The following is a 243,793-nucleotide window of genomic DNA, read 5'->3' as shown; positions in this document are numbered from 1 at the left end:
TAGGTTATGTGGCTGGGCAAAAGTAAAAATTGTCCCTAGTTGGTGTAGGATAGTGTTAGTGTGCGGGGATCGCTGGGCGGCGCGGACCCGGTGGGCCGAAGGGCCTGTTTCTGCGCTGTATCTCTAAATCTAAAAAAATAAATCTAAATCTAAAAAATTGGTTAAACACAAGCATTTTATGGTATTTTGAAATTACTTTACTTTTTAAAATGTAATGTGCTTCTAATTGCATCTAAGACAACCAAGCAAACCTGGGGACAGCATGCGACAGCGCCCGCAAAAAGCAACTATACCTGGCGACAAGCCAGCTGTCAGAGAAATTTCACTCCGGATGATTTCTCAGTGACGAGCTGAGATCCACTACGATTCTTGGAAGACTCCTCACGATCATGCCCGCGACACCCGGCGAACTGTCGGCGATAACCTAGTCGCCGGCAGTCGCCTTAAAATCGCCTAAAGTGGGACAGGCCCTTACATCCTTTGTTGATTCCCAAAAATAACAATACCCATTAGATTAGGTGATGGTATGTCATGCAGGTCTTCACAAGAGATGCTACCGATCTGATTCATATGCTAATCAGACATCTCTGCCTTGGTTAAACCCAAACAATAATGGAACTAATCAATTAAAAAAACACCATAATCTACAGGAGATAACCACCGAAAGCCCCAGTATCAAAATGGTATACTCACCATTCAAAGAATATTTTTTTAAAGATTGTGAATATAGCCTTTTTTAATTTTAATATATTTAGTTGCCAATGAAAGAATATTGTGCTGTTGCAATTGTGACTAATCCACATTTCTTCCAAGCTTAAAGGATTCAGTAAACACAAGAATAAACATTGTTTCCAGGAAGCTGCAGTATTTATCCCAATACAATTACTGAATAATGTTCTTTGAAAGTGTCAAAAATTGTCTTTTTCATAAATATATCAATGGCTTCAGGATATAGATTATTCATTAGTTCACTTCGCAAGTAGAATGAATAGATTCTGTGGTATTCCCAAGATCCTTAAATAAAAACACTTGAATAAGGTGAAAACATTGATTTTAAAGTCAATACTTCATCTGAACTCTGAAGTACAGCTTTCCTGGCTTTTATTCTATCAAATTTATATTTATATAATAGGATACAATTCCTCCAGTCCTTTAATGATACTTTATATATATATATTTTATGGAACTGCAAAAATACTTTGTTATGCAAATAAACGTTGATTATTTCTCAATGCATTGTCACATTTTTAGGGCTGGGAAACAGGAGATTGAATAGCAGAGATCATTTTTTGCAGTATTTGCACATATAAACTATATTTGCGTCTCTACAGCAGTTCATTTTGTGTAATTTATTCACAGCAACGTTATCTAGCTGGTTATCACTCGGCACAGCTGCTAATATTTTACCAAAGTTAAACCACACATTTGCAAGGGAGAGTTACAAAATTACTTTATTAAAAAGTCTGTGATACTTTCTGGAGAAACAAAGGGTATGGGAAGAGACTGGTGATGGATTTGCTGGTTTGTACAAATCTGACATTTTTCTTCCATGGTGAAAAAGATGTCAGTAATTCACACATCATACTCTGTAAATTTACTTTGCAATATATAGCAGATATTTACATTGGTGTGCATTATAACACCATATAATTTCCCCAATTCACCAATATGTTGGAAATTCATCTGACTGCATAGCACATTTCATATTATTGCCTGTTTTAGTAGGGAAAAGAATTGGGAAGTTGTTATACCAAATTTGCCTCATTTTATTGTTCTTGTTGTAGATGGAATCTTAGGATGGGGAGCGGGGGAAGTTGCTCTGTTTATAAAATGTATCTCAAACTATAATCTGACATCTGAAATTTTTAAGGAATTTTTCCTGTGTAGTTACTATAGCAATCACAACACTGAGTTTTAAAGTAAATAAACACATTTCTAATACAAGTTATCAATAAAAAAGTACTACAGGACTAAATATAATGGAATTGATTTCCCTTTCCCATTTTACATTCTAAACAGCAATTTCATCAATGATAATTCATTAAAAACTGTAGTACATGGATTTTATAATCATGATGATGTGAAGGCCTGAGTTGGTGGGGAAAGGAGTCAAAAAAAGCCTGAGAAGAAAAAAAGCTCAGATTCGATCCACTAAATTTACAATAATTTACAGTAGTATATTTTCAAAGGCATTACAATTGATCAACAAAATATTTTACAGTTGTAAGTACAGAATTTAAATATTCAAGCTTGCCAAGAACTGGGCAATGTGGTCGCAGTGTAAAATGTAAACAGACTCAATACAAATAACTTTGGGAGGTGAACTAGAGTCCTCTGCCTTTTGAACAGTCTAAATTTTTACTCGTCTCCTAAGTTCCTGCATAATCTTATGTTAAACATACTTGAATGGATTTAAATTTATTCTTCAACACATAATTCTTGTTGATGAGGCTGAAGCCCTCCATTTCTGCGAAGAATGAATTCTATGATCCAGTGTGTTTGGGGCAGTGTTCTAATATATGCAGTAGTAAACATGTCCATCTTTGAATTTAAAAAAAAAACAGAAACAAAACATGCCACAGAGTTGTAGCACAGTGCAGCATTAACCTCAATACAAAAATATTTTCTTCTTGAGATAACAACCTTGCAACCTGTGAGGAGGAGTAACAATATTACTGCTCGAGAAGCAGCTCTTGTCTGCATGTTTAAGTCACATAAGGCATTTATTGTGTTCACTTTTTTTATGGCTGCATTGGGTGAAGACATGGCATCACGTGCTGTTATGTTTTACGGCTGTTCCAGATGTGCTCTGGGGTACTTTTGTGATCAGAGGAGTATTCAAGGGGGGATCTATGTTCCAATGGTGATCTCGAGTCATATGGGGATCTCTGATCCAAGGGAGATCTTGGACCACTACCAGATGGCCTGTGGTCCACTGGCCAGTCTGAGTGGTATCTGTAATCCCTGGAGGATTTGTGATGGCCCGAGTATTCCGAACTGGATCGATGATCTGAATGAGATCGATGTTCCGAACTAGAACGGTGATCAGAGTGAGATCTGTGGTCAGTGTGTGAGCGACTCTCCTTTGCGCTAGACTCTGGACCAGATCGATGATCACGACTTCTGTGATCATCAAGTTTTCTATGCTTGTTTTCACTGTGATACCTGCAAATTAGGAAAGATCAAGGTTATTTTCTATATTCATGTAAATAAGGATAAATGTCTTAAGTCAATAAAGAATCAGAATATTTGACACCTATGCATAATTATTTCCAAGGAGCCTTTCACAGTTACAGGACATACATGGTTAACTTGAATTACTTAAAGTATGGAATAGTGATTAAAGTAATTCACAGTATTGAGTTAACATCGAATGCCTGGGGACTGTGAAAGGCTCCTGGAAGTATTATTCATTTATGGAACAACACATATCCTTCAGGTTAAAAGGATAGGAATTAAGAGAAAAACTAATATAAGTGACGGAATTCTTTGGCAATTATAAATGTTTTCATGGGATAGATGAGGAAATATGCCTGGGTAGCAATGAAGGGAGCTCATCAATTTAAAGTGGTTAGGAAGCAATTAGGATAAATGTTTGCATTGAATTGTTACAGAATGTCTTGCTTTGAGGTAGTTAAGGCCAAGCTTGCTGCCTCTTAAAAAAATCCTGCAAATATTTGATGCAGAGAATACAATACAATAAAAATTAGTTAACACTGACACAACGGCTTGAATGCCTTCCTTCTACATTTCTATATGGATGTAGAGTTCTTAATTCTGAAGCAATTAGAAATACAAAGTCAGCACGTTTATCATGTCACCACCAGAAGCAAAACATTGTATCAATAATCTTATCAACAATCAATAAAGATATTCCACAACTCAAGTTTTCTATAATCAAAATTGTATTTTTTAAAGTATGAAGCTGCCCCTGCTTACCTGCTATCTGACCGGTAATGATCTCTGTCCCGGTGGTCTTTGCCATTGCTAAATGAGGAATACAGCCTTTTTCTTGAGGAATTACTTTTTCGATAGGAATCACCATGGTGACGATCTCTGTGGTGATCGTGATAATGAGATGAATGATGTCGTTCTGATGAGTGACTATCCCTACTGCTGTCGTCATTGTGTGAATTTTCTTTAGGTTTTTCAGATTCTGTTGAAAAAAAAATGGAATCATGTTGTTATTTTCTCAGCTCACACATTAACAATGATTGATTTTTCACATCAAGGAAATATCTCAAGAACATTCACTGGAAGCTCAAATTAACTTAAAATGTAATATTTTTCACAAAAAGTATCAAAAAATAATCTCTGATCTTACCTGCTTGCTTGGCATGTTGGGTGCTCAGGGTGCTGCTGTGTTGATCATTATGCTGCAAATACAAAATACATGAAGTATAAAGATTGAGATCTGTATATAATGGAAAGGTTCTCTTAATACTTCAAATATCAGTCGAGGCCGGAGCCCCCGTGGGTCAGAGTCAGTGGAGCCAGCGGCTGAAGCCTAGGTCAGTGCCTGGAGAGGACCCGGCAGCGATAGTGGACAGGTCGGTGCGGCAGTCGATGATGGCGCCAACTGACGGACCACGTAGAGTGAGGACGCTGCTGTCGAGGGAAGGAACAAAGGAGGACCCAGCATGGGGAAGACTGCCGTGGGGGGGGGGGGGGGGGGGGGGGGGGGGGGGGGTGGAGAGAGTACTACCGTATGGAGGGAGTACTACCGTACCTGAAATCATATAAAAGTTGAAATAAAATGACTAAAATGGAAAGGACAATTTGTTGAACGTGATCCTGATAATACCAAAAATGTGCCCAGATTCCAATCTGGGTTAGGGATTGCAATGATATAATTTGAAATACAAATAGAAAAAAATAGAAACACATGTGTGAAAGGAACTGAATAATGTATCAAGTAACATTAATGTCAATTTCAAGAATTAATGGACGCACATGAATGCACTGAGCATAGAAATCTTAAATATAGATATTGCAAATTCTCTGAGGTGCAGTCTAATGTTTTGCAGTGTAAAATGGAATTAGTATAATTGGTTGGCATGATTGTTACCACAGGCACTGTAGGCAGAAGGGCCTGTTCCCAGGCAGTATGATCATGAATATGACATTTATACTTAAAAGTAAACTTTAAGAAATCTATCTCGGGCTATGAATTTTTCTCAATCCATCATAAGCATAGTATTTTGCAAAATGGCTTTTCTACTGGTATCGGTGTACTCATTCATACCTGTGAATTCTCCAGTCGCTTCTTGATTGCATGCTTGTAGAGTTTATGCAGCTTTCTTGCATCAAATTCTGTGAACTTTGAAACAAAGATCCAGAGATTTCTAGAAATAGACAGAATTGCACAAATTTAAGGTAACAACTGAATTCCATGCTTTCATCATTAAGCCAATAAGAGTACTTAAGTCCTTAAAGTGCAAATAATTACACTTCACTGGTCTGGGAACTGGTGAAAACAGTATTCCAAGGGATCTGGTTCAAATTCAGTCCATTTTAATGAATGAAGATATGTATTTTCTCTCACATAAGGATTCTTTATGGTTACCTGCACAGTATTCCCAGTTTCTAGAGAATGTAGAGCACAATTGATAACATTTCTCAAATAGGCTGAAGCTAGTAGATCAACTGTAAAAGTGGAGGTACTTGTGTGACAGCTGGGCTACAGTTGGAGAGAGAAAAGAGAGCTTTGCAGAGCTTGACTACCTGATCATGTGATAGCTCAGGTGTAGAAAGGTTTTGTTGCCGACAGATAGCAATGGTGCTATTCTATGACCTTAAATTCTTGGTTCAACCACCCAGTATTTCCATGTTTCTATTAATATATTATATGCATGGTTATGCAAGAACCATCTAAAAATAAAGTATGAGCATGCTTGATCATATGAACTCATTTAAAAGAGAACATAGAAACAATAGTTCATTGTAAAATAAACCAGATTTTCCCTTAAGTTGTGCACGAGTTGTGATAGCAATCAGTGCCCTTTTCCTAAAATGCCAATCTTCCAGAACTGCAGCCCAACCTGATAGCTAACTGTAGATTAGTGTAATGGTGTCACTCATGTTATGTGTCACGCTTTTGTAGTTACGCCCCTTTGGCTTTTGAGTGACTGCTGTTTGCGTGATTCGAGTTAGTGTAAGTGCAACGTGCAGGCATAAGGTCATACCTGCTATGTAGTTAATAAAGTCTAAGGTTTATTATCTAGGTGTACGGCTCCTGTTATTATACAGCCCACACCAACATGGTGTCAGAAGTGGACGAACTTACGCCAAATTCTATTGTTTTCCTCTTGTTATTATCTTAGTTTGTTATTTTTCTACTTTGTGCGATGGCTTCTGCTCTCAGGAAACCGGAGATCTTGGTGTTTGATGCAGATCTTGCGGAGCGGTATCGTGTTTTTGAAGAGGATTTTTCGATCTACATAGAAGCTGCATACCCTACGGCTGTCCCTGCTCTTCCTGCGTCAATCCTTCTTAATTTGGCGGGCACGGAAGCTGCTCTTCCATCTTCGCCTCCATATTCATCGCCTGTTCCACAGTTTGCTGCTTCGTCTCCAGGGACATTGATTCAGTCTCCCTCGCCTGTGGAATCACCTGCTCTCTCCCCAGATAAGAGGAATGGAGATGGTCTCTATCGTACACGTGCTGGTCGTGTTTGCAGGCCGGTTGTGAAGTATCCGGACTATGTTTAACTTTCCTCCAGTTTGTCACCGATTGTTATACATGACGTGCTCAGTTTATGTGTCTGTATCGTTGTTGATTCTTTAAGAGGGGGGATGTAGATTAGTGTAATGGTGTCACTCATGTTATGTGTCATGCTTTTGTAGTTACGCCCCTTTGGCTTTTGAGTGACTGCTGTTTGCGTGATTCGAGTTAGTGTAAGTGCAACGTGCAGGCATAAGGTCATACCTGCTATGTAGTTAATAAAGTCTAAGGTTTATTATCTAGGTGTACGGCTCCTGTTATTATACAGCCCACACCAACACTAACTTCATGAAATAAGTTTTGATATTATTTAGATTGGTTTCATCTAATTGTGATTATCAATCTAGATCCTTTTAGTAAACATGTTAGCATGGTTTATGATCTACTATGTTATAACTTTATGAGCTCTTGACTTGGCAAGGAGTATCCATGTTCACCACTCCCCATTTATGTTTTGAGATATGCAAAGATGAATGAAAAAGTGGTTAAAAATGTGCCTACTTTCGCCACTGTTTGATCTGTTCTGGGTTTGAATATTCTTTCAAACATTCAGTGATGTGGTCTCCAATCTTAATCAGGCACTGCCTGGTGTGCTCAAGTTGTTCCTTTTCTGAAAGGCCCTTCTCAGGCCTGTCCAATTGTTTCAATGCTGCCTTTACAGGTCTCATTCTCTCTTTACACTGAAAAACAGAAGTAATAGTATAACTCAAATTATACCAGTGCTGGAGAAGATAACGTTTAATTGTCATATATATTATATTACAAACATGATATGAGCTAAGTGCTAAGAAATGGGTTTAGTATAGATGGATTCATCATAGGCACAGCGGGCCGAAGAGGCCATTTCTGTGCCATAACATGCTATGCCAACAGGTACCTTCAAAGCATTCATTTGCCTCCACTCACTTTTGTGTGACAACTGTAAAAGAGATCTGACAACATTGATCTGGGACTTTGACATAAGCTGACAGCCCCAAGTAAAAACCATACCAGCTGAGAATTACTGCTTTTCCAGCTGGTGGAAAGCTTTCCAGAGTTAGTTTTGATGCAAGATCAAAATATCCATTTGCAGTGAAGTTAAAGGTGCCAAACTGGGAGGTACTTGACTCATAACTAAGTGTAAGAAAATAACTGCAGATCAACTGCAGTACAAATCAAAGGTATTTATTCACAAAATGCTGGAGTAACTCAGCAGGTCAGGCAGCATCTCAGGAGAGAAGGAATGGGTGATGTTTCGGGTCGAGACCCATCCTCAGACTGAGGAAGGGTCTCGACCCGAAACATCACCCATTCCTTCTTGCCTGAGATGCTGCCTGACCTGCTTAGTTAATCGAGCATTTTGTGACTCATAACTAAAGTTAACAACGCAGTCCAAGAAGAAAATATGTTCAAAAGTGGTGGATTTCCATACAGTTAGAACTTGATCCAAATTCTTTGGGAGATAAATATCACTGTTTCCTTCCTTCCTTCTAAACAGAATAGTTATAAATAATGTAAAATATAATGCAATCAGCCTGCTCAACATAATTATTTTTAGATCATTAATTATACTTAATTCTGCAGTTAACCAAGTCATGTCTTTTGAAACTTGAATGATGTTCTTTTGCATGTACAGCACCCTCCATAATGTTTGGGACAAAGACCCATCATTTATTTATTTGCCTCTGTACACGACAATTTGAGATTTGTAATAGAAAAATTCACATGTGGTTAAAGTGCACATTGTCAAAATTTAATTAAGGACATGTTAATACATTTTGGTTTCACTATATAGAAATTACAGCAGTGTTTACACATAGTACCCCCATTTCCGGGCACCATAATGTTTGGGACACAGCAATGTCATGTAAATGAAAGTAGTCATGTTTAGTATTTTGATGCATATCCTTTGCATGCAATGACTGCTTGAAGTCCGTGATTCATGGACATTACCAGTTGCTGGGCGTCTTCTCTGGTGATGTTCTGTCAGGCCTGTATTGCAGCCATCTTTAGCTTATGCGTGTTTTGGGGACTAGTTCCCTTCAGTATTCTCTTCAGCATATAAAAGAATGAATAAGTTTATTGGCCAAGTATGCATATACAAGGAATGTGCCTTGGTGCTCCGATCACAAATGACAACACAAGCATACAGTTAACAATTAAGAATAAAGCATAACCACATCAAAATAATAAGGATACAACATTACGGTCTAAATAGGGGGGTGAAAATAAACCAGAGCAAAAAAGAGACTACAGACTTTGGTTATTGAGTAGAACTATCACTCGTGGAAAAAAGCTGTTTTTATGTCTGGCTGTGGCTGTTTTGACAGTCCGGAGTCGCCTTCCAGAGGGAAGTACTTTGAAGAGTTTGTGGCCAGGGTGAAAGGGGTCAGAGATGATCTTGCCCGCTCGCTTCCTGGCCCTTGCAGTGTACAGTTCGTTAATGGGGGGAAGGTTGCAGCCAACAACCTTCTCAGCTGTGCGAACGATCCGTTGCAGCCTCCGGATATCGTGCTTGGTGGCTGAGCCAAACCAGACCATGATGGAGAAGGTGAGGACGGACTCAATGATAGCAGTATAGAATTGGACCATCATTGCCTGTGGCAGATTGTGTTTCTTCAGTTGCTGCAGGAAGGACATCCTCTGTTGGGCCTTTTTGAGTGTGGAGTCGATGGTGGCCCTCCATTTAAGGTCCCTGGAGATGATGGTTCCAAGGAACTTAAATGACTCCACAGATGTGACTATGTTGTTGTTGATGGTGAGTGGGGGGGAGGGGAGGGGGATCTCTTTGAAAGTCTACAATTAGTTGCACTGTCTTGAGAGCATTGAGCTCCAGGTTGTTGTAATGGCACCAGGACGCCAGCTGTGTCACTTCCCCTCTGTAGGCAGATTCCTCCCCATCCTGGATCAGTCCAATCAGGGTAGTGTCATTCGCAAACTTGAGGAGCTTGACAGAGGAGTCTGTGGAGGTGCAGTCGGTGGTGTAGAGGGAGTAAAGGAGAGGGGAGAGTACGCAGCCTTGCGGAGCTCCTATGCTGAGGGTCTGCGGGTCCGAGATGTGCTTTTCCAGTCTCTCATGCTGCTTCCCGTCCTTCAGAAAGTTTAAAGGCATGCTCAATTGGGTTCAGATCGGGTGATTGACTTGGCCACTCAAGAAATGACCATTTTTTAGCTTTGAAAAACTCCTTTGTTGCTTTAGCAGTATGTTTGGGATCATTATCTTGCTGTAGAATGAACCGCCGGTCAATGATTTTTGAGGCATTTGTTTGAACTTGAGCAGATAGGATGTGTCTATACACTTCAGAATTCATTATGCTACTACCATCAGCAGTTGTATCATCAATGAAGATAAGTGAGCCAGTACCTTCAGCAGCCATATATGCCCAGGCCATTACACCCCCACCACCGTGTTTCACAGATGAGGTGGTATGCTTTGGATCTTGGGCAGTTCCTTCTCTCCTCCATACTTTCCTCTTGCCATCACTCTGATATAAGTTAATCTTCATCTCGTCTGTCCACAAGACCTTTTTCCAGAACTGTGGCTGCTCTTTTAAGTACATCTTGGCAAACTGTAACCCGGACATCATATTTTTGCGGCTAACCAGTGGTTTACATCTTGCAGTGTAGTCTCTGTATTTCTGATCATGAAGTCTTCTGTGGCAATGGTTATTGACAAATCCACACCTGACCCCTGAAGCGTTTCTGATTTGTCAGACAGGTGCTTGAGGATTTTTCTTTATTCTGGAGAGAATTCTTTGGTTATCAGCTGAGGTCTTCCTTGGCCTGCCAGTCACCTTGTGATTAGTAAGCACATCAGTGCTCTCTTTCTTCTTAATGATGTTCCAAACAGTTGATTTTGTAAGCCTAAGGTTTGGCTGATGTCTCTAACAATTTTATTCTTGTTTCTCTGTCTCTTAATAGCTTCTTAGAGTTCCATTGGCACAACTTTGGTCCTCATGTTGATAAATGGCAATAAAAGTTTCCAAAGATGATGGAAAGACTGGAGGAAAGACTAGGTGCTGAGAGCTCTATTATACCTGCATTATGGGGACAATTAAACACACCTGAGCAAATACTGACGCCTGTGAAGCCATGTGTCCCAAACATTATGGTGCCCTGACATGGGGGGGGGACTACGTATAAACACAGCTGTTATTTCTACATGGTGAAACCCAAATGTATAAAAATACCCTTTAATAAAATCTGACAATGTGCACTTTAACCACATGTGATTTTTTTAAAATTACAAATCACAAATTGTGGAGTACAGAGGCAAATAAATAAATGATGGGTCTTTATCCCAAACATTATGGAGGGCACTGTAGGTACTAACACCAGCTATAACTCTATACGCAACTTGATTAAGAACTTTTGTGCTCTGGTTCAGTGTAGACTTAGAATGCAGCTGATGTAGTGAAGCCATAATTACTTTCCATCCTGAATGGCAATACTAGAATCTGACTAGAATGGGGCTGTCAACTTGTATCAAAGTCCCAGATCAAATGTCAGATCCCTTTTACATTTGTCACATGAAAGCAAGTGGAGGTGAGTACATGTTTTAAACGTAGCAATTATTGTAGCATAGAATCAGATTGCACTTAATAGCGTGATGTCAAGACGACAAACTCTCCCTCAATATCAGCATAACAAAATAACTGGTCATCAACCTCATAGTGCGGCGTGGATTACACGTCCCAGTCTACATCAATGGTGCTGAAAAGCTGAGGAGGTCAACAGCTTCAAGTTTCTAAGCGTAAATATCACCTACAATTTGTGCTAGTCCAACCACATTTGTGCCATGGCCAAGAAAGCACACGAGTGCCTCTATTCCCTCAGATGGCTGAGGAAATATGGCGCATCTTCAATTGAAACAAAAAGAATGCAAGTTAACTTTACGAAATGCGTATGATTTGCAGTGAACATCATCATTTGTACTTACAATACTAAATGTATTCTGATCAAGTTCTTCTGTCTCTTCTGTGATAGAAACTGGATCATTGCTTGCTGGAAAATGAACTAGGGCATCAGTCTTTTTAGATTTCTCCTTTGTGTCTGGCTTAGCTTCAATTATCTACATCAAACAGAGTTAGTCATTAGCAGCAGCATTAGACCAAAGGGAAAGCTTAAATTTCAAGGAAACCACAAGGCATTCATCATTCTCCATTTAATGCTAACAATTATTCTAACACTTCATTGCTCTTTCCACAAACCCTTTTTATACAGTGTCCTCCATAATGTCTGGGATAAAGACCCATCTTTTATTTGTTTGCCTCTGTACTCCACAATTTGAGATTTGTAATAGAAAAAAAATCACGTGATTAAAGTGCACATTGTCAGATTTTAATAAAGGCCATTTTCATACATTTTGGTTTCGCCATGTAGAAATTACAGCAGTGTTTATACATAGCCCCCCACCCATTTCAGGGCACCATAATGTTTGGGACACAGCAGTGTCATGTAAATGAAAGTAGTCATGTTTAGTATTTTGGTGCATATCCTTTGCATGCAATGACTGCTTAATGTCTGCGATTCATGGACATCACCAGTTACTGGGTGTCTTCTCTCGTGATGCTCTGCTAGGCTTGTATTGCAGCCATCTTTAGCTTCTGCTTGTTTTGGAAGCTAGTCCCCTTCAGTTTTCTCTTCAGCATACAAAAGACATGCTCAATTTGGTTCAGGTCAGGTGATTGACTTGGCCACTCAAGAATTGACCAGTTTTTAGCTTTGAAAAACTCCTTTGTTGCTTCAGCAGTATGTTTGGGATCATTGTCTTGCTGTAGAATGAACCACCGGCCAATGAATTTTGAGGCATTTGTTTGAACTTGAGCAGATAGGATGTGTCTATACACTTCAGAATTCATTATTACTACCATCAGAATTCATTATTACTACCAAAGAACTACTACCATCAGCAGTTGTATCATCAATGAGGATAAGTGAGCCAGTACCTTCAGCAGCCATACATGCCCAGGCCATAACACCCCCACCACCGTGTTTCATAGGTGAGGTGGTATGATTTGGATATTGGGCAGTTCCTTCTCTCCTCCATACTTTGCTCTTGCCATCACTCTGATATAAGTTAATCTTCATCTTATCTGTCCACAAGACTTTTTTTCCAGAAATGTGGTTGCTCTTTTAAGTACTTCTTGCCAAGCTGTAACCTGGCCATCCTATTTTTGCGGCTCACCGGTGGTTTGCATCTTGCAATGTAGCCTCTGTATTTCTGTTCATGAAGTCTTCTGTGAATAGTGGTCATTGACAAATCCACACCTGACTCCTGAAGAGTGTTTCTGATCTGTCAGACCACTGTTTGTGGATTTTTCTTTATTGTAGAGGGAATTCTTCTGTCATCAGCTGTGGAGGTCTTCCTTGGCTTGCCAGTACACTTGCAATTAGTAAGCTCACCAGTGCTCTCTTTTTTCTTAATGATTTGATTTTGGTAAGCCTAAGGTTTGGCTGATGTCTTTAACAGTTTTATTTGTTTCTCAGTCTCATAATGGGTTCTTTGACTTTCACTTTGGTCCTCATGTTGATAAACAGCAATAAAAGTTTCCAAAGATGTTGGAAAGACCGGAGGAAAGACGATGCTGAGAGCTGTCTTGTACCTGCATTCAGGCGGCATTTAAACACATCTGAGCAATTACAAAAACCTGTGAAGCCGTGTGGCCCAAACATTATGGTGCCCTGAAATGGGGGGACTATGTATAAACACTGCTATAATTTCTACATGGTGAAACCAAAATGTATAAAAATACCTTTTAATAAAATCTGACAATGTGCACTTTAACCACATGTGATTTTTTTCTATTACAAATCTCAAATTGTGGAGTACAGAGGCAAATAAATAAATGAGTCTTTGTCCCAAACATTATGGAGGGCACTGTATTTGAGAGATATGAGCGTATCAATTCAGAGAAATAGGTGGTTACTCGGAATTAAAAGCGTGCTTCGGCATTCAATCATATCAAGCACCAACTCCCACCCATGTAATACCAATCGCTCACTTGCTAATAAAATACTTCTACCTTAAAAATATTCATAGATATTCCTTTCTTGCTGATTGAGGAGAATTTCAAAGGATCACAACTCAAATGTTCACCTTGTTGTGTCTCAAACAGGCAATCACTTATTTTTAAAGAGCGATGCTTTGAGTTATAGAGTTACACAGCATGGAAACAGGCCCTTCGGCCCAACTTGTCCAAGAAGTCCCATTTGCCCACGTTTGGCCTAAATCCCTCTCAACCTTTCCCATACATGTACTTGTGCAAGTGTCTTTTAAATACTGTTCATAGTACCTGCTTCAACTACCATTCTAGCTTGTTCTATACACTCACTGCCCTCTGGGTGAAAAGATTGCCCCTCAGATTCCTATTAAATCTTGCCCCTCTCACTTTTACCCTGGGTAAAAGACTCTGCATTCACCCTATCTATTCCCTCATGATTTTATAAATCTCTAAAATCACCATCGACCTGTGCTCCAAGGAATGAAGTCCCAGCCTTCTCAACCTCTCCCTGTGGCTCAGGCCCTCGAGTCCTGGCAACATCCTTGTATACCTTTTTTGCACATTCCAGATTGACAACTTTCCAATAACAGGGTGACCAAAACTGAATGCAATACTCCAAATGTGGCTTCATCAACGTCTTATATAACTGCAATATGACCTCCCAACTTCTATACCCAATACTCTGACTGATGAAGGACAATGTGCAGAAAGCCTTTTTGACCACCCCATTTACCTAATGCCACTTTCAAGGAACTTGCACTTCTAGATTCCCCTGCTTTATAATAATCCCCAGAGCCCTGCCATTCAGTGTAGGGTGTGCCCTTGTTAGATTTCCCAATATGCAACACTTAGCATTTTTCTGTATTAAATTCCATCAACCATTCTTCAGCCCACCTGCCCAACTGATCAAAATCCTGCTATAATACTTGACAACCATCTTCACTATCCACAATACCGCCCACTTTAGTGTCATCTGCAAACTTGCTCATCAATGCCTTGTACGTTCTCATCCAAATAATCTATATGAAATACCAATGTGTTGTACAGCTGTTACATAATATCCCAACTTTTCTCAATACCCTCATTGATGAGGGCCAATCTACAAAATAAACACACTTTTACCGCCCCATCTATCTGTGATACTACTTTCAAGGAAATGTATACCTGTACTCCTAGATCCTACTGCTTTACAACATTCCCCAAGGCCCTACCATTCACTGTGAAAGTCCAGCCTGTTTTGACTTCTTAAAATACAACTCGCAATTAGCTTCATTAAACTACATTTGCCATTCTTGAGCCCACTTGCCCAACTGACCACAATCCTGCTGTAATTTTTGATAATTATCTTGATGGTCTACGATACCACCTACTTTAGTGTTATCTGCAAACCTACTGATTATGCCTTGTACATTCTCATCCATTAGTATAAACCACAAACAGCAATGGGCCAGGCACCAATCACTGAGGCACACCATTAATCGTAGGTCTGCAGTCTAAAAAACAACCTTCCAACACCACCCTCTCCTTTGTTCCACGAAGCCAATATTCAGAATCCCGAAGAAGGGTTCCGATCCGAAACATCAGCTATTCCTTTTCTCCACAGATGCTACCTGACCTGCTTGCCAGCATTTTGTGTCGCTTTCTCACAAGAAAAACATCTTCTCCACAATCACCCTGTCAAGAACATTCAGAATGGTATGATTCAATCAAGCCACCTCTTTCACTTCTCAGCTCCATCAGATGCAAACTTCGCCGATCATATCTTTCCTTGTGACACAAATCATCCATTCTTGGAACCAGTCAATTAAATCTTCTCTCAGCTGCTTCCAATACAATTTACATTACATCTTAAACAAGGAGACCAATAATGTACAGAGTACTCCAGATGTGATTCCAATACCATATATAACTGAAGCTACTTCTATCTTTTTTACTTCCTATTTTTTACAAATAAATATTTTTGTTAGCTTTGCAAATCACAGATTTTAATCTCCCAATATTCTATTACACTTTCCAGATCTTGGTCTCTCTTTGAAGCCTTTGTTGCTTCACTTTCCTACCTATCTTTACATCATTAGAAAATTCAGCAATCATACCTTCCATTCCTCATCCAAAACACATATAAACTGCGAAAAGCCAAGGCCCCTTTTTTATTCTTCATCACAAAGCCAAAGCTTGATTTCTGTTAAAGCCACAATGTCTTGTTAATTCTAATTAGAATTCTATTTCTAATTAGAATTACTGTCTTGTGCCTCAACTCTAATCAATAATTTCTTCAACTGAGTTTATTTACAGCATTTGTAAATTAACAATGGAACTCTCTTCCATCTATAGACAATTGGCTTTGCAAAAAGGTCCAGCAAATTCTTCATATTCCCCATTTCTACCAACCCACTTCATTCTCAAGTTGTTTTCCATTTGAGACTGCAACCCCTTCACTGCATGCACCATTAAACAGCCCAATGCCCATTCACTCCAAAAAATCTATCATATTTGTTCCCAGTCCTGACAAAATGGGTGATCTGTTAATCTGCTACATTTCAACATGGGAAAACTCTCTATAAAAGAGTGAACAACTTAAACTTTCCAATTCATGATTGTCATTTGATAAAACCTACATAATTGAACACAAAAGCCACATCACAATATGGTGATCTATAAACATCTGAGAATACAATATTATGGTACATAAATGAACAGTCTTTTTTATGGAGGTTACTTTGATTGAAATTCAGTTCAATGTGATATATATATATATATATATATATATATATATAAGAATAAAATTCTACATGGATCTATAACCCAGAACCTTTTTTTTAAAATCAAATACTGTTTTACCTTCTCTTCTTTTACTTCTTTATCTTTATAAATAGGTTCTTTATCCTTCTCTTTTTCTTTTATTTCTTTCTTGACATCTTTTTCTTTTGTTTCTTTCTTTTCTTCCTTTTCCTTTTTGTCTTTTCTAGTTTCTTTTGCTTCTTTTTTGATCTCTTTCTCTTCAGATTCTCTCTTAGCTACAATTTCCTTTTCTTTCTCTTCAGCATCTCTTTCTGCTTTCAATTTCTTTTTTGTGGGTTTTGCTCCTGTAACATCATCCTACAAATAAAAGACAGAATATTTAATGTGTCTTAAAATCTGCTGCTTCTATTCTGTATCACCCTAAAATCCAGGCATCTTTCATCCGAGCCAATCTTTTGGTCCCTGATGGTCTCCAATTCTAGATTTGCATCTTGTATTCATTTCCCATCCGTCCCAAGCTATACTCTGTTTATTTTCCCTTAAACTTTCTATTTGACATGAACCAATTTCTGAGCTCAGCGGTTATCAGCGTACCAGGGTGCACTCCTAAGGACCTTCTACAACACTGTGGCGGCACCAGCCATTTTCTATGCAGTGGTCTGCTGGAGCAGCAGCATCTCAGCAGCAGAGAGGAGGAGACTTGACAAGCTGATCAGGAAGGCCAGCTCTGTCCTGGGTTGCCCCCTTGACTCAGTACAGGAGGTGGGAGAGAGGAGGACGATGGCAAAGATAACATCACTACTGGACGACTCCCACCCCATGCAGGACACTGTCACTGCACTGAGTAAGTAGCTCCTTCAGTGACAGACTCATTCACCCCAAGTGTGTGAAGGAGAGATATCGGAGGTCCTTCCTTCCCGCTGCTGTGAGACTGCACAACCAGCGCTATTCCCAGCAGACCAGTCAACAGACCAGTTAACAGTAACAGTTTTAAAAAAACACAGTAAATGATGACAATTATCCTTATCTTTATTTTTTATTTATAATGAATGTCTCTTGCTATTCACTTTGCTGGTGTAACACTGCAAATTTCCCCGGTGTGGGACAAATAAAGGAATATATTATTATTATTAAAGCTACACAATAATGGATTTAATTAAAGTTACAAGTATAGACCTGGAATGAATGACAAGAGTTCAGTCTTCAGGTCTCTCCGCCACCTTTGCCATTCCAGAAAAAACGATTCATCTATCCAACCTCTCCCTGTTGCTAATATTCCCTGATCCAGGGCTCATTCTTGAAAATGTGTAAGAAGGAACTGCAAATGCTGGTTTAAACCAAAGATAGACAGAAAAAGCTGGAGTAACTCAGCAGGACAGGCGGCATCTCTGGAGAGAAGGAATGCGTGATGTTTTGGGTCGAGAACCTTCTTCAGACATTTCTTCTCTCCAGAGATGTTGCCTGACCCGTTGAGTTACTCAAGCTTTTTCTGTCCATCTTCATTCTGGAAAACCTCTGCTGTACCCTTTCCAAAGCCTCCACATCCTTTCTGTAATATGGCGACCAAAAATGCACGCAATATTCCAAAAGCGGCCTAACCAAAGTCCTATAAATCTGTGTCATGACTTCCTGACTCTTATACTCAATACTTCGAACAATGAAGGCAAGCATTTCACATGCCTTCTTTACCATTCCATTTACTTGTGTTGCCACTTTCAGGGAGTTATGGACTTGGCCCCAAGATCCCTCTGTACATCAATGCAGTCTTGCATTGCTGCAGATGCAAAATGTTTTGCCATTAATTGTATAACCACCCAAACTGCAACAGCTCACACTTGCTCACATTAAATTCCATCTCCTACTTCTATTTCCAACCGTACACTTTGACAGCCTTCCTCATGTTCCGTGACCAATGTAATCTTGACGACATCTGAAGACTTATTGATCAACCTAGATTTATGTCTAAGTCATTTATATATATGACAAACATCAGTGGTCCCAGCACAGATCCCTGTAGAACTCCGACTCCATTCTATCTTTGTCCCGCCCCCTCCCCTGATATCAGTCTGAAGGGTCTCGACCCAAAATGTCACCCATTCCTTCTCTCCAACCCATTCCTTCGCTCCAGAGACGCTGCCTGACCCGCGGAGTTACTCCAGCATTTTGTGTCTACCTGTATAACTCCACTGGACACAAATCTCCAGCCTGAATATCATCCTTCCACCACGGCCTTCTATCATTAAGCCAGCTCTGAATCTGTATAACCAAGTCACTGTTAATGCTGTTAATTATTACCATAATCAATTTTCAAGTTTAGACTCCATACCTTGATCTCTCCTTCCTCATCTGAGCTCTTGACTGAAGGTGGTGGCGGTGATGATGAATCACTTTTAACTACTTCTACTTTCACAATCTTTACCACTTTATTTCGTTTGTTCCTTGGCTTCCTTTTTTTCGAATTAGCCTTTTCAAAATAAATGACAAAATAAGTGTGAGAAAATAGGAGTTCAAAACAGCTAGGAGATGATGTGGCAACAAACAGGACTCAGTGGTATGTTGACTCCTTAGCACAGGATTCTGGATGTCTTGGAGTAGCTGCAAAACATTTGCAACAAATGACACAAGTAGAAAAAAGAATGTGGTCCCACAGAATGAATACAGGGAATCAGGCAATTTTTTTTACAGCAGGACCCAAGGATGGTAATCTCCAGATTACGCCCAGTGCCACATGTCAGTAGTGGTAGGAATAAGAAGACAGGTCAGGTAAATGCTTGGATGAAGAGTTAGTACAAGCGGCAGAGATTTAGATTTTTACACCATTGGATTCTCTTCTGCGGCAGAGGTAACCTGTACAAAAGGTACAGGGAGAGGTTGGGTAGGCTAGGACTTTATTCCTTGGATTGCAGGAGGCCAAGTGGTGATCTTATTCGAGGTACAAAAAATCACGAGAAATGATGAATAGTCTTTTTCCCTGGGCAAGATAATCAAAAACACGAGGACATAGGTTTAACGTGGAGGGGGTGACAGATTTAATAGGAACCCGTGGGGAAACTTTTCCACAGAGGGTGGTAGGTATATAAAAACTGCCAGAGGACGTAGTTGATAGATAAAAAAAGAATATTTAAAAGACATTTGAACAGATACATAAATAGGAAATATTTAGAGGGATACAGGCCAAATAGGGGTAAATGTTACTAGTTCGTTAGGACATCTCGGTCCACATGGACGAGTTGGACTGAAGAGTTGTACTAATTCCACAAAAATAGCATATTTAATCATCTGGAATGCCCAGCAATAATTACAAAGACTGAACGAGTTAAATGCAGGAGAGTGAGCATTAGAAATTAAAGTAAATTACATATTTTATTCTTTGAAATAGGTTTCCCAAGGGGTGGAAGAGAAACAACTACCACGTCTTGCAAAATAATCCTCTCTGCCCTTTCTTCCCCATCCACAAAACCTCATCAGAAATTGCCTCACAATCATGCATATAGCTCAAATGTCAAAATATATATGTTTTCTGGACATGGATGTGGAGAGGATGTTTCCACTAGCGGGACAGTCTAGGACTAGAGGTCGTAGCCTCAGAATTAAAGGACATTCTTCTAGGAAGGAGATGAGGAGAAATTTCTTTAGTCAGAGGGGTGGTGAATCTGTGGAATTCTTTGGAGGCCAGGTCAGTGGATATTTTTAAGGCAGAGATAGATTCTTGATTAGTACAGGTGTCAAAGGTTATGGGGAGAAGGCAGGAGAATGGGGTTCGGAGAGAGAGATAGATCAGCCATGATTGAATGGCGGAGTACACTTGATGGGCCGAAGGGCCTAATACTACTTCTATCACTTATGACATCAAACGTCTATTGCCACTGAAGCAGCATAATATTGCAGGAGTTTACCAAGAATAACTCAAGTGATGGGCAATAAATGTGGCTTTGATTTGTCACTCGCATCCCTCGAACAAGTCGACTTTTATTAGCATTCATACGACCTCAGCTGCCAACAGAAATAGATTTATGATGCAGAAAACTTGAAACTAAATACTGTAATGCACTGTGTACCTCAGCAAGCCTTTGTGCTTCCTTTCTGGCCAAATCTTTACTTAGAAGTTTGATGAGGTAGTCAGCTCTGGTCTGCAATTGTTTGGCCTGGGGTTTTTTATCCGGATCATCAGGCAAAATCTACACACCAAAAAAATGTTGGAACAATTATCAAGGACATTAAAAGCAGAGAAATCAACAAGTACAGGTACACAATTTCCTGAAAGTGGAGAGTCAGGTGGAAAGTATGGTGAACGAGTTTCACACAGCTTTTATTGGGACGGGTATGGAGTTCAAAAGTCGGTACATCATGTTGCTAATTTCAAGAGTTAAAGGATGCATATAATTTCCATGAGCATAGAATTCTTAAAGAATATTACAAATACAAGTGTATAAAATCATGACAGGAATAGATCGGGTGGATGCACAGAATCTCTTGCCCAGAGTAGGGGAATCGAGGACTAGAGGATATAGGTTCAAGGTGAAGGGGAAAAGACTTATTAGGAATCTGAGGTGTAACTTTTTCGACACAAAAGGTGGTGGATGTGTAGAACAAGCTGCCAGAGAAGGTAGTTGAGGTTGGGATGACCCCAACATTTAAGAAGCAGTTAGACAGGTACATGGATAGGACAAATTTGGAGGGATATGGACAAAGCGCATACAAGTGGGACTAGTGTAGCTGGGACACGTTGGCATATGTGGACAAGTCGGGCCAAAGGGCCTGTTTCCACACTGTATTACTCTAGGACTCTAAATCCCCTCAAGTGTATAATGTAATGTTTTACGTTGTACTTGTAGTTAGTCATAAAGCACAGAAACAGTCCCTTTGGCACAACTTGCCCATGGCGACCAAAATGCCCCATCTAAGTTAGTTCCATTTGCCTGTGTTTGACCAACATACCCCTCTAAACCCTTCCAATCCATATACAGTGCCCCCCATAATGTTTGGAACAAAGATCCATCATTTATTTATTTGCCTCTGTACTCCACAATTTGAGATTTGTAATGGAAAAAATCACGTGTTTAAAGTGCACATTGTCAGATTTTATTAAAGGGTATTTTTATACATTTGGGTTTCACCATGTAGAAATTAGCTGTGTTTATACATAGTCGTCGTCCCCCCCCCCCATTTCAGGGCACCATAATGTTTGGGACACATGGCTTCACAAGCGTTTGTAATTGCTCAGGTGTGCTTAATTGCCCCCTTAATGCAGGTATAAGAGAGTTCAGCACCTAGTCTTTGCTCCAGTCTTTACATCACCTTTGGAAACTTTTATTGCTGTTTATCAACACGAGGACCAAAGTTGTGCCAATGAAAGTCAACAAAGACATTATGAGACAGAGAAACACAAATAAAACTGTTAGAGACATCAGCCAAAGCCTAGGCTTACCAAAATCAACTGTTTGGAACATCATTAAGAAGAAAGAGCATTGGTGAGCTTACTATAAGAAAATAACTGCAGATCCTGGTACAAATCGAAGGTATTTATTCACAAAATGCTGGAGTAACTCAGCAGGTCAGGCAGCATCTCAGGAGAGAACGAATGGGTGACGTTTCGGGTCGAGATTACTAAAGGGACTGGCAGGCCAAAGAAGACCACCACAGCTGATGACAGAAGAATTCTCTCTAGAATAACGAAAAATCCCCAAACACCTGTCTGACAGATCAGGAGTCAGGTGTGGATTTGTCAATGACCACTATCCGCAGAAGACTTCATGAACAGAAATACAGAGGCTACACTGCAAGACGCAAACCACTGGTTAGCCGCAAAAATAGGATGGCCAGGTAACAGTTTGCAAAGAAGTACTTAAAAGAACAACCACAGTTCTGGAAAAAGGTCTTGTGGACAGATGAGACAAAGATTAACTTACATCAGAGTGATAGCAAGAGCAAAGTATGGAGGAGAAAAGGAACTGCCCCCAAGATCCAAAGCACACCATCTCATCTGTGAAACAGTGATAGGGGTGTTATGGCCTGGGCATGTATGGCTGCTGAAGGTACTGGCTCACTTATCTTCATTGATGATGCAACTGCTGATGGTAGTAGCATAATGAATTCTCAGTCACGTTCGCTCGTGTGTCAGACGACGTTCTGCCATCGCTTTGCCACAGCCAGTGCCACATCTGTGCCTCTGTGGAGATCGTCCGCAGTGCATGCCTCTCCGCCGTAAGGCAGTAGGTGGCCCATTGTCTGTACCTCTCCACAGTTGCACCTGTCAGAGTCCGATAAGTCCCTCTCCTTCAGGTTGAGTCCGCAACGTCCCAGTCCACGCCAGGTAGTATAAGGCGGGTGGTGTCCTAGTGCCATCTGTTCTTTGGTTTTGGTACCTGGCATTGTTGCTCCAGTTCCATGAAGCTGTTCCAACTCTTCATGTTGGTGATTGTGCAAGAGGTGACGAGGGCTTGTGTCCGCATTGAAGCATTCTACTGCAGCTGCCCGATCACGTCTGCGAAATGGTTCGTCAATGCCAGCCAGCTCGTACAGATGTTCAACCTTTGTTGGCTTCAGGCATCCAGTAATTTTCCTGCAGGCAGTGTTCAACGCAGAGTCCACCTTGCGCGCATGTTTAGAGCGGCTCCAAGCGGGGCTTGCATATTCTGCCACTGAGAAACAGTTTCTGAAGTGTATAGACACAGCCTATTTGCTCAAGTTCAAACAAATGCCTCGAAACTCATTGGCCGGCGGTTCATTCTACAGCAAGACAATGATCCCAAGCATACTGCTAAAGCAACAAAGGAGTTTTTCAAAGCTAAAAAATGGTAAATTCTTGAGTGGCCAAGTCAATTACCCGATCTGAACCCAATTGAGCATGCTTTTTATATGCTGAAGAGAAAATGGAAGGGGACTAGCCCCCAAAACAAGCATAAGCTAAAGATGGCTGCAATACAGGCCTGGCAGAGCATCACCAGAGAAGATACCCAGTAACTGGTGATGTCCATGAATCGCAGACTTCAAGCAGTCATTGCATGCAAAGGATATGCAACAAAATACTAAACATGACTAAACGTAGAAAATAAGTGCAGGAGGAGGCCATTAGGTCCTTCGAGCCAGCACCGCCATTCATTGTGATCATGACTGACCATCCGCAATCAGTAACCTGTGCCTGCCTTCTCCCCATATCCCTTGATTCCACTAGCCCCTGGAGCTCTATCCAACTCTCTTTTAAATTCATCCAGTGAATTGGCCTCCACTGCCTTCTGTGGCAGAGAATTCCACAAATTCATAACTCTCTGGGTGCAAAAATTTCTTCTCACCTCAGTTTTAAATGGGCTCCCCTTTATTCTTAGACTGTGACCCCCTGCTTCTGGACTCCATCATTGGGAACATTTTTTCCTGCATCTAGCTTGTTCAGTCCTTTTATAATTTTATTTGTCTCTATAAGATCCCCTCTCATCCTTCTAAACTCCAGTGAATACAAGCCCAGTCTTCCCAAACTTTCCTCATCCCAGGGATTAACCTCATGAACCTACGCTGCACTGCCTCAATAGTAAGGATGTCCTTCCTCAAATTAGGAGATCAAAAGTGCACACAATACTCCAGATGTGGTCTCACCAGGGCCCAATACAACTGCAGAAGGACTTCTTTGTTCCTATACTCAAATCCTCTTATGAAGGCCAACATGCCATTAGCTTTCTTCACTGCCTGCTGTACCTGCACACTTACTTTCAGTGACTGTGGTACAAGGACCCCAAGGTCTTATTGCTCTTTCCCTTTACCTAATCTGACACTATTGAGATAATAATCCGCCTCTTTGTTTTTGCCACCAAAGTGAATAACCTCACATTTATCTACATTATAGTGCATCTGCCATGCATCTGCCCACTCACTCAACCAGTCCAAGTCATCCTGCAACCTCCTAACATCCTCTTCGCAGTCCATACTGCCACCCAGCTTTATGTCATCTGCAAACTTGCTAGTGTTACTTCTAATTCCATCATCCAAATCATTAATATATATTGTAAATAGTTGCGGCCCCAGCAACGAGTTTGCGGCACTCCAGTCGTCACTGCCTGCCATTCTGAAAAGGACCCGTTTATTCCTACTCTTTGCTTCCTGTCTGCCAACCAATTCTCTATCCATGTCAATACCCTACCCCCAATACCATGTGCTCTAATTTTGCTCACCAATCTCCCGTATGGTACCTTATCAAAGGCTTTCTGAAAGTCTAGATACACTACATCCACTGGCTCTCCTTCATCCATTTTACTTGTCACATCCTCAAAAAATTCCAGAAAATGAGTCAAGCAGGATTTCCCCTTCTTAAATCCATGCTGACTTGCACCAATCCTTTTACTGCTATCCAAATGCGCCATTATTACCTCTTTAATAATTGACTCCAGCATCTTCCCCACCACCGATGTCAGGCTAACTGGTTTATAATTTCCCGTTTTCTCTCTCGCTCATTTCTTGAAAAGTGGGATAACATTAGCTACCTTCCAATCCACAGGAACGGATCCCAAATTTATTGAACATTAGAAAATGATCAGAAATGAACTACTTTCATTTACATGACATTGCTGTGTCCCAAACATTATGGTGCCCTGAAATGGGGGGACTATTATGGAGGACACTGTAACTGTCCAAATGTCTTTTAAATGCTATTATACTATCTGCCTTAACTACTTCCTCTGGCAGCTTGTTCCATCTCCCCACCACCCTCAAGAGTGAAAAATATTGCCCCTCGGCTCATATTAAACCTTGCCCCCCTCACCTTAAACATCCTGTTTTTGATTCCCCTATGTTGGATGAAAAACAATGCACATTCACCCTATTCATTCCCCTCATGATCTGTACTCAGTAACCTACTATACATAGTTCCCTGAAAGTGGCCATGCAAGTAGACAGAGTGGCAAAGGTGCAGGAAGGAATGGCAGATGCTGGTGTCTCAATCCAAAATGTCACCCATTCCTTCCATCGAGAGATGCTCCTGTCCCTCGGAGTTATTCCAGTTTTTTGTGTCGATCAAGATACTGGGTACAGGGGTTATGATGGCATGTTACAGCTGTATAAGTTATTGATGAGACCACACTTAGGGCAGCACAGTGGCACAATGGTAGAGTTGCTGCCTCACAGTGCCAGAGACCCAGGTTCAATCCTGACTCTGGGTGCTGCCTGCTCGGAGCTTGTACGCTCTCCGAGTGACTGCGAGGGTTTTCACCAGGTGCTCCGGTTTCCTCCCACACTCCAAATATGTACAGGTTTGTAGGTTAATTGGTTTCAGTAAAATTGTCCCTAGTGTGCAGGATAGTGTTAGTGTATGGGGTGTTCACAGGTCAGCGCAGACTCGGTGGGCCAAGGGGCCCGTTTCCACGTTGTATTTCTAAAGTCAAAAGACTGATGAAGGCTAAAGTACCAAAACCCTTCTTGATCACCCTATCTACCTGTAACACCACTTTCAATAAAAACCATGTACCTGTACTCCTGGATCCCCCTGATCTACAACAATTCCCAGGACCCTACCATTCACTTTGAAGGTCCTACCCAGATTTAACATTCATCAATGCATCACCTCACACTTATCTAAATTAAACAACATTAGCCATTTCTCAGCCCACTTATCCAGCTGATTAAAAGCCTGCTGTAATGTTTGATAACCATCCTCACCATCTACGATACCATCCACTTTAGCTTCACCTGCAAACTTACTGATGTCTTATACATTTGCGTCCAAATGTTTGATATAAACTACAAAACAGCAAAGAGTTCAGCACCGATATCCAAGGCACACTACTCGTAACTGGCCTCCAGTCTGAAAAGCACCCTTCCACCACCACCCCTTTGCCTCCTTCCCTGAAGCCAATTTGATATCGTTTACTAGCTCACCCTGGATCCCATGTGATCTAACTTTCCTGAGCAACCTACCATGCGGAACCTTAAAGGCCTTGAAGTCCAGGGAGATCATAAGTGATAGGAGTGGAATTAGGCCATTCGGTCCATCAAGTCTTCCATTCATGGCTGATCTATCTCTCCTAATCCCATTCTCCTGCCTTCTTCCCATAACCTCTGACACCTGTACTAATCAAGAATCTATCTATGTACCTCAGCGGGACAGGCAGCATCTCTGGAGAGAAGGAATGGGTGACGTTTCAGGTCAACCCAAAACGTCACCCATTCCTTCTCTCCAGAGATGCTGCCTGTCGCACTGTTGCTCCAGCATTTTGTGTCTATCTTCGATTTAAACCAGCATCTGCAGTTCTTTCATACACAAGAATCTATCTATCTCTGCCTCAAATATATCCGCTGGCATTGCCTCCACCGCCTTCTGTGGCATTGAATTCCACAGATTGTCCACCCTCTGACTTAATAAAAACCTCCTCATCTCCTTTCTGAAAGAACATCCTTTTTGAGGTTTTGACCTCTAGTCTAAGACCCTCCCACTTGTGGAAACTTCCTCTCCACATTCACTCTCTAAGCCTTTCACTATTCTGTATGTTTCAATGAGGTCCCCTCTCCTCCTTCTAAACAGCGAATATAGGCCTAATTCCATCAAACACTCATCATATGTTAACCTACTAATTCCTGGGATAATTCTTGTAAACGTCCTCTGGACCCTCTCCAGAGATAGCACATCCTTCCTCAGATATGGTGCCCAAAATTGCACACAATATTCCAAATGCAGCATGACTAGCACCTTATAAAGCCTCAGTATTACTCACTGTTTTTGTATACAAGCCCTCTCAAAATAAATGGTACCATTGCATTTGCTTTCTTTACTACTGATTCGACTCGCAGATTAACTTTTTGGGAATCTTGCACCAGCACTCCCAAATCCCATTGCACCTCAGATTTCTGGATTCTCTCCTCATTTAGAAAATAATCTACGCCTTTATTCCTACTACCAAAATGCATGACTCCACACTGTGCTACACCATATTCCATCTGCCACTTCTCTGCAGAAGGACTTGGATAGTTTGGGAGAGTGGGCAGAGTCCCTGCTTTCTCTACACTGCCTGCCCCTCCACCTATTTTTGTATCATCTGCAAACTTGGCCACAAAACCTTCAATCCCCTCATCCAAAAATACAATGTGAAGAGTAGCGGCCCCAGCACCGAGCCCTGCGGAACTCCGCGAGTCACTGACAGCCAACCAGAAAAAGTCACTCTTTTGCCACTCTGCCTTCCAGCTAACCTGATATCCATGCTAGTATCTGCACTTGATACCGTGGGCTCTCATCTTCCTTAGCAACCTCCCATGTGGCATCTTATCAAAGGCTTTCTGAAAATCTAACTATATAACATCCACTGACTCTCCTTTGTTTGTCCTGCTATTTACTTCTTCAAAGAATTCCAGCAAATTTGTCAGGCAAGACCTCCCCTTCACAAAGCCAGGCTGACTTCGGCCTATTTTATTGTGAACTTCTAATTACTCCATAACCTCATCCTTTATAATAATGGACTCTAAAATCTTACCAACCACTGAAGTTAAGAATAACCAGCCTATAGTTCCCACTATAGACAATGTCTACGGCCTTGGCCTCGTCAACCCTTTTCAAAAAACTCAAATTTGTAAGATACCATCTCCCATGTACAAAATCATGCCGACTACCTCTAATCTCTCCCCATGCATCTAATGTTGCAAGTCTAGTGATCACTTCACTTCAACACAAAGTTCCGGAGACAGGAGAAATAATAACCAATCCATCAAACTATTGGCTTAATTTTTCATTTGTTTTCTAATATATTTTTAACATCATTTAAAAAAGAGAAATTATCTTAATATGTACTTTTATTTAAGTTTACTAGAGACACACTTAGAGTGGCCGACTGAACTGACAGACTATTCTGGTTCAATCCAATTTGGCATGAGAAAAATTGGCCATACACTCCTTCCCAGGTTAACAATTGGTGTTGACCACATAATTTTCTTTAATTAGCTGAAGATAATAGCAGAGGCAATTGGCCGCTTGCTTTCATTGGGAAGTGTATTGAGAACAAAGGTTGAGTCACCATGATACAGCAGTACAAGTCAGTGGTGACATCACACTTGGAATACGGTGTGCAGTTCTGGTTGCCCAGCTATAAGAGAGATGCGATTAGGTTTGAAAGGTTGCAGAAGAGGTTCATCGAAATGTTCTCTGGGCTTGCAGGCTTGATTACTAGGGAGAGGTTGGTTAGAATGCGACATTTTTCCTTCAGCAAGTAGGAGGCTGAGAGATGACCTTATTGAGGTGTACAAGTTCATGAGGCGTGTGGATGGAGTGAATGCTTGTCTTTTTCCGAGTGTAGAAGATTCCAAAACTAGTGGGCATAGGCTTAAGGTGTGAGGGGAAAGATTTAAAGGGGGCCTCAGGGCAACATCTTCAGTCAACGGATCGTCCTTATCTGACATGAACTGTCAGAGAAAGCTACAGAAGCTGATACAATTCCGAATTTTAAAAGACATTTGTTCAGATAAATGGATAGGAAGGTTTAGAGGACTCTGAGCCAAAAGCCGGTCACCATGAACACGGTGGGTATATTTCCATGCTGTACAGCTCAACGATTTTATAACATTTTACAACGGAAAATAAACGCAGTAGAATTAAAATATCATCCCATTTATATAACTAGTTGAAACTAAGATTCTATTTTTAGGTGATAATTACTGTCCTTCAAAACAATTAAACTCATCTCAAAATGTCACTTGTTTCATCAGAGAAAAGATTTCTTAATTTTCTTTCTACTTCAGTCACTTCTTTTATACTCTTCCTCCAACATATTATTTTCTTATACTACTGGTTGCTCCACTGCGATTTCTAAGGGACTTGACCCGAAACATCACCCATTCCTTCTCTCCCGAGATGCTGCCTGACCTGCTGAGTTACTCCAGCATTTTGTGAATAAATACCTTCGATTTGTACCAGCATCTGCAGTTATTTTCTTATACTACTTGTTGCTCCACTGCGATTTCTAAGGGTCTCGACCCGAAACGTCACCCATTCCTTCTCTCCCGAGATGCTGCCTGACCTGCTGAGTTACTCGAGCATTTTGTGAATAAATTCCTTTATAGAATTGCTTTCCCCAACTGGCCTGGGTATAAATAATCTTATGCTATAAAAATGAATTTAACAACAAAATTTAGAAGTTGTGTCCCTTGTCCTACTGCCCCCACCAGTACCCAGGCAGAGAAAAATGTGATTTGAATAGATACCACACGGAATTCAAAATCAGTCTGTTTTCAACAACAATCTTGTACCTTGTGCGTTAAATTGAGGTCAGGATCCATTTTAATCATTTCCCAGCTGCCATATCCATATTCATAGATGCCTATTAAAAGATTGGAGTCATCTTCCTTGTTCCATTCCACATCAAAATGGGCGGCTTTCGTATGACATGGGATGGTATACCTAAGGTAGAACGTCACATGAAAAGCAAGACATTTAAACAGTGTACTGAGATTACACAATGGGTGATTGACAAATAGATCATCACTTTTTGATTAAATGATTGCAATAATTGTCTGCAGAAAATTGTGTTAGAAACATAGAAAATAGGTGCAGGAGGAGGCCATTTGACCCTTCAAGCCAGCACTGCCATTCATTGTGATCATGGCTGATAATCTACAATCAGTAACCTGTGCCTGCCTTCTCCCCATATCCCTTGATTCCACTCGCCTGAAAGCTCTATCTAACTCTCTTTTAAATTCATCCAGTGAATTGGCCTCCACTGCCTTCTGTGGCAGAGAATTCCACAAATTCACAACTTTCTGGGTGTAAAGGTTTCTTCTCACCTCAGTTTTAAATGGCCTCCCGTTTATTCTTAGACTGTGGCTCCTGGTTCTGGACTCCCCCCAACATTGGGAACATTTTTCCTGCATCTAGATTGTCTGGTCCTTTTATAATTTTATACGTCTCTATAAGATCCCCTCTCATCCTTCTAAACTCCAGTGAATATAAGCCTAGTCTTTCTAATCTTTCCTCATATGACAGTCCCTCCATCCCAGCGATTAACCTCGTGAACATATGCTGCAGTAGCAAGGACGTCCTTCCTCAAATTAGGCGACCGAATCTGCACACAATACTCCAGATGTGGTCTCACCGGGACCCTACACAACTGCAGAAGGACTCCTGTACTCAAATCTCTCGTTATGAAGGCCAACATGCCATTAGCTTTCTTCATTGCCTGCTGCACCTGCACGCTTACTTTCAGTGGCTGGTGTACAAGGACACCAAGGTCTCGTTGTACTTCCCCTTTACCTAATCTGACACCATTGAGATAATAATCTGCCTCCTTATTTTTGCCGCCAAAGTGGATAACCTCGCTTTTCTCTCATTTATACTGCATCTGCCATGCATCTGCCCACTCACTCAACCTGTCCAAGTCACCCTGCAACCTCCCAACATCCTCTTTGCAGTTCACACTGCCACCAGCTTTGTGTCATCCAAAAATTTGCTAGTGTTACTTCTAGTTCCATCATCCAAATCATTAATATGTTATAAATAGTTGCGGCCCCAGCACCGAGCCTTGCGGCACTCCATTCGCCACTGCCTGCGATTCTGAAAAGGACCCGTTTATTCCTACTCTTTGCTTCCTGTCTGCCAACCAATTCTCTAACCATGTCAATACCCTACCCCTAATACCATGTGCTCTAATTTTACTCACCAACCTCCCGTGTGGTACCTTATCAAAGGCTTTCTGAAAGTCTAGATACACTACATCCACTGGCTCTCCTTCATCCATTTTATTTTTATTATTTTTTTTTTACAATAGGTGCAGGAGGAGGCCATTCGGCCCTTCGAGCCATCACCGCCATTCAATGTGATCATGGCTGATCATTCTCAATCAGTACCCCGTTCCTGCCTTCTCCCCATACCCCCTGACTCCGCTATCCTTAAGAGCTCTATCTTGCTCTCTCGTGAATGCATTCAGAGAATTGGCCTCCACTGCCTTCTGAGGCAGAGAATTTACTTGTCACATTCTTCAAAAAATTCCAGAAGATTAGTCAAGGAGGATTTCCCCTTCATAAATCCATGCTGACTTGGACCAATCCTTTTGCCGTTATCCAAATGCGCCGTTATTACCTCTAATAATTGACTCCAGCATCTTCCCCACCATCGATGCCAGCCTAACTGGTCTATAATTCCCCGTTTTCTCTCTCTCACTCCTTTCTTGAAAAGTGGGATAACATTAGCTACCCTCCAATCCACAGGAACTGATCCTGAATCTATTGAACATTGGAAAATGTCACCAATGCGTCCACGATTTCCTGAGCCACTTCCTTGAGTACCCTGGGATGCAGAGCATCAGGCCCTGGGGATTTATCAGCCTTCAGTCCCATCAGTCTACCCAATACTATTTTTCACCTAATGCAAATTTCTTTCAGTTCCTATGTCTCCCTTGATCCTCTGTCCACTAGTACATCTGGGAGATTGTTTATGTCTTCCTTAGTGAAGACAGATCCGAAGTACCTGTTCAACTCTTCCGCCATTTCCTTGTTACACATAATAATTTCACCTGTTTCTGCCTTCAAGGGACCCACATTTGTCTACACTAATCTTTTTTCTTAACATACTTAAAGAAGCTTTTACTGTCCTTCTTTATATTCTTGGCCAGCTTCGCTTCGTACCTCATCTTTTCAGCCCGTATTGCCATTTTTTGCTATCTTCTGTTGTCCTTTGAAAGTTGCCCACTCATCTGGCTTCCCGCTACTCTTTGCTATCTTACACATCTTTTCTTTTAGTTTTATTCCATCTCTAACTTCCCTTGTCAGCCACGGTTGCCTCCTACTCCCCTTAGAATCTTTCTTCCTCTGGAATGAAATGGTCCTGCACCTTCTGGATTATGCCCAGAAATCCCTGCCATTGCTGTTCCACCGTCATTCCTACTAGAATCCTTTTCCATTCGACCTTAGCCAGCTCCTCTCTCATGCCTTCATAATCCCCTTTGTTCAACTGCAACACTGACATTCCTGGTTTTACCTTCTTCCTCTCAAATTGCAGATTAAAACTAATCATATTATGGTCACTACCTCCAAGCGGTTCCTTTACCTCGAGTTCCCTTATTAAATCTGGTTCATTGGACAATACTAAAGCCAGAATTGCCTTCTCTCTGGTAGGCTCAGTACAAGCTGCTCTAAGAATCCATCTCGGAGGCACTCCGTTTCTTGGGGTCCAGAACTAACCTGATTTTCCCAGTCTACCTGCATATTGAAATCACCCATATCTACAGTGCCATTACCTTTATTACATGCCAATTTTAACTCCTGCTGCAACTTATACCCTATATCCAGGCTACTGTTTGGGGGTTTGTAGATAACTTCCATTAGTGTCTTCTTATCTTTACAATTCCCCAACTCTATCCACAGTGACTCAACATCGTCAGTCCCAATGTCACTCCTCGCAAGGGACTGAATTCCATCCCTCACCAAGAGCTACCCCACCTGCTCTGCCCACATGCCTGTCCTTTCTATAGGACGTATAACCCTGAAGATTCAGTTCCCAGTCCTGATCCTTCTGCAGCCACGTCTCTGCAATCCACACAATGTCATACCTACCAATCTCTAACTGAGCCTCAAGCTCATCCACTTTACTTCTTATACTTTGTGCATTCATGTAGAGTGCTTTTAATCCTTCGCTCATCTCAGCTTCCACATCGATTCCTATTACACTTGGCCATTCTCTCCTATTGCTTCGTGAGTTTTGTGTCCCGTTAATTCTGGGGTGTTTCTTAATTATTCCTATACTCTTTCCCTTTAACTCCATCCTTGTATATCCTATTTGAACCCCCCCCCCCCAACTATTTCTCTCTGAAGTGCCAAATAACTTACAAGCCGAAATAAGCATCAAATCTACATTTTATTATTCTGTTTATGAAAGCCAGAAACAATTATTCATATGCATGGGTTGTGACCAGGGGACATTTCAGGCTTTACGATGCATTTTCCCAAAATATTAATGAAACAGATAATGGAGATTTAACTTACTACTCATTCATTTTTCTGTGTTCCTGGCTCTGTGCTTGACACTGACGGGGCTCCCATTCATTGATGCCCTGAAAGACTGTTGGACCTACTCTCAAAAACATGCATCTACACCATTGTTGCTATTATGTTCTAGCATTTTAGATTTTGCACAACAATGAAGAAATGTTGGATGCCAGAGAGACAAAGGAATTCTCACATTAAAAATCTTCATATCTTTCTCACCTGACAGAAAAGGCTACCCTGAAGAGGCTTCCCAACAAATATTGTGGTGTTTTTTCAAATTGTGCAATCCTAGTGGTCCCTCAATTTGAGATACATCTTACACTTTAAGCCCATGCTATTCAAAGGAAAATATAGTTTGGAGCAAAATATGGTACAATGGTAGTGGTCGGGAGGCATTGGTGAATAGAAAGCTATGTTACTCTGCTGAGCCCTGTTTTAGATCCCTTGCTGTTATGGTGTGTAACAATGATTTGGAAATAAACGCACAGACAATTATCAAATTTACAGAAGATTCCTGAATTATTGGTGTCATTAACAATGAGAAAAAAAGTTTACAGCTGCAGAGAAATAATCCAGGAGCAGAAGAATGGTACATGGTATTCAATACATAGAAAGAAATATGAGTCGGTGCATTTTAGGAAGGCAAACAGGGTGAAGGGTCTCGACTTCAAATGTCACCCATTCCTCTCCATAGATGCTGCCTGTCCTGCTGAGTTACTCCAGCATTTTGTGTCTATCTCCAATATGATGCATGTTAGGTGCTACCATACCAAATAGCTAGGAAACAGAGGGGTCTTGGATTGCATGTCCTAAGATCCACGAGGCTGAAGGGATAGGAAAATAAGCCAGAAACGGTGCAAGGAATATTTTCTTTTATTGACTCGAGGACCAAAATACAAGGGCAAAGGAGATCTGAAGGTGTTGTCAGGGCTGGTGAATATTAGGAGATTAAGTAGCTTACTTAGGAACCATGGAGATTGACGATAGATTTAATTAAGATGTACAAAAATTATGAGAGCCCCATTATCGCGGTGAATGAGGACCATAGAGTCATAGAGTGGTACAATGAGGAAACAGGCCCTTCGGCCCAACTTGCCCACACCGGCCAACAATGGCCCAGCAACACTAGTCCCACCTGCCCTTGTATGGTCCATATCCCACCAACCCAGTCCAGTCCATGTACCTGTCTAGCTGTTTCTTAAATATTGGGATAGTCCCTGCCACCATCCTTTGTGTGAAAAGGTTACTCCTCGGATTCCTATTAAATCTTTTCCCCTTCACCTTGAACTTATGTCCTCTGGTCCTCAATTCCCCCACACTGGGCAAGAGACTGTGCATCGACCCGATCTATTCCTCTCATGATTTTGGACACCTCTATAAGATTACCAAATGAGCATTAACATGTTAACATTTTTTCAAGGCAATTTTTTCAAGGATCCGAATCAGAGGCATTCGGAAGCTGCTTGGAAAAGTGAAACATCTATAAATGGAGAGAATAAAATTGATTTATTAAAAACTTACTTCTTCCTATCCTCTGGATCCAGTGGAATGGATTTGTGCAAAGGTGCCAGCTCCTCCTCATGCGCAATAACGAGTTTAGCATTCACTTGAACACCTGAGATGCGGAAGGTAGGTCCTTTCACTTTACCACGTCTGGCAGCTGTTGCAAAAGAAAAATTTCAGAGATGCTATCAAGGCAACGATAGCAGTACAAACATATTAAGTATGTTGTAGTATTTTTTTAAGTCAGATGGGGAGGAGAACAAGGAAAAGTAGAAAGGAGAAAGATATCCCTGATATTTCATGAAATACATTTGGTATGTGGGCATGCACAACATTTACTGCTCATCTCAAGTTGTCTTTCAGTAGGTGGTAGTGAAATGTTCTCATTTTAGGACATAAGTGGTGTTTCTAGCAAATATCTAAATGACTGATGTACATGCCTAAAAGGCTCAATCCCATAACTCTCCCGGCTTCTGGAAAATTGATTTTTCCATTTTAAATATTGGCAAAAAAATAAAATGTTAGAAATGCATTGGATTTTATTGGAAAAGGCACAATTGGAAAAGGTATAAATGTAAAAAGTGAAAATTAAAATTTAGACAAGAATTCAAAACCAGAATCAGCATTAAATCAAGTGAAATCAATGTTTTAAAAGCAAAAGTGCCAAGACAGAGTGCGTACTTATTATAATGAACATCTTGCAGAGAAAGAGCTAGGGGTGGGCAATAATTGGCATTTTATCTAATAATGGACTTTCCTCAACAGTGGTTCACAAAAAGGCATCTATTTTTAAATATCTTTCATAAAACCCACGATATTACAATAATTCCCAACTCACAATAATTCTCAACAATGATACTCCACAAGGTTGCGTCCGCGGCCCTTACTGTACTCTACACCCAAGACTGCATGCACATATTCAGCTCTAACTCAGTTTACAAGTTTGTTGATGACACCGCTGTGGTGGTGAGACGGAGTGCAGGAAGAGAGAGAGCTTAGTAACATGGTGTCAAGACAACAACCTCTCCCTCAAATCCAAACAAGACAAAGGAGCTGGTTTTTGACTTCAGGAAGCATGGTGGAATACATACCCCAATCAGCATTAATGGTGCCAAAGTGGAAAATGTCAAGAGTTTCAAGGACCGAGGCATAAATTTCACCAACAATTTGTCTTGGACCAATCATATTTAAACCACAGCCAAAAAAAGCACACCAGGAGACGAAACAGGTTCAACATGTTTCCAACGATTCGTACCAATTTCTACACATGTACCATAGAAAGCATACTATTGGATTGCATCGCAGGGTTGCATAATAGAGATACAAGAAACTGCAGGTGCTGGAATCTTGAGAAAAATACAATGTGCTATCTATGAAATGTAATCACTACCATTTTGCTCATTCTAAGATACCGCCAACAGCAGTGTGATAAAAACAGGTAAACTACTTCAACAACATTAGTCAAGAATTTGATGATAAAAATTTACCAGGGCAACAGACACACAACAGCGACAATTTCATCACCAGGTGGGCAAATTAAAGTTTGATTTAACAACCTCTATAAAGCAGACAGCGCTCCCCCACAATTGTAGCAAAGTGCTAACTGAACTTTTGAACTTGTGTCTCTGCTGTGAATCTTAAACTCACAATCTTTTCAATCAGAGCCATTGCAAATATTTATACCTTGTTCACATTTACCATAATGGTCCACCATCCTATCCACTTAAATCGGGATTTATGTATACCTGTCTTCTCCTGTCCAGTGATCTCCCGCAGAGCTTTAATGCAACCGTTATGCACCATCTCCCCCAATCGCCTGAGATCTACTTCTGATTTATCGACCAGTTCAGCATCACGAGCAATTGCTTCTAGCCTAAAGTACAAGATCCAACATGTTAAAATGCAGCAGTTTTAACTATACTTTGCAAATATTATATGAGCACAAGTACTATGCAATGAACTTGAAATGTAAAACCTGGTTTTACTGCTTATTTTCTACTTTAAATTGCACACTAACAGGTACCATACCTATCCAGAGGTCCGCCAAACTTCTTGTAGCTCTTGATAAACCTAGCAGAAATAAAATAGTTTTACTAAACTAACAATTGCATGGAATGTGAACCAATGGTTCACCATCGACCCTTTACAAGAGACCCAAATGAGTACAAATCTTGAATTGTGATTCATGTGGTACTTCAAGGTATTAAAATTACATTCAATGTGCTTACACAGCATTCCAATTACTGTTTGCAGGTGTTTTGTATCAGTAATTTTTCAACTATTACTCGAAGACTTCTTATTGTGTCACTCAATAAATCATGTGTGGGTTAATTAAATAATGTTATACAAAATATATTGCAATACAGTAAACCCTCATTTTAACAAACTTCTTTATAACGGATTTTGGTTACAGCAGACTAAATCTATCATAGGAAGAATCTGTTGTTTCACAGAATGACCACAAGGTGGAGGGAGCGAATGGTGTTTTTGAACCACTTTAGCTTAGTTTAGTTTAGAGATGCAGTGTGGAAACACCGAATTCATGCCGCCCAGCAATCACCCATACACTATCCTATACACTAGGGACAATTCAGTGTAGGATAGAACTACCACAGTGGTTCTATCTTTCCTCCCGCATAACTACCTTAATGGTTTTACCTTTCCTCCCACATTGGAAAGACAAATACATTGTGAGAGCGTGGGTTGCTCCCAGGCGCCATGGTGCGCCCCCCGTCCCCACAAAGACGTGCAGGCCTGCAGCAGAACTGACCTCCACGAACCGCCAGCAGAGCTGCACCTCACAGTGTCACAGATCCGGGCCTGACCGATGCCCCACCTCCACCAGTGCTTCGTCATATCAACTCCACATGACAGTGTGTCGGATAGAACCAGTTCACCCAGAGAAAACCCATGCTGCCACAGGGAGCACCCAAGGCCAGGATCAAACCTAGGCCCCTGGCACAGTGAGGCAGAAACTCCACCGGTAACTCACAGAAGCCAACCAAAGCCAAAAACCCACACGTCTCCACAAAACGAGAGGTAACTCATGCTCCTGCAGGGAGCACCCACGGTCAAGATCAACCAGTGTCTCTGGCGCTTTAAGCTAGCAACTCTGTTTTGGCGACACGGTGGCGCAGTGGTAGTGCTACCTCAACAGCGCTTGGTGCGCCGGAGAACCGGGTTCGATCCCGACTACAGGTGCTGTCTGTATGGAGTTTGTATGTTCTCCCCGTGATTTTTCTCAGAGATCTTAGCTATCCTCCCACACTCCAAAGACGTACAGGTTTGTAGGTTAATTGGCTTGTTTAAAGTGTACCTAGTGTGTGTTGGGTAGTGTTAATGTGCAGGGATCGTTGGTCGGCACGGACCCGATGGGCCGAAGGGCCTGTTTCCGTGCTGTATCTCTAAAATGAACAATAGTGCTGCACATATTAACCCCCTTATTCGGTTACAGTGGATAATCAGTAACAACAGATACCATGTCCCCCCACGCCATGTGGTCCATTATAGCGAGGGTTTACTGTGGTGTTATATCATGTATTTCACAATGTACTGTCAAAGGAAAATGTTGCCTTTTATTCTTAATTACTTTTAAAAACAGACATATTTAGGAATCAATTGTTGTTGGTCCAGGAAATTTCATAAACTGAAATGTTCTTTTGCCTTTCAGGTTAGCTGTGTGGAGTAATTTAGATCATATGCCCTTCAACAAAATGAGATTCAGGGCACACAAGGAAAATCATTTTTCATGCATTAAATATAGATATGTACTTGAGCAAGCCTCCAAACTATTAATATTTTATGAAAGGATCTTTGGAGTTTAGTAGATAAATGTAATTATTGTGACATTGGATGAAAAAGAAAAAGCAGTTTTATTGTGCTCATCAATCTGATCTATATTTAAAAGCGTACCTTCGAATCTCGGCATCACTAAATCCCTTAATATTTTCACGAGGAATTGTCCGAGGTCTCCCCCGCTTTTTGGGACGTTTCCCATCAGAAACGGAATCGCTGTCAGAATCTGAGGATCGCCGCCTTCTTCGCCTCCCTTCACTTCCATTGAAACTTATCTGAAGTAAAAAGAGAGCATGAATAAAATTAAATGTCACATGCAATTTTATCGAATATAAAGTTCCTTTCAGCGACGCTATAAATTACAGAACTGGAAATATGCATAAAAAAGGAAGCTGCTTTTCCAGTTCATAAATAAGCCACAGAAAAGCTTTGGAGTATCATTTGGCTCTTTGTTTAAGACTGTATGAATAAATGATGAAAAGAACTAAGTTTGTAATACATCAGCAGCTCCTGCAATACATTTCATCATGACTGGAGTGTGCATTAAATATGAAGTTTCATTTTGGAGAATTTACTGCAATCAGAAAAGACACTACTGCAAAAAATTGGTATGAATACTCATTTTAGTTAGATATACCAGTTCAGATTATTCCAATTTATTTCGCTCATCACCCTGATCAGTTTCTGCTTATGTGCTAAAATATTTAGGAGATGTTGCCATCTAGTGGGTTAAAATACAATCTGCAAATATGAACCTCATAGATTCCCTGACCCATAGGCAGTAATCAGCACTTAATTGAAAAGTGTACAAGGATGTCAGCCAGCAGTAATTGTTGAGACCACTCCCGTTTTTGCTACATACAACCTGGACTATAGTAAACAGGGCATAACTTTGAAGTCTGCAGATATGAACAACAGAATCATCAATAGTGAGAAAGAAACAGACTTCCTGAGGAAACAGACTGGTAAAACAGGCAAGCATGCTACAGATGCAATTTAATATGATATGTCACTTCCAGGAAGAATAATCAAAGATTGAAGGACACAGAATGTTTACTAGATTGAAGAATGCCTACGAGATGGTTTCTTTGAGCAGTTTGTCGTCGAGCCTACAAGGGAAAATGCAATTTTGGGTGTATTGAACCGGATTTGATTAGGGAGCTTTAAGAGCCTGTCCCAATTACACGATTTTTAAGGCGACTGTCAAAGTCGTAGCAGATCGCCAAAATTCCCAACGACAATGACCATGTCAGGTCGATACAAGTTACTTTTTTTTGAGAAACTAGCACCTAGCTAAGAGATTACACCGCCTTCAGAAACATCGCAAAATTCCCATGCTTACCTGAACGTCAAACTGTCGCTTCCAATCTACCTGTCAAATGTCCTGACGGTAAATAAATTGGTTAAACAAAACTATCTTCTGGTATCTTCACATGTCTTTTCTTAATTTAATATTACGTGTTTCTAAGTGCATCTACGACAAGGGTTTTTCAGTGAACCTCCAGCAGAACCAATGCGTTCCCGTGGGAGACTTGGGATCTGGTTTTAATGTGACTTCCGGGACTTTTCCGAAAGACAGCGAGAACCCGACTGCCAATACTGTTGTCCCCACTGTCTTTGTATCAGCCTCCCGGGTATCAACATCTTTTATTTATCCAGTCCCACTGAAAATCCCACGGCCACTCTTCCTCCCACTGTTGGGAGATCCGATTCCTTGTAACCTGCTGCAGTCAGGTCGAAGAAAATAGACACTAAAAAGCTGAAGTAACTCAGCGGGACAGGCAACATTTCTGGAGAGAAGGAATGGGTGACGTTTGGGGTCAAAACCCTTTCTTCAGACTGAGAGTCAGGGGAGAGGGGAAACGAGAGATCCCTGGATGTTGGTAAAGGTCTGGCCTTGCTGTCCTTATGGTCAGGTGTCCAAACCCCCTTTAACAGCATCATAGTAACTCCGTTTGTCTTTGTGTTAGTAGTGTATCTTTGTGTGAGCCTTTGCCTTTAAACGTAGTGAAATGCTTGTGTATGTGTTTGCTTCATTGATCAAAATAAATTAATGAAAAGAGTTCTCAGAGTGCAGTGCCTGTGTCAGCGTTTTATTTCATTGGTCAAAATGAATGAGACTAGAATCTTTGAATGAGATGTCATGATAAAGTACTTAGAAACACAATAAATTCAGACTCTAATTTTTTTTTTAAATCACCAAAATCAACTTTATTACGCCAAACTATATTCCTATGAAAGATGGATAACTGCATGCCAAAATCTTTTTTTTTTTAAAACGAACACTTCAAACGATTACAAAATATGCCTAAAATTTTCACTGGCCGGACCTTGCTGTCGGTTTGTTCAAGTGTCCACCCACCTTTGACAGCATCGCGGTCTCCGCCCCCATTCCACACCTGGCTGTTGCAGCTGCACTTCTGTCAGCAGTCAAAACGGGTTTTGACAGTTCCTGTCGGACCTTGTCTTCCCCTGATCCCGGTACCTGTCTCCGGTTGACGTTGGTACTCGACAATGAAATTCATCCGTCCTCAGTACCGGCGACAACCTAGCAAACCGGGGGACAGCATGCGACAGCACCCGCAATAAGCTACAATACCTGGCGACAAGCCTGCTGTCGCCAAGAACTTTCTAGCAGGTATATTTTTCCGCAACGCGCCGAGATCCGCTACGATTCATTGAAGACTCCTCACAATCATGCCTGCGACACCTCGGCGAACGCTCGGCGACAGCCTAGTCGCCGGTAGTCGCCTTAAAATCGCCTAAGTGGGACAGGCCCTTAAGGAAAATGGCAGAAGGCAAAGAATGGGAATAAAGGATTTGTTTTTGATTGGCTGCCACTAACTAATGGTGTTCCACAGGGGGTCAGTGTTGGGTCTGCTACTTTTCACATTGTGTATTAATGACTTGGATGATGGAATTAATGGCTTTGCGCCCATCTTTGCAGTTCGTTTTTTGCTCAACATTCCAATAACTGTAGTCTCTTATCACTTTTTCTGTTCTATATCATTATACAATTTTAAGTGAGATTGCTCTTGTTAGATATCAATAAGGCAATGGCAATTATTGGCACTTGTATCTAGAGGTCCTTTGGCTGTGAATATGTGAAAATTAGTTATTGGTTAAATCATATACCCAATTCACTCCAACAAGGTGCAAATCCTGTCGATATTTGCATTGTAATACCAAATGCAAATTTGTAATTTTAGACTATACTACACTTGTATATGATAACGTTCAGTCTTTCACACTGTGTGATAAACAGGGTAGCAGCAAATTGTTGAGCCGCACGTTTGCAAACCCAAAGGGTCAACTTTATGGGAATACCATAAAATTGCCATGAAACCTTTATTTCTTGTACTGAATAAAAATTTACATGATAAAAAAATACCTGTTTGGCACAATTGCGCATTCGAGGAAGTAAGTAAATCTCGTCAAGTTCTTTCTGCCTTTCTTCTTCCTCCATCCTTCTCCGTTGTACTTCGGGAATTATGTCATCCCAGTCCCTGATATTGCGCTGAGGCTCAAGATCATCATCCATAGTTGAAAAGTTTGCCACCTATGGTAAAAAGGAATTTTCATAAAACTATGTACAAGAGCACAAGTAAAATTAAAAATAAAACAGTGATTCTTATGTTCATTCTGTTCATTGTATAGCACAGGAGGATTATTAGCGGATGCATTTTCCTTTCTCTTCACAGAACCAACCCATTCTATTGACATCTAGGCAAACTTGTTTCTCCATAAATTTCTAGGTATCTTGTCCCTAGTGGGATGACATTAACTCTTACTCTCACCAGAGGTGCTAATTGATCTTCTATTGCCATGATTTTATTTTAGATATTCAATATTTGCAGCATTTGCTTTAAATAAATTACTCGTGACTCTCCGTTTTCTAGAACTATATATTTATGAAATTCTGCAATAGTTCTTGTCTTACTGTTTAGCTGGGTGATCTCTTTTGATAAATAACACTCAGTCCCACAAGCATTAAATGTATCTAAAAAATAGTCAGCAAATGCAACTATATATAATAAACAGAAGCTCCTCTACACCTTGAACTGGGATAGCAGCTCCTCTCCCACAGTAGTAGGTCCAGCTTCATTCTCATGAGTTTCAGCACGGCAAAGAATTTCATCAATATCCATTTCCTGCAAATAAAATGTACATACATTTACAATTAGATTTTGCAATGTGTTCCTTCTGCATATTAAATATCATTAATATATTGTTACATACTTATGAACACTTCAGCTAAGCTTTCATTCAACATCCTTACAGCAAATCATAGGAGACAAAAATGTTGTGGAAGATTAACAGGACTGAATTACTGGAGAAACAAGCCTAGATCCAGGGAAATTTCAAGTAAAATAAACTCCTCCTGCTTCTGTTTAACTTTACCTCAGCAATCTGAAACTTGAGCTAGATTTTCTTCTATTTTGTTTTTACTTTTAGCATTTACTGACTCCACTTTGGCAACCAAATTTATTGCACCCAGAAAACTGTCTTCTCAAAAGAGAACGCTTTTCTGACGCACCTGGCTGCAATGGCCATAATGAGCAGCGCCTGACCCATGAAGTAGAAACTTTTCTACAAAAGGCAAGTAGGATGGTCAAGGAAATATATTCATTGGCGACAATGGGGTTCTTGATTCCACAATACAATCCAGTAACTCTTGGGTAGCAGAGCAGGCTTGATAACAAATCCTCGTCTGCAGTCATCCTGCTTAAGAACAAGTCATCAACCAAGCTTACGATAACATTCAAAAACAAATTGAGCAAAAACTAGGAAATGTGCAAACTCTGAAAGAGAACAAATCAGGCATTTTTGCTAACCAGCATCATTGTTGATTACAGAGAACTTGTGTAATATCCTTGAGCTAGTATGTGAACCACAAAATATTTACTTCATTCTTTTCAGCACTGGTGATAGCATCCTTCTGCTGGCCAAAAGTCAAATTCTGAAAGGAAAGAATGACCACTGCGAGAACGATGATCTCCGAGACTACCTATTTATGACCTGGCGATGTATCAAAAGTCTCCTTGAATTTATAGCAACAAACTGGAACATTTCAAGGGTACACTAATGATTTATCTACCTGGGGTTCTTGTTCCTCTCCTTCTGGTTCTTTGAAGAGCTCCTCGGCTCCAAACTTCAAAATAGCTGCCAGTTCTTCTTTATTAAAAGGTGTTGAACTGGAATAAGAGAAATTTCACAGTCCATACATAAACATGCGAGATTGAAAATACAATTCTAGAACATAATCTACAACATTATTTTTGCTTCACAGCTACTGGTATGATTTTATATGTTTCTATAAGATCCCCTCTCATCCTTCTAAATTCCAGTGCATACAAGCCCAGTCGCTCCATTCTTTCTCCATATGACAGTCCTGCCACAATGACTACATCTGCAAAGATGGTGTCTGCTCACTAAAAATTCATGAGCACATATTTGCATTGATATTTCTTATTGTATTTATGAAAAAATGACCATTCTCAATCAATAGTTTAAAAGAAACATTTTTTTTGTGCCTTACAATTTTTTTTAAACAAACTTTTTCTGGGAACTATAGGCCAGTGAGCTTAACATCTGTAGTTGGAAAGTTACTAGAGTATTCTGAGGGGTAGGATATACAGGCATTTAGATGGACATGGGCTGATTAGGGATAGTGAGCATGGGTTTGTACGTGGGAGGTCAGTCTCACAAATCTGATTGAGATTTTTGAAGATATGACCAAAAAGACCAATGAGGGCAGAGCTGTAGATTTTGTATATATGGACTTCAGCAATGCATTCGACAAGGTTCCTCGTGGTTGGCTGCTTTGGACAGTTAGATTGGCTATTCCGAGCATGCTAATGGCTAATGTACGCTCACTGGACAATAAAATGGACACTATAAGACTTCTCCGGTCGACCCAGCGTGAGGTGAGGGAATGCTGTGTTTACGTTTTTACGGAAACATGGCTTAATGACAACATCCCGGACTCCGCTGTTCAGCTCGACCGGCTAACATGCTACCGATCGGACAGAGCTACGGTTAGCGGGGGGAAGACTCGCGGCGGCGGTGTGATTGTTTACATCAGTGATGCTTGGTGTCGGGACGCTGTGTTGGTCTACAAACACTGTTCACCGCTGGCGGAGTTTATGGTTGTGAAGTGCCGACCTTTCTACCTCCCGAGGGAGCTAACAGCTATCCTGTTAGTCGCTGTTTACATCCCTCCCAGTTCCAACAACAAGGACAGAGAGGAGGCACTCTGCGAACTGTACCGGGCCATCTCTGAGCAGCAGACAGCACACCCAGATGGCTTTCTCATCGTAGCTGGGGACTTCAACCATGCTAACCTAAAAACTGTCATGCCCAAAGTATACCAGCATGTTGATTTCCCAACACGAGAAAACAACACCTTGGACCTTGTCTACACGACCATCAAAGGCGCATACAAGGCTTCCCCCCTCCCCCACATCGGCTTCTCTGATCACCTCACCGTTCTGCTGAAACCGGCATACAGACCCCGGGTGAAAGTCACCAAACCGGTTTCAAAAGAGGTACGTGTGTGGTCAGAGGACAGCACAGCTGCACTCCAAAACTGCTTTGAGACTACAGACTGGGACATGTTCAAGCAGGCAGCAACATACAACAACACAACCAACATTCAGGAATACACAGAGACAGTTACAGGCTACATCACCAAATGCATTGACGATGTGACCCACACCAGAGCCATCACCATCCGGGCTAACCAGAAGCCATGGCTGACAGGGGAAGTCCATGGGCTGCTGAGGGTCCGCAACGCTGCCTTCAGAGAGGGCAATCCAGCCGGTCTCAGAGCAGCCAGGGCCAACCTTTCCAGTGGCATCAGGAAAGCCAAACAACACTACACCCGGCGCATCACAGCCCACTTCAGTGACAGCAGAGACACACGGAGCCTGTGGAAGGGTATTAGGACTATCACGGACTACAAACCCTTACCACAGACCTGTGACAGTGACACCTCTCTCTTGAACGACCTCAACGGCTTCTTCGCACGCTTTGAAGCACAGAGCAACACACCTGCGCAGAAAACAACTCCCCCCCCCCCCAACGACCAGGCTATTTGTCTGTCTCCAGGCAGTGTGAGGAGCACACTGTTAAGGATTAACACCCGGAAAGCTTCTGGACCTGACAACATTCCTGGTCGTGTGCTAAAAGACTGCGCAGCTGAGCTCACAGATGTCCTCACAGACATCTTCAACATCTCCCTGAGCCAGGCTGTTGTTCCCTTGTGCTTCAAAGAAACCACCATCATACCTGTGCCCAAGAAGTCTTCTCCATCCTGCTTCAACGACTACCGCCCTGTAGCGCTGACTTCAACCATCATGAAGTGCTTCGAGAGGCTGGTCATGAAGCAGATCAGATCCAACCTCCCCCCCTCCCTGGACCCGTTTCAGTTTGCATATCGAGCTAAGCGGTCCACTGAGGATGCCATCTCCTCTGCTCTACACCCAGCCCTCACCCACTTGGACACTAAAAACTCATATGTTAGGATGCTGTTCATAGACTTTAGCTCAGCATTCAACACCATCATCCCCCAGCAGCTGGTTTGTAAACTAACAAATCTGGGCCTCAGTCCCCTTCTCTGCAACTGGCTGCTGGACTTCCTCACTGCCAGACCCCAGTCCGTACGGGTCGGCAGCAACACATCGGACACCATCACGCTGAGTACGGGTGCCCCACAAGGATGTGTGCTAAGCCCCCTGCTCTTCACCTTGCTGACCCACGACTGCACACCCACCTACAGCTCCAACCACTTCGTCAAGTTTGCGGATGACACAACAGTGGTGGGTCTCATCAGCAACAAAGACGAGACCCACTACAGGAAGGAGGTGGACCAGCTGGCCGCGTGGTGCACAGACAACAATCTCTTCCTGAATGTGGAGAAAACAAAGGAGATTGTTGTCGACTTCAGGAGAACGCACACCCAACACCCCCACCCACTGACCATCAATGGTGCTGCTGTGGAGCAGGTGAGCAGCACCAAATTCCTGGGGGTGAACATCACCGAGGATCTCTCCTGGAGCAACAACATCACGTCCATCGCCAAGAAAGCCCAGCAGCGCCTCTACTTCCTCCGCAAACTGAAGAGAGCGGGAGCCCCCACACCCATCATGTACACTTTTTACCGAGGCGCCATCGAGAGCATCCTCAGCAGCTGCATCACTGTGTGGTTCGGCAGCTGCACAGCCTCCAGCCGCAAGACCCTGCAGCGCATAGTGAACACTGCTGAGAGGATCACTGGCGCCTCACTCCCAACACCCTTTACACCACCCGCCTCACCCGCAAAGCATTGAGCATTGTGGGTGACCCCTCCCACCCCTCCAACAGCCTCTTCACCCTCCTGCCTTCAGGGAGAAGGTTTCGCAGCCTGAGGTCAAGCACCACCCGACTAAAGAACAGTTTTTTCCACCAGGCTGTCAGGATGCTGAACTCTCTCCCCTCCCTTCCTCCTCTCTCCCCTGCCCCTATTGGACCTGGACTTTAACACCCCACACACACGCACATCCAGCACCAGACACTTTTTAAAAACAATTTTAACGCATTTGAAGTGACTATATTTTATATTTTATGTTGATTGTTGTTTGCTGTGCCTTTTTAATTTTAACTTAGTTTTATGCACTTTGTTCCTCGGGATTGTGGGAAACGGTATTTCGATTTTCTGTCTGTGTAAACTGGCTGAGGATTGACAATAAAATTGACTTTGACTTTGACTTTGACTAGATTGCATGGGCTCCATGGAGGGATAGCTGAATGGATAGAAAATTTGCTTCATGGAAGGAAACAGAGGGTGATGGTGGACGGTTGCTTCTCGGAATGGAGGCCTGTGACTAGTTGTGTGCCTCAGGGTTCAGTGCTGGGCCCGTTACTGTTTGTCATCTATATCAATAATATGGATGAAAACATACACGACAAGATTATCAACTTAAAACACAAGGACACTTTACAGACAACTGTAACTTTCAATCTTGAGTATTGCACAATACTTATTTTAATGAGATTTGGAAACCTGAAGTAATTTACTAGTCAGAGAAATATTAAATTCCCTAGACTCCTGACATATACTTTTAATTACTTTTGATATTTTCACATTGAATACTAGTGTTCCTGAATTAACATGATTGAATATCTTTTGTTGCACTTTCCTCTCCTAACCTGCGAGATGTGTGTTGTTTTTGACCAGCTAAATAAGCACAGCAGACTCAATACTCCACAGATGTTTCTGGGTTTGAAGGTTTGGATTTTCTTTTGGTTCTGGTTTCTAAACTTTTCAGAAGATTAATGATTTTGCTAAGTACTTCAAACATCAATATAGCATTCAATAATACAGTAAATATTGGAAATACTCAGCAAGTCAAGCAACATTTGGGAAGAGATATGGAGTAAATGCTTGTAGTCAATGATTTTGATAGAGATGGAAGTGAACAAGGAGGAGCAATTTACTTGCACATCTTCCATTTTATAGCACAAGTATTCTTCTATCTATAAATAATCGATTTACTAATTTTCACCATGGCGCCACTGACTATTTGGGGTACATGTCTTTGATTTCCAAAGCAATCTTTTACTATAATTCTGTCACAGGACAATTTTACAAAAATTTGCTGAACAAAACGTTTTCCAAAAATAAATCCCTTTTTATAAAAATCGATGAATGGCTCACTGCATTTACTGCTCACAATGTGATCACCCATTGAGGAGACCAACTGCAGATAGATGACTGCCTCGTCTAATACCTCAATGCAGTCTGCTTCCATGATCCTGATCATCCAGCTGCCTGTTAATTTAATTCTCAATCATTCGGACCTCTGCCTTTGGTCTATTGGCTGTCCCAACAAATTTAATGCAACCTTGAGGAACAAAAAACAAAATTACCCTCCCCAACCCCGAATGGGCACATTATACTTTTCCAAATTAAAAAAAACCAATGGTCAATAATTCAGGATATCTATGGTATTTTACTATTGGATACTATAGGTTCTGAACAAATATTTGTAGATAAAATTGGAAAACCTAATCTTGGAGTGGAACTCCATTCGACTAGTCTAAGAAGCTAAAAAGAATAGATGTGGATTAGGAAGCAGATGTAATGTGTTTGATAGCTTCTTGTATTCTCACTGTACCTTGTTACATGTGACAAAAATAAACTTAATCCACCCATTAGGAATCCTCATCCTTTCTCTATGTATTGTTAGAACACAAGAGACAGTAATAAACACTATAAGGGCAATGAATACAAGAGATGCACCTTCTAACAAACTTTATTTTTTTTAGCTTCTTGTATTATAAAATATGTACTTCTGGAAGATATTGTTACGTACTGCGTAGGATTGGAGCCAGTGTGCAGCACAGTTTTCCCCGTGGTATCCATTCGCTGTATAACAAGGTGATCCAGCACCATCTTCTTCTTTGCTCTTTCAATAATTTCTTCCTCTACTGTTCCCTTTGTAACTAACCGATAAATGTTCACCTAAAAGATGAATCTCAAATATTATTTCCTTGCAAATGAATTCTGAATCAATTTTAAAGACATGAAAGGATTAGAAAAGATCAAAAAAGAATTAGGAAGGCAAAGAAGAACTATAATATTAAATAATCAAGGAGGAAGCAATATAAATAAGTTTTACTAACACATCAATAAATGAAAGGAAGCAAGGGTGGGAACAGTGGCATTAAGGGATGAACGGAATACTAGACAACGATAAGTAGAGGCAGAAGTTTTAAACCATTACTTTGCTTCTGCATTTATCAGGGGAATAGTATGGTGGACCTGATATAAATGATGACATGAATAATATGATAATTACAATTAAAATATAAAGATTAAATAAATTAAACAAGCTCAAAAGAGGATATAGCAACTTAGTCCAAATGAATTGCATTCAGACATTTTAAAAGAATTTAGGAAATAAATAGTCAGGCAAAATAACACATTTAATAATTCATTAAAATAAGGTGGGGAGCTAAAGAGATAACATTTTTTACATTCAAGTGGTCAAAGCATGCCCAGAGAGTGCAGGCCAGGCAGCTTAACACTGGCATAACAAAATAAAGGCATCTCACTAGAGACCAGAATATCTGTAAATGAATAGTCAACATAGATTTCCAAAATAAAAATAGTAATGGAATGGATTGCTATCAGACATCAATTCAGGAAAGTGGAAGCAAAGGTTAGCTATTCACTAACCAGTACCAGGATCACTGCTTTCCACAATTTGCTTTCGATTCTGGAAAGAAAATTACAATTTCTGATTTTTTTTTTTGAGGGTTGAGGAACATGGAGGGGGGAAGATCACCAAAAATCAGAAGAACTGCAAAAATTAACCAGTGGATATTAATAAAATTACTGAATGCGATTACAATTGACAAATAAAGGTGTGTAAAGGGGAGGTCAATTATTACTCAGAACAGTTGGGTGAGGTAGTGGAACAAAGGCATTGTTTAGTACAAAACAAAATGTGGCACAGATAGAAAGCTAGATGAAAAGATAGATCAAGGGCCGGTGTTTATTTCTAGATGGATAGTTTAGAAAGTAAAGTTATGGAATGGCACTGCAGCGGGTGAAGATAAGATTTACAACAATAATATTAGTATAATAAGGTCATAAGTGATAGGAGCAGAATTAGGCCATTCGGCCCACCATTCAATCAAGCCGGATCCATCTCTCTCTCCTAACCCCATTCCCCTACCATAATCCTTGACACCTCTTGACAGGGTATTTCAGGAAAGAATGAACACTACCAGATCTCTTTAGAAATATATAATCTAACGGAGATCTTTAAATTTATAAAAGGGTTAAAATGAGCAGATACATAGCATATAACATGGGATTCCATTGGGAATATTGAAATAAGTCCTTTTCCAATGAATGGTTGGGATTTGGAACTTACTACCCCAGAGAGTGGTTGAAGCATTTAAGAGAAGGCTAACAAGGACGTACAATAGGACGGAATTGCAGAACACTCAGATAGCTCTGGAGGTGAATCAACTGCAGCCAAAACTTTTGAATGGTCATATGGCCCATGTCTTCGTTTTACGTGATGCAAGATTTTAAACCATCTCAGGGGTGACAGATGCAAACAAATCAAAATAGTAATAGTTTAAAAAGCTTCAAAACATATCGCTTTCATTTGAATTTGGAGAAATTATGTGAATGAAAAGTATGCATGTATAACTTTCAGCAGTTAAGAAATTGTATTCAAAATGACTACAGGCCCACAGCATTGCTGACCATGCATGTTAAAATAGTGTACTTTGACCATTAACTGGAAAATAGTTACCTGTTTTTTCTGACCAATTCTATGAGCTCTTGCTTGTGCCTGTAAATCATTCTGTGGATTCCAGTCAGAATCAAAAATAACCACAGTGTCAGCAGATGCCAAGTTTATACCTAATCCTCCCGCTCTGGTTGACAGCAGAAAACAAAAGTCCTGTGATCATAAAGAGCAAATCTTATTATAGATTCTTCACGATACTGCATAAGCCTCTCTCTTAGTAACCACAAGGGAACACTAACTAAATTGATATTTTACTTTCATATTGGTATACCAACTGCAGGATGAATATTCTAATGTTTAATCATTGGTGATGATGTAAAATGAACAATAAATCCTCGTATACAATAATTCAGAAATTTGAGTGCAGACTTGTACAATACTAAAAGTACAATTAACAAACTTGATATTTACTTTAATAGCTCTTGAGAAAGTCTAGTAATGTAAGAAAATAACTGCAGATGCTGGTACAAATCGAAGATATTTATTCACAAAAAGATGGAGTAACTCAGCAGATCAGGCAGCATAAGAAAATAACTGCAGATGCTGGTACAAATCGATTTATTCACAAAATGCTGGAGTCACTCAGCGGGTCATGCAACATCTCGGGAGAGAAGGAATGGGTGACGTTTCGGGTCGAGACCCTTCTTCAGACTGATGTCAGGGGGGCGGGACAAAGGGAGGATATAGGTGGAGACAGGAAGATAGAGGGAGAACTGGGAAGGGGAAGAGAGGGACAGAGGAACTATCTAATTTTGGAGAAGTCACAGAGGGGGAGCAGCGAGAGAGCATATTGCCAAACTCTCGTCGAAGAGAGGAGAACTTCTTCAAAGTGGACATACCTGCAGTCCAGCGGTATGAACATTGACTTCTCCAACTTTAGATAGTTCCTCTGTCCCTCTCTTCCCCTCCCCCTTCCCAGTTCTCCCTCTATCTTCCTGTCTCCACCTATATCCTTCCTTTGTCCCGCCCCCCTGACATCAGTCTGAAGAAGGGTCTCGACCCGAAACGTCACCCATTCCTTCTCTCCTGAGATGCTGCCTGACCTGCTGAGTTACTCCAGCTTTTTGTGAATAAATACCTTGAGAAAGTCTAAGTAATCTCTGAGCAATCTCAGAAATATAGTAGTTGAAGATGAAAAGCATGCAAATTGTATGTTCCTGTTTTTCACGTAAAATATTTGGCCAGGATGTAATTAAAAAGTACTGCTGGTTAACTGGATATTGAGGTAGATTTAATTTAATTAATTTTATTATATTGGAAAAAAAAATCAATAAATGTTGCCACATAATGAGTGGTCAATTAGTTCTTTTTCCTCCACAATTCAAATGTAACAATTATGTCAAACTGCAGAATATCCAAATAAAAATGTTCATCCCAAAATAATGTTCCATTACTTTCTTGCCCTATAATCAAAGATAATTCTAATCTGTAAATGCTGGCATGTATGTACAACTATGAGGGGACTTGATTATTTCTCCTCCCAAAGTTGTTATTTATGGGAAAGCCAATAACCAGCCATAACCAACCAGTTGATAATTATACGCTCTTCACACTATTAACACGACCTCAGTGTGAAGCAGTTTATAATACCACGCAAAGAAACCTAATATGGACTTCCAGAAACAGCTTTGGTAGGATCTGCTGTAGTTCAACAAATTCTGCACTAATTCTGCAGTATTGAGAGCAATTTAGGGCACCATATCGGAGGAAGGATATGCTGGCTCTGGAGGAGGTTGGCAAGAATGATCCCAGGAATGAGTGGGTTAACATACAATGAGCGTTTGTTGGCACTGGGCCTGTACTCGCTGGAGTTTAGAAGAATGAGGGGGGACCTTATTGAAACCTACCAAATAGTGAAAGGCTTGGATAGAGTAAATGTGGGGAGAATGCTTCCACTAATGGGAGAGTCTTAGACTAGAGGTCATAGCCTCAGAATTAAAGGATGTTCCTTTAGGAAGGACATAAGGAGGAATTTCTTTAGTCAAAGGGTGGTGAATCTGTGAAATTCTTCGCCACAGAAGGCTGTGGAGGCCGTCAATGGATTTTTTTTAAGGCAGAGATAGATTATTGATTAGTACGGTTGACAGAGGTTATGGAAGAAGGCAGGAGAATGGGATTAGGAGGAAGATATAGATCAGCCATGGTTGAATGACGGAGTAGACTTGATGGGCCGAATGGCCTAACTCTGCTCCTTATGACCTTAATTGTACCAAAGCATTTTCATTATTTAATCAAATTTTTGTTGCAGTGAAATTGTGCAATTTATCTGCAGATTATGGCAACACTTTTTATTTTGTAAAGAACTCTGGCCAGATATTGCACAAATAAGAAACTCAAAAAGATTTTACTTTACAGTGGACCCGAATAATCTGACAAATCACTAACAATAATTATGCTGGCACACTGAAATCAAGAGATAAAGATAATGAAGGGCTAGAACTTCACAAATATACCAGAACATACCTAATGTATCCATAAATATAAAGGACAGAAAGACAAGAAAACACTGCAATATAAATATAATTAGAATTAATAATACCAGACAAGATCATTTCAGAATTGTGACAAGTTGAGAACATTTTAATTTAAAGCAAATCAAGAATAAACTTATCCATTATCTTTTCTTTTAATCAAAGATGGTGCCAATTTGTAAATGGCTGGCAGAAAATGCAGTGCCTAGATGTACATCATTTGTCTCAAACAATCTGACCATGAATAATTTAGTTTAGTTTAGAGATACAGCGCGGCAATAGGCCCTTCGGCCCACTGGGCCCGTGCCGACCAGCAATCTCCACACATCAACACTATCCTACACCCACTCGGGACAATTTTTACATTTACCAAGCCAATTAACCTACAAACCTGTATGTCTTTGGGGTGTGGGAGGAAACTGAAGATCTTGGAGAAAACCCACGCAGGTAATGGGGAGAATGTAACCCGTAGTCGGATTCGAACCCGGGTCTCCAACACTGCATTTGCTGTAAGGCAGCAACTCTACTGCTGCGCCACCGTGACAGCCCTAACTAGATGATGCAACATTGGCAGAAACATTTGTTGGGGTTCAAGGACTAAATTTCTTTGGTCATTGCCCAATGCACTATCTAGTACACATAAATGTGAAAAACATTCTAGATTCTTACATCTGATGTTTCTGCATTGAAATGGTCCAGGGCTTGCTTCCTCAGTTCTCCCTTAATAGATCCATCTAGTCTCTGCAACAGAAAAAAACAAAACAGTCAAATATATAAATAAAGAAAAAACCTCAGTGTTCTCGGACAATTCAGACAAGAGAACCATAATCAAATGCTATCTCAAATAAAAAGAAATGAGTATTGACATTGGTTATTGTAACATCATACTAAAAGGAAGATGTTCACTTTTTAAATCCTACCCACGAGATAAAGTTAACTATGTAAACAAAGCAAATATTATGAATTTTAATGATGGTTATCTTTGTAAATATGCAAGTGAATCATTTCATCTTGATGAGACAAGAAAACAGACAGCATGGGGACTGGGTTATATTAAATGTGCTTATAAAAATATGTATTCAGAATTTCTTTTGTTTGACCATCACAGAAAGCATGCAAGTGTTAACATTTCCCAGCACTCAGCCTTTTCACAAAGTAATAGGTTTGAGCAGAAAATATTCAAGTCCATTTAACTACTTTTCTATTTAGATGTTAATCGGATGAAGATTTGCTTCACCATATGAACTGTCTACATTTATTATACTTAACAATCCTCAACAAAATAGTTAGTCAGTTGCCACCACTGAAATATTCGCCTCTTCTACAATGATGCATTGAGGCCACTAAATACACCATTTACAAGATACACGGCAACAATTGGCCAATACAGGACTTCTACAGTACCAGCCAAACCATGATAATACCCGTGAAATACAAGAGCAGCAGGTAGAAAGGAAGACCACCATCTGAAAATCTCCCTGTTACATCAAAGACTGGAACATACATTGCCTTTTCCACAGTCAGCAAGTCAAAACTAAGTTAAGTTTTAACCTAATGGCACAATGAGAGCATCTTCACCACATGAGGTTCTAAAAGGAGGCTCACAGCCACCATAATCAAGTGTAATTACCGGTATGAATGCTCAGCTAGACAGAGACGTCCACATCTTGTGAATGAATCAAGGAAACTTTTTTTTGGAACCAATCTATCACTGTAGGGACTGATAGCTTATGAAGGCAAAAAGATTGAAGGAAAAGGATTAATGAGGCATGTTGTCCAATGTTTCCAAATTATTATAACCAATATCTTTCCTAGAATAATTTACCACAAAGCAGATTTGATGTAATTTTTATAGATGTACAGCATGATTTAGTGAAAATATATTTTTAGATTGACCTCAGTGTGAGACAAGAAAGCTATGTAAAAAATATTAAGAGAAATCAGTGTGAAAATTGAGGAAAATTTTCAATAATAATTTTTCCCATACAGAACATAAAATAATTTCATCATACGTTCATTCTTTGGAGACTTCAAAAAAGTGGTTGAAGTTATTTAGTTGAAAAAGAAATAAGCTAAATAAACATGTAAAGGGTATGCAATAAATAATGTTTAAAAAGAGTTAAAGTAAGATCTTATGATCATAGGCAAGAAGCCTTCCAAGGCATGAGGCACGAGTTAGCACTTTGAAACAGGTTTTACATTTCTTACAATCCTATTTTCTTTATCCATATTCATGTAATCCTTTTACTTTTTTGGTGCGAAAATCCTTAAATGTGCTTCCATCGTCAGTGATCATCGAAAACTAATGAAAGCAATTGAAAGGTTTTCTCTCCCTCATGCCTTTCCCACCATTCAATAAAATCATGGCTAACCTTAAATCAGTGTCCTCTGGTGTCACTGACCCTTCTGCCAATTAATATTCTTCACTACACTACACAACTCACATCCCTATGTTTCTTCTCAACATCTATATACTAAAACTCTCGTTTGTTATTTTGTTTGTAAATCAATTCTACCACCTTCCATGATCTCCCAAGGTGTGTCAGCTTATCCATTCTATATAGTTTAATTTATTTACATTGCATATCTCAAAAAAACAATTTTGTAGTGGCCTGGCGGAGGCCAGAGAAAAGGTTGAACGCCAGGCAGGTTTAGCAAAAGGTCTTTATTTGGCTGTGAGCTCCTACTCACAGGGAAGTCCACCTAGGGATAAACCACACCTCCCAACGGGCTGACCTTTAACCCTTTAAGCCTGTCCGTCAAGTGACGAGGGGGCTGACCCAAGGAGTGGCCTGATCCCCAGGGACCGCCACAGGACCCCCCCTCCAAGAACCGGAGGTACAAAGCGGACAGGAGGGCGAACAAGGCGACCAGCCCGGGTGCGCACCACGCCCTGCGCAGGGGCCGGCGACCGACCAACAGGTGGAGGGGACGTAGCAGACATTGGCGGGGGTAACATGGACGGAGGGCGACCGCGCAGGCGGGGCTGCGCAACCGGCACCGGCCGATCAATGTCCACGTGTGCCGGCTTCAGCCGCGCAATCGAAACAGTCTCGCTGCGAGCCCCCATGTCCAGAACAAATGTGGCCGAGCCGTGTTGCAGGACCCAGAAGGGGCCCCTCGTACGGCCGCTGGAGAGGTGATCGATGAGCGTCCCTTCGAAGGAAAACAAACTGGCAGTCCTCCAGAGCGGCAGGGACGTGCGGTTGGAAGGACCCGTGACGTGGGCACAGGTGTCAGCCTGCCCACCGTCTGCCGAAGACGTTGCAGGGCTTCCGAAGGCTGCTCCACTCGACCCTGCGCCGGTGGGACGAACTCCCCGGGAACCGTCAAGGGGGCCCCGTACACCAACTCGGCGGAGGAGGAGACCAAGTCCTCTTTGGGTGCGGTGCAGATCCCAAGCAAAACCCACGGCAGGGCGTCCACCCAGTCTGGATCCGTGAGCCGAGTCTTCAGGCCAGCCTTCAGCTGGCGGTGAAAACGTTCCATCAACCCGTTCGCCTGTGGATGGTACGCCGTAGTGTGGTGTAGGCGGACTCCCAAGAGGCGTCCCATAGCCGACCACAGTTCCGAAGTAAATTGCGGCCCCCGGTCCGATGTAATGTCCAGTGGCACCCCGAACCGGGCGATCCAGTGCGTCGCCAAGGCCCGAGCGCAGGTGGCCGTCGAGGTGTCCGCCAACGGAATGGCCTCCGGCCACCTCGTGAAGCGATCGACCACGGTGAAGAGGTGGGTCATGCCCCGGGACGGGGGCAGCGGCCCCACGATGTCCACATGAATGTGGTCGAACCGCTGCCTAGGAACACCGAACACCTGCAGAGGCGCACGCACGTGTCACTGGATCTTTGCAGTTTGGTACGGGATGCAGGTGCGTGCCCAGTGTGCGACCTGCTTACGCAGCCCGTGCCACATGAAGCGGGAGGCTATGAGGGCCACCGTCGCCCGAATGGAAGGATGAGAAAGCCCGTGGAGCACCTCGAACACCCTGCGCCGCCAGACGACTGGGACAATGGGCCGCGGCAGGCCAGCTTTGGATGTCACATCGGGGTCACCAATGTAGTGGCCTGGCGGAGGCCAGAGAAAAGGCTGGACGCCAGGCAGGTTTAGCAAAAGGTCTATATTTGGCTGCGAGCTCCTACTCACAGGGAAGTCCACCTAGGGATAAGCCACACCTCCTAACGGGCTGACCTTTAACCCTTTAAGCCTGTCCGTCAAGTGACGAGGGGGCTGACCCAAGGAGTGGCCTGATCCCCAGGGACTGCCACAATTTCATAATTCTTGGTAGATGTCACAGCAGTGTCACCAGATTTTCTTCCCAAGCAGTGAACACCATTCTTAACTACGAAAGAAGAAATCAGCAATCTGCACCCAGACATTTTTCAATGTTATATTAACTACGTATTTGATACGATACAATAAAACTTTATTCATCCCCGGAGGGAAATTGGTCTGCCGACAGTCACAACACACAAGGTACACAAAATCTTGAAATTAAAAAGTGAAAACAAAAAGAAAAAGACAAGCAACTGTTGGCTGGCTGCTGAGTGCACATCGCCTTCACCGGAACAAATGAACAAACACATGCAGATTTTCCCCCATGGGCAGAGGTTCTAAACTAGTGCCCACCCCCCCCCCCCCCCCGTTTGGGTCCAAATCTCTCCTGCGGACGCGGCAACCCTCCATGCAAACCTCTCCTGCGGACGCGGCAACCCTTCATGCAAACCTCTCATGCAGGCACGGCAACCCCCATTGGGTGCAAACCTCTCCTGCGAGCACGGCAACCCCCGTTGGGTGCAAGCCTCTCCTGTGGGCCCGGCCACCCTCCCCCAACTGACGATCCATAGACCCTTTGCCGGCCGGGGAGTCTCCGTGGCCGGGAGAGGAAAGGGGAGAGGGAGCTACTCACCTCGGCCCTGGGCGGCTATCACGTCGGCCAGAGCGAGCCGTCGACCCGCTGGGTGGAAACCTCTCCTGCAGCGGCAGCTCGGCGGCAATGGCCATCTTGTTTGACCCTCTGCTGCTGCACTGCACCACGAGAGGAAGGTAAGGTGCGGGGCAGGCTGGGACGAGTGCTGCTCCTCCCGGCATTGAGGGGGGAGCGCATTTATTAAAGTTTATTAAGTTAATTGCTTTTAAAATGTAACAAAACTTGATCAATTGAGACCGCAGCGAATGGTGGACGTAAAATTGTTGCGCTATTACCTTTTTTGCTGTATTTCGGGCACGTACTAAAATGCAATATATATACGCATATACACAATAAGAGTTTCAGTAATATATAATATACTAGATCAAGTGGACCCGTTGGGCCCATTCCTCGTAGAGGGGGGACAGGGAAGGGGATATGCAATTGGTGGGTTGTGGAATCTCACATCAATAGGCCAGGGAAGAATTAAAATCCAGGCTGCTTTCCAAATGCATTCCTATGGATCACTGAATTCCACAATCCTGTTTAATTATTGTTAACACACCTTGCACGTCATGTCTGAAGAGGACAGGCTGTGCAAGGCTAATTTGCTGTAATGCTTCATAAATTCAGAATGAGAAAACTAACCTGGAAACAAAACTGTCGGCATTTCAGATATTCTGCTAGAATGTCCAGCATTCGAACCATTTGAGAGAAGATAAGAACTCTGTGGCCACGTTCCTTTAATCGACAAAGCAGCTTGTCCAATAGTATCAGTTTCCCACTACTACGAATCAAATGCTGGGTAAAGAAATCAGGAAAGATAGATAGACATAGATGTGTAATCCTTTCATAGGCAGAAACATAGCCAACTGAATTATCTTCAGAGATAGTTAGTTCAGAGAAAATAATTCCATGGTTTCAAATTCAAAGATTTAATAAAAACCCTTTCCGATAAAAGTCAAGAATAAAACAATGATGTTCAAAATATTGATATTTTAAGACAGAAATAATCATACAGTTTCTGTAAGGACACAAGATCCAGAAAGATTTTTATACTTGATTAAACGTAATATCCCATTGAAGAGGCTTTGAACATACTGTACATCAGTAAGACTTGGGGTAGTTTCTATATGTGTGACAGGTGTGTGGGTGGGATAGGAGAGTTGATGATCTTGCTCCTGCCTTATTTTGAATCACTGCTTATTTACATTGCAATATCAATGGAAACTAACAATGAAGGTGTTGATACTAAATCCACATTTATGAGTGTTAATTACTAGTATAATAACCCACACTCAATGGATTATGAATTTAGAGAATGCAGTTTAAAATCTATGATAGTAATCTGATTAATTTAAGTTAAATTGAAATTGGTGTTTAAAAATCCAGAAAAAGCTGACACGAAACTGCAGGAATGTGATACAGATCATTATGGAAAGAAACTTGCTGATAAATGATATAAATCAATTACATTGACTCTTGGCAGACAAAGGAAACTTAGCAAGCCATACAAATGATTCAAGGCATCATCAATCAAATGGCTAGCAAGTTGGTTTTTGCTAGATGCAAAAACCAACTTGCATCAAGCAAAAACCAACCTGCTAGCCATTTCCACATGGAGAAAACGTGATTGTAACATTTTTCCAATTTATCCATATTACTGTTTCAATGTCAGTTTGAAAAGGAGACAAGAAACTATCTGATAAACCAGAACATACTTTTTCTAGTTATTGAACAAGTATTACATTAGAACATATTTGGTTTCATTAACTATTTCAAAATGCTCTACCACAGTTCCACAATCCCCGTCCTAAGTAATGTGATTATCTCACTTATTCTAAACAAGTTACGTTTACTGCAATGTGAAACAAATATTTTGCTTAATTTACAAATAAGCGCAGATTTAGATTTTTGACAGTAATATAACCACATTTAGATAGTTTCACCCAACAGAAATAATGGATCCAAATAAGTGTTTAATGGGCAAATCTTAAAACAAGTAAATATATCTGTCAGTAATTAAATGTACCAACACACACAAACTATGATGCATTTTCTGATGCCTTTGATTCTCATGTGAAAACACTAAGCATACATTTTCTCAAATCATACCTGTAAGGCCTCCTGTCTATTATACAACTCATTTTCTTCTGGGAATTTAATGAGGTAGCAATGGTTGCAACACTTTTTAAGTTCCATCATGACATTCAGAAATCCAGAAGTGCTGCCTTTACGCCCTTTGCTCAAGGCTTTGTAATTCCTGGTTAAAATCCACCTATTGTATTTCAAGAAAGATAGACAATTGATACCAGCATTACCAGAAATCAATAATAATTACAGCCAATTAATTTACTTTAAAAGCAATAAAACAAGCTGCCAGAGGAACGTTTGCACCAGATTTCTGCATCTTTGGTCACTTGTGTCTCCAACTTTGTTTTTTTAAAGCTGATCTGCGCCTTGTGTGTCTGCACATTTCAAAAATGAATGCTTAATGCTCAAAAAGCTTAACATTATGATATCTATCTTTAACAAATACTATAGCTAAACCAGTCATTTATTTATACTCTTAAAAATTGACTGAATATATCTTTAGGTGTTATACTTAAATTTGATGCCTTTTGACATGGCCTTTTATTGTAGGGTTAAAAGGTTAAGAGACAGATTAATACTTTATATTCACAAGTTTGCAAAAAAACTATTTTGAGAGACTTAAAATATTTTATAATGAATTGTATTAATTCTGCTAATGCAGTAAATCATCACAGGGACCACATAGAAGAGTTATCAAAACCTAGCTGCATATACATATATATTAAAGTAGGTGAATAATAGCATGGACAATGGGTTTTAAGACATGGCTGAAAGAAGATAAAGGAGGTTGACTGGGCGTTCACAAATGATAAAAGCTCTGCTGGCAATGGTGGAATGATTAAAATAGTAGTGTTGGAAAGCCAGAATTGGGAAGAACAGGCAAGTGATGGTTGCAGGCCCAGTTGAACTAATCGATAACTGGGACACAGCCAAGGAGAGAACCATGAAAGATGAGATATTAAGACAGGGCAATTTTTTTAAACTTAGAACCAACATAGAACAGGGACCACAGACAACGAATGAACAGGACCTGATGCAGAGAGTTGTGAATCTGTGGAATTCTCTGCCTCAGAAGGCAGTGCAGGCAAATTCTCTGAATGCATTCAAGAGAGAGCTGGATAGAGCTCTTAAGGATAGCGGAGTCAGGGGGTATGGGGAGAAGGCAGGAACGGGGGACTGATTGAGAATGATCAGCCATGATCACATTGAATGGCAGTGCTGGCTCGAAGGGCCGAATGGCCTCCTCCTGCACCTATTGTCTATTGATGCAATTGAGGATATGGGCAGTGGAATTTTGAACATCATGATTCCAAAAGATAGTAAATGGCAGGTTGGCCAGGATTGTATCAAAATAATTGAATTTGGAGACAAAGTCATGAGTGGCTGTTTTAGCCGATAAACTTTAGCAGGTTAGAATTAAAGTTATAGTAGGGAGGTGGAAAAAGGCATTTTGTGTGACTGTGGACCCCTGTGCCAAAGTTCCCTTCAAGTTCACAAATAATATTAAATCTGCAATTTGCCAGAGAAACAGATGTAGCCAGCTGCAGAAAACAGTGTAAAATTACAGTCATACCAGCAGGGTGACAATTTGGAGAAGGTGGGAGGATTGAGAAGTGGTGGCAAGATCTGCTGTATTCTGTCAGTGTATATTACAGAACGCACATCATATTCAGACAATTTCATTGAGGGGACAACAGACAGGTGATAAACAGGAGCACAACAGGGTGGATCCTTGGGAATTTGTCTACTTTTTTCTATTTGGAAAAGTAGTTTAGCTTATTATTGTCACGTGTAACGAGGTACAGTGAAAAGCTTTTGTTTGCGTGCTATCCAGTTCAGAGAAAAGACGATACATGAATAGGGCGGCTGTGCATTTACAGTACAGAGTTAAGAAATGTTCTCATGGGAAAACACTTACTTATAATATTGCTTTTGCACTGCACTCATTTCCACTCGTAAAATCTGTTCAACTTTAGCAGGTAAAGATTTCTCAACATCCTTTTTCACTCTTCGCAGCAAGAATGGCTCCAGTTCTCGATGGAGGCTTGCAAATCCAACTTCTCTTCCTTTGCCATGTTCCTCTTCAAATATTTCCCAGGAAGAAAACCTTTTTGCCCCCCAAAAAAGGAATAATATTATTAAGCTACTTACATATAACATTACTTCAAAGTAATTATTGGCAGCCAGTGTATGAAATTGGTTTTAGACATTTTTAAAGATAATGCGGCAAAAGTAACACTATTACTACTGAAAGCAGATGCAGGTTTTATCTCAAAAATCCTGCTTTTGTTATTTTTGTACATGAAACTTAAGAGTAAAAAGCTTACTTGAAACTACTGAATATTTCCCCCATTTAAAACAAAACTTTCAAATCGCCAGAATGCTCCAAACTATTTCAAAACAAAAAGTGCTGGTGCAACTCAGCAGGTCAGGTAGAATCTGTGGAGGGAAGGGATAGGTGACTGGAGTCTGAAGAAGGGCCCTGACCGTTGCCTGTTCACCCCCTCCTCCAATAATGTCTGATTCCAGTTCCTCCAGCACTTTGTATTTTGCTAAAGATTCCAGCATCCCCAGTTCCTTGCGTCTACTTAAACAGATTTATAACCAATGAGCGTGAAAGGCAGCCGCTGTTTTAATACAGGAAATGTGTCAGCTTAATTATCTCCAGCAACATTCCAAAAGTAGCACTGAAATGTTCACTCAATTAATGTAAGAAATGTGGACCAGGAGATTAATGTTGATCATGATAATGGATTTTGTTGGGTTAACATATCATTCTGTGAAATTGACCCTTCCAAACCAAAACATCATACTTCCCTTACATTTTTCATCCTTTATGCTAGACTTCAATTCATAGTCTCACTTACTTTTCTGGCATGATGAAGTGAAGGAGAGACCAGAGTTCTTTGAGTGAGTTTTGGAGCGGAGTTCCTGTAATGAGTAGCCTGTGATTTGATTTAAAATCCATCATGGTTTTATAAAGGAGCGAATCATCATTCTTCAAACGATGAGCTTCGTCTACCCCGATGAAGGCCCAATTTACATTTCCAAGGAATGACTGAAACAAAGTGCCAAATTCTAACATTTAAAAATATTTTAATGTACATCGTTCAACATTTCTCATTTGAACCTGCGTCAGACAAAGTTTCTAAAATGTTGGAATGGACCTGACAGATTTTGTTTTACACAGTTGTTTCAACAAAATTCAACAATGCAAATGCAGGACAAATCCAATGATTCATGCTAGGATATAATTACAAAGATTTCTAATTTACTTGTATTTTTACCCAAACAAATTTTAATGCAAAATCTTAACACAATTGCTGCAAAGCAATCAGACAAAGATGCCAATTTTTTATGACATAGAAACATACAAAATAGGTTCAGGAGGAGGCCCTTTGAGGCAGCACCGCCATTCATTGTGATCATGGCTGATCATCCACAATCAGTAACCTGTGCCCAACTTCTCCCCATATCCCTTGATTCCACTAGCCCCCAGAGCTCGATCTAACTCTCTCTTAAATTCATCCAGTGATTTGGCCTTCACTGCTCTCTGTGGCAGAGAATTCCACAGATTCACAACTCGCTGGGTGAAAAAGTTCCTTCTCACCTCAGTTTTAAATGGGCTCCCCTTTATTCTAAGACTGTGGCCCCTGGTTCTGGACTCCCCCAACATTGGGAACATTTTTCCTGCATCTAATTTTGCCCAGTCATTTTATAATTTTATATGTCTCTACAAGATCCCCTCTCATCCTTCTAAACTCCAGTGAATACAAGCCTAGTCTTTTCAATCTTTACTCATATGATAGTCCCGCCATCCCAGGGATCAATCTCGTGAACCTACGCTGTACTGCCTCAATTACAAGGATGACCTTCCTCAAATTAGGAGACCAAAACTGTACACAATACTCCAGATGTGGTCTTACCAGGGCCCTATACAACTACAGAAGAACCTCTTTACTCCTATACTGAAATGCTCTCGTTATGAAGGCCAACATGCCATTAGCTTTCTTCACATGACATGTTAAAAAAAACACAATTTGTGCACTGCACTTGATATTATTAATGTTAATAATATGGGTCAAATCTTCTGACTTCCATTACAGTAAAAGTTGATAATAGGTCATACACAATCTCCCAGAGGATCGGGTGGGAGGGAGGAACTGAAGGGAATCCACATTAGTCAGGACATGGTGTTAGGAAAACTGTTAGGACTGAAGGCACATAAAACTCCAAGGCCTGATGATCAAAACCCTAGAGTACTCAACGAGGTGGCCCTAGATTTCATGGATGCATTGGTGATCATTTTTTAATGTTCTCTCGACTCTGGAACAGTTCCTGTGGACTGGAGGGTGGCCAATGTAACTCCACTTTTTAGGAAAGGAAGGAGAGAGAAAATGGGGAATTTTAGACCCGCTAGCCGTACATCGGTAGTGGGGAAGATGCTCGAGTCGATTATGAAAGATGTTAACGCAGCGCATTTGGAAAGCAGTGACAGGATCAGTCAATGTCAGCATGGATTTATGAAGGGGAAATCATGCTTGACTAATCTTGTGGAATTTTTTGAGGATGTAACAAATAGAATAGATAAGGGAGAGCCAGTGGATGTGGTGTATCTGGACTTTCAAAAAGCTGACAAGGTACCACACAAGAGATTAGTGTGCAAAATTGGGGGTAGGGTATTGACAGATAAAGAACAGGTTGGCAGACAGGAAGCAAAGAGTAGGAATTAATGGGTCCTTTTCAGAATGTCAGGCAGTACCCTATGGTTCGTTGCTGGGACCCCAGTTACCGTCGACCTGCTGCTCCAAAACCCCACCCACCGCCACGTCTGAGGCATCCACCGTCAGAGCCGTGGGGGCGGAGGAGCGCGGGTGCACCAGCATGGTGGCGTTGGCGAGGGCCTGTTTGACCGCAACAAAAGCCGTCTCTGCAGTTACGGACCATACCAACTCAGCGGGGTTACCCGCGAGACATTGAAAAAGGGGGCGCATGACCCGAGCTGCTGCAGGCACGAACCGATGATAGAAGTTCACCATGCCCACGAATTCCTGCAAGCCCTTGATGGTAGTCGGGCGAGGGAAAGAGCGGACCGCGTCCACTTTAGCTGGCAAAGGAGTGGCACCGGCCGGAGTAACCCGGTGACCCAAAAAATCCACCGCTGACAGGCCGAATTGGCATTTGTCCGGATGGAGAATCAGGCCATGGTCTTGCAACCTCTGGAACACCGTGCGGAGGTGGACCAAGTGCTCCTGGACCGAACGGCTGGCAATCAAAATATCATCAAGTTAAATAAACACAAACGGCAACCCTCAGACGCTGGAATGCCTGAGCTGCATTTTTAAGGCCGAAAGGCATACGCAACCACTCAAACAACCCGAACGGAGTAATGGTCGCCGTTTTTGGAATGTCCGGCGGGTGGACCGGGATCTGATGGTATCCCCGCACCAAATCAATTTTTGAAAATATTGTAGCCCCCTCCAGGCTAGCCGAGAAGTCCTGAATGTGTGGAATCGGGTAGCGGTCCGGCCGTGTTGCCGCGTTGAGTCGACGGAAGTCACCACATGGTCTCCACCCCCCAGACGCTTTGGAAACCATGTGCAAGGGGGAGGCCCACGGACTACTCGAAGGCCAAATAATTCCTAGCCTCTCCAAGTTTAGGAACTCCTCTCGCGCCCTGGCCAGCTTGTCGGGTGGGAGGCGCCGTGCCCGGGCAAAAACCGGCGGCTCCTCGGTCGGGATGAAATGAACGACCCCGTGCTTCTCAGAAGGTGCATCGAAACGCTGGACGAGGAGCTGCGGGAAGTCGGCTAGGACCGCATCGAACTGACCGGGAGCCGTGGTAATGGCCTGGATTACTGGGCAGGGTGGGGCGGCGCTTGTAGAAGCCTCTGGGCCAGTACCCCGGGGCCGTACATCAGCCGAGGGTTGCAGGCCCCTCCCGCGGACGTCTGCGACCAAAGAAAACGCCTATAGGAAATCTGCACCCAATATGGCCTGGCCCACATCCGCAACGATGAATTCCCAACGGTAAGTCCTGGACTCGAAGGACAGGGACATAGTCCTTTTACCGTAAGTACGGATGGTGCTACCATTCACTGCAATGAGGGGCGGGCCCTTCCCCCCCACTCGAACTTCGCAGTCATAGGGGGGCACAATACTCACGACCGCTCCCGTATCCACTAGAAAGACGATCCCGGTACTCTGATCTGTAGCGTAGAGGCGGTGGTTACGGCCAATCGAGACCGCCTCTACATTCGATCGGCCCAGGCATTTCCCGGAAACGAACACGGGGATCTACAGCTTCGTGCCTCACTGCCCCACCGCCGATGGAAAGAGCACCAGCCACGCCTATCCGGCTCTGTTGTTCGAGCCCGCTGCCAATGAACAGGCGCCGCCGCCCTCTCTTGGCGGGCCGACTGCGAAATAGCGGCCGATGTGTCGCTCTCCCGGCCGCACCCCCGACTGCCGCTGGGCCTCGAGACCCGGTTAACGGAGCCGTCTCGGGTGTTGCGCTCCCTAACGAGCGTGTCGGCCTTCTCGGCGAACGCAACCGGATCTTCAAAAGGGACGTCCGCCAACACTAACCTGACGTCCCCAGGTAGCTTCTCCCGAAAGGCCGCTTCGAATACCATGCATGGCTGATGGTCGCCCACCAAGTCCGACGGCAGCCGCTGCCCCAGGTCTGGCAAATGGAGGAGCCTCAGAACCCGCTGGTTCTGGGCCCAGCCGAAGGTCCGCAGCAGGAGCCTCTTGAGCCCCACGTACTGCTCCTTTTGGGGTGGACTGGTCAGGTATCGACTGACCCGCGCAGCCACCTCCGCCTGCAGACAGCTCACCAGGTGGTGGTACTTCTCCTGGTCTTCCTCCACCCTTTTAAGATGGAACTGCGATTCTGCCTGCACAAACCACAGGTGCGGCTGATGGGCCCAGAACGGCGGTAGATGAATCTCACCCGCGCTCGCTCCCGCCTGCGACATGCTGCTGCTTGCTTCTTACGTTCGAGGTCACCAATGTAGTGAGTCCAAACGAGCGGTATTATTCAAATACTTTATTGTCGGTAAAACCCGTGACAAACGCAACGCACTTACTTTTGGACTGACACTAACTTCGCTCACTAATCTAATCTCTAACTCCAGTTTGGCGCCAGGCATTTAAATACCTCGCGCTCCCTCACCCCGTGACCGTAAACCAATCCGAGGGTTCTAGACTACCTGGCCAATCCATATGTCCCTACAACATCTCCAAGTTTGTGGATGGCTCAAAGCTGGGTGGCAGTGTGAGCTGCGATGAGGATGTTATGAGGCCGCAGGGTGACTTGGATAAGATGGGCAAAGATACTAGAGGAGCAAGAGAAACCAATCGACTCTAAAAACCATAGTAGGTCATGGGTAAATTTCAGCGCCATTTTAGTAAGCAGATTCTGTGTGCAGTGTTCACAACTCTCTGCGATTTCTTCGTATATAAAATGTTTGCAAACAATTCTTTTTATTCAACTTCTTGGCTAAGTTTATAGCTGACATTTATAACTATTTCTTGAAGAGTTGCTGCTTCGTGATCTTTAAACTTTGGATGTTACTGATTGAATATTTGCACTAGAGATCCACTCTGTCTGTATCAGGTCAATTGATCATATTTAATGAACTGTTCTTTGCTTTCGCTGTTAATTTCAATTTCACCTCCATGAGCTGTATCTCTTTTTGTTTTATTTTAAAAAGTCATGGAAGCAGAGATTAGGCATTTGCAAACAATAGAACTACTGTATCCACAATATAATTGAAAAGACATTTAACTTTATACAGAGCCAAGAAAATTTGAATTGGTGAATTGGTTAGTTAAAAACCCTTGACAGCCACTAAAATGACCAATTCTGCCTGACGTGGTACAGAAGCATGAATCCAATTCAAATAGATAGTGGTAAAGTAAATCACCGAGTCAGGCAGCATCTCTGGAGAAAAAGGATGGGTGATGTTTCAGGTTGGGACCTTTCCTCAGACCGGGGGGGAAGGTGAAGAGCTGGTATAAATCAGGACCTGATCTTTTCATTGGTTAGCTGATATGCAAAACAGTGCAACCCTGTATATCTCGCACACAAAATGATGTAAATCTTACCATGAATGACAGAAATAAAAAGTGTTATCCTTGTTTATGAAGTTCATTTTTGAATGATGTAAAATTGAAGGGGGTTGGTGCAATATACAGCTAACCCACAAATGTGTCGTTATGAGATAGTCAAGTTTAAAAACTCCATCATCTGCCCAGCTCTTCCACTGCTGCCTCCGCACCCTTGGACTCCGCACCCTTGGACCTCTCACTCCTGTCTGTGCTCCTGTCTCTGCCGGCTTGGACTGCTCCCCTGTGGGTTACCTGACAGCTAGCGCTGACGTCATCAAATCGCTACCGCTAACGCTACCGCTAACGCTAACAGCTGCCTGGCTGCCTGCTTGCTTGCCTGCTTGCCTGGCTACCTCCTCTGCCTGCACATCCTCAGCTCAGTATTAACCCTCAGGCTGCTCAGCTTCCTCGATCCTCATAGGCCTTGCTCTGGATCAGCCTGTTGTGCCTGCTGTGACCTTTTGATCTCTCTGGGCTCTATGCTCCTTCGCTCCTGCCTGGCATGGCACTGAAGTACTTTGCTGCGAGGCTGCTCCAGCTCAACAACCACTCCACTCCGCCATGCATCTCTGCCATCATCAACCACGGACTTCTACGACGACCCAAATACATCCAGAGGCTCCGGTCACAAGTTTGTCTACTCCCAGACCGGTCACTCCATCCCTACACTCTGGTCAGCTGATCGGACTTCCACTCGTCCATTACATCATCACAACCACGCACACGAGCGTGCCCCCTGTCTACAAGCCCTGGCTAAATCACCCGTGTCCATCCACACCATACAAAGCAACATGAAGCTCACTCTGCTCAACATCCGGTCCCTCAACAATAAAAGCCTCATTCTAAATGACTTCATCCTGGAAAATAAACTGGACTTCCTCTGTCTGACAGAAACCTGGCAACAACCTCTGGATTACCTCTCACTCAACCTCACTACACCCAACGGATACTCCTACATCAATAAACCACGCTCGGAAGGCCGAGGTGGTGGGATTGCCGTAATTCACCGACAGGACTTCAAGATCAACCTCATCTCCATCTCATCTGCTCCGTCATTTGAACACCTGGCTTTCAAACTCTCTGGCCACACAAAATTAGTCATGGCAGTTGTCTACCGCCCTCCCAAACCACACCCATCATTCCTTTCTGACTTCTCTGACTTTCTGACCCAGTTCTGTTCTTTCTCCCCCTCAATCCTCCTCCTCGGTGATTTCAACATCCACATGGACTCCACTGACTCCACAATAACCGCTGACTTCACTGAAATACTCAACTGCTTTAACCTCACTCAACACGTAAATTTTCCCACCCATAACCGTGGGCACATTCTGGACCTTGTCTGCTCCACTGGACTAAATCTACATCACCTCTCTGGCTCCGACCCCACCCTCTCTGATCACTTAGCCATCACCATGTCCGTCAACATTCCCACCCCAGCTCAAAAGCAAAAACACAAAATAAACTTCCGCAAGCTGAACTCTGTTTCACCTACCTCGCTCTCATCCTCCCTCTCTGAAATAATGTCCACCTCTCCCTTCGTTGACCTCCACAGCCCCTCTGACCTCACTGACTACTACAACCGCACTCTCTCCTCCTGCCTCGACCAGCTTGCACCTATAAAAACCAAAACAGTTTCCTTCACCCACTCTGCTCCCTGGTTTACCCCTGAACTCCGCGTGATGAAAACTCATGCCCGTCAACTTGAAAGACTCCGCAACAAAACAGGTCTCACAATTCACTCCCAAGCCTACAAAGACCACATACAGCACTATAAAGATGCCCTCTCCCATGCCCACTCCACCTACTACTCTCAAATAATTCACTCTGGCTCCGGAAACCCCAAAACACTCTTCTCTACAATAAACAAACTCCTCAGCCCCCTGGACACCATCTCCCAATCATTCACAGTTGACAAATGCACCACTTTCCTTTCATTCTTCCAAAGCAAAATAGACAACATCTACAGCACCTTAACCACCAACGCACCTGCTCCCCCTCAAACCACCTGCCCCCCCTTATCCTGTCAGCCCCTGCCTCAGTTCTCCCCAATCTCCACCACCGACCTCTCTGACCTCTTCACAGGAATAAAAACTGCCACCTGCTCTCTGGACCCCATCCCCTCCAGCTTTGTCAAGGCCTGCCTTCCTGCTCTCTCTCCACTTATCACTGCAACAATAAACTCCTCCCTGTCCACTGGCATCGTCCCGCCATCCCTCAAAATCGCTGCTGTCACCCCCATTCTGAAAAAAACTGGTCTAAACCCTGACACCCCAAACAACTTCAGACCAATCTCCAACCTACCCTTTCTGTCCAAAGTTTTGGAACGTGCTGTAGCTTCCCAACTAAAATACCACCTCTCTACCAATAACCTGTATGAAACTTTCCAATCTGGATTCCGCTCAAACCACTGTACTGAAACTGCGCTCCTCAAAATCACAAACGACATTCTCCTCTCCTCCGACGCTGGCAACCTCAACATCCTCATCCTACTTGACCTCAGCGCCGCCTTTGACACCATAAATCACTCCATTCTCCTCACCCGACTTGAAACCTCCCTTAACATCACCGGCACAGCCCTATCCTGGTTTAAATCTTACCTCTCTGACAGACACCAGTTCATCTCCATTAACAACTGTAAATCCCTCACCGCTCCCCTCCCCTAAGGTGTCCCCCAAGGCTCAGTCCTTGGCCCCCTCCTCTTCATCCTCTACCTGTTCCCCCTTGGTCAATTAATCCGCCGTCATGGTCTCAACTTCCACTGCTTCGCCGATGATATCCAGCTCCTCATCTCCACCAAGTCAATCTCCTCCACCACACACTCTACACTGACAAACTGCATTACTGAAATAAAATCTTGGCTTCAATCAAACTTCCTCAAACTCAATTGCAACAAATCTGAAATCATCATCATTGGTCCAAAAATGCTCACCAAATCCACCCAAAACTTCATCCTCAACATTGATGGTCTCCCAGTATCCACCTCACCTCACATCCGGAATCTTGGAATCATCCTTGATCAAACCCTCTCCTTCGACAAACACATCAAACACATCACAAAGACAGCCTTCTTCCACCTCAAAAACATTGCCCGTCTCCGTCCATCCCTCTCCTCCACAGCTGCAGAAACCCTCATCCACGCCTTCATCACCTCCCGTCTGGACTACTGCAACAGCCTCCTCTATGGCGCACCCTCAAAAATCATCAATAAACTTCAATACATTCAAAACTCCGCTGCCCGTCTACTCACACACACCTCGATCCGTGACCATATCACCCCCGTCCTTTATAAACTCCACTGGCTCCCCATCCCCCAGAGAATCCAGTACAAAATCCTCCTCATAACCTACAAAGCCCTCCATAACCTTGCCCCATCCTACCTGACCGACCTCCTCCACAGGCACACTCCCACCTGCACCCTCCGCTCTGCCGCTGCCAATCTTCTATCCCCCCACATCCGGACTAAACTCAGATCCTGGGGGGACAGGGCTTTCTCCATCGCTGCTCCCACCCTATGGAACTCACTACCCCAAACCGTTAGAGACTCCCCCACACTCACCACATTCAAAACATCGCTGAAGTCTCACCTGTTCAGTACTGCCTTCAACCACTGAAGGTCACCTCACCTACTGTCTCCTTTCTCTGTTCATTTATTTATTTACTTATTTATCTATTTATTAATTTCCCTATGTTCTCAAAATCTCTGTAAAGCGTCTTTGAGTATATGAAAAGCTCTATATAAATAAAATGTGTTATTATTATTATTATTATAAATCATTTAAAAAAAGGCTATGTGACCAACTTACCGGTTGAATTTAAATATGAAATTTTTACAGGTTGTAGGATAGTGGGTAAGGATAGTGTTAACACATGTAACTCATTTTTCACAAAAGAGAGGGTTAGCACTATATTGCACCGACCCCCTCAATTATATGTTAAATTCAAAACTAAACTATGGTAGCAATGTACATTATTCATGTCTAAAGCTAGCATTTCTGTATCAGTGTAGGTATGTATGCTTTACATTTTATTACACTAATATAGAATGAAAAGAATGAAAAAATATCTTGACATGTGTTCATAGTTATTTTATTTACAATATTAGGATTTCTGGAAATAAGTTTGAGGTCAGATTGCGAATGTGTATGGGTAGGCCCTAATGAAATGTATGTGAGAGAACAGTGATCAGGATTGGGAGAACCATGTGCTGAGAAGTGTGTAAAATGAAGAGAGAAATAGAGCGTTGCTTTCAATCAAATTTGCTTCTGATCCATGAGAAGGAACTTTGAGATCTATTTATCTCTATCTTGCCTCACACACAAACACACACATATATATATCAGTATATATACGTTACATTTGTGCAGAGTGTGTGTTTGAGCAATTCAAGGGAAACAGCACAAAAGAGGGGTCTGGGGAGGAATGATGGGAGGGAAATGGGCAGAAACAGCAAGAAATAATAAAATCAGAGAAATTAAGCGGGGGAAAAAAAATTAAAATTAAACAAATGTGTTGATAGACGAGATATTTTCTGCGTTTTAATGGTATCACCACACATACTGTTCCCCAACAACACTGATTACACTGCAACAGGCATAGCGAACGGCGGGTTTTGCCTACTAAAATGGCGGACGTTCTGCTCCTTTGCGCACTACACCTCAGAATACGAGATTTTGACGGAGCTGTTCATCTTGCTCCTCTAGTATCTTTGAGGATATGTGAGTGGGCAGATATATGGCAGATGCAGTGCAATGTGGATAAATGTGAGGTTATTCACTTTGGTGGCAAGAAAGGAAGGCAGATTATTATCTAAATTATGTCAGATTATCCCACTTTTTAAGAAAGGAGGGAGAGAGAAAACGGGTAATTATAGACCAGTTAGTCTGACATCAGTGGTGGGGAAAATGCTGGAGTCAATTATAAAAGACGAAATTGCTGAGCATTTGGATAGCAGTAACGGGATCGTTCCGAGTCAGCATGGATTTACGAAGGGGAAATCATGCTTGACAAATCTACTGGAATTTTTTGAGGATGTAACTAGGAAAATTGACAAGGGAGAGTCAGTGGATGTGGTGTACCTCGACTTTCAGAAAGCCTTCGACAAGGTCCCACATAGGAGATTAGTGGGCAAAATTAGGGCACATGGTATTGGGGGTAGGGTACTGACATGGATAGAAAATTGGTTAACAGACAGAAAGCAAAGAGTGGGGATAAATGGGTCCCTTTCGGAATGGCAGGCAGTGACCAGTGGGGTACCGCAAGGTTCGGTGCTGGGACCCCAGCTATTTACGATATACATTAATGACTTAGACGAAGGGATTAAAAGTACCATTAGCAAATTTGCAGATGATACTAAGTTGGGGGGTAGTGTGAATTGTGAGGAAGATGCAATAAGGCTGCAGGGTGACCTGGACAGGTTGTGTGAGTGGGCGGATACATGGCAGATGCAGTTTAATGTAGATAAGTGTGAGGTTATTCACTTTGGAAGTAAGAATAGAAAGGCAGATTATTATCTGAATGGTGTCAAGTTAGGAGGAGGGGGAGTTCAACGAGATCTGGGTGTCCTAGTGCATCAGTCAATGAAAGGAAGCATGCAGGTTCAGCAGGCAGTGAAGAAAGCCAATGGAATGTTGGCCTTCGTAACAAGAGGAGTTGAGTATAGGAGCAAAGAGGTCCTTCTACAGTTGTACCGGGCCCTGGTGAGACCGCACCTGGAGTACTGTGTGCAGTTTTGGTCTCCAAATTTGAGGAAGGATATTCTTGCTATGGAGGGCGTGCAGCGTAGGTTCACTAGATTAATTCCCGGAATGGCGGGACTGTCGTATGTTGAAAGGCTGGAGCGATTGGGCTTGTATACACTGGAATTTAGAAGGATGAGGGGGGATCTTATTGAAACATATAAGATAATTAGGGGATTGGACACATTAGAGGCAGATAACATGTTCCCAATGTTGGGGGAGTCCAGAACAAGGGGCCACAGTTTGAGAATAAGGGGTAGGCCATTTAGAACGGAGATGAGGAAGAACTTTTTCAGTCAGAGGGTGGTGAAGGTGTGGAATTCTCTGCCTCAGAAGGCAGTGGAGGCCAGTTCGTTGGATGCTTTCAAGAGAGAGCTGGATAGAGCTCTTAAGGATAGCGGAGTGAGGGGGTATGGGGAGAAGGCAGGAACGGGGTACTGATTGATAGTGATCAGCCATGATCGCATTGAATGGCGGTGCTGGCTCGAAGGGCTGAATGGCCTACTCCTGCACCTATTGTCTATTGAAAGGGGGAGGTGCAACGAGACCTGGGTGTGCTTGTACATCAGTCACTGAAAGTAAGCATGCAGGTACAGCAGGCAGTGAAGAAAGCTCTTCATTGCAAGAGGATTTGAGTTTAGGAGTAAGGTGGGTCCTACTGCAGTTGTACGGGGCCTTGCTGAGACCGCACCTGAAGTATTGTGTGCAATTTTGGTGTCCTATTTTGATGAAGGACATTATTGCTATTGAGGGAGTGCAGCGTAGGTTCACCTGGTTAATTGGACAGGATAGATCCAGGAAAAATGTTCCCGATGTTGGAGTCCAGAACCAGGGGTCACAGTTTAAGAATAAGGGGTAAGCCATTTAGGACTGAGATGAGGAAATATATTGAGTTGTGAATCTGTGGAATTCTCTGCCATTTTAGATGATCAGCCATGATCATATTGAATGGCAGTGCTGACTCGAACGGCTGAATGGCCTACTCCTGCACCTATTTTTCTGTTTCTTTCTATGTTTCTATGTCATCATGCAGCATGCGTTGCCATGCAGCTGCGCTCCAAAGCACAAATAATATTTGTAAATGCTGCAATTTGCACTGCAGTTTCTTTACAAAATTTAAAGCAGCTATTTCATAAATACATAATTAAACTGAATGAATAGTGATGAATCATTGACAAATGTCCATTTGAAAATTATGGATTGGGGTAAAACCCACAGAATGATTTTATATCTACCTTGTCCTTAAGTAAAATCTCGTATGTCGTCAGCAAGATATTGAACTTCAATCTCTTAGTCTGAGGATGCATCCATTCATATGTTCTTATCTGATAATAAAATAAACAAAACAAAGTTAAAGCAACAGAAAGGTTAAATACTTGATTCTTAATTGATTATTTCACATTGACAGAATAGGTCTAGTGCTCAACTAAAATATGTAACATCTAAGAGACCAGATGGTACACAGTTCATTTCCCAATAGGTGGTGTGCCTTGGGATCATGTTGACAACCCAGATATGCATAGAATCTCTACATTCCTTCAAAAGTGAGCCCTACTAGCTTTGACTGGAGAAAAGATGTAATATAATACAACTAAATTATCAGTTAACATACACACAGACATCGTGACCTTTTGAATTTGTTTCAAACTTATTTTAAAGGGGCCTGTTTGGGAAATTTGGGAGATTCCCCAGGAGATTTGGGAAATTTCCCCCAATAATGTTTGGGGGAATATGGCATACAAGCTTAATAGCAAATGGATGAGATTAGGGGGGCTATGCTAAAAGTATAATGGGGGATAAATTACAACCCTTGTTTTCATATTTTCAAGCCTAGGGGTTACTACACAGTGCCCTTCTGTAACAAAACTCCAGAAAGGTACCAAATATTACCAAGCAAAATGTTTAGCCTGGATAGTATCAATTGCTATAGTTGTTTAGCCCACAAACATGTTAACCAATTTGAACTCTCGATTGATCTGTTACTATTTCACATGTTTTCAGATGATACCTCACGGTGCACTGACCATGCAATTCGTGATAAGGTTAATGTTATCTGTGCCTCATAGAAGCCAAAAAGTACTATTGTGGGATACAACTTTGAAACAATTATTGAAGGGCATTTTACCATATTACGGCTACTGATGTCTCCCAAGTAGACTACGACATTAATCTCAGGCGACCATAGCTCGATTTCACGTTGCCAGGAAGTGAGAGTTGAGAGCGGGACTACTAAAAGGAAAGGACCATACAGCTGGTGCTCATGGAATATATAACTGAGGAAGGAGATGGTTTGTATGGTTTTCCCCAAACCCATTTCATCAGCGAGAATAACACTATTGTTCCTGTGAAATAAAGGCAACAAGAAATTATTCAGCAAAACATTTAAGCAGTTTACTTTCAATTTGAGTAAATTATCAAATTAATTAAAATGGAGAGAAAGCAATATAAAACAGATTTTGAAATATTCTTTAATGGCACTTAAAGTATCACTATATATGTACAGTTCTTACCACACAAACAAAAAAGATACAAACTTAACAATTATTTTGGATGAAAAATTATATAAGGTAACAATTTTAAAACTTATCTTGTGCACTTAACTGGGAAATCTAAACATTTAAATCAAATTGGTTTTCCAACCCACTGCCTCAAAGATCACAAAAAGAAACAGCACTATGAATTTTTTTTTTTAAAGTGGCTTAGTTCTTTTTCATTAGTCTGGGTAAAACTGGTGGAACTGACGAAAAGGTTTGGGGAATTTTAAACACAAGATACTCTCCATGGTTTGCATTCATTGAAGGAATGTCTTTTCTGATCAATTGCGGTATTCTGGAAGATTTTATGGTGTGGTTAGCAATGTACTAATATAAGATATTAGAAATATATAAGATTATTAAGGGGTTGGACATGTTAGAGGCAGGAAACATGTTCCCAATGTTGGGGGAGTCCAGAACCAGGGGCCACAGTTCAAGAATAAGGGGTAGGCCATTTAGAACTGAGATGAGGAAAAACTTTTTCAGTCAGAGAGTTGTAAATCTGTGGAATTCACTGCCTCAGAAGGCAGTGGAGGCCAATTCTCTGAATGCATTCAAGAGAGCACTAGATAGAGCTCTTAAGGATAGCGGGGTCTGGTGGTATGGGGAGAAGGCAGGAACGGGGTACTGATTAAGAATGATCAGCCATGATCACATTGAATGGTGGTGCTGGCTCGAAGGACCGAACGAACGGCCTACTCCTGCACCTATTGTCTATTGTACATTAAAAGGAAATTGAAATACTATCTAACCATTGTGCCTATAGCAGAAACACAACTAAAATCTTGAAATATTTAACATAGGGTCCGTAATTACTTACTTGCACCAGGAATGCGCTAACCAATTTAAGCCATTTAACTGATAGTCTCTAAGCTCCAGTACATCAGAGCTTCCAATGTAGGCTGGCTGTTTCTTCAGTGCAACGAACCTGGGTCTTTGTTTTAAGACCTGCATAAGACACAAAAGCAGAAGTGTGAAGAATTTTATAGGTATCGCCCAGTTTATGTGTGGTCAACTGTAACCTAATCAGAAGTTGTAATAGAAACAGATGAAATGTTTCATCAGATGCACATTCAACAAGAAAGTGTCTGTTTGTACTAAGCATTAATCGATCTTGAAGCGGCCATGGAATTGTACCCTACAAAATGCAAGAATTACAGGATGGCTAATACCGATGATCTATAGGTTGCTCATTCACCAATCTGTATTAATTTATGAGAAAGCACAGTACTGAAATTCTACGGTTAAAATGTTTATAACACAATATGTACATGGAGCTCTTTGAGCACCACAATTGAAACAATATTCAATCTTCAAAATGATGGATAAAGTCACAGGAATATTTTTCACGTGTAATGGGAAACAAATTTAAGTTAAAAAAGAATTCCACATGAATTATGGAGTTGATGGTCCATTGTACTTGTCCCTCCAATTGAGGCAATTAAGAGTCAAACACATTGGTCTGCCTGGGCACACTTGGACCAGCTGGAAGTAAGATGGCAGATTTCCCACTCAATAGGTAATTCATGAACCAATAGGGTTTTTATAAAATGGTAGCTTTGTAGTTACCTTTCCCGAGACTAGCCTACTTATAAATAATGATTTAATGACTAATTTAAATTCCTCAGTTACCATCATAGGACGCTCTTATCCTTACCTGCACCCCTTCCCCAGAGCTGCACAGTGGCACAATGGTAGAGTTGTTGCCTTACAGTGCCAGAGGCCCAGTTGCAATTCTGACTACAGGTGCTGTTTGTATGAAGTTTGTAGGTTGTCCATGTGACCGCGTGGGTTTTCTCCGGGTGCTCCAATTTCCTCCCACATTCCAAAGACGTGTAGGTTTGTAGGTTAATTGGCTTCTGTAAATTGCCCCTAATGTGTAGGATAGAACTAGTATACGAGTGATCGCTGTTCAGCAGGGACTCTGGGCTGAAGACCCTATTTTCATGCTGTATTACAAAAACTAAAACTATAAAACTACACCTATTGACTTTCACAAATCACCACTTAAGTACAGAATATACAAAGATTTTCTTTATAAATTAATTTTAGAAGTATTCAGCTGGTAAGAAATAGTTTAATAAATACAAGCTTAAATATTGAAGCGACTTACCTTGCATTCCTTCAAAGGGATGTTTTTGGATTGGTTCCGGCTTGTATATGAATCAATGTGTGACTGAAACTTTCGGGACATAAGAGCACCATCTTCCCAGCTGCACTCAGAGTACGATAAACCTTGCCATTTGCACAAGTAGTCTGGATGACCAGAAACAGACTTCTGGTTGGAGTGTGCTGGTAAAGATAAAATAGATAACTGAAGACTTCCCAATAATGTCAAAAATATACAGAAGGAAAAGATTAAATCATGTATACTTTTTTCTTTTCAATAATTCATAGATGCCAGGAAATCTAATACAAACAGAAAATGCTGGAATCATCCCACAAGTTATGTATGCCGAATCTATTAACACACCAGGACCAAGTCTTACAACTTAGAAAGTCCACCCTCTATTAGCATTTTGAAGCAGTCTTTAAGAATTAATTAGCATTAATCATTACTCCTTCATGCCCAATCGTAAATTGTTACAACTTTTTCATGCAAGCCGTCACGTATATTCTATTAGATATCAATAGTCAAATATTTTTATACTAATAGCGCTGTTCTTGAAAGTCTATGAACAATTCTAACATATATTGCATGTAAATTATTTTTGATGATTTTTTTGCTTTCAGCTGGCCTGCAATATCAGAATTAATTTTTCCACTCATAAAGCTATTCTAATACAATCCGAACACTGGCATTCACCCAACACGGCAGCAATTCCCTTGAACAGAATAAATCCAGCTTATTTATCTTCCCCTGTTATCAAGGAAGCGACGATTCAAATTATCAAAAAGGAAAATCTATTGAAATAACCAGTTGCCGTCATTCATTCAACTCAGAGGTTTAGAACTCCAGTCGTCATCACAGCCTTCACATGGAATTCATACGATTCACAATGACAGAAAAACACAACACTTAGTCTGACATCAATTAAAATAGGGACAAAACAAAAGCCCTCAACAATTGAAATCATATCAGACTGAAAAGGTATCTGCCACTGACCACTAACGACAGCCCCATGACACTGCTGCTTAAGTTGATCATAAGGAAAATTCTTTTTTTTAAAAATAATACATATGTCCCTTTTAAACCAATGTAAACTCAATGTGTCTATTTTAACACTGTACAAATAGAACTCAGTAGTCTTCTATATAATCCATAATCTACTGAAGCAAGCTGATGTTATATAATATCATCAATAAACCGTACATACATTATATTTGTACAAGTGTAAATATTTAGGAATTCTTACCAATTATTCGCTCCACCAACTGATATTGCCTGTGCAAATCATCTACCAATTCCTGTTGACAGCTCAAGTACTCTATATCTTCAGGCGATGCTGTTTTAAACCTACAAGATTAAGTATTTTAAAAGTTTCAAAATCATATATAAAATAAATGAAAACAGTAATAAACAATGACTTGAAGGCTAAATAGATAATCTTTTGTTTGAATATAATTACTCACCTGTAACATTTAATATTTACTCTCGTCCAAAATATTTTTCTAAATTTATGCTATGAGCCAGATTTTGTGGTGACAATGATAGAAAGAATACTAATGTTAACCTTTATTACTCTACGGAAGTGTTTAAAGTTTTCTAGACAGCCATGTTTTGATATAGTAATCTTTGATATAGTTCAGTTATTTTGAACATCTCCAGAAACTGTCCTGTACATGTTCCAATCAACATAAAAATCCTGAGAATCAGTATGAACTAAGGATAACTGATTATTCATTACATAACAAATTTTATTTTACGGTATGTTAACAGACAAGAATGGTTTCAAACCGTTCCAGTGATAAGATATTAAAGATTACTATAATTGAATAAACATTTTGTTTACATAATTCTCTCCAATGGCAGAAAGGCAAACTAATGAAAATTTCTATTTTTTTCTGTCCATGCCTAAATAGAGGATGATTGAAACCAAGTACACAGTTTTTAAAAATCGGGGAAGCAAGAAAAGTGATATTGGTTCGCAGCTGAAGGCAAAACCCGAATCGGTTTCTGATAATGCCATTGATAGTATTTACCGGTACGGTAAATGTGCTTGTGGATGTGTTCAAATAACATCACTTCTCCTCGGTAGATGCAGTGTTTGAAAGGGTCTAATTTACAATGGCCAATAACCCAACGACCAGTGTGTCAACCAGAGCATTGACCGAAACCCAACCCAGAGAGAACATGCAAATTCCACACAAACAATAATGGGACCCAACAAGAACTTGGGGCAGTATCTGGGGCAGCACTGAACCATCCCATAAAAATATTTAAGGTAGAACAATAAAAGCCAGCAGAAAATAATTTGTATAGTTGCAAAGAAACAAAATAGTACAAACATATGGTTTCAGACAGATATGTGTCAGGATATGTTAAAAGGAAAGATACCATGTACATTACATACCATCGTTTGGTCTCCTCATCCTTTTTCTTATAGTTCTCCAATTTCTTCATTCCTTTTGTATTTTGTTGCAAAAGCGTTTCTTCACTCTCCCAGGTGTTGTGGAGGTGAGACCATCCCTTCCATTTAATTAAATACTGCTGTTCTCCAACCTCCACCAAAGGGTCAAAACCACTATTGGGCTCACCCTCAGCCTCTACTGCATAGGAAGTGGTGGCAGCACCAGTTGCTAAATCAGCAGGAAATGTTATAAAATATGAAACTAAAACTTTACTTTGCAATTTAATTTTTATCTGGATTACTTTCCATTGATTGCTTTATTGTAAAAACTCATTATGCATTAACAATTAACATTTAACAGGAATATTTTCCACCTCTACACAATCTTGTTAATACCTCCCTATTAATAATTGATTTTTGCAATATCCCAACTTTCAATCTCCTGCCATATGCATTATCCAGAACAGCACAGCTTGACTAGCACTCTCCTGGAGGTTTTGAGTATGCCCGAGCACGATGTGCTCGCTGTGTCCATAATAAACATAATAAACCCAACTACATGTGCAGACATTCTTCACACAAAAATAATGCAGAAATACTGGAGCTATTCAATACCATTTTAAAAAATTGTCAGTGATTACTAGCTTCATGTGGTGAGAAGAGAGATTTTTTTTTTAGTATTTACACAGATATATATATATATATTGTCAGATATGTGAAAGACTTTAATTTTGAACCTGACTTTGCACCTCCCAACAAAACCTCAGCACTCTTGGACTTATATTTTTACGCATAACTACTAGAAAACAAAAAAAATCATCAAAACTAACCAGCTAAACTAACTAGATGGCTATAAAGTGCATAGTGTAGCGACCATAGGGATTGATCCTGAGAGTCGAACCCTCGGATTGGCCAGCAAGGTCACATGGTGGTGCGACCATAGGGATTGGTCCTGAGAGTCGAACCCGCTGATTGGCCAGCAAGGTCAGGTGGTGGTTTTGGGCGCCCAAAACCAGTCAGTGGGAAGAGAACTTCGATGTGAACAGTTTGAGTTAATGGTTGTCTGTAATCTCGTTTGTTATCCTTTGTAATTGAATATTGCTGCCGCAATAAACTTCTTTAACAAAGTACAAGCCTCGAGACTCGCCATAATAGTAATGACACCTGATTCAATTACCATTCTCATTCCTGGAAATGTATTCCAAATGTAAAGTTAGTTACTGGTGTATCAAAGAGGCCTGATTAAAACGTAATAGCTTTGACACTCTTCTGTTCATGCTTCACAATTGTCATCCCTTATTAGGACCAGTTTCATAAAACACAATGAAGCTTCCAACACATTTTGCCATATCTGTTCTACCAAGGGTGGGAACATATTCCAAAATTCATGGAAGTATATGGATAATGAAGGTTATACATATCAGACAATACAAATTGCCCAAATTATACTGGTAAAATCATTTTGCTTATATCAATTCATTATTTGGCAAGTGCCATTATTTTAAATGGTACTTTTCCATGTATATGAAAATTAATAACTTACCTCCTTTTCTTCCAACTCGCGATTCCATTAGTCTCTCTAATGTTTCAAATTCTTCTTCTTCCTCTGGGGGAGGAGGAAGATCCTCCCCACAGATTTCAAGCAAATCATCTGAATCTGTTTTTGCATCTTCATCTTCCTTGTAGCTGACATTTACTGTTGCCTGACGACGAGAACCCCTCTTATGTTCATCATCATCATCGTCGTCATCTGATGATTCAACCGGTCTCTTCAGTCCCTTTCCCTTCTTTATCTTTTTTGTTTTGGCCCTTTAATAACAGAGTACAATACAAGATTGCAGCTATATTATTTTCCTGCTCACTCAAGGTCAGAAGCAACAATGGCTCTAAAATATTTATTTTAGCAGGCAGTGTTTCATAGTTGTACAGTTCCATTCTTTGCAAAAATACCCGAAAACATCATCAACCCAGAAAAATCATTTGTTCCTGTATAGATTCTTTCAATCCTTATGAATTCATTCTTCTCAATAAAAGTAAGGAATTATGCATGGTTTTCAGTTTCCTGAGTTTTAATCATTGTGTGAACCGCTGTGCGTGTGAATGCCCGAGCAGATGAGGCAGAGGTAGCACATTAGAAACGGTTTAGTTATTTAGTTGCTGACCTTGGGGAGAAAAAAGGTGTGGCTCGGGCATGTATATTGTAGGCTAGAGAATAGACATTTTTGTTTAGTTTAGTGAACAGCACAGAAACAGGCCATTCAGCCCACTGAGTCCGCACTTATCGCCCAAGCGGTCACGGGGAGAAAATATATAACCCCATACAGACGGCACCCATAGTCACGATCGAACATGGGTCTCTGGTGGTGTAAGGCAACAACATCATGCCACCCCTGTTCTAGAATTAGTTTGAAATCTAGCTCAAATTTAACACCAAGTCCTCAGGCAAAAATGGAGGACTCATCCAGATAAAAAAAATCATTTTTCAATTAAATATATATTCCTTGCAACAGTTAAAGTCAGTTAATTATGCAGAGGTGATGCCAACTGAAATTTTCCTTTGAGAGCTTGCAAACTTTATGAGACAATGAACCCCTTAACACATTTAATTCCTCTCTTCATATAGAAGAGGGGTATGTATAAAGATTGGAAAACTGTTGTACTTGTTACATTTTTTTTTTTGCTGCACTATCCGTAGGATCAATGTGCTTTTCCTAACATTCTACCCTTTTTCAAGGCAGTGGAAGTTGATAACTTGCAGTGAGGATGTAAATCTGTTCTAGCTATATTTGCCTGTGTGGGTAATGGGTAATGCAAGATACAGTCCAGCATCTGTATGGCAGACTCACAACTTCACTTGCGCTCTCATGTGAGGAACAATGACTTAGACCAAGTAACATAGTGATACAATTTCATATCATTGCCCACAGAAGAAAAGCAGTGAAATGTGAGAATGCACTTCAGAAATGGAACTTTATGATCAAAGTGTCCAACTCATATTTTCTGGACATTAAGCATGAAATCTATCGGCTAATAGGCTTACTTTCTGGTAACCTCATAGTCCCCCCATTTCAGGGCACCATAATGTTTGGGACACATGGCTTCACAGGTGTTTGTAATTGCTCAGGGGTGTTTAAATACCTCCTTAATGCAGGTATAATAGAGCTCCCAGCACCTGGTCTTTCCTCCAATCTTTCCATCACCTTTGGAAACTTTTATTGCTGTTTATCAACACGAGGACCAAAGTTGTGCCAATGAAAGACAAAGAAGCCATTATGAGACTGAGAAACAAGAATTAACCTATTAGAGACATCGGCCAAACCTTAGGCTTACCAAAATCAACTGTTTGGAAGTCATTTAGAAGAGAGCATTGGTGAGCTTACTAATCACAAAGGGACTTGGCAGGCCAAGGAGAACATCCACAGCTGATGACAGCAGAATTCTCTCTATAATAAAGAAAAATCTTCAAACACCTGTCCAACAGATCAGAAACACTCTTCAGGAATCAGGTGTGGATTTGTCAATGACAACTGCCCGCAGAAGACTTCATGAACAGAAATACAGAGGCTACACTGCAAGATGCAAACCACTGGTTAGCCGCAAAAATTGGATGGTTACAGGTTACAGTTTGCCAGGAAGTACTTAAAAGAGCACCATGGTTCTGGAAAAGGGTCTTGTGGACAGATGAGACGAAGATTAACTGAGATCAGAGTGATGGCAAGAGCAAAAGGCTGGAAGAGAGAAGGAACTGCCCAAGATCCAAAGCATACCACCTCATCTGTGAAACACGGTGGTGGGCGTGTTATGGCTGCTGAAGGTACTGGCTCACTTATCTTCATTGATGATACAACTGCTGATGGCAGTAGCATAATGATTTCTAAAGTGTTTCGACGCATCCTATCTGTTCAAGTTCAAACAAATGCCTCAAATCATTGGCTGGCGGTTCATTCTACAGCAAGAAATGATTTCAAACATACTCCTAAAGCAACAAAGGAGTTTATCAAAGCTAAAAAATGGTCAATTCTTGAGTGGCCAAGTTAATCATCCGATCGGAACCCAATTGAGCATGCCATTTATATGCTGAAGAGAAAACTGAAGGGGACTAGGCTATATAATAAAACTCGTTTGTTTGTTCCTGAACTACAACCAAAACGGTATACGATAGCGTGACAATTTTAGGCCTACCTTACTCAACGTCATCCCGTTGGTGCTAATGGAAGAAGTTTCATTGAAATCGGTGTTATATTTTAAAAGTTATTCATATTTTAAAGTTTAAATCTATCTCCGGGGGAGCGGGAGGGAGAGGGAGCTGCACCAATGCAGGAGAGGTTTGGGCCCGAAAGGGGTCCACTTGGTCTAGTATAAGCTAAAGATGGCTGCAATACAGGCCTGGCAGAGCAGAGAGGACACCCAGCAACTGGTGATGTCCATGAATCGCAGACTTCAAGCAGTCATTGCATACAAAGGCTACTTTCATTTACATGACATTGCTGTGTCCCAAACATTATGGAGCCCTGAAATGGGGGAACTATGTATAAACACTGCTGTAATTTCTACACGGTGAAAGCAAAATTTATAAAAATGGCCTTCATTAAAATCTGACAATGTGCAGTTTAACCACATGTGATTTTTTTCTATTACAAATCTCAAATTGTAATAGACCCATCATTTATTTATTTGTCTTTGTCCCAAACATCATGGAGGACACTGTACCTATGACCTCCTGGAGTCATTAAACACATGCTTGGTATAAGTAACATATCTACATATTTTCCAAGTCTAATCAGGTGTTAACCACAATATCCAACCCAATCCAGCCTGCATTTGACATTCATACTTGCATTCTGGTAAAGTGGGTGATCCTGTAAAAATTACTACACCAATGAGAAATATATCTAGTTTTTAGTCTTAACCCAATAAGCATTAACATTGCTTCAATAACGATTGTGATAACAGTACATTCATATTCATCCTGCATTGTATAGAAATTCAGTATGCCTTTTGAAGAACTAACAGTCAGTTAGAAAAGTCAAGTACATGTAACAGGTCAAAGGTATTTATTCACAAAATGCTGGAGTAACTCAGTAGGTCAGGCAGCATCTCAGGAGAGAAGGAATGGGCGACGTTTCGGGTCGAGACCCTTCTTCAGACTGATGTCAGGGAGGCGGGACAAAGGAAGGATAGGTGGAGACAGGAAGATAGAGGGAGATCTGGGAAGGGGGAGGGGAAGAGAGGGACAGAGGAACTATCTAAAGTTGGAGAAGCCAATGTTCATACCACAGGGCTGCAAGCTGCCCAGGCGAAATATGAGGTGCTGTTCCTCCAATTTCCGGTGGGCCTCACTATGGCACTGGAGGAGGCCCATGACAGAAAGGTCAGACTGGGAATGGGAGGGGGAGTTGAAGTGCTCAGCCACCGGGAGATCAGATTGGTTAATGCGGACCGAGCGCAGGTGTTGAGCGAAGCGATCACCGAGCCAGCTTTTGGTTTCGCCGATGTAAATAAGTTGACATCTGGAGCAGCGGATGCAATAGATGAGGTTGGAGGAGGTGCAGGTGAACCTCTCTCACATGGAAAGACTGTTTGGGTCCTTGGATGGAGTTGAGGGGGGAGGTAAAGGGACAGGTGTTGCATCTCGTGTGGTTGCAGGGGAAAGTGCCCGCGGATGGGGTGGTTTGGGTAGGAAGGGACGAGTGGACCAGGGAGTTACGGAGGGAACGGTCTCTGCGGAACGCAGAAAGGGGAGGGGATGGGAAGATATGGCCAGTGGTGGGGTCCCGTTGTAGGTGAGGGAAATGTTGGCGGATGATTTGTTGGATACGCTGGCTGGTGGGGTGGAAGGTGAGAACGAGGGGGATTCTGTCCTTGTTACGAGTGGGGGGAGGGGGAGCAAGAGCGGAGCTGCGGGATGTAGAAGAGACCCTAGTGAGAGCCTCATCTATAATGGAAGAGGGGAAGCCCCGTTTCCTGAAGAATGAGGACACCTCATCCCGGGCGCAGATGCGGCGTATACAGAGGAATTGGGAGTAGGGGATAGACTTTTTGCAGGAGACAGGGTGGGAAGAGGTGTAGTCCAGATAGCTGTGCGAGTCAGTGGGTTTATAGTAGATGTCAGTCACTAGTCTATCTCCTGTGATGGAGATGGTCAGGTCCAGGAACGGGAGGGAGATGTCGGAGATAGTCGAGGTATATTTAAGGGCAGGATGGAAAGTGGAAGTGAAGTCAGTGAGTTCTGCATGGGTACAGGAGGTAGCACCAATGCAGTTATCGATGTAGCGGAGGTAGAGTTCGGGGATGGGGCCGGTGTACGCCCGGAACAGGGATTGTTCGACGTACCCGACAAAGAGGCAGGCGTAGCTAGGGCCCATGCGAGTGCCCATAGTTACACCTCTGGTTTGGAGGAAGTGGGAGGAGTCAGAGAAGTTGTTAAGGGTAAGAACCAGCTCTGCTAGGCAGAGGAGAGTGTTAGTAGATGGAGATTGGCTGGTTCTACGGTCGAGGAAGAAACAGAGGGCTTCAAGACCATCCCTGTGGGGGATGGAAGTGTGGAGTGACTGGACATCCATGGTAAAGATGAGGGAGTGGGGGCCTGGGAACCGGAAGTTATCGAGGAGATGGAGAGCGTGTGAGGTGTCTTGGACGTAGGTGGGGAGGGATTTAACCAGGGGGGATAGGATGGAGTCGAGGTAGGTGGAAGTAAGTTCGGTGGGACATGAGCAGGCAGAGACAATGGGTCTGCCGGGACAGTTCTGTTTATGGATTTTAGTTAGGAGGTAGAATCGGGCCGTGCGGGGCTGGGGAACTATATGTTTGGAGGCATTGGAGGGGAGGGTAGATCGCCGGAAATGGTGAGGTCCGTGATGGTGCTGATGATAAAGGTCTGGTGTTTGTCGGTGGGGTCATGGTCCAGGGATAAGTAGGAAGAGGTGTCTGAGAGTTGTCGTCTTGCCTCGGTCCGGTAGAGGTCAGCACACCAGACTGACGTGTCCATCGCCAATTTTCACCATAACAGGTCCATCGCCAATTTTCCAGCAACTCCTTTAATTTGCACAAATTACGAGAGTGAGCTTGAAGCAAACACCGGAAGATCCCCCACCAGAAAATGTGAGGTGGTCGATCGGGTCCTCATCAGGACTTCCGCCATGATTGGCGAGTCCAATTTGCCTCCTGCGGTCAGGGGCTTTGGAACACCAGCCCGGCCAGAAGCAGATCTGTTCCCTTAACTGACTTCAGCGGCCGATCAGCAGGTCAAATTTGTTCCCTGCGGCTGAGGCTCTGGAACTACAACCTGGCAGGACCGTTCCCATAGCTGACTTCGGAGGTCGACTTTGCAGGCCGGTATCTCGGCTCCTCAGTTGCCTAGGTAGACCATTATGGTAACTTTGGACTCCTCTCGGATGCCGTGACCTCTGTTGGTCCATCAGAACGAATAATCCAGAAACGCTCTTGAACCAAGGGTGCCGGAAAATCAGTGGTAGACCTGTATAAGTTCTTCAAAGTTTTACCTGCACTGTGGTTTTCTGCTTTTCACTTTGTTGTTGGGCTGGTAGTCAGACTCGCTGTCTCCAGAGGTACTCTTCTCTCGATCATCTTCCTCCTCAGAACCAGACATCTGCCAGTCTTCACTAGAGAGGAAATAGCATCACACAAAGGGATACTAATTTATACATTATTTCACTATTTATGGAAAACATTAAAGTAGGCCCACCCAGTCTGACGAATTTATTTAATCGATGCTGGATCTTTACTAAGAATAGCCTACCGCCAATGAGAGTATGACATCAAAAAGACAACGGCATTCATGGAGTCCACTTTTACCATCTCCTTGGAGCAATTAGTAATGGCCAATAAATACAAATTTGCCAGCAAAATCACAACCGAGGATCAATTGAAAGAAAATAGTAAATTTATCACCATCAAAACATTATTTCAGATATTTACGGTAGCTACGGAGTGAAGAGATTTGAATTCTTTCTAATAAAGTGTGTAAACATTTTCCAACTTTTTTAAATATTCTCAATGATATTGATAGGCGACCCAGAACTATCCTCTCAACAAGTTGCACAACAACTATAGTGGCTATTTGTTGAGAGGTTGTATCCTCTCAACAAATAGCCACAATAGTTTAAATCTTTTGGACATGTTACTTTTGGGAACTAAGAATTGGCAGAAATCCATGCTGTCTACATAATCATTTTTGTGATTCTGGTAAGTAGCGAGCAACTTTTGCGTCTCCTGTAGTCAATGACCATTTCTAACAGGAGACAATATAGCCAACTAGCTTTGCCATTTAATGGACAGACATCTTGGGTTGAGTCCCTCAGAATCTGTGTCTCGACTTATTAACTACAGTTGAACTGTCTGGGCAAGAAGCATGAATAAGAAGAGAGAAAGGGAGGTGGAATTGAGAGATATAAAAATGAATTGCAGGGAATACGAAATGTGTGAAAATACTGGGAATATCACCACTGTTCTCAAACAAACTGGAAAGGCTGATCATCTGAAATGCAGAGACATTAATGCAGAGACACAAGAGCTGCAATATGGCCATTGGGAAAATCAGATGTTGTTCCTTGGGATTTGTTGGCAGAATACAAGAGGCCAAAGCCAGAGGACAGAAATGGAGGGATGGGGGATTATACTGACAGGTAACTACAAGCTCGGGATCACTTTTGTAGATTTGACAGTGGTGTTTTGTAAAGCAGTCTCTCAATCTGCATTTGGATTTTGCAAATAATACTGTAGACACCAAGGGCATTTACTTGGAAGCATTACAATTAAATCACTGCTTCAACTGGTAGGAATGTTTGTGGGCCTAAATTGTCAGAAGGGAAGATATGCAAGTACAGTTTCTGCATCTTCACTGGCTACACGGGAACATGCTATAAACAGTTTTTTAGTGGAGGCTGGAAAGAGGACAAGAGCCCTATTCTTGATCTGTGTGGGATGAGAGCCGAGGTGCAGGAAAGGAAAAGAAACAGTTGAGAATTCATCAAATATGATGGAAGAGGGGAGAGGTCACAATTGAAAAAATGAGGTACCAGTCGGCAAAGTATCTGAATTACAACAGGTAGTGAAGCCTCAGAAGCTGAGAGAATGGAATGAAAGCCTTGCAAAAAGTAAGCTGGGAGGAAGCATAGAGGAACCTATTATGGATCAAAACTGTAATTAAATGTGCAGGGTGAAGAATGTGGGCAAAGTTCTCAATTAATGAGCTGCCATCACAAAATAAGGATGCATTGCAATGGTATAACTGAGGAAATGTTTAAATAATGGAAACCGAGTAACACAGCAAGTTTTAAAGAGCTGAGCACCTTTGAAAGTAGATTAGGTACAATGTATGAATGAAATAAACCTCAGACCTTTCAAAAATAAAGGAAAATGCAGCAGCTCTGATCTAATTCTCTGCAGCAAAAGGAGAGATGTTATTAGGACAGTTGCTATTTTAAAAGTAATGAACTGATAAACAAATGAATTGCTGGCCAAGAGATTTAACCACAGCAGCAGAAAAATAATGGAAACCATTGCTGCGGGACAGTTTAAATCTTCACTTAGGAATTTATTGATTGATAAAGGGCAGTCCACCTGGATTTGTTACTGGAAGGTCAAATCTAATTAAATTATCAAAATTTTTGAAAAAGTAACAAAACGGGCAGTGCATTTGAGAGCATATAAATTTCAGCAAACCTCTGACAAAGTCACTCATGCTGTGTTGGACGCAAAAGTAAAAGCCTCTAGAGGAAGTGTAGCTGAGTGACTGGGAGTAATAGTGATTAATCGTAATAAAAATGCCGTTAAGATTTCAAGATCAATTTATTGTCACATGTACCAATTAAGATACAGTGAAATTTGAGTTACCATACAGCCATATTAAGTAAAAAGTAACAAGACACAGCCACATAAAATAAAATTTAACATAAACATCCACCACAGCAGATTCCACATTCCTCACTGTGATGGAAGGTAATAAAGTTCAATCATCTCCTCTTTGTTCACCCCGCGATCGAGGCTGTTGAACCATCCGGTCACCGCAGACGACGGTCCGAGGCCGTCTCGTCGGGATGATCGAAAACTCCCACGTCGGGACGGTTGAAAAACTCTCTGCGGCATGGAACTCCCGAGTCGGCCTCTTCTTACCAGAGACCGCAGACTTCACAATGCTAAAGTCCACAAGCCCCGCGGTTGAAGATCTCCACAGACGATCCCCGGCAAAGGATCCACGATGTTAAAGTCCGCGTTGCGTCCACGGCATGAAGCGCCAGGCCGGTCTCGAGGAAAGGCCGCATTGGGGGCAGAGAAAAATCACAACTCCGGAGGTAAAAGATTGAAAAAAGGTTTTACCCAAACTCCCCTTCCCCCCCACATAAAACAAACCAAGTAACACTAAAACATACTTTTAACACATACTTAAAATAACAAAAACAGCAGAAAGGACAGGCAGACTGTTGGCGAGGTAGCCAATGCTGGTGGCGCCATCTCGTGGAAAGAGTGCAGGAAGATTTACAAGGGTGTTGCCTGGATTCAAGGGCATGAGCTGTAGGAAGATTGGCAGACTAGGACTTCATTTCTTAGAGTGTAGGAGACTGCAGGGCGATCTGATAGGTGGTGTGCAAAAGCATGAGGGGGAATAGATAGAGTGACGAGATAGGGAATAGAAACACAGACAAATGAGACACTTAGATGGGGATCTTGTCAGCATGGAAGTTTTGAGCTGAATGGCCTGTTTCCAAACTATATGACCCAATTAATCTAATATTGAGAAATTTAAAGTCACTCACTACAACTACCCTGTTGAATTTACATCTTTCCATAATCTGCGTACATATGCCCCCCCTATCACCTTCTGGCAATCAGTTTTACTATAGGCCAAGATAGTAAAACTGAGGTTGCACCTTTCTTATTCCTGAACTATATCCATATTAACTCACTCGTCAAGACTCCAGGATGTCCTCTCCAAATGCCGCTGTGACATTCTCCTCTTGTCCCTTAACTATACATTTTGAGTCAATGAGCTATCTGCAAATATGCTGTACTAACAATAGACCAGATAAAAAAGGCATTATTATCCATAAATAATCACAAATATAAGCTTACTCTCTGCGTTTCACATGTCTGGCAGTGTCCTCAGAGGATGAGTCTTCATCAGAGTCGTCACTGCTTGATGATTCCTCCTTAAGTATCAAAGCAATACAAATTTTCCAATGTATAAAGATCAATGGACTTTAATATAAATGCAAACAATTCTTATTGTTATCATTTCACTAATTGAAATAAACAGTACAAAATTGCAATGCAGACTACTTACGATAGGAGTGGTAAGGGATAAGATTTTATAATGACATTCCAGAGATCAAGCTTTTTATGTACAAGTGAACATTAAATATCTACTGTTTATGTACTTAATTCATCTACAAATGCAAACTGCAGTAAAACTCTGATAATCTGCTATCAAATTATTTGAAAACCTTGATATTTTGGCATCAGGTTCATTGGGGCCAGCTTCCTTTCCCCCAAACTAAATGCCCAAAGGCGCCAGATCATCAGAATGTTACTGTAGTTCAATTGACTGTACATAATTCATCCCCAACTATAACCACAGTTCAGAGATAAACTTTTTTTTAAATTACAGAATCCCTGAACACTGGCTTTAGTGACAAAGAGCAAACACAGGGGTTACTATCTTAGTGTAGGAAAATAACTGCAGATGCTGGTACAAATCGAAGGTATCACAAAATGCTGGAGTAACTCAGCAGGTCAGGCAGCATCTAGGAGAGAGGGAATGAGTGACGTTTCGGGTTGAGACCCTTCTGAAGAAACCCAGGGTCTTCTTCGATACCCAGTCTGAAGAAGGGTCTCGACCCGAAACGTCACCCATTCCCTCTCTCCTAGATGCTGCCTGACCTGCTGAGTTACTCCAGCATTTTGTGATACCTTCGGGGTTACTATCTTAATCATCCGTAAAAATGAAATTAATACTGAATGCCTGAGAACCTCGGAATCAATCAGGTTCTGCTGAGTAACCCAGAGTTACTCTGCTATTGTAGAATCTCTGAAAATATCTTTCTCAATGTGACCTCAATGAAATATAACTATTATTGCAAGCTGCAAGAGCAAAATTTCCTGGTATCCTATGTTAAACGCTGAACCCTCACTGAAGGATCAGCTCGTGCTGGTGGACTAAAGGTAACTCGGGTATTATTTTAATCATTTTTCAAACCTCTGAACTGTTGTTTGAAGAAAGCTGCTGCTGTTGTAGGTGTTGTTTTCTTAACATTCCAGATCTCTGCACAGCCAAAATACTTGGATTTGATTTCCAAAACTGCAAGATTGAGCAATAGCATGTCAAAATGTTAAACTTAAAGGTCATTCAAATTTTAAAGAGCTAATATGATTTAAAAAAAACTTTGCCCCTCTCCTCAAGCAATATGAGCCTTTAAGATTTCAGACAAGTTGATTTTTCTGCAACTAGCAATATGATTGTTTGGTATAACCCACAAAAGGAACGCAAACATATAAAATAACTTGGGGGCAAGGAAATTTAATATAATCTGGCAAGACTTTTTGCCACTCATTAAACATTTGAGTCAGGGGGTATGGGGAGAAGGCAGGAACGGGGTACTGATTGAGAATGGTCAGCCATGATCACATTGAATGGCGGTGCTGGCTCGAAGGGCCGAATGGCCTCCTCCTGCACCTATTGTCTATAAAATGACTGATGGGATTCCAATGATTAACTGCAACTTCTAGAAATATTTTTCCAAATTAGAATCATATCCAGTATTACAGATAAATATCAAATAGTCACACTAACATATTTATTATATTCACCTCTGCTCCATCAGTCTTTAGAACTTTGCTTTCGATTGGTCGCTTTCCTCTAGATGATGCGTTACTTTCTGAACCGGATGAATCTGAATCAGATTGGCTGGCTGAGCCTGAACCACTGCCAGATTCACTGGAATCATTGCTATCAGATTGGCTGCTGCTTCCATCACTGCTGCTCCCAGAACTTGAGCCCGATTCTTTATCAGATTGGCTAAAAGAAAAAGATAGCAGTGTACAAGGCTTATTCGTAACTAAATTATGCTTAATATTTTGAAATATGCTTCCATGGGCAGATGTGGAGAAAAGAATGTGAAACCATATTGCAGAGTAAACTATTCCATGGTGCTTCTCAGTTGCTTAACTTGCCAAAAGTAACCACAAATTTCAAGTTTTGTTATATTTTAAAAGTAAGGGTTGCCGGGCCCGGCGACGGCGCGCCTTGGCAGGAGCGCCAGGAGGACCGGCGCCCATCCCGGCGTGCCCAGCGCCTGACCTTCCTCCCGTGGTGCAGTGCAGCAGCGGCAGAGAGGTCAAGGAAGATGGCCGCCGCAATGGTTGCCCGGGGCCAGAGTGAGTGGCTCCCTCTCCCCTTTCCTCTCCCCCCTCGCTCGCCCGGCCCCGGGACTGTCACTACAGGAACCCAACGGGTCCACAGTTCGTGTTTTTTCATTCAAATTGTTACGCTATCGTGTACCGTTTTGGTTGCTTTCTGCCCAACCAATCGTTCAAGCATTTTTGATTGCAACATGCGCCTTAATTTAGCTCAACAAAGCAACTGACAAGTTGCTAAAGAACCTTTAGTAATAACGGGAACCCAACGGGTCCACGGGTCATCTAGTCTTAAATAAAATTGGCAAAATTAGAGGTACAAAGATTCAATAAGGGTGCCCCAGCGATTAAGAACATTGACACCAGGACACCAATGCTTGCGTAATGCAAATGCAGGATGCGCAAAGACAGAGAGGAATGCAGAGTTCTCGGTTAGCTGCGGAGGGGGGGGGGGGGGGGGGGGTGGGGGTGAGACACTGCAGACAAAACATAACAATAATGGCATGGATAGAACACATTTAAATCAAAGCATTGCATGAATGTATACACATCAGCTAACATGAATACAATGGATTCAACTACTTAAGCAAAAGTTTAGTTGCCCTACAATTGATTAAAACAATTCAAATAATTCTCATTCAATTTGTCTGGCTTTGCTTGGGCTCAACTACAGTAAAATTGTTAAACCAGGTCTTATTATATATATAACTGAACACCAGAGGGAGCTGTTAGCTTAATGTTGTTCACAGCATAAGATATTGGAAATATAATTTTAGAAAAAAGTACGAGAATTTCGCTGGAATAATTACAGGTGGCTCTAGTATGGCAATCGAGTGTACGAGACTTTATACGAGAGAGTCCAAAAATGCAATTGAAATTTATATTTCAGGCAGAAGGCAAAGACAGGGAATGAGGGCAGAGAATAGTGGGAGAGAGAAGGGAATTTTCCATACCGAAGCTTCAGGTGAAAAAACTCTCCTCAGTTTGAAATTATTAACCCTACATCGGGAAACTATCAATTTAATTTCTTGATTCTGTCAGCATCTCCCAGAACCTCAATACATTTTATAAGTTTCCAGTTATATCACCCAATTGTTTATAATTTCAGTCTCGTTAAAAAAATCCAATTGACAATAGGTGCAGGAGGAGGCCATTTGGCTCTTTGAGCCAGCACCGCCATTCAATGTGATCATGGCTGATCATTCTCAATCAGTACCCCATTCCTGCCTTCTCCCCATACCCCCTGACTCCGCTATCATTAAGAGCTCTATCTAGCTCTCTCTTGAATGCATTCAGAGAATTGGCCTCCACTGCCTTCTCAGAGTCATAGAGTCCTACAGCACAGAAAGAGGCCCTTCGGCCCATCGTGTCCGCGCCGCCCGTTACCAAACACAGTCTAATTTTAATCCCATTTTCCCACATTTGGACCGTAGCCCTGAATGTTGTAGCATTTCAAGTGCCCATCCAAATGCCTCTTAAACGTTGTGAGTGTTCCCACCTCCACCACCACCCCAGGCAGTGAGTTCCAGACTCCAACCACCCTCTGGGTGAAAAAGTTATTTCTCACATCCCCCCGAAACCTCCCTCCCCTTACCCTGTATCTATGTCCCCTCGTTGTTGAACCTTCCACCAGTGGAAGAAGTTCCCCGCCATCTACCTTATCTATGCCCCTCATGATCTTGTACACCTCGATCATGTCCCCTGTCAGCCTTCTCTGCTCCAGGGAAAACAACCCCAGTCTGCCCAGTCTCTCCTCATAGCCGAGGCCCTTCATCCCTGGCAGCATCCTGGTGAATCTCCTCTGCACCCTCTCCAAAGCTATCACATCCTTTCTATAATGTGGTGACCAGAACTGTACACAATACTCCAGCTGTGGCCTCACCAGTGTTCTGTACAATTCCATCATTACCCCCCTACTTTTATATTCGATGCCCCGGCTAATGAAGGCCAGTAACCCATATGCCTTTTTAACCACCCTGTCCACCTGTCCTGCTGCCTTCAAGGACTTGTGTACCTGTACTCCAAGGTCCCTCTGTACCCGTCTTCCTTAGGGTCCTTCCATTCATGGTGTACTCCCTCTCCAAGTTATTTCTGCCAAAGTACATCACCTCGCACTTTTCAGAATTAAATTCCATCTGCCACTGCTCCACCCATCTGACCATCTCATCTATATCTTCCTGCAGCTTGCAGATCCCTTCCTCGCTATTCACCACCCCCCCTACCTTTGTGTCATCTGCAAACTTGCTGATCATGCCCTGTACGTTGACATCCAGATCATGTATGTAGATTACAAACAGTAAGGGACCCAACACCGATCCCTGCGGCACCCCACTGGACACCGGCCTCCAGTCACAGAAGCACCCTTCTACCATTTCATTTCATATATACAGCGCGGAAACAGGCCTTTTCGGCCCACCATGTCCGCGCCGCCCAGCGATCCCCGCACACTAACACTATTAACACTATCCTACACACACTAGGGACAATTTTTACATTTTACCCAGTCAATTAACCTACATACCTGTACGTCTTTGGAGTGTGGGAGGAAACCGAAGATCTCGGAGAAAACCCACGCAGGTCACGGGGAGAACGTACAAACTCCTTACAGTACAGCACCCGTAGTCAGGATCGAACCTGAGTCTGCGGCGCTGCATTCGCTGTAAAGCAGCAACTCTACCGCTGCGCTACCGTGCCGCCCTCTGCGCTACCGCCATCACCCTCTGCCTTCTGTCACTAAGCCAGTTTTTTATCCATTTTGCCAAGGTGCCCTGGATCCCATGGGCTCTTACCTTCTTGACTAGTCTCCTGTGTGGGACCTTGTCAAAAGCCTTACTGAAATCCATGTATACCACATCCACTGCACTACCCCCATCTACCTCCTTGGTCACCCCTTCAAAAAATTCAATCAAGTTAGTCAGACACGACCTTCCCTTAACAAAGCCATGTTGACTATCCTTAATTAACCCTCGATCCTCCAAGTGAAGACTGATTCTGTCCCTCAGAATCTTTTCTAGCAGCTTCCCCACCACCGATGTCAGACTCACCGGCCTGTAGTTCCCAGGTTTATCCCTACTGCCCTTTTTAAATAATGGCACCACATTAGCTATCCTCCAGTCCTCCGGTACATCCCCTGTTGCAAGAGAGGCTCTGAAAATTTGTGCCAGAGCCCCCGCAATCTCCTCCCTTGCCTCTCTCAGCATCCTGGGATACATCTCGTCAGGGCCTGGAGACTTATCCACTTTTAAGCCTGCCAGAGCCTCCAGCACCGCCTCCCTATCAATAGCAATATGCTCAAGAACATCACAACCCTCCTGCTCCATTTCTAAGTCCGCATCGCCCTCCTCCCTCGTAAAAACAGATGCAAAAAATTCATTTAAAACATCTCCTACATCCTCTGGCTCCACACACAGCTTTCCACTATGGTCCCTGATGAACCCCACTCTTTCCCTCGTTACCCTCTTACCCTTGATATACTTATAGAACACTTTGGGATTTTCTTTTATTTTGCCCTCTAGTGCTATCTCATGGCCCCTTTTTGCTCTCCTCATTTCTTTTTTAAGAACCGCCCTACACCTTCTGTATTCCTCTAATGATGTCTGTGCCTTAAGTTCTTTATGCCTTCCAAAAGCCCCCCTTTTTTTCCGAATCAATCCTACTATATCGTTCGACATCCAAGGTTCTTTGGACTTGTTTGTCCCACCCTTAAACTTTAGGGGAACATGCTTCCTCTGTACTTTTACAATTATTCCTTTGAATAACTCCCACTGTTCTGATGCGGTCCTCCCCACGAGAAGCTGATCCCAGTCCACCAGGGCCAACTTCTGCCTTATCAGATTAAAATCGGCCTTGCCCCAATTTAGAAAATTTCCTCTTTCCTCTGGTCCCTCTTTATCCTTTTCCATTACCACCTTAAATATCACTGAATTGTGATTACTGTCACCAAAATGCTCTGCCACTGACACTTCAGCCACCTGTCCGGCCTCATTTCCCAAGATTAAGTCCAATACCGCCCCTTCCCTTGTTGGACTTTCAACATATTGGCTCAAAAAGCCCTCCTGGATGACCCTTAGGAACTTTAGAAAGTAGACAAAATGCTGGAGTAACTCAGCGAGACAGGCAACATCTCTGGAGAGAAGGAATGGGTGACGTTTCAGGTCAACCCAAAAGTCACCCATTCACCGACCCGAAACGGCACCCATTCCTTCTCTACAGAGATGCTGCCTGTCCTGCTGAGTTACTCCAGCATTTTGTGTCTATCTTCGATTTAAACCAGCATCTGCAGTTCTTTCCTACAGAGTTTAGAAAGTATCATGACTGGTTGCATCATGGCCTTGTTGGCAATTCCAACACACAGGAATGCAAGAAGCTTTAGAGTGGTGGATGCAGCCTGGTTTATCACAGGCACAGCCCTTCGCACCATTGAAAGCATCCATATGAGGCACTGCCTAAAGGAGGTGGCATCTATTATCAGTATTTGGCATTTGGTTTATTGTCACATGACCAACTTAGTGAAAAAATGTTGCATGCTATCTAGTCAAATCATACTAAACAAGTACAATCAAATCATGCACAAATACATCAGGAAGTGCAAAGAGCAAAATCATATGGTCATAAGTGATAAGAGCAGAATTAGGCCATTCGGCCCATCAAGTCTACTCCACCATTCAATCATGGCTGATCTATCTCTCCCTCCTAACCCCATTCTCCTGTCTTCTCCCCATGCCCCCTGACACCCAGAATACCAGAGTGCAGGATATACTGTTACTGCATAATAGCATTAGTTAGAGAAAGTGCATATACAAACAAAATGTGAGGTCTGCAATAAGGATAATAAACCCGAGGGATCAGGTTTACATCCTTAGCTTATGGGAGGATTGTTCAATAGTCCCATAACAGCAGGGAAGAGGCTGTTCCTGAATCTGGAGGTACTTCCTTTCAAGCTTTCGTATTTCCTGCCAAAAGTGAAAGGGAGATGAGGGAATTATTGGAGTGTAACTGGTCTACAATTATGTTGGCAGACCGAGGTGCAGCTAGAGTCAATGATGGGAAAGCTGGTTTGTGCACCAGACTGGACTACAGCCACAATTCTCTTCAATTTTTTTGTGGTGTTGAACAGAGCTGTTGCCAAACCAAGCTGTGATGCTTTCTACGGTGCATCTGTAGAAGTTGACAAGAATCGTTGGAGACATGCTGAACCTCCTTAGCCTTCTAGGGAAGTAGAGGCGTTGATGTCATTTTTTGGCCTGTAGCATCAATTTGACTAGTCTGTACTATCTAACATCTACCTGGATGTCTCCCAGCTCCACCCTTTCTGACCTGGTTCAACCTGCCAATCACTTCCCACTATCCACCAATCAGTTCCGATTTCTCTCCTCACTCGCAATTTCCTCCCCTATTGGCCATCTCCCCTCTTCGTTGTCAACCCTGATGCAGTATTTAGACCCATTTCTTCCACCCCTACCCTTCTTTCTCACAAACTCTGCTCATCCCGCTGAGTTCCTTCAGGAAATTATTTGTTGCTCCAAATCCCAACATCCTGACCCTCCTGTGTCTCCTTAGAAACATCAATGTTTACATTTCAGGCTTCACATAACTGCCAAGAGAACTCTTGGAGAAATACCGATATTCTGAAATTGCATCCCTTTCAGATCTCCTTGATCTTATCCAGCATGGACAATTCAATTCATAACTCAGCAATGATAAACAAAAGTGCAAAGGACATGAAATATCTCCCCATGATATGGGATGAGATTGACAAAGAGTCTGCAAGCATTTAGCAATTTAAATAACCATATAACAATTACAGCACGGAAACAGGCCCGTTCGGCCCCACCAGTCCACGCCGACCACTTTCTCTGACCTAGTCTCATCTACCTGCTCTCAGACCATAACCCTCCAATCCCCTCCCATCCATATACCTATCCAATTTACTCTTAAATAATAAAATCGAGCCTGCCTCCACCACTTCCACCGGAAGCTCATTCCATACAGCCACCACCCTCTGAGTAAAGAAATTACCCCTCATGTTACCCCTAAACTTTTGTCCCTTAATTCTGAAGTTATGTCCCCTTGTTGGAATCTTCCCCACTCTCAAAGGGAAAAGCCTACCACGTCAACTCTGTCCGTCCCTCTTAAAATTTAAAAAACCTCTATCAAGTCCCCCCTCAACCTTCTACGCTCCAAAGAATAAAGGCCCAACCTATTCAACCTCTCTCTGTAGCTTAAGTGCTGAAACCCAGGCAACATTCTAGTAAATCTCCTCTGCACCCTCTCCATTTTGTCGACATCCTTCCTATAATTTGGCAACCAGAACTGCACACCATACTCCAGATTCGGCCTCACCAATGCCCTGTACAATTTTAACATTACATCCCAACTTCTATATTCGATGCTCTGATTTATAAAGGCAAGCATACCAAACGCCTTCTTCACCACCCTATCCACAAGAGATTCCACCTTCAGGGAACAATGCAGTTATTCCCAGATCCCTCTGTTCCACTGCATTCCTCAATTCCCTACCATTTACCCTGTACGTCCTATTTTGATTTGTCCTACCAAAATGCAGCACCTCACACTTATCAGCATTAAACTCCATCTGTCATCTTTCAGCCCACCCTTCCAAAAGGCCCAAGTCTCTCTGTAGACTTTGAAAATCTACTTCATTATTAACTACACCACCTATCTTAGTATCATCTGCATACTTACTAATCCAATTTGCCACACCATCATCCAGATCATTAACGTAAATGACAAACAACAGTGGACCCAACACAGATCCTTGGGGTACTCCACTAGACACTGGCCTCCAACCTGACATACAGTTGTCAACCATTACCCTCTGGTATCTCCCATTCAGCCATTGTTGAATCCATCTTGCAACCTCACTATTAATACCCAACCATTTAACCTTCTTAATCAACCTTCCATGTGGAACCTTGTCAAATGCCTTACTGAAGTCCATATAGACAACATCCACAGCCTTGCCCTTATCAATTTCCCTGGTAACCTCTTCAAAAAATTCAAGAAGAGTAGTCAAACATGACCTTCCAGGCACAAATCCATGTCGACTGTTTCCAATCAGGCCTTGTTTATCCATGTGATTAGATATATTGTCCCTAAGTATATTTTCCATTAATTTTCCCACCACAGACGTCAAACTAACAGGTCTATAATTGCTAGGTTTACTTTTAGAACCTTTATTAAACAAAGGCACAACATGCGCAATGCGCCAATCTTCCGGCACCATCCCCGTTTCTAATGACGTTTGAAATATTTCCGTCATAGCCCCTGCTATTTCTGCACTAACTTCCCTCAATGTCCATGGGAATATCCTATCAGAACCTGGAGACTTATCCACTTTTATATTTTTCAAAAGTGTCCGTACCTCCTCTTCTTTGATCCTCATAATTTCCACTACTCTACTTGTTTCGCTTACCTCACATAATTCAATATCCTTCTCATCGGTGAATACCGAAGAAAAGAAATTGTTTAATATCTCCCCCATTTCTTCCGGCTCAGCACATAGCTGTCCACTCTGACTCTCTAATGGACCAATTACATGCCAAATAATTAAAAGCGAGATGAAATAAATTTATTTCAGGTGTACTAACTTAAGCATTTTCATAAATGTAGATATCCTGAGAAATGAAGGAAGACCATCAAAGTCTTGACTACTAAAATACTGTTTGGATACAAGACCCAATAAAGTGATCGAACACATGTAACAAAAATACCTTAATGGATATTCAACACTTAATTGTCACAATTTAATTCATTTTACCATGCAAGTAACTATATTCAGTAATATTAGAGTAATAATTAGTATTCGATTAATACAATTTCCTGGATAAACATATGGATCAATGTAGCACAATGTTGGGATTGAAACAAATTAATAGTACTCCAAAGAATGTTATGAGTTGCAGTAAATTGAACACATTTTAAAATCACTGGGGCATGGGTTCAAATTAAAATCAGTCAAGAAACAATAAAAATCCCATGAAATGGAGTTTACCCCATAGCCAGCAGCATTAAAATATCTCTGTATTAAAGTGAACAGTAGCCACTGCAAATAATAGGGCTGGTGGCAGGTTGGAAGCAGGAAAGAAGTCCTACGGAAACAAATGGATACTTTTCCAAATTTATCTCCCCGGTACTGTTGTTCTAAAATCAGAGGAAACTGAATGTATTTGTGCTGTACCTAACCAGACCTAGGAAGGAATGGGTGTCGTTTCGGGTCGAGACCCTTCATCAGTTTCAGGTCTGAAGGGTCTCGACCGGAAACGTCACCCAGTCCTTTTCTCCAGAGGTGCTGCCTAACCCGCTGAGTTATTCCAGCATTTTGTGTCTACCTTCGATTTAAACCAACATCCACAGTTCTTTCCTACACAGACCTAGGAATATGTTATTCCGACACTGGAGATCTAAATTGGAAGAAACTAACCCCCGTGCAGTAAACATTAAAGGAAGAGGACAAGCAAGTGCATATTCCTTTATGAAGTATTGTGATATTAAAAGTGCAATAACCATAAAGGAAGTTATACATTAAGGTGGGGAACCATTCCAATTATACAGCATTGACCCCTAACATTAACTATTTCTCTCCACAGATACCTGCTAAATAATTCCATGATTTTATTTATTCACAAAATGCTGGAGTAACTCAGCAGGTCAGGCAGCATCTCGGGAGAGAAGGAATGGGTGACGTTTCGGATCGAGACCCTTCTTCAGACTGATGTCAGGGGGGCAGGACAAAGGAAGGATATAGGTGGAGACAGGAAGATAGAGGGAGATCTTCCCGGTGGCCGAGCACTTCAACTCCCCCTCCCATTCCATGTCTGACCTTTCTGTCATGGGCCTCCTCCAGTGCCATAGTGAGGCCCACCGGAAATTGGAGGAACAGCACCTCATATTTCGCCTGGGCAGCTTGCAGCCCAATGGTATGAACATCGACTTCTCCAACTTTAGATAGTTCTTCTGTCCTTCTCTTCCCCTCCTCCTTCCCAGATCTCCCTCTATCTTCCTGTCTCCACCTATATCCTTCCTTCGTCCCGCCCCCCTGACATCAGTCTGAAGAAGGGTCTCGACCCGAAACGTCACCCATTCCTTCTCTCCCGAGATGCTGCCTGACCCGCTGAGTTACTCCAGCATTTTGTGAATAAATACCTTCAATTTGTACCAGCATCTGCAGTTATTTTCTTATGCTACCATGATTTTATTTAGTTTTTTGTTAAATAGCTCAGCATTGACAATGTATAACTTGAATTTAAGACCAAACTAAATAAATGAAATAAAGATGGATGAAAACAGATTAAAAGACGGGGGAGACAGAAAGTAAACAAAAATAATTTTACATTTAAAAAAATCACAGATGACAGAAGGCACAGAAAATTATGGATTTTCCGTGCCTCAGCAATTGGCTGTAAGTCATGAATATTTCTTGTAAAGCAATGTTTTATCTAAATATCCTTGTAATAATATTGTTCATATATATCCCACATTCAAGTGTCTTTCAACAGCAACAGGGGTGGTAGCTTTGCTTGGCTGGTGGGATTCTTGATGATAGATGCCGTTGTCTTGAGGCAGCACCTTAAGTAGATGCTTTTGATTATAATGAGAGCTACGCCCACGATGGTCTGGGCTGAATCCACCATACTGTGCAACCTCATGTGCCTGTGCGATGATCAGGAAGTACAGAAGCCCGATGTCACACACCAGCAAGTTATGGAACGTCTTCTTTCCTACAACTATCAGGTTTTGAACCAACTATTACATTTTGCACAACCCTCATCCTACCTCCTCAACAGCACACAATGGACCAACGCAAAACGCAAAGTGCTGGAGTAACTCAGTGACCGAAGCAACATCTTTGGAGGGAATGGGCAGACATTTTGGATCAGGACCCTTTCTACCTGCACCTTACTGTACTTATGCATATCACAATCACATCCCTTCATATCACTTTCTACCTGCACCTTACTGTACTTGTGCTTATAACAATCACATCCCTCCATATCCATGTGCCTATCCAAAAAGCAAAAAAGTATTAAAAAAATACAAACATGTCAACCATTTAAAATTGAAATGAATTTCTTCAAAGGTTATCAATATTTGTCATTGCCCACCCCAGAAGCAAGGCATGCTGATTTATAGAGATAAAAATTGAAACCTTCTTGTTAAAGCAGGAAACAATGAAAATGCACGACCATAAGAGGAGGAGAAAATCAGCCATTTGTCATCAAGGGTGATTGCCTACCCCACTGCCATTTCCCTGCACTAACCCCTCTCTCTTGATTCCTCCAAAATTCAATAATCTATTGAACTCAAGCCTCTGGGTTGGTGAATTACAAAGATTCCACACCTTTGGTGAAGAAATTTCCCCTCATCTCAGTCTACTAGTTTACTCCTTATTTTAAATATGTGACTTCAGTAATGGGTATATATTCCCCATATCTAGCCCATCAAGTCCAGTAAAAATGTTGTAACTTTCAATTATATCTTCGTTTTTCCTTCTGAAATCAAAGAACACACATGGGCTTCATCTCCTCCAGCATTTCCTCTCCTCGAAACTAGTCTCATGAATCTTTGCTGTTCTCCCTCTACGGCAGGCACATCCTTTTTTTAGGCAGGGAGGCAAAACACAATATTCCAGGTGCATTGCTAGCAAGGCACTCTATAATATTAAGTCAGCTTTACTCCTGTACAAAAAAAATCTTCTTAATAAAAACCAACACATCATTTTTGCCTTCATTGTTCAAAAGTCACTGCAAGCAACATTACCCAGTATTTCACTATTTAAAAGCAGCAACTGTGTTTCAGCTTTGTTCAAAGTAGTTAACATCACATTCTTCCACATTGCATTGGCCACATTCTTGTCCACTCACTCAGTTTGTCTATATCCTCTATATATCCTCATGACAATCTTACCATCACAAACTTGGAAATATTACATTTGGTCCCGAGTCTGATCACAAATATAGACTGTGAAGAGATAGAGCCAAGCATGTGAAACCTCACTTCATAGCCTACCAACCAAAGATGGATCTGTTAATTCCCACTCTTCGCTCTCATTTTGTTAATCAATTCTCAATCCATGTCTCATGTCAGAACTTTCTAGATGTTGTAACTTTGAAGATCAATCTATGGTGTGGGATTATTAAAAGCCTTTTAAAGATCCAATCGCAACAAATCCACTGATTCCCTTTTATCGATTCAAATAACTTAGATTAGTCAAACATGATTTTCCTTTTATAATCTTATTAAATTGTTGTATTATAACATTTTGGACTTCAACAATTTCCTTATTAAAGATGATTGGTAGTTCCCCGTTTTCTACCTCCTTCCAATTGAATGGGATCACATTTGCTGTCCTCCAATCCAGAGGAATAATTCCAAAATCTACAACATTTTTGGAGAAAGATGTTAACTAGTGTTCACTCTCTCGAAAGCCATTCTTCAAAACAGATGTACATCAGGTTTTAACGCCACCAATTTCTCTAGTCCAGAGATTCGTCTAACATAGGAAGGCAGCAAAGAGTAGGCAATAAAGATTATTGGAGAAAGGATACTGGTGCAAGCTTGGAGGATGTGATGCTTCTCTTTGTGCTTCCATTTCTCAAGCCCCAGCGTTACTTTTTTTTAACATGAACAACGTGTACATTGTCATATGTAACAGATTCATTTATTTTCAGCAATTCCCCAGATTTTTAAACAGTTTTACACACCTGTTTCAACACTGTTTCAGGATACTTCATGCTCATATTTGATTTAATCTGGTCTGTACAATACTGCCTGCTTTGATTGCATTTATGTTCATTTCACTTCTTTACGGTCTTTCTAATGCAATCCTGTTGGTTTACAAATTTACCACCTCTATGGCTGTACAATGAATGCCTGCCAATTCATTCTGCAAATCCATTTCTATGTCAATGTGCATGTAGCTCTAGCTCCAAGGCCAATTCAGAAATTACTGTCATTGAATCATGAAGAAGCATGAAGTGGTCATCTGGTCTCTCCAACCTGCTCTGCCAATCAAGACGATCATGGCTCATCTGACTGCGATCTCTACGTTCCTTTTTACCAATTCCCATTTACTTGCATTCCTGTTTACACAGCCTTAAAAATATTCTTACACGGCCTTAAAAATATTCAAAGATTCCAAAAATTCTGCTCCCATCACCTTAGAGGAAGCAAGTTCCAAAGACTCATGACCTTTTAGAGGAAAGATTGCACCACTTTATTTTAGAGCTCTGAGATGACTAAAACAAGCAGGATGTTGAAGAGCCTTGACAATGCGAATGTGGAGAGGAATAGTTTCTCTTTTGGCAAAACCTAAAACGATAAAAATAAGGGTCATTCATTTATTTACGAGACCGTGCAAATCTTTCTCTCTGAAAGGGCCATGTCTTTGGAATTCTGCTTCCAATGCCCTTTAAGGAAACAACCTTTCAATATTTGAAAGGCAGAGGGAGATAAATTCTTGATGAGCAAACTAAAGTTTACCACAAGGAAAGAGCAACATACTTCACAGAATTTCAAAAATCAAGTTGAAAAGTGATGTAGTTTAAACCCAAACCAGGGTTTTCAAACATTTAAAAAATGTATGAATGTATCAGGGGGTGGGATGGCTGAAAGGAATTGGGAAAATACATTAAACGTTATGACAGTAGACAGGCAACAACAATCATTCAAAGAAATAAACACCATTTGAAAACAGGAAATGTGGTTAAACTATATATTACAAAAGAAATTAAGAATAGCATTAAATAAAAGGAAAAGGCTTAAGTTACCAGAATGATAGTAAACACGGGGGATGTAAAAGCTCTAGAATTCACCAATGGATGACCATAAAATTGATTAAAAAAGTAGAATAAGATAGACTAGCAAGAAACAAAGATCTACAAATAGAAATATAATTAGAAAGTTAATGATCCCAAAAAATGTTAATCAACATCCCACAGATTTTAAAGAGGGGGCTCCAAAGATAATAGATGCGCAAGTTACTATCTTCTATAGTTTTTTTAAAATTCTGCAACAGGTTCTGTGGATTGAAGAGAGTAGCAAATGTGCCCCAGCATGCTGGAAAGAAAGGTGAGAGGAAGCCTTGATTAGTTACTGTGATGTTAATTGTTGAGAAAATGCAGTGATCTACAATCAAGGGTGTGATATCAAGACACTTCAAAGATAATAATATGATTGAACAGAGTCAGCATGAAGTTATGACCATCTATTGGAGTTCTTGACTAACTAATCTATTGGCATGCTTTGGTGACATATGGAGTGGTTGTGGAGAGGATGTTTCCACTCGTGGGAGAGTCTAGGACCGGGGGCCATTGTCTCAGAATAAAAGGACGTACCTTTAGAAAGAAGATGAGGAGGAATTTCTTTCATCAAAGGGTGATGAATCTGTGGAATTCATTGCCACAGAAGGCTGTGGAGCCCCAAGACAATGGATATTTATAAGGCAGAGATTGGCAGATTCTTGATTAGTATGAATGTCAGGAGTTATAGGGAGAAAGCAGGAGAATGGGATTGCGAGGGAAAGATAGACCAGCCATGATTGAATGACAGAGTAGAAGATAGGGCAAATGGCCTAATTCTGCTCCTTTAACTTATATACATACATGTTCCTCCTCTACTCTGCTATATATAGATAGCAGAGTAGAGGAGGATGACCCAGGGATAGAACATGTTTGGATTTCCAGAAAGCTCGCACTAACATACCAGACAAAAGGTTGGTCAATACAGTGATCGTTCTAATTAACAGATACAATAGCAACAAATGGGTCCTTCACAAGGGCGGCACTGTGGCACAGCGGTAGAGTTGCTGCCTTACAGCACTTGCAGCGCCAGAGACCCGGGTTCGATCCAGACTACGGGTGCTGTCTATACGGAGTTTGTACGTTCTCCCCGTGACCTGCGTGGGTTTTCTCCAAGATCTTCGGTTTCCTCCCACATTCCAAAGACGTACAGGTTTGTAGGTTAATTGGCTTGGTACAAGTGTAAATTGTCCCTAGTGTGTGTGTGTGTGTTAATGTGCGGGGGATCTTTGGTCGGTGCCAACATAGTGGGCCAAAGGGCCTGTTTCCACACAGTATCTCTAAATTAAAACTAAAAGTGACAGACTTTGGTTGGGGAATACAAGGATTAATACTTGGGACTCAAAATTCGCAATCTACAACGTTGACCTGTACATGGGGATCACATGTAATACTGTTAATACTACAAGTTTGTTTGTCACAAAACTAAGTGAGATTGTGATTAGAGGACACAGGGACACAAGCTTAGTGACTGGGCAAGAGGAAACTAGAACAATATCCAATATAAGAAAATGAACAATAGGATCTGGGCATCCTTGTACACAAGTCATTGAAATTAAACATCAGAGTGCAGCAGGCAATTAGGAAAGCATATTGCATGTTGGTCACCACTGCAAAAATTTGAAGACAATTGTGATGATATATTATTGTGATATATTATTGTAATTATATAGACAATAGACAATAGACAATAGGTGCAGGAGTAGGCCATTCAGCCCTTCGAGCCAGCACCGCCATTCAATGCGATCATGGCTGATCACTATCAATCAGTACCCCGTTCCTGCCTTCTCCCCATACCCCCTCACTCCGCTATCCTTAAGAGCTCTATCCAGCTCTCTCTTGAAAGCATCCAACGAACTGGCCTCCACTGCCTTCTGAGGCAGAGAATTCCACACCTTCACCACCCTCTGACTGAAAAAGTTCTTCCTCATCTCCGTTCTAAATGGCCTACCCCTTATTCTCAAACTGTGGCCCCTTGTTCTGGACTCCCCCAACATTGGGAACATGTTATCTGCCTCTAATGTGTCCAATCCCCTAATTATCTTATATGTTTCAAGGATACTTGTGAGACCACATCTGGAGAAAAAAATGCTATGTTGGTCTCCTTGCTATTGAGGGACTACAGTGAAGATTCACCAGACTGTTTACTGGAATAGGAAGTCTGTCATTCAGGAGAGAACGACTTGGCACAGTTCTCCTTATCTACATTAAACTGCATCTGCCATGCATCCGCCCACTCACACAACCTGTCCAAGTCACCCTGCAACCTCATAGCATCTTCCTCACAGTTCACACTGCCACCTAGCTTTGTATCATCGGCAAATTTGCTAATGGTACTTTTAATCCCTTCATCCAAGTCATTGATGTCTATTGTAAATAGCTGCGGTCCCAACACCGAGCCTTGAAGTACCCCACTAGTCACTGCCTGCCATTCTGAAAGGGACCCATTTATCCCCACTCTTTGCTTTCTGTCTGTCAACCAACTTTCTGTCCATGTCAGTACCCTACCTCCAATACCATGTGCTCTAATTTTGCCCACCAATCTCCTATGTGGGACCTTGTCGAAGGCTTTCTGAAAGTCGAGGTACACCACATCCACCGGCTCTCCCCTGTCAATTTTCCTAGTTACATCCTCAAAAAAATCCAGTAGATTAGTCAAGCACGATTTCCCCTTCGTAAATCCATGCTGACTCGGAACGATCCTGTTACTGCTATCCAATTGCTCTGCAACTTCGACTTTTATAATTGACTCCAGCATCTTCCCCACCACTGATGTTAGACTAACTGGTCTATAATTTCCCGTTTTCTCTCCCTCCTTTCTTAAAAGTGGGATAACATTAGCTACCCTCCAATCCACAGGAACTTATCCTGAATCTATAGATCATTGAAAAATAATCACTAATGCGTCCACAATTTCTAGAGTCACCTCCTTAAGCAACTATCTCATCATGCCTTGCAACCTCATAGGAAGGCAGATTATTATCCGAATAGTGTCAAGTTAGGAAAAGGGGACGTACAACGAGATCTGGGTGTCCTAGTGCATCAGTCACTGAAAGGAAGCATGCAGGTGCAGCAGGCAGTGAAGAAAGCCAATGGAATGTTGGCCATAACAAGAGGAGTTGAGTGTAGGAGAAAAGAGGTCCTCATGCTTGACTAATCTTATGGAATTTTTTGAGGATGTAACTAGGAAAATTGACAGGGGAGAGCCAGTGGATGTAGTGTACCTTGACTTTCAGAAAGCCTTCGACAAGGTCCCACATAAGAGATTAGTGGGCAAAATCAGAGCACATGGTATTGGTGGTAGGGTACTTACATGGATAGAAAATTGGTTGGCAGACAGAAAGCAAAGAGTGGGGATAAATGGGTCCCTTTCAGAATGGCAGGCAGTGACTAGTGGGGTACCGCAAGGCTTCGTGCTGGGACCGCAGCTATTTACAATATACATTAATGACTTGGATGAACGGTTAAAAGTACCATTAGCAAATCTGCAGATGATACAAAGCTGGGTGGTAGTGTGAACTGTGAGGAAGATGCTATGAGGTTGCAGGGTGACTTGGACAGGTTGTGCGAGTGAGCAGATGCATGGCAGATGCAGTTTAATGTGGATAAGTGTGAGGTTATCCACTTTGGTGGTAAGAATAGGAAGGCAGATTATTATCCGAATAGTGTCAAGTTAGGAAAAGGGGACGTACAACGAGATCTGGGTGTCCTAGTGCATCAGTCACTGAAAGGAAGCATGCAGGTACAGCAGGCAGTGAAGAAAGCCAATGGAATGTTGGCCATAACAAGAGGAGTTGAGTGTAGGAGAAAAGAGGTCCTTCTGCAGTTGTACAGGTCCCTAGTGAGACCGCACCTGGAGTACTGTGTGCAATTTTGGTCTCCAAATTTGAGGAAGGATATTCTTGCTATTGAGGACGTGCAGCGTAGGTTTACTAGGTTAATTCCCGGAATGGCGGGACTGTTATATGTTGAAAGACTGGAGTGACTAGGCTTGTATACACTTGGAATTTAGAAGGATGAGAGGGGATCTTATCGAGACATAAAAGATTATTAAGGGATTGGACACTTTAGAGGCAGGAAACATGTTTGCAATGTTGGGGGAGTCCAGAACCAGGGGCCACAGTTTAAGAATAAGAGGTAGGCCATTTGGAACGTAGATGAGGAAAAACTTTTTCAGTCCGAGAGTTGTAAATCTGTGGAATTCTCTGCCTCAGAAGGCAGTGGAGGCCAATTCTCTCAATACATTCAAGAGAGCTAGATAGAGCTCTTAAGGATAGCGGAGTCAGGGGGTATGGGGAGAAGGCAGAAACGGGGTACTGATTGGGAATGATCACCCATGATCACATTGAATGGTGGTGCTGGCTCGAAGGGCCGAATGATTTACTCCTGCACCTATTGTCTATTGTCTAAAACACAAATTTCATCACGTCAAGGAGTGGTGAATCTCTGCAATTCTCATCCCTGTAGAGATCTGGAGCTGAGTCAGTAATTGCGTCAAAAACCAAGGTCAAACGATTTCAGGGTACAGACAAATTAGGACATGGGGTAATATGGCGGGAAAAATAGTGTTGAGATGTCAAATAAGTTAACACAAATTCCAACAGGTCCTTCAATCCTCCCAATTATGGTTCATTTGACATGACAATAATAACTGGATTTCCCTGCTTCCTTTCCAAATTCTCATCAGCCATCTTGAGATATCTCATTCCTACATTGGTAAAGGCAACATGCATACTGAAAGTCTCATCTTTGCCTCCAGAAAACAATTTCACTCTAATTTTAATATACCTGCATTGTTACCACAATTATCAATATTCACTTTCCCAAGTGTATCACAAAAGAATGCAATCATTCATTTATCTTGAGTCTATTGTACTTTTTCTGGTACTGAACACTTGGCCATGTCATTAAATTAACATAGTTTTGGATACAGTTTGGGGATGTACCCAAAGAAGAAAGCAACTAAAGCAGCCAAGTTTTGCAGCAACACGAATGAGTCTGATGAATAGCATGGGAAGGAAAGACCTTCATTCCTCTAGCTTCACAATTCAGCAACTCCTTTTGTCTAACATCTCTGTCTTTTCAACTCTGGACTTTGTCCAATCATCTGCATATCACCCCCCCCCCCCCCCCCACATGTATTAACCTATTACCTGCCAGCTTTTCCAGCTTTCTTCACCCCTTCTACAATCAGTCTGAAGAAGGGCCTCGATCGAAAATGTCACCTATTCACATCCTCAAGAGACGCTGTCAGACCCACTGCGTTACTCCAGCACTTTGTGTCTTCCTCTGGTGTCTCATTCTATATACCTACCATTCTCTGAAAGAGTTGTCACTCGGTTCCTCTTGATTTTTTCCTTTCTCGTCTTAGTATTTCACTGCATCTCGGTACAAATGACAATAATAAATCAACACCATAATCCCTCCAATTCTTAATTTCCCAACTATGGGGGGAAAAGACTTTGCATTCACCTTATGTCCTTCCTTATTTTATACACCTCTAAAAGATCACCCCTCAGTCTGTTCCAAATGAAGTCCTAGCAGTCTAACCTTGCCCACAACTAAGTTCTGAGAAAGGGTAACAGCATTCCCATTCTGACCCTTCTGTCCTGGGCCTCCTCCATTGTCACGAGTGAGGTCAAACGCAACTTAGAGGAACAGCACTGCATTTCGCTTGAGCAGTTTACAACCCAACGATAAAATTTGATTTCTCTAACTTCAGCTTCTTGTGTCTATCTTCGGTTTAAACCAGCATTTGCAGTTTCTTCCTAAACACTTTCAGGGAACTATGTACTCGTGCTCCAAGGACCCCCACAGTGATGGATTGGTCACTGTTTACACACTACCCTTGTTTGATTTCCAAAAATGCAACACCTACATTTATTCGAGTTATTAGTCATGGCATTGCATATAGGAACAAACCTCCCAACATTTGATTTTACAAATTCAGAATTTTGATGTCCAAAATTCAGAATTTTACATCAAAATTCATAATATGGCGTGTAATGCAACTTTTCAGAAAAAAAAGCATGCACGCCAAATACGCGTACGTGTTGCGCTACATTCACGTGTGAAAAACGACTATTATTTCCAACAGTCTGTAGTTCTTGGACTACATGTACAATGTCAGGCCTATCATGAGTATATTCTGCTATTTATAGAAAGGTTATTGAACAGAAATACTTTTTACAACACAAAGAAAAAGTTGTTTTGTTTTGTTTTCTCTATTTTGGATTTTCCTTACACAAAATGTATGACTAAGTTATGAAGGAAGGGTTTCATTTAAAAATGCACATACCTAAATTGAAGACAAACTTGCTCCAGTGGTCTTCAACAGCAAATCACAACAGTCCATGTCCCCCCACCCCTCTCCACCCTTTCCCCCCCAACTCCCACCCTCCCCCCACTCCCGCCTACTCCCCCCACCTCCACTCCCCCTCACCCCCACCCCTTCGCCCCCTCCCATCCCACCCCCCCTCCACCCCCCACCCATACCCCACTCCCACCCTCCCTTCCTCCACCCCCCCCCCGACCCCCACTCCCCCGCACCCCTTCCCCGCTCTACGCGGCGACTCGGGGCCCAGCGACGAGGCGAGGCCAGCGGCTTGAGGCGAGCGGTGAGGTATGTGTTTTGCGGAAAAATGTGAGGTGAAATCGGAATCGCGGAAATGAAATAAGAAAGCGGAAACTTTCCGCCAAATTCAGAAGGATCGGGAGGTCTGTAGGACCCAGGAAGTCAAAGTACGGCTTTATAAAGGCCGCGTTTGGAATATTATGAGCAGTTTTGGTCGCCCCATTACTGGAAGGATGTGGACACTTTGGAGACCGTTCAGAAGAGGTTTACCAGAATACATCCTGGATTAGAGGATATTCCCCATAAAGGAGATGGGACAAACTTGCATGATTTTCTCTGGAGTGTCGGAGGTTGAGGGAGGTCTGATAGAAATTAAAAAAATTAAGAGGCAGGGAGCATACAGTTAAAACCTGTTTCTGCTGGTTGGAAATGTTAAAGGTTGGAGGGCATAACATTAACATCAGATGGAAAAAAATTGAAGGATATGTGCAGGGAGTTTTTTTAAAAAAGAGCAGTGGGTGCCTAGAATGCGCTACCAGGGGTGGAAGCAGATACAACAGTGGCACTTAAGCAGTTTTTAAGATAGGCACATGAATATGTAGGCGATGGAGGGTTATGGGTAGAGGGTGCAGGTAGAGGAGATTAGTTCAGTTGGGCATCATTTTTGGCACAGACATTGTGGGCTCAAGAGTCTATTGCTGTGCAGTACTGTTCTATGCAAAACTCCATATGCCAGCCCATTTATGCAGTTAATCAAGATTCTAATGTAGTGCTTAAGAAATATATACTCTCCATGATACCATCTATTTTAGTATCACCTGCAAAGTTGCTAATCACAACTTGTGCGTTCTCATCGTAATTGTTAATGTAGATGACAAAAAAGTACCCAACCTACCTCTAGTCATAATCAAGAGCAACCTTAGAATAAAGGGGAGGCCATTTAAAACTGAGGTGAGAATGAACTTTTTCACCCAGAGAGTTGTAAATTTGTGGAATTCTCTGCCACAGAGGGCAGTGGAGGCCAAAGCACTGGATGGATTTAAGAGAGTTAGATAGAGCTCTAGGGGCTAGTGGAATCAAGGGATATGGGGAGAGGCAGGCACGGGTTATTGATTGTGGACGATCAGCCATGATCACAATGAATGGCAGTGCTGGCTCGAAGGGCTGAATGGCCTCCTCCTGCACCTATTTTCTATGTTTCTATCCTACCATGCATAAACTTATCAAAGGCATTGCTGCAGCCATCATAGACTATGTCTACTGCCCTAAAAATCTGTCTTGCTGACATAGAATGGAATGTATTACCACAAAAAGTGATCAAATACAGGTATAAAATATGAGTCATAGGGTGGACAGTCAGAATATTTTTCCCACGCAAGGAATTTCGAAAAGCATAGGATTAAGAGGAAGGAAGTTTAAAGGGGATTTTTTATTTTCTGCTTTATATGGTGTAGTTGGTCTGAAACTTGCTGCCAGATAATGTGCTGAAAGCAAATACAATTACTGTGTATAAATTGTGTACTTAGGCAAAGCATTGAAGGATATGTGTAAATCGGATTAGTGTAGATGAACAAAATGGTGAGCATAGAACTGGTGCGTCAAAGGGCCTGTTTTTTGTGTTGTACAACTCTGACACTGTTCAACCTTTTTACTTATTAAAAGTTTTAATTATGACAATGAGTTTATATTTTTGCAAGCATTACAAGTTAGTAAAATAATAGTGACCCAACTAAGCATTGATTTTCTTCTTTCTGTGGCTATTTACAGTATATTTTGAAGCATAATCTAATCTGGGCCAATTCTGCAGAGGTATGAACCCCAACCTACATCACAGATGGATCACAAACTGATCCATCTGGGAGACTTCAGTGCCAAGATTGAAGATGCAATTCTCTGGCAAGGTAACGTTGGCCAGGAGTGAATAGTGAAGGACATCTTCATGTCTTACAAAATATTTGGAATACGGTTATGGAACAAGTGTGACCTCAAGACAACATACTTACCCAAGCACCGGCACCTATTATCTTCCAAGTGAGAAATTGCAGCATTCACAGCAGGATAGCAGCCAATAACTACTAGACTGATCAACACTCAAGCCCATTTCATTCTCTTCATTAACACGATTTTAAAACATCAGTGTCGACTGAAATATAGCCAGGGGAGAAAATCAATACTGAAGCTATCTAGGAACACACAAAATGTATCTCTTTGATAGCACTTCACAGACAACCTGTCGACTCCAAGTTAAAAGGAGCCACCGAGCCCAGTGTAAGGACTGCCTTGAATACACTAAAACTAGCACCTATTACACAGACCAGAATCCTCAAGATCAATTCCACCTACACCTCGCACAGCCACAAGCAGCCAATGCAAGTAATCAAGGACCCTGTCATTCTCTCTTCCCTCTCAAAAACTCAAAAGCTTGAAAACATGTACCTCCAGACTGACAAGGCATCAGGCTACTGAACAGTCCGCCCATAAGTTAGGAGGTAGTCCTATTCTTCCAATCTACCATCATTGCAGGTGTTGGACTTTGTAACTGTTACACTACAATACTGTAAAACTATATTCTGCACTCTGGTATTTTTTTCTTTGCACTACCTGTTGTACTTGTGTATAGCTTGATTGCACTATTTATATTATTACCCGAGTTAATTGGATAGGATGCAAACAAAAGCTTTTCATTGGACCTCGGTACATATGACAATAAACCAATAGCATCTGGGAAGAGACTCTTAGCTTCTTTTCCAAGTACAACCAAGACCAATGCAATGAGAATGACTCGAAATTCAGGAACTTATTAACCCCAAACAAAATGTTTTCCTGGAGTGCAAGCTTCACCGAGAGTCAAGAGTGTAACCAGCATATGCACTGAGACCGGAACGATAAAAATCTTACTAGCTGCAGCTTTAGTCACATTAAACACAACAGCACAACAAATAACTATACAATAAATTATCAATTATTCCTAGTATATCAGACTATGATAGTGCAAGCCAAAGTATGTGGTACAACATGTAGATCCCTAAGATGGTGTGGAGGTCGATATCCATGATGGACTGACTACTGTTCACTTTCTGCATCCTTCTTTGTTCGAGTGTTTGAATTACAAAATCAGGCCATGATGCAGCCAATCAACATGCTCTCCACTGTGCACCCGCAGATGTTCAATCGCGTATTCAACGACATGCCAAATCTTCTCAAATATATGAGGAAGTAAATGTATTTCCTTTGTAATGTCAATGTGCACAGCCCAGGAGAGATCAGAGATGTGCACATCCAAAACTTGAGGCCGTTGGCTCTCTCCAGCCCTATTCCGCCAATGAAGACAGGTGCATGGTTCCTCTGCTTTACTTTCCTGACCAATTGCTCCCGAGTCTTGCTAACATTAAGAGCAGGATTATTATTATAGCACCACTCAACCAGATTAATGACCTCCTTTCCATACTCTGACTCGATCTTACCCATTATTTGACAGCAGTTTCATCGATGAATTTAAAGATGTTAGACCTGCAACTGTATACACATTCATAGATATAGGGCATAGAGTAGTGAGGAGTGCAGTTGTCAATTTGCTTTGATTAAGATATGCCCAATAAGGAAGTCGTATCCAGCTGCAAAGGGAGGATATCCTATTAAAGTATGTGAGGCCATTGGACAGCAGTGAGAGCTTGAAGATGTCCACGAAAACTCCAGCCAATTGGTCCGCATAGGTTGCAAGTATGCAGCCACGTACACCATCAGGGTCAGTCATTCCTTGCCGAGTGTTGCCGAGAGATGTGACAGCTCTTGATGATACATCAGAGCAGATAACAGGTGAATTTATCAAAGACAGTCAATGACCTCCAAAACATGGATTCTGTCCATCAGTTATTCAATCACACAGGAGCCTATTTAATCCAAATTTACAGCAACTCCTTACTGGCAAAGTTGAGAAGGCCATATGCTAACTAAAAACGATGTCTCTAAAGCGTTCTGCACCTCAGCTAAGTAATAAAACTCAGCAATGAGTTACAATCACCTATCACAACCTCACCGCCCACACCAGAGTAGAAAAGCAGTATGCAACGTTTTGCAGGGACATCACAATTGTGATCATCTTCAGTAAAGGACACAAAGCCGACTGCAGTAATTACCGAGAGTGGGCCTTCTCCCACATGAATTGATTCACCAGGTTCCACCTAGACCCCCTTTCCCAACGACTGGGTGGCACGGAGGCATAGCAGTAGAGTTGTTGCCTTACAGCAGAGTCCCAGGTTTGATCCCGACAATGGGTGCTTATCAGTACAGAGTTTGTACGTTCTACCCATGACCAGCGTGGGTTTTCTCCGGGAAGCTCCGGTTTCCTCTCACACTCCAAAGACGAAGGTTTGTAGGCTAATTGGCTTGGTATAATGTAAATTGTCCCTAGAGTGTATAGAATAGTGTTAGTGCGTGGGGATCGCTGGTCGGCGTGGACGCGATGGTCCAAAGGGCCTGTTTCCGCGCTGTATCTCTAAACTAAACTACAAAACTAGACCAAGTAGCTGCTCAGCAAATGACAACGTGGATTCCCTTCATCTACAGGCACGGAGGACGATTTTCTACACATGACAACTCCAAGAGAAATACAGGAAGCAGCACCAGCCATAATATCTCTTTAATTTCACAAATGTTTTTGACTCCAACCAGGGAAATGTAGAGAATATACATCAAATTTATCTGCCTAAAAATGTCATCTCTACCTTCTACTTGCTTTACGGTGGAATGCATGCCATGTTCCCAACAACAGGCTCACCACACAGCCAATCTCAGAGAAGCCCAGTGTCAAGCATAACTGTGTCAAAGCCCTGACACTAAGGCACGTCAGTAGATAATGGGGGCAAATGTGTGCCCAATGTTGCCCTCAACCTGATGCCACCTTCGTGTGCAGCTGAATCAGGTTATATCTGGAGCCAAAGCACATGGGCACAGTGTCACTACCCGTTGAGGTTCTACCTGTTCCCGGTATTGGGAAGGATGGTCTGGCACAGATGCCACAATGTGCCTGTCAGCTGAACATTGCCGCACCATCTGTCGTTTGTGGAAAGGCTCTTCTTGACCAACACATTTGACCACATATCAGGCAGTGTTTAGCACAGGGAAATGATTCCATGGATCCTGTGGTGTGGTTCCCCAAGCATGCTGCCCTCAAAACGTTTGCTATGAAGAGGAGACGGCTGCCCACCTCTTCGCAGAGTACGGATTTGCATACAGAGTCTGGAGAAGATTGTAAGGGTCCCTGTTGCAGTTTATCCCAACCAGCTCCATAACATAGGACTCTGATATACAGACTGTTCCCAGGGACACATTTAGAGACGGACGTCAAATACCGCTGGAAGGTCACCAACTCGGTGAAAGACGCTCTTTGGGCTGCCCAAACTTTGTTGACCTCCCAGCAGAGTGAGATGTTCGTCAGGGAATGTTGCCGACTGGCCTGCTCCAGACTCCAGGAGTACGTGCTGAGGGATGCACTGAAGCTTGGGGCAGCCAACGCTCATGGTCTAGGGTCCTTCCACTGCTGCTGCTGCACATTGGGGGGCAGGGTGTGTTGGAGATGCCCCTCAAATGAGGGGATGGATATCATCCCAGGGGGCCACATGAGTGGCAAGGGTGCCATGTAAATTTTTTTGAACATTTCAATACGATGCAAATGTATATATAGCCTCTGAGAATGTTGGAATTTTTTTTTGCACCGTTTTTGTTTTGTCGATGTTTTCACTCTGAATAAACTTGATTTTGATTATTTTTTTAACCCCTGCATATTGCTGCATATCATTTTCCACAAGCTCTGTGAGTTAACCTTTCTGGGCAAATAGGTAATTGTTCAATCTATAGCAACTATACTGCAAAACCTGGGTTATTCTAACTTTAGTCATCAGACTGCACATGATGCTTGAGCATGATTGAAGGCTAAACTCTGAGGAATTCCCTGAAACAAACAAGAGGATGGACCAAAATACAACATCCACAATACAAAAAGATCCTATACCACCTCTCCCTGCTCTACAAATATGTCCTGTAAGATTCGCAGTCAGATCCCGAAGAATGAGGTACAACCATCATCTTGTGCAAAGGCAGATATCAATGATGAATTTTGCCATCACCTTCTGTGTACCAGCAGTCTTTGGCCAATTCAGGATAAGGGTGTTTGAACTTGGCAAACCTTGCACAAAATGTAGTATCCTGGAGCCCTCCTAAATGCTTTGAAAATTTCAATTACCCGTGGCTGTCCACCATTAGTGGAGAATACACGATCAAGACCATCTTTGCAAACTCCTTCAGATCTACTGGTACTGTTTCTCCAACATCCCCAATGGCAAGGCCCTAACAACACTGAAGTTAACTCTACAGAGTAGGCTATATCATTTAAATACCAACCAACTCTTGAAATACTTTATTCTATGTTCTGGCAAGAAAAGGTTCAAGAATGTGGACTTAAAACCTCCTTTAAAGGAAATTTTATGGGAATCCCAAACTCAAGACCTTCAAAATGGAGAAAGAGCATTTGGGATGGGAGAAGAACCCCAAGTTGATTGGTCTGGAGCACAAGTCCAGTATTAGCAGGAGTACACCTCGAGTCACAATCTTCCCATCTGCTTGTTCAATTAGGTACTACCCACACCTCCCATGGAAGATTCTGTGGTTATCATTACTGCCTCACCAGTCATCTCAGAACCAGAGTAGAACCAAGGCCATGTCCACAGAGATTAGTTCAATAATGTATTATTGATAGAAATAGCCTGAGATTAATTGCATACTCAAAAGAAAAACCACACAAAGCAGCCATTCAACACCCAGGGCCAACACAAGTTGCTTAGTTGAGCGAGCAATTATTCACACAATTCTGCTCTTATCCCTCTGATTTTTGTTTCTCCCTTCAAATGCTTATTGAATTGTCTAGAAGAGCCATAGAGCACAACAATCCACTGTGGGGGTAAAATGCATCCTGACCTCTCTGATGAACTCTAATGTAATTGCAGAAGGGTTTCTCAGCTGTCTGCATGTCACAAACTTTATTCTCCTTTCCATAGATGCTGTCTGACTTGCCAACCATTTTCAACAGCCTTGCTTTTATTTCACATTTCCAGCATCTGCACTTTTTTCTGCTTTTCTTCATTTCATCTCCGCTTCCCACCTGCAGTTTAATTTTATATTTTCATCACTGTTCATTACACTTCCTTCTACCGTCTTCAAACTTGCTTTGTATATCAAAAGAGCAAATCATTAATATCTTAATACCAATCTCCAAAGAATAATGCTGCATTCTTCTGTTTGGGATGAATACCCTGGGTGTGCAAGCAAAGAATTTCACTGTGCCTTGTCACGTATGACAAAGTATTCCATTCCATTCCAAGAATCATTCTCTGCCTTGTTTTTTCCACCAATATTCCAACCACTGTTACTGGTATCTTGCAGACATCAATTTTACTATAGGTCTATTGTGTGCTACTTTACAACATTTTCATGTTTATGAACATTCATATACATGACATTAATGGCATTTCATGAATCTTCTAAAGTAATTCAGCACGGAAAAAGGCCCCCCAGCCCATGCTGACCTTTTTACCCATCCACACTAACCCAATTTCCCTATCTTAGGACGCTACCTTCCATGCCTTGCCTGTTTAAGAGTTTGTCTGAAAAGAACACGTAGTGCTGAAGTAACTCAGCGAGTCTGGCAGGATCTCCCGAGAATATGAATAGGCAATGTTTTGGTCCGAAGGATCCCGACCTGTCCATGTTCTCCAGAGATGTTGCCTGACCCAGCGTTACTCTAGTACGTTGTGTCTTTTCTTGTAAACCAGTAATTGCAGTTTGGATAAAGCTCAGAGCAGACAATGTAAATGATAACAAAATGGGGTACAGTTAAAAGTAAGAGTACATGGAAGCACCTTGGGATGGAGTGAAATAGATTATCATTTCAGGAGATTGCAACCACAGAGCAACTACACATGGAAGTATATCACACTGTCTTTAGATGTACATATAGATGCCTCACAAACCAGAGGTAACATAACAATTAGAAGAGAGGTAACAATTAGCTAAATGTATTTTTATGACCCATTTATGCATAGTTCCAACACCTAAACATGTACCTATTTATCTTCAAAACTCATGATAAACGCAATTCAAGTTTCATTGAGGTCTGCATTCTTTTTCTTGACCGTATTTCAATTGCGAACAAAATCAATAAGAAATGAACAGGAGAGAAAACTATTACACAAGGCAATCTATTAAACTAAATCTCCACGTTTCAAGAAATATTTTCCAATCACTACTGCTTCCCAGTCAGTGGATGATGGGGTATAACAGAATTCTCTCAGAACTTAAGTAATACATTTCCCTTTTACTGATTGGAAAATAGAAGTTCTGGAACTATTCCCGATATGCTCACAACCAGTCACAAAAATAATCCAGCCATTCACATTATGTAATGCAGTTATGATGGAGCAAGTTTGAGGCTGCAATGTAATTTCAGAGATCAGCTCATTAAAATATAGTTTTAATCCAATCATATTATTGGACTAGATATTCAAGCAGAGCCAAACCTCAATGCAAATCAGCCCAACTTTTCACCCCATGACATTTCCAGTCACAAACTTGAAAATAATCTATAAAAAGGAAAACGTTAAAGGATGATCCAAGCCTTAAAGTTCTGGAGACTTGACAGAATAAACATGAAATGCGTTGGCATGTTTTGCAATAGGAAACTGTGTGCCATAATATTGATGTAGTGCCTTCAACCCAGTAAAATGTCCCAAGATGTTTTATTTGAGAATTTTGGTCAAAGATATATGTTTTAAGGAGTGTTAAAAGAGATCTAGGTTCACAAATGGAGAAAAGTGTGAGGGGGCAAGGGGATAGTTCCATCTGAAAGCTGCAAACAGTGAAGTTAAATTCAAAAATAGTCAAGTTTGAATTTATGGAATGTAAAAAAGGGAGAAGGATAAAGGTCTGTCTGAAGGATAAAGGATCAGTCTGAAGAAGGGTCTCGACCCAAAACATCACCCATTCCTTCTCTCCAGAGATGTTGCCTGGCCCGCTGAGTTACTTCAGCAGGTTGTGTCCATAAAGGATTTGAAAACCAGTGTGATATTTTAAAAACAAGTTGCAATATAGAGAGCAGGTGATTGGAATGTGCCAGGTGACTAGTTAAGATAGCAACACAGATTTAGAATGGCCTCAGATTTTTACAGGAAAAAATGAGAGAGGCAGATTGGGAACTTGCTGGGCTAGCCAAATAGAAAAAGACTTTGTGGTTTTACGAGTGATAGATCACCCGAGACAGGATCTGGGTGCACAATGTTACAAGACTGCATCGTCTGAAGTTTAACCTGAGATCACTTATAACCTGATTGTACAGCATCTCCTTAAGAGAAAGAGATGGAGTTGCCGTTATGGAAGCAAGTTGGTGGCTTTGTCTTTGCCATCCAAATCTTTGGTTGCAGGAAATTTCTGCTATGTATTAATGGACGTTAGACGAGTAGGTTCGTAATTTAGAGATACTGCAGAATTCCAACAAGAAATTCAGAAGAAACTTCTTTACTACTGGGAGTCAGTGAAACATGCAACTTTCCAACAAGAATGAATCAAGGTAAAGAGTATTTAAAAGATGATATTGGAAAATATAGCCTAATATAGCTTGTAAGGAACATCAGAACCAAAGTAGGCCAGTTAAACAAAATAGCCCAATTCTGTGCTGTAATTTCTTAAGCTCGGTAATTCCACTTGTTCAGATGTTTCAATGGTATCCTATTTAGTTGCCTTGATCAACCTAGTACACTGCATCGAAACATTGCTAATTGTTTTTTGATAGAATAAACCAGCGTCATAAATGATGGATAAGAGGTGGGAGAGAAAATACAGTAATATCACAGTTATTGTTCTCTGACCCCAAAACAAACAGATATTGAAACTGGATGACATTTATAAAACAAAATATTATGGAAATAATGCTAAAAAGCAAAAGTAAGGAATAACAGAAAAACCAACCGTGAACAATTAGGTCTCAACCAGATAGAGTACAAAGGTCTCACACATAATTATTTGTCTTAATGGCAGTTTTAATTTAAGCTCTATACAATATAGAATTTAGTGCTACCATAAATTATCCTCTTTCTTTCCTGAAAATGAAGACTTCATAACAAGTTCTAGTTTGAGCTCTATATCCCTTACAATTACATCAATACACATCAGCCAAGTGGTCATTAATTATATGGCCAGCATGATTTTTGAACAAAAAGCAAAATGCTAGAGGAACTCAGCGAGTCAAACAGCATTTGTGGAGGGAATGGACAGACGTCATCACTCTGAGGGGTCCCAACCCTAAACGTTACCTGTCCATTCCCTCCACAGATGCTACTTGACCCGCTGAGTTACTATAGCATTTTGCATTTCGCTCAGGATTATAGCATCTGCAGTTTCAATAGACAATCGGTGCAGGAGTAGGCCATTCAGCCCTTCGAGCCAGCACCGCCATTCAATGCGATCATGGCTGATCACTCTCAATCAGTACCCCGTTCCTGCCTTCTCCCCATACCCCCTCACTCCGCTATCCTTAAGAGCTCTATCCAGCTCTCTCTTGAAAGCATCCAACGAACTGGCCTCCACTGCCTTCTGAGGCAGAGAATTCCACACCTTCACCACTCTCTGACTGAAAAAGTTCTTCCTCATCTCCGTTCTAAATGGCCTACCCCTTATTCTTAAACTGTGGCCCCTTGTTCTGGACTCCCCCAACATTGGGAACATGTTTCCTGCCTCTAATGTGTCCAATCCCCTAATTATCTTATATGTTTCAATAAGATCCCCCCTCATCCTTCTAAATTCCAGTGTATACAAGCCCAATCGCTCCAGCCTTTCAACATACGACAGTCCCGCCATTCCGGGAATTAACCTAGTGAACCTACGCTGCACGCCCTCCATAACAAGAATATCCTTCCTCAAATTTGGAGACCAAAACTGCACACAGTACTCCAGGTGCGGTCTCACCAGCGCCCGGTACAACTGTAGAAGGACCTCTTTGCTCCTATACTCAACTCCTCTTGTTACGAAGGCCAACATTTCATGTGTCTATGATTTTTGATTGAATAAACAAAACCAAATTTGCCTTCTCTCTGTGCATTCCTATCAAAAAGCAGTGCCTGCGAAGTATTGTGTGTTTAATTGGAATACTCCAGAGTGTAACCAATGCCTCACCAGGAGACATGTTGACAAAAAAGGTTTTACTTCTGCCTTCTGAGAACACATCTGTCAAAAGTACAACATTTCATCAACTGAAAAGGGATAAAAATTTACTTTCAACTCGTGGCAGCACATGATGACACCAAAGCTTGAAAACAAAATACTATATGCCCACCACCGATTTTCCAGCACCCTTGGTTCTAGAGCCTTTCTGGATTATCCGTTTTGCAAGACCAACAGAGGTAACAGCCTTGGGGGGGACTGACATATCGGTCTGTAAAGTCGGCCATGGAAGCTATGGGAATAGATCTGCTGGCTCCGCGGGTCCAGGTCAGAGTTCCAGAGCCCTGGCCGCAAGCAGCAAATTCAGCCCACTGATTGGCACACAAGCCCCGACAGGATTGCGATCAGCCACCTGGTCGAGGCACATTTTCAGGGAAACGTGTCCCAATTAAAGAGTGGCTGGACAACCAGTTGTCGGAAAATCAATGGTGGACCTGTATAAGTAGTGAAAATCCTTTCCCTTAAATGCCAAGAGCAATGGACTTTATTTTGAAGTGAAGATGATCTGCATCCAAAGTAAAACAGGTGCGAGTTAATTAAATCAAACTGACAAGTATTAAATTTTGGGTTTAGGATATTTCCTGATTGCAATACTGAAACATAAACCTTCATACAAATTCTCTTCTCCAGCGAGTTAGTAGTGACCGGTTGCATTATGACCAAAACGTCATACTAAGTACATACACCATGAAAGCTCATTAATAACAAATTCTCCAAACTCACATTAAAAAATTAATTCAGAAAAAGTTTCCATTTCATTCATTTTAATAGTTTGTATTCTCTCATGCCATGAACTGGCCTTGTGCTAGATATCATAAAGTGCACAAGGCCAATCCTCCATTCGCTGATGACCAACTGAAACATGCTGCCAAAGGATTGATGTCAGAACTCAGGAAAAAATATATAGCCAGATGCTGCCGAATGAAAAATTAACCTTCATTGCCAAATGCCTCCTGAAAGTTTTATGGCAGTTTGCCTGCTGCCCCAGACAATTTTTCACCTGTTAATGGTTGCTATATGGACTCTGTCCAGAAACCAAAACAGTGGTAATTCTACATAAGATAGAATGTGAAAATGCTTGTGCGTAATATGCTTGGAAGGTTATGCCAAATTATAAGAAACATGAAGTCGTTTATTTTTATGATTTCTTCATTTACAAGGTGGGTTTTATGACAATCCAATGGCTGCATGACCATCATTATCGTCCAATTTTTAATTCTACTTTTATTTGGCGAGTATGATTAATGAAAATCACACCTATATTAAAAAGATAACCGTGGAGAATGTAGGACCACTCAAGGATAAAGAAGGGAGTTTGTGCTTTGCATTTGTTTTAACCAAGGAGGACATGGAGGACAGTGAAATGGGTGTTTAGAATATTAGTATGCAAGGGCAGTTTAAAATTAAGGAGGTGCTGTTTGGGCTCTTAAACAGCATAAGATGAATAAATAACCAGGACCTGATGGAATTTATCCCAGGTTATTGAGGGGCAAGAGAGGAGATTGCGGCAGCCTTGACGGAGATCGCTAGCCATAGAAAGAGCTCCATAGGACTGGAGAGTAGTTAATGTTTAAGAAGGGAAGTCGAGTGAATCCATGGAATTATAGGCCGGTGAGCCTTACATCAGCAATGGGGAAACTATTGGAAAAGATTCTTTGGGAGAGGATTTACTCCCATATGGAAGAGAATGGGTTAATTGGGGATAGGCAGCATGGCTTTGTTCACAGCAGGTTGATCAGGTATTTTGAGGAGATGCCGAAGGAATTAATGAACGTAATGCACAGGATGTTGGCTTCGTGGATTTTAATAAGGCATTTGATAATGTCCCCGATGGCATGCTGATGCAGAAGATTAAGATGTACAGAATTAATAGTGACCTGTCGTATGGATTCAGAACTGGCTTCCTGATAGATGCCAACAATTGTGGGGAAATTACAAAATTCTGGCTGGAGGTCTGTGACCAGTGTGATGTGTGGCACTTGAGGTCAAATGGAGGAGGAAAATATTCAATTAATGGCATGACCCTTAACAGCAATGATGTACAGAGGGATCATGGGATGCAAGTCCATAACTCTCTGAGAGTGGCAACACAGGTAGTTGCAATAGTAAATAAGGTATACAGTATGCTTGGTTTCATAAGTCATTGCGTTGAGAACACGAGTCTGGAAATCTTGATGCTGCTTTATGGGACTATGGTTTGGCCATATTTGGAGTATTATTTGCATTTCTTGGAAAGGGTACAAAGGAGGTTTACCAGAATGATGATAAACACAATAAGCTGGAGTAACTCAGCGAGAAAAGGAATGGGTTGAGACCCTTCTTCAGACAGAGTCTGGGGAAAAGGGAAATGAGAGGTATAGAAGGTAAATGGAACAAATGAATGAAAGATGTGCAAAAAGCAACAATGATCAAGGAAAGATGGAGCCCACAATGGTCCATTGTTAGCTGTGGAGCTGTTGATAATGAGTTAAACAGACAGAAACTAGTACAATGACGAGGAAAGGGGAAGGACAGCGAGAGAGGGGATGCAGGGGTTATTTGAAGTTAGAGAAATCTATAGTCACACCGCTGGGTTGTAAGCTGCCCAAGCGAAATACGAGGTGCTGTTCCTCCAATGTGCATTTAGCCTCACTCTGACAATGGAGGTGGCAAGAGAGAGCTGGATAGAGCTCTTAAGGATAGCGGAGTGAGGGGGTATGGGGAGAAGGCAGGAACGGGGTACTGATTGAGTGTGATCAGCCATGATCGCATTGAATGGCGGTGCTGGCTTGAAGGGCTGAATGGCCTACTCCTGCACCTATTGTCTATTGGCCCAGGACAGAAAGGTCAGTGTGGGAATGGGAAGGTGAGTTCAAGTGCTTCGCAACCGGGAAATCTGGTAGGCCGGAATGATGCCTGAATTAGCAGGCATTAGCACTAGGGAGAGGTTAGATAGACTTGGATTGTTTACTCAGGAACACCAGAGGTTACGGAGACACTAATAGAAGTATATCAAATTATGAAAGGCATAAATAGGGTAGACAGTGAGAATTTTTTTTCCCAGGATGGGGGAAATCAAACAGATGAGAGCATAACTTCAAGGTGAGGGGGGGCAAAGTTTACAGATGAGCATGGCAAGTTTTCTTTACACAGGTGGTGAGTACATGGAAAACATTGCCGGCGGTAACGATTGAACCAGGTATGTTAGTGGCATTTAGATAGGCATATGGATATGCCGTAAATGGAGGGATATGGGGATATGTAGATGTGATGGTCTTGGCATCATGTTTGGCACAGACATTGTGGACCAAAGAGCTTGTTGTGCTGTACTGTTTTATGTTCCATTTAATTATTTTATTTTAAGTTTCTCTATTGGCTTGGCAGAATTTAAACTTGTTTCTCTAGATTAATTTCCCAGACTGTCTGCCTGTCTAGTACCAACCATGAGGCTATTTCTACCTTTGAACACAAAATATTTGGAACTTTCTCATTTTGAAGTTAGAAACAAAATGTTTGAGTAACTCAGTTTGAGTAACAGGCAGCATCTCTGGAGAGAAAAAATGGGTGACGTTTGGGGTGGAGAGTCTTCTTCAGACTGATGTCAGGGGAGTGGGCAGGACAGAGATAGAAAGATATCTTGAATCTTGAATGTAGTGGGAGACCCATTTTGAAGATTGAATCTCTTGTTAGCTTTAACACTAAAATCCCACTTCTAATATTATTGTAAAATCTGTAGTAGACGGTTCAAATTATTGGACCCAGGGGTGGGAGAAATACATTCCCATTTTTATATGCAGAATCCACCAGGAAATGCCACTAAAATGTGTTAGTACTCTCGCAGCGCAATAACTCAAGTTCTGTTGCGTAGTCATGATAAAGCTTTAAGTACCTTGAGTCTCCACTGCTGTTACTGACGCTATCCTCGTCACCGTGACCTTCCATTTGCAGATTTAAGTATCAGATGAGAATCTTCACAAGCTTAAACTGCCAAGATCCCGCTCCGAAATAAAACCTATCGGCCCACACTTGTACTTCTGCTTAGTCGCCAAATACGTGCCCCACGTTTCTGCAGGGAAAGAAATACAAGTATTGAGCAATCCCTTACGATCGCAAAAAGCTAGCGTTATCCAAATCACAGATAAATATGGACCGAACACTACGACATAGTTATTACTGGCTGGCAAAAATCAGGTCGCCTATATCCATTGGGAATGGACCTATCATAAAGCAATTAAAATTAATTTGAAAACAAAATGTTGTTCTTTCCTGCATTCAATCGATTTTCACTGTCTTACTTTCGTTTTTAAACTGAGTGAGATCACCATGTGGTCTCCTACTGTTACTTATACCATAAACGTTGACCGAAAAGACAATCTTGTTAATCAAACCCCATGACCGCATTGTAATGTCATTTCCACCATTCCATTACCGTCTCACGTAAATGGTGTATTTTGCCGGGAAACACCGGACCCATACTCGGACGTCATCGAACATAAAAAACAGCACGGATTAACTTAGTCCTGGGGAGTGAACATGTCAGACAAAGAGAGACGTGGGGAGTGAAAAATCTCCAAAAGGAGGAAAAACAATAATTTTCTGCGAGTGCCTACTAGTACAGTCTTGTAGTACGGCTTGTTCCCATCTCAGGACGGTTGAGCGCTGGGCCTTGGGTGAACAACAAAGCGCCTGTGGTTCGGCCAGCGGGACTGCCACTCTGTATATCCATTTGCAGGCCTGGGCCTAGCGCGCTGCCAGGGTCGCCCGCTCGCTGCCAGCCCGCCTCTCCACCCGTCCAGTGGATCGGCCGCTCGTTGCAGCAACAGCAACGCCTGCAGCCGCTGATGGAATGTGCGCGGTCGCGCGAGGGAGAGAGACAGAGACCCAGCGCCTTCCCCCTTTCGAACTGCCCGCTCGCGCCGCTCCCACGGGCGGCCGAACGTCAGCCCGGAGAACTAACTAACGTTCACTCCGCGCGCCGCCGCGGCTCTGCCGGCGACTCCGACACGGACGGACGGAGGGGGAGGGAGAGGGAGAGGAGGAAGGAAGGAAGGACGATTTCTCACCCGGTGCGTCTGTTATTTTTTTTGTTCTCCTTGAGTGTTACTGTCTTGTCTCAGGGGGTTCCCCTTCTACTTCCCCCTTTCTTTTTGTCCCCTTCTCCCTTTCGCTCCGTCCGTTTGGCTGCCGACAAAGAGTTTTATTTGGCGTACACTATCTCCCTGCCGGCAGACATCAGCGCCATGACTCGCGTTCACACTTGAGGCCGGGCGCTGACTGGCGGTGACGTCAGCCGCACACCGAGGGGCGGGGGGAGGGAGGCCGGGAGGGGCATGACGGGAGATGGGCTGACAGGCACGGGCCGCGGGCGGCGGCAGCAGCAGCAACAGTGGAAGCAACAGCGGCAGCAAAAGCAACAGTAGCAACAACAGCGACAGCAGCAGCAACAGCGGCAGCAGCAGCAACAGCGGCAGCAGCAACAATAGTGGCTAAAAGCAACAACAGTGGCAGCAGCAGTAACACGGCAGCAGCAACATCAGCTGCCTCTCGCTTCCCTCCACTGTAATGTGTGGGAAGGAACTGCAGATGCTGGTTTAAACCGAAGATGGACACAAAATGCTGGAGTAACTCAGCGGGACAGTCTGAAGGGTCTTGATCCGAAACGTCACAAATTCCTTTTATGCAGAGATGCTACCTGTCCTGCTGAGTTACTCCAGCATTTTGTGTCTATCTTCGATGTAAACCAGCATCTGCAGTTCCTTTCTACACAAGATATCAAGCAATTCAAACGTGTAGAAAGTCTGCATAGCATAGGACATCGAAATGGATGGATCTCAAGTCAAGGTCCATGTTGAGATATTTCAGAGTTGCCATCCAAAATAATGGGATGCCCGGTTGACTTTACTTTTACAGTGTGTGACATTTAAACGAAGATGCTGATTATTTTTGTACGTGAAAAAAATATATAAAAGCTGTAATGCGACATAAGTTCTTCTGAATCTAGCGGCCACAGACTCAAGTTAGACACAAAATGCTGGAGTAACTCGGCGGGACAGGCAGCATCTCTGGAGATAAGGAATGGGTGGCGTTTCGAGACAAGACCCCTTTTCTAGAGTTGGCTTGGAATCCACAGCCGAGTAGTGGGTGCCTCGAACACGTTGACTGGGGTGGTGGTGGAACCAGATACCATAGTGGTGTTTGATTGGCTTTTAGATAGTCAAGTCAAGTCAATTTTATTTGTATAGCACATTTAAAAACAACCCACGTTGACCAAAGTGCTGTACATCAGTTCAGGTACTAAGAACGAACATACAATGGCACACAAACATAACAGCACATACATAAACAGTTCACAGCACCCCCTCAGAGGGCCTCAAACGCTAGGGAGTTGAAATAGGTTTTGAGCCTGGACTTAAAGGAGTCGATGGAGGAGGCAGTTCTGATGGGGAGAGGGATGCAGTTCCACAGTCTAGGAGCTGCAACCGCAAAAGCGCGGTCACCCCTGAGCTTAAGCCTAGACTGCGGGATAGTCAGTAGCCCCAAGTCGGCCGACCTGAGGGACCTGGAGATAGAGTGGTGGGTTAGAAGATTTTTGATATAGGAGGGGGGGGGGGCAAGCCCATTTAGGGCTTTGTATGTGAATAGGAGGAGCTTGAAGTTGATTCTGTACTGTACTGGGAGCCAGTGGAGAGAGGCCAGAATCGGGGTGATGTGGTCCCTTTTACGGGTACCCATCAGGCATCTCGCTGTGGTGTTTTGGACCAATTGTAGGCAGGACAGGGATGATTGGCTGATCCCAGTGTATAGGGAGTTGCAGTAGTCTAGGCGGGAGGAAATGAATGTGTGGATGATTTTTTCAATGTCGTCAAATTGGAGGAATGGTTTGATTTTAGCTATGGTACGAAGCTGGAAGAAGCTGGCTTTTACCACAGCATTGACTTGGTTGTCAAACTTTAATGCAGAGTCAAATATCATGCCAAGGTTTTTGACATGCGGTTTGACTAGGGAGGATAGGCTTCCAAGGCTGCCTGTTATCGTTTTGATGAAGTTGGGGGAGCCTAATAGGATGACCTCAGACTTGCTCTTGTTTAGTTGAAGGAAGTTCTGTGCCATCCAACATTTTATGTCCTCAAGGCAGTGCATGAGGCTGATTAAATTTGACCGGTTGTTGGGTTTCAGGGGGAGATAAAGCTGTGTGTCATCCGCATAGCAGTGGAAAGAAATGCCGTGCCTTTGAATGATTTGGCCGAGGGGGAGCATGTACAGAGAGAAGAGAATGGGGCCTAGGATGGAGCCCTGTGGAACCCCGCAGGAGTGGCTAGATGGGGAAGAGGAATAATTGCCTATGTTGATGGAGAAACTCCTATTTTTGAGGTAGGAAACGAACCAGCTCAGGGCAGTGTCATCAACGCCAACCCCGTACCGGAGACGGTCAATAAGGATGGTGTGGTCCAATGTATCGAACGCTGCACTGAGGTCGAGAAGGAGCAAGATTGCACAGTCGCCGGTGTCAATGGCGAGAAACAGGTCGTTGTGTACCTTCAACAAGGCAGACTCTGTGCTGTGGTGGGCCCTGAAACCTGACTGGAAACTTTCCAGATAATCCTCTCTGACATACCGAATCTACGCAATCTTCTCAGGAAGTGGAGGTGTTGATGTGCTTTCTTTATAATTGCATCAGTGTTAACTGTATGTTTGTGTTGTCATTTGTGAGTGGAGCACCAAGGCACATTCCTTGTATATGCACATACTTGGCCAATAAACTTATTCATTCATTCATTCATTCATTCATTCATTCATGTGCTGCGTCTGGGAAAGATCTTCCGAATTGAAGTAAATCCCGATTGAGTATATTAAATTATGAGAGGCATAGATAGGATACACAGTCAGAACCTTTCTCCCAGGATGGATAAATCAAATACTCAAAAGCATAGCTTTAAAGTGAAAGGGACAATGTTTAAAGGAGATGTGCAGGGCAAGGTTTTTACTCAGTGGGTGGCGAGTGCTTGGAACATGGCATGGGACAGTTACAGGCAGCTAGGATCAAGAGTATTCTAGGAGGCTGAGTTTAGGGGACTGAGGAGCATACTTAAGAGCAAAGAGATTGTATAAGTACATTAAGGGAAAGAGGGCAACTCAAGAGATGCTAAAGTGGTCCCCTCAGGAACTAAAGTGGTCATCTATGTGTGGAGCTGCAGGAGATGGGTTAGGTCCTCAATGAGCATCTCTGCTCTGTTTTTACCGTGGAGTAGAACATGAAGGCTTGGCAACTCAGCACAGTTAATGGAGATATTGAGGACAGTTCATATTATAGTTAAAGAAATACTGGACATCCTAGGGCATTTGAAGGTAGATAAATCTTCCGAGCCTGATCAGACATATCCGAAGATGCTGTGGGAAGCTAGAGAAGAAATTGCATTAGCCCTGTCTGAGATATATGAATCATCGTTAGATGCACTGAACTGCCAGATGACTGTAATAAAAGCCTAAGATTGCACCTCTATTGAAGAAAGGTTGCATGGAAAACCTGGGAACCTCAAAACCAGTGAGCCTAATATCTCGTAGGTACGTTACTGGAGAGGATTCTAAGGGATATGCATTTAGATGGACAGGGGCTGATTAGGGATTACTCAGCATGGTTTAGTCCATGAGAGATCGTGTCTTACAAAATTGATTGAGTTTTTTGAAGGGGTAACCAAAAAGGTTTATGAGAGCAAGACCAGAGAAGTTGTCTATATAAACTACTGCAAGGCATTTGATAGGGTTCCACATGGTGGATGTCTCTGTAAGGTTAGATCACATGATATCCAGGAAGAGCTAGCAAACCAAATACAGAATTGACTTCATGGACACTTGGTTGGGGGGTACATGGAGAGGAAAGGTGGAGGGATATGAGCCAATTATGGGCAAATGGGACTAGCTAAAATGGGGCATTTTGGTCGGCATGTATGAGTTGAGCCGAAGGGCCTGTTGCTATGTGCTGTATGACTCTATAACTAAATATCAGCCTAGAGTTGCTGCCAGCAGACTTTCAAGGCTAAGGCAATTTAGGGTGAGGCAATAAATACAAACTTGACAGTCATGTCTGAAGCCTAAAGCATTAATAAGTCTCTAAATGAAGTGTTACTTCTGGTACAATAGAAGATCTAATTGCAACAAATGAGATACTGACAACACTGGGGAAATATGTATTAGAATATAGTTTAAGAATATAAGTTTTCTCTTTAGTTTCTTTCCAATAAAAGTTTGCATTAAAAAGTTATCTTTCAGTATGCTAAAAATATCTCCACGAGGAGGATGGAGAGTTACTTTAGTTTATTTTAGAAATACAGCATAGAAATAGGCCCTTCGGCCCACTAAATCATCTTGACCATCGATTGCAATTTCACTTTAGTTCTATGTTTTCACACAAGTACAGATGCATGGGGACAGGCTCACAATCAAACCTTTTTTCCTTGGCCCTTTCACCCCCTCCCACCTTGATATCTGTCTCCCTGGCCCCCTAGGGTTTCCCCTGACTGTTCACGTAACTACTTTCATTCTGAATCCTTGGCTTGCCATTCCCCCACCCAACCACTCCAACTCTATCTGCTCTCTCTCTCCTCCCTGGAGTGAGGCAATGCACTACTGTGACTCTACAATTGCTGATCAACCTTTCCCACCAGGCTCCAGCCCCATTCCAGCAGCAGTGCACATGAAGGCTAAAGCATAGCCTAGAGTTTAATGGTAACCACAAACATGAATGATTATATGTAATTGAATCATTTCAAGTTGTCTTTGGGAGACATGGTATATTATTCAACAATGCTCAAGTGCATAAAACAGGCAATAGGTAAGTTATTTTAACATGGCCAAGTTCTCATTGACAAGAAACTCAGAAACACAAGAAACTGCAGATGTTGATTTACCAAAAAAGACACAAAGATTTGGAATAACTCGATGGGTCAGGCAGCATCTCTGGTGAGCCTAGATAGGGGATTTTGGGGTCGTGACCCTTCTTCAGGCTGATTGTAGTGGGGAGGAGAAAGCTAGCAAGCTGGCAGAGAGGTGGGGCGGAACAAAGCCTGGCAAATGATAGGTGGATACAGGTAAGTGGGTTATGTTTGGCAAATGATTGGACAAAGGTGAAAAGACAAAAAATGTGAGATAAGGATAGAAAATGTAAGAAATATAAAGCTAGAAGAAGGAATGTAGGTGGAGAGGGATGGGGAATGGTAGAAATAGTGAGTATCCAGGTGGGGCAAAGGGAAGAGATGGGGCCATATGCACATTGGAGAAAAAGCACCTCATATTCCCCTTGGGTGGCCTATAACTTACCTAGAAACAACACCCACCCTCCAGCCCATCTCATTTTTTCACCCTCTTTTCCCTGTGCCCCATCAAGATACACATATATTTCCCTTTTACTCCACCACCTTCCCCCTACATTCCTTCTTCTGGCTTCATATTTTGCACATCTTTCAGCCTTATCTTATTTCACACATTTTCCCTTTTCATCTCTGGCCTTTGGCCATCAATCTGCCAGTCTAAGCCCCTACTCCCTTACATGCATCCACCTATAACCTGTCTGTGTTTGTCGTGCCCCCACCTCTCTTTCAGTTCCCCCCCCCCCCCCCCCTCACTGCAATCAGTCTGAATAAGTATCCCAACCTGAAAAGTCGCCAACTCAGTATCTTTTATTGATCTTGACAGAGTGCTGGAACAAGTGAACAATGTCCATGTGGGCAACAAATCTAGTTATCTTAATAAAATGCACGAAGTATAAAAAATAAAGTGGATGAGCTTGAGGCTCAGTTAGATATTGGCAAGTATGATGTTGTGGGAATTACAGAAACATGACTACAAGAGGACCAGGGCTGGGAACTGAATATTCAGGGTATGCAACCTATCGAAAAGACAGACAGGTGGGCAGAGGGGGTGGGGTTGCTCTGTTGGTAAGGAATGATATTCACTCCCTTGCAAAGGGTGACATAGAATCAATAGACAATAGACAATAGACAATAGACAATAGGTGCAGGAGTAGGCCATTCAGCCCTTCGAGCCAGCACCGCCATTCAATGCGATCATGGCTGATCACTATCAATCAGTACCCCGTTCCTGCCTTCTCCCCATACCCCCTCACTCCGCTATCCTTAAGAGCTCTATCCAGCTCTCTCTTGAAAGCATCCAACGAACTGGCCTCCACTGCCTTCTGAGGCAGAGAATTCCACACCTTCACCACCCTCTGACTGAAAAAGTTCTTCCTCATCTCCGTTCTAAATGGCCTACCCCTTATTCTCAAACTGTGGCCCCTTGTTCTGGACTCCCCCAACATTGGGAACATGTTATCTGCCTCTAATGTGTCCAATCCCCTAATTATCTTATATGTTAAGATGTGGAATCAGTATGGATAGAAATGAGAAATTGTAAGGGTAAAAAGACCCTAATGGGAGTTATCTACAGGCCCCCAAACAGTAGCTTCGACATAGGGTGCAAGTTGAATCAAGCTAAAATTGGCATGTTGAAAATGTAATGGTTATGGGAGATTTCAACATGCAGGTAGACTGGGAAAATCAGGTTGGTACTGGACCCCAGGAAAGGGAGTTTGTGGAGTGCCTCCAAGATGGATTCTTAGAACAGCTTGTACTGGAGCCTACCAGGGAGAAGGCAATTCTGGATTTAGTGTTATGTAATGAACCTGATTTGATAAGGGAACTCAAGGTAAAAGAGCCATTAGGAGGCAGTGATCATAATATGATAAGTTTTAATCTACAAATTGAGAGAGAGAGAGGGGAAAATCGGAAGTGTCAGAATTACAGTATAGCAAAGGGCATTACAGAGGCATGAGGCAGGAGCTGTCCAGATTTGACTGGAAGGAGACCCTAGCAGGGAAGACGGCGGAACAGCAATGGCAGGTATTCCTGGGAATAATGCAGAAGTTGCAGGATCAATTCATCCCAAAGAGGAGGAAAGATTCTAAGGGGAGTAAGAGGCACCCATGGCTGACAAGTGAAGTCAAGGACAGCATAAAAATAAAAGAGAACAAGTATAACATAGCAAAGAAGATCAGGAAGCCAGAGGATTGGGACTCTTTCAAAGAACAACAGAAGATAAGTAAAAAGGCAATAGGGGAAGAAAAGATGAGATACGAAGCTGGCCAATAACATAAAGGAGGATAGTAAAAGCTTCTTTAGGTATGTGAAGAGGAAAAAAATAGTTAAGGCAAATGTGGGTCCCTTAAAGACAGAAGCAGGGGAATTTATTACGGGGAACTTATTACTGGGAACATGGAAATGGCAGACGAGTTGAACCGGCACTTTGAATCTGTCTTCACTAAGGAAGATACAAACAATCTCCCAGATGTTCTAGTGGCCAGAGATCCTTGGGTGACAGAGGAACTGAAGGAAATCCACATTAGGCAGGAAATGGTGTTGGGTAGACTGATGGGACTGAAGGCTGATAAATCCCCAGGGCCTGATGGTCTGCATCCCAGGGTACTTAAGGAGGTGGCTCTAGAAATCATGGACACATTGGTGATCATTTTCCAATGTTCTATAGATTCAGGATCAGTTCCTGTGGATTGGAGGGTAGCTAATGTTATCCCACTTTTTAAGAAACGAGGGAGAGAGAAAACAGGAAATTATAGACCAATTAGTCTGACATCAGTGGTGGGGAAGATGCTGGAGTCAATTATAAAAGACGAAATTGCGGAGCATTTGGATAGCAGTAACAGGATCGTTCCGAGTCAGCATGGATTTACGAAGGGGAAATCATGATTGACTAATCTTTTGAAATTTTTTGAGGATGTAACTAGGAAAATGGACTGGGGAAAGCAGGTGGATGTAGTGTACCTTGACTTTCATGAAGCCTTCGACAAGGTCCCACATAGGAGATTAGTGTGCAAAATTAGAGCACATGGTATTGGGGGTAGGGTACTGACATGGATAGAAAATTGGTTGGCAGGCAGAAAGCAAAGAGTGGGGATAAATGGGTCCCTTTCAGAATGGCAGGCAGTGACTAGTGGGGTACCGCAAGGCTCAGTGCTGGGACCGCAACTATTTACAATATACATTAATGACTTGGATGAAGGGATTAAAAGTAGCATTAGCAAATTTACAGATGACACAAAGCTGGGTGGCAGTGTGAACTGTGAGGAAGATGCAATGAGGTTGCAGGGTGACTTGGACAGGCTGTGTGAGTGGGCGGATGCATGGCAGATGCAGTTTAATGTGGATAAGTGTGAGGTTATCCACTTTGGTGGTAAGAATAGGAAGGCAGATTATTATCTGAATGGTGTCAAGTTAGGAACGGGGACGTACAACGAGATTTGGGTGTCCTAGTGTATCACTCACTGAAAGGAAGCATGCAGGTACAGCAGGCAGTGAAGAAAGCCAATGGAATGTTGGCCTTCATAACAAGAGGAGTTGAGTATAGGAGCAAAGAGGTCCTTCTACTGTTGTACAGGGCCCTAGTGAGACCGCACCTGGAGTACTGTGTGCAGTTTTGGTCTCCAAATTTGAGGAAGGATATTCTTGCTATTGAGGGCATGCAGCGTAGGTTTACTAGGTTAATTCCCGGAATGGCGGGACTGTCGTATGTTGAAAGACTGGAGAACCTAGGTTTATATACACTGGAATTTAGAAGAATGAGAGGGGATCTTATTGAAACATATAAGATTATTAAGGGGTTGGACACGTTAGAGGCAGGAAACATGTTCCCAATGTTGGGGGAGTCCAGAACCAGGGGTCACAGTTTATGAATAAGGGGTAGGCCATTTAGAACAGATGAGGAAAAACTTTTTCAGTCAGAGAGTTGTAAATCTGTGGAATTCTCTGCCTCAGAAGGCAGTGGAGGCCAGTTCTCTGAATGCTTTCAAAAGAGAGCTAGATAGAGCTCTTAAGGATAGCGGAGTCAGGGGGTATGGAGAGAAGGCAGGAAAGGGGTTCTGATTCAGAATGATCAGCCATGATCACATTGAATGGTGGTGCTGGCTCGAAGGGCCAAATGGCCTACTCCTGCACCTATTGTCTATTGTCTATCTATCTATTATATTACTAAAACTCTCATCTTGTTTGTTTGTTTGTTTGTATATATATTTGTTTGTTTTCGAAATACAGCCAAAACAGTACATGATAGCATGACAATTTTAGACACACATTACTCACCATTGTCCTGGGGTCAGCAAATAGCAAGTTTCATTCAAATTAGTGTTATATTTTAAAAGATATTGGTGTTTTAAACTTTAAAAAATCACTTTTCCACTTTACCTGGCCGTCAGCCGCGTTCGACGTCACAATGGGACCCACCCGAGTGACAGGAGTGGCGGCAAATGGGGGGAAGGGTGCCCGCCTTCCCGCTAAAAGCAGCGGCCGTCGCCGTTGAGCTGCCGCTGCTGCTGAGCCGTCGAGCTGCCGCTGCTGCTGAATGGGACAGTCTCGAGGATCTCCAAGATCCTGAGTGCCCGGGTTGAGGGGGGATGGAGTGGGTGAGGGGGAGGGGATAAGGGGGGGAATAAGGGAGGGTTGAGGGAGGATGGAGTGGGGGGGGGAGGGGAAGGGGGGAGTGGGAGCGTGCCGGAGAGCCCCTGAGTAGGGGGGGGTGAGGGGAGGAGGGGGGATAAGGGGGGTTGAGGGGGATGAGGGGGGATGGAGTGGGTGAAGGGGGGAGGAGGGAGGGAAAAGGGGGGTTGAGGGGGGATGGTGGGTGAGTGGGGGGGGAGTGGAGGAGGGGAGGGTGCTACACCAATGCAGGAGAGCTTTGGGTCCAACGGGTCCACCCTGTTCTAGTTTGTTTATAAATTTGGTTCTATTCTGTGGATGTGACGGTGATTTATATTCATATCCATGATATACAGAAACTCAGCAAAGATCATGTTAGAACTATTATGGTGAACTAGAAATTCATGGGATCAGGAATTAATTTAATCTCATACAATTAAACCTTTGCTGGTTTTATCTTATTTAATGTAAGGATTAAAAATGGTTAATCCAGGATAGATTAGGCTTTAATTCGCAAGAATAATATTAAGATGATACTGTACTTTAATTGTCATCTGAAGTGACAGAATGTATAAGGTTCATGCCTCTTAGTGGTTTTCATGGTCACACTGGGTTATCTAGACAGTATTGAGATAAAGGAAAATGAAATTAAATCAGTTGTTCTGAAAGGAAATTCATCCTTTTGGAAGGATTTTTGTTCACAATACGTTTTATCATGTCACAACTAATTTTCAGAGACAGTTTGTGAGAAGTGGACAATAAACTCTCAAAAATTTATTCATGTCAAGATCAGAAAGGAAAAATAAGTCACATTTTGAACCAGTAAAATAAAACTTGTAACATTGTTTATTTCTCAGTCAGCTCCATAATATTTTGGTGTCATTATATTGATTTCAATTTGGGACCCTTCTCATATATATAACAATGTCAATGTTAAACAATGATACAAAATTAACAAGCTAATTACTCGTTCCACTGATTATATGAGGTCAAATGCCATTGATAGTGTGTTTGTTACCCTTGAATAGTTTGACAAAGTGAGATATTTATCATAGAAATTTATTTTTATGATATACTCACAGATTCTTTTGATCACTGTTTGGATCTGTATTGTGGTGATAGTTCAGATTGGAGGGGGTGAGGTGGAAAGCATTAGTGAATGACAAAGATGACATTAAAATGCAACAAAGTATCTATTAAGATTTGCAACTCACATTTGAGCTTGTAGAAATGAAAATAAAATAATTGGGATATAAAGAGAAAAGTGACATATTGACATTGAACAGGGAATCCACTTTGGCTTATTTACAATCAGCTAATACAACAGCACAAAGGTCAGCCACCAATAAAAATATTGAACAAATAGACAACAGTAGACTGAAATAAGAATTAGGAGATTGTAGGGCAGACTTCAATCATCTTATTTTTTAAATTCATTCTTGAGAGATGGATGGCATTGAAAACACAGGCACATAATTAGTTCCTAATTGTCCCTGAGGAGATAGTTAAGACTCAACAACATTGGTTGGTGTGGAGTCAAGCAGAAGCGACACAAGTAGTAGAAACAAGACAATGCAGATGTTGGTTTACAAAAATGAGAGACAAAATGTTGGCGTTACTCAGCGGGTCACGCAACATCCCTGGAGAACACAGATAAGTGACATTTCTGATCGGGACCCTTTTTGAGACTGATTTTGAGGGTATATGGGGGGGGGGGGGGAAGTGCAGGACAAAGCATGGCAGGTAGGTGAACCCAGGCGAGGGGTGTTTGTGATAGACAGATAGTTGGACAAAGTCAGAGATGAAAAAAAGGTGTAAGATAAAAGGATTGAATAGTTGCGAATTGTGAAGCCAGAGAAAGGAATGTAGTTGGAGGTGGAGGGGAGAAATAACTAAGTCCAGGTGAGGCACAGGAGAGGGGGGGGGGGAAGGGGGACAAATAGAGTCTGTGGAAAAGAAAGGGGAGGATGAGGGTTGTTGGAGATTACCTAAAATCGGAGAACACAATGTTCACGCCATTGGGTTGTAAGCTACCCATGCAGAATATGATGTGCTGTTCCTCCAGTTTGTGTCTCACTCTGCAATGGAGGAGACTGTAGACAGAAAGGTCAGTATGGAAATGGGAAGGGGAGTTAAAATGGTTAGTAACTATTAAATTCGGTAGGCCTTGATGGACTGAGTGCAAGTGTTCAGTGAAATGGTTGCCCGGTCTATGCTTGATCTCGCTGATGTACAGGAGGCCACATCGGGAATATCAGATGCAGCAGATGAAGTAAGAGGAGGTGCACGACAGCCTGTGTTTCACCTGGAAGGGCTGCTGGGGTCCCTGGATAAAGGTGAGGGAGAAGGTATAGGGACAGGTTTTACATCTGTTGCATTTGCAGGGGAAAGTACATGGGGAGGGGATGGTTTGGATGGAAAGGATGAGTGAACCAAGGAGTTGGAGGGGGAGCAGTCTCTGCAAAAGGCGGAAAGGGGTGGTGATGGGAAGATGTGACTGGTGGTGGGATCACATTGTAGGTGTCGGAAATGTTGGAGAATAACGTGTTGGATGTGACGACTGATGCGGTGAAAGATGAGGATCAGGGAAACTATCCTTGTTTCATCTGGGGGCGGGGGGAGCGAGAGGAAAACTACAGAAATGGCTAGCCCGGTAGTGCAGTGGTAGAGGTGTTGCCTTAGGACACCAAAAGCCCGTATCCAATCCTGACTATGGGTGTTGTCAGTACGGAGTTTATACAGCAGGTGCTCCGATTTCCTCACACACTCCAAAGACGTACAGTTATTGACTTTGATAAAGATTGTAAATTGTTACTGGTGTGTTGGATAGTGTTAGTGTATGGGGATTGCTGTTCGGCGTGGACTCGGTGAGCCGAAGGGCCTGTTTCCATGCTGTATCTCTAAACTAAACTAAACTCCAGGACACTGAGGACATATGGGTGACGGATCCATCTATGACAGCACGAGGGGAAACGTATTCACCTGAACAAAAGCCTCATCTTGTCTGTGGGGTCATGGCCAAGGGGTAGGTATGAGGAGATGTCTGAGAGTTGGTGCCTGGCCTCAGCATAGTAAAGGTCAACCTGCCAGACTACAACAGCATCAACATTGTCGGTAGGTTGAACAACAATGTTGGGATTGGTGCTGAGCATTCAGTGGGTGAGATTGGAGAGGGTAAAGGATGTCAAGATGGTTGATTTTGTGCTGGCAGTTGGAAACAAAAAGTTTCAGAGAGGATAGAAGGCCGGCAGGGGTAGTTTGAGGAGGTTGTGACCATAATATAAGTTTTAATCTGCAATTTGAGAGGGAGAAGGTTAAATCAGAAGTGTCAGTGTTTCCTTCTCTTGTCCTTTGAAAGTTACCCAATCCTCTGGCTTCCCGCTACTCTTTGCTATGTTATGCACCTTTTCTTTTAGTTTTATTCCATCCCTAACTTCCATTGTCAGCCACGGTTACCTCTTGCTCCCCTTAGAATCTTTCTTCCTCTTTGGAACGAAATGATCCTGCATCTTCTGGATAATGCCCAGAAATTCCTGCCATTGCTGTTCCACCATCATTCCTGCTAGGATCCTTTTCCAGTCGACCTTGGCCAACTCCTCTCTCATGCCCCATAGTCCCCTTTCTTCAACTGCAAAACTGACACTTCTGATTTAACCTTCTCCCTCTCAAATTGCAGATTAAAACTTATCATATTATTGCCACTACCTCCTAGTGGTTCCTTTACCTTGAATTCCCTTATTAAATCTGGTTCATTAGACAATACTAAATCCAGAATTGCCTTCTCTCTGGTAGGTTCCAGTACAAGCTGATCTAAGAATCCATCTCAGAGACACTCTACAAACTCCCTTTCTTGGGGTCCAGAACCAACCTGATTTTCCCAGTCTACCTGTTAATTGAAATCTCCCATAACCACAGTGGCATATAACCTTTGTTACATGCCAATTTTAACTCCTGCTGCAACTTGCACCATAATATCCTCCATATTTGCAAGCATTTTGTTTTGATTTGTCCAAACAGATAACAGTTGTACAAACAGATATAAGTCCATCCCTCTTTCTGAGGAATGATACTCTGGATAAACAGCTGCTCGTCCCAATTGAAGCTAGCCACAACGCTATCAATTATTAAAAATATCCTCGGCGTTAATAGTATTAACTGCCTCTCAGGCTTGTTGAATTGTGAGATCTATTGTGGCTGTTGAGTGGGCCTCCCCATAATAAATCAAAGATTCAGTACAGAAACAGTCTTGCAATATTTTATATACTACATATAATATTTACAATATTTAGCTATATCATTGTCAGAAATATGGGAATACCCTATTGAAACTCCCAAGAACAGATGCATAAAAAGCACCGGTATTAAAAGTGTCACCCAAAGATAGCATCTGTGGACAACAGGGCCAGTTAAGGTCACTCTAATGTCAGTTTAACAGCTGAGTAACAATGGCGAAGCTGCAGCCACTGTATATTTATCTGCAGCTTCTGATTACAAAGAAAATGGTCACTGTAAAGCCAAAGCAAGTCTTCCCCAAGCTACGAAAGGGATTCAGGTGTCATTGTAATAACCATCCCATTTTTTCTGCCACATAATCCCAAGAAATAATAATGATTAAAGATTATCTGTTGCATTAACTTATGCCCCAATTTCACACTGTGAAATCAGGGAAGCTAATTTCTATTGAATACAGTGGGGATGTCTAGGGTCCTGTGCTCAGCTATACGGAAGCTATTATTTAAAAAGGACATAAATATATTGGAAACAGTTCAGAAAAAGCTATACCAGACTGATACCTGAAATATGCAACTTGTTTTATGAGGTAAGTTGGACAAGCTATGTTTTACTACATATTGTAGCTGAAACATACTTTCTATTTTTGCATTAAATTCCCCTAGCTGAAAATTATTGGGACTTCGACAAATCAAATATTTGGCAAGAGGGTACTCACCGTGCCTCCCCAGATTATGTCACCCTCACCATGTTGTCACCTCTAAATTCATTCCATTGCGCACCTGCAAATATTAAGTAGAGGTTATCAACATAGCTACAGTTCAATGGGGCTTCGGTAGGGTAGATGTGCAGATGATGTTTCCTCTTGTGCGTCCATCCAGAACTAGAGTTATTGTTTACAAATAAAAAGTTGTCTACTTAAGACTGAGGTGGAGTGATTTTTTTTCCCTATCAGAGGCTCCTGAATCTTTCGAACTCTTTTACTCAAGGAAAGTGAAGCCAGGCCTTTACAAGGCAGAGGTGGACAGATTTTGATAAACAGGAGGGTAAGAGGTTAACTTGATAGGTGGACCCTGTAGCCGGAGAGTAAATAGAGGTGAGGTTATAGTCAGTTACAATCTTATTGATTAGCGAAGTAATCTCCAAGTAGCAATTGGCCTCTTCCTGCAATCAGAAGATTGACATGTGTGAGGTCCATCTCAAATTCACTGAATGATCAAGGGTTTTGCAAGCATAAATATAACTATAATGTGAATGAGATGATCCTGTTATCCACATCCATTGAGGTGGTTAAAAGGGGAAATATGACTTTGAAATTGATAGTTGAAAAGTTTTTGATGAACTATTAAACTAACAACCATGCTACTCAATGGCTCTGCACGATGTCCCAAACTATTATAAGTGCTTATTTACCAATCAATAACCTTGTGAGCAATCCAAACTCCAGGATTTATTTTGTCACCAACATGAACATTGTTGATGCAAGATGGAATCAGGGACTATAGTATGATTAATCAATATGCAACCCAAAAGAATTGCAAATCAAAAGATCTTATATCGTCATAACCTTAAATAACAGAGTTCAGAAGTGGAAATATTAGCTGATGATTGCACAATATTTGGTTTCATTTGTGATTACTCATTAAATGAATCAACATGCAGCAAAACATTCAAGCAGAGGTCGCGGGTTCATAGATGGCACGTAACATCCATGTCTCCAACAAGAGAGTCTAACCATTACCCTTTACATTCAATGGCATTGCCATCGCTGAGACCCCCTCAATTAATATGGGGTCATTATTGAGGCTATGTGTTATGGCTGGAAGAGCAGGTCAGATACTAGGTATCCTGTGGTAAGTTATTGTCATTCTTAATAGTAGGTTCTTTCACCATCTATAAGGCACATGTCAATGGTGGAATATTCTGATTGCCTGGATATATATAATTCCAATAACTCTCAAGAAGCCTGACATTATCCAGGAAAAAGCTACTCATTTCGCAGGCGTCCCATCACTCACAGTAAATCTCCACTCCTAGGATACAGTAATTGCAGATCACACCTTCTACAAAATCCACTGCAGTTACTTACTCATGCTACCAATGAGTCAATCACAACTGCTTCTGACCTTGATAATGCATCTACAAAACCAGAGGCCAATAGCACAAAGAATCATGGGTGAGAGCAGTAGAAGAATGGAAACACCACTACCTGCAAGTTCCACTCCAAGTACACTGCATACTTTTTCAGAAATATATCACTGATCCTTTAACACTACTGAGTCAAAATTCTGGAATACCCGAACTAACAGGATTGTGCAAGTACCTTCATGACAAGGGCTACCATGGTCCAGAACTGTGACCATCCCCACTTCTCAAAAGTAATTTGGAATGGGCCACGTACAGATCTAGAAAATGAATTAAAAACTTCTTTTTTTTGGTGTTAGACGGTGTGAACCAAACAAATGGCAAGGACCTTGTAGTGGCAACTTCAGTCCTTCTGCTTACCACCCTTTCACGGAGGCTGGAGTAATCGATCTTGATACAAACCGACAACAGAGAGATCTTCGCGACATTTCAGTTTAATTAGTAATTTATTGAAGTAGTAATACAAACAGATTTGTATTTCTCCCGTCATAGATCTGGTAAGAACTGTATCTCGCCACAGCTTTTCTGCGTCTGATGCATCCCATCTCTGCATTCCCAGATAGTACCTAGTTCTGGCTCCTCCCAGTACGTTATGCCCATATATGCATTCATCTCACGACAACCCCAAATGTCCAAAAATAATATAGCAAGATAAAAGATACAGCAGTAAGGCAGCTAATAAACACAAATGGGTCCTACACACCGGCCCCTAATTGTTCTACGTATATAACAAAACTATTACTAATAAACATTAAAAGGAGCCATAAAAACTTCACACATAATCAAAATAAAGCATGCACGATATGTCGGCATCTAATCTACTTTAGTGATTCTTCAAGCTTTAAGGCCACCAGTCTTGCTGTACTCAGGTATCAGCTTCTGGGAGCAGACATATCTTCGTCATTGGTCTTTCCAAGATGTTGCTCTTAGTCTGAAGCCGAACTGTGAGCACAAGACCTTTTGCATCTGGTATGGTCTCCAATATTTTACCCATTAGCCCGGAGCTTCGTGGTGCAGTGGAATCAGCCACCAGAACAATGTCACTTGGAGCAAAGCTTCTTTGGCAGAAAGAGACGATTGCACTTTCTGCTTGGGAAAGATCTTCAGGACCTAAACATTGTCCGTGGAGTGTTGTATTAAAGCCACGTCTCCTTTACAACCTTCTCTTTCAGTTTTCCAGAATCCTTTACAAAGCTACAGCAGTCTGAATTTCCTTTCTCTTTCGAGTCCGCCGCAAGAGTATTGTCTTTACTTTAAGAAGCCAAGCTACAGCAGTCTTCAGATTCCTCCATGATGTGAAATAGGCGATCAGAGAGTTTGTGGGGTTCAATGGATCCTTGACAATGACGTTCATTGTAATGTCGATTGATTTCTGGATCATTAGCAGAGATTGAAGATTTCAAGTGATGTTTTGGCCATTCTCTGTCTGGCTTACAGAGAAAATTCTGGTTCTTTGGTCCATCTTTTACAGCTTAAAAAGTGGTCTGCTGTTAGTCATCTGGATGCTTCATCTGCAGGATTTTCCTTTGTGCTAACATATCTCCATTGTGATACATCAGGAGCATCCCTTACAAAGGAGATTCTGTTTGTTACAAATGTTTGAAAGCGTTTGGTTTCATTGTTGATGTACTTAAGCACCGTTGTGCTATCGTCCAGAAGATGGATTTGTCCAGTTGAAGCTGTAATTCTTTTTGCAGTATTGTGTCAACTCTGACAACTAGTATTCCTTTTGTGGCTCTTTACTTGAACTGGTACAATGGAGAAGATACAGATTTCATCACCGGCCCCAATATGCCCATACATTTGAAATGGGAGAACAGCATCACTCGCAATTGGCTTTTTATTCTGTTCTGCATATTCTCTTAGTTTACGGTTTCTTTCCTCTATCTTTTCAATGAACAATTCTATGCCTTTCAATTGTTCTTTCCTTCTTCGCAGTTGTTCTTTTATGTTCAACTGTCTTTTCTTCTGTTCTTCTTCTTCCTCCAGCTGGCTTTTCAGGGTGGCAACCCATTTCAAAACATAAGAGAACTTTGAAGCTCGACATAATGAAGAAAAACCATTTTCCTTTACGGAATCCTTTCTGATGTTGCCACTTTGTGGCTGAACATCAGATCTAACCACAGACATACTTGTACATCACTTTCCCTTTAAGATGTGTTGACATAAAGTCGTATCTTCATAAGGATTCAAAACAAACTGATATCTTGCGATGCTCAAGGTCACTTCTTTGTTCTCAACATTCCATGGTTTTCAGAAGCAGTTTTTCAATACAACTTCTGAAATACAGCTTTTCCAATAAAGCTTAATGCTGTACTCACTTTTACCGCTGGCTTTCGAAGTTTACAATCTCCGTTAGTCAGATTAGCACAGGTAGTCAATAGACAATAGACAATAGGTGCAGGAGTAGGCCATTCAGCCCTTCGAGCCAGCACCGCCATTCAATGCGATCATGGCTGATCACTCTCAATCAGTACCCCGTTCCTGCCTTCTCCCCATACCCTCTCTGCTATCCTTAAGAGCTCTATCCAGCTCTCTCTTGAAAGCATCCAACGAACTGGCCTCCACTGCCTTCTGAGGCAGAGAATTCCACACCTTCACCACTCTCTGACTGAAAAAGTTCTTCCTCATCTCTGTTCTAAATGGCCTACCCCTTATTCTTAAACTGTGGCCCCTTGTTCTGGACTCCCCCAACATTGGGAACATGTTTCCTGCCTCTAATGTGTCCAATCCCCTAATTATCTTATATGTTTCAATAAGATCCCCCCTCATCCTTCAGGTAGTGACCCGATCCAGTCTAATTCGGCTTCAAGATTTTTGCAATAAAACAATCCAGTCGCTTCACAAGCACCAGTCTCACTCATGGAGCCAATTGTTACTTTAAAATGGCTCTTTGGAGACAGGTCTTACTTTTTTCACTCATGGAGCAAGTTCTTACTTTTAGTAGTGGCAACTTCAGTCCTTACAATAAAGTCCTCTCCGCTTACCACCCTTTCACAGAGGCTGGAGGGATCGATCTTGATGCAAACCAACAACAGAGAGATCTTCATGACGTTTCAGTTTAATTAGTTGTTTATTGAAGTAGTAATATGAATAGATTTGTATTTCTCCTGTCATAGATCTGGTAAGAACTGTATCTCGTCATAGCTTCTCCGTGTCTGATGCATCCCGTCTCTGCATTCCCAGATGATACCTAGTTCTGGCTCCTCCCAGTAGGTTATGCCCATATATGTATTCATCTCACCACAACCCCCAAGTGTCCACAAATAATACAGCAAGATACAAAATAATATAATATGCTAAGACAGCTAATAAACACAAATGTCTCCTACATGTTTCTGACTGTGGATAAAGCATGTCCATCGGAGTACCTACTGCAATATACAGGGGAAATGTAATGTAAAAGATCTAAACACCATCACATTAATCAGATGCATTGGTCAAAAGTCGTCTCATTCATAATCTAGACATAATATCCATTTTACCGATATACAGATATGACCATTGTACCATGAACTCAGGTTGTAAATGATTTATTAGCCCCCAGTTACATCACTGTAACAAACTCTGGTAGATTCATAATTATATCCAATTTGGGATTAAAAGTTAAAATTTAAAAAAATTGATAAATTATTGCAAGAGTTAAATGTTTTTAAAGCATTCCCGGGATGCTTTGATTTGACAGAGTGCAATTTCCTTGATGCTGTAATTCAGTTTGCTGAAGTGGCAAGATGCGTACATTTCATGCCCCTTGGAATTTTTTGTTTGTTTTCATACCATAATGGGAAATTATTAGTTTGAGACAAATTCATAGGACATAGGAAATTCATAGGAGACAAATTCATAGGAAGACGAGAAGAAATATGTCTGTAAATATATCCCTTTGAAGGGTTTTGTTCGTGTTATATTATAATTATCCATGGCATTCTCCTCGATTGGTCTTTAAAATTTATAAATTTTAGAGGGAGAAAAATTTGGAAGGTTCAATATCCACTCAAGGGACGAACAAACACAATTTAATATGACTTTTCAGAACAATACTGGGAAAGCCTCCGCCTTTACTCTTCTTTGAAATATTTTAAATGATTTTTTTTACTTAGCATCACAATTACAATGCTGTCAAATATATCGTCTGAAGGTTCCATCTCTATCTAGGTAGTTAATGCACAGTGCAACGGTATTGTATTGTTGTCTTTCTGCTACTAAAGGATATTGTGGCAGAAATTCATCTGTTGATGGTATTCGTGTTCTAAATCGAACCATATTTTAAAAACAGAGTCTCATGCAGAGTCGCCAGTGTGTGCGGCAGTTAGTGTAGAAAATGTGATTTTGGGACCAAATTGATTGCCTGGTCCCGCTCTCATACAAGCCGAGGGTTTTGAAGGGCTTCTGACTTTAGAAGGTTTTCCATGATTACTCACAAATTCTCATTAATGGCTTGTAAACTTGCACGTTTCTGCAAATTCTTTAAAAGCTTTTGAACGTTCTTTTCAAATGTTTTCATAGGATTCTGTAAACGTCTTCCTTGCACCTCTGGGCAGTATAGGCTTCCAAATAACTTTTTCTGATTTTGTGGATGGGTCCATTGGAAACATAGAACATATAAAAATAGGTGTAGGAGTAGGCCATTCGGCCCTTTGAGCCAGCACCACCATTCAAGATGATCATGACTATCATCTAAAAATCAGTACCCCGTTCCTGCTTTTTCCCCATATCCCTTGATTCCTTTCGCCCTATGAGCTAAATCTACTGTAACTCTCTCTTGAAAACCTTACTGATTTTCCCTGGTAGTTTTCATTTTGTGACCACACAAACCAACGTGGAAAGCTGCATAATTCTCAGAGCGCAGTACTCCAAATGTTGCTGAGCGGAAATCAAAGAAAAGTGGCCATGTTGCGTTTTATCGAGGTCAGAAGCGACAATGGTTAGCTTGTAGGCGATCACAAAATCCGGACCACTATATTTGTTCCTGCACCCTACTGCAGTGGGAGACAGAAGATTTGCATGTCTATTCCTCCCAAAAAAGACCCTTAAAGGAAGGAAGCTCCAGCTTCAAAAGGGACATCCCTAGAGCATAATGTGGGTAAAACCATATTATTTGTATTTAGAATCACTTTGAATATGGGCAGCTACCATTTAATTAGACTCTCAGAATCACCGGCCATCACTGTATACACTTTGTATTTGCCAAAGTGAACGGCTCAACTATATTATAATAAGCCAAAGTTGCAAAGTTGGCTGGGTTGTAGTTATATTATTTTTAGAGTTATTATTATTGTTCATATTTATAGTTTTATTTTATTTTTGTTGATGCTGACTGACCTGCCTAGCGTTTCCACTATTTTCTGTTTTTATTCAATGTTTTGGTGTGATACATGCTCATCATATTTTTAAGTAAACAGTAGACTTGAATAATAAGCAGGGAACCTTGTATTAGAAGAAAAAATAATGAAAGGGAGAAAATATGTTTCTCTAAAATTTTTAATTTCCTAAAATATACATATTTACTACATACATATAAACAATATCAGACGTGGATCAGTGATAGCATTTTGGCACTGTATCAGTGACACGATCCACTCTAGAGATGAGAACACAATTCAATATCATTTTTCAGAGCAATACTGAGAGAGCCTCCCTCTTTTTTAGTTAGTTAGTTTTATGAAAATTGTTTTCCAGTGATGGTTTATTTTTGTTTTATGGTCCATTGTTATTTATATATTTGAAATACTGATACAAATCTATACAAATTATAATTCACACTGGACGAAGTCTAGTTGGGCCCAAACCTTTCCTGCATTAGTGCAGCACCCTCTCCTCCCCCCTCCACTTCCCCTCTCCCCCTCTCCCCTCTTCCCTCTTCCCCTCCCCCTCCCTCCCTCCCCCCCTCCCCTCCTTCCCCTCCCCCCCACTCCATCCCCCTTAACCCTTCCTTATCCTCCCTCCTCCCCCCTCCTTCCTCCATCCATCCATCCCTCCCTCCCTCCCTCCCTCCCTCCCTAGGAGATAGTTAAACTTTAAAATGTGAATAACTTTAAAAATATAACACCGATTTTAATGAAACTTCTTCCATTAGCATCAAAGGGATGACAGTGAGTAAGGTGGGCCTAAAATTGTCACTCTATCGTGTACCGTTTTGGCTGTAGTTCAGGAACAAACAAACAAACAAGAGTTTTAGTATATAGATGTCTAATAATTTGGCTCATGCGGTTGGGTGTTATACTCATTCTCCAGAAAAAAACCTGAAAGTAGATTTGGCAAAAAATAGGCATTTTTTACTCAGATAAAACAGTATTTATATTTGGATCCCACATTAGGCTCTTATTTTTTCCATCTGACATATGCACACAAAACAGTTTGAACTTCTAGCTTTGAGATTTATGAGGGCAAAGTATTGGCACAAAATTACAGGAAACATTCTGAATCCTTAATTGTTTAAAACCAATCTGAAATTATTCTGTCTCAAAAACTTCAGAGTATTATTTCCATGTATTAAGACTTTACATTTACTATTAAATAGAAAAGCATCTGAAATTTATGCTGATGATTAAAACATTGAAACTTGGCTCAGAGATAATACCAAAAATCTACTATTTCTGAAAATTGGATACAATGGGCAGTTCTGCATTTGCACAGCTGGCATGCTTTATGTGTGCCCATGCATTGTCAATGAGCTTGTTGATGTGACCACATTGGCTTATTTTGACTGTGTAACACAATTTAATTTGTTTACTATTGTCTCTACTTGTCTTTACTATTTTCAGTAGCTGCACGCAGGTGTAGGAACACCCTAGCCTCAGGAAAGAATGATTCATTTCTTAACTTTGTCATCTGACTGAAGCTACAAGTGTTCAATCTCTCTCCTCAGCAAAAGAAAATCACGTTGCAAGATTCTAAATGCACCCACTACTTCAATGGCACTAAGATAAACTTACAGTATATTACTTATCGGCGTCAGAGGATATGGAAAGAAGGCAGGAGAATGGGATTAGGAGGGAGAGATAGATCAGCCATGATTGAATGGGGGAGTTGACTTGATGGGCCGAATGGCCTAATTCTACTCCTATCAATTATCACCTTATATGTACAATTCAAATAAAAGTTGCATTCTTCACAAAATACTAAATTAGCTAATATTACCAATTCTTTTAATTGATTTTGTTTCAAATGACTCTTACAACAAAGGCGGATTTACAGTGATAATCTAATTGTTTATTAGGACATTTACTGTCAGTGTTAAAAGTATAAACGTATTAAGCTATCGGGTTGCACAATTTGCCTAAATATGACAATTGCATAACTGTCGACAGCTGCTTGGTTTTGATTTAAAAAATCACGTTAATGTTCCATTGTTTTAAATTGATCCTTTAATGAGCGAGGAAAGATTATAAAGAAAGTATATTCCAGATCCGACAGTCCAATCAAAAAGTATTGAGTACAGTATTGCAATTTGCCCATCTTTCTTGATAGCATTGTAAATGTTGCCACTTTAATGGTATCAATTCAGGTAAAAAGTACACTTTAGATTTGTAAAATTTGAATGAGTTTTACACTTTTAGTTTGAAGGGTCTCGACCCGTAACGTCACTCATTCCTTCTCTCCAGAGATGCTGCCTGTCCCGCTGAGTTACTCCAGCGTTTTGTATCTATCTTCGATTTAACATATAACATATATATAACATATAACAACTACAGCATGGAAACAGGCCTGTCCGGCCCTACCAGTCCACGCCGACCATTCTCCCTGACCTAGTCTCATCTACCTGCACTCAGACCATAACCCTCTAATCCCCTCTTATCCATATACCTATCCAATTTACTCTTAAATAATAAAATCGAGCCAGCCTCCACCACTTCCACCGGAAGCCCATTCCATACAGCCACAACCCTCTGAGTAAAGAAGTTCCCCCTCATGTTACCCCTAAACCTTTGTCCCTCAATTCTGAAACTATGTCCCCTTGTTGGAATCTTCCCCACTCTCAAAGGGAAAAGCCTACCCACGTCATCTGCAGGTTTTTCGTACACTTTTAGTCTATCAATCTTCCAATTCTGAAGGCATCTTTCCCATTCGAGTGTTCAAACAACGAAAGAGTACGACATATAATAATATTTATAAAGATGTAGAACATCAAGATGCATTGCTTTTCTGATGTTTTAATCCTGGTCAAGCTTTATTGAGAGTGGAAATATATCAACACATGGCAAATGTAGACCCGAGTGCAATTCAAAAGTATTTACTTACAAAGTAGAGGCTGTTGTTGAAAATGCTCAGCAATGTCAAATTCTATCCGCGTCTTGATAAATCAGAGGAGTTGATTTGATTTATTGGCACTCCACGGAGAGAAGAAATAGTTATCGCCATGAGACTGATGTGATGTGATGAGCTTAAAAGATTTTATTCACAAGCCTGCGAAAAAATGCTGGAGTTCAGCATGCAATACCTTGTCGGGAGAAGTCACTTTCTCATCAGCATGTCATTGGTTTCGTTTATAAAGCACGCACAACATTGCTGCTTTGAACGGCTTTGTGGCAGTTGGCACACTCAGGACGAACAGCAGGACACGAAGCTTTCACTTTCCCTGGATACAGCCGTCCAGGTGGCAGATAGAGGGGGAGCCAGCAGCTGCTCCCCATGATTATCACGAACTGGTATAGAGTTTAATGCTGCAGTCTGATATTTGTGCAATAATAGCAGATTCAACCCATCATTTAAATGCAGTCAGTTTAATCATAAGATTTTAACTCAATACAAAATAAATTACAAGTGCTTAAATAATTGAGGAAGAAATAAAACTTGTGTTTCCTAACAATTTTCCTGACAACTTTCTGTCAATTGCGAAAGGCAATGATCTAATTTATTTAACATTTACAAGTTTTAAACCGAAAATTCACGCATCCCCAAACTACTAACTGGAAAAAATATTTTAGCAAAATGTCATATTTAGGCGTAATTCATTTCCCGTCAGATTAGTAGGTCGCAATCATTTCTATGCCAGTCCACAGCAATGCCTCTTTAATCACACACAGTAGCTGTGGTAAAGCTGTGGTAAAGTTTCGAGCTTCACTTTTGAAAGCGAGCTTCACGAAATGAGAGATCTTGGCAACCGGTTTGTACACCTTTTGAGATTTATATTGTAAGTACAAATGTTGATTATGGCAACGACTATTCCTTGTTCGATGTAACTTGTTCGATGTAACTTCAAAACCTGATTAATTGACACCTTTTCGCGCCAGTTGATTTGCAAATTAAAAAATTAACCTCCATTGTGTAGCGATGCAAGTCATAATCTTAAATAGCACAATCGTAACTAGCATAGACCAGAAATACAATTAATCTTGATCATCTGCTTATTATGCAATAATGTTTACATAGTCCATTCAATATTTATTAACGTAAATATTTTCGGCAATATTAGAAGCGTCTTTGAAACCCATTGATTTCTTTTGGAGGATAGCAGTACAGATTTGAATAAATCAAAGTTAGGATACAAATCTGAAGATATTCACTTTGATTGTCTGCTTAAATTGAAAAGTCGAATCGAATGTCTCTTGAGCAATTTGAGTAGTTTAGTCCACATAAAATGAACACGCTCTTTATGTTCTTAATAAACAGAGCATGCCATAATGTGCAATTAACGAGTCAACAGTGACCTTAGAGGAGCAGAATTATAGATAACTGAGCAAAAGACAACGGAGGCAGTGAACGAGCGCGCTGAAAAGCCCCCTCGGGCAGCTTCCTGAATAATGACTTGCTAATTTGTTTTGATAGTGCTGGTTGAGGAAAGAAACACTGGCCAAGACCTTTGGAGATCTTAATTGTAATGCTTCCGTATGACATTGAATGAGGCCATTCAGACCGCCGACTCAATGTTGGCTAACAGAGCAATCCCATTCCCCATCTAATATTCCCCGTAGATGGACACAAAACGCTGGAGTAACTCAGCGGGACAGGCAGCATCTCTGGAGAGAAGGAATGGGTGACGTTTCGGGGCGTCACCCTTCTTCAGACTGATGCCAGGGGACTGGATAGCAGGAGAATTTCTTCAAAGTAGACATACCTTGAGGAGATTTCGGAGTGGAGCAGACAAAATGTGTTGGACGGAATTGCAGATGCTGGTTTAAATCAAAGATATCTTTGATTTAAACCAGCATCTGCAGTTCCTTCCTATACACTTAATATTCCCTGTAATCGAGTTTTACAATATTGCATCAACTCCTCTGGATTCTCCTCGTTGCTTATCGAGCGAATTTAGTATAGTCAATTAGCCTACTGAATTTACTGTATAATGCTGTGGAATTATTTTATGCCAGATTAACAAATCACAATCATATCACATCCCTCCATGAATACTCCCACAGCACCTTCTAACTCAAAGAATTCAACGAATGAATGAATCTTTTCATTTGTTTAAACATCAGTCTCCCACCTTATCTATCATTAAGAGGCTTTTCCAACCATCACTGAGCTGATATCCTCTTCCCAGTACTCAGTTGCTGCAAAACCTACTTGAGATACTTCTCCAACTGTACTTCAATGAGGTATTTTGCCAATGATCATCACCTCTCTTCTCCCCTTACACCCATGCAACTGTAATAGGCATCTTCCCTATTTTTAATACTTCCATCTTTAGTGTCATTTTAATTGGGTAATAGTTTCTCATGTCATATTAAAGGCTGATCCTCCACCAATTCCGGAATTCTAATATTCAGCAGATTATATTAAGAGCTAAATGTCTGTTGCATAACTAGTAATGCATTTAATAAACTCCCTCATGGTATGCTGATCTAGATGATTAAGATGCACGGGATCCATGGTGACTTGGTAGCTTAGATTCTGAACTTGCTTACCCATAGAAGATAAAGGGTCGTGGCGGAAGGGTGTTGAATGTGGAATTTAAGTCAATTATAGATATGGGTAGAGAAATGTAGATGGAATTTAATCCAAGCAAGCGTGAAGTATTACACTTTGGGAAGTTGAATGTAAGGGCAAAGTATACAGTTAAAGGCAAGACTCTTAACAGCATTGATGTATAAAGGGATCTTAGAATCCATATCTACAGCTCCCTGAAAGTGGTAATACAAATAAGACAGAATTGTAAAGAAGCTATATGGTGTGCTGACGTTCATTGCACGATCCCTTCTTTCTTTCTTCTTAGGCCCCCTTGGTCATGGCTGACCATGGGTGATGCATCTTAGTTGGCTGCTTGCTCCACACCTCGGCTAGAGCAGCGTCGCTTGTGGCTGAAGAGACCAATGCGGGAGTGACAGTCTCTGTCGCAAAGGCCACATTTGTGTGTGGACTCTGGTCTGTTGAAGTTGCTGCGCTCCTTTCTGTGTGTCCGCTTGTCTGCCGCTGCGTTCATCAGTTTCCCGTCCCCTGTTTTGAGATGTTGGTTCAGGGTACCGCTCCACCTTGTACAAATTCCTGTACAAAAAGTCCTGCACCTTGTACAAAGTTGTACAAAAATAATAATCCCTGTTCCGGGCGTACACCGGCCCCATCCCCAAACTCCACCTCCGCTACATCGACGACTGCATTGGTGCTACCTCTTGTACCCATGCAGAACTCACTGACTTCATACACTTCACTTCCAATTTCCATCCTGCCCTTAAATATACCTGGACTATCTCCGACATCTCCCTCCCGTTTCTGGACCTCACCATCTCCATCACAGGAGACAGACTAGTGACTGACATCTACTATAAACCCACTGACTCTCACAGCTATTTGGACTACACTTCTTCCCACCCGGTCTCCTGCAAAACCCCTCCACTTTCTGCGTTCCGCAGAGACCGTTCCCTCCGTAACTCCCTGGTCCACTCATCCCTTCCTACCCAAACCACCCCATCCCCGGGTACTTTCCCCTGGAACCGCACAAGATGCAACACCTGTTCCTTTACCTCCCCCCTCAACTCCATCCAAGGACCCAAACAGACTTTCCAAGTGAGACAGAGGTTCACCTGCACCTCCTCCAACCTCACCTATTGCATCTGCTGCTCCAGATGTCAACTTATTTACATCGGTGAAACCAAGCGCAAGCTCGGCGATCGCTTCGCTCAACACCTGCGCTTGGTCCGCGTTAACCAATCTGATCTCCCGGTGGCCGAGCACTTCAACTCCCCCTCCCATTCCCAGTCTGACCTTTCTGTCATGGGCCTCCTCCAGTGCCATAGTGAGGCCCACCGGAAATTGGAGGAACAGCACCTCATATTTCGCCTGGGCAGCTTGCAGCCCAGTGGTATGAACATCGACTTCTCCAACTTTAGATAGTTCCTCTGTCCCTCTCTTCCCCTCCCCCTTCCCAGATCTCCCTCTATCTGCCTGTCTCCACCTATATCCTTCCTTTGTCCCGCCCCCTGACATCAGTCTGAAGAAGGGTCTCGACCCGAAACATCGCCCATTCCTTCTCTCCTGAGATGCTGCCTGACCTGCTGAGTTACTCAGCATTTTGTGAATAAGCTCCACCTTGTACGGTCAGCTGCAAGGCTCTCCCAGGACTCCACATCGATGTCGAGCACCTTCAAATCTCTCGTAGACATCTTGTAGACATCCTTGTAACGTAGCTGGGGGCGGCCGATGGTTCTCCTCCCAGATCTTAGCTCTCCATAGAGGATGTCTTTTGGAATATGGCCATCCTCCATGCGGTGGACTTGGCCCAGCCACCGCAGCCTGTGCTGCCTGAGTAGAGTGTACATACTCGGAAGGCCAGCGCGAGACAGAATCTCGGCGTTGGACATTCTGTCTTGCCAGGATATACCCAGGATACGGCGGATGCTTCTAAGGTGGAAGGTGTTGAGTCTTCTCTCCAGTCTGGCATTTGTAGTCCATGTCTCACTGCTGTACAGCAGCATGCTGTTGACACAGGTGTTGTAGACTGCTATCTTTGTCTTCACTGTCAGCTTTGGATTGGTCCACACTTGAGTTGTGAAGCGAGCGAGAGTTGTAGCTGCCTTCCCGATCCTCTTGTCAATCTCTGTGTCCAAGGAGAGGCTGTCGGTGATGGTGCAGCCGAGGTACGTGAACTGATCGACGGCATCGAGTTCGTAGTCGTCGATGGTGATGACAGGCGGTGCCTCTGTAACCTGTCCCAGGACATTCGTCTTCTTCAGGCTGATGGTCAGCCCAAAGACCTTGCAAGCCCGATAGAAGCGGTCCATCAATGACTGTAGTTCCTGCTGGGTGTGGGACACACCTGCTGCATCATCAGCGAACAACATGTCTCTGATGAGAGCTTCACGTACTTTTATCTTGGCTCGGAGGCGGTTGAGGTTGAACAGCTTGCCATCTGATCTCGTACGGAGGTAGATCCCCTCTGTTGCTGTTTCAGGAGCAGAGCGAAGAAAATCCCAAAGAACGAGGACGCAGCCTTGTTTGATGCCACTGCGGATGTTGAAGGGCTCCGAGAAACTGCCATTGAACTGCACTGTCCCCTTCGTGTTGATGTGGAAGGATTCTATCATGCTCTGCAGTTTTGGTGGGCAGCCGATCTTTGGGAGAGCCTTGAATAGGCCATATCTGCTGACGGAAGTCAAATGCCTTGGTGAGGTAAATGAAAGCAATATACAGGGGCATCTGCTGTTCTCTGCACTTCTCCTGGAGCTGGCGAAGGGAGAAGACCATGTCTACTGTTGACCTTCCAGTTCGGAAACCGCACTGTGACTCTGGGTAACGTTCTGCCAGCTTCTGCGGGCGGATCAAGATGACCCGAGCAAAGACCTTGCCGACGATGTTGAGGAGGGAGATGCCTCTGTAGTTGTTGCAGTCGCTTCTCTTGCCCTTGTTCTTGTAGAGGGTAATGACCGTGGCATCCCTCATGTCCTGTGGTATAGCTCCTTGCCAGCACTGGCAGAGGGTCTCATGCAAAGGAAGCAGTAAGGTAGTCTTGCAGTGCTTGATCAGGTCAGGGGGAATCCCGTCGCTGCCTGGGGCCTTGCCTGAGGCCAGGCTGCCAATGGCCTTGCTGAGCTCTCAATGGCCTTACCGTCGGCTCTCCATCTAACTCATCCATGTTCGGCAGGCACTCGATGGCATCAAGGGCTGAGGGGGACACAGTGTTCTCTCTATAGTAGAGGTCAGAGTAGTGTTCTACCCATCTCTTCATCTGCTGGCACTCGTCTGTGATTACTTCCCCAGTGGAGGATTTGAGGGGGGGTGTCTTGCTCTGGACAGGTCCTAGTGCCTTCTTAATGCCATCGTACATTCCCCTGATGTTCCCCATTATGTCGGCCATCTGGATGTCCTCACTAGGCTGTGACCAGTACTCATTGGCACAACGCCTGGCAGTCTGCTGAGCCTTGCTCCTGGCAGCCCTGAGGATCTGCAGGTTCTTCTCGTTGGCTGACCGCTTGTACTTGGCTAGGGCGACGTGCTTGGCTTCGATGACGGAGTCATCTCGGTCGACTTGGTCTCAAACCAGTCGTGTGTTTTGAGATCTTCTTCCCAAAGCTAGCCAAGGCTGTGCGGTGCATGGTGTCCCTCAGAGTTTCCCACTTCTCTGTTACAGAGTCTCCAGGACCCGATACATTGTGTAAAAATGTCAGGAGCTCAAGTTGCAGCTTTATAAAAATTTGGTGAGGCCACATCTGGAGTGTTGTGTGCTGGTTTGATTGCCCCATTACAGGAATGATGGGGAGGATTTGGAGAAGGTGTAGAGAGTGAAAGTGGCATCACAGATAGATAGGGTGGTGAAAAAAGCTTTTGTTGCATTGGCCTTCATTCGTCAGAGTATTGAGTATAGAAGTTGGGAGGTCATGTTGCAGTTTTATAAGACATTGGTGAGGCCACATTTAGAGTCATGTTGAGTTTTGGGCACCATGTGATAGGAAAGACATCAAGCAGGAAAGGGTGCAGAGAAGATTTATGAGGATGTTGCCAGGACTTGGGGGCCTGAGTTATAGGGAGAGGTGAGCAGGCTAGGACTATTCCTCGGAGCGCAGGAGGATGAGGGGTGATCTTACAAAGGTGTACAAAATCATGAGAGGAATAGATTGGGTAAACGCACAGACTTTTGCCCAGAGTAGGGGAATCGAGAATCAGAGGACATAGATTTATGATGCAGAGGAAAAGATTTAATAGAAACCTAAGGGGTAACTTTTTTCACAAAGGGTGGTGGGTGTAAGGAACGAGCTGCCGGAGAAGGTTGTTGAGGCAGGTGCTATTGCAACAATTAAGAAGCATTTACAAAGGTACATGGATAGGGTAAGTTTAGAGGGATATGGGCCAAACGCAGGCCAGTGGGACTATAGTAGATGGGGCATGTTGGTTGGTGTGGGCAACTTGGGCTGAAGGCCTGATTTCATACTGTAAGACTAAGAGGTTTCCCAATAAGAAATTATTATCCACATTGAAGATTGGACAAACTTGGATTGTTTTCTCTGGAGCATTGGAAAATGAGGGGAGACCTGAGAGAAGTATACAAAATTAGACAATATGTTGCACAGATAGTGTAGACAGTCAGAACTTTTTTCCCAGGGTGGAAATGTCAAAGACTAGAGGACAAAGCTTTAAGATTAGAGGGCAAAACGTTAAAGGTTATGTGTGGGTGCCAGTGATGCATCTCCAGGGGTGGTGGTGAAAGCTGATACAGTGGTGGAATATGTGTTTTTTTTGATGGGCACATATATATATTCAGGGAACAGAAGGATATGCATCATATGCAGACAGAGAAGATGAACTTGGCTTCATGTTCAGCACAAACATTGTGGGCTTAAGGGCCTGTTCTTGTGCTGTACTGTTCTATGATTAAATGTTGATACCACCTCACTGACCAATTCAAACCATATATAACTATTGGACTAAAAATGTAAAAGTTTACATGAAAAACTCTTATAAATATCTTACATGTAAACTTTTATCGTATATGGCAGAATATTTTGTCCATCTGAGAAGTCAACTCATGAGTCAGATCTAGTCATGGATGTTCTGCCTAATGATGTTATATCTACTGAACATCACAAGACTTTTACAATTATTTTTATCAAATTAATTTTCTTTTATGGTCAGATCACCTTTATTTTAACTATCTCCTGGCCCTTAGCCTGTCCACTAGGCATTGGAACAAAATGTATTTCTTTCCCTTTGATAATTAGACATCCGTGATAGACTTCAAACAACTCGATTTCTCTGGCTATGAAGGAACTGCAGATGCTGGTTTACGGCATTGGCAGACACAAAATCCTAGAGTAAATCAGCGGGTCAGGCAGCATCTCTGGGGAAAAGGAATAGGTGACATTTCAGATCAAGATCTTCTTCAGACTGAGAGTCAGGGGAACAGGAAATTAGAGGTATGAAAAGATTTCTCTGTTCTGTATCTGCCTGTAATATTAGCTCAGCTTGTTTTATTTCCCCCTGCCTTTTGTTTCTCACTCTGGGAGTGGAGAACATGGCTACCCTGACCTGGGCTTGTCCTTCTGATCTGCATTTCACAACTCCTGCTTGCTCCCCCTCTCCCCACTCGCAACAAGGACAGAATCCCCCTCGTTCTCACCTTCCATCCCACCAGCCAGCGGATCCAACATATCATCCACCAACATTTCCGTCACCTACAACGGGACCCCACCACTGGCCATATCTTCCCATCCCCTCCCCTCTCTGCATTCCGCAGAGACCGTTCCCTCCGTAACTCCCTGGTCCACTCGTCCCTTCCTACCCAAACCACCCCAACCCCGGGCACTTTCCCCTGCAACCGCACGAGATGCAACACCTGTCCCTTTACCTCCCCCCTCAACTCCATCCAAGGACTCAAACAGTCTTTCCAGGTGAGACAAAGGTTCACCTGCACCTTCTCTAACTTCATCTATTGCATCCGCTGCTCTAGATGTCAACTCATTTACATCGGCGAAACCAAGCGCAGGCTCGGCGATCGCTTCACTGAACACCTGCGCTCGGTCCGCATTAACAAAACTGATCTCCCGGTGGCCGAGCACTTCAACTCCCCCTCCCATTCCCAGTCTGACCTTTCTGTCATGGGCCTCCTCCAGTGCCATAGTGAGGCCCACCGGAAATTGGAGGAACAGCACCTCATATTTCGCCTGGGCAGTTTGCAGCCCAGTGGTATGAATGTCGACTTCTCCAACTTTAGATAGTCCCTCTGTCCCTCCCTTCCCCTCCCCCTTCCCAGATCTCCCTCTATCTTCCTGTCTCCACCTATATCCTTCCTTTGTCCCGCCCCCCTGACATCAGTCTGAAGAAGGGTCTCGACCCGAAACGTCACCCATTCCTTCTCTCCCGAGATGCTGCCTGACCTGCTGAGTTACTCCAGCATTTTGTGAATAAATCCTGCATTCTTTTGTTTATGTTCTCACCCTCTAACTGCTCCTGTTCACTCATTGGCCAGATACCTGAGTTTGCAGCTTAACCTCAATGTCACACTGTTTTACACTATCAGAGACATCCCCCTTCCCCCATTTTGCGTGTAGCTTTATATGCTTCTGTCTCCTTCACTGTTCTGATAATGAGTTACCAACCTGAAACATTAACTTAGTTTCTATTTCCTAGATATGCAACGTGACCTGCCAATTATTTCAGCATTTTCAGTTTCTGTTCTCAAAAGACATTTGAATCCATGCCTAGTGCATCTTAATGGCTGGAGACACAGTGTGTAAAATCTGTCACATTGGACATTATGGAAATTACTGTTTTCCAATTGCCAGTATGTCAGTGTAATAGATAAGTCAGTACTTTTGAAATAGTTTACAGACCTTTGTCAAATATGCACTAAATATTAACAGTGGGTTGTTTATTCTTATAAGTCAAGTCAAGTCAAGTCAATTTTATTTGTATAGCACATTTAAAAACAACCCACGTTGACCAAAGTGCTGCACATCTGATTAGGAAAAAAAAAAGAAACATACAGTGGCAGGCAGCCAAACACAACAGCGTGGCCATCTTGAACAAAATGTTTAACTAAAGCAGAATGGTGTCATAAGGAGCTCTTCTTCATGTTTAAGTTTAATTGTGGTTAGTTAATCCGCCTTATTTTAAGAACATGAAACTATTCCACAATTAAATTATATTATTGGTGATCTGTACCTTAACTCCGTCCCAAACAACTCTCACCAACTTCTACAGATGTGCCATAGAAAGCATTTTATCGGGATGCATCACAGCATGGTTTGGAAACACCTCCATCACAAGAAGTTACAGAGAATTGTGGATGCAGTCTCGACCATCATACAAACCAAACCTCCCTTCCATTGACTGTATCTACACTTCATGCTGCCTCGGCAAGGCCATCAGCATAATCAAGGATGAGTCTCACCCCAGTCATTCCCTCTTCATTTATTTCCTAGCTTAATGTATTTTCACTATTTAGTCTTTGTACGAAGATGTTATTTGAATACTAACTTTATCATAGCTTGTCAGTATAGTATTTTTTCAGTGCAACAGTGTCCTTCCTGGATGAAAAATTACAGAAACCACTCTGCAATTGAATAGCTAACCATTAGCTTTGATGTTCAAGAATAAGGGGTAGGCCATTTAGGACTGAGATAGGGAAAAACTTTTTGACCCAGAGAGTTGTGAATCTGTGGAATTCTTTGCCACAGAAAGCAGTTGAGGCCAATTCACTGGATGTTTTCAAGAGAGAGCGATTTAGCTCTTGGGATATGGGGAGAAAGCAGGAACCGGGTACTGATTTTGGATGATCAGCCATGATCATATTGAATGGCGGTGTGGCTCGAAGGGCCTAATGGTCTACTCCTACACCTATTATCTATGTTTCTATGTTTCTCTTCTCCCCTCTCCTATCAGGCAAGAAGTACAGAAGTGTGAAAACACATACCTTCAGATTCAGGGACAGTTTCTTCCCAGCTGTTATCAGGCAACTGAACCATCCTATCACCAACTAGAGAGCGGTCCTGAGCTACCATCTATGTAATTGGAGACCCTCAGACTATCTTTAATTGGACTTTACTGAACTTCATCTTGCACCAAACGTTATTCTCTTTATCCTATATCTGTACACTATGGACGGCTTGATTGTAATCGTGTATAGGTTTTCTGCAGACTGGATAGCATGCAACAATTTTTTTCCCCACTGTACCTCAGTACACGTGACCATAAACTAAACTAATCTACTTAGCTACACAAATTATTAACACATATGCCTGTCAAAACCTCAGTTTTCAACCTCAGTTTTGAAACTTTCAATTGACCTCGCCTGAGCAGTATTCTGGAAGAAGTTGTTTAAAAATCCACTGCTTTTTATGTGATTGTGGTTTTATGCAGTACTCCTGCATAATCTAGTTCTAATTTTAAGGTTAGTGCCCTTGTACTGAATCACAAAACAGATGTAATAGCTAATTTTACTTACTATATAAACAAATCATTGTCATTTTTATTCTTCCACTGTCAAGGGAGTACAAATTTAATCCATGCAAATAATCCTCATCCAAAATAAGTGATGCTCTCCAGCAAGTTACTACCATGGCTCTAACAACAACTCGCAAAAATCAGGTGTGTGCATGTGTGTGCGCAAGTGAATGTTTGAGATGTATTCAGGAAAAGTCAGGCCAATCAGTCTGGTCAGATACAAATAACATTTTAGTGAAATGTCAAGTTAGATACAAATAACATTTTGTTGGTCAGGAATTTCCTTGGTTTACACTATATCATTCCCACAGCACCAAATATATTGTTTAAATACTATTTACTCATGGAAGTAATGAGGTAGGATAGCACAATGTTTTAGTTACTGAACAGGTCGCCAAAATTCTTGTCCTTTGTCTGATTGGATCAATATTTACATTTTTCTTCTTGTATTATCAACTGACATGAATATGTTTCAACAATCTGCCAAAAACACAGAAATAGTTATCTTTTTTAAAAAATCTGACAAATTTGATGCAGGAACTTGCTAAATTGCCTCCTAAGTGTAATCAAAAATGACAATGTGCATATCTTGCTTTTAGGTTGACAGCATAGATCCAGGCTATATAGTGGCAATTAATATGTAAAGTGGATGACAAAGTCTACTTTCTCTGTTGCATTTCATATTCTAATCATTTGCTTAATTGCAATTATATTTTGAACTTTGACATGTTTGGTTGTATTCAATGCACCCTGCATACATTAGAAACAAATGTATAATAGATATAGTTTTGCACGGAATTCATCAAAAGTGGATTCACGATTACCAGATGACGATGGCTTTAACTGAATCTGTATAGTAATTGTCATAAGACCTTCACGATTACTTTCTGAGTCTCTGACCTTCTTTCCCCCGCTGTGGTGATCGCTTTTGGCCTGTTGTACAACCGTGTCACATCTGTCCACCTACATACATAGTTGCCACCTCCGGGCTGCCAATCTGTCCCACATCCACCAAAAGCCTCCTTTCTACCTTTTTCCTTCTGTGAAGCTTTTAATTTTATTTTTGAAGAAAACAGCTTGATGGTAGACATGAAGCTGCTATTGTTGCTTTAAAATGGCATGTGCTTCGATTTAAACAAAGGAATTAGCTGTAAACTACTTGTGTTGTATGTTTACTTTAGACAAACTGAGCAATACTTATCTTTCATCATAGTATAAAGGAAACATTTGAGAAATAATGTTGAAGATTAAACCTTGCAAGGATCAGATACATAATCAAATACACTGTAAAAAAGAAAATCTCATTCATGGATTTGAAATATTACACAAAGAAAATATTTCATCACTTCTTTGGAACAGAATAAACAAAACGTCACAGTCATCAGAGAATAAAACATGGGGAAATAAAACAGAAGAATTGTATTTTTAAATGCTTGCAGACACACATAAAACTAGAACATCAATACAATATGTTTTTAATACAGTCTTTAGACTTTATTTTAGACTTTAGAGATATAGCACGGAAACAGGCCCTTCGGCCCAATGAGTTTGTACTGACCAGCGATCACCCTGTACAATAGCACTAGGGACAATTTTTACAACTTACCAAAGCCAATTATCCTACAAACTTGTACGTCTTTGGAGTGTGGGAGGAATTCAGAACAACCGGAGAAAACCCATGCGGTCACAGGGAGTATGTATAAACTCCGTACAGACAAGCACCCATAGTCAGGATCGAACCCGGGTCTCTGGTACTGTATGGCAGCAACACTATCTTTGCACCATTGTGCCACCCTTGGTCACCAGTATTGGAGAAAATTTCACAATACTGTAATTGGTTCTGTGGAACTGGAAAAATAGAAGCTCTCCCACAACCCACTCTAATTCCACTTCCTGGGACTTACATGAGGGTCTCTGTTTGACATTGATGTGCTTTAGGGGAATGAACAGTGTGGGCAAGTCATCTCAAGTATTGTCATCTGATCTGGAGACCAATTTCTATGAATCTTTTGGTTAGGGTTAAGATCTCTTGGGTCTAAGGCATAGTTACAGTCTTCCTCTTCTAAAATACAATGATATGTCCAAAATGGCAATCCAGATAGTCCCTTTAAATTAATTACAAGAATATTTGCACTGGGCATCTTTGGTATTCCCCGTAGAATTGTGTTAGCTGTTACTTTAATGGACAATTGGATTCTTCTAAAGATTAGGTTCATTAAAATTGCTAAAAAAGACAGCAGATAAACTATAAAATGAGATACAATACTTAAATAATAAGATTTTAAAATTATCTACCTTTCTGATCTGTCTTCCTGTAGTCTCATTTTCCTACACAGTAAATTCTATAAATGTAATCTAACAATTTATTAGTAGAAATAAAATATATATTTCATTTTTCTCAATATTCCTCAAAGCCCAATAAAGAATAAGAAAATACCCATGTTCATTTAAAGTATACACCCCAGATGAAGCTAAAATGATCAAAAGTTAAAGCTGTGATAATGATAAGTCGTAATGTCAGTGATAAGATCACAGTTTATGGTGAGATATATCTCCAAATCCTCAATGCTAATGCTTATCTCTTGGTCTGTGTACAGCAAAAATGATATTATAATAAATTATATCAAGCATTTAGAATAAAAACATAATTGGACTGAATCTCAATTAATGAATTATTTTTCATGGGTATAATAGGGTTCTGTTCCATGGCAGAATGATCCAATGACACAAAGTGCTTGTCTTTTTTTTAAACCAGTATCTGCAGTTCAAACTTGAGTCTTCCTTCAGAATAATTATATTTAAAGTTATGTTTTATTTCAATAATAATTATCGGTTAACGGTCATGAAGGCAACATGCAGCTGTTTTTTACATCGTTGCTAGAAGTGACCTAAACACGTTATCTGGCACAGAATCAAAATACATAGAAATGGAACACACCTGACCATGTGGTCGGGTCATCCATTTCACCGAATTTGCAGATGGATATCAAATTTTATTAACCTACTTCAATTAAAATTTAATCGGATTAATGAATATATTTTGTTTTCTTCCTGAGCTGTCAAAACCATTGCAAAATAAATTGTTATAACTCCTTACTCCACCCACATGATAACTTTCAAGTTTTGAAGGATGTTATGACCTATTTTAGTAGTCCTAACAGGTTTGTACGTATTATTTATATTATGATTATTATATATCTAGTCTTACTGAAGGAGGCCATTTCTTTCATCGTATCTCTACCTGCTTTTCGAAAGACCTGTTCAATTTCTTTTCAGAAACTAACTTTTTACTCAGACAATGGCAAAACCCTTAACAGCATTGATGTGCAGAAGGAACTTGGAGTCCATATTTATTGAGAGTCCAGTTTAAACCAGCATCTGCAGTTCCTTTCTACACATTGGAGTCCACGTTAATAGCTTACTAAAGGTGGCAGCACAAATAGATCGGGTGGCCACGAAGGCATATGATGCTTGCCTTCATTGTTAGGGGCATTGAATATAAGAGCCAGGATGTCATGATGCAGCTCCTTTGGACTTTGGTTAGGCTGCATTTGGAGTATTGCATACAGTTTTGGTTGTAGGAAACTTTGAGCCCAGATTGGTCTAATCCGCCACCTCTATATACAGTGCTATAAACTAGATGTCATGGTATTACTTGAGGATGAGTAACGAACAACAAATGTATTGAAACAGCTTGACTTGAAGTGTGGCTTGATTTACTGTGCCAGAACTTAAGCATTGCAGTTAGTATGCAGCATTGTTCATACCCTTTGATATATCCAGTGTTCAGCCTATTTTTGATACCATCTATTTGCCTAATTTCTTTCATATTGATCAAAACTTTTTTGCAAGTGCAGTATAAAACATAAATCCAAAAATCTGGAAGTGGAAAATATCCATGTCTACCTTTTCCTGCTATTACTTTCCCTTGACTTTACGTGTCAGGAACGAAACTTCTTATCACACAGATACACACAACTAACTATTATATAATGCCATCAATAGAACATGAAGTTCTTCTTATCGAGTCCACATCACAAGATTAGAAATGGTTCAGCCAGAGCTGAACACACTTCTCGGCATCTGCATACAATTTTGTCTTGCGCTTCTTGGGCTTCTTGTAGCGTGGTGGTGGAAAGATTGGTGGAAACAGGTCCGCGACGTGAACGCTCTTTCCTTGACCCCAACATGAAGTTAATTCACTGGCACCAAGATGCATTGCTATTTCTTTTTCTGTTAGTTGGAGTAACTAAAATGGAGAAATAAGATCGACCAGAAAGTGTACCGTTTATAGCAATGTTTATCGGCAACAAAAGGAACTTCATTGATAAATGAATTGCAAATTTTCTCAGGAAGTTTTCTGCAGTTTGCAAAGTTTGGGATTTCTTTCTATACTCTCCATGCATATGTGATGTTACTTAACTGGGAGCAAGGTTGCTGTTCTGGCACCATTCAATCTCCATTCTACACTATGACTCATAAATATCCGTAATTTGTCCAGTCCAACAATTGTGGTGTCACAGGCTAATTTAACAGTGGCGTTGGAACTGTGTCTAGCTACACAGTCATGGGTATAGAGCAGGGGACTGAGCACGAAGCCTTGAGGTGCCCTTGTGCTGATGGTTATTGACGTGGAAGTGTTGTTGCCAATTTGTGTTCTGTTGATGAGGACATTGAGGATGCGGTTGCAAAGTTACCTGAGATTGGTAACAAGTTTGGAAGGGATAATGATGTTAAATGCTGAGCTGAACTCAATGAACAACAGCCTGACATATCTATTATTAGTGTCCAAAAGTTTCACTCTATAATGGAAAGCCAGAAAAAATGCACCCCCCCCCCCCCCCCCCCCCAATCCCGTTGATCAATTGTGGTGGCAGGCAAATCGTAGTGGGACCAGTTTCTTGCTAGGGTAGGAGTTGATATGCACCATAATCAACCTCTCATAGCACTTCATCACCACAAATGTTAGTGCCATTGGCTGGTATCACAAAATGCTGGAGTAACTCAGCGGGTCAGGCAGCATCTCTGGAGAGGAATGGGTGACGTTTCACGGGACTTGCCATTGGCTGGTAGTCATTGAGGCCTATCACGTTGCTCTTTCTGAACACTGGTATTATTCATGCCTTTTTAAAGACCTGGCTTTCTGAGAGATCACCCTCCTGAAGAATCTTCTGACGATAATGTGCAAGCCCTGCCACAGCTACTGAAAGCCTATCTCATTCTCCAATTTAGAACAAAAGTCTCTTTTATCCTTTTAGATGACTTTATTGAGGTTGACCTTTGTGTGAATCTACGTCACCAGACTTGAATGCTTAAGATTTGGTCCTTGGAAGATTGCAGACCCCCTGGTTCATCCAAGGCTTCTGGTTGGGGAACACTCAGATGGTTATCAGGGGAACACACTCCTTCACACGTTTCCTTATGAAGTCTGTAGCAACTGTGCCGTATTCCAGTAGGTCTGTTGACAAGTCCTTGAACATCATCCAAACGCAGGCTCGGCGATCGCTTCGCTCAACACCTGCGCTCGGTCCGCGTTGGCCAAACTAATCACCCGGTGGCCGAGCACTTCAACTCCTCCTCCCATTCCCTGTCTGACCTTTCTGTCATGGGCCTCCTCCAGTGCCATAGTGAGGCCCACCGGAAATTGGAGGAACAGCACCTCATATTTCGCCTGGGCAGCTTGCAGCCCAGTGGTATGAACAGCGACTTCTCCAACTTTAGATAGTTCCTCTGTCCCTCTCTTCCCCTCCCCCTTCCCAGATCTCCCTCTATCTTCCTGTCTCCACCTATATCCTTCCTTTGTCCCGCCCCCCTGACATCAGACTGAAGAAGGGTCTCGACCCGAAACGTCACCCATTCCTCTCCTGAGATGCTGCCTGACCTGCTGAGTTACTCCAGCATTTTGTGAATAAATACCTTCGATTTGTACCAGCATCTGCAGTTATTTTCTTATACTCACCCAGTCTATTGACTCCAAGCAGTCCCGTACTCATTCCTCTGCCACTCCTGACCAGCTCTGTGCAGTCCCCTCTGCTGGGGCTATGCTCTTCAGTCGCTGTCCTAAAGCAGGAAGAAAGAGCACAGCCAAATGGTCTGATTTCCTAAAGTGAGGGTGGGGGAAAGGAGCAATGGGCATCTCTGAAGGTGGTATAGCAGTGGTTGAGGGTATTTTATCCTCTGGTGCTGCAGGATCATGTGTTGGTGCTAGTTCGGAAGTGACTTCTTCCAAGGGGACTGTTGAAGTCCCCGGCAATGATAGGGAAGATGTTAAGGTACACAGCATAGTGTTTGTTGGCCACAGCGTGCAGCTCTTCTCATGGTAAACGATTATCTGTCTGGGGTGGAGTGTAGACCGCGATCACGATGATGGAGGTGAATTCCCTAGGGAAGTAGATAGGATGGCACTTAACTGCCAAGTGTTCCAAGTGTGGAGAATAGTAGTTGGACAGGACCACTACGCCTGGCACCACAAAGAGTTTACCTTGATATAGATACCTCTGCCTTTCTCCTTCCCTGATGCCTCCATTCTGTTCACACAATCAACGGAGAAACGTTTAGGGTGGAGGGCCAGGTCTGGGATGCTGGGGGTGAGTCGTGCGGGATTTGGAGGAAATGCAGGTGTGGGTTTCATTAGGTAGGCAGGGGGGGAAGCCACTTTTTTCTGAAGAAAGAGGACAACAAAGTGTGTGTGATTTATTCAAAGCACTTCATTGCTTGCCTCTCTGGAACTTACTGCAAACATTGTTGTAATCCAGAATAACATTAAAAGCATGGCAGTTTTACAGTCATTTTCTCCATCCTCAGAAGTTTACAGCCCAAACACACCAGATCCTAACTTATCTCACACTCCAGTCTCTCTCCTAAGGCCCTACCCATTGCACCACTCCATGGCCACAAACTATTTCCCTTTGGTGGTCCTGTAGTGGTGGAGTGAAGCGAGGCATTTGAGCACGTGTTTAGAGCAAGGTCATTTTTTTTCTGAGGATGATGGATTAGGTCTTGTGCCCACAAAAGAATTTTGTAGGGGTGGGCTTTTGGAAAAAAATATTAATTGGCTTGCCTTGCACTGCACATTTCCAGGCAACAAAGAATTCCTAGACCAAATGTGTAGGAAGAAATTGCAGATGCAGGTTTACACCAAAGGCAGACACAAAATGTTGGAGTAACTCAGTGGGACAGGCAGCATCTCTGGTTAGAAGGAATGGGTGACATTTCAGGTTGAGACCCTTCTTCAGTGAAACGTAACCCATTCCTTCTACCCAGAGATGCTGTCTGTCCTGCTGAGTTACTCCAACATTTTGTGTCTAATTCCTAGACCAATATCTCTGCATGTCCAACTTACTTTTTGTTGAACCGAGTCTCTCCCTGTCTGCCTTCGCAACCACATTATATCCCTTCTGTCAATTTACTATTGACCTCAGTAATAAATGAGAATTTACTGAGATCTTCTCAGTAGGAGCATTCAGAAACTGCTGGGAAGAACCTTTTGTCTATTAGAATAAGTTCCTGCCACAAAAAAAGTATTTGACCACCCGCTAATCCATTTCCTTGACATACATGTTACAATTTGTTTCGTTGAGTTGTTGTTGTTTAAATTAATACTGACCAGCTAATTAAATTATTGCATCATATGGGAGGCGCGTTCCCAATCTCGTTGTACCCCTGTACAATGACAATAAAGATATATTGTATTGTATGTCAAAGCTAGAAAATGGTATCATTTAGCACTGATGCAGGAGGTGCTAAATCTTTGGTTGGAGTAACTCAGCAGGACAGACAGCATCTCTGGGTAGAAGGAATGGGTTATGTTTCACTGAAGAAGGGTCTCAACCTGAAATGTCACCCATTCATCATTCATGAGTGATGAATGACATTAGCAGAAACCACAACAACTGGCAGGATTTGGCAACAGCCTCCAATGGGCATTTATTCTTGCAGGACAATTGAATATCTGCCCAAATTCTCACAATTGCTTCCAGCCACTGGCAATCCTGGCACTTCAATTGTGAACCAGCCATTATAAATATGAATGCACGGTAGCGCAGCGGTAGAGTTGCTGCTTTACAGCGAATGCAGCGCCGGAGACTCAGGTTCGATCCTGACTACGGGTGCTGCACTGTAAGGAGTTTGTACGTTCTCCCCGTGACCTGCGTGGGTTTACTCCGAGATCTTCGGTTTCCTCCCACACTCCAAAGACGTACAGGTATGTAGGTTAATTGGCTGGGTAAATGTAAAAATTGTCCCTAGTGGGTGTAGGATAGTGTTAATGTACGGGGATCACTGGGCGGCACGGACTTGGAGGGCCGAAAAGGCCTGTTTCCGGCTGTATGTATATGATATGATATGATATAAATGCAATCTGCCCTCTGAATATATATCAGTCTCACCAAACCAAAAATAACAAAAGTGGACGAGATTAAGTTGAGCTTTGATTGTAAAGAAGTTGATTCAGAAAGTTCTTTATTTTCACTGCCTAAAACCGTCTTGTCACAAGTCCCACCTGTTCTGTTGTGGCCCTGCACCACCACCTGTATCTAGCATGAAATAATGTGTGGCTCATTTTAGTTGCAACGTGGTTTAGTGGTAAACTTTTTTATGCCCACATTGTACTTCAAAATGATCTATTCAGATCAATTTTCTAGCTAGTGGTTTTCTTTGTTTTCTTAGGTACTAAAACCTTGAATGCAATAGTAAATACAAATGAAAAAATACTGCAGAAGCTGTAATTTGGAAACAGAAGCAGAAAATGCTGATCGCCAGGTCAGCCAGGGAGGAGAAGCAGCGCTAACGTTTGAGGTCAAAGACTCTGTGTCAGTTCCGGCAACATGAAAAAGCTTGTTAAACTGTATGAAGGGTGAGGATGGGGTATGCTCTGATAGAGTGAAACTGGGATGACCATGGGGATTGTTTGTAAACAGAAAGGAAAGCAGTTTATAAGTGAGAACAGAGACAAAAGAATGCAAGAGTTGAAATGAGGAGGTCAGGCTGTGCATGTCTTCCCAGATAAAAAAAGAGATTAAAAGGAAAAAAAATCAAACAAGTTGAGTCAATATCACAGATGGCACTAATATCACAGAAGGCTGCAATGTACATCCATCAATACAGGTGCAGCTCAAGGTTGTGTGCTTAACTCCTGCTCTACTCTCATTACTCTAACGACTGAATGACCAATGCCATCAATTCACCAACGACACCACTGTAGTTGGCTGAATCACTGATGGCAATGAAACAGCATAGAGATAGAGCACCTGGAGGTGTGGCGCCACAACAATAATCTGCCCCTCAACTTCAATTAAACAAAGGAATTGATAATTGACTTCAGAAGGGGGGAAGTCAGGAGTCAGTTTTTATTGGTGGGTTGGTTGTGGCGAGAGTTAGCAGCTTCAAATTCCTGGGCTTTAGCATCTCAGATGACCTGTCCTGGACCCAGCACATAGATGTAATCATGAAGAATGGAGACACAAGAGACTGCACATGCTGGAATCTTGAGCAAAAAAAAAGTGGTGGAAGAACTCCGCAGGTCAGGCAGGATACTAGGAGGGAAATTGACAATTTTCTTAGGAATTAACCTACTCTGTACCCAAAGCAATAGCCATGAAAGGCCATTAAGTGTTCTGAAACAGGTTTAACTACAAATGTATCTTGGGCAGATACCTCTCATTCCAAACCTTCTCCACACCCCAACGATTAGACATTTGTCCACTAAAGCAAGGAAGCTTGAGTAAAATGGGTGGATATGATAAAGTGGGAAAGGAAATAATTTATTTTCCATAATTTTAAATATTATTTATTCAAAGATTAAATGCTTTGAAAAGGAAACTAAAAGCAATATACAAGGAAAGGAGTGAGGTTAATTTGGCTGCACTGTATAGATATTGACACAACATAAGAGAAGGAAGGAATGGTTTATTTCTGTGATGTAGGTTTTTCTAATTTCTAAAGAAATTAGAAAATTAGAATTTCAAACTCAAAGACCAAGGCAATGCTGCCAGTTTCTACTGGAAGGGACATCAAAATTGATCTAGTAATACTATCTATTTTGTTAATAATAAAATTCAACCCCCTTGAATGGCCTACCCTTTATAAATCCACTCTAAAATCTAGTGCACATTCTGTTTTGTAAAGAAGATTGTTCTGACTTCCCAATAATTAATGTTAAACCAACAATTCTGCAGTTACCTGCTTGTTTCCACTCTTCCTTTTGAAACATAGTAAGGGATGTTTCCAAATTTCCAAATTGACAGTTTCTGAATGTAGCACGCATTAGAAAACAATGACTAATCCATCAACAATTTCTGTACTGAGAATAGAAAATGCTCCAAATGCCCATCAGATGAAAGTCAACCTAAAATGCTAACTCTCTCTCTCCCTCTTTCCCTCTCTCGCTCTCTCTTCCAGCATTTTCAGATTTATGTTAATTGAATATAATTTCTATGAATACCTTGAATTTGAATGTTTAATAACCTCACTAACCCACCTATCTTGTAGTCAAATAATTGGCTGTATGGCAAACTTTATAATTAGCTTTGTCTAAAATATAACTTTGATATAGCTTTGTCTATCTTTATAATTCAAGAGTTGTCTGAGATTTTTGATGTATCTTATGAAAGAATACAATGCTTTCAGTTTTAAGAAGTGTCCCGACCAAAAACATCACCTATCCGTTTTTTCCAGAGATGCTTCCTGACCCGCTAAGTTACACCAGCACTTTGTGAATAAACAGTGGTTAAATTTGTCAAAAGGTTTTTGTCCTTCACATGTTAGACAATGGCACCCTCCAGTGGATAAGTATATATTTACAGCATGTAAAGAATTGCCCTGATTTGGCCATTGTAATGATGGCAAAGGGCCAGTGTTTGCTTTCGTTATTGCACAAAAGCTTGTGATTTCCACCTGAATGGTTTAACCTAGATATTTGAAGCTAATGTTGTTGATTCAATGAGTCGCCGCCTCATGCTGCCCATGCAATCACCTATGTGTGTGTTAATGTCAAAGCCACACAACTTGGTCTCTGGTACAAACAAAATGCTGGAGTAACTCAGCATGTCAGGCAGCATCTCTGGTGACATTTCGGATCAAGACCATTCTTCAGGCTGATGTAATTTCTTGCTCTGTGAAATCAATGTATTAACTGGTGTTCAATGTCTACCCCCATGTTAAGAGAAATCACACCCAAGCAATTTCCATTCCATAACATGGAGGTGAAGATCTTGAATGTCAAGACAGGCTCAGCAGTGGCAGACCTGAACACTAAACATAGAAACATAGAAAATAGATGCAGGAGTAGGCCATTTGGCCCTTCAAGCCAGCACCGCTATTCAATATGATCGTGGCTGATTATCCTAAATCAGTACCCTGTTCCTGCTTTCTCCCCATATCCCTTCATCCCGTTAGCCCTAAGAGCTATATCTAACTCTCTCTTGAAAACATCCAGTGAATTGGCCTCCACTGGCTTCTGTGGCAGAGAATTCCACAGATTCACAACTCTCTGGGTGAAAAAGTTTTTAATCATCTCAGTCCTAAATGGCCTGCCCATTATTATGAAACTGTGACCCCTGGTTCTGGACTCCCCTAACATCGGGAACATTTTTTCTGCATCTAGCCTGTCCAATCCTTTAAGAATTTTATTTGCAATTCTGTGTAAATTAACACTGATCCTCTGTCATAGCTTGGGGAACTCTGTCATCGACATCACTGTCCTGAGTGAGACGTGATGGCTAAGAAACGACCAACTCAAAGACCAAGTCAGTGGAGCCAGTTTCTACTGGAAGGCCAAACTAGAGGATATTGCTTCTCCTTGGAAGGAACTTGCAAGAATTAGTCTGGTGCCTCAGCAACTCCTCTTCTTGGAGGGTAAATAATTGTCTTATTACCTCTCAGCTCATTCTAACAGCCAAACTGCAAACGACAAATCATTAGTCCATACACTCCCAGCCCTGGACATGATAGATTGTCCAAGGAGGAGTTTGACCTAGAGGAGACAAACATTTGAGACTCTTGGGATTTAAGACTCAGTAATCTGTGATTGGCAAAGAGGGAGTAGGGGAAAGCTAACACCAATAATGTCTTCCAGATAGCATGCTTGGAGAATTGTCTCCTTACAACCAGCCACCTCTTCTGCTAAACATGATCATGGGACCTCTTGACAACATCCATGATCCAGGATCTGGCACCTGTTAGATTACATAACAGTATAACAGTATAACAGAGCTTTATTTGTCATTCGGTACCAAGGTACCGAACGAAACTATATAGCAGTCATACAAAAAAGAACACAAGACACATAACCCCAACACAAACGTCCATCACAGTGACTCCAAACACCCCCTCACTGTGATGGAGGCAACAAAACTTCCACTCTCTTCCCCACGCCCACGGACAGACAGCTCGTCCCCGACCGACCCGCACAGTCCCCGCAAGGGGATGGAAGTCCCCGCGGCCGAGTCGCACCGGGCGCTGAAACGTCTCGCGGCCGAGCCGGGCGATGGAAGGCCCCGCGACCAAGCCTTGCGCAGCTAAGTCCCGTGGCCGAGCCGCACCGGGCGATGTTAAGTCCCGCGGCCGAGCCGCACCAGCGATGAAAAGTCCCGCGGCCGAGCCGCACCAGCGATGTAAAGCCCCGCGGCCGAGCCGCACCGGGCGATGTTAGGCCCCGCAGCCGAGCTGCACCGGGCACTGTTAAGTCCAGCGGCCGAGCCGCACCAGCGATGTAAAGTCCCACGGCCAAGCCGCACCGGGCGATGAAAAGTCCCGCGGCCGAGCCGCACCGGGCACTGTTAAGTCCAGCGGCCAAGCCGCACCGGGCGATGTAAAGTCCAGCGGCCGAGCCGCACCGGGCGATGTTAGGCCCTCGGCCGAGCCGCACCCCGCGCCGTGAGGAAGAGAAAAGTTTCCCCCACCCCCCCCCCCACCCCCCCCCCACCCCACCCACACCACCACCCCCCACACATACACAACCAAAAAACCATCCCATCCCAACACCGACACACAACAACAAAAAAAAGAGGAAAAAAGACGAACAGACTGCTAGCGAGCCGCAGCCGTTACGATACAATACGATAGAACTTTATTCATCCCAGGAGGGAAATTAGAAACATAGAAATATAGAAAATAGGTGCAGGAGAAGGCCATTTGACCCTTGGAACCAGCACCGCCATTCATTGTGATCATGGCTGATCATCTAAGATCAGTAACCCATTCCTGCCTTCTCCCCATATCCCTTGATTCCGCTAGCCCCTAGAGCTCTATCTAACTCTCTTTTAAATTCATCCAGTGAATTGGCCTCGACTGCCTTCTGTGGCAGAGAATTCCACAAATTCACAACTCTCTGGGTGAAAAAGTTTTTTCTCATCTCAGTTTTAAATGGCCTTTCCTTTATTCTTAGACTGTGGCCCCTGGTTCTGGACTCCCCCAACATTGGACACATTTTTCCTGCATCTAGCTTGTCCAGTCCTTTTTTAATTTTATACGTTTCTATAAGATTCCCTCTCATCCTTCAAAATTCTAGTGACTACAAGCCCAGTCTTTCCAATCTTTCCTCATATGACAGTCCCGCCATCCCGGGGATTAACCTTGTGAACCTACGCTGCACTACCTCAATAGCAAGGATGTCCTTCCCCAAATTAGGAGACCAAAACTGCACACAATACTCCAGATGTGGTCTCACCAGGACCCTGTACAACTGCAGAAGGACCTCTTTACTCCTATACTAAAATCCTCTCGCTATGAAGGCCAACATGCCCTTAGCTTTCTTCACTGCCTGCTGTACCTGCATGTTTACTTTAAGTGACTGGTGCACCAGGACAACCAGGCCTCGTTGCACTTCCCTTTTTCCTTATCTGACACCACTGAGATAATAATCTGCATCCTTGTTCTTGCCGCCAAAGTGGATAACCTCACATTTATCTACATTATACTGCATCTGCCATGCATCTGCCATGCATCTGCCCACTCACGCAACCTGTCCAAATCACCCTGCAACCTCCTATCATCCTCTTTGCAGTTTACACTGCCACCCAGCTTTGTGTCATCTGCAAAGTGGCTAGTGTTACTTTTAATTCCATCATCTAAATCATTAATATATATTGCAAAAAGTTGCGGCCCCAGCACCGAGCCTTGCGGCACTCCACTCGCCACTGCCTGCCATTCTGACAGGGACCCATTTATTCCTACTCTTTGTTTCCTGTCTGCCAACCAATTCTCTATCCATGTCAATACCCTACCCCCAATACCATGTGCTCTAATATTGCCCACTAATCTCCTGTGTGGGACCTTATCAAAGGCTTTCTAAAAGTCCAGACACATTACATCCACTGGCTCTCCTTCGTCCATTTTACTTGTCACATCCTCAAGGGGGAGGGGGGGGGAGTCAGTCTACCCCACGACAGAAGGGGGAGGAGTTGTACAGTTTGATAGCCACAGGGAAGAAGGATCTTCATCATCTGTATGCATGACTAAAAGGACAACATATCATCTGTCCCGCAAGGGTTGGACTAATGAAACATTTTCTGTCATCTGTCAAGCTCAATGGCAATAACAGAAATGTTGCCACAAAAGAAATGTAGCGAGCCTCAAAAAACCCCTCAAGGTTGATTGCCACATAGGATCAATAATTACATGCATCCGTTCCAATTCTGAGAGGGATCTGAGGTGACTCTGGGGAGTAATGTTGCTCCAGCAGACTCTGCTGCTGGTGACTGGTATTACATTTGTTCACATTAGTTTCCAAGTCCTTCCAACAAGGGGGTGTAAGCAGAGGAGGGTGATGCTTTGAGTGTGGATGGTGGAGAATCGGGGATGAGGATGGAACATGAGATTCAGGGGTGGAAAAGATCCTGAATGGGAGGGCTTGAAGGACTTGGGGAGGAGGAAAAATAAGGAGTTAAAGGCCAAGGACATCAGGGCCTGAGCCAACCAATGTTGTACCTCTGTGTGCATTTGGGCTGTCAGGCAGCCACACATGCCCCCCACCCACTAAAATAGCTCTTCTCAGACAGTGGCTCACAAAGAACCTGTCATCCCCCTACCTACAGGAACTGGAGAATATCCACAGCAATCTGACCGTAGAACCAGCCAATCCCCATCTACTAACACTCTCCTCCGCCTAGCAGAGCTGGTTCTTACCTTTAACAACTTCTCATTTGACTCCTCCCACTTCCTCCAAACCAGAGGCGTAGCTATGGGCACTCGCATGGGCCTTAGCTACGCCTGCCTCTTTGTCGGGTACGTCGAAAAATCCCTGTACCGGACGTACACCGGCCCCATCCCCGAACTCTACCTCCGCTACATTGATGACTGCATTGGTGCTTCCTCTTGTACCCATGCAGAACTCACTGACTTCATACACTTCACTACCAATTTCCATCCTGCTCTTAAATATACTTGGACTATCTCCGACATCTCCCTACCGTTTCTGGACCTCACCATCTCCATCACAGGAGACAGACTAGTGACTGACATCCACTATAAACCCACTGACCCGCACAGCTATCTGGACTACACTTCTTCCCACCCTGTCTCCTGCAAAAAGTCAATCCCCTACTCCCAATTCCTCCGTCTACGCCGCATCTGTGCCCGGGATGAGGTGTTTCGCACTAAGGCATCAGAGATGTCCTCATTCTTCAGGAAACGGGGCTTCCCCTCTTCCATTATAGATGAGGCTCTCACTAGGGCCTCTTGTATATCCTGCAGCTCTTGCTCCCCCTCCCCCCATTCGTAACAAGGACAGAATCCCCCCCGTTCTCACCTTCCACCCCATCAGCCAGCTTATCCAACAAATCATCCTCCAACATTTCCGTTACCTCCAACGGGACCCCATTACTGACCACATCTTCCCATCCCCTCCCCTTTCTGCGTTCCGCAGAGACCGTTCCCTCCGTAACTCCCTGGTCCCTTCCTACCCAAACCACCCCATCCCCGGGCATTTTCCCTTGCAACTGCAGGAGATGCAACACCTGTCCCTTTACCTTCCCCCCTCAACTCCATCCAAGGACCCAAACAGTCTTTCCAGGTGAGACAGAGGTTCACCTGCACCTCCTCCAACCTCATCTATTGTATCCACTGCTTTACATCGGCAAAACCAAACGCAGGCTCGGCGATCATTTCATTCAACACCTTCACTCAGTCTGCCTTAACCAACCTGATCTCCCAGTGGCTGAGCACTTCAACTCCCCCTCCCACTCCCAGTCTGACCTTTCTGTCATGGGCCTCCTCCAGTGCCATAGTGAGGCCCACCGGAAATTGGAGGAACAGCACCTCATATTTCGCTTGGGCAGCTTGCAGCCCAGCGGTATGAACATTGACTTCTCCAACTTTAGATAGTTCCTCTGTCCCTCTCTTCCCCCCGTCTTCCCAGTTCTCCCTCTATCTTCCTGTTTCCACCTATATCCCTCCTTTGTCCCGCCCCCCCTGACATCAGTCTGAAGAAGGGTCTCGACCCAAAACGTCACCCATTCCTCTCCTGAGATGCTGCCTGACCTGCTGAGTTACTCCAGCATTTTGTGAATAAATACCTTTGATTTGTACCAGCATCTGCAGTTATTTTCCTACTCCACAGCAATCTGGATTGCCCTGACTTCTATCATGATTTGTTTCTGTGACTTTCCTACTAAGAAGCACTGGGACTGTTTTAATGAGCATGTCCAGAACATCTAGGAGCTAATAACCACACACACCAGAATTGGAAATCCACCATGCCTAATGTACCTCAAAATATGTTGCCAATAAGGAAGGATTGTAAAGCATCCTCTTCACCTTTGGCAGTTTGAAGCAATTAATTTCCCATCATATGTCTGTAACATGATAGCATACAACTGAATCCTAATCAATGAGCCACAACTAATCCAACATGTTTTCTCAATTAGTCTACCACAGTGCTGCATTGCAATTCCAATCAGCTTCCTGCTGGTGTGGCTGACCTACAAGATGAAAGGGCAACTGATCAACCTGTATAGCTTTCACTCCAGCATTAAGGTCACCCCAGTGTTCATTATTAATCTATAGTAAATAGACGACATTTGCATATGCACATGCACAGAGGTCAAACTCTGTTATTTATTTCTTCATTGAAGAGTTTGAGAGAATGGCCATTGCACTTGACAGCTACAAAACAAAGCACAATTAAAAACCTGTCCCTATGGCTGTCCAGCAATTGAAGTTCATGACTACCCACATCATGAACGACCTGCAGCAGGACCCTTAAAGAGATACCATTAATGCTGCATTTACAAAAGTCCTCCAAAACTACTGGTGGGATATGCAAACCAATGCTAGTGTCTTCTCCCAGACCACAATTATGGCTCTTATTGACAGGTTGTGTCACTTGAGTGCTGACACCAGACTGCAGAAACTGCCACTGTATTCTTGGCTTCATCATAGGAAATGTTACAGGGGACGGAAGAAACGATTCAAAAACATTCTCACATTTTCTTTGAAAAACATATAGCATTGTCATTGACTTGTGGAAATGCCTAGCCCATTACTGCTTAAACAAGAGAAGCAGCATTCAATATGACATTCAGAACCCTGAGTCCATTTGTCAGCAACACTGAAGCCCAGCATAAATGGCAACATTTTAGCATGTTTGCTTCCTTCCTTCTGTGCCATAATATTTAAGTGCTGTTGCCTCACAGTTACTGGGACCTGGAGTTTGTACATTCTGTCAGTGACCACATTGTTTATTACCAAATACTGTCGCTTCCTCAATTGTATAATCACTTGGATTAATTGGCTACTGTAAATTACCAGTTGTAGGTAACTGACAGAAGTACCAAAGGAGAGTTGAAAGGCATGCAAGAGAGAAAAAGTTAATGGGATGGAATTGTTCTGCTTGAATGAATGAATGAATGAATGAATTAATTAATTAATTAATTGAATGAATTGAATTGAATTTATTTGTCATTCGAAACAAGTTTGAACGAAATTTAGTTACCATGCAGTCACAACACTAAAAAGCAACAAAAACACACAACTACATAATTCAACACTAACATCCATCACAGTGACTCTCCTCCAGGCACCTCCACACTGTGATGGAAGGTAAAAAAGAAAGTCTTATCTCCTTCTTGCTTCTTCACCCGCGGTCGGGCAGTCAAAACTGCTGCGTCGAGGCGATCGAGGCTCCCGACTCTGAAGCCCTCACCGGGCGATGGAAGATCCTGCGGCCGATTTTAAGCCGCGCCAGACGATGAAAAGTCCTGTGAACGGTGTGTCGAGGTGATCGAGGCTCCTGACCCTGAAGTTTCCGCCGGGCGATGGAAGATCCCACGGCCGGACCGGATGACGAAAAGTCCCGCGAACCAAGGCCCACGATTCTGGGCGGACGAAGACGCTGCCGCTGGAGCCCCCAAAACTCAGTCGCCAACCAGGGACCCGCGAGCTCCTGACACCACAGTCCACAGGGCCCGCGGCCGAAGCCTCCGAAGCCAGCCAGCTCCGCGATGGTAAGTAAGTCTGGAGGCTGCCAGCTCCCTGTTGCTAGGCCGCAGCACGATTGGAGATGCGACCCGGAAACAGGTCGCATCTCCATTGAAGAAGGAGATTATAAAAAGTTTCCCCCACCCCCCCCACCTGCCACATAATACACAACTAAAAGTAAACTATAACATACATCTAACATTAAAAACAAGACAAGAAGGAAAAGACAAACGGACTGCAGGCGAGCCGCAGCTGCTAGGACAGCGCCGCCACAACCTCTGGAACCACATGGACCCAATGATGGAATTGCCTCCAGCTGTGCCATAACAAGTCAGTGTTCCCTTTTCATATTGCCTTACAAGGGAACTTATCAACATGTTCCCTTGTCACGTATCTATAGAAACATAGAAACATAGAAAAATAGATACAGTAGTAGGCCAATTGGCCCTTTCCAGCCAGCACTGCCATTCAATATGATCATGGCTGATCATCTAAAAACAGTATCATGTTCCTGCTTTTCCCCCATATCCCTTGATTCCTTTAGCTCTAAGAGCTAAATCTAACTCTCTCTTGAAAACATCCAGTGAATTGGCCTCCATTGCCTTCTATGGCAGAGAATTCCACAGATTCACAACTCTCTGGGTGAAAATCTTTTTCCTCATCTCAGTCCTAAATGGCCTAGCCCTTATTCTTAAACTGTGACCCCTGGTTCTGGATTCCCCCAACATCGAGAACATTTTTCCTGCATCTGGCCTGTCCAATCCTTTAAGAATTTTATATGTTTTGTATAAGATCCACTCTCATCCTTCTAAATTCCAATGAATACAAGCCCAGTCAACCCATTCTTTCATCATATGTCAGTCCCACCATCCCGGGAATTAACCTGGTGAACCTAAGCTGCACTCCCTCAATAGCAAGTCCTGCAGTATTTCCATCGTCAAAGGCCGGCTCACTGGAGTCAAGTATGTTGAGCTTTATTATCCACATATGACATCCTTCCCTCTCCCATAAACTTAAATCTTTGGCTGGGAGAGGATCCAGCCTGCCCCCTGTGTGCAGTTCCAGCAAACCTCAAGCACATCCTGGTCGGTTGTAAGACCAGCCTAACACAAGGCAGATACACCTGGCGACACAACCAGGTGCTGAGGTGTTTGGCAGCTGCACTCGAGTGCAAGAGAGTTACCACCAACACCTTGCCTATCAATGCCCAGTTAACATTCCCGCAATTCCCATCCTTCATCCGGGAAGGAGAGAAACGGAAGACTACCACCTCGCCTCTCAACTCATGCCCACTGAGCGCAGCCAGAGACTGGGAAATGCGGGTTGACCTAGGCCAGAGGCTTTCCTTCCCAGTTGAAATCGCAGCTACCAACCTGCGACCAGACCTCGTCCTCTGGTCCAACTCCTGTCGGCTGTGGCTGAAAAGAAAAGATACTGTCCATGCTGGCTTTGACCGATCCTGTCACTGCTTTCCAAATGCGCTGCTATAACATCTTTAACAATCGACTCAAGCATCTTCCCCACTTCCGATGTAAGGCTAACTGGTCTATAATTCCCTGTTTTCTCTCTCCCTCCTTTCTTAAAAAGTGGAGTTACATTGGCTACCATCCAGTCCACAGGAACTGATCCAGAGTTGAGAGAACATTGCAAAAATGATCACCAATGCATCCACGATTTCTAGGGCCACCTCCTTGAGTCCTCTGGGATGCAGACCATCAGACCCTAGGGATTTATCTGCCTTCGGTCCCAACAGTTTACCTAACACCATTTCCTGACTAATGTGGACTCCCTTCAGTTCCTCTCTCCCACTAGATCCTCAGTCCCATAGTATTTCTGAGAGATTGTTTTGAGTCTTCTTTAGTGAAGACAGAACCAAAGTACTCGTTTAACTGTTCTGTCATTTTCTTGTTTCCCATTAAAAATCCACCTGTCTTCACCTGACCTACATTTGGCTTCACTAATCTTTTCCTTTTCACATATGTAAAGAAGCTTTTAGAGTCAGTTTTTATGTTCCCCGCAAACTTTCTTTCATGCTCTTTTTTTCCTGTTCTTAATTAACCCCTCTATCTTCCTCTATTGAGTTCTAAATTTCACCGTCCTCCGGTTTGCTGCTTCCTCTGGCTAATTTATATGCCTTTTCCTTGGATTTAACACTATCCTTGATTTCCCTCGTTAGCCACGGTTGAGCCCACTTCCCCGTTTTATTTTTTCGCTGGACAGGGATGAACAATTTTTGGGGTTAATCCATGCGGTCTTTAAAATGTTGCCATTGTATCTCCACTGTCAACCCGTTAAGTATAATTGGCCAGTCTATCCTGGCCAATTCCCGTCTCATACCTTCAAAGTCTCCTTTTTAAATTCAGGACCCTAGTCTCTGAATTAACTGTGTCACTCTACATCCTAATGTGGAATTCAACCATATTATGGTCACTGTTGCCCAAGGGGCTCTGCACAACAAGATTGCTAACTAATCCTTCCTCATTACACAATACCCAGTCTAGGATGGCCTGCCCTCTAGTCGGTTCATCTACATATTGGTTTAAAAAACCATCCTATATACATTCCAGGGAATCCTCCTCCTCAGCGCTACTACCAATTTGGTTTGTCCAATCTATATGTAGCTTACTATTGATGAGGAACGGGAGCGATACTACTTGACGCAAATAACAACAGATAAATCTTCACAATGTTTCAGTTAGTTAGTCATTTATTCAAAGTTGTAATAAAAACATATTAACATATCTCTTGTCATTAACTTGGTGAGAATCTAACATCTTATTATCATTCCTTCGTGACCTATACTGCCTTGCTAAACCCTATATCCAGCAGGCACTTCTCGTATATTCTATGGCAGCTAAGATCCCTGTGTCTAAGCTGCTCTTGATGACACACACTTAAACATTACATCAGTGCTGGAAGAATTTATACTCATAACACTAGCCACACCTCTGGCGTCCTCCCAGTCCTATACATAAGCTTAATATTAAACTCAAGACAACCTCTCGGTGTCTAAAAAATAATACACCTGGATACAAAGTAATACAATATGCTAAAATAGCTAATAAACACAAAATGGCTCCTACACACCGGCCCCTAATTGTTCTAAGTATATAATGCAACAATTACCAATAAAAATTAAAAGGAGCCATAAAAACTTCATACATAATCAAAAAAGCATGCACTATATATATTAGCACCTATAGTGATTCTTCAATATTAAACGCCACCAGTCTTTGCTGTACTCAGGTCTCAGCTTCTAGGACCAAACATATCTTCGTAATCAGTCTTTCCAAGATGTTGCTCTTAGTCTGAAGTCGAACTATGCGCACGAAACCTTGTGCATCTGGTATAGCCTCCAATATTCTGCCCATTAGACTGAATCTTCTTCGGTCTTCTCTTCCAGCTTAAGAGAAGCTTAAGACAAGCTTAAGACAAGACTGACAAGAGGTCTACTGTCAGTCCTCTTGATGCTTCATCTGCAGGATTTTCCTTTGTGCCAACATATCTCCATTGTGATAGGTCTCTTACGAAGGAGAGTCTGTTTGTGACAAATGTTTGAAAGCGTTTGTTTCGTTGTTGTTGTACTTAAGCACCATTGTGCAATCGGTCTAGAAGATGGATTTGTCCAGTTGAAGCTGTAATTCTTTTTGCAGCATTGTGTCAACTCTGACAGCTAAGACTGCAACTGTAAGCTCCATTTTGGGAATTGTCATCTGTTTTAATGGCGCCACTCTGGCCTTTCCCATTATAAATGCAATATGCACCTCTTTGCTATCATTTTCCAGTCGTAAATATAAAACAGTACCGTAGCCACTTTCGCTGGTGTCTGAGAAGTGGTGCAGCTGTGCATATCTGATTTAACCAAAGTTCGTAGGCTTCACACACCTGTCCACCTTGAACTCTGCAATCTTATTGAGATCTGCTAGCCATCCTGTCCATCGCTGAGAAAAGGTTTGGGGTATGTCGTCATCCCAACCAAGCTTCTCCTTGCAGAGTTCCTGCATAATCAGCTTAGCTGGCAGAGTAAATGGTGCCAGAAATCCTAAAGGATCATAGGTAGAGCCGACTATAGACTGGATGCCACGTCTATTATACAGTCGTTCCTGTACAGCAATTTTGAACTTGAACACATGTGTTTCAACGCACCAGCGCAATTCTAGTGCTCTCTCCATCGGCAGATTGTCCTGGTCCAAGTCCAACTCCTTGATCTCTTTAGTTCTGCTTGCTTGAGGAATGGATGTCAATGCAGCACGGAAGTTACTGATCCATTTTGATAACATAAATCCTCCCATTTGGCAGTTTTCAGTCAGGTCTTTTACCATTTGAACTGCTTCCTGTTCTGAAGGCATGGATTTTAAACAATCATCCACACAGAAATTATTCCTTACCGTGTTTGTCACCTCTTCTGAAAAGTGTGCTCCGTTATCCTCAGCAGTCTTTCTCAATGCAAAGTTTACACAACTTGGTGACGACATGGCTCCAAAAAGATATACCTTCAACAAGATCTTGCTGCATATCACCATCGGGCCACCACAGAAATCGCAGATAGTCAATATGCTTTTCTGATACCTTGACCCGATGAAACATTGCTTTGATATCCGCCATCAAAGCAACTGGCTCATGTCTGAATCTGATGCAAACTCCTTTGAGTGAGTTAGTTAGGTCTGGACCCTATAGCAGTTGGCAGTTAAGTAATGTACCCTTAAAGACTGCACCACAATTGAAGACCACTCTTAAAGTTCCTTTCTTTGAGTGATACACCCCGTGATGAGGGATGCACCAGAGTTTTCCACCACCGATTCAGCTGGTCCTTTGGTACCCTGTCAGCATAACCATTATCAATTATTTCTGTGAGGAAAGATGTATATTCATTATAAAACTTCTCATTCTTGTTAAACGTGTGTTTCAAGCTCTGGATATGCTGCTCTGCTATGCAACGGTTGTTTGGCATAGTGGTATTCTCCTGCATGAAAGGTAAGTCTAGACAATAATGTCCATCTGTCATCCTTGCCGAATGATTCATAATGTCCAAGAACTTTACCTCTTCTCTGGACATTTCTTCCTTTTCCTTGCTGGATCCGTCATTGAAGTCATGATTGTAATGTTTGACCAGAAGTTCCTCTAGACTCGCAATGGATATTCGATTAACAGCCGCAGCAGGAGAGCCATTTCTATCCCTGCTGTCATGGTCTTTCCTAAGGGGACCATAAATAACCCATCTAAATAGGGTTTTTACAGCGTAATGTCCACCCCCTTGAATGTTGACCAGCTCCCATTGTTCCAATACCTTCGAAGCATTAGTTCTGATGAGTACGTCAATCCCAGAGTCTATTTCGGAAATCTTGACATCCTTCAAGTAAGGGCATTGCTTCGGGTCTTCTTGTTTGGGCATGCTTAACTGAGAAACAGGAATGGTCTTATTCGTAACACATCAGATAATTGAACAAAATCATCCTTGTCCAGACTAGATATTCAGAATGATATAAGCAAGTATTCAGCTACATGTGGCTCTAATTTAGCTGATAATTGGCTTTGAGCAGTTCCTTTACCCAGATAAGAATTCATCCTATCAGATACTATCAAGCTGCTTCTTGATTTCATAGCACCAAGTACACCGAGTCTTGTCTTGGTTGCTGCCATTGCAGCCTCTGGTTCCAATCGTTCTTTCTTTCTTCTCAGCCGATCATTCTTCTTCCAATCTTCCTCTTCTCTCCTCCGCTCTTCTTCCATTTCCAAATCCTGTGCCTCAATCTCATGCTTCTGTTCTAAGAAGGCAGCTCACAGCCAGTTCGACCTCAGCCTCCTTAAGAGCAGAGTGCGTCGAAGAAGCACAAAATGCAGAACGAGATTTGATGCTCAATTTAGAGTATGAGACATTTGAAGCACTATCTTCAGGTCTGATGGTGTCTACGTCTACAACACTGGGCGTGAAGCGCTCTCGACATTGGAGGGTGTAATCTTATGACCAACTTGGCATAACCACGCATCAGTTTCCTGTATAAATTTATTGAGAGCTTCCCTTGCCTGGTGCAGCCATTTATCTTGCTTTTCAAGTTCATCTGCAGGTAGCGGTAACTGTTTCAATGCTTCGTATTCTTCATTGATTTCATCCATGAGAAGGTTAAATTGAATCATGTTGAATCGTACATTATGTACCTTTTCACCTGATACAAATATGTAAGGAGATAGCAGATATTAGTAGTAAGCACAGAGTAGTGGGTGATAGTGGGTGATTTCAATTTTCCGTACATAGACTGGGAATCACATTCTGTTAAAGGGCTGGATGGTTTGGAGTTTGTAAAATGTGTGCAGGATAGTTTTTTGCAGCAATACGTAGAGGTACCTACCAGAGAAGGGGCAGTGTTGGACCTCCTGTTGGGAAATGAGACGGGTCAGGTGACGGAGGTATGTGTTGAGGAGCACTTTGGGTCTAGTGATCACAATGCCATTAGTTTCAATATAATTATGGAGAAGGTCAAATCTGGACCAAGGGTTGAGATTTTGGATTGGAGAAAGGCTAATTTTGAGGAGATGAGAAAGGATTTAAAAGGAGTGAAATGGGACATGTTGTTTTATGAAAAGGATATAATAGAGAAATGGAGGATATTTAAAGGTGAAATTTTGAGAGTACAGAGTCTTTATGTCCCTGTTCGGTGGAAAGGAAAGAATAATAATTTGAAAGAGCCGTGGTTTTCCAGGGAAATTGGACACTTGGTTCGGAAAAAGAGGGAGATATACAATAAATATAAGCGGCAGGGAGTAAATGAGGTTCTTGAGGAATATAAAGAATGTAAAAGGAATCTTAAGAAGGAAATTAGAAAAGCGAAAAAAATATGTGAGGTTGCTTTGGCAAGTAATGTAAAAGTAAACCCCAAGGGGTTCTACAGATATGTCAATAGCAAAAGGATAGCGAGGGATACAATTGGTCCATTAGAGAGTCAGAGTGGACAGCTATGTGCTGAGCCAGAAGAAATGGGGGAGATATTAAACAATTTCTTTTCTTCGGTATTCACCGAGGAGAAGGATATTGAATTATGTGAGGTAAGCGAAACAAGTAGAGTAGTGATGGAAATTATGAGGATCAAAGAAGAGGAGGTACGGACACTTTTGAAAAATATAAAAGTGGATAAGTCTCCAGGTCCTGATAGGATATTCCCTAGGACATTGAGGGAAGTTATTGCAGAAATAGCAGGGGCTATGACGGAAATATTTCAAACGTCATTAGAAACGGGGATGGTGCCGGAAGATTGCCGCATTGCGCATGTTGTGCCCTTGTTTAAAAAAGGTTCTAAAAGTAAACCTAGCAATTATAGACCTGTTAGTTTGACGTCTGTGGTGGGAAAATTAATGGAAAAGATACTTAGGGACAATATATATAATCACATGGATAAACAAGGCCTGATTAGAAACAGTCAATGTGGATTTGTGCCTGGAAGGTCATGTTTGACTAATCTTCTTGAATTTTTTGAAGAGGTTACCAGGGAAATTGATAAGGGCAAGGCTGTGGATGTTGTCTATATGGACTTCAGTAAGGCATTTGACAAGGTTCCACATGGAAGGTTGATTAAGAAGGTTAAATCGTTGGGTATTAATAGTGAGGTTGCAAGATGGATTCAACAATGGCTGAATGGGAGATACCAGAGGGTAATGGTTGACAACTGTATGTCAGGTTGGAGGCCAGTGTCTAGTGGAGTACCCCAAGGATCTGTGTTGGGTCCACTGTCGTTTGTCATTTACATTAATGATCTGGATGATGGTGTGGCAAATTGGATTAGTAAGTATGCAGATGATACTAAGATAGGTGGTGTAGTTAATAATGAAGTAGATTTTCAAAGTCTACAGAGAGACTTGGGCCTTTTGGAAGGGTGGGCTGAAAGATGGCAGATGGAGTTTAATGCTGATAAGTGTGAGGTGCTGCATTTTGGTAGGACAAATCAAAATAGGACGTACAGGATAAATGGTAGGGAATTGAGGAATGCAGTGGAACAGAGGGATCTGGGAATAACTGTGCATTGTTCCCTGAAGGTGGAATCTCATGTGGATAGGGTGGTGAAGAAGGCGTTTGGTATGCTTGCCTTTATAAATCAGAGCATCGAATATAGAAGTTGGGATGTAATGTTAAAATTGTACAGGGCATAGGTGAGGCCGAATCTGGAGTATGGTGTGCAGTTCTGGTCGCCAAATTATAGGAAGGATGTCGACAAAATGGAGAGGGTACAGAGGAGATTTACTAGAATGTTGCCTGGGTTTCAGCACTTAAGCTACAGAGAAAGGTTGAATAGGTTGGGCCTTTATTCTTTGGAGCGTAGAAGGTTGAGGGGGGACTTGATAGAGGTTTTTAAAATTTTAAGAGGGACGGACAGAGTTGAGGTGGGTAGGCTTTTCCCTTTGAGAGTGGGGAAGATTCCAACAAGGGGACATAACTTCAGAATTAAGGGACAAAAGTTTAGGGGTAACATGAGGGGTAACTTCTTTACTCAGAGGGTGGTGGCTGTGTGGAATGAGCTTCCGGTGGAAGTGGTGGAGGCAGGCTCAATTTTATTATTTAAGAGTAAATTGGATAGGTATATGGATGGGAGGGGATTGGAGGGTTATGGTCTGAGAGCAGGTAGATGAGACTAGGTCAGAGAAAGTGGTCCGCGTGGACTGGTAGGGCCGAACGGGCCTGTTTCTGTGCTGTAATTGTTATATGGTTATATGGTTATATGTAAAGTCGTATCTTCAATGGAATGCAAAACAAGACTGATAACCAGCCACGCTCAAGATCATTTCTTTGTGGCTCGCATTCCAAAATTTTCAGTACCAGTTACTGAAAAAACAGCTTTCCAATAAAGCTTACTGCAATTAACTGGCTTTCTCATAGTCAGATTTAACGCAGATAATGATTCCATTCGTGTTGACTTCAAAGTTTAGCGACAAAAAGTATTTCTAATGTTAATCACTACACAAAACTTCAGTCTCCTTCCTAGAGCTAATTAAAGCTATAAATAACTCTTAGAGACAGGTTTATGTCTCACTCACCAAGGATAGCTCTTGATCTATTCTCCGGTTGAGAAAGCTCTTGCAATAAATCACTCCAGGTCAGTTAAGTTCTTACGCTTCATCGCAAATGAAAGTAGGTTCTTGTGCTTTAAGAGTAGATTCTTAAGCTGATTCGCTCCAGCTAAGATAGATTCTTACGATGTGTTACGGCAGCTTCACCTTCCCTATAAAGACTTCAAGCTTACCGTTGACGAGGAACGGGAGCAATACTTCTTGACGCAAATAACAACAGAGAGGTCTTCACAACATTTCAGTTAATTAGTCATTTATTTGAAGTTGTAATAAAAACATATTAACTTATCTCTTGTCGTTAACTTGGTAAGAATCTAATATCTTATCGTCATTCCTTTGTGACCTATACTGACTTGCTCGACCCTATATCCGGCAGGCACTTCTTGTATATTCTATGGCAGCTAAGATCCCTGTGTCTAAGCTTCTCCTGATGACACACACTTAAGCATTACGTCAGTGCTGGATAACCCTAGTGGCTCATAACCCTAGCCACACCTCTGGGGTCCTTCCAGTCCTATACGTAAACTTAATATTAAACTCAACAACTTCTTGTTGTCTAAAAATTAATACGGCAGGGTACAATGTAATACAATATGCTAAAATAGCTAATAAATACGAAATGGCTCCTACACATACGCTTCCACGTTGTTGACTCCACCCCCCCCCCCCCCCCCCCCCCCCCACTGTTTAGTTTAAACCCACCCTGTAACTCTAGTAACCTGCCTGCCAGAATGTCAGTCCCCTTCCAATTAAGGTGCAACCCGTCCCTTTTGTATAGGTCGCCGCTCTCCCAGAAGAGCTTCCAGTGATCTAGAAATCTAATTCCCTGCCCCCCTGCACCAACTCAGCGACACATTCAGATCCCCTATCTCCCTGTTCCTACCCTCACTAGCACAAGGTACTGGAAGAAAACCAGAGATAACCACCCTAGAAGTCTTGCTTTTCAGCCTCCTACCTAATTCTCGAAACACACGTTGCAGAACCTCCTTCCTCTTCTTACCCACGTCGTTTGTGCATACATGCGCAACTACTTCCGACTGCTCACCTTCCCTCTTGAGGATGTTCTGAAGTCAGTCTGCGACGTCTTGGACCTTGGCACCAAGGAGGCAACACACCATCCTCGAGTCTCGCCTGTCGCCACAGAATCTCCTGTCTGCACCTCTGACAATGGAGTCACCCACCACAATGACTCTGCCTGACAGTCAGTCTCACCGGTCGAGCCTCAGCGCCAGGATTCGAGTCACAGACCTGTCCGCCGCTCGGACTGTAAGTGTTGTCTGCCCCGACAGCTCCCAAGAGGGTGTGCCTGTTTTCAAGAGGTGCTTCCACCAAGGTCTCCTGCACTCATTTCATCTCCTTCCTTTCCGTCTCACCTCCTGAACTCTTGGAGTGAAGACCTGACTGTAGGTCCTATCCAGGAAGTTTTTGTCTTCCTGGATGGACCACAGGTCATCCAGTTGCTGCTCCAGTTCCCTAACTCGGTCCATGAGAAGCTGCATCTGGAACCAATTCCCACAGGTGTAGTGGTCAGTGACACCAGCAGTGCCCCTGACCTCCCACATCCTGCACCAAACACACTGCAATAACATTCCTGCCATCACTGTAATAAGGTTAAATATTTAAATTAAATTAAACACACACAACTGATTAAATGTAAACTCTGTGCCGAAAACTCTTGAGCCAAAGACTCACACTTCACCTCAACCAGGCCGCTCTAATCAAGTCAACTATCCACTCAACTAATTAGGATGTCTCAGTCAATCCACTTACTCGCTGGTCAGGCTGCTGCTCCTCTGTGACCTTCAAGGTACACAATTTATACTGTAAATGGCTCAATTGTAATCAAATACAATTCCAGTCTTTTTGCTGGCTGGATAGCACAAAACAAAAGCTTTTTACTCTACCTCGGTACATGTGACAATAAACTAAACTGAACTGAACTAGTGTAGGAAGGAACTGCAGATGCTGGTTTAAACCAAAGTTAGTGACAAAAAGCTGGAGTAACTCAGTGGGTCAGACAGCATCTCTGGAGAAAAGGAATAGGTGACGTTTTGTGTCGAGACCCATCTTCAGTGAACTGAACTAGGGCGCATCAACATCTGGAGGTATTGTGATATTGCCATTCTCACAAATAAATGCTGAGCTTATCAGCCATACCAGATCCTGAGAAATGAATAAATATAGAAATAAAACTCCCCTTGGTGATCAATGGCATCAGCATCAGTGAGTGTCCATCTTGTGAAATATTATTGGCTAGAAACCAAATTGGACTAGTCACGTGACCAAATGGGCAGATCAGTGACTGGGAAACCTATGGTGAGTGCCTCTTCTTCTTGATTCTCAAAACAACAGACCTCAAGGTACTAGTCATGAATGTGACGGAATACTCTCCACTTATCTGGAGGGTATCCCAACAACTTGACTGGCTTGACTTGCATATCTAATTCATCACCGCAAACGTTCATTCCCTCCACCGCTCAGTCACTGTGCCTGCAGTGAGGAGCATTTCGATCTCAACAGCACATTGAGACTTCTTTGACACCACCCCTTAAAATGATTCTACCCACAGATTTTTACACAGAATGGTTGACAACTGGCTCAGTGGAAGAATGAAAATGTATGACATTTATGAGAATTATATCTTCATAATATTTATTTTTCCATCTTTCATCATTAATAATTTGGGAGATGGGACAGCAACTTTCAACAGAAGATCATTATGAGGAGCACTGATAGGGCAATTAAAAATTCTGAGAACTTGTGATAATTAAAAAAATACTAATCAGTTGGCCAACATATAATGAAATGTTTTGTCCAAAATAACTATTAAAAGGGAAACTTTTTAATAGAATTTATAGAATTTATGAATACACCTGGAAGTAGGCCCTTCAGCCCACCAAGTCCATGCCGATCATCAATCACCCGCTCACACTATTTCTATGTTATCTCACTTTCACATTCACCCCCTGCACACTGGGGTCACTTTTGCAGAGGCCAATTAACCTACAAATCTGCATGTCTTTGGGATGTGGGAGGAAACTGGAGAACTCGGAGGAATCCCAAGCAGTCACAGGGAGAATGTACAAATTCCACACAGACAGCACCCGAGGTCAGGATTGGACCAGGGTCTCTGGCGCTGTGATGCAGCAGATCTACCAACTGTGCCAATATACCACCCACTTACCAAAAAGGAGATGAATAAACAAAATTGAGAAAGTTATTGGGTTTGACAAGAGAATGAGAGTAGGAAATAAGTGGATAGCTTTCAGAATCAGGCCAGATACAGTGATTCAAATTATCTCCTGGCATGTAATGTCGACTATTGCAAATGTTAATATAATTTGAATAGAATAAATGACAACCTCATCAGTTCTTTGTAGTGAAAGTATATTTGACTATAAACTTGGCACCAGGACACAGAATTATTGAGACACAAGAGACCGCAGATGCTGGGATCTGAAGCCATAAACTATCTGCTGGAGGAACTCAGCTGGTTGAGCAGCATGTCTGGAGGGAAATAGACAGTCGATGTTTTGGGTTGGTCTGGAATATTGGGATTTGCTGTGTGAGGGTAGTTGTCCAAGAGAAATATACTGGATAATTAACCTTTAATTTGTATCCACTGCCTTCCCAGAAATAATCGAAGTGGTGCTATTAATACTGAAGAGCACCAGTCCTGCCTGTCAATAAATTCTGATCCCAACTGTGAGGTATCACATCTCTTCAACTCAATGACCTGGTCTTGAATTTTGTTTCACATTTCACTGACCTGCGGGAAAAAGACAAAACCACAAATCTTTCTAATTTCTAATTTGTTGGAAGCTTGTGAATTTCTTTACATGTATCCTTTAACTCTACACATATTGTCTACAACTTGATTCTTATCTTTATGATCTTAAATCTTTGCATTATAATTTCCACCATTTTATCAAAAAAAATGCAAGCTTATTGATCCAAAGTCCTGAAATTATTTTGTTCTTTCTTTTCTAAAATGTACCAATATACTATGTGCAATGTTGATACAAATTCTGATTTAGAATCAGTCCATGAGATACAACAAATTACTTGGATCAACTGCCGGACACTCATCAAAATCATTAAAATTAAGGACAATCATCACTCCTCAGAAATGTCTTTACAGCTTAGTTATCAGGAACCCTTCTGTGTTAGCCATATTTACTGGTAATTGTTCTTATAGATGTTGACCTATGATGTCCTATATCAATTTTTCTTATAGAGGTTGACCTATGATGTCCTATATAGAATCTTAACTACACAATCAAACCAGTTCGATTACAGATAATCAGTCGATGAACAGAGCAAATACAATTCCAGTACTATGCAGATTCTGTGTCGGAACTTTAAAAATGTAGATTTTTTTAATGGAACGCAGGAACAGAAAATTGTGTTTATCACCATCATCGATCAATTTGATAAGCCAGTTGTCAATCCTGTTGACAATTTGTTACTTATTCCTGAATCTTAACCTTCCTCATCTTTAACACATGAGCTTAGTCCATTTTGAAAGTCAGGATAACCTTCATTTACTGTATTCATTTTAGTTCAGTTATCATTGCACTAAAATAAATGAGAAGTTACAGCCTATTATTGTTAGGAAAATTGGAGTAAGCTAAAATCTATGCACCAAGGAAGCAAGTTGGAGCTTTTTGAGCTGTATGATCTCCAAACCGATCTATCAGATGATGAGATTGCAACCTAACTAGTCATTTATGGAACTTGAGCAAAACTCAAAGTGCTGGAGGAACTCAACAGGTCAAGGCAGCACATAGGGAGGGAATGGACAGGTGACATATTGGGTTGGGTCCTTTCTTCAAATTGATTGGACTGATTCTATCAGTTCTTCAGACTGATTTAGACTTTATGGAACTTTGTGCGTAAGATTGAATGTCAGTAGCATTGTACGCCTGGAGTGCAAATTGGTTGCCTGATTTTCTGTGCATAAGTTAATGGGAAAGAAAATGAACACAACATAAAATGGGTTGTTTTCTGCAATTGATGTTGATCAGTCCCACATAGCTGTGCTCACAGGGCATCTGATACTTTCCCCAAATGTCCTCCAGGCAATGTTGGTTTATAAGTAGAGCTGATTTTTTACAGGTTGAAATCAATACATTTTAACTATTATTATTATTATTATTATTATTATTATTATTATTATTATTATTATTATTATTATTATTATTATTATTATTATTATTATTATTATTATTATTATTATTATTATTATTATTATTATTATTATTATTATTATTATTATTATTATTATTATTATTATTATTATTATTATTATTATTATTATTATTATTATTATTATTATTATTATTATTATGTGTACTCTACAGTGAAAAGCTGTCCAGTCAGCAAAAATGATCAACAATATCAATAATAATAACATAATAATAAATGAATAATAAATGAATAATAAACTAAACTAATATAGGAACGGCAAGAATTAATATGGTGTTAAAGTCACATAAAGGTTATAGACAATAGACAATAGGTGCAGGAGTAGGCCATTCGGCCCTTCGAACCAGCACCACCATTCAATGCGATCATGGCTGATCATTCTCAATCAGTACCCCGTTGCTGCCTTCTCCCCAAACCCCCCTGACTCCGCTATCCTTAAGAGCTCTATCAAGCTCTCTCTTGAATGCATTCAGAGAATTGGCCTCCACTGCCTTCTGAGGCAGAGAATTCCACTGATTTACAACTCTCTGACTGAAAAAGTTTTTCCACATCTCTGTTCTAAATGGCCTACCCCTTATTCTTAACCTGTGGCCCCTGGTTCTGGACTCCCCCAGCATTGGGGACATGTTTCTTGCCTTTAACGTGTCCAACCCCTTAAAAATCTTATATGTTTCGATAAGATCCCCTCTCATCCTTCTAAATTCCAGTGCATACAAGCCGAGCCGCTCCAGTCTTTCAACATAGGACAGTCCCGCCATTCCGGGGATTAACCTAGTAAACCTATGCTGCACGCTCTCAATAGCAAGAATATCCTTCCTCAAATTTGGAGACCAGAACTGCACACAATACTCCAGGTGCGGTCTCACTAGGGCCCTGTACAACTGCAGAAGGACCTCTTTGCTCCAATACACAACTCCTCTTCTTATAGATACAAAAAGATAGTTTTATATTCAAATATTATTTGCTCTTATACAAATTGGAAAAAAAATAAACCACTTTGTGTGATGGGAAATGAATGGATAATTGAGAAATAATTATTTTTATTACTGGATTTTACAAACCTAACACGAATTCAACAAAAACTGTATGTTTGCAAACAACGTTTCTTGAAATACAAAATACGAGGGATAAATTCCATTAACCATTCTAAAATGCTTTTAAAACTAGAACTAAAAAGAAACTTCTATTGCACCACTAAATATTTTATGTGTATAATGACTAATTACAGCAGAAAAATCAAATATATTTGAGTATTCGGAGCAAGTTTAATAAGTGACTAGACCAAGTGGACCTGTTGGGCCCAAACTTCTCCTGCATTGGTGCAGCACCCTCTCCTCCCCCCCTCCCCTCTCCCCATCCCCCTCTCTCCCCTTCCTCCCTCCCCTCCCCCCTTCCCCCCTCTCCCTCCTCCCCTCCCCCTCTCCCCCCTCCCCCATCTCCCCTATCCCCTCCCCCCTCTTCCCCCCCCTCCCTCCCCCCCCTCCCCCTCCCTCCCCCTCCCTCCTCCGCCCCCTCGACTCCCATCCCCCTTCCCCTCCCCCACACTCCACCCCCCTCAACCCCCCTTATCCCTCCTCCCCCCTCCCTCCCCCCCCTACCCCCCTCCCTCCACCCACTCCCTCCCTTCCTCCCTAGGAGATAGATTTAAACTTTAAAATGTGAATAACTTAAAAAATATAACACAGATTTCAATGAAACTTCTTCCATTAGCTCCATTAGACAGTGAGTAAGGTGGGCTTAAAATTGTTGCGCTAGCGTATACCGTTTTGGCTATAGTTCAGGAACAAACAAACAAACAAACAAACAAGAGTTTTAGTATATAGATGCCACATAAATAATTTGACTATATTTGTACTTCAATTCTATTCAGTAAGCACCAGTCAACTTGTAAATCATTTAAATATAAATCTCAATTCTATCTTATACAGTATGGTCAGAAGAGGGCAGTGGTGGCTTTTTGGTGGTGTAGGAGGGGAATAAAAACAACCAGTGCACCAAAATTCACATAAAATTTCCCCACAGTTATTTCCAAAAGCAATCTCATTGATGAGGAGATTTTTTTTAAATGTGTTGTTCTATCCTACGAACTAACACGCTGTAATTCTCTCTTCATCTACAAAGGAAAGCACGATAAAGATGAGTTACATGTATTACAAAAAATAAACAGTATGCATGATGAAGTGAAGAGTAAAGGGACTGGTTTGGATCACTGCTGCTTAGTGCTCTATAAGCTTTGTGACGGGTTTGCAGTCTTTATCTTGAAGCTCGCTATTCATTAATTGGCCAAAGTGTGCCACCCTCCAAGGCAAGAGAAAATTTCTTTATTAATGTCGGTATTTGCTGAGAGCTGTCTCGCAAGATATGGGAATCAGTACCCATCTTCCAGGTTTTTGACATTGATCTCTATTATTTGAGGGTAGTTTTGTACAGTGGGGAAAGTTTGGTAGAGAACCTAGTAGGAAGGTCATTGATCATTGTAGCTCAGAAGAGTATGAACTGCATGTTGGGCTTGAGGTGCCAGGTTTTGAACACAATTTTGTTTTGCGATATAGTGGTTGGGTTCAATCTGAACCTTTGGATGTTGTCTGTGTGGAGTTTGCGCGTTCCTATTTTGACCACAGGGGCTTCCACTGGTTCTTTGGATTCCTCCCACATCCCCAAAAAAGTGCTGTTTGATAGGTTAATTGGTGACTTTAAATATCCCAAGTTTAGGTTGAAGAAAACTTGAGAGAGAACAGGTTAATAAAATATAATTGGGGTATTATGACCTGTTGATTCCACTACAATTTGAGGGACTGTTTGCATTTGCGGTAAAAATACAAGATGCACAGACACCGACATAAAACAATGTAGGATTCTTTGTACTAATAATGCTCAGTACAGATTTCTTTAAAACGTGTCTCTAGAACTGCTTGCTCATCTGGATGCATTAATCTTCATTGAAATCTTTTGCTAATTGCCACCTTTTGTAGAATTTCTAGTCTTGGAAATAGAAACATAGAAAGGAATGCTGACATTGCACTTGCCTTCCTTACTACCAATCCAAATTGCAAACTAACCTTTTGGGAATCCTGCACCAGAACTCCCAAGTCCTTTTGCAACTTCAATTTCTGTATCCTCTCCCCATTTAGAAAATAGTCTAGGCCTTTATTCTTACTACCAAAGTGCACGATCGCACATGTTGCGACGCTGTATTCCATCTGTCGTTTCTTTGGACACTCTCCCAACCTGTCCCAGTTCTTCTGCAGGCTCCCTGCTCCCTCTACACTACCTGCCCCTCCACCTATCGTTGTATCACCCACAAACCTGGCCACAAAGCCATCATCCAAATCATTAATATACAAGGTGAAAAATATTAGACCCAACACCGGCCCCTACGAAACACCACTATCCACCGGCTGCCAACCAGAGAAAGCCCCCTTTATTCCCACTCTTTGACCTGCCATTCAGTGTTTTTATTGGAAAGATCATCTTTTAATGCCAAAGTTGGCAGTGATTAGTCTTCATCCCTGCAGTCTTTCTGTTGGAAGCAGCCCCGCACTGCTCTCCCACTGATTTCAAGAAAAGTGAAAGATATGAAAAGCCCAAAGTAGTGAAATAAAAATTTAAAGAATGGTTTATATTTTATGAATGAACAATTCTGAAATTGTTTTTTAGACCAAAGAGGAATACTGGAAGTTTCTGTGCTTTGAACTTTCTCTCTGAAGTCCCAAACCAAAGCACAATTCATATTATATCCAACTTTGTACCAAACTATTGCAGTAGCACCCAACCAAGGTTCTAACCATACTGGAGTCACATATAGTTGGGATTCCACCAAACAATTGATGAGATCCACTGTTGTGCGATCTATTGTAGATGTTGTCCACTGAACAACATACAAGATGGGTGTTTTGAGGTATTGTGACCACCCATAACAAACATCAGGTGTCAGAGGTTTTGGGGAGAAGGCAGGAGAATGGGATTAGGAGGGAGAGATAGATCAGCCATGATTGAATGGCGGAGTAGACTTGATGGGCCGAACGGCCTAATTCTACTATTCCTTATGACCTTATGACATTTCTATTGATTTTCTCATTAATTTGGCTTTTGGTTATGCACTCTTCAGCTAATTTGGATTCTGAGCCCTTCTAATACGTATGTCTGTAACAATAAGTACAGAATGAGAAAATGCCTATTTTGTTCAAATAATTTGGCATGAAATGCATTTAATTCATATTTTTTGTCTTTATTTTAATGACATTATTATGAAAATTCCTCTGCTATCATTTTTTATTCATCTGAATTACAAATATTCTATCTTACACGCTCTTCTATGTCTCGACATCCTCACCATATTAATACCACATTTTGCTACCCTCTCATGTATATTCCAGGAACTAAAAATGTGAAAATTCCTTGTATTCCACAGTCATCATCTGACAAAGTAGAAACTTTTATAACCTGGTACCTCTTCATTCATAGTGAATAATGAATGAATAAATGAATAAGTTTATTGGCCAAGTATGTGCATGTACAAGGAATGACAGCACAAATGACAACATAAACATACAGTTAACAATTAAGAATAAAGCATAACCATATCAAAACAATAAGGATACAACATTACGGTCTAAACATGTGGGTGAAAATAAACCAGAACAAAAAAAGAGACTACAGACTTTGGTTATTGAGTAGAACTACTACTCGTGGAAAAAAACTGTTTTTATGTTTGGCTGGGCCTGCTTTGACAGTCCGGAGACTGTCTTCGAGAAGGAAGTACTTCAAAGATTTTGTGGCCAGGGTGAGAGGGGTCAGAGATGATCTTGCCCGCTCACTTCCTGTACAGTTCGTCAATGGGGGGAAGGTTGCAGCCAACAACCTTCGCAGCTGATCGAACGATCCGTTGCAGCCTCCGGATGTCGTACTTGGTGGCTGAGCCAAACCAGACCATGATGGAGAAGGTGAGGACAGACAATAAAAGCAGTATAGAATTGGACCATCATTGCCTGTGGCAGATTGTGTTTCCTCAGTTGCCGCAGGAAGTACATCCTCTTAGGCCTTTTTGACTGTGGAGTCGATGGTGGCCCCCCCCATTTAAGGTCCCTGGAGATGATGATTCCAAGGAACTTAAATGACTCCACAGATGTGACTGTGGTGTTGTTGATGGTGAATGGGGGGACGGGAGGGGGAGCTCTTCGAAAGTCTACAATTAGTTCCACTGTCTTAAGAGCATTGAGCTCCAGGTTGTTGTGATGGCACCAGGACGCCAGCTCCACTTTTATGCTTTTTTATTGTTCATGTTGAGCTTTATCATTTTGGATCATTAAAGTAAGCAAGCATACCTTGTATATATTATCCCATCTTACAATGCTCAACACCTCTAATCTATTGGATCCTATCCCGAAAAATATTCATATCTCTTAGCCTGACTAACAGACCATTGTACTTTTTTGATCATTTTAATCGCTTTTACTCCCAAACCAAGCAGATTTGATTACCATGTAGACACAAAGAACTGCATATGCTGGTTTACCAAAAAGACACAAAGTGCTGGAGTAACTCAGTGGGTCCCGACCCAAAACGTCGCTTATCCATGTTCTCCAAAGATGCTACATGATCCATTGAGTTACTCCAGCACTTTATGTCAGATTTGATTACCAATTGGATATTTATCCGTTAAATGTTGATTGACCTAATCTCACCTGTGCCTGTTCTACATATGCTTAATGAAAAATATTTCCTGCTGTTTCAAGCCCTGACAGCTCTTAATTCAACATACATCATCAAGGCAATGTATTGTTTGACAATCTACTTTGTTATTATTCCGGGTTGCTGGAAAGGTTTAGAGGTATGATACATTATTGTTTGTCATTTCCTCAGGTTTGAGGATGAATTCGTTTCATTAAAGTTCCGTGAATTCTGTGTTATAGAGTCATAGAGTGATACAGTGTAGAAACAGGCCCTTCAGCCCAACTTGCCCACACAGGCCTAACATGTCCCTGCTACACTAGTCCCACCTCCCACTTGGTCCATATTCCGCCAAACCTATCCTATCCATGTACCTGTCCAACTGTTTCTTAAATGTTGGGATAGTCCCTGTCTCAACTACTTCCTCTGGCAGCTTGTTCCATTGAACCACCAACCTTTTGTGTGAAAAAGTTCCCCCTCAGTTTCCTATTAAATCTTTTCCCCTTCACCTTGAACCTATGTCCTCTGGTCCTCAATTCACCTACTCTGGGCAAGAGACTCTGTGCATCTACCCAATCTATTCCTCCCATGATTTTATACACTTCAATGAGATCACCCCTCATCCTCCTGCGCTCCAAGGAATAGAGTCCCAGTCTACTCAACCTCTCCCTATAGCTCAAACCTTCTAGCCCTGGCAACATCCTTGTAAAACTCTTCTGTACCCTTTCCAGCTTGACAACATCTTTCCTCTAACGTGGTGCCCAGAACTGAACACAATACTCTAAATGCAGCCTCAGCAACGTCTTGTACAACTGCAACATGGCCTCCCAACTTCTATAATCAAACTTCTATACTCAGTGTTGGCTAATGAGTCCTGAGGGGATTCTTAGACTCTTTCGCAGAAAGTACAGGTGGAGCTTGGTAGGGTGGCTCAAATTGGATTATTGTCTGCCATTTGCTATGTTTACCCTTAGTCATCAGATGCTCCCAACAGATTGACTTGAAGTGCTCAATACCTTCCTGGGTTCCTCCCCACTAGTTTATGTGGGTAATGGACAAGAATTGCCATGACTTGGTGTGGACGTCACACTTTCCCAGAGAGACATTAATAACATTTGGAACCATTAACTTTATTCTTCATTACTCCCTTGCTGTGGATGGGTTTGGAGTAGAGTGCCATCAGAACTATTTGAACATAATAGCATATTTTAAGTTTAGTTGTAGCTTTAGGTTTATTATTGTCACACTTACCAAGGTGTAGGCAAAGTTTTGTTTTGCATACAATCCAATCAAATTAGGTAATACGTTACATAAATACAATCAAGCCAAACAAATGTAATAGATAGAGCAAAGAAGATACATAGTGCAGAATATAATTCTCACCATTGTAGCACCAGAGACAAAGACCAATTTCGGCAATAGGATAGAAATAAATTGGTCAGTACCCCGGCTTATGGCATGTGTGGTCATAAGGAAGAGCGGGCTGAAGGAATGCTTGAATGACATTAACTTTAACTTTATAGATTGTGACTTATTAAATTACCTTCCCGGATCTAAAGGTTTTGTTTCACATTTCATCTCTCCTAAGCATAGAATACCTAAGGGATTTATATTCCCTCAAAATTTAGGGCATGTAAATCATAGAAACATAGAAACATAGAAAATAGGTGCAGGAGGAGGCCATTCGGCCCTTCGAGACAGCACCGCCATTCATTGTGATCATGGCTGATCATCCACAATCAATAACCCGTGCCTGCCTTCTCCCCATATCCCTTGATTCCACTAGCCCCCAGAGCTCTATCTAACTCTCTCTTAAATCCATCCAGTGATTTGGCCTCCACTGCCCTCTGTGGCAGAGAATTGCACAAAATTCACAACTCTGGGTGAAAAAGTTCCTTCTCACCTCAGTTTTAAATGGCCTCCCTTTTATTCTAAGACTATGGTCCCTGGTTCTGGACTCGCCCAACATTGGGAACATTTTTCCTGCAACCAGCTTGTCCAGTCCTTTTATAATTTTATATGTCTCTATAAGATCCCCTCTCGTCCTTCTAAACTCCAGTGAATACAAGCCTAGTCTTTTCAATCTTTCCTCATATGACAGTCCCACCATCCCAGGGATCAATCTTGTGAACCTATGCTGCACTGCCTCAATTACAAGGATGTCCTTCCTCAAATTAGGAGACCAAAACTGTACACAATACTCCAGATGTGGTCTTACCAGGGCTCTATACGGCACGGTAGCGCAGCGGTAGAGTTGCAGCTTTACAGCGAATGCAGCGCCGGAGACTCAGGTTCGATCCTGACTACGGGTGCTGCACTGTAAGGAGTTTGTACGTTCTCCCCGTGACCTGTGTGGGTTTTCTCCGAGATCTTCGGTTTCCTCCCACACTCCAAAGACGTACAGGTATGTAGGTTAATTGACTGGGTAAATGTAAAAATTGTCCCTAAATTGTGTAGGATAGTGTTAATGTACGGGGATCGCTGGGCAGCACGGACTTGGAGGGCCGAAAAGGCCTGTTTCCAGCTGTATATATATGATATGATATGATATACAACTGCAGAAGAACCTCTTTACTCCTACACTGAAATCCTCTCGTTATGAAGGCCAACATGCCATTACCTTTCTTCACTGCCTGCTGTACCTGCATGCCAACTTTCAGTGACTGGTGTACAAGGACACCCAGGTCTCACTGCACTTCCCCCTTACCTAACCTGACACCATTGAGATAATAATCTCCCTCCTTGCTTTTGCCGCCAAAGTGGATAACCTCACATTTATCTATATTATACTGCTTCTGCCATGCATCTGCCCACTCACTCAACCTGTCCAGGTCACCCTGCAACTTCCTAACATCCTCTTCGCAATTCACACTGCCACCCAGCTTTGTGTCATCCGCAAACTTGCTAGTGTTACTTCTAATTCCTTCATCCAAATCATTAATATATATGGTAAACAGTTGCAATCCCTGAATATTGTTTAGTCAAAAGCCAAAAGTAAGATTTATATTGTAGGAGTTGATGGGTGTATATGTACTTAATGGTTAAAACAAGAATTAAAAAAGAGAATTAATTGGGTTGTTCTTACATGCAGTGACAGGATCGGTCAAAGTCAGCATGGATTTATGAAGGGGAAATCATGCTTGACTAATCTTCTGGAATTATTTGAGGATGTAACAAGTAGAATGGATAAGGGAGACCCAGTGGATGTGGTGTATCTGGACGTTCAAAAAGCCTTTGACAAGGTCCCACACGAGATTAATGTGCAAAATTAGAGCACATGGTATTGGGGTAGGGTATTGACATGGATAGGGAACTGGTTGGCAGACAGGAAGCAAAGAGTAGAAATTAACGGGTCCTTTTCAGAATGGCAGGCAGTGATTAGTGGGGTGCTGCAAGGCTCGGTGGTGGGATCCCAGTTACAGTATTTACAATATATATTAACAATTTAGATGAGGGAATTAAATGTGACATCTCCAAGTTTGCAGATGACACAAAGCTGGGTGGCAGGGTCAGCTGTGATGAGGATGCTATGAAGCTGCAGGGTGACTTGGATAGGTCGGGTGAGTGGGCAGATGCATGGCAGATGCAGTATAATGTGGATAAATGTGAGGTTATCCACTTCGGTGGCAAGAACAGGAAGGCAGATTATTATCTGAATGGTGTCAAATTAGGGAAAAGGGAAGTGCAACGAGACCTGAGTGTGCTTGTACACCGGTGCAGGTACAGCAGGCAGTGAAGAAAGCTAATGGCATGTTGGCCTTCATTGCAAAAGGATTTGAACTTAGGAGCAAGGAGGTCCTACTGTAGCTGTACAGGGCCCTGGTAAGACCGCACCTGGAGTATTGTATGCAATTTTGGTCTCCTAATTTGAGGAAAGGACATTATTGCTATTGAGGAAGTGCTGCATAAGTTCACCAGGTTAGTTCCCAGGATGACATATGATGAAATAATGGGTTGACTGGGCTTATATTCACTGGAATTTAGAAAGATGAGAGGGGATCTTATAGAAACATATAAAATTCTTAAAGGATTGGACAGGCTAGATGCAGGAAAAATGTTCCCGATATTGGGGGAGTCCAGAACCATGGGTCACAGTTTAAGAATAAGGGGTAGGCCATTCAATGGCGGTGCTGGCTCGAAGGGCCAAATGGCCTACTCGTGCACCTATTTTTGTATGTTTCTATGTTTCTAATACTTGATGCTCCCAAATTTCCTGCTTTTTTTGAGCATTTCCTGTTTAATATTTTTGGAAAGATAATGTCAACATTTTGAATCTTGGAGTCCAATTTGGAATTGCAAGTTGGATTTATCTTATGATACAAGTCCGATTAAAGTTATAGAATACAAGAGAATGGATGTGAACGGGTTTGTTGGTTGGTGCAGACTTGGTGGGCTGAGGAGTCCGTTTCTATGCTGTACCACTAAACTAAACTGAACAGTTCAGAAGCCTGATAACAGAGGGGATGAATATGTTCCCAAGTCTAGTGGTGGATGCTTTCTAGCTTCTGTATCTTTTGCCCGATGGGAGCAGGGAGAAGAAGGAATGATCAGGGCGGGACAAGAGTCTTTGATTATGTTGACTTTTTTCCGAGGTAGTGTGAAGTGTAGATGGAGTCAATGGTGGGAAGTCTTATATATGTAATCGACTGGGCTACATGTCAAGAAAGGTAATCAATATATAGTTTGTCTCTCTCTCTCAGAAACATTTTGTGTCTCTCTTTATGAATGCTGTTTAACGTGCTAATTATTTTCAATGTTTTCATTTTTATTAAAGTAGGATGCAGAAAACTGGATGGAAATCATTAATATGTGCCTTCTTTGTCTATTCACAAAACAATAGAGCCTGCACATACTTTAATGGACAATTAAGCATAAATATTCTAATTTCAACTTCTACTTCTGCTTTGTTGCTGATAATGTAAATTCAAGAATGTGAATGCCCCAACATGAGTTCAAAATGAGATTTTCTTTCTCAGCCTTCTTTTACTTTCTTCTCATGCTTTACACTGTTCACAGATTGAGGTAAAAGCCCTTGCAGACAGTCAGGCAATATCTTCTGAATGTCAAGTAGCATTATAAAGAACGGGCTCTTGATGACTTGGTTTCAGTGATTCAGGAGTGTAATTGCTCAAGTCTGTGTCCTAAATGCAACTAATTTCCTTTTTGTATGTTTTTCTTTCACACTACTCAGTTTAACATCTAGTTTGATTGACGTCTTGTTGATATTTCTTACTACACATTTATTGTCTCATCAATTTTATATTTCACATGTGGCAATTCTAAATGTAAGCTAAGGAAAAATAAGTGAGATTTTGAATAAACTATTTTGTGTGCTGTTTTACAAAAAAAAATTGTTCTGAGATTTTTGTGATGAATTATATATTTAGCGTTAAATCTTTAATGAAATTGCTTGCATGATATTCATTGGACTCTGTTCTAATCAGACCTACCGATTGGGACAGGGTATAGTTTTCTTCTAGCAATCAGGAATATTTAAGGATGCAGCTTGACAGGAAATATCTGGATAGTCTACCATTGGAAAATTAATCAGATAAATCCTCCTCAGGCGTCTTCCACCATGAGCCAATGAGCCCATCAAGACAGGGCGTTGATTGTGTGACTAATCCAAGAAAGATGCCTTTGACAATTGGAAAAATGTTGCATTGATCTCCATCAACTGAAAGAGATCATAGAGGAACCTTCACAAATTTGGCTGTGCCCAAACATTCATCAGCATCCTCTGTATGCTGTATGCCAATATGTCCACCACACAACCAATTATAATTATAATTATGATAGCAGTAGAGCTACTGCCTTGCAGCGCCAGGGACCTGAATCCGATCCTGACTATGGGTACTTGGCTGTGCGGAGTTTGTAGGTTTTCCCCGTGACCTGCATGGGTTTTCTCCGAGGTCTTCGGTTTCCTCCCACACTCCAAAGACGTACAGATATGTAGGTTAATTGGCTTGGTATAATTGTATAAATGAAAAATGTAAAATTGTCCCTGGTGTGTGTAGGGTAACATTAATGTGCGGGGATCGCTGGTCGGTGTGGACTCGATTGGCCGAAGGGCCTGTTTACGCACTGTATCTCTAAACTAAACTAAACTAAACTAATGTCAAATTGGAGTCAAGCAAGGCTGTGTCATTACATCAACATTCTTCTCAATCTTCCACACTCTTGTACTTCACCTCACCTGCAATGAGCTCCTTGCTGCATGGACATAATCGATAGGACAAGTGGGAAAGTCTTCAGCACTCTTTCCCCCCCATTCCAGAAACAAGCACACACCAAACAGAGTCAGTATGCAGACAATGGTTATGTAAGTGTACACCTAGAGCCCAAGTTCCAAACCATCGCTGATACCTTTATTAAATATTTCAGTTGTGTTTTACACAAAATGCTTGAAAGACAAAAGTTCATAACTGACCTGATGATTGAGATCTATGTAGAGTTCCCATTTCTTTGGAACTATCTCACGGTAAGGACAAAACATAGATGATGAAGTCAACCAGTGTGCCAACATAATCTGCAGAAAAGGAACATTAGGAAAAATAAGACATATTCATCTCTCCAACTGCATCTGTTCTAATAAAAACAGAAAATACTGGAAATGCACAACAAACTAGGGAACATTTGTACAGAGAAATAGAATAATTGGTGGTGATTACCTTTCCTAGCCTGGATGAGGGCAGCTCGTACAGTACTGACACCATTCGGTACAAGCATTGAAATTGTTCATGAAAATCACTCACCAACCTCATTTCACTGTGAGCAAATTTGGGCCCCATATCTGAGGAAGGATGTGCTGGCTCTGGAGAGGATCCAGAGTAGGTTTACAAGAATGATTCCAGGAATGAGTGGGTTAGCATATGATAAGTGTTAGACAACACTGGGCCTCTACTTGCTGGAGTTTAGAAGGTTGAGGGGGGACCTCATTGAAGTTTACAGAATAATGAAAGGACTAGATAGAGTGGATGTAGAAAGGATGTTTCCACTGGTGGGAGAGTCTAAGACTAGAGTTCTTAGCCTCAGAATTAAAGGGCACTCTTTTAGAAAAAAGATGAGGAGGAACATCTTTTGTCAGAGGGTAGTTAATCTGTGGAACTCATTGCCACAGAGGGCTATGGAGGCCAGGAAGAAGGCAGGAAAATGGGATTAGGAGGCAGAGATCAGTCATGATTGAATGACGGAGTAGACCCGATGGGACAAATGGTCTAATTTTACTCCTATACCTTGTGAACTTGTGAATCTCAAGGTCAAATTTGGATGGGCAATAAATGCTGGTCTTGCCAACGACATCCATGTCCTAAAAAATGAATAAAGGTTGAAATGTTTTATTGATAATTAAAAGCCATGATGTTTTCACACATTCTATTATGCTTAATTCTACCATGGTAGTTAACAGTCTGGATAATGGCAGCTCCTGTAATGACACTATTATCTTTGCTCATGCAAACCATCTTTGGAAGCCCGATTAAGATAATAGCGGCAGCATTTCTTCTGAGCTCATCGCAATTCTTATTCTAATGATTTTAGTGCCATAATTAGTGGTTGATTTCCTTTTGTAAATCTCATTTGAATGTAAATTAAGGGAGGTTTAAACAAATCACAGTGGAATAAAGGGAAGACTTGCAGTTAAACCACAGCCTGAATGCACATGAGTGTCCAGGATTGCAATGCTCTGTATATTGTAATGTTCACTCTGTCGGCAGGAGAAGGCTCGGTGCAGGAATTCCTACAGCCTCAGGCGGAAACGCATTCCCCAGTATCTTCTTTATAATTTTTGAAGAGACGAATATCTCATCAAATTAAAATTACCCAAGTGGAATAAGGCCATGGCGAGAGGGGTTTTGGTGCGTTCTGGCACTGAGAACCTGACTGGGGTTCTTTCATTCGGATGCATATCAGCACGAATGCGCTTCAAGCAAACCTGAAATATGGTCCAGTTCACAGGGGGTGATCAACATCGCGCCGGTCAAAAGTAATTTGTTTCTTTTTGTATTTCATTTTCTTGACCAACAATGTGCAGCAAAACAGTGGGTATTCCACTTCAGTGACAAGTGATGGATAAATCCCAAATGTTTGGCTGACTGGACACAATATTATGTTTGCTTTTGTGACACACTGTCAATGCTTCTCCGGCGCCCTGATTTTCGCTGAAATCACTGACAAGTCAGTAAGTACTTGAGAGTTTTGAACTATAACACCTTGTATGGGTTACTTAAAAACCAAGCTTCACTGTAACAAGGCATAAACTGGATTTACTTCCAGTTTACTAATAGCTGCATTAAAAAAAATAAAAATTTAAGTGGTTAAGTGGATTAAGGGAGATACATATCTGGTTTCTGGGTTGCATATCTGGGTTTGGAGCTCACTTTAAATGTAATGGCTGATGGCCATAAACATCGCAAAAATTCCCACGCTGTCAATGCTTCTCCGGCATCCTAATTTTCGTTGAAATCACTGACAAGTCGGTAAGTACTTGAGAGTTTTGAAATAAAATATCTTGCCTGGGTTACTTGGAAATCAAGCTTCACTGTAACAAGGAATAAACTGGATTTACTTCCAGTTTACTAATAGCTGTATTAAAATTAAAAAAAAAAAAAGTATTTAAGTAGATTTTTGTAAAAAGTGTGTGGGCATTCTTTGAAAATGTAAGGGAGATGCATATCTGGTTTCTGGGTTGCATATCTGGGTTTGGAGCCCACTTTAAATGTAATGGCTGATGGCCATAAACATCGCGAAAATTCCCACGCTTACCTGACCGTCAAACTGTCGCCTCCAATCTACCTGTCAAATGTCCCGACGGTAAATAAATTGGTTAAACACAAGCATTTTATGGTATTTTGAAATAACTACTTATTTTAATATTATGTGCTTCTAAATGCATCTAAGAGAATCTAGCAAACCTGGGGACAGCATGGGACAGCATGGGACAGCGCCCACAATAAGCAATGATACCTGCCGACATGCCAGCTGTCGCCGAGAAATTTCACTCCGGATGATTTCTCAGCGTCGCGCCGCGACCCAATACGATTTTTGGAAGACTCCTCATGATCATGCCTGCGACAGCCCGGCAAACTGTCGGCGACAGCCTAGTCGCCGGCAGACGCCTTAGAATCGCCTAAGTGGGCAGGCCCTTAACTTCACTAAAAGTCACAAGAACTACCATTGGAAATCAATTTTGTTTCATCTATTTGATCCTCTGTGTATACATTTTGTGTTTTCTATCCAGTCCTCATGACTATCACTGCATATCCATTCACATCAGCATTTGTGATGCACTAACCTCTTTATAACTACAAGAATGATTTGTGTTTCATCTTTCACAAAGTGAATGTTACGGCCGATCTGTAAACAAACAATAACTTGGTTGGTTTACTGATAGAAGTCCTATCACTGAATGTGAAAAGATGCGTCCTCATTTGACATGCATTTTCTTGAGTTAAAAAAATTATTGATGATTCAATTCAAATGATAAATGAGTTTCATTGATTAAGTCCAGAGAAGCCATGCATTATGTTGGGGGATTCCAGTAAAATAATAAATCTTTGCAATTGTTCTGTGAATCTAAGTCTGTGCTCATACTGTGATTCTATTGAACAAGACAGTCATGTGGTGTTCTTATTTTGTAACAAAGTATCACCAATGTGACACAATGTAGCAGGAGTTTAAAGATTTAAACCATTGAAACTATTAATTTTTGTGTGTTTAACTGAGAGTTTTTTCAGATTTGTAGTTGAAACCCACTGCTGCAGTATACATCCACCACTGCCTTTTTCTAACAGACCTTGAAGCCCTCATGTGGCTCGATGGGACTTCTGAACTATCGGCTTTTCTGCTAATGAGTAAATCATTTAACCCCATGAATTTTACCAACTGGACAATCTTTTTTTAAAGGTAGAAATCTTCAAGTCATGAGTTCATAAGTTCATAAATCACAGGAGCAGAATTTAGGCCATTCGGCCCATCGAGGCTACTCCACCACTCAATCATGGCTGATCTATCTTTCCCTCTCAACCCCATTCTCCTGTCTTCTCTCCATAACCCTTGACAATCTTACTAATCAAGAAGCTGTCAATATTTGCCTTAAAAATACCCAATGACTTGGCCTGCACTGTCTGTGGCACTGAATTCCACAGATTCATCGCCCTCTGATTAAAGAAATTCCTCCTGATCTCATTTCTAAAGGTATGTCCTTTTATTCTGAGGCTGTTCCTACATTCTCCCACTAGTAGAAACATCTTCTCCATTTCCAATATCAGCACATCCTTACTCAGAAATGGGGTCCAAAACTGCTCACAATACTCCAAATATGGTCTGGCCTCAGCATTACATCCCTGTTTTGAGATTTTATTGAAAAAAAACAATGCATTTGCCTTCTTTACTACTGATTCAACTTGCAAATTAACCTTTTGGGAATCTTGCACCAGCACTCCCAAGTCCCTTTGCACCTCCGATTTCTGAATCCTCTTCCCCATTTAGAAAATAGTCAAGGCCTTTATTCTTACTGCCAAATTCGGGCCAGGATTAGTGCCTCTACCTGTGTTCATGTGATTTGCCACCTTGGGAGATGTCAGAGCTGAGTTCAGTAGATAGATTGCCTTTATTGTCATTCAAAATGAATTTGAACGAAAATCATTTGCCAAGCAGCCATAACAGTACAGAGTAAAAATTCCAGAGTAGGATTCCATTGTTGGAAAATACCACCAAAATGATAATTTACAACAGAGCTTTTACTATCACTGGGGCATATGGACTACACAATGAAACACAATGGCTAACAAATGCAGCCACTCATCATTGCAGCAAAATTTCACATAACATGCATGCATAGTCGGCAGGATAAAGGGTATTTCCAAAATTGGACCTCTCTCAAGCCCACATAAAACTGAATGTCAACAAAGATAATTGGCTGTATCTCACCATCAATACTCACAGAACAAAAAATCAAAATGCCGGAGAACTCAGTGGGTCAGACAACATCTGTGGAAAGAAATGAACAGTTGATGTTTCAGGTCAGGACCCTTCAGAGTGTTGTACTCACAAAGGACAGCATGATTCTGATAATAGCTTTCAGTTTCGATTGACTCTGCAAACTCTGTGAAACAAAACGTTGTCCATTATACCCTCATTCCTTCATATCATCCAGTTTCACACGCAGTGGTTGAAAAGCCCAGACAGAAAAGTCGAAGAAATGGTCAAAAAACAAGTGTTGCGGTGATATTCAAAACTTCCCACAAAACCTTGCTTGGCCAAGTGTTTCTATCTCAGCGACCCTCACAGACTCTCCCTTTGAGACCAAAAATTCTCATCTCCCCTATCAATTACTTTAGATCTCTGGCCTCTGGTTATTGACCTCTCTGCCAAGGCTGGGCTTGAGAATGTTACATAATTCAGGTCAGTGAGCATGAAAGAAATAAAGGAAGCAGCAGGCATTACCTGCATTTACACAGCATTTGTATTTCTATAGGATGCCCCCAACTGCTTCACAGCCATCACTGACATTTCCCAACCTTCTTGAAGTTAGACATCCTCAGGTACAGTTTTATAATTATGGAACATGGTAGTTTCTCAGTGCTCCCCTCCCGTCTCGCCACTCATCCCCTTCGGTAAAATTCCTGAGTTTCCATCTGTATTCTTTCAACAGCTGAGCAACCATTGTGTTCATTGAGTAATTAATCATCCATGTTTACTTATCATTACCTCAATCTTGTATTTAATTAGATATGCTCTCCACTCTTGGATGGCTGTATAATAGAATTTCATTTAATCTGTATCTCCTCAATTAATATTGATGGTCTAATAGATCACGAACAGATTTCCTGAGTGCTCTTGTGCTACAGGACTATCACCTGAGCATTGCAGATAATCCCAGGCAGACGGTCCACATTTTTCAGTGCTTAGCTACAGACGGCATAGGGATTTATTTTAAGTAGCTGCTTCACTTTGCCTGCTTGATTCCAGCTCAAATATATTGGTGAACAGCAATTCTATTCCCCAGCAAGAATTCATTGCCAGCTTGCTCACTGGTACACTAGTTATGAAGGCTCCATTCCCGAGGACATTTTATTCTTTCACAGAAGCAATATAAATTGAAATTTTGATTGTGGACGTATTGTCAGCTCAGAAGTCCCACTGTAGATTCTTGATTTCATGAAGTGGGCTTCAGGTCAGCACTCTGGGAACAATTCTTTTTATTGTCAATGCTGCATTTCTGGCAGGTTATTAAAATGAGGTTTGCTTAGATGGAATAATATTTCCCAGTGTCATCTGAAAATGGATCCCGATGGTGCAGGGTCCATTGTTCATCTTCCAATCTATCAATTGCTACCTGGACATTTATCCCACCATTGGTAGTAGAGCTTCATTGTAAATAAATTGGCTGATAAATTTGTCTCCAAAATGTCACCTTAAAATAAATTCATTGATTGTAATTGTGATTGTGCAAAGATGTGAAATGTAAGAACGTAAGAAAGAGGAGCAGGAGTAGGCTATTCAGGACCACAAGCTTACTCCGCCATTCAACGTAATCATTGTTGATCTCTGGCTCAGCATCACCTTACTGCCATTTCCCAGATCCATTGATACCACTAACATCCAGAAATCTATAGATCTCAGTTTTGAAAGAGCTGAGCCTGCAAAGATTTCTGGGGGAGTTAATACCAAAGATTCACTATTATTTTAGTGAAGACATTTCTCCTCATCTGTCCTAAGTGCTTAACCCATTGTTTTGGGGATTTGACTTGTAATTCGGAGTCCTTAGCCATGGGTAACATTTTCCTTGTCTTTGCCCTACTGTGCCATTTAACTATTTTGTATGTCTCAAAATGGTCACTTCTCATTCCACTATACATAACGGAATAGAGAACTAGCCCACTTCATCCCTCCTCAAATGCGGAGCTGCTATACCAGGAACCATACTAATAAATCTTTAGAAAACACAAGGTTTAATAATAATAATAATAATAATGCATTTTATTTATATAGCGCTTTTCATATACTCAAAGACGCTTTACAGAGATTTTGAGAACATAGGGAAATGAATAAATAGATAAATAAGTAAATAAATAAATGAACAGAGAAAGGAGACAGAAGGTGAGGTGACCTTCAGAGGTTGAAGGCAGTACTGAACAGGTGAGACTTCAGCGATGTTTTGAATGTGGTGAGTGTGGAGGAGTCTCTAACGGTTTGGGGTAGTGAGTTCCATAGGGTGGGAGCAGCGATGGAGAAAGCCCTGTCCCCCCAGGATCTGAGTTTGGTCCGGATGTGGGGGGATAGGAGATTGGCAGCGGCAGAGCGGAGGGTGCAGGTGGGAGTGTGCCTGTGGAGGAGGTCGGTCAGGTAGGATGGGACCAGGTTATGGAGGGCTTTGTATGTTATGAGGAGGATTTTGTACTGGATTCTCTGGGGGATGGGGAGCCAGTGGAGTTTATAAAGGATGGGGGTGATATGGTCACGGATCGAGGTGTGTGTGAGTAGACGGGCAGCGGAGTTTTGAATGTATTGAAGTTTATTGATGATTTTTGAGGGTGCGTCATAGAGGAGGCTGTTGCAGTAGTCCAGACGGGAGGTGATGAAGGCGTGGATGAGGGTTTCTGCAGCTGTGGAGGAGAGGGATGGACGGAGACGGGCAATGTTTTTGAGGTGGAAGAAGGCTGTCTTTGTGATGTGTTTGATGTGTTTGTCGAAGGAGAGGGTTTGATCAAGGATGATTCCAAGATTCCGGATGTGAGGTGAGGTGGATACTGGGAGACCATCAATGTTGATGATGAAGTTTTGGGTGGATTTATGCAGATGCTGGAACCTATAGCAAAACAAAAGTACAGGAGTAACAATGGGTCAGGTGGCATCTCTCGAGAACATGGAGAGACAATATTTTGGGTGAGAACCCTTCTTCAGACTTTAACCTTATGTATAATTTTTTTGTACCAAGTTTCATTTAAGTAAGAAAAGCAAGTGTATACACAGCACTCCAGGTGTAGCCTCACCAAGGCCATATATAATTGCGGTAATCTACCTTTACAGAGGGTGGCACAGTGGCGCAGTGGTAGGAGTTGCTGCCTTACAGCGCTTGCAGCGCCAGAGACCCGGGTTTGATCCTGACTATGGGTGCTTGTCTGTACGGGGTTTGTACCTTCTCCCCATGACCGTGTGGGTTTTCTCTGAGATCTTCGGTTTGCTCCCACATTCCAAAGACGTACTGGTGTGTAGGTTAATTCGCTTGGTATAAGTGTAAATTGTCCCTAGTGTGTGGAGGATAGGGTTAATGTGTAAGGATCGCTGGTCGATGCGGATCATTGGGTCGAAGGGCCTGTTTCCATGCTGTATCTCGAAAACTAAAAACTAAAAAATATAACCTTTACTCTTGTTCTCAAATCTTCTTATAACAAACCACCATTTGCCAAGTAAGAATTTCATTGTTCTGTCTGGGACATATGACAATAAAACACGCTTGACTCTTGCCTTTCTGAACACTTGTTTCACCTAATGTTAGCTTTCTAGGACTTATGCACAAAGTTAACGAAGGTTCTATTGAACATCAGCACTTAGCAATTTCTCAACATAAAAAAAAGTGTTCCTATTTTATTTGAAGTTGATTGCCTCATATTTTTCCACATTGTAATCCACTTCTTGATGTTGCCCACTGTCCTGGCTCATTTCTATCCCCATGATGGTTCTGTGTTCTCAACATTAAACATTTAGTTTTGTGTCATTAGCAAATTTGGAAATATTTTGTTTACAGGAATTATTTCACAATGGATAAAATTTTGGAAGTATATAGTCAGAACATCAACTTTGGGATGTACATTATGTAGCCCTTTAACTTTTCAATGTTACTCCTCTCGAAAAAATTCCATTTTAACCTATCTTTAATGTTTCTTCTTCATGAGCAATTCTTGTTTTTCCGATCTTTGAAATAACTCAAGCTTAAGCCACAGTCTCTGTTACCATTAGTTCTTCTCGTCAGCCGGTGATGTCTTATGTTGAGCTGATAGTTATTCATGCCATTTTACAGGAGTGTTCATATTTTCTTTGGACGTTGCTCAAAATTGATTCTTTGAATTTTCTGAAAATAAGTCCTGCAAGTAAACCTTTGATTTGTTTCAATTGACAAATGAACATTGTTATCTTCTTTTGAGGATTGGGAACCTTATGTTTTCATTAAAAAGAATCAAATTCATCAGAACCATGACACAGCAGTACAAGGGGTGGCATAGTGGCACAAGGGCTGGCACAGTGGCACAGCGGGTAGAGTTGCTGACTTACAATGCCAGCGACCTGCCTTCGATCCTGACTACAGGTGCTGCCTGTATGGAGTTTGTACGTTCTCCCTGTGATCACGTGGGTTTTCTCTGAGTGCTCCGGTTGCCAACCACACACCAAAGACATGCAGGTTTGTAGGTTAATTGCTTCTGTAAAATTGTAAATCGTCCCTAGTATGTAGGATAGAACTAGTGAATGGGTGAATGCTAGTCGGCGTGGATTCGGTGGGCCAAAGTGCCTGTTTCCATGCTGTATCTCCAAAGTCTAAGTCTGAGGTAAAACAGTAATAGAGGCAGGCTGCCCTCAAATGTGTGTTGAGGTAAAGAGGGGTATAGTCCACTTGTTGAGGATTCTGGTTGCTCTTCCCATCCTGGGTGGAAAAGTTTCAGAATAGATGGGTTGTTTAGGTTCCTCACATGGGAGTTAATACACAAGTTGTAGCTGTGTTTGGCATTCTGATACCAACCAGACCATCTCCCTAAGTTCTTCCCATTTTGGTGATTTTGGATCCTGAATCTGTGACCAGATCTTCCCCTTTACCTTATTAAGAATTGGGCTTGATTTGGAGGAAGTGATCCATCTTCCCAACTTTTCTGTTTCACCAGAAAACTTTCAATGAACAAGGGCTACTCAATCTGTCCTGTCAGGCAATGGGATATTGTCAATAAAATGTATAGATGGTTTTTGCAACATTAAATAATACACAAATGGTAGTATATCCTCAGTCCGATGAACGGTCAGGGCCCAAAACGTCACGTATTCCTTTACTCCAGAGATGCTGTCTGACCCACTGAATTACTCCAGCATTTGGTGTCTATCTTTGGTGTAAATATCCATCACAAGGGGCCAATGATTTAAAACTGAGGTACATAGAATATTTTTCTCTGAAAAGGTAGTGAATCTTGTATTCCAAGGATGGTGGAGGCCAGATCATTATATATATATATATATATATATATATATCTAGAGAGAGAGAGAAAGTGAGAGAGAAAGAGAGAGATTTGAGAGATTTGAGAGAACGAGGAATTGAGGGTTATGGAGAACTGACACAAATAAGTTGAAGTTGTAAGTCAGCCATGATCATATTGAATGGTGAGACAGGCTTGAGGGATCTGGTAGCCTATTCTATTGCCTTTTCACCTTGTACAGTCTTGTGTTCTATGACAGACGAGACTGAAATTCTCTCCTGCAGAAGGCAGTGGAGGCCAATTCACTGGATGTTTTCAAGAGAAAGTTAGATATAGCTCTTAGGGCTAATGAAATCAAGGGATATGGGGAGAAAGCAGGAATGGTGTATTGATTTTGGATGATCAGCCATGATCATATTGAATGGCGGTGCAGGCTCGAAGGGCCAAATGGCCTACTCCTGCACCTATTTTCTATGTTTCTATGACTCCACCAGTACTTTATCCTTGTGTTATACAATGACAGGCCTGTCCCACTAGCACCATATCCATTGTTAGAGGATGACCAAATCTATTTGTTCTATTACCTGTACTGTAGGGGCGGCATGGTGGCGTAGTGGTAGAGTTGCTGCCATACAGCGCCAAAGACCCAGGTTCAATCCTAACTATGGGTGATGTCTGTACGGAGCTTGTACATTCTCCCGTGACCGCATGGGTTTTCTCTGAGATCTTCGGTTTCCTCCTACACTCCTAAGACGTACAGGTTTGTAGGTTAATTGGCTTGGTATCAATGTAAAATTGTCCCCAGTGTGTATAGGATAGTGCTAGTGTGTAGAGATCGCTTGTCGCCATGGATTCGGTGGGCCGAAGGGTCTGTTTCGGCACTGTATCTCTAAACTAAACTAAATTTCTACCTGAGTTTAATGTACCGACTGACTCCTGTCCTTCAGAACTCCCACAGTGTGACACAGTAACACATTTGTGTCCACCAGGGATATTTTCTCATTTCATTCAGATACAAACCTGTGTCTAGAATTTATACTGTGGAAAGCATGTCGCTGATACTGTATTCGGTTTAACACCCTATCTTGGACAATGCAGAAGCCCTGCAGTGCTCAATTCGATTAAAATTGCCTTTTACAAATGAAATAGACAATATGTATTGAACACACACAAATGTTTATTCTTTAGGTTCATATCTGGTGTGGTTGCACAAATCACACATCATCTTATTTGCTATATTTTACACATGCTGTGCAAGTTGGTTTAATTGAAGTAAATGAAATTAAATGCGAGCCTGTTTAATGGTCTGTCTAATACAGTCTTCGCACTAATGCACCAAAAAGATTTATACCCCAAGGGCACAATAAAATGTAGAAACATTGACATCGGAATACTGAACCTCCAGTGCGCCACGCTGAATGTTTTTTTTCCAATTTGGAGTAGGGAATGCTCCAACTACCCACTCCACTACCAGACAGCACAGTGCAGAAGACAACTTCATTTACCTACTTCAATTCCCATGGGGAAGGAATCAACGTGAGTGCAGATAACAACGTACGTCAATTACTTTGTGAAGACATCGTTTAGTTACTGAAAATTGTTTTGCTGATTATTTTCGAAAAGTTCTTGTTTATAAGCATTGTTTCCCATTTACTAAAAGAAGCTTTTTGAGATTTTTCTGAGTGATCAGGAAATTGCAACCCAATGCAATTTATCAAATGGAGATAAAACTCTTAGTTTGTAAAGGAAACTATTTAAATAAAAAGAAACTATTATCTAAGAATAGTGTATCCCAATTTTCAAGGCATAGTTTCAGTATTCTGTTAAGTCTCTTTTTAAAATGAGAACCATACTCAATATTATCAAAACCATCGACAATAAAGCTCTGATAACTTCTTTGGGGTACCAGCCAGGAGTTTAACCTTTTGTTTGCACTTGTTGTTTGATAGCATTGAACTTATTAAATCTCTGGAGACATGACCATTCGTACAAGTGTATGGTAGTGAGTCTTGGATATTGATGCACTCTGACTAAAAACACTCCGAGTGTACATAGAACCAAATATACACGAGCCACCTCCAACTGGAAGATCAGTGCCATTAATATTTTTGATATAATGCCTCACCACTTCAGTGATCCTTCCACTCAGAGGCCCTGCTTGGTGGAAATTAATTGAATCATATTATTGGAAAGGTACTTTGCTACCAATTATTCCTCCTACAGTTTCCAACATTTTGCATTATTATTTCAGATTTCCAGTATTTGCTTTTTATCCCCTTTCCAACATCCGCATGACATGATTTCTGTGCAACACTGAAAATGAACAAAAACCATTTTCTCGGCCATGTGTTTATTTTAGTATTTCACCAGTAATTCCACAATTTGTTTGATATCCAATTAAAAATGTGGTGCCAGGACTTTTCAACAATCATATGAACACGTGCAAGGTTACTCTACTAACCCTAGACTGCAGGGTTGCTTCACTTGCACTGACAGCCAATGTGCTGAATAAATGGTCACTTTCAGTGACATACTGTGTTTCTCCTGATTACAAAGCACCTTTGCCTAGAGTGGATGAATGCTCTGTGAACATATAGACAGGCGTAGGAACATAGGAAATGGAAGTGGGAGTAGGCCATAGCCCTTCAACTCTGCTCCACACTTTAATAAGATCAAGACTGATCTATCTATAGTATTAGATCTGCATTCCTGCCTACCTCAGTAACCTTTCAACCCCATCAACATGTATCAACAATCCCTCCACCTCCACCTTAAAATAGTCAAAGATTTTGCTTTTCCCACTTGCTGAGAGAGTTCCTAACCTCTGTTGGTGAAAATAAAATCACCCCATCTCTGTCTTAAAATGGTGGCCTTCTATTTTTAAACAATAGACAATAAACAATAGGTGCAGGAGTAGGCCATTCAGCCCTTCGAGCCAGCACCGCCATTCAAAGCGATCATGGCTGATCACTCTCAATCAGTACCCTGTTCCTGCCTTCTCCCCATACCCTCTCACTCCGCTATCCTTAAGAGCTCTATCCAGCTCTCTCTTGAAAGCATCCAACGAACTGGCCTCCACTGCCTTCTGATGGCCCCCACGTCTCCATTCTCCCACAAGAGAAAACACCCATTCCATGTCCAACATCCCAAGACCATCTAGAATTTTATTTGTTTCAATAAAATCCCCTTTCACACTTCTGTACACAATACTCGTTTTTATCTCACCGATGCCTATAGAACTGAAACATAACTTTTTTACTTTTGTTCTCAATTCTAGTGGACAGAGGATCAAGGGAGACAGAGGAACTGAAAGAAATTTACATTAGGCAAGAAATAGTATTGGGTAGACTGATGGGACTGAAGGCTGATAAATCCCCAGGGCCTGATAGTCTGCATCCCAGGGTACTCAAGGAGGAGGCTCAAAAAATCGTGGATGTATTGGTGATCATTTTCCAATGTTCAATAGATTCAGGATCAGTTCCTGTGGATTGGAGGGTGGCTAATGTTATCCCACTTTTCAAGGAAGGAGCGAGAGAGAAAACGGGGATTTATAGACCAGTTAGCCTGACATTGGTGGTGGGGAAGATGCTGGAGTCAATTATTAAAGAGGTAATAACGGTGCATTTGGATAGTGGTAACAGGATTGGTCCAAGTCAGCATGGATTTACGAAGGGGAAACCCTGCTTGACTAATCTTCTGGAATTTTTTGAGGATGTGACAGGTAAAATGGATGAAGGAGAGCCATTGGATGTAGTGTATCTAGACTTTCATAAAGCCCTTGAAAAGGTACCACACTGGAGGTTGGTGAGCAAAATTAGAGCACATGGTATTGGGGGTAGAGTATTTACATGGATAGAGAATTGGTTGGCAGACAGGAAGCAAAGAGTAGGAATAAACGGGTCCTTTTCAGAATGGCAGGCAGTGGTGAGTGCTGGGGGCACAACTATTTACAATATATATTAATGATTTGGATGATGGAATTAGAAGTAACACTAGCAAGTTTGCGGATGACACAAAGCTGGGTGGTAGTGTGAACTGCGAAGAGGATATTAGGAGGTTGCAGGATGACTTGGGCAGGTTGAGTGAGTGGGCAGATGCATGGCAGATGCAGTATAATGTAGATAAATGTGAGGTTATCCACTTTGGCGGCAAAAATAAGGAGGCTGATTATTATCTCAATGGTGTCAGATTAGGTAAAGGGGAAGTGCAACGAGACCTTGGTGTCCTTGTACACCAGTCACTGAAAGTAAGCGTGCAGGTACAGCAGGCAAAGAAAGCTAATGGCATGTTGGCCTTCATAACAAGAGGGTTCGAGTACAGAAGCAAAGAAGTCCTTCTGCAGTTGTATTGGGCCCTGGTGAGACCACACCTGGAGTATTGTGTGCAGTTTTGGTCTCCTAATTTGAGGAAGGATGTCCTTGCTATTGATGCTGTGCAGCGTAGGTTTACGAGGTTAATCCTTGGGATAAAGGGACTATCATATGAGGAAAGATTGGAAAGATTAGGCTTGTTTAGAAGGATGAGAGTGGATTTTATAGAGACATATAAAATTATAAAAGGGCTAGACAAACTAGGTGCAGAAAAAATGTTCCCAATGTTGGGGGAGTCCAGAACCAGGGGACACAGTCTAAGAATAAAGGGAAGGCCATTTAAAATTGAGGTGAGAAGAAACTTTTTCACCCAGAGAGTTGTGAATTTGTGGAATTCTCTGGCATGGAAGGCAGTGGAAACCAATTCACTGGATGAATTTAAAAGTAAGTTAGATAGAGCTCTAGGGGGTAGTGAAATTAAGGGATATGGGGAGAGGGCAGGTTACTGATTGTTGATGATCAGCCATGATCACAATGAATGGCGGTGTTGGCTCGAAGGGCCAAATGGCTTCCTCCTGCACCTATTTTCTATGTTTCTATGTTTCCTCAAAATGAATGTTAAAAATGGTCTGCTTTCTGAATTCAGTGATCTACCTTCCTCAGACCTATTTTCACCCAGAGAGTTGTGGCTCTGTGGAATTCTCTGCTATAGAGGGCAGTGGAGGCTGATTCACCGGATGTTTTCAAGAGAGAGTTAGGTTTAGCTCTTAAGGCTAAAGGAATCAAGGAATATGGGGAAAAAGCCGGAACGGAGTACTGATTTTAGATGATCAGCCATGATTGTATTGGATTGGGGTGCTGGCTCGAAGGGCCAAATGGCCTACTCCTGCACCTATTTTTCTATATATTTTTTTCTGTTTTCTATTTGTCAATGTGCCCAAGGAAACTCAAATCCCTCTGCATCACAGAACTGTGCCACCATTTAGATTAATATGCTTTCTTCTTTTTCCTCACCAAGTGGTCTTACATTTCTCCACATTGTACACCTTTTGCCTATTGTTTACCGACACACTTAACCGATCTCTGTCCCTTTGTAGCCAGCCTCCTTCTGCACCCTGTTGGGTTTTAGAATCTGAAATTTAACAACAAATTGATTCAGATTTGAAAATAATGACAATTATTAATTAATTAGGCGTACCATTAAACAATGAATTTTGAAAACTACTATAAAATGATAATTATTCAATGCTTTAATATACCTGCTCAGCTACATTGCTGATGTTTATCTTGTGTCAGTTTAACAACTGGTTTCAAATATGTCATTTCAATACCTTATCCTTGCCGTCAGCTGTTTTAGGCACAGCACTAAGCTGTTGAATGACTTAGAAAATATATTTTAAACTAACTTGTAAAAATGTTAAATTTATTTACACAGGGAGTTACATAGAAACATAGAAACATAGAAAATAGGTGCAGGAGGAGGCCATTCGGCCCTTCGAGCCAGCACCGCCATTCATTGTGATCATGGCTGATCGTCCACAATCAATAACCCGAGCCTGCCCTCTCCCCATATCCTTTGATTCCACCAGCCCCCAGAGCTCTATCTAACTCTCTCTTAAATCCATCCATCTCTTATCTTGATCTTTATTAAATGTTGAAGATATTTGTTCACAGAGTTCAGACATATGATCTTTTGATACATTCAAATTTGAATAAAAGAGGCTGTCTTTTTGACAGTGTCACTGCTTACTTAATGGCTTATAGGCCTGTCTAATTAGGTCTTCTCCCTGTACAGTATACTTCTTCTGTGTACATAACGGTTCAGTTCTCAATGAGCTAGCTTTCCATTGGAGATAGTTGTAGTCATGTTATTGTAAAAAAACTATTGCCTGCATCTTTGCATACAATATTGTAGGGTGTGTATTGTGTCCAGGTCCTCTGGAATGACCAGGATTTTAACATAAAGCATCATGGAAAAAGATTTACATCGACACTATGCATTTTGTATTTTGGTCACCTGTCAGTGGTGGGAACTATTTATGCAGAGACTAGTCAAGTATATCGTAAAAGCAAAACTGTATTAATTCATCCATGGGAAATTTTAACTTGCAAAACTAATTACATTAAACAAACAGGTACAAAGCGGCAGACAACACCTGGCGCTAAGAACCGACAATGGAACTGACTGCATTAGTCTTAATAATTATCTAGATTTTGTTAACAATGTATAACATGCATCAAGATCAGATTGAATTCAATGTTGTGTTTAAAAACAAAAATGCTAAACAACTACAAAGATTTTATAAACAGATAATCCACAGAAATGGTGGGAGGCATTTAAAAAAGAACCAGTTTATAACTCCTCAGGATTAGAACATCACTTGCAATAAAAGCCATCAAGGACACCAAAGGGATAAAAAACACACTAAGCTTAAAGAAAAGGCATCAAATAATTCAGAAAGTACCAATTAATTTGGCACATGATAAAAAAAAAACAACTACAAAAAGTGATATTAAATAGGAACTAGTGAGAATTATTAAATTCAGCACTAAACTTTTTTTAGATTTAGAGATACAGAATTATTCTAATAAAGTTATAAAAAGAGGGTAACTAGCAATCCAACCTGGTTAAAAACAGCCAATAATTAGTTTATAAATATAAATAAAGAAATGGCTAACATATTACATAATTACATAATTATGCTACCTTTGGAATCGTAACTGCTTATGAAAGATTTAGACAACAAGATAGAAAGTCAAATATGCCTGTTTGTCAATCCAATTATTTTAGAATGATACAAAGTAAAGTTAGAATTGGTAAATTTCAGAAGAGACTTACGAGAATCATGTACACAGATCATATGATACAATACAATACGATATGATGGAACTTTATTTATCCCAGGAGGGAAATTGATCTGCCAACAGTCATAAAACACAAGTTACATGAAAGATGAAATTAAAGTGATGAGTGGAAAGGATTGGGGAAGTGCAAAGTTTGGGAAGGGAGCGGGGGAGGAGGGGAGTCAGTCTACCCCACAACAGAAGGGGGAGGAGTTGTACAGTTTGATAGCCACAGGGAAGAAGGATCTCCTGTGGCGTTCTGTACTGCATCTTGGTGAACCAGTCTGTTGCTGAAGGTACTCCTCAGGTTGACCAGCGAGTCATGGAGAGTGTGAGCTGTATTGTCAAAGATACTCCGCAGTTTGAGGAGCATCCTCCCCTCCAAGACCACCTCCCATGAATCCAACTCCGCCCCCAGGATGGAGCCAGCCTTCCTGATGCATTTGTTAATCCTGTTGGCATCCGTGCCCTGCTGCCCCAGCACACGATAGCCAAGAAGATGGCACTGGCCACCACTAATTGGTAGAACATCTGCAGCATCTTACTGCAGGAGTTGAAGGAGCGGAGTCTTCTCAAAAAGTCCAGCTGACTCTGTCTCTTCTTGTGCAGGGCCTCAGCATTCCTGGACCAGTCCAGTTTACTTTTCATTAAAACAATATTGGCAGATACCAAAAAAATCAAAAAGTTCATGGAAACATAATCTTTAAAAGTAGCAGACCAGAATATAAGGTGTTGGAAGTTATGGTACAGGTTTCCATTAAGAAGCAGCAGCCAACAGCTATTCTGAGCATGCACCCTAAGAAAAGAATATTACTCTTGCAGTGAAAATTTCCTTGAATGATATCTGGAACCTGATGATTAAATTACAAAGTGAGATTATAGATTGTATCCCCTAGAAAACTTCCTTCCACGCCCTCATGGTCAGCTGCGGAAGGCGCCCCTTGCGGGGAAGAAGGCAGAGGGCTGAAGGCCGGGCGAGGAGAGGGATGCCGGTTTGCTTGCAATCCAGATGGAGGATGGAGGCGGCAGCAGCAATAGGCCTTTACTGTATGGCCAGCTGCAGCTGGGACTTTGAAAATAGCACCAAAATCTGGCCACTCTTGCATATGGATTCAGTGGGCTGTTCCTATGCATTCGGTACTTATGTATGGCAATAATCTTACTGGTATGTGTGCAAAAAAATAAATTCACTGTACTTTGGAACACGTGATAATAAAATAACTATTGAACTATTGAACTAAGGGTTAGTTTGATCCATTTATTAAAAGGGAATTGATAGCATGGATGATGTGAAATGACTCCTGCGAATCTGAGACTTGGACACATTGTCTCAAGTCTCGAACCAGGCAGCCAGGAATGAACCTAGGAAACACTTACACTCAAAGGATATTCCAAATTCTAATGCCATTCTGTAAAGAACTACATATGCGGGATAGGGCGGTACAGTGGCGCAGCGGTAGAGTTACTGCCTTACAGCGCTTGCAGCCCCGGAGACCCGGGTTCGATCCCGACTACAGGTGCTGTCTGTATGGAGTTTGTATGTTCTTCCCGTGACTGCGTGGGTTTTCTCCAAGATTTCCAAGATGTACGTTTCCTCCCACACTGCAAAGACATACAGTTGTGTAGGTTGATTGGCTCGGTATGAGTGTAAATTGTCCCTAGTGTGTGTAGGTAAGATCGTGTTAATGTGTGGGGATCGCTGGTCAGTGCAGACTCGATGGACCGAAATGCCTATTTTCGCTCTGTATCTCTAAACTAAACTAAACTAAACTAAACATTCATTGATTTAAGAATGGGATTAATAGCTTTGCAAAAGCTAAAGATGTTGGTAATATGGTGTAAAGGCAAGTTTAGAAAGAAAGAGAGAGAGAGAAAGATCACAGATAAGCCATAATATTTATGAATGACAAAAGAGGCTCAAGGGATTTGGGAAGATCTGCTGGGGATAACAGAAATATTCCAAAGCACAGCATTGGAATACACAAATATTCCAATGTACAACATGGATGTGAGAACCTTGTCAAATCTGCACCAAGAAATCTGCTGCCACTGGTAAACAATATCTCCATCACAATAAGGATTTTTAGCAGTCCATGGAGTATCTAACAAGATTCAAGATTCAAGATTCAAGATATCACCCACAATCCAACAATAAAAGCAATAAAATAAGCAAATTACACAACCCCAACCAACACAAAAAAAAAAAAAAAAAAAGAAACATCCATCACAGTGAGTCTCCTCCAGTCCTCTCCTCACTGAGGGAAAGGCCACAATGTCTTTTCCCTTCCCATGCCGTCTTCTCCCGCGGTCAGGCTGTTGTGGTTCCAGGCCGCGCCGGACGGTGAAAGGTACGCATTGGGCCGACCCAAGCCCTGCGATCTGGGGCGGGCGAACACGCTGCCGCTGCCGGAGCTCCCGATGTCGGCCTCCACGCGGCCCGAGCCGAAGGCGAGTTGCAGCCGCTCCCGCAGCCTCCGAGGACGGCCGGCTCCACTGATGGTAAGTCCGGTCCGCGGGCTCTGCGAACCAGAGCCCTGGAGGCCACCAGCTCCAGGAGTTGGGCCGATGGTAGGCCGCAGCAGGAACGGTGACCCGACCCAAAAAACAAAGGTCGGATCTCCGTTCGGAAGGGACACATATTACAATTTTACAGTTCCCCCACACACACACATAGTACACAACCACAAAAACACGACATCACATCTACAATTAAGACAAAAAAACGCAAAGACAAACGGACCGCAGGTAAGCCGCAGCTGCTAGGGCAGCGCCGCCATTTTGGGTATCCATGGAGTGTGGAAATCCATGGAGTGTGGAAAAAAAGTGTAATAATAAACCTCTCATTTTAATGATCAACCATCCTTCCTTTTACAGTGCCAGTATACGGCTGTACATTGGCAAATCTGCATTAAGAAACCTGTTGCCATAGGTAAACAATGTTATTGATATCCTTGGCACTGTGAGCATCTTGGGGAAAGGGATGTATAAAAATGGATAAAGGGATGGATGAAAAAGAGTCTCTGTGCTCTGTGAGGGCAACAGCTTTACGTTGGTGAGATATATGTGCATGGCATTTTCCAGTGCAGGGTTAAATGCATGCAAGTAATGATTTGGGAGTGTTGATAGACCTGAAACACCCTGATTCTAACTTTACTGCTGACGCCACATTAAATGGATCCTGAGGCATTTGTCTTCAGCTTCTAATAATGCATTCGATCAAACCTGTCACACAGAGCAAAAGGGGAGGATTTTTGTATTTTTCATTTTGTATCTTTTTGTCTTGACATTAAGAAATAAAAGGAACTGCCAGATAAGTGAAACGAGGGCACTTCTATTCTTATTTATAGCACTACATGTCAGAGAAAAAAATTGTTTCTGAAAATACAGGTTTCTGGGATTGATGTATTTTTAGAGGAAAGCATTAGCCTTGGGCAACTCATCACATCTCCATCACAATAAGGAGTTTCATCAGTGCTAACAATTCATGGAGTGTGGAAATAATAAACCTAATAATAAACCTAACTCATTTTAATGATCATCCATCGTGCCTTTTTTAAATGTAGGTCAAATAGCAGGGCAAATGCATTTTCACATGCTGCTCTTTCTCAGGGCTGTTAAAGATTTACTGCAGGAGATCTAAAAAAACTGGCGGAGTTACGTTTTTAATTGGTGTCACTGGCATCAGACGATGAAGCTGATGTTTCACACTGTTTCAACCAAGGTGGTGTGGTGCTGCAAAACAACTACCTCGCTGACAGCATGTTCTATCACTCCCTCATCCAATTTAAGTCCATGATCTTTAAATGGTCTGCCGTTTTTCTTAAGGCTGGTGATTAATTTCACTCTTTCAATAATAAAAAAAATACAGCTTAAGGTAACTGATTAAATGAGTAACAGTCTCACAGGCTTAATAGCCAAAAGATTTCAAAGTATACAACAAAAAGGAACGTGACAAAAACGTTTGTGTGTTAAGGACCAACTATGAAATAACTTTAATAATATAAATGTTTTACAGAATATTGTTCTCTCTTTATATTTCTATATTAGCCTTGATATATGTATATATCTACCTATAGCCTATATAGCGTGTATAGCCCCTGGCCCGTGTCCGCTGCAATATATATATTTATATTTTATATATATGTTTGTGTGTGTATATCTGAATATACTAGGCTAGAATATTTTACTGTAAGGATTGTGAAAATTCAATATATGTTTCTGTGAAGTGATGCAAAATGACCTATCGAAGATGTTTATTCACAAAATGCTGGAGTAACTCAGCAGGTCAGGCAGCATCTCAGGAGAGAAGGAATGGGTGACGTTTCGGGTCGAGACCCTTCTTCAGACTGATGTCAGGGGGGCGGGACAAAGGAAGGATATAGGTGGAGACAGGAAGATAGAGGGAGATCTCAGAAGGGGGAGGGGAAGAGAGGGACAGAGGAACTATCTAAAGTTGGAGAAGTTGATGTTCATACCACTGGGCTGCAAACTGCCCAGGCGAAATATGAGGTGCTGTTCCTCCAATTTCCGGTGGGCCTCACTATGGCACTGGAGGAGGCCCATGACAGAAAGGTCAGACTGGGAATGGGAGGGGGAGTGCTTGGCCACCGGGAGACCAGTTTGGCCAATGCAGACCGAGCGCAGGTGTTGAGTGAAGCGATCGCCGAGCCTGCGCTTGGTTTCGCCGATGTAAATAAGTTGACATCTGGAGCAGCGGATGCAATAGATGAAGTTGGAGGAGGTGCAGATGAACCTCTGTCTCACCTGGAAAGACTGTTTGGGTCCTTGGGGGAGGTAAAGGGACAGGTGTTGCATCTCGTGTGGTTGCAGGGGAAAGTGCCGGGAGATGGGGTGGTTTGGGTAGGAAGGGACGAGTGGACCAGGGAGTTACAGAGGGAACAGTCTCTGCGGAACGCAGAAAGGGGAGGGGATGGGAAGATATGGCCAGTGGTGGGGTCCCGTTGTAGGTGACGGAAATGTTGGCGGATGATTTGTTGGATTCGCTGGCTCGTGGGGTGGAAGGTGAGAACGAGGGGGATTCTGTCCTTGTTGCGAGTGGGGGGAGGGGGAGCAAGAGCGGAGCTGTGGAATGTAGAACCCTAGTGAGAGCCTCATCTATAATGGAAGAGGGGAATCCCCGTTTCCTGAAGAATGAGGACATCTCTGATGCCCTAGTGTGAAACACCTCATCCCGGGCGCAGATGCGGCGTAGACGGAGGAATTGGGAGTAGGGAATAGACTTTTTGCAGGAGACCGGTTGGGAAGAAGTGTAGTCCAGATAGCTGTGCGAGTCAGTGGGTTTATAGTAGATGTCAGTCACTAGTCTGTCTCCTGTGATGGAGATGGCGAGGTCCAGAAACGGGAGGGAGATGTCGGAGATAGTCCAGGTATATTTAAGGGCAGGATGGAAATTGGAAGTGAAGTGTATGAAGTCAGTGAGTTCTGCATGGGTACAAGAGGTAGCACCAATGCAGTCGTCGATGTAGCGGAGGTAGAGTTCGGGGATGGGGCCGGTGTATGCCTGGAACAGGGATTGTTCGACGTACCCGACAAAGAGGCAGGCATAGCTAGGGCCCATGCGAGTGCCCATAGCTACGCCTCTGGTTTGGAGGAAGTGGGAGGAGTCAAAGGAGAAGTTGTTAAGGGTAAGAACCAGCTCTGCTAGGCGGAGGAGAGTGTTGGTAGATGAGGATTGGCTGGTTCTACGGTCGAGGAAGATTTTGACCTACATCAGCGTATTTCATTCTACCGTTAGCTTTGTTGTGAACTACAAGCTGACAATGTGTTGTTAATAATATGCACAATCCATATCCAAGAGAGCATTTGATTTGTAAAAATATTTCCAAGAACATTGCAGACTTTTCTTTAAAAATTACTTTAATTACTGCAGTATATGTATATCTGTGTGGGTACCTTTAAGAGCCAATCATCTGGTATGACTCTTGATTCATTTGTGTACTCAGACATTACAGTTTTGTTGATTGTTACTTTTGTCAATGATGTTCTGTTTGTAGCTTTATCTCTGTTTATCAGTTTTTGAATGCATCTGCATAAGGAACGTAAAGACACGACAAACATCAAAACAGAACAAGAGGAATTTGAAATCCATTCTGGATTGTGCATAAAATATATATGGTTCTGTTTCAAATAGTGGACTGATGTCTGGAGACTACAAAATAATGGTAAATAACATTCCCAATCAGACTCGCATTTTACTCAAGATGAACATCTCAACTATTTTTTTGGAGGTTGAATGTCTGAGTCGCGATATGACTGGGCAACTGGGGAAGTAACATATAATTGTTAGATGATATAATAATCTGATATGAGCAACGGCCTCCAATTATTTGGTTCATCCTTCTTAAATTTTATATTGATAACGTGGTATGTTTTAATTTGCCAACAAGAATTATATTCTGTTTTGAGAAGAATGTAACCACCTGTTTTCATAGAATCATTGAATCACAGACTATTTGGCCCAACCATGCCAATCATCAAGTATTCATATGTATTAATCCCAATTACTAGTCCTTGTCCACAATCTCCAATGATTCAAGTGCTCGCCTACATACTTGTTAAATGTTGAGCAAGTTCATGCCTCCAGCACACAAACGGCAGTGCATTCCAAATTCGCTTGATGAAATAAGTTCTTCCTCAGATATCCCCGAACCCTTTTACCACTTACCCTAAGGGATACATACCTAAGAGAGTATTTTGAGGAAGTCAAGTCATGTCAGGTCAAGTTAAGTTTAGTCAAGTATTTAATCATTATATGCACAAGTACGGTGAATTTGTAGATGGCATTGGAGCTGTGCTGAGCCACACAGCCATTGGTATAAAGAGACTAGAGCAGGGGACGATGCACGCAGCTCTGAGGTGCAGCTGTGTTGATGGTCATTGGCGAGGAGGTGTTATTGCTGATCTGCAGATTGAGGAAGTCAAAGGTGCAATTGACATTGGATTATTATTGTCACTTGTACTGAGATATAGTGAAAAACGTTATTTTCATGCAATGCTGTTGTTGGACGAATTCCGGGTAATGATGAGTCAGAGTATAGGAGGGAGATCGACCACCTGATTGAATGGTACCAGAACAACAACCTTGCTCTCAACGCCAGTAAAATCAAGGAGCTGATAGATGCTATAACAACAACTTTTAAAAGACCATTTGGACATAGATGGAAAGGTTTAGAGGTTTCGTTTTTTTAGTTTAGTTTAGAGATACAGCACAGAAAGAGGCCCTTCGACCCACCGAGTCCACACCGACCAGCGACCCCACACATTAACACTATCCTACACACACTAGGGACAATTTACACATATACCAAGCCAATGAACCTACAAACCTGTACATCTTTGGAGTGTGGGAGGAAACCGAAGATCTCGGAGAAAACCCATGTAGTCACAGGGAGAACGTAAAAACTCCGTGCAGACAGCACCTGTAGTCGGGATCGAACCCGGTTCTCCGGTGCTGCAAACGCTGTAAGGCAGCAAGTCCACTGTTGCGCCACCGCGGTTTGTGGGCCAAACGCGGGCAGGTGTGACAGGTGTAGATGCGGCATCTAGGTCGGCGTGGGCAAGTAGGAACGGGGGTCTCTTTCCGTGCCATATAACTTATGACTCTATCAGCTGCATCTCTGAGTACACCCCCTTGGTGTAAAATTTGACAAGTCGTGAAGCTACTTTTTCTGATCTCTTCTTTTGCTGTATAGTTCAAGGAGGATGGTGCTCCTGTTACATTGTTACTGATTATCCTGCCCTGAAGACCAAGGAAAAACCTTTCTTCAAAATTTGGTATTGGATTAGCAGGACAGTTGTAATGAGCATCAATTTTGCCTCAATAATATAGATAGTGGATTTTTATTCTAAGTGACGTAGGATTTTAGTTGTCAAGATGTTCTGAGATTTTTGGAGCATTTCAATTGCTAGCGTTGCCTCAGGAAAAATCTCTATCATCTCCACAAGGAGCACCATGCTATGCCATTTACTAAAGCGAAGGAACTGACCCACTGTGTTGTGAAATTTCCTGAAAGTGTTCTTCAATGCTGCGTCTAAAGAGAAAATCTTTAAACACTTAAGCTGCTATTTCATCATTGATTCTCCCTGCCACAAATACATTTTTCTTGGCAATGATAGTAGCTTTATTCGTAGCTTAGCAAAATGGCGGCGCTGCCCTAGCAGCTGCGGCTACACCTGCGGTCCATTTGTCTTGTGTTTTTGTTGGTTTTGTTTGTCTTAATTGTAGTTGTGATGTGGTGTTTTTGTGTTTGTGTACTATGTGTGTATGTGGGGGGGAGGGGGGGAACTGTAACATTGTAAATATGTGTCCCTTCCGAACGGGGACCCGACCTTTGTGTTCTGGGCCGTGTCTCCGTTCCTGCTGCGGTCTACCATCGGCCCAACTCCTGGAGCTGTCGGCCTCCAGGGCTCTGGTTCGCAGAGCCCGCGGATCGGACTTGCCACCACCGGAGCCGGCCGTCTTCGGAGGCTGCGGGAGCAGCTGCGACTCGCCTTAGGCTCGGGCCGCGTGGATGCCGACATCGGGAGCTCCGGCAGCGGCAGCGTGGTCGCCCGCCCCGGATCACGGGGCTTGGGTCGCGGACATTTCACCGTCCGGCGCGGCCTAAGATATGCCGCGGGATATTTCTCTGCTGGGCGGGGGCTTCAATGTCGGGAGCCACGACCGCCCCGACGTGCAGCAACAGCGGCAGCAGCGTGTTCGCCCGCCCCGGATCGGACTTATCATCGGCGGAGCCGGCCGTTTTCGGAGGCTGCGGGAGCGGCTGCGACGCGACGCGCCTTGGGCTTGGCCCGCTGTGGACCGTCCGGTGCGGCCTGCAACCACAACAACCTGACTGCGGGCGAGGACAGCAGGAGAAGGGAAAGACATTGTGGCCTTCCATCACAGTGAGGAGAGAGAGGACTGGAGGAGACTCACTGTGATGGATGTTTCTTTGATGGATGTTTCTTTTTTTGTGTGTTTTTGGGGTTGGGTAATTTTAATGCCTATTTAATGCTTTTATTGTTGGACTGTGTTTTGGGGGTTTTGGGGTTGTGTAATTTGAATGCATATTTAATGCTTTTATTGTTGGACTGTGGGTGACCGAATTTCGTCCAATATTGGATGACAAATAAAGCTATCTATCTATCTATCTATCTATCTATATGTTTGTGGACACCAAAGGTCTCACCTATGCATGACATTGATGTCACAAGCATCTCCTTGCTATTTATCTGAGTCACATAGCATTAGTGCCCGAGAGAGATTGGAATCCAACCTCAGTATAGTGTCCACACAAACACATTGCCCCAAAGCTAAACTCTGGAGTGTGTTTTTTTGGGACCGCGAGTTGCAGCATTGATTCCAGCAAAAGGTCTGAGATGCATGTTTGGAGTCAGAAGGGTGTTCTTACATATGTGATTCTTTATTGATGAGTTTGTTTGGCATGTTATAGCTAATGATCATGCACATAGTTTTACTTAGTATGGTACTGAATTGACATCTACTTTAGAACTCAAAATTCTACCTAATGCAAATTTTTGAGTTTGCACAGCAAGACGTCTTATTTAATACTTATTTTACCGTCATAAAGCCATAATGCATGGAAGCAGGCCCTTCAGCCCAACTTGTCTATGCCCACTAAGATCCCCCATCTATACTAGTTTCATTACACCACATTTGACCCATATCCCTCTAAACCTTTCCTATCCAAATGTACCTGTCCAAATGTCTTTTAAATGTTGTTGTAATACCTCCCTCAACTACCTCCTGGCAGCTTGTTCCATATACCCACTACCCTCTTTGTGAAAAAGACCCCCCTCAAATTCCTGTTACATCTTTCTTCTCTCACCTTAAACCTCTGTCCACTGGATCTTGATTCCCATACTCTGGGTAAAACACTCTTTGCATTCACCATAACTATTCCCCTCATGATTTTATACCCCTCTATAATATCATCCCTCAGTTGTTTGCACTCCAAGAAATAAAGTCCTAGCCTACCCAACCTCTCCCTTTAGCTCAGGGTCGAGTCCTGGCGAGATCCTCGTAAATCCTCTCTGCACCCATTCCAGCTTAATGATATCCTTCCTATAGCAGAGTGACCAAAATTGAACTTTGTACTTCAATTGTGGGCTCCCAAATGTGTTGTATACCTGTGAGATAATATTCCAACTTCTCTACTCAATACCCTGCCTGAGGAAGGCCTTCTTGACCAATCTATTTGCCTGTGACGTTACTTTTAGGGAACTGTGTACTTGTACTCTGCTCCACAACAGTCGCCAGGGCCCACCCACAGTGCAACACCTCACACTTATCTGTGTTCCTCAGCCCCCATGTCCAGCAGGTCCTGTTGTAATTTTTGACAACCTTCACTATCTATAATAACACCCGCATTAGTGTTACATACTGTAATTGCACTTGCGATTTAATTTTTAGCTTCCCACAGTGCCCTCAGATTTATCTATCTTCACATGCCTTAGACTTCCAGCACCTCCTCGACCATAATACGGCCTGTTCTCAAGACATCTTCATTAACTGTCCCAAGTTCCCCAGCCTTGCCCATCACATAAGGCTCCTCACAGCGACACAATCTACCAGAGCTATCCTGCCACTTTTCAGCCCTTCTGCTTTCCTTCTTAAGAATGCTCCTCAGTCACAAAAACTCCTCCAAGGATACATTTGATCCCAGCTGCCTATACGTGGCCATGCCTCCTTTTTTTCTTGACTAGAGGCTAATTTCTCTTGTCATCCAATCTTCTTTCATTACAGCTGCCTTGACAGGAGCTGATTGATTTCCTTTGGTTGTTTGTTTCACGTTACATGTCTTTGGTATCTATCTATCAATCAATCAATCAATCGATCAATCGATCGATCTATCTATCTATCTATCTATCTATCTATCTATCTATCTATCTATCTATCTATCTATCTATCTATCTATCTATCTATCTATCTATCTATCTATCTATCTATCTATCTATCTATCTATCTATCTATCTATCTATCTATCTATCTATCTATCTATCTATCTATCTATCCTCAGATCTTGTATATGTATAAAAATATGACACTGGAGAGATTTTTTCATGTTATTTTCATTTGTCTGCAAAAGTATATTCTGTTTACTTGATGGGAAAGTTTTGCTTGTATGTGGTACTTCATATAGCCATGTAATACATAATATAAACTTATGGTTCCAAACTTTCTTCAACTGTTGTAAAAGTAAAATTTGTTTTTGATTTTGACCCATAATTGGACACAAAAATGTGACATTTTTTACACATCATAATTTATGTGAAAATATGTATGTATCGTGATGGCCTACATTTGTCTAAACACATTTTTTTTGAGGACCTTTGATATGCCTTTCCAAACCCGACTTTGCTTGGAGAAATTAGTTGCACATATTCATTTGGGAGAGTAAAAAATATCATGCTCATGTACGTAACTCACCGCGTCCTGAGAGTTAAGTACGTAAGATGCCGTTGGAAATCATGAAAAATGAATATTTTTCGGATCGATATTCATTTGTTTCTATGATGCTCAAGCCAAGTAAAAAATATATATGTCCAAAAATTCTTAACTCAACATACTTTAAAGCAAACGAGACATAATGTGCTTACTTTGTTCTCCGTGTCCAAATCGTTACGTACATAAGCAGGCATCATTAACCCACTGTTTTCATGTCTGGTGGATTTGTCAACTTATAAAAACATTTTATAAGTAAGTGTAAGTGTAGTTTGTCAGTTTTCTGCTGACGGTGCTGCAGCCTGATGACCCTTCGTGTTTTCGGAGCGTCTGCTGGTTAAATACAGGAGACGTTCAATTGTCCAGGGCTATCTTCCTAATGAAAGCTGCCCATCGGACACCATCTTGTTTGCGTTTTGAAAGGTAAGATTTTGTTTGTATTTTAAATGTATTTTGGGGGAAATACTAGCCGAGTCAGGTCGAGATTACACCCTTCTGAAACATCACGAAAATTCCCACGCTGTCAATGCTTCTCCGGCGTCCTAATATTCGCTGAAATCACTGACAAGTCGGTAAGTACTTGAGAGTTTTGAACTATAACATCTTGTATGGATTACTTGAAAACCAAGCTTCACTGTAACAAGGAATAAACCGGATTTATTTCCAGTTTTTAAGTGGTTACGTGGATTATTGCGAAAGGTGTGTGGGCATTCTTTGAAAATGTAAGGGAGATGCATATCTGGTTTCAGGGTTGAATATCTGGGTTTGGAGCCCACTTTACATGTAATGGCGGAGGCCAAAAACATCGCGAAAATTCCCACGCTGTCAAACTGTTGCCTCCAATCTACCTGTCAAATGGCCTGACGGTAAATAAATTGGTTTACTGTCCAATTTCATTGTGGACCTCCACGGATAGGATGTATAACTACCCTTTAATGAATTAGAAAAAAGAAGCTCTACCATTGCAATAAAATGCCATTGAGACACCATGTTACGTACGTTAACACTTTTATGGTAAATTTTAAATTAGCTGAAAAAACTACTTGCGGTTGTGGAACTATCTTTCTTTCTTTTTGATAGAGTCAGACGGTTGTCAAACTTGTAAATAAATGTGTTTGCATTGGTTTTTACAACAATTAATTTTTGGGTGTCTATGTCACGCTTCTATGTCCCAGTATCATATTTATACACATATATATATCTATTTCTGAAATATTGAAATTTGAGATTTGGTTGTGAACATGTGGACCTACAGCCAAAACGGTAAACCATAGCGCCACAATTTTAGCACCGCCTTAATCACCTCTGTCCTGGCGACTGTTTATACCCATTTTTAGTTTAAATTGGTCTTATATTTTTTAAGTTAGAGAGATTTTAAAGTTAAAAAATTTCATTTCAAACCAAATTTTTCAAAGTGCTCTGCGTATGACGTCACAATGGGGCATGCACGACCTCTCTCCTCACTCACCCAAACAAGATGGACGCCATTAGCGGGGCCGCCGCCCGCCCCTCTCCTCTCTCCACTCTCCCACACCCGGGGGTCACTCCGAGCAGGAGGTAGAAGGTTGCACTGATGATCCACTCATCCTTCCCTTCCGTCCCTTTAACCCACGGCGTCCTCGAGTGCCCGCTCCCGCCCGGGCCCAGCACCCCGCACCATTACCGCAACACAAGCACCAGCGGGATTTTGCAACATCATTTTAACATTAAAAGGAGGCTACTGATGTTCAATTCGAGGTGAGCTATTTTGTCATTCTCTCTTGCCGGAAGGCATGAGCTGAAGTGACTATGTGCCTTTGTGAAGTTTTCAGCACTGCACACAATGCAAATTGTCTTGGGAGTGAAGCAGCTTTGCGGTCTTGGAATATAATTTACACTATTACACCTGCAGGACCACATTTAAAGACATGTTCCCAGAGTAGAAGCTATTATGTTTTTTTTGATAATTGTAGCATATCACATGATCCAGGGAGATTGGGTTCATACTCAATCCATTCAATCCTGACAGCCACATTGCCAGAAACCCATCAAATTATTGAACCATTGCATCGTGCCAGTTACTGTAACCCCAAGAACAATCAAATCATTCTGCACCTCAGCCCTGAATTCCCCAAAATATTTAAACATTCACCATGAATGAATGAATAAGTTTATTGGCCAAATATGCACACATACAAGGAATGTGCCTTGGTGCTCCGCTCGCAAGTAACAACAGGAACATACAGTAAATAATTAAGAATAAAGCATAAGCACATCAAAACAATATGGATACACCATTATGGTCTAGACATGTGGGTGAAAATAAACCAGAGCAAAAAAGAGACTACTTGGTTATTGAGTAGAACTATCACGTGGACAAAAGCTGTTTTTATGTCTGGTTGGGCCTGCTTTGATAGTCCGGAATCACCTTCCAGAGGGAAGTGCTTCGAAGAGTTTGTGGCCAGGGTGAGAGGGGTCAGAGATGATCTTGCCCGCTCGCTTCCTGGCCCTTGCAGTGTACAGTTCGTCAATAGGGGGAAGGTTGCAGCCAACAACCTTCTCAGCTGTGCGATCGATCCGTTGCAGCCTCCGGATGTCGTGCTTGGTGGCTGAGCCAAACCAGACCATGATGGAGAAGGTGAGGACGGACTCAATGATAGAAGTATAGAATTGGACCATCATTGATTGTGGCAGATTGTGTTTCTTCAGTTGCCACAGGAAGTACATCCTCTGTTGGGCCATTTTGACTGTGGAGTCAATGGTGGCTCCCCATTTAAGGTCCCTGGAGATGATGGTTCCAATGAACTTAAATGACTCCACAGCTGTGACTATGGGGTTGTTGATGGTGAGTGGGGGGAGGGGAGGGGGATCACTTTGAAAGTCTACATGTGGATCATGTGCAGGCAGATGACATTAGTTTATCTTGGTATCATGTTTGGCACAGACATTGTGGGCCGAAGGGCCTGTTCTGATAAACTGCAAGCTGATTAGTATTGCCAGAAACACACCTCATGCTAAGCTCTCAAGTTTGCGCCAGTGTGCCTTTTCCCTTTGTCAGAGAGGATTTACAAGCTGTGAATTGTATATCATTTACACAAAAAAAAAGAAGCTGCAGTCCAACCTAACAGTCTCCGGCTGTTCCATTCAATCTTTATTCTTTGAGAGTTAATGATAGGAATGTAAGCCCCTTGTCCAGGTTCAAGCATGTGATGCAGGCACCTGTGTGGGATGTGTGTCTCCCTGCATAACAGACTGACTGCCTTTCAGGGAGTGGAGATAATTCCACCATTATGGAATTGCCTGTGAGCTGCCAGCTGTGTGAAAGAAATAAATCTGTCCTTTGTACATTCGCCCAGCAGTAGTTCCCGATCTGAATGGAAGCTGCAAATGTATTTATTTACCAAAATGGAAACATTGTGCAGGAAATAATTACTTCATCTCAATCTCAGTCCATATCAAAACATACATATTGGACGGCCTCAAGTTCACCGAGAAAAGAATATTTGTTTCTTCAGCTAAGCCGATTCAACATTTGGGATACATTTCTTATCACCAGGATGTTACTGACTGACTGTCCTTCGTAGTTTTCAATGGCTTAATCTTTCTCTTATCTCTAATATTACATTGATGGGTGTCAGGGTGGACCTTGAGGGATGTAAATTCTAATTCAAATTAGAATTTGTAGATTTGTAGATTAGAACGGGTGGCAAAGGTTATGGGGAGAAGGCAGGAAAACGGGACTAGAAGGCAGAGATCAGCCATGATCGAATGGCGGAGTAGATTTGATGGGCCAAATGGCCTAATTCTACTCCTATAACTTGTGAACTTGTGAGCAGATGGGGAGATGGGCTCTCCAACTTTGGATACTTCAGAGAACAAACAAACAAGGGTCAAGTCAAGTCAAGTCAAGTCAATTTTATTTGTATAGCACATTTAAAAACAACCCACGTTGACCAAGTGATGGAACATAAAGGAAAACATACTTCACAGCATACAGTCCACGCACAGTATATGCCAATGATGGAGTTACCCAGAATTCATTGACATCTGTACAGGCCTGAAGATGGGTCTCGACCCGAAACATCACCCATTCCTTTTCTCCAGAGATGCTGCCTGTCCCGCTGAGTTACTCCAGCATTTTGTGTCAATCTTCAATTTAAACCAGCATCTGCAGTTCTTTCCTGCACAGGTGTCAACGGAACTCAGTGGAAGTTATAATTGTATACTTTTCTGAATTTTTGAGATCATGACGTTTGGACAGAGATTTGGAGATACAGTGTGGAAACATGCCCTTCGGCCCACTGACTGCACAGCAACAATCAACCAGTACACTAGCACTATCTTACACACTAGGGACAGAAGTCAATTAACCTACAAACCTGCATGTTTTTGGAATGTGGGAGGAAACCAGAGCACATGGGAGGACACCCACGTGGTCACAGGGAGAACGTGCAAATTCCATACAGACAGCACCAGTGGTCAGGATCGAACCTGGGCCTCTAGTGCTGTAAGGCAGCAACTTTACCATTGTCCCACTGTGCTGTCGTTAAGTTGTGTAGATGTGACTTTGTGCATTAGTTTTCAAGACAAAACCCACTGCCTGGCCATAAAGTGCAGTCCTGACTCTCAGCGGCAAAGAGGCTAGAACATCGAACATAGAGCATAGACCAGTACAGCACAGGAATAGGTCCTGTGACCAACGATGTCTGTGACAAACATGATGCCAAGTTAAACTAATCCCTCTGCCTTCAGATGATCCATATCTCTCCGTCCATTCCCTGCAAATTCACATGCATATTTAAAAGCCTCTTAAACCCCACTGTCATATCAGCTTACTCCAGCATGTTTTAGGACCATTTTCTGAGTTAATAAAACCTGTCCTGCACATCTCCTTTAAACTTCCCCCCTCTGACATGGCTGTGTCCTCTAGTATTTGACATCTCCAAAGCCTCAGCATGACTCAGGCCTTCTCTCGATGACATAAAGGAATACACAGACTTCAAATTAAATGGTTATCTCTTATTATCTGTAATATTGGCACTAACATCGGATGTTACACATTTATAGACTTCTGCCTTGTGACATTGGCATAACTTCCCAATACATTGGGTTGTCCATGAAGTTGACTGGGTACTCAT

At 42.1% G+C, this 243,793-nt stretch overlaps 1 protein-coding gene across 4 annotated transcripts; it reads right to left on the bottom strand.

Annotated features, from left to right (window-relative positions):
• Positions 1 to 1,240: 1,240 nt before the first annotated feature.
• On the bottom strand, positions 1,241 to 130,633 carry chd1 (chromodomain helicase DNA binding protein 1). 4 transcript variants are annotated; one of them, XM_078396434.1, is made up of 37 exons: positions 130,435 to 130,633; positions 129,261 to 129,437; positions 94,190 to 94,397; positions 93,579 to 93,680; positions 92,456 to 92,532; positions 88,867 to 88,986; positions 82,908 to 83,173; positions 81,368 to 81,593; positions 80,210 to 80,310; positions 78,967 to 79,145; positions 77,674 to 77,801; positions 76,445 to 76,661; positions 75,555 to 75,644; positions 63,337 to 63,527; positions 62,388 to 62,576; positions 60,491 to 60,653; positions 59,024 to 59,176; positions 54,139 to 54,210; positions 51,002 to 51,151; positions 49,043 to 49,191; positions 43,786 to 43,882; positions 42,743 to 42,838; positions 42,079 to 42,246; positions 38,805 to 38,962; positions 36,921 to 36,962; positions 36,638 to 36,765; positions 34,911 to 35,049; positions 29,661 to 29,811; positions 20,507 to 20,626; positions 18,775 to 18,912; positions 16,548 to 16,805; positions 11,642 to 11,773; positions 7,225 to 7,403; positions 5,246 to 5,345; positions 4,325 to 4,376; positions 3,940 to 4,156; positions 1,241 to 3,165 (listed from the first exon to the last, which is right to left on the bottom strand). In XM_078396434.1, exons 2-37 carry the CDS (start codon positions 129,311 to 129,313, stop codon positions 2,781 to 2,783), a joined length of 5,394 nt encoding a protein of 1,797 aa, XP_078252560.1. In that variant the 5' UTR covers positions 129,314 to 129,437; positions 130,435 to 130,633; the 3' UTR covers positions 1,241 to 2,780. The 4 variants fall into 4 exon arrangements, with proteins under 4 accessions (XP_078252560.1, XP_078252562.1, XP_078252561.1 ...); XM_078396436.1 differs by having other exon boundaries at positions 129,261 to 129,405; XM_078396435.1 differs by lacking the exon at positions 130,435 to 130,633 and adding an exon at positions 129,982 to 130,322.
• Positions 130,634 to 243,793: the final 113,160 nt, after the last annotated feature.

The sequence above is a fragment of the Rhinoraja longicauda genome, chromosome 3 (assembly GCF_053455715.1).
Source record: "Rhinoraja longicauda isolate Sanriku21f chromosome 3, sRhiLon1.1, whole genome shotgun sequence".
Taxonomy (NCBI): Eukaryota; Metazoa; Chordata; class Chondrichthyes; order Rajiformes; family Arhynchobatidae; genus Rhinoraja; species Rhinoraja longicauda.
Note: the sequence above shows the minus strand (reverse complement) of the source record. Positions and strands in the feature narration are given on the sequence as shown.

Excerpts from the sequence above, each read along its gene's own strand:
- chd1 (XM_078396434.1), bottom strand. The coding sequence starts at position 129,313 with ATGGAAGGTCACGGTGACGAGGATAGCGTCAGTAACAGCAGTGGAGAC. Across the intron at positions 29,812-34,910 it reads GATCCAGAGGATAGGAAGAA|GTATACCATCCCATGTCATA; the intron begins GTAAGTTTTTAA and ends GTTCTACCTTAG. Across the intron at positions 18,913-20,506 it reads AAGCACAAAGGCTTGCTGAG|GCTAATTCGAAAAAAAGGAA; the intron begins GTACACAGTGCA and ends TATTTTGAAAAG.